This window comes from Bos taurus, chromosome 11, assembly GCF_002263795.3.
Source record: "Bos taurus isolate L1 Dominette 01449 registration number 42190680 breed Hereford chromosome 11, ARS-UCD2.0, whole genome shotgun sequence".
NCBI classification, from domain to species: Eukaryota; Metazoa; Chordata; class Mammalia; order Artiodactyla; family Bovidae; genus Bos; species Bos taurus.
This window is the reverse complement of record NC_037338.1, coordinates 87119010-87404767: the sequence shown is the minus strand read 5'-3', so window position 1 is coordinate 87404767 and position 285758 is coordinate 87119010. Positions and strand designations below refer to the sequence as shown.

At 50.2% G+C, this 285758-nt stretch overlaps 3 protein-coding genes, 2 non-coding genes and 1 pseudogene across 12 annotated transcripts; 1 reads left to right on the top strand and 5 right to left on the bottom strand.

Moving 5' to 3' along the window:
- Positions 1 to 45: 45 nt before the first annotated feature.
- Positions 46 to 7385, bottom strand: LOC132346528 (craniofacial development protein 2-like; annotated as a pseudogene).
- A 66738-nt stretch (positions 7386 to 74123) lies between these two features.
- Positions 74124 to 191450, top strand: HPCAL1 (hippocalcin like 1). 5 transcript variants are annotated; one of them, XM_010810201.4, is made up of 6 exons: positions 74124 to 74423; positions 103214 to 103345; positions 161248 to 161334; positions 185007 to 185402; positions 188217 to 188322; positions 190559 to 191450. In XM_010810201.4, the coding sequence occupies exons 4-6, from the start codon at positions 185025 to 185027 to the stop codon at positions 190654 to 190656; spliced, it is 582 nt and encodes a 193-aa protein (XP_010808503.1). In that variant the 5' UTR covers positions 74124 to 74423; positions 103214 to 103345; positions 161248 to 161334; positions 185007 to 185024; the 3' UTR covers positions 190657 to 191450.
- An 8553-nt stretch (positions 191451 to 200003) lies between these two features.
- ODC1 (ornithine decarboxylase 1) lies at positions 200004 to 207154 on the bottom strand. 4 transcript variants are annotated; one of them, XM_024998264.2, is made up of 12 exons: positions 207065 to 207154; positions 204416 to 204558; positions 204197 to 204330; positions 203755 to 203928; positions 203419 to 203591; positions 203060 to 203194; positions 202856 to 202937; positions 202592 to 202675; positions 201521 to 201683; positions 201280 to 201392; positions 200977 to 201191; positions 200004 to 200486 (listed from the first exon to the last, which is right to left on the bottom strand). In XM_024998264.2, exons 3-12 carry the CDS (start codon positions 204296 to 204298, stop codon positions 200342 to 200344), a joined length of 1386 nt encoding a protein of 461 aa, XP_024854032.1. In that variant the 5' UTR covers positions 204299 to 204330; positions 204416 to 204558; positions 207065 to 207154; the 3' UTR covers positions 200004 to 200341.
- On the bottom strand, positions 205676 to 205807 carry LOC112448922 (small nucleolar RNA SNORA42/SNORA80 family). The gene has a single exon (XR_003037381.1). It is a non-coding gene; the product is annotated as a small nucleolar RNA SNORA42/SNORA80 family (small nucleolar RNA).
- A 6233-nt stretch (positions 207155 to 213387) lies between the features above and the next one.
- Positions 213388 to 213460, bottom strand: TRNAE-UUC (transfer RNA glutamic acid (anticodon UUC)). Its single transcript has one exon. It is a non-coding gene; the product is annotated as a tRNA-Glu (tRNA).
- A 61580-nt stretch (positions 213461 to 275040) lies between these two features.
- LOC132346523 (craniofacial development protein 2-like) lies at positions 275041 to 276333 on the bottom strand (the record flags this gene model as incomplete). Its single annotated transcript, XM_059891600.1, is given in 1 exon segment — positions 275041 to 276333. A coding segment is annotated over 1 exon segment (1113 nt), but the record flags the coding sequence as incomplete, so codon positions are not given.
- Positions 276334 to 285758: the final 9425 nt, after the last annotated feature.

The following is a 285758-nucleotide window of genomic DNA, read 5'->3' as shown; positions in this document are numbered from 1 at the left end:
CTGAGGCACGCTACTGCTCACCTGGCCACAGAGCCTGGCAGGCAGTTATGGAGCATCAGTGACCCCCACAGTGGCACAGCTCTGACCCCTGACCTTCATCTTTGAGATCCAGCCCCTGTAGGGCTTGCGCTCTAGCATTCTCTTTTGCCCAAAGCCATCTGACTTAGGGTTTCTGCCAGCATTCCACAAGTCACTCAAACAAGGTATTCCAGTTATATATTGCTCTGTAAGAAATCACCCCAAAATATAGTGGTCTGAAACACCATGAATCATTTTATGAGCTCTCATGGTTTCTGTGATTTAGGAATTTGAAAAGAGTCCAGCAAAAAGGTTACATGTAACTCATGCGGCCGCAGTCAGACATGCGTAGGGGCTGAAGGCCTTTGGGGCAGACCAGGCATCTCTCTCTTTTCTGAATTCCCAGGTGCTATGCTGTGCTTAGTTGCTCAGTCATGTCCAACTCTTTGTGACCTCATGGACTGTAGCCCGCCTGGCTCCTCTGTCCATGGGATTCTCAGGCCCCTCCTCGTAGTCCCCCCACAGGTGAGTCTGGGTTTCCTCTCAGCATGGCAACCTCGTAGTAGTTCAGCAACTTATATGGTGTCTGAGGGCCTCAAGAACACACATTGCAAGGAGCAAAGTGGAAACTGGTGAGAGATGACTGGGGGAGTTTGGGCCAAGATAGGCATACCTGTGGAAGGTGAGCTTGAGCACAGGGTGACTCTCCAGGGGAGCCTCTGGGCTCTCAACCATCTCCCGTGACTGCCATCGCTGGTGCCTCTGCTGGGGAAATAATGGTGTGTGTCTTGTCCTGGCCCTATGAAAGTGAAAGTCGCTCAGTCGTGTCCGACTCTGCCACCCCATGGACTGTAGAATCCATGGAGTTCTCCAGGCCAGAATACTGGAGTGGGTAGCCTCTCCCTTCTTCAGGGGATCTTCCCAACTCAGGGATCGAACCCAGGTCTTCTACATTGCAGGCGGATTCTTTACCAACTGAGCTATCAGGGAAGACGTTGGCCCTATGTCTCTGTCTTTTCTTAATCCCAGGCTTCTAGAACATTCTTCAAGTTCTTTAATCATGAGCTGTTTTTCTTTTTCTTTTCTTTTTCTGAAGTGCAGGTGCAACCACGATCCTGGCTGCTAGTGCATTAGCTTCATTTCACCTGTTTTTTAAACTTAGATGGAATCACACAGTATATATCTATATGTTTATCTCCTCTGTCTGGATTCTTTTACCAACATAGGTTCATGAGACTCCTCTGTTCTGTTGCATGGGGCTGCAGTTTACTCATTCCCATTTCTGTAGAGTAGTCTGTTGTATGATTGATTGTCCTTCTGTTTATTCTTCCATTCTCCTGTTCTATTTTTTGATGGGCATTTGGGTCATTTCCCTTCTTGCTAATACAAATAGTGCTGCTAAGTCATTCCAGTGTATATTTTTGGTACACAAATGTACGTAATTCTGTTGTACACAGGAGCGAACTGAGGCATAGGTCGGTATATATTATAAAGGCCGCTACAGGGTCCATAAAGATGAATCCTATGGCTCTGGGGCTGTGGTGGGAGCCCCAGCAGGGGTGAGGGTAGGCAGAGCACCACTGGGCCACACCCAAAGGCCACCCTTCACCTTGACTCTATGACCCTTCAGAGAATCCCCAGCTATTCAACACCTGGCCCGGGCAGCCTATGGGTAAACGGGGTTGCCTGCTGCCCAGGGCCCTGGTCACTCACTACTGTTTCAGCAGGTGAACTAACCCTCTGAGGTGATGGGGGAGTTGGAGATTTTGATTGCATATTAAAAACAAACAGGGATTGTGATGAAAACAGAAGCCACAGGAGAGCAGACCTGGGATGCCAGAGGAGGCTTTGTTCTCTGGATTTGTCCAGTGGACCCCACCTTGTAAACTTTCAGTAAAGAGAGGGATTCTCCCTTCCTGGACCCAACTGGGCCTCCCAGAAGGCTCTGGAGCTGCAGCCTGGGGTCTCTGTAGCTTAGCTGGTGGTTACAAGTTTGTCTACACACTGGAATCACCTGCGGGGCTTTGAAGATACTGATGCCGGGGTCCCACCCAGAGGTTGGGATTCAGTTGGTTTGGGGTGAGATCTGGGTTTGAATGTTTCTTGGTTTTTGAAAAATAATTGTGTTTATTTCTTTATGGCTGTGCTGGGTCTTCGGTGCCGTGTGAGGGCTTTTCTCTACTTGCAGCAAGCAGGGGCTACTCTTTGTTGCCGTGTGTGGGCGTCTCACTGGGCTGGCTTCTTTTGCTGCAGAGCACAGGCTCTAGGGCATGCAGGCTTCAGTCTCTGTGGTGCGTGGGCTCAGTAGTCATGGCTCCTGGGCTCTGGAGTACAGGCTCGATAGTTGTGCATGGGCTTAGTCGCTCCCCGGCATAAGGGATCTTCCCAGGCCAGGGATCGAACTCGTGTCCCCTGCACTGGCAGGTGGATTCTTTACCAATGAGCCAGTAAGGATGGGCTTGGAATTTTTAAAAGATCCCCAGGTGTTTCAGTCAGGGTCAATGGGAGAAGTAGAACCACACATCCATGTGTTATGCATGATGCCTACAAGTAGGGAGTAGCAGATATGCAGTTATGTATGCTTGTGTGTAAGCGTGTGGGGAGCGTGTAGATATTGTGTAGTATGTATGTATGTCTGCGTGTGCTTGCATGTAAATGAAGAGATATGCTATAGGGGTTTGGAAGAGGGTTAAACAGTCTCTGTAAGGCTGTTATCTTCATGTGATGATGCTGAAGCTTCAAGTCCTCCAGACAGAAAGGTGGGATGTCAGGTGGAAAGAACACACGTAAGCTGGAGCCCTGGAGCACAAGCTGGAGCCCATGGCTGGCTGAAACACACTTTGGTTCTTGTTGCTCCAACCTTGGGGTGAGGGTATCAGCCCCAAAACTGGGTCCTCATCATGGAGTTAATAACACACACCTGTTTTCTTAATTGCCTCTTTTTTTCTTAATTTCCTTTTTGGATTGTTCACTGCCGGTGTATAGAAACACAACTGTTTTGCGTGTTGATTTTGTGTCCTGCTGAATTTGTTAAAATAGTTCTAACAGTTTTTTGCAAAATCTTTTGAGTTTTCTACACAGAAGATCACCTCATCAGAGATCATCTTACCTCTTTCTTTCGATTTTAGATGCTTTTTATTTCTTTTCTTCTGTTTTTTGTCTCACCACAAGGCTTGTGGACTCTCAGTTCCCCATCCAGGGATCAAACCCAGGCCTCGGCAGTGAACATGTGGAGTTCTAACCACTGGACATCCAGGGAATTCTCTGTTCTAATCTTTATTATTTCTTCCTTTTGCTAGCTTTGGGTTTAGTTTGTTTTTCTTTTTCTCGTTCCTTAAATTGTAAATTCAGGTTGTTGATTTGAGATCTCCTTTTATTACAGTGTTTATAGCTACAAATATCCCCCTAAGTGCTGCTTTACTGCGTTCTACAAGTTTTGACGTGTTCTGTTTTTGTTTTCATTTGTCTCTAAGTATTTTCTAACTTCTTTGATGATATCTTGTTTGACTGATTAGTTTTTTGAGACTTGTTATTTAATTTCCATGAATTTGTGAATTTTCCAGTTTTCTTTCTGCTCTTGATTTCCAACTTCATCCTGTTGTGGTCAGAGAAGATATCTTGCACAATATTTCCTTTTAAAATATTTGGAGACTTAGTCTGTGGCTTGCTCTATGGTCTATCCTGGAGAATATTCCATGTGCACTTGAGAAGAATGCGCATTCTACTATTGTTGGGTACAGTGGTTGGTGTATGTTTGTTAGATCTAGATGGTTAATTTTCTGTTCAATCCTGTTTCCTTACTTGTCGTCTATATTCTATTCATTATCAAGAGTAGGATATTGAAGTCTCCAACCATTATTTTAAAATGAACGTATCTTTTGGGGTGGCTTCCCAGATGGCACTGCTGGTGAAGAATCCGCCTGCTGATGCAGGAGACATAAGAGATGCAAGTTGGATCCATGGGTTGGTAAGATCCCCTGGAGAAGGAAATGGCAACCCACTCCAGTATTCTAGCCTGGAGAATCCCATGGACAGAGGAGTCTGGCGAGCTACAGTCCATGGGGTCACAAAGAGACAGATAGGACTGAGCATCTGAGAGCATCCTTTGGGCAAACACAATTCAACCCATCAGATCAGATCATATCAGATCAGTCGCTCAGTCGTGTCCGACTCTGCGACCCCATGAATCGCAGCACGCTAGGCCTCCCTGTCCATCACCAACTCCCAGAGTTCACTCAGACTCAGGTCCATCAAGTCAGTGATGCCACCCAGCCATCTCATCCTCTGTTGTCCCCTTTTCCTCCTGCCCCCAATCCCTCCCAGCATCAGAGTCTTTTCCAATGAGTCAACTCTTCGCATGAGGTGGCCAAAGTATTGGAGTTTCAGCTTTAACATCATTCCCTCCAAAGAAATCCCAGGACTCATCTCCTTCAGAATGGACTGGTTGGATCTCCTTGCAGTCCAAGGGACTCTCAAGAGTCTTCTGCAACACCACAGTTCAAAAGCATCAATTCTTCGGCGCTCAGCCTTCTTCACAGTCCAACTCTCACATCCATACATGACCATAGGAAAACCCATAGCCTTGACTAGACGGACCTTTGTTGGCAAAGTAATGTCTCTGCTTTTGAATATGCTATCTAGGTTGGTCATAACTTTCCTTCCAAGGAGTAAGCGTCTTTTAATTTCATGGCTGCAGTCACCATCTGCAGTGATTTTGGAGCCCAGAAAAATAAAGTCTGACACTGTTTCTACTGTTTCCCCATCTATTTCCCGTGAAGTGGTGGGACCGGATGCCATGATCTTCATTTTCTGAATGTTGAGCTTTAAGCCAATTTTTTCACTCTCCACTTTCACCTTCATCAAGAGGCTTTGTAGTTCCTCTTCACTTTCTGCCATAAGGGTGGTGTCATCTACATATCTGAGGTTATTGATATTTCTCCCGGCAATCTTGATTCCAGCTTGTGCTTCTTCCAGCCCAGCATTTCTCATGATGTACTCTGCATAGAAGTTAAATAAACAGGGTGACAATATACAGCCTTGACGAACTCCTTTTCCTATTTGGAACCAGTCTGTTGTTCCATGTCGAGTTCTAACTGTTGCTTCCTGACCTGCATACAAATTTCTCAAGAGGCAGATCAGGTGGTCTGGTATTTCCATCTCTTGAAGAATTTTCCACAGTTTATTGCGATCCACACAGTCAAAGGTTTTGGCATAGTCAATAAAGCAGAAATAGATGTTTTTCTGGAACTCTCTTGCTTTTTCCATGATCCAGCGGATGTTGGCAATTTGATCTCTGGTTCCTCTGCCTTTTCTAAAACCAGTTTGAACATCAGGAAGTTCACGGTTCACATATTGCTGAAGCCTGGCTTGGAGAATTTTGAGCATTACTCTACTAGCGTGTGAGATGAGTGCAATTGTGCGGTAGTTTGAGCATTCTTTGGCATTGCCTTTCTTTGGGATTGGAATGAAAGCTGACCTTTTCCAGTCCTGTGGCCACTGCTGAGTTTTCCAAATTGGCTGGCATATTGAGTGCAGCACTTTCACAGCATCATCTTTCAGGATTTGGAATAGCCCAACTGGAATTCCATCACCTCCACTAGCTTTGTTCATAGTGATGCTTTCTAAGGCTCACTTGACTGCACATTCCAGGATGTCTGGCTCTAGATGAGTGATCACATAATCGTGATTATCTGGGTCATGAAGACCTTTTTTGTACAGTTCTTCTGTGTATTCTTGCCATCTCTTCTTAATATCTTCTGCTTCTGTTAGGTCCATACCATTTCTGTCCTTTATCGAGCTCATCTTTGCATGAAATGTTCCTTTGGTATCTCTGATTTTCTTGAAGAGATCCCTAGTCTTTCCCATTCTGTTGTTTTCCTCTATTTCTTTGCATTGATCACTGAGGAAGGCTTTCTTATCTCTTCTTGCTATTCTTTGGAACTCTGCATTCAGATGTTTATATCTTTCCTTTTCTCCTTTGCTTTTCACTTCTCTTCTTTTCACAGCTATTTGTAAGGCTTCCCCAGACAGCCATTTTGCTTTTTTGCATTTCTTTTCCATGGGGATGGTCTTGATCCCTGTCTGCTGTACAATGTCACGAACCTCATTCCATAGTTCATCAGGCACTCTATCTATCAGATCTAGGCCCTTAAATCTATTTCTCACTTCCACTGTATAATCATAAGGGATTTGATTTAGGTCATACCTGAATGGTCTAGTGGTTTTCCCTACTTTCTTCAATTTAAGTCTGAATTTGGTAATAAGGAGTTCATGGTCTGAGCCACAGTCAGCTCCTGGTCTTGTTTTTGCTGACTGTATAGAGCTTCTCCATCTTTGGCTGCAAAGAATATAATCAATCTGATTTCGATGTTGACCATCTGGTGATGTCCATGTATAGAGTCTTCTCTTGTGTTGTTGGAAGAGGGTGTTTGCTATGACCAGTGCATTTTCTTGGCAAAACTCTATTAGTCTTTGCCCTGCTTCATTCCGTATTCCAAGGCCAAATTTGCCTGTTACTCCAGGTGTTTCTTGACTTCCTACTTTTGCATTCCAGTCCCCTATAATGAAAAGGACGTCTTTTTTGGGTGTTAGTTCTAAAAGGTCTTGTAGGTCTTCATAGAACCGTTCAACTTCAGCTTCTTTAGCGTTACTGGTTGGGGCATAGACTTGGATTACTGTGATATTGAATGGTTTGCCTTGGAAATGAACAGAGATATTCTGTTGTTTTTGAGATTGCATCCAAGTACTGCATTTCGGACTCTTTTGTTGACCATGACGGCCACTCCATTTCTTCTGAGGGATTCCTGCCCGCAGTAGTAGATATAATGGTCATCTGAGTTAAATTCACCCATTCCAGTTCATTTCAGTTCGCTGATTCCTAGAATGTCGACATTCACTCTTGCCATCTCTTGTTTGACCACTTCCAATTTGCCTTGATTCATGGACCTGACATTCCAGGTTCCTATGCAATACTGCTCTTTACAGCATTGAACCTTGCTTCTATCACCAGTCACATCCATAGCTGGGTATTGTTTTTGCTTTGGCTCCATCCCTTCATTCTTTGTGGAGTTATTTCTCCACTGATCTCCAGTAGCATATTGGGCACCTACTGACCTGGGGAGTTTCTCTTTCAGTATCCTATCATTTTGCCTTTTCATACTGTTCATGGGGTTCTCAAGGCAAGAATACTGAAGTGGTTTGCCATTCCCTTCTCCAGTGGACTGCATTCTGTCAGATCTCTCCACCATGACCCGCCCGTCTTGGGTTGCCCCACGGGCATGGCTTAGTTTCATTGAGTTAGACAAGGCTGTGGTCCTAGTGTGATTGGATTGACTAGTAACACCGCTCAAATATACCCATGTCAGCATCCTTAAAACCTGAGAATGTTACCTGACATAGTGAAGGGCACTTTGTAGGTGTGATTAAATTAAGGAGGGAGGCTTATCCTCGATTATCCAGGTGGGTCCTAAGTGGTCACAAGGTTCTTCTGGAAAAGAGATAGGACCTCCCTAGCAGTCCAGTGGTTACAACACAGCGCTTCCAGTGCAGACAGTGTGGGTTTGATCTGCATAGTACAGTCAAAAAAAAAAAAAAAGAGAGAAGAGAAGGCACGAGGGTCAGAGGCAGAGCGGGAGATGTGAGGACAGAAGCAGAGATCAGAGTGGTGCAGGGTGTGAGCCAAGAGTCAGGGCAACCCTGGAGGCTGGAAACCCTCCAGGAAATGGATTTTTCCTTCGAGCTTGCCAACCTACTTCAGATTCCTGCCTTCCAGAACCTAAGAGAATAAGTTTGTGTCATCTTAAACCACTGTGTTGGTGGCCTTTTCTCAGAGCAGCCTGTGGAATCTGATACACCCAGGCCCCAGTGGCATTTCAGGTCTGGAGACCCGGCGGGGGCTGGGTCGGGGTGGGGGGGAGTGGGGACTCTACTCCTTGAACCCAGATTCCAGAGTGTGAGGAGTTCTCTGTAGGACCCGGCAAGCTGCTCCCTGTCCTCCACCCCTCAGTCATCCTGCCTGTAAGTGAGGGACTTGAACCACATCCGTTGTCCTCAGATTCTAGAATTCCCAACTATAACATTCCCTCCCCTGGCCAGGCAGGACCCACAGAGAGGCAGCATTTTCTCATTCCATAAAGAGGACATTTCAAGAAATAAGCAACCACAATCCACTCTCCCATCATTTCATGGCAGAAAGGACACTTTTATACGTCTCAGCACAGGGCCAGAACTTCACACCTGGTTCTAGAAAAGTCGCCCCATGAAAACCTTTGTCGTGTCACTGCAGTCAGGCCATCAGAGCTCCTCTTCCTCAGGGTTAGGGCAGAACTTTGAGATCAAGTTTCCTGATGGCATCCTCTGCCAGGCCAGCTCCCGACTGGCGCCTCTCCCCTCGCTTTCAGCTTCAGTTGCTCCCTCTCAACGGAAATCCAGTCAAGGTACCGATCTTAATAGATAGAAACCCATCAAAAACTGTTAACATGGACTTCCCTGGTGGTCCGGCGGCTAAGATTCTGTGCTCCCAATACAAGGGGCCTAGGTTTAATCCCTAGTCCGGAAACCAGATCCCACATACCACCACTAAGAGTTCATGTGCTAAGTGGCTGCAGTAGTGCCCCACTCTGCCACCCTGTGGACCGTAGCCCACCAGGCTTCTCTGTCCACGGGATTCTCCAGGCTAGAATACTGGAGTGGGTTGCCGTGCCCTCCTCCAGGGGATCTTCCCAACCCAGGGATCGAACCTAAGTCTGTGTCTCCTGCCTTGGCTGTGCTAGGTCTCTTCAGTCATGTATGACTCTCTGCGACCCCATGGACTGTAGCCCCCCAGCCTCCTCTGTCCATGGGATTCTCCAGGCAAGAATACTGGAGGGGGTTGCCATTTCCTTCTCCAGGGGATCTTCCTGACCCAGGGATTGAACCCAGGTGTCCTGCATGGGCAGGTGGATTCTTTACTTCTGAGTCCCAAGAGTTCACTTGCTGTAACTAAAAATCCTGCAAGCCTTAATGAAGATCAAAGATCCCTCATGCCGCAACTAAAACCTGGCCTAGCCAAATGAATGAACATTCAAAAAAATTATTGAAAAAAAGAAAAAGAACCTTCAGCCTGACTATGGGGAGGAAGGGGAGTTGAAGACACAGGACCCACGTGCTGGGAATTCGCTCCTGTGACCTCTGCTGGCCTGAGAGTCTGGAGGCATCTCCAGCATCTTCTAGGACGTTGCTGTTTTGTCTGCTGAGAGGTTCTCCTTAGACTCATCTTCTTACCTTGCCCGCCCCAGGCCACCACCGGGTACATCACTGGCTGTGCTGAGCCTTTCATCTATTTCCAGGTGAGCCGCTTTGCCTGGCACTAAATGACCCTGTCCCGTCTCATGGTTCATCCTCTTGCCTTCGATTGTCAGCACAATTCCTCTCTGTCTCCCTTTTGTTTTTCTTTGAATCTCATCTTTAGGCCATGGGTTCATGGCTGGTTTTCACAGCCTGGAAGCCTCCCTTCTTGTTGCGTCACATGCCATTAGGAGAGGTTGTTGGGCAAATGCGCTCTGGGTGATGGGTCCTGCCGCAGAGCCCAGGTTGACTGAAGGCGTTTGAGATCTGGTTTAGCTGTGAAAAGAAGAGAAGTGAAAAGCAAAGGAGAAAAGGAAAGATATACTCATTTGAATGCAGAGTTCTAAAGAATAGCAAGGAGAGATAAGAAAGCCTTCCTCAGCGATCAATGCAAAGAAATAGAGGAAAACAATAGAATAGGAAAGACTAGAGATCTCTTCAAGAAAATTAGAGATACCAAGGAAGCATTTCATGCAAAGATGGGCTCAATATAGGACAGAAATGGTATGGACCTAACAGAAGCAGAAGATATTAAGAAGAGGTGCAGTGTCAGAAGAACTATACAAAAAAGATCTTCACGACCCAGATAATCACGATGGTGTGATCACTGACCTAGAGCCAGACATCCTGGAATGTGAAGTCAAGTGGGCCTTAGGAAGCATCACTACAAACAAAGCTAGTGGAGGTGATGGAATTCCAGTTGGGCTATTTAAAATCCTGAAAGATGATGCTGTGAAAGTGCTGCACTCAATATGCCAGCCAATTTGGAAAACTCAGCAGTGGCCACAGGACTGGAAAAGGTCAGTTTTCATTCCAATCCCAAAGAAAGGCAATGCCAAAGAATGCTCAAACTACCGCACAATTGCACTCATCTCACATGCTAGTAAAGTAATGCTCAAAATTCTCCAAGCCAGGCTTCAGCAATACATGAACCATGAACTTCCAGATGTTCAAACTGGTTTTAGAAAAGGCAGAGGAACCAGAGATCAAATTGCCAACATCCGCTGGATCATGGAAAAAGCAAGAGAGTTCCAGAAAAACATCTATTTCTGCTTTATTGACTATGTCAAAGCCTTTGTGTGGATCACAATAAACTGTGGAAAATTCTTCAAGAGATGGGAATACCAGACCACCTGACCTGCCTCTTGAGAAACCTGTATGCAGGTCAGAAAGCAACAGTTAGAACTGGACATGGAACAACAGACTGGTTCCAAATAGGAAAAGGAGTACATCAAGGCTGTATATTGTCCCCTGCTTATTTAACTTCTATGCAGAGTACATCATGAGAAATGCTGGGCTGGAAGAAGCACAAGCTGGAATCAAGATTGCTGGGAGAAATATCAATAACCTCAGATATGTAGATGACACCACCCTTATGGCAGAAACTGAAGGAGAACTAAAGAGCTTCTTGATAAAAGTGAAAGAGGAGAGTGAAAAAGTTGGCTTAAAGCTCAACATTCAGAAAACTAAGATCATGGGATCCGGTCCCAACACTTCATGGGAAAGTGGCAAATAGATGGGGAAACAGTGTCAGACTTTATTTTTCTGGGCTCCAAAATCACTGCAGATGGTGACTGCAGCCATGAAATTAAAAGATGTTTATCCTTGGAAGGAAAGTTATGACCAACCTAGACAGCATATTAAAAAGCAGAGACATTATTTTGTCAACAAAGGTCTGTCTAGTCAAGGCTATGGTTTTTCCAGTGGTCATGTATGGATGTGAGAGTTGGACTATAAAGAAAGCTGAGCACAGAAGAATTGATGCTTTTGCAGAAGACTCTTGAGAGTCCCTTGGACTGCAAGGAGATCCAACCAGTTCATTCTAAAGGAAATCAGTCCCAGATGTTCATTGGAAGGACTGATGTTGAAGCTGAAACTCCAATATTTTGGCCACCTGATGCGAAGAGCTGACTCATTGAAAAAGACCCTGATGCTGGGAAAGATTGAAGGCAGGAGGAGAAGGGGACGACAGAGGATGAGATGGTTAGATGGCATCACCGATTCAATGGAGGTGAGTTTGGGTACACTCCGGGAGTTGGTGATGGACAGGGAGGCCTGGTGTGCTGCGGTTCATGGGGTCACAAAGAGTCGGACACGATTGAGCAACTAAACTGAACTGAACTTGTTGGATGTGCAGCTTGGTGGGAGTGACACACTGCACTTGGGGTGTCTGGCCCCATTTATAGTGTTGGAGGTCCCGTGGCCTTCCTGCTTAGCTCAGGGGCATTTGGCCCTGGCTCACATTAGAGTTGCCTGGGCCCCATGACAAACCAACTAGATCAGAGTCTCTGGGACCGGGGCCTGGCATTCCCTGGAGATTTTAATGGGCAGCCAAGGCTGAGAAGCAAGACTGGAACCTTCTCTTTAAAGCTGCTCACTCCCAGTGAACTAGATGGACAGGCCGACTCTGACCCAGGCCTGCCCCCTCCCAGCGCAGCACTAGGGTCTGTCTGGGAAGCAGAAGAGGCCGCGCCTAAAGTGAAGAAAGTGTGGTCACAGACCAGCCCTTGATTCCAAGCCTGGTATTTACCGAGACTTTACTAGCTCTTTATCTCCCGGTCAATACAAAGCACCATGGAAACTCTGCCTGTGGGGTTGCGGGGGTGGGCAAAACCTTTCCTGGGAAGCACAAACACGCTTGTTTTTGAACCTGCCTGCAGACCTTGGGTAAGGCTGGCCCCTTCCTGGGCCTCTGCCCTTAGCAGGGTGGGGCAGGGTGGGGCCAGTCCCAATCCTTAACTGGGAGGCAGGCCTGGGCCTGGAGCCAGGCTTTCTCTAGACACCTTATTCCCTCTGAAGTGTGGGCCCCAGGATCCCTGTCTCGGGGTCTGTGAGGAAGCCCCGAGACTGACTGCAGGCCCAGAGGGGAGGAGGTATGAACATGAGGGGTGGGAGGATTGGGGGAGCCTTTCAGAAGCCCACTATTTAGGATGCTTTTGCTAGGGGAAGCACTGATTGAAACCACCCATCCTGGTAAGGAACACAGAACTAACCAGCCACCACCAACTGGAAGAACTTGGGAAAAATCAAAAGGAGATGCCACGTGTCCTACCGCCCTCCCAGAATCCTCCTCGTTAGAATCCATTTTGACTGAACAATGTGGGTGCCACCAGGAAGGACCTTGAGTCAGAAAGATTGGCCAGAGACAACCTGGAAACTAATCCCATCACCATAAAACCCAAGGCTGCCGGCAGTCCTTTCGGATTCCCTTGCCCTACTGCTCTCCACCTGGGCGGCCCATCCCAGCAACGTCTCTTGCTTTATCTGCACATGTGTCTCCTTGGATAATTCGTTTCTGAGTATTAGACAAGAGCTCCCTTTTGGGCGCTGGAAGGGGACCCCCTTCCTGCAACACTTTGGACCCTTCTTTTTGGCAGGACCTTGAAGATCTGGGTGAGGCCATCTCCATCTTCCTCTGAAATGACCTGATGGAGGTGGGAGACTTTGCTGAGGACACAGAGTCCTGATCACCAACAGGCAATCACTCCTTTAACGTACTCCCAGAAAACAGCTGCACCCACATTGATATCAAGGCCAAACCTTCTTCCTCCTTCCTGCCTGTGGAATTTTTCAAAGGTGTAAGACAGAGGTTATCACTAGAGCCCAGCTCATGCACCTGCTCTGTGCTTATTTCGTGCACGTGAGCACCAGGCCACCGTCCCTCCTCCACACATCACCCACTGACCAGCCCAGCCACGGCCTCGCCCTCCGACCCTTCTCACTGTGTAGCGTGCCCTACTCTGTTACATTCCATTGGGGATCGTTCTCCCAGCGTTTAGGGTTTCTCTTCGGGACCGCAAGCCCCACAAGAAGACCACAGCTGTTCTCCCAACCAATTCAGGCGGCAGGGGAAAGGGCCAGCGAGCGGCAGTGTGTTGTTTAGTCCTTAGCCGTGTGTGACTCTTTGTGTCCCCACGGACTGTAGCCCACCAGGCTCCTCTCTCCATGAGATGTCCCAGGCAAGAATACTGGAGTGGGCTGTCATTTCCTTCTCTAGGGGATCTTCCCAATCCAGGGATCAAACCCATGTCTCCTGCCTTGGCAGGTAAAGTCTTTACAGCTGGACTGACTCCAAATTCAGATTCAGTTCCTCACCAGCTGAGGCTCTCCTTATTCATCTTAGGCAGGTGACACCACGGTAGGGACACTGCAGGCTGTTCCCAGGTCCCTTTCCTGGTTTTCCTAGATACGCTGCCCAGCCGCTCCGCAGACTGTTGCTATGGAGCCATCATTTGTTGGTGGCCTATTTGTTACAGCACCTAGAGTTATCCTAAGTATCACACTGCCTCACAGATGTTGGGGAGATGAAATAATGCATATGAAAGACACATGCCTGAGACACAGAAAGTGGGGCCCTTACTAGATGCCAGTTCATTTCTTTCTTAATATTAATTGTTGCCAAGCATGTGGACAAACATGGCCTCAGACCATTTCTAAGACTCTGGATGGATGATGTAGGTTATTTTAAATTTATATTATTAATTAGTATGAATATAACATATACGATTATAATTATTTTATAATTACTATAAGCTTAGTTGTTAGAAACCCAGTTTTTTAAAAAAATAATTTATTTTAATTCGAGACTAATTACTTTACAATATTGTAGTGGTTTTTGCCATACATTGACTTGAATCAGCCATGGGTGTACATGTGTCCCCCATCCCGAATCCCCCTCCTATCTCCCTCCCCATCCCATCCCTCTGGGTTGTCCCAGTGCACTGGCTTTGAGCACCCTGTCTCATGCATCAAAAACTCGTGGTCTATTTCATGTATGGTAATATACATGTTTCAATGCTATTCTCTCAAATCATCCCACCCTTACCTTCTCCCACAGAGTCCAAAAGTCTGTTCTTTATACCTGTGTCTCTTTTGCTGTCTCACATATAGGGTTTTTACCATCTTTCCAGATTCCATATATATGTGTTAATATACTGTATTGGTGCTTTTCTTTCTGACTTACTTCACTCTGTTTAACACGCTCCAGTTTCATCCACCTCATTAGAACTGACTCAAGTGGGAGGAACCCAGTTTTAAGGTGCCACCATAGGATACTTTGTGCTCACAAAGCTGTCGCAGTCAGCTTTGGATTGCAAGTGACAGAAAACTATTTCAAATCGGCTTCAGCAAAGTAAATAGTTGAACCCAGGTAGTGATTGACAGGCTCACAATGTGTTGCGCAGGCGTGGCTGCATCCAGCACTCAGAGCGCCCGCCCCTTGGTCTCGCAGATTATTCCAAAGGTTCTCGCATGAGGAAGGCAGGCTGGTCTCCAGCTGTCATTCAGCCACACCCTCCCAACTCAGAAGGCACTGTCTCCCTCCCAAATACTGCGCTTTGGGGCTGGATATCTAAATTTTGGGCCTCCCAGTGGTGCTAGAGGTAAAGAACCCACTCGCCAGTGCAAGATACGCAAGAGATGTGGGTTTGATCCCTGGGTCTGGAAGATCCTCTGGGGGAGGGCAGGGCAACCCACTCCAGTATTCTTGCCCGGGAAATCCCACGGACAGAGGAGTCTGGTGGGCTCAGTGCATGGGGGTCATACAGTCAGACACGACTGCGCACACATCTCCATTCTGAGCGTCATACATTTGGCTGCATGAATTGGGGCTCTGCCACTCTTGTCATGAGGCGGTTTTACTGAAATCTCCTGGCCCTTCATAAAAAGACCAGAGACACCCTCTTACTCCTGCCCTGCAGGTAAGTCAGACAGAAAACCAGACCACAGGGAACAAGCTAAAGGAACAGAGAAAATTTTAGGCCAGAGGAGGGACGCTTGGGGAGGTGCTGAGAGCCGTCTTCAGCCTCTGCCAAGGAGCCTGGATCGGCGGTCCCCACAGTTCCAGAAGGGAGCAGCTGGGACAGGTAGGGGAGTGCCTTTTGCCCGAGGGCCCGGGGGCAGCAAGGGCTGCCTGGGGACTAGGGTGAGCAATGTTGGGGCTGCGAGGGGCGCAGCTTGGAGGGGTGCTGCAGCAGCCAGGAACCTGCCTTGGAAAGCAACTCGCCGCTCTGCCTGGACCAGCCCGGCCAACTGGCCTCCCGGGCCCAGCATCCGTATCTGTCCAGAAGGAGTGCTGACGCTTTCCTTGTAGGAGATCAGATGAGGGTAATTGAGATGGAGCTTTGCACACAGGAGCACGTTAAACAGATATGACCATGTGCAGCCCAGGAAGCTGCAAGGGCAAGGGGCAGAGGGAGCTTCATGACCCAAGTAGGGGGTGGGGGAGGAAAGGTACACAGTGGGGGGGTAGGGTTAAGGCCCCCCCTCTCGGATGTGCCTGCTTGCGAGCTGGTGGTGGGGCGCCCTTGACTGGAGCTCTGCAGAAGCCCCCACTGAATGTCTTCAGATCCCTGCAACAAGGTGGGAATGAGACCCTGCCTTGGAGGGTCGGCATGTCGTGGAGAGTCAGGCAGGGGCTGAATCACAGGCGTGATGAGTGAGTCAGGTGATCAGTGCTATGGAGAAAATCAGGACATGATAAAGGAGACCGGTCGGGTGTATGCGGGGCACAAGAACACGAGGAGGCGAAGGGCAGGGTTGGAAGGCAAACTTCTGATCGGATCTGGTCTCATCACCCTGGGGAGGCTGAAGCCACTGCTCCCATCACAGGCCCCCTCTCCTGATGAGAGCTGGGCTGCGGGGCCTGGGGACCAGCAACGGTGGGGGTGGGGGAGGGGGCTCTACCCCGGGAGGATCAGGGCTAAGCTGAGCCAGGCTAGAGACACCTTTTCCCGATGGGTAATTCTGAACCACACCCGCACGGGCAGGACCCAGGCCTCCGGGTCCCCTGGATCCCTCTCAGGAGGGGTGAATTCTCCCAGCTAGCCAGCAGGGCCTGCAGACTTCATTTTATCAGGTTTGCAGGAAACACAAATCCACGTAGGCGTCCCTCTGGCTGCTTCCTGTCAGCTGGGCTCCAGGCCAGACCGGGTCTACTCTCCTGGGAACAACCTATCGGGAGGCTGCTGGCTGTAGAGTCAGGCAGAAGAGGGTCTAATTCCACTTGACCCTAGAGCTGGGATTGGCTTTGGGGGCCTTCAATTCCTTCTCTGAAAGTGGAGAATGAGATACCTGCTCTTACGGTCAGATGGGACGATCGCCGAGGAATTTAGCCAGTGCCTGGCCCTCAGGAATTGCTCGGTGGTTCCTGGTGCCTGGGGGTGTGGGTGGAGTGGGTAGGCCTTGAAGAGGTTCTGAGGGTCTGCACCCCAGCTGTGGGGCTGCAGGCGGGCCTTGTGACTCCTTCGGGACTGAGTTTCCTCATCTACAGTGGGAAGGTGCCAGCTCCACCCAGCGGGGCTGTTGGGGTATCCGCAGAGATGAGATGGGATTCGATTCCTCAGGAGAACGTGAGAATTCTCCAGATGGCCCCTCACAACATCACTGTCCTCAGAAACGACCGCCCCTTTCATCCCAGGACCATGCTTGAAAGAGTAGGAGAATCGCTCCCATACTCAACTTCCAATCCTTACACCTGTGAGCGCCTGGTCATGGGGACTTGGCAGTGACTTGAGACTTCTGATAACAGTTCTAATGTTTCCAGATTCAAGCCACATCTCTCACACACCCTTGGACGCCCACTAATGGCATCTTATTGTACCCGTTTCTCACACGAGAAGACTGAGGTCTGGAGGGGTCAGATGCTGTGCTTGGGGGCGCTCAGCCGACCAGTGCTGACTCAGTGTGGACCAGGGCTTCTAGAACAGGGCAGGCTGTTCTAAACATTCTGGTGTGTGTGTGTCACCCAGGACAATTGACAGCACCCTCTTCACTCTCAAAAGCCCCCTGTTGGATTCTAAATCACATGGTCTGAAAAGAAGGTCATGACAGTTTCTACTACGTTCCAGCTGACTTGAAGGGGTTCAGCCTACATGGGGGATTACAGCCCACACTGCAGAATTGGGGGGTGGGAAAGCAGGGAGGGGCTCTGTTCCCAGATAACCAGCTGCCACCTGCCTCTGCTTCAGGTCCTCAGTCCTGGCCTTTCCCAGCCCTGGACTGGCGCTTCCCTTACCACCACCCTCCTTCTCCTTCTCCACCCTCCCCACCAGGCTCCCTGAAGCTCTAACCACCTGCTCCCCACAGCTCCCCAGAGTCCACAGGCAGGCATCTCCACAGGTGCCCTCACGGGGCATTCTCCAGGGACAGTTCTGTCTAAAGATATTGATATGGTCCATCTGCTTCTGACCTGCCCCCCTGTCCCTCAGCACCGGAGACCCATCTTCATCCAGACGCCAAGCTCTAGGACCCCCAGCCAAGTCAGCCGGGCATTGCCAGGTGCCACTCCCTTCCCTGCTTTCCAGCTGTGTCCAACTCACTCACAGTCCCATAGCATCAATGGACCATCAGATAGGTAGTCTAGGTCCAGGTGTGCTGGGCAAGGGAGGAAGAGGGGCCCTCAGGTTGCTACCCAAGCCTGTAACGGACCCTGAGACTCTGTTGCTACCCAAGCCTGTAACAGACCCTGAGACTCTGTTGTGGAAGGTGAGTCCCAAATTCACAGCAAACGATGTTCGCGAACAGGAAGGGTCCTGTGGATGGCCTGGCTCCTGGCTGAGCTCAGGTGATGGGCTGATGCGGGTGTGCGTTGAGAGGGGGAGTGTCACGCGTCATTCTGGTCCAGATTCCCAGGAGTGTCCTGGAAAAGTACAAGCCATTATTTACAAGGCAGCAGGATGCGGGCTTCCTCTGACATCGCTTGTGGCTGGGCTGCCGCTGCTGCATCCATTTCTGAAAATGCCTCCGGTGGGTGACATTTATCAGATCAAGTGCTCTCTAGTTCTATTCCCCCAACACATAAACAATTCTCTTTGTAGATAATGTGGCCGGCCCGGCAGGCCCATGCAGCTGAGTGATCTGATTGGAGAAGATGCCATATCTCTTGCCTCCAGAAGCAAAGGAGCAGCGAGGGCGCTGGAGACCTCGTGTGATGCAAACCCAGGTCCGGCGCATCCTCTTCCGCCTCTCTCTGTTTCTAAAGAAGGCTGCATCCGCAGCGATGGGGGTGGGCATTGCACACAGATCTATGAAAACACCGAGGCCGCCTTCCTGCTGCCGTCCCTGTGTGCTGGCCACCAGGCTGGGAGGCACTGGGTCGTGTGGGCTGCAGCTGCCCTGAGATAAAGTGCTGCCAGCTGCCCACAGCAGCCAAAGAGTCGTCAGCCCTGAGATCCTGCCCAGAGCTCAGCCCCCCTCGCCACCTGCTCCAGAGTGAATGTTCAAGAACCAGCTTGCTCCCCTCCTAGGCCTTGGGTACCCCCAACCCCCTGCATGGCAGAATAGGGATGTTTACTGCCCTCTTTCTATGTGCCAGGCCAAGCTCTTTACGGTTGTACTGTTTAACCCAAAGGGTAGATTTTGGCTTCCTCCCATTTTACAAGCATGAGTGTTTCCTTGCCCAAGGTCACTCAGCTGGTGTTGGGCAGACCTGGGGCTGCGTCCCTCCTCTGCCCGCCTGTGCCGAGCACTCGACCTTGATGTTTTCAGGCCCGCTCTCCCTGCACGTACACGGGGGCTGCCCTGCTGACCGCCTCTGGGCTGCCCAGCCTCTGGGCTGGGCTCCTCCCAGGGCTGGCCTTGCTTCCCTGGACAAGTTAAAGGCTCTCCCTGGCCTTCAGGCGGGCACCCCCTTCTCCCGGCCCCTCTATGGGAAGGGCACAGAGAGGTCATGATGGCCTGTCTCTAGGTCCTAACGCTCTGGTTCCTGCAGTTGTGGCCTCTCTTGGTTTTCTGGGGGTGGGGGGTAGGTAAGCAGGAAGCCAGTCCTTGGAAGAAGGACCCCCAAACCACCAATGGAAAAGCCCTTGATCCTTCTGGACAGCCCCGCAGGGTTGACAAAGCAAGGCCACATAGCCTCCCACTCATTGGATATTCCTCATCTGCCACGTCCGATGTCCCTGAGGTCCCTGCCTCATCTGAGGCTGCCAGGAGGTATGGTCGCACCTGAATGCCCAGGGGAGGCCTTGGAAGCCAGACGAGGAGCCCACTGTCCCCTGCCCAGCAATGAGAGCGCCTCTCTCCCATCACTGTGTGAGGGTGAGGGCTGCAGCCTCTCAGATATCTGAGGCCATCTAGTTCCACCCCCTCTCTCTGCTGGTGACAAAGCCAAGGCCCAGGTGGGCAGGGACTTGCCCCAGACCTCCCAGACTTGGTGGCAGAGCCATCCAGCAGTTCTACCATCTTGGATGTGTGGCTGGATCAGTCACGGAGATGCGCCATTGTGGGTGTTGATGGCTGTGTCCACCCTGGCACCTTCCTGGGCTGCGTGGTTGACCTTGGTTTTCCTAAGGATGGCTCCCTCATCCGTCCCAAGCCCAAGAGAAGCCTGAGTGTCCAGGCTTCCTCGGCACTGCTGTGCCCGCCTCTTCCATCACCTGCCTTGCAGAGGGAGGTCAAAGGGACTGGTGCTCTGGACCAACGGGAGGCCTGGTGTGGGGTGAAGCAGGAAGGATGCTGGTTCCTGTGACAGCTCACCGCCAATACCCCCGCCCCCGCCCCAGGCCTTGGGACCAAGTCTTTCCACTGCACCCCCACCAGGGAGGCTGGAGCGGGGAGAAGACTGATGAGACATCTGTGATCTGTGCCCATAAAGCCCCACAGAGTGCCCTTCCTCCACGGCTCTGTCCTGTGCAGGGTCTCCAGGTGACCCCGGGCTGGGGGCCGTGGGGGGTGGAGAGGTAGGGCCTCTGAGGTCCTCCATCCTACCCGCAACCCAAGGTGCTCAGGCTGCATTTCCCACACCTACTTAATTCTCCTTCAAATGGAAGGGAGAAAATAGCAAAGGGAAGGTCCCAGAAGCCCTAAAAGGCTTCCACAGGCTCTGAGCAATTAGGCAGGCGGCTGAGAGAAATGGTCCGAGTGCCAGGAGGAGGCAAAGCCACTGGCAGAATTTTCCATGATGCTCTCTCCTCCCCATCGTGGTGTGTGTCCACGTGAGGGATCCTGCGGGAGAGGGGCTCCGCGCTGAACCCCTCTGAAGGTGCCCAGGGCGTGATGGCCATGGCTCTGGATGGTCATGGCGCGGCTGGCTGTGGGGTCCCTTCCTGGGGCCTCTTGCTCCTCCGCCCTGCCCTGTGTTCCCCTAGGGCTCTGAGCGCTCTCTTCAAGGCCATGCCGGGGAATATCCCGCCTTACAGGCCTCGGAGAGACCCCTACATACCCAGCATGGGGTGAGGGGGTGACCAGCCTCGGGGCCGGGGTCCTGAGCCCGGAGTGTTTTCCAGGAAATGCTGCCTGCTCCCCTTTAATGTCCCCAGGGGTTAGAAGCCTGGCCCAAGGCCTACAGTTTTCACTTTCCAGAGGCCTGTCCTTGGAGCTCAGTCATTATCTGCAAACACCACCCACTCGCGCTCATGGTGGGGTGTTAACCGCACTGCTGGCAAAGCAGAGGAGGGAAGGCTGAGACTATGAGGGCGCAAGGCTGGCGTGCTGGTCTCTGCGGCTTCTAAAGGTGCCAGAACAGGCCTAGGAGGAGGTGGGGAACCTCACCACCCCCACCACCACCCCCACCACCTCCCCAAACACCACTCCAGGGGCAGGGCTTGCGGGGGGACTGGGGGAGTGGAGATTTTGTGGGCAAGCAAATCCGCTTTCAAGCCCTACGTGCCGCTTGAGGAAACCAGTGCCCTGGAAACCCTCCCCCCGTGACCAGCTCCCCAACCCCCCACCCCCACAAGCATCTTTGCACCCACTCAGGTGGCCTCTTCTTGGGGCACAAGGATCTCTTCACGCACACAGCCAAGGGCACTGCTGATTCAACCTTGGGTTTCTAAGAAACACTCAGACTCAAGTGCAGAGTTCCCAGTGCCAGATGGAAATGCTGCCATTGATGGCTGTTGGAGGCGGACAGGGAGTGACTGCATGTGCTTTCATTCTCCTTTGGTGCTGAATCGCCTGATGGATTTTAGCTGAATCTTGGCCTGGTTATCCTAACCCCTCCCGGAACTTCGGCTCCGCCATCACAAGTGAGAAGCTTGAAGCAGAGATCACTTGAAGCTCTGAGCCTCTTGAAGGACACAGAGTCTAGTGTTTGCCAGCCAGGCTTCCATGTGGCAGCGAGCTGAGCGACCCCTTGCCAGGCAGAGAGCCCTGCACCCTCGCCCTGCCTGGCCCGGCCCAGCCTGGTCCCCACTCCTGCAAAAGCAGACAGCAGGGAAGGCCTGAAGCACCCGCTGCCGCTCTGCTCTGCAGAGGTGGGTATCCACCTCTTTCTTGGGGCGGCCCAAGAAACTGCATTTGACCTTCGCTAAAATTAGGTCCCAAGACCCAGGGGGCAATAGAAATGAGGATGAAAGTGAGAAAGCAAATTGAGGGCATCGGAAGATGTTAAAAATATGTGCGTATTAATGGAAGCGGTGAAAACCAGGCTCTGATAGGCCCAGGAAGCCCTCGCACCACTGTCATTATTTCAGTCCAGGATCAGAGGCTGTGGGGCTGGAAGGGCCCCGAGGAGCACCTGGTCCACCACCTCCCGCATCCTACAGACTGGAAAATTGCCCACAGAGGGCGGTGACATGTCTGAGGGCACACACAGAGCAGTATCCAGCTGCGATAATCATATGGAGCCAACCAATCCCACCTGGAAGTGGACCAGGAGGAAGGACCCCTGGGGCCAACCCCCCACCCCGCAGTGCCCCTGCAAGGAGCCCAGATGAGTGGGGCATGGAGAGGTTCCCTCATGGTTCGGTTCAGTTCAGTTCAATCACTCAGTCGTGTCCAACTCTTTTCTACCCGATGGACCACAGCACACCAGGCTTCCCTGTCCATCACCAACTCCCAGAGTTTACTCAAACTCACGTCCATTGAGTCGGTGATGCCATCCAATTATCTCATCCTCTGTCGTCCCCTTCTCCTCCCACCTTCAATCTTTCCCATCAGGGTCTTTTCTAATGAGTCAGCTCTTCGAATCCGGTGGCCAAAGTATTGGAGTTTCAGCTTCAGCATCAGTCCTTCCAATGAACCCTCATGGTTACATAGTGCTTATCACATTGCCCAGCATATAAGGAGCCTAATAAATCTCGGCTATTACTTTCCTTATTAATATTGACCAGCAAGTGGCGTGACGTGAGAGCCATATTTGCAGAGGGTGGGGAGAGACACAAAGGCCTGGCTGGCCCCTCCAGGGGAGGCCCAGCGTGTGTGCCAGGTGGGGGCTTGGGGGGCTGCAGAGGAGGAGCAGGAGGGGGAGGTGGGGGGCAAGGGGGTGAAGGAGGCCGCGAGACGGGAGGCTCCCAGACACACACTCTCCACAGCACTACTACGTGCCCACCTAGCTGGGCTTTGGCTGGCATATCCCACAGCCCTTGCAACAACCCAGTTAGCACCCCGTTACACAGCCAGCATCCCAGACAAGCCACCCCTGGGCTCAGCAAGCCCCCGACAGTCCTAAGCTTCACCCAGAGTTCCCACCCTGCTTCCCCCACATGCCTGGTGCCCCTTGATGTGCTCCCTGGCAGCCTCACCCTCCCAGCCTCTGTCTTTCGCCTGCTGCTTGTCTGCAAAGCCTCCCCTGAATCAGGAGCTGGCCTGACCAGGTCTTGAGATGGGAGGCCGAGTGATCTCTGCTTGCTGGTTCTCCTGGCCCAGGAAGGGGGCTGGGTGTCAGGCCTTGGTGCAGAGCTTTGGTTTCCTCATCCATGACTGGAGGCACTGAACACTCCTGAAATGCCTCTGGCTGGGGACAAGCCCAGGAGTCTCTGCCGGCCGACTCCCTAGGCCTGGGTGGACTCTGATCCCTATGTGACGTCCTCCTCATGCTGCTGCCCCACCGCCCTGAAACCATACAGGAGAGAGACTGGGAGGAACATGGAGAGGATGCTGGTGGGCCCGAGCACCTGCCCAGGATCCAAGCCCTTGTGGGCTCAGACCCACCAGACAGCCCAGCCCCAGGGCTCCAGAGGACGGGCATGGAGGCGGAGGGCACAAGAACAAAGTGGGGAAGGTTTAGAGGGTGGCTCTTTCCCGCTTTGGGCTCTGGCTGATTGTCTATATAATCTGGAACTGTACTGGGGTGATTTTCCCTGAAAGTTACCAAACAGCACTGCTGCTACTGCTGCTAAATCACTTCAGTTGTGTCCGACTCTGTGTGACCCCATAGACGGCAGCCCACCAGGCACCTCTGCCCCTGGGATTCTCCAAGCAAGAGTACTGGAGTGGGTTGCCATTTCCTTTTCAAATGCATGCATGCATGCTAAGTCACTGCACTGAGTACATGATAAAGTCCATTCATGGTATTGGTCTATCTATTTGAAATATTTCCTAATACAAACACAAAGCTGAATACCAGAGAGGAGAGCCGTTTCATAGAACAAACAAGGAGACGTAACGAAAGCCCAGACATAGCCGTCTCAGGGCTGGTTGGAGAGGCTCTGGCTGTTTCTCGGCAGGCCCCAGGGTGCTGCCTTCCCCTCCTGCTGGCAGGAGAGGGCTGCTCTCAGCTGCCAGGGAGAACACATCCTCACCCTCTCTCTGGGGACACAGGGCTTTCCCGACCCCGATTTGGGGCAGAGCCCTCATGAGAGGTGTCCTGTGGGCATAGGACACAGCCCTGCAGGGCTTGGACCAGCTGATGGAAGCTGGGCCAAGCTCCCAGGCTGGGCTTTGCCCCTGGGCTCTGAGAAGATACAGGAAGTACTGGCCCAGCTGTTCCCATAGTGGTGATGACACACACGCTTGGCCACTCCTGGGTTCCTGAAGCCATCCTCCCAGCTGGGACTTGGGTCCTAGTGACCGACAGGCTGGTGAGGTGCTTGGCCCATTGGTCGATCCCACAAACCAACTAACGCTGGTGCCAGCTCCCTGCTGGTGCCACAGAGAGGCAGAAGCCAGTCAGACCCCAGCCAGGGGTCACAGTCTGGGGTAGAAAGACAGCTCAGCAAGAGCCATGGCTCAAGAGAGAGTCACGGAGAGAGGTCACCAGGAGGGAGGTCTCCCCAGGGACAGCCCTAGAGGGCTTCTCAGAGGAAGTGGCCTTGGCGTTGGGCACTCTGTCCTTGTGTGCCCTTTGGCTGCTCTTCCCCTGCTTGGAGGCTCTCTGGCTCCACTGTGCGTGACACTCCCTGGGGCAATCTGGGCCCCAAGGCCTGGGGATTCTGCCCTGGGAAATGTGTGTGGGCTCAGGACTCTGCAAGCTTAACTGACTTAAAGGTGAGTCCAGTGTAAGCGGGCCTTGAGTGGGGCCTTCGGGGTCTTCAGGGTCTTCCTGCAGTCTCGGCCAGCTGCAGAGGCCTGGGGGAGATGGCCAGAGCCCTGAGGCCCACGAGGTGGCCCTGGTCACAGAGAAGCACCTTAGGGGCTCATGGAAGGAGAGGAGGTGGGGGGTATCTATCCTTAGTGGAGAAGTACATCACCCCCAGTGGTGTGCAGACCTCAGCCCCTGGTGACAGCAAGAGCAGAGAGGGAGCGGAGCAGGGGCGCAGTGCCCCTAAAAAGCCTTGCAAGTTTCCAGGGTGACCACCAAGATCTGCTCACCAGGGAGGAGGGTCGACTTCCGGCTTCCAGGACTTTCCTGCCAGTGGCTTCATCAGACTGTGCTCTCAGTGAAGCCTTGAATGGAACATCTAGCATCCCACATTCCAAGCATGGTGACGGTGCTGGGGACAGCTGCAGGGATGGCTGCAGGGCCTAAGCCCACTGGGCATGAATGCAGCAGAGTGCTGTGATCGCCCCAGAGAGTAGGCCCAGCACCTCCTCTAGGGCCGCTGCTCTGCTTGGGCAGTTGCCCTGGTGAGGACTCAGAGCTTCCCAGCGTTGGGTCACCACCAGCGTGGGTCACTGGTGCCAAGGAGAGAAAGGCAAGGAGCTGGCCGTCAGAGCAGGGACCACATGAGCAGGGTGGCCAGAGAAAATAGAGGGCACCCAGTTCAATCTGAATTTTGGATAAACACCAAGTAATTTTTTCATGTGTTCCAAATAATGCCTGGATCCTGTGTTTTTATTTGGTATATCTGGCAACAGTATGTGCCAGGGCATCTATTGATCACCTTTAGGTATGCCAAGTACTCTGCTGAGTAGACACTTTCTGCTCTTCGTTCTATTAATAAATACTGACTGGGTACCTATTCTGTACTAGGACCGTTTGGGGGGACATAGAGATTCCTCAGGGAACAAAACAGAAACAGACCTTGTCTCCTTAGGATTTGCATTTGCGGGGAGTGGAGGAGCAGCGAGAAGTGAAGAGACAAATGAAAACAGAATGTCAGGGGTAAAAGGGGAAAGGAGGCTGGGGGAGGCTGGGTAAAAGGAGGCTGGGGGAGCTTGGGGGGAACTCTGTGGTTAACCTGGTGGCTCAGCGGTAAAGAATCCACCTGCAATCCAAGAGACCTGGGTTGGAAAGGTCCCCTGGAGAAGGGAATGACTTACTCATTCAAGTATTCTTGTCTGGAGAATCCCACGGATACAAGAGCCTGGCGGCTATGTCCATGAGGTTGCAGAGAGTCCGACATGACTTAGCAACTTAGCACACACTGTTGTTGGCCTACATGGGGCAGAAGGAGGTCCTCTGGGCAGAAACAGAACGGAGGTGAGCACACCTGGAGGAGGCACCCCAGCAGAGGGAACAGTGCATGCAAAGGCCCGGGGGAGGCTGTGCTGGGAGAGGTCATGGCAGGCAGAGGCTGCAGCAGGGCCAGTCCTGGCAGGGAGTTTGGTCTGTGCGAGATGGGAGCCTCCAGAGGGTTTCAGGCAAAGGAGCACCAGGACCTGTGCCTGTTCAGCCTCATGCACACTGGACAGGTGGACAGACAGGGCTCTGGGTTCCCTGCTTGCTCAGCTCCGGAATCCAGGGAAGGTCAGGGCCTTGGGGACAGAGCCTGTTGGCGGTGGGCAGGAAGGGTTGCCTGAAAGCTGCTTGCTCTGAGTGAGAGGTACCACTGCCCCCGTGCCAGGCAATGGGGTGAGGGAGCAGGTGGGGTGTCAGGTGGGGTGGGTCGAAGAATTCCCCTGAGAAACTGGTGTCTAGAACAAGGAAAGGCAGTGGTGTACAGAGCTAGGGGGAACACCCAGCATCTGCCTGCCACGTCCCAGGAGGAGGTGGTCCTGACACCCCTAATTGACTCCAGGAGGCCACCCCTGGCCTGAAGGGAGCCATCCTCCTCTCTCCCAGGTGCCAGCCCATGTTCTGAACCCATCAGAAAGCGTCTGCTTTCTGTGCCCTTTCCTGGCCCAGTGAGGTCTTCCCCTGCAGCCTGATGAGAGCGGATCCGGGCCCTGCCCAGTGCCCCCTCCCTGGGCAGGGGGTGCTGTCCTGCCGGGTAGGGTGTAGGCTCAAAGTGGTCTGTTGACACCCCGCCCCTCCCATCCTGGCCACTCTGACTCTGCGGCCTCAGGATGGCTTTCCTCTCCCTTAATGGGCAGGGCTGCGCCAACTGCCACAGGGTGAGTCACTGCTGGGCCATGGGGAGCCAGGCATCCACCAGTCACCTGCCAGCAACTCTGATGCCAGCTGGGCTGGGGCACTGGGGAGACCAGGGAGGAGATGTGGGGAAATACATGGTTTTCCTTGAGAAATTCTCCATCAGGGAGCTGTTTGCTGGGCTGTGTGCAAGTGTGTGGCTGTGGGGTGTGCATGTCTGTAAATGTGTACGATTCTCTGTGTTGTGTGATGTGTGTGTGGTGTGTACATGTGTGATCTGTGGGGTGTGCATGTGTGTGCGTCTATGAGTCTATGTATTGTGTGACATGTGTGTATGTGTGTGGTGTGGGTGTGTGCTCATCTGCTAGTGGGCGCTTTGCCTGCATGACCATACATTTCAGCAGAGCCCAGGAGTGGATCAAGGGTTCCTGCTGGTGGGAAAGGCCAGCAACTCCTTTTGGGGCTACAAGCTCTGTGTCTTTGCTCCTGACCTCTGCCCTTGACTCCCTCATGTTCATCACGGCTGCCCTGGCAGGGACACCCAGGTCATACTCTGCATCAGCCCTGTCCCCCGGACCTCCCACTCCAAAGTGCAGTGGACGCTTTCTGCCTCAGTTTACCCCACCTCTGAAGACTTAGAGGAAAATGGTAACGAGCCTTCTGGGCTGTGGGGCACAGCCATGCCAGAAGAATGATTAATGCTTACTTTTCTGGGCACACCTTCACTGTCTGGCACCCAGGGGTGGGGTGAACAGTATTGGGAGTGGTGTTATTAAAACTGCTATTGCTCTATTAAATTTCTCTAGAAACACAAAGACCTTCCATCCGCAGAGAGACCTGCAATTACAGCTGAACAAATTATCGCCTTTTAAACAACCCTACATTTCTGCAAAGCTTTCCCAGGCAGTGCTTTCCCTGTCAATAAATCGCACTTCTCCTGGCTTCCCCATTCCTGTTTCGTTTGCCATTTTTCACCACCCCACCACAGCTGCCAGTGGACATTTTTGTTGATTTTGTAGTCAAGCCTTGGTGAACTGCACTATGTCGAGAATGCAGGCTTTGGGTTTATTGATCAAAAACCCTAGCATAGCAGAAAGCAAATTGGACTAGAATGAGAATCAAGAGACCTATTGAGGCTTGGATTTTTCTAAAAAATGCCCTTTGACAATCAATCATAGGATCCTGTGACTTTTTTGGTTAAATCAGATAGCACTGGGCCATTTTTTTTGTCTCTGGACACTTGTGGAAAATTTACAAATGTTAGTAAGTACAAGCTCTTTGTCAGCCCCATGCTATGCTTTGGAGATGCATTGGTGAATTAAACTAAGTCTTTGTGATAAACAGAAAGGTTTATCTTTCTGTACAGGGAATAAAGTTCCCTGCACAGCACAGGGAACTATATTCAATATCGTGTGATGAATCATGATGGAAAAGAAATTTTAAAAGAATGTATTCGTGTGTGTGTGTATGTGTGTGTGTGTGTATGTGTGTATAGTTGAATTACTTTGCTCATACAGCAGAAATTAATGCAACATTGTAAATCAATTATACGTCAATTAAAAAAAAATAAGAAGCCTAAATCATTGTCCCTGAGAAATTAAGGATATGGGGAGCAGTCTTAAGAAATATAGAAATGTCTCAAGAGCCAGGAGCCTTTCAGTTGCTTGGGGAGGAAATCAAGAATAAACTAAGAAGGGCTTGTGGGGAGTCCAGAAGAGGGGTGCAGGCCTTAGGTGACCTCTCCTGGGCCCTGTCTCCTCCTATTCCGGTTCTGCATGTCTCCACTGCCCTTGGTATGTCAGTTTCACACCCTCCTGCTTCAGACACGCCCTACACTTAGAGAAAAAGATGGCTGCTCCCAGCCCTAAGCCAAATAAAATACCAAAGGAAAAAGAAAGCCCTCTTTCAGCAGGCCTGTATGGAATTTCAGGAGAGAAGTGCTGCACCAGTTAGCGGAAGTGGAAACCAACTCCAGTATTCTTGCCTGGAGAATCCCATGGACGAGGGAGCCTGGCGGGCTACAGTCCACGGGGTCGCTGAGAGTCAACACGACTGAAACCAACACACAGGACACCCAGAGCAAAGCTCCACACCACGTGGCTGAAGGCCCGGCAGGTGTCGAGTGACCCAGGCCGGGCATAGCTGGTGGTCTCTCGAATCTCTGCATTCAGCTCCTCTCTGAGTCTGGGGCTCAGGCCCTCGCCCTGTGTCTGTGTGAGCTGGCCCTGGCTGGAGGGGAAGCTGCTGCCTGATGTGTGTGTATGTTCTCAGTCGCTCAGTCATGTCTGATTTTTTTGTGAGCCCCATGGCCCACCAGGCTCCTCTATCCATGGGATTTTTCAGGGAAGAATCCTGGAGTGGGTTGCCATTCCCTTCTCCAGGGGATCTTTCCAATTCAGGGATTGAACTCGCGTGTCTTGCATCTCCTACATGGCAGGCAGATTTTTTTTTTTTTTTTTTACTGCTGACCAGGAGGGAAGCCCGCTGCCATCTGGAGGAGGCTCTTTTCACACTGATGTGGGTGTGCAAGAGCTTGAATGGCAGCTTGCCAGGCCTCTGGAGCCAACGCTCAGGACTTGCTTCCTCTTTCTCCCACCTAATTTCACAGCCCGAAGCAAGTCCCACAGTGTGGTGGTCTGTGTGTGTCACTCCTACCCCGAAATCCTAACATTCAAGGTGATGGTAATAGGAGCTGGGATGCCCAGGTCATGAAGGCGGGGCCCCCGTTAGTGCCCAGAGGGAATCCTGCTGCCATATCAGGTTTCAGGGAAAATATGTCATCTGCAATGCGGGACGCCAGCCCCCACTGGACTCCAAATTTGCTTGTGCCTTGACCATAGACTTCCAAGACTCCAGAGATGGAAGAAATAAATTTATGTTGTCAATAAACCACCTGGTCTATAGTCAGTCAGTTCAATCAGTTCAGTCGCTCAGTCATGTCCGACTTTTCACGACCCCATGAATCACAGCACACCAGGCCTCCCTGTCCATCACCAACTCCCAGAGTTCACCCAGACTCACGTCCATCGAGTCAGTGATGCCAACCAGCCATCTCATCCTCTGTCCTCCCCGTCTCCTCCTGCCCCCAATCCCTCCCAGCATCAGAGTCTTTTCCAATGAGTCAACTCTTCACATGAGGTGGCCAAAGTACTGGAGTTTCGGCTTCAGCATCATTCCCTCCAAAGAAATCCCAGGGCTGATCTCCTTCAGAATGGACTGGTTGGATCTCCTTGCAGTCCAAGGGACTCTCAAGAGTCTTCTCCAACACCACAGTTCAAAAGCATCAATTCTTCGGCGCTCAGCCTTCTTCACAGTCCAACTCTCACATCCATACATGACCACAGGAAAAACCATAGCCTTGACTAGATGAACCTTTGCTGGAAAAGTAATGTCTCTGCTTTTGAACATGCTATCTAGGTTGGTCATAACTTTCCTTCCAAGGAGTAAGCGTCTTTTAATTTCATGGCTGCAGTCACCATCTGCAGTGATTTTGGAGCCCAGAAAAATAAAGTCTGACACTGTTTCCACTGTTTCCCCATCTATTTCCCATGAAGTGGTGGGACTGGATGCCATGATCTTCATTTTCTGAATGTTGAGCTTTAAGCCAACTTTTTCACTCTCCACTTTCACTTTCATCAAGAGACTTTGTAGTTCCTCTTCACTTTCTGCCATAAGGGTAGTGTCATCTGCATATCTGAGGTTATTGATATTTCTCCCGGCAATCTTGATTCCAGCTTGTGTTTCTTCCAGCCCAGTGTTTCTCATGATGTACTCTGCATAGAAGTTAAATAAGCAGGGTGACAATATACAGCCTTGACGTACTCCTTTTCCTATTTGGAACCAGTCTGTTGTTCCATGTTCAGTTCTAACTGTTGCTTCCTGACCTGCATACAGATTTCTCAAGAGGCAGGTCAGGTGGTCTGGGATTCCCATCTCTTTCAGAATTTTCCACAGTTTATTGTGATCCACACAGTCAAAGGCTTTGGCATAGTCAATAAAGCAGAAATAGATGTTTTTCTGGAACTCTCTTGCTTTTTCCATGATCCAGCGGATGTTGGCAATTTGATCTCTGGTTCCTCTGCCTTTTCTAAAACCAGCTTGAACATCAGGAGGTTCATGGTTCACATATTGCTGAAGCCTGGCTTGGAGATCTTTGAGCATTACTTCACTAGCGTGTGAGATGAGTGCAATTGTGCGGTAGTTTGAGCATTCTTTGCATTGCCTTTCTTTGGGATTGGAATGAAAGCTGACCTTTTCCAGTCCTGTGGCCACTGCTGAGTTTTCCAAATTGGCTGGCATATTGAGTGCAGCACTTTCACAGCATCATCTTTCAGGATTTGAAAGAGCTCAACTGGAATTCCAACACCTCCACTCGCTTTGTTCGTAGTAATGCTTTCTAAGGCCCACTTGACTTCACATTCCAGAATGTCTGGCTGTAGGTCAGTGATCACACCATCGTGATTATCTGGGCTGTGAAGATCTTTTTTGTACAGTTCTTCTGTGTATTCTTGCCATCTCTTCTTAATATCTTCTGCTTCTGTTAGGTCCATACCATTTCTGTCCTTTATCAAGCCCATCTTTGCATGAAATGTTCCTTTGGTATCTCTGATTTTCTTGAAGGGATCTCTAGTTTTTCCCATTCTGTTGTTTTCCTCTATTTCTTTGCATTGATCGCTGAGGAAGGCTTTCTTATCTCTTCTTGCTATTCTTTGGAACTCTGCATTCAGATATTTATCTTTCCTTTTCTCCTTTGCTTTTCGCTTCTCTTCTTTTCACAGCTATTTGTAAGGCCTCCCCAGACAGCCATTTTGCTTTTTTGCATTTCTTTTCCATGGGGATGATCTTGATCCCTGTCTCCTGTACAATGTCACGAACCTCATTTCATAGTTCATCAGGCACTCTATCAGATCTAGGCCCTTAAATCTATTTCTCACTTCCACTGTATAATCATAAGGGATTTGATTTAGGTCATACCTGAATGGTCTAGTGGTTTTCCCTACTTTCTTCAATTTAAGTCTGAATTTGGCAATAAGAAGTTCATGATCTGAGCCACAGTCAGCTCCTGGTCTTGTTTTTGCTGACTGTATAGAGCTTCTCCAGCTTTGGCTGCAAAGAATATAATCAATCTGATTTCGATATTGACCATCTGGTGATGTTCATGTGTAGAGTCTTCTCTTGTGTTGTTGGAAGAGGGTGTTTGTTATGACCAGTGCATTTTCTTGGCAAAACTCTATTAGTCTTTGCCCTGCTTCATTCCGTATTCCAAGGCCAAATTTGCCTGTTACTCCAGGTGTTTCTTGACTTCCTACTTTTGCATTCCAGTCCCCTATAATGAAAAGGACATCTTTTTTGGGTGTTAGTTCTAAAACGTCTTGTAGGTCTATAGTACAGTAGCTCAAACAGACTAAGACACGTGGCCATACCCAAAGGGTTCGTGTGATGGAGAAACCGCAAAGTCCGACGGCAGAGGCGTAAATGTAGGAGGGTAGGGCTGGGGCCAGTCATGCACTGACCACTGCTCGGATTGACCCTGATGGACACAGCCCTTCCCCCTATGATGGGTCAGGTCTGGATGACAAACCCACACCCGAGCCAGGGGGAGGGTCAGACACTCTGACAGATGCACCCCCAAACTGCATGGAATACCAGAATGAGGGGACAGCTTCCCAGCTGGAAAAGGGTGCTGGGCAGACAAAACTCCACAACTTCCTCTACAAGCAGGAAGCTAGTAATGGCCTCCACGGGACAGAGGCCACCAAGGGATGTGAACCACCACCAAAGGCTTCAGGAACTCAGAGGGGACAATGCAATCTGGAGTGGCCAGGAAAGGTCTTTCTGGAATAAGGCACCCAAACTGAGCCCTAAGGGAGGAGGTGCATTGCAGGCAGAGGGAACCAGCTGTCCACAAGCAAGCAGGGGGTGGACCTCTGTTCAGGGAGGTGAGTGCCTACAGCCAGGGTAGGGGTTGGGGGCAGGCCGTGGGCAGATGCAGAGGGTAAAGGAGTCTGGAGTTTATTCCGAAGGCAATGGAAATCCTTCAAGGTCTTCCTCGCTGGCTCAGTGGGTAAAGAATCTGCTTGTCAAGGCAGGAGGCCCAGGAGACAGAGTCCCTGGGTCAGGAGGACCCACTTGAGGAGGGCAGGGCCTGGACAATTCCCATGGACAGAGGAGCCTGGCGGGCTACAATCCATGAGTTGCGAAAGAGTCGAACATGATTGAGTGGCTAAGCAGCAAGCAAGTAAAGGGCTTTAAGGAGGGGTGTGATGTGATCCCACCAGCCAGTAGGCAGGTGGCACTGATATCACCCCGGGGGATAAATGAGGGGTAGGGGGTCGCTGGTGCAAAAACTGGAGACCCTTAGGGGATGGAGCTGCTGAGCTGGAGCTAGTACAGAGCGGACGCAGAGAGGGAATAAGTCAGGAGACATCCCGCACTGTTTAAGGACAAGAACGGGTTTCTCTCTGATGGGAGATGAACAAGAGGAAGAGTCTAGAATGGAATCAAGTGTCCAGATAAGGACAGTCAGCTCGCACGTCTCAGTGGCTCCCACCACGAAGCTTGTCTCCCACTCAAGCAGGGGTCCATCAGGGTGTCCTGGGAAGCAGCTCTCCTGGGCTGCTGGCTGCAGAGACTTGGGGATCCAGGGGAGTCACTCACTATAACGCATGGCTCCCCGAGGTCACCCTGGGAGTGACTCCTTCCACCCACTAGAAATTAAAGGAGGAAGAGGTGGGGGAAGGTGTTGCGGACCAAGCCTAGAAGATCCATAAATCACTCCTGCTGTAATTTCTCGAGCTCTGTCTCCTTCGCATGCTCACACCTGGGAGCCTGGGAAACACGGTCCAAACTGTGTGTCCAGGAAGAAGAGGCAGTGGACTCGGTGGTCAGCTTGTGCCACGTTGGGTTTGGGGCCTAGGGGAACCCAGGCAGGGAAGACTGCAGGGCGAGGAAGTGTGGGGAGGAATGAACTGAATCTTGGGGGACATCTAATTGTGCATCTACGTGGAATTGTGCTGCTGCTGCTGCTGCTAAGTCGCTTCCGTCGTGTCCGACTCTGTGAGACCCCATAGATAGCAGCCCACCAGGCTCCCCCGGCCCTGGGATTCTCCAGGCAAGAACACTGGAGTGGGCTGCCATTTCCTTCTCCAGTGCACGAGAGTAGTGCACAAAGCCGAGGTGACAAACCTGGGGAGGAAGACCTCCGAGGCGGCTGTCAGCAGAGGAAGGACTTTGGGCAGGAGCCTGAGAATTCAAGTCCAAGGAACAGTGACCTGTATTCTGGGGACAGTGGGACCCATGGCAGACATATGAGTGGAGGAGTAACCAGAGCCTTTTGAAGGGAAGACCTGCTCTGGGGGCGCAGTGTGGATAGAAAGGGGAGGGTCAGGAGGCCTGGGCCAGGTTAAAGGAGTGCTCCCTGAGCCCATGGGGAAGGGGTTTTTCTTGTTAATCACAAGAGGAAGCTTATTCCTTTTCTTGACAATTTTTGTTTCCTGATTAAAGCTAAATCCACTGAAAGGATTCTCTTTAAGAGAAGTCGTCAGACATTAGAACTCAGGAGAGGAGGGTTGGTCTGGACTTAGGTGAACGGAGGCTTTCTTTTTTAGGTTTATCTTTTGTATGGGCTTCCCAGGTAGCTCAGCAGGTAAAGAGTCCACCTGCAATGCAGGAGTTGCAGGAGATGCGGGTTGGATCCCTGGGTCGGGAAGAGGACATGGCAGCCCACTCCAGTATTCTTGCCTGGAGAATTCCATGGACAGAGGAGCCTGGTGGGCTACAGTCCATGGGGTTGCAGAGTCAGACACGACTGAAACGACTGAGCATAAATGCTTGCATGAATGAACCTTTTGTATGAACTTTGTGACTGCTGATGTTTTAACTTTCAGTCACAGCAGAGAAGAGAGGAAATTAATCATTTTTTCCTCTAATTGAGGCCTAATTTATTTTTCCTTTCATTTTCAATCCCTCATCTGTCATATACATCCTTTATTCTATTTTCAGATTCTTTGTCCTTTACAGCCCTAAGTCCCCCCTTCCTGCATTTATGTCTCTTGTTCTCTCTTGTCTGGTTTTGTTTGGGTATTTCCAAGGCAGGAGGGGTGATGAGAGTGAGGGGAAAGTCAGCTTTTAGAAAGTCGAATTCGAAGTCTGTTAAGAGTGGGCTGTGGGCAGGCCAAGGTGGACCGTCCAGGGAAATTTCGAAGCTTGGGTTAGCCTATGGGCCTGCAGGTACAGTCAGATGAGTTTCTGGGGTCATGGGCCCCCCAGGCTGTTATAGCTATATGGGCCTAAGTTTTGAAGGAGTCAGGGCAGGGCAGGATATGGTGGGAGACTAGAGCTTCCAAAAGTTATGTGATTTATACAATCAGCTGAAGAGCCTCAGATCTGCCCTGTCCTGAGATCTCCACAGTTAGGACCTCTTTGCTCTGCATTGCAACACGATTCCAAAGGTTGACAGTCATCAGATGCCTTTCAAGGCGCAGGATAGGGAGGAAGTAGGGTGACACAGCCTCTGAATGAAGGAGGCCCCTGCCCGTCTCAGTCCCACCAGCAGCACCAGGTCCAAAGGCACTCAGACCACCTTGCATTTCTTGGGGAGTTCTGAGTATCATCCTTACCTGATCCTCACTAGGCCATACCTTCTGCAGGTCACAGTGTGGGGGCATTTGGCCTCCAGTTAATCATGACTTATCAAACTTGAGGATAATTTCTTTCCTGGAGAGTGGGTTCATTTCCTATAGCTGCAGCGACAAATGACTGCAAACTCGGTGGCTTAAGACAACACATATTCAAGATAGTGAGAAGACTCGATCCAGACTGGGAGAAGGTGTTTGCAAAAGACATAACGGATACAGGACTGTTATCCAAAACATACAAATAACTTTTAAAACTCAACAATAAGAAAACTAACAATCTGATTACAAAATGGGCCTAGGACCTTAACAGACACTTCAACAAAGCAGGCAGACGGATGGTAAGGAAGTGTATGAAAAGACACTTCACGGCACATGTCAAATGTTAATCTGCACATCAGCAAACCGCAGATTAACACCTCCATGAGACACTACTGGACAACTCTCAGAAAGGCTAAAATCGAAGACAAGGACAACGCCAGATGCCGGAGAGGATGTGGAGTCACAGGAACCCTCATCCATCGCTGGTGGGAATATGAAATGGTACAATATCTGGAAGACAGTTTGGTGGTGTCTGACAAAACTCAGCAGACAATCCAGCAATTGTACTCCTTGGTATTTACCCAAAGGAGCTGAGACCTTGTGTCCACACAAAACCCGCACATGGATGTTTACAGCAGCTTTATTCATGATTGCCAAGACTTGGAAGCAACCAAGATGTACTTTAGTAGGTAAGTGGATAAATAAACTGTGGTGCATTCAGACAACGGGATGTTATTCAGCAAGAAAAAGAAATGAGCTATCAAGCCATGAAGGGACATAGAGGAAACAAATGCGTGTTAGTATAAGCGAAAGAAATCAATCTGAAAAGGTTACTTGGTGTATGATTCCAACTATATGACATTCGAGAAAGGCAAAATGAGGGGGACAGTAAAAAGATCAGTGGTTGCCAGGTTTTGGAAGAAGGGAAGAATAAACAGGCAGAGCACCGAGGACTTTTAGGGCCATGAAACCACTGTGTACAATATTGTAAAGGTTGATATATGTTATTCGTTGGTGCTAATCCATAGAATGGGCAACACGAAGAGTGAACCTTAATGGAAGCTATAAACACTGGTGACAGTGATGCATCAGTGTAGGTTCATCAGTGGTAACAAATGTCCCACTCTGGGGGAGACAATGCTGATGATGAAAGTGAAAGTTAATCGTTCAGTCATGTCCAATTCTTTGCAAACCCATGGACTGTAGTCTGCCAGGCTCCTCTGAACATGGAATTCTCCAAGCAAGAATACTGGGGTGGGTTGCCATTTCCTCCTTCAGGGAATCTTCCGGACCCAGGGTTTGAACCTGGGTCTCCTATATTGTAGGCAGATTCTTAACCATCTGAACCATCAGATGGGGAGGTTGTATTTGTGTGGGGACAGAGAATTTGTGTTGTTATGGGAAATCTCTGTACTTTCTGCTCAGTTTTGCTGTGAACGTAAAACTGTTCTAAAAAACAAGGTCTCTCGGGTTCCTTGTGGTCCAGTGGTTAAGACTTACGCTCCCAGTGCAGAGAGCATGGGTTCGATCTCTGGTCTGGCAAGACCTCACATGCCTGGGAGCAACTAAGCCCGTGGGCCACTACTGAACCTGCGCTCTAGTGCCCAGGAGCTGAGACTACTGAGCCCACGGGCCGTAACCACTGAAGCTCGAGAGCCTTAGAGCTCACGCTCTGCAACACAAGAAGCCACGGCAGTGAGAAGCCTGCCGCAGTGAAGACCCAGGGCAGCCAAAGTAAATAAATAAAAAAGTCTATCAAAAAACAAACACACCACACATTTGTTCTCTTAAGTCTGAAATCAGTTTCACGAGGCTGAAGCACAGGTACCTTCGGGGTTCTGAGAGAGAACCATTTCCAGGCCTCTTCCCTTTCTAGAGCTGCATGCCTTCAAGGCCATGCCTCCCTCCTCCAACTTCAAGGCCAACAGTGAAGCATCTTCAGGCCTCTCTGCTCTCTCATGTTGCATTCTCCTCTCTGGCAAAAGCTCCCTTTCTCTCTCTCCCTCATTTAAGGACACCTGTAGTTGTGTTTAGGTCCCACCTAGTAATTCGGGATAATTTCCTCATCTTAAGATCCCTTACTTAATCACACTCACTAAGACCCTCTTTTCATATACGATCATGTTTATAGGCTTAGGGGTTAGGACGTGGATGGCTAGGTGGATGCCTTGGGTGGTGGGAGCACTAGCTGACCACACGTGGACGGGGGCCTGGGCCACGTAGAAGCATGACAGGAACTTCCCTGCTGGTCCAGTGGTTAAGTCTCTGGGCTCCCAGTGCAAGGGACATAGATTCCATCCCTGATCAGGTAACTAAGATCCCATATGCTGTGCCACATGGCCTAAATAAATAACAAAAATTTTAAAAAATATATGGGACTGCTAATTTTTAAATAAAGACAATAGGCTCAGAAGAGCTGGGGTTGTCCCACACCACTCTGGCCTTGCCCAGGGCTCGGCCCTCTGGGCTTTCAGGGTCTTCCTCAAGGGGTCACCTCCCCTGGAGGAGGAGTCCAGCTCACCTCTCTGAAGACGTTCTGCCCAGATTTGCCGAGAATTCCTGAACATTCCAGCAGCCTTAGCTACAAGTACCCAGTGGGCTCCGTTTTAAGCAAACCCAATATAGAAAACCCCACATGAGTCAGCCGCTATTCCCAGGCCAGATGAAAACCGCACTTGGCAGCCAAGCCACCTTGCAGATCCTTTTCAACACATGTTTCCTGGTGCATTTAAAGTTTTCAGTCCCACAAACCCTTATTTGGTGCCAAGCGCTGGGATGGGTACTGAGCTGGGGGCCCCAGAGAAAGACTCCTGTGGCTCTGAGAAGGCAGGAGCTGCGTTCTGGGCAGGGAGGGCCATCGCCTGGCAGAGGACACCTCTGCATGTCCCTGGAGCCATCACCTTCCTGAATTGGCTGAACTCAGCAGGATTTCCACCTGGCAGCTCTGTGTGGAACAGAGCTCCCTGCCTGCTGGCACCACCCAGCTCATCTTCAGAGGCTGGAGATGCTGCCAAGAGAGAACCTCCCTCCGGGTCAAGTTACACCCTGGCTTGGCCGCGTAGCAGCTGCCCTGCGTGGACCAACCCCTCTCGGGGCTCTGCTCTCCATCTGCTTCTGGGAATTAGTCTTTGGGAACTAAGGTTTCCTGAGCTGTCAGCGTGGAACCTGGCAGCCTTCTTCCTCCTACATCTGGTGGGTGGCTCAGTGCCAGGACTTGGGCTGTAAGGACACGAAAGACCTCAGCCAGGTGGGAGGCAGACTCCCGGACAAAGTGCCACGGCGCTGTCCCCAGACTGAATGCACATGCTGGAGGGTGGTGGGAGAAGAGATATCCAGGGAGGCGATGAAGTGAGGCTGGGGCTGGTGAACATGTCTGCAGGTGAGCATGCCCACCTGGTCAGGGGCCCCCTCCACCTCTGTCCCAGGGCCTGCACTTCAGCCTTTACGTTCCAGCTAGCGTTTTCCAGCACTGGTGCTGAGAGGACCCCACTGAATCTCCCTGCCAGTGATTATTATCATCCACGCCCCTGATTCTAAGAGGCCACCTACTGAAAATGGCAACCTACTCCAGTATTCTTGCCTGGAGAATTCCATGAGCAGAAGAACCTGGCAGGATATTGTCCATGGGGGTTGCAAAGAGTCGGACACGACTGAGCAACTAACACACACAGAAAGATGCACCTGCAATCTCAAAAGATCATGAAGAGAGGGGCTAGACCACATGCAATTATGAGATCCACTAGATTTTCACAGGCACCATCATGCATGTGTGTGGCTGAGGGGTTGAGGATGCAGCTTAGAATTAAGGAGATATAGTGAACGAATATGAAGCATGAGGTGAACCATATCTCAGAGAGCATAGTGCAGCAGTTCTCAAAGTCCAAGGGCACACCTGAGGTTCCCCAAGACCTTTACAAAGGATCTGCAGATCAAAACTATTACCATAGCAATAGTATGACACATTTGATTTCATTATTCTAGTTCTCTCCTGAAGGTACAGTGATGTTTCCCAAATGTGTACATGATTATAGTAAATTAAATGGGCAAGTATATTAATCCTTTACCAAGCTAGACATTAAAGTCATTTGCAAGACGATAAAAGAATGCCTGCCACTCTTCTCATTAAATGTGTTTTATTTTAGAAAATACAGACTTTTAAAAATTTAAAATGTTACTGTGTAACAGACATATTTTTAAGTTAATAAAAACATTTGAGATTTTAATTTCGAATTCCATATATTGATAAATATAATCCCCAAATAGAGTATCTTTTGAGTCCTCAATAATTTTTTATAACATGTATTTATTTGTTTATTTATTTGTCTGTATCAGGACTTAGTTGTGACATGTGGGATCCAGTTCCCTGACCAGGGATTGAACCCTGGCCCCTTGCATTGGGAGCTCAGAGTCTTAGCCACTGGACCACCAGGGAAGTCCTGGGACCTCGATAATTTTGAAGAGTGGAAGGAGTCCTGACACCAGAAAATTTGAGAATGCTGGTCGGGGCCAGCCCCGCCAGAGCATAAAAGCTTTGCTGTGTCACACAGGGATGCTGCAGACAGCTCCAAGCCTGTGTCAGGAGACAGGGCTCGTGGGCAGGCTCAGCTGCACCAGGCCCACGAGGCTCTGGGCAAATCATGTGGTTTCTCTGGACCCCACCATCTCCTCCCCACACCCAGGGAGGTCTGGGGAAGGGAAGGAAAATCCAGAACCAGTGAGGACCCAAGAGGACGCTGAGTATGGCCAAGGGGCACGTGGCTTCGAAGCTGTAAGCTCCATACAGATATTGGCTCTACCACCTTACATGTTGCTCCCTGGGTATCAGGAGTGTGTCACTAACAAGAAGCCAAAACTACAGAAGCTGTGTAAATGGCAGGCAGGGAGTGATTTCGTACACACACACAGACGTGCACACCTGCTGTGGGAGGCACTCTGGTGTTGGCCTGTTTCTGGCCCCCAGCTTTGGTGTAAGTCAGATGAGCCAGGTTTTCTGACTTTGGAAGGTGGGGAGGGAGTGAGGGTGCAGGGCAGGACAAGGCTGTTCCTCTCTGCTGGTCCTCAGTCTTGTTCCCAAGCAGATGGAGCTGGGACAAGCCTGGCAGCAAGAAGGGCCCCACTCTGTTATCTCCTGGGTGGACCCCCATGGTCCTTGGGCACAGGAGGCTGGACACCCGGGCACAGAGGGTCAAGGATGGAAGAAGCTCTGGCTGACTGGCTGGGTGACCTTGGGCATGTCCTTTCTTGTTCCAGGGCCTCAGTCCACCAGCCATGAAATGAGAGAGCTAGAGTCTGCTGTGGGGTCTAGACTTTCCACGGGGAGCTTTGCCCAGGTTTCTCAGGGCTTCTCCCGGAGGGAAGGTGCCCAGGAATCAAGCCCACAAGGCTTCCTGGCTCCACCTGGTGCCAGTCCCCTTCCTCAGACCAGCAAGGAGCCTCATCAGGTCAGCCTCACCCAAAATGCCCCAAGCCAGATCTTGCAAACTTGGCATCCCAGGCTGAGTGGGAAGTGTGTGTATGTGCCTGTGTGTGCCCTGCCTCTGTTTACACAAGAAGGACTTATCTATTTGGCTCCTCCTTGACCTCAGGAAAAGGCAGAGTCAGACCCCTCCCGACATCCTTTTAGCTCCCGCCCTTGAGGGAGGGCTCACCCTTGAGACCTCACAGGAGGGTGAACTACAGGACGTGCTTTCCTGGAGCCCTGAATGCCAGGCAGGGGTGTCATGACCATGCTCCCCTGCAGGAAAGAGGTTGCAAGCCTGCACCCCATTGTGAGCACGTTTATTCATTCTCAGTATATACAAGGGTTCTTGTACTGATGTGTTATGTAAATTATGAAATGATTCCCAAATAGAAACTTTAAAAGGATGAATCAAATCGCACCAAGGAGCTGGTTTCTAACAATCAGTGGGCTGTCCCCCATCCACAACACCCCCAGGGGGTCTACGCTCTGCTTAAAACTTTAGAGAGATCCAACCTTCATCCTTCACCCTTGAGCTCAGGCTTTGTCTCCCTGCTGGCAGCATCAGCCTTTACCTGGCCCACGTCCTGGCTGTCCCCTCTGGGCAGTCTGCCAGGAACTCTTAGTCCTGAAGGAGGCCCCCAAGTCAGGCTCTAATGGCCCAGCCCCACTTTAGAGGTGGGGGGATCAGAGTACAGGGAATTCGGTAATGAGAGGAACTTGACCATGACCTCAGGAAGCTGAATCCATTCCTGTGTGTGCATATGTGTGTGTGTGTGTGTGTATTTATGTATATGCATGTGTGTGTATATGTGTGCATATGTATGTGTGTGTATGCATATGTGTGTGTGTGCATGCAGATGTGTACCTATGAAACCATGTAACTCACTGGGACCTGAACCCACAGTCCTTTAACTGAGATCACACACTTGGTCTCAGGACCTAATGAAGCTCAGGTTCTTCATATCTCATGGCAGAAAGAAATTGGTGAGAGACAAAGTGACGGGTGAGAAAGGAGACACACAGTCCACAGACAGGGTGTGGACCATCTCAGTTGGTGAGAGTGACACCAGGGTATGCTGCTGCTGCTGCTGCTAAGTCGCTTCAGTCGTGTCCGACTCTGTTCGACCCCATAGACGGCAGCCCACCAGGCTCCCCCGTCCCTGGGATTCTCCAGGCAAGAACACTGGAGTGGGTTGCCATTTCCTCCTCCAATGCATGAAAGTGAAAAGTGAAAGTGAAGTCACTCAGTCGTGTCCCACTCTAGCGACCCCATGGACTGCAGCCCACCAGGCTCCTCCATCCATGGGATTTTCCAGGCAAGAGTACTGGAGTGGGGTGCCATCGCCTTCTCTGGACACCAGGGTATGGGGTCATCCATTGTTAAAAGAGTGGGAATTTCATAGGTTAATGAGTGGGAGGAGCATTTCAGCAATTTGGGGGAAGGGACGGGGATTTCCAGGAGTTGGGCCATTGTCCACTTTTGGGTCTCTGGTCAGCCTCAGAGCCATCATGGCGCCCATGGGCATGTCACTGAGCTTGTTAATGTGTTCCAGTGAGCGTGTGCTGAGGCTCACGTTCTGCTGGAAGTCGACTCCTCTGCCATCTTGGACCTAGTTGATCCTAATCAGCTTGTGTTGTGTCCTTGGATGTATTCTTGTAAAGGTTGTGCCCTGCCCCCTGCCCTCCTGTCTCACCCACCCCCCTGCTTCCTGTGAGCAACTTCCTTCCTTTGTGAGTGTTAGATTAGAAGGATCACAGATGGACCTGCCTTCTTCCCAGGGACTGGAGTCAGACACCCAATGGCAGCAAACCCGGAGACTTCTGCCTGATGGGGCAGGTTCTTTCAAAAGGGGACAGCGTCCTGCAGGGCCAGACCCCACACAAGCCAGGCAGACAGCCTCCCCACACCCACCCCCTGGGTTGCACACCCAGCCCTGGTTTTCTCTTTTTCCTTCAGACCGTCTAGCCGATTCATATTTTCCAAAAGCCCTAGTGACCTCACCATCTCTTGTGGTTGTGGCTGGGTTAAATTTTTTTTTTTTTCTAACTTCCTTTTACTCTTTCCAGCTGATTTAACTTTCCACGCTCAAGGCCAAATTACACACTAGCGACTCCCTACAGATGCAGTGGCAGCCATTGGTTCAGGCCGGGCTCTGAACGGGGAAATCCCAACCTCCTTCCCAGAGGCAGGAGCAAAGCTCTGAGAGGGAGAAGGCAGGGCTGGGGGTGGGGTGGGGGGTGGGTACCAGGCACCCGGTCTTCAGGAAAGAGGGCTTCTCCTGCCCCACCCCACACGCCACACTGAATGGCCATGGCCCCCGCCCCTCTGACTGTCCAGGCAGAGCTCATCTCCCCACCCTGCCGCCTCTTTACCAGGAAAACTTACTCATCGGTCAGGACTCAGTGCAGGCAGGGCCTGCTCTGGAAGCCCACTGGGGGCCCCCAGTTTGGAGGAGACACCCTTCCCTCGCTGTTGGGGTTGAACTGTGCTCCCTCTGCATTCATACTATCAAGTCCTAACCCCAGTAACTCAGAATGGGACTGGATTTGGAGAAAGGGCCCTAAAGAGGTAATTAGAGTGAAGTGAGGTCATGTGAATGGGCCTCAATCCAACATGACTGGTGTCCTTGTAAGAAGAGGAGATGAGGCTGCAGAGAAGTCAGACAGAGGGACGGCCACATGAGGACACGGGGAGAAGATGGCCAACTCCAAGCCAAGGAGGGAGACCCCAGGGACTGCCCCCCACCCCCCACCCCCTCCCACCCGTGACACCTTGGTCTCAGACTTGCAGCCTCCAGAGATGTGAGGGAAGACATTTCTGTGGTGTAAGCCTCCTATCTGTTGACTAAGCCCCCCTCCCCCATTTGCTATGGCAGCCCCAGGAGACTAACACACCCCTCTGCCCTCCAGCCTCCCCGACCCTCGCCCTGCCAGCTAGCCCTGTGTTGAAATGCACCCCTTACCCCGATGTCCCCCTCTCTGGACGCTGACTTCCCCGGAGAAGAATTCATCTTGCCCTCAGGACCCAGATGTCTAGGTTCTTCCCAGATCATTTATCGGAGGGAACTAAGTTTTTATTCAAACACACACACTTTCTACAGCTCCCAAGGTCACGGAAGAAATGAGTAGTGAGCCTGAGCACACAGATTCTTCGACCTTCTCGAGAGTTCCAGGGGCACCCGACGGTACTTTTGACTGATGCTCTGCAGTCCTGGGTGATGCCCTCAGATACCACCGGCCCCTGGCCACAGAGCCTCCCCGGTGTCCTATGTCACTGGGATGTGACAGCTGCTAGTACTTGTCTTCGTGTGAATCCATTACATCCCCAAATCCACTTCTGTCCATTATGCTTCTTCCTAAAAATGCCTGGTGTAATAAACATATGTATAATGCTAAAATGTGGATTTAAAGAGTTGTTTGTCTGAATGCTAAGTTAAATGCTTTGAAAAGGATTAATTCTAGGTGAGTTGCTTTCAATGTCTCGATCCTGAATTAAGCTTGTTGCCATAGCCAGTCTCCAGGAGGGCCCTCTTGCTGTTCCCATCTTGTGTGACCCTCTCCCACACTGAATCGAGACTGCTCTGTGAGACTGAGGGGCAATGGCGTGACACTGAGTGTTTTCCGAGGTGAAGTCACAGAAGGTATTGCAGCTTCTGCCTGGTTTCTCCTGGGTCACTTGCTCTGGAGGCAGCCATCCTACCAAAAGGACACTCAAGCATCTTGGAGAGGCCCACGCAGAGCGGGGCTGAGAACCCACTGCCAGCCGGCCCCAGGGCTGTGAGGGAGCAGATAGGGAGGTGGACCCTGCAGTGCCCCCGTCCTGCTCATGAGGGCAGCCCTAGCTGTCATCTGGCAGCAGCCTCATAAGAAATCCTGAGCAGACGTGTGTGGATGAGAAACGTTGCCCTCTATTTCAGCAAACAAACAATGTTACCTTCCATCGGGCCATCAGCAGACATGCACCCTGGTGGAACTTCAGGATGGAGAAAAGTAGGATACTGGCCTAAGATAAGATACATATGAAAGGAATCATTTCAGTAGCCCAGACTCTTGCCTCTGCCCATATACAGAAAAGCAGTATACTTTTCCTTAACTTTTCTATGTCGGTTTTTTGGCAATCAGTAGCAATACTTTTGGAGAAGGCAATGGCACCCCACTCCAGTGCTCTTGCCTGGAAAATCCCATGGACAGAGGAGCCTGGTGGTCTGCAGTCCATGGGGTCGCTGAAGAGTCAGACACGTCTGAGCGACTTCACTTTCACTTTCCACTTTCATGCATTGGAGAAGGAGATGGCAACCCATTCCAGTGTTCTTGCCTGGAGAATCCCAGGGATGGGGAAGCTGGGTGGGCTGCCGTCTATGGGGGTCGCACAGAGTCGGACACAACTGAAGCGACTTAGCAGCAGCAGCAATACTTTGGTTACATTTTTTTTTTTTTTTCAATAAAAACTCTTATATGTCCTAGCTCCTCCCTTACCTCTTTGTCACAGTCCCTCAGAGCTTCCCGAGAGGCTGCCTCCTGGTATGGTTCTTGGTGTGTGCAAGCATGCTCAGTTGCTAAGTCGTGTCTGACTCTTTGTGACCCTGTGGACAGTAGCCCACCAGGCTCCTCTGTCCATGGGATTCTCCAGGCAAGAATACTAGAGTGGGCTGCCAAGCCCTCCTCCAGTGGATCTTCCCAACCCAGGGACTGAACCCTTATCTCCTGTGTCTCCTGCATTGCAAGCAGATTCTTTACGCACTGAACAACCTGGGAAGCCTACAGTCCTTAGGAAGTTCCCCAAATAAAACATAACTCTTTTGTATTGTCCGTTTTTTCCCAGTCGACACTAGTGCGGTCCAGTTGCTCCTGAATTCCTGGCCACAGACACTGAGACAGAAAGAACGATCCTCATTGCTTCCAGCCACTGAGGACTGAAGGGATTTGTAACATAGCAATGAATAGCCAGCACCCAAATCTATGATTTTTCCAGCAGTCACATACAGATATGAGAGTTGGGCCGTAAAGAAGGCTGAGGGCTGAAGAATTGATGCTTTTGAACTATCATGCTGGAGAAGACTCTTGAAAGTCCCTTGGACTGTAAGGAGATCCAACCAGTCAATCCTAAAGGAAATCAACACTGAAGATACATTGGAAGGACTGATGCTAAAGCTGAAGCTCCAATACTTTGGCCATTTGATGCAGAGAGTTGACTCATTGGAAAAGACCCTGAGGCTGGGAAAGATTGAAGGTGGGTGGAGAACGTGACAACAGAGGATGAAATGGTTGGATAGTATCACCGACTCAGTGGACATGATTTTGAACAAACTCCGAGAGATAGTGAAGGATAAGGAAGCCAAGTGTTCTTTAGTCCACGGGGTTGCAAAGAGTCAGACATGACTGAGCGGCTGAACAACAGCAACCAGCAGCCACAGGGAAGGGCTCTGTTAGAGAACCGAAGGAAAAATCATAACAGTCTAAAGAGTTTGCACTCAGGTTGTTTAAAGAGCTCTTTAGCCTTAAAGAAGCAGGAAGTAGGAGTCATAAGCAATGCGGTGTGGGTGCTACTGATGTGAGAAGGCGACTCACGCTCCAACCTCGTGACCCAGCTTCTGAGGAGGCTTTGCCCTCACGTCACTCGACTGATGAATGTACTGTTACATGATTTAAGTTAAAGATGTTAAGGTATGCTTGAATTTTCAAAAATTATTTTCCACTGGGCCTCACTTTTTTATGAACTAAACCAACACCAGTCCAGAAAGATTGGGGAGAGTTTCCATGGGATTCTGTACATACAAGTGGATGGCCCATTGTGCATGGACCTGGAAGGTTGAATGTCAATCAAACACTAAAACATTTAATATATATGTAATTTATTTGGCTGTGTCGGGGCTTAGTTGTGGCAGGTGGATTCTTCATCATGACGTGTGAGCTCAGTAGTTTCAGCCCTTAGGCTTGTCCGAAGCATGTAGGATCCTCTCTGACCAGAGTTGAAACACATGGTTTCTTAACCACTAGACCACCAGGGGGGACTTTCCTGGCAGTTCAGATGGTAAAGGATCCACCTGCAATGCAGAAGACCAGGGTTAGATCCCTAGGTGAAAAAGATTCCCTGGAAAAGGGACAGGCTACCCACTCCAGTATCCTTGCTTGGAGAATTCCATGGGCAGAGGAGCCTGGTGGTTTTAAATCATTTTGAGGGGCTTCCCTGGTGGCTCAGACGGTAAAGAATCTGCCTTAAATGTGGGAGACCTGGGTTCCATCCCTCGGTTGGGAAGATTCCCCTGGAGGAGGGGATGGCAACCCACTCCAGTACTCTTGCCTGGAGAATCCCTATGGACAGAGGAGCCTGGTAGGCTACAGTCCACCAGGGGTTGCAAAGAGTCAGACATGACTGAGCAACACAGCATAGCACAGACCACCAGGGAAGTCCCAAAATTATATTTTAAATGTCTAATTAGATAGCTTTACACAAAAAGGGCCACAATAGACTCTTTGACTTAATCTGGGTTCAAGTCCTCAAGTGGCTTAAATGAGTAAACCAGTAACGCAGGTGGACCAGACCAGTAAGAAGAGAGTTCCCACGGAGTGCTTTCGTCTGCTGGTACGGCTGCCCCCGCCCGTCCTTCTGCTCAGCTGTCGGCTTGGAGAGAACTGTATGTTTCTTCCCTTGAGTTTTCATGAACTGAAAGGGGTTGAGAAAAGACCTGGCAGCTCCCGCAGCCCGGGAGGGCGGCTGTGGCTGGTTTCACAGGCGCGTGGCTCCGTCTCTGCTTCCCTCTTGCATCTTCCCTGGTGCTTCTGCTCACCAGGCTCAGTTGCCTCCTCCCGGCTGCCACCCCAAATTGCCCCTCGCCCAGGCATCCCGCCACTTGCAGGCATCTTGTGGATGCCCACGGCTCGCCTTCCCTAGCCCTCCTTTCCTCCCTCCCCAGCCCTCTGCCTGGCAAATGGTGCCAGCACTTGCCCCTCTCCTAAGCCAGGAGCCTGAGTTTCTTGCCTCTTCTCTCCCATATTCCTCTCCCTTCCGATCAGAGACAGAGTCCTTCCTGTCCTGTCTGCCCTCTCCTCTCCCTCTCTGCTCTCAAGGCTCAAGTACCCACCAAAAGTGGCTGCCGGGGGGCCAGGACACCTGGATCCCAGTTTCTGCTCAGCTGGGCACCAGCTGTGGGGCCTCAGGCTGACCACTTCCCTCCTCCAACCCTCAATGTTTCTGTACTTAAGAATGCATTCACGTCTTCAGCAGACATCTGTGCGGTGGCATTGTCCTAGGAATTGTCTCCACTGGAGGATGCTCACACCTGGTGGGGAACATGCATTTAATCAGATAATCATCCGCCTGGTTAATTGATCACAATTGCTTGGGTGCTACTGACATGTAAAAGGGGGTGGATCCTACCTACTGGAGGGAGGTTCCAGCAAGCCACCTGACAGGTGACATCCAAGGATCAGGAGTCAGGCTGGAGGATCCTGGGGTGAGGGCAGAGCATTTCAGCAGAGACCGTGGTGGCTGTGGACGGCCTGAGGCTGACTGTGGGATGTTGGAGGAACAGGAAGAGGGCGACATGGGCTCTGCCTTGCCAGAGTGGGGAGATGAAGCTGGTGAGGTCATGGTGGGCGTTCAGGCAACACCTCATGGACCATATTATTAAGAGCAATGAGAGACTTTAGGGGTTTTACACAGGGGAGCAAAGTCATCTAATCAATGATCTGAGAGCTGATCTGTTCCACAGGGTGGAGTGGATGCCAGAACCAGAGAGAAGGTCTTCCTGAAGGTCAAGTTTGAGATGCTGGCAATTGTCATGGAGGTAGAGAGAAGCAGATAGATGTAAGGAATATTCTGGAAAGTGGACCATGGGGACTTGGTGGTGGACTGGATGCAGGAGGTGAGAGAGAGGGAAGGAACGCAGAGGATACCCGCATTCGAGGATGAGTCCCCAAGTGAAGGTCAATGCCAGTTTGAACCAGGAGCAAGAGGAAGTGGAGATGCATGACCATGTGGGTGGAAACCATGAGTCCTTTCAAATTATAAGACATTTGAAAGAGAAACGAAAGAGAAGGAGGGTAGTAAATGAAGAGGAGCGTAGAATTCTGGGAAGGATATGTTGCTACCCTTTCTTCAGATGGGGGATAGTAGAGGGTGCTTATCCCTTAGAGTTGGGTTTGCTGTGAGCTTGTTACTGACTGAGTGACTGCTCCCCTGAATCTCATATGCTGAAGCCCCAAGCTCATTGTGATTCTGTTTGGAGGCGGGTGGACTCTGTGTTGGGGGGTGTGGGTTGGAGGGTGGGGAGGGTTGGGCAGTTGATTAGGTCATGAGGGTGGAGCCCTCAAGAACTGGATTGTATACGCATGCTTAGTCAGTTGTGACTCTCTGCAACACCATGGACTGTAGCCCGCCAGGCTCCTCTGTCCATGGGATTCTCCAGGCAAGAATACTGGAGTGGGCAGCCATTCCCTTCTTCAGGGGTCTTCCCCACCCAGGGATCTCCTGCATTGCAGTCAGATTCTTTACTGGCTGAGCCAGCAAGGATGCCCCCAAGAGGGGGGCGGATAGTGCCTTTATAAGAAGAAGAAGAGAGGCCAGGGTCTTCTCCCTCCCCTTCCCCTCACCGTCCCTCCTCCCTCTGTGAGGACACAGTGGAAGGTGTCCGTCTGCAAGCCACGAAGAGGGCTTTCACCAAGAGCCAAATCTGCTGACATCATGATCTTGGACTTGCCAGCCTTCGGAAGTGTGAGAAACCAATGTCTATGGTCTAAGCCACCCATGCCGCGATATGTTGTGAGAGCAGGCCAAGCCGACAGCTTCAGAGATTGACCACAGGGTCACAAACTCACAAGAGGCTGTTCTGTCAAGAAAGCCGTTTAGAGGCTGCCGTCCAGGGTGGGAGCGGTAGTGACCCCTCACGTCTGTCTTTCTGCCTGGAAAGTCTCCCGGGCGCTGCCCGTGTCTCACAAGCATGGCTCTCACTATCATCACCACCTCCTGTCGCTCTCTCACCTCTGGACACAGGGACAGGGGCAGCATGTGCCCTAGCCACAGGCTCTGGAAACCGGAGCAAAGAGTCAAGGGCTGCCTCTCTATTTGGGAAGTGAAAGCCCAGGGCTGGAAGGGTGAGGAGACATAAGAAGTGAGATGACCGTGCCTCCCCAAGGAGCAGCCAGAAGACAGCAGTGGTTCCCCTGGCACCGGGCACAGCCCAGAGAGAGAGCAAGGAAGGGCATGTGTCTGCAAACCCACCATCTCCCTGCAAAGCCTCCCATCTCATGCTAGTGCAGATCACTCCATGTAAGCTCCCCTGACCAGGGCGCCTCCTCTTATCCCTTGGAAGCTTTAGGGAGAACTTGACTGAAACTAAATCCCCCAGCACTGTGATCTCAGCCCCCAGAAGTGTGAGAAATTAATGTCTATGGTTTAAGTCACCCAGACTGTGGTATTTGGTAATGGCAACTTGTGATTTTTAATAAGAAATATATATTTGATCTCCCTCCACCCAGGTGGGTGGCATTAGTGGTAAAGAACCTACCTGCCAATACAGGAGACATAAGAGACGTGGGTTCGATCCCTGGGTTGGGAAGATACCCTGGAGGAGGGTGTGGCAACCCACTCCATAACTCTTGCCTGGAGAATCCTGTGGACAGAGGAGCCTGGCGGGCTACAGTCCATGGGGTCACAAAGAGACAAGACTGAAGCGACTTTAGTTCAGTTCAGTTCGGTCGCTCAGTCGTGTATGACTCTTTGCGACCCCATGGACTGCAGAATGTCAGACCTCTCTGTCCATCACCAACCCCCAGAGTTTGCTCAAACTCATGTCCATCGTGTTGGTGATGCCATCCTATCATCTCATCCTCTGTCGCCCCCTTCTCCTGCCTTCAATCTTTCCCAGCATCAGGGTCCTTTCAAATCCGTCAGGTCTTCACATCAGGTGGTCAAAGTATTGGAGTTTGAGCTTCAACATCAGTCCTTCCAATGAATATTCAGGACTGATTTCCTTTAGGATGGACTGGTTGGATCTCCTTGCAGTCCAAGGGACTCTCCAAGAAGACCAAGAGTCTTCTCCAACACCACAGTTCAAAAGCATCAATTCTTCGGCGCTCAGCTTTCTTTATAGTCTGACTCTCACATCCATACATGACTACTGGAAAAACCATAGCTTTGACGAGATGGACCTTTGTTGGCAAAGTGATGTCTCTGCTTTTTAATATGCTGTCTAGGTTGGTCATAACTTTTCTTCCAAGGAGTAAGAGTCTTTTAATTTCATGGCTGCAATCACCATCTGCAGTGATTTTGGAGCCCCTCAAAACAAAGTCTGTCACTATTTCCACTGTTCCCCGTCTATTTGCCATGAAGTGATGGAACCAGATGCCATGATCTTCGTTTTCTGAATGTTGAGTTTTAAGCCAACTTTTTCACTCTCCTCTTTTACTTTCATCAAGAGGCTCTTTAGTTCTTCTTCACTTTCGGCCATAAGGGTGGTGTCATCTGCATATCTGAGGTTATTGATATTTCTCCCTGCAATCTTGTTTCCAGCTTGTGCTTCAGCCAGCCCAGCATGTCTCATGATGTACTCTGCATGTAAGTTAAATAAGCAGGGTGACAATATACAGCCTTGATGTAAGCAACTTAGCATACGCATATATCTGATCTTCCTCCCTCCCGCCCCCACTTCCTGCTACAGAGCTCCTAAAACCCTTGGAATTTCCTAAAAGATAAAAGTATCTTTTGTTATTCATAATAATGCCCTTTCAACCAAGGCTGAGTTTTATATTAATGAGGTGATTTTGGAAAGCCCCCATGGAAGGGATTAGCTGACTGGGAAACCCACAGAGTGGTTGGGGGTTGGAACTTTTCATCCCACCTCCCCCTGGCCTAAGGGAAGGGGGCTGGAGAGTGAGTTCAACCACCAATGGCCAATGACTTAATGAATCATGAAGCTTTATAAGAATCCCCAAAGTTCTGGGTTTGGAGAGCTTCCTAGTGGAAGTGCTGGGAGGTGGAACCCTTGGAGGGGGCAGGGAGACTTCTCCCCACTTTCCATGAACCTCGCCCCAAGCATCTCTGACCCTGGGTGTTCTTGAGTTACACCCTTTGATGATGAACTGGTAATCTGGACATCCCTGGTGGCTCAGATGATAAAGAATCTGCCTGCAATACAGGAGACCCAGGTTTGATCCCTGGGTCAGAAAGATTCCCTGGAGGAGGAAATGGCAATGGTATTCTTGCCTGGAGAATTCCATGGACAGAGGAGCCCGGTGGGCTACAGTCCATGGGGGTCACAAAGAGTCGGACACAACTGGGTGACTAACACATAGTTGACCATCAAAACTGTCTTCTTGAGTTCTGTGAGTCCCTCTAGCAAATTAGTCAAATCCGAGGAGGGTCACTGGAGAAGGCAATGGCACCCCACCCCAGTACTCTTGCCTGGAAAATCCCATGGACGGAGGAGCCTGGTAGGCTGCAGTCCACGGGGTCGCTAAGAGTCGGACACGACTGAGCAACTTCCCTTTCACTTTTCACTTTCATGCATTGGAGGAGGAAATGGCAACCCACTCCAGTGTTCTTGCCTGGAGAATCCCAGGGACGGGGGAGCCTGGTGGGCTGCCATCTATAGGGTCGTACAGAGTCAGACACAACTGAAGCGACTTAGCAGCAGCAGCAGCAGAGGAGGGTCACAGGAACCTCCAATCAATAGCTGGTGGTGAGAAGCACAGGACACAGTCTGGACTTGTGACTGGCTTCTGAAGGGGGTGGGGAGTGGTCTCGGGGGACTGAACCCTTCCCCTGTTGGACTTCCCCCCTCCCTCCAGGTAGACAGTGTCAGAATGGTGTTGTACGGCACCCAGCTGGGGTTGCAGGATTATGTGATGGGAAAGCCAATATATGTGGAGTTCAGAATGTTCTGTAGGGCTACCGCAGGTGACACTAGTGGTAAGGAACCCGCTTGGCAATAGAGGAGACGCAAGAGACACACGTTCAATCCCTGGGTGCAGAAGACTCCCTGGAGGACGGCATGGCATCCCACTCCGGTATTCTTGCCTGGAGAATCCCATGGACAGAGGAGCCTAGTGGGCTACAGTCGGTGGGGTCACAAAGAGTCGAACACGACTAAAGCGACTTAGCGTGCAGCAAACAGAACACAGGAGTTTTCCCTAGATGCAGCTAGACCAGACTCACAGGCCAGGTTTGCGCCCAAAACCACGAGCAGCAAGTGAAATTTACCTCTTTCTGCACAGCTCTCTGTGTCAGGGTCCCCAGGAGATGGGACAACCGGGGAGAAGGGAGCCCTCATCCCCTGCACAGCGAGGACAGTGAGGGCTCGTGGTCCCCTCTCTCTGTGGGCTCTCAACCCCACACCTGATGGGGGAGATCCTCAGGCTCAGATGGAGCTGGCAGAGGAGCTGGGAAGGGTAGGGGAGGACGAGGTGTCATGGTCTTGACCTTGAAACAAACAGAGCCTTCGGCTGACTTCCAGGGGCTAGCAAGTCTGTGGTTTTACACCACCCTTTCCCCAATTTTTTTTTTTTTTTTTTTGTGGCTGTGCCACATGACTTTCAGGATCTCCCCAGGTGGCGTGATTGGTAAAGAACCCACCTGCCATTGCCGGAGACACAAGAGATGTGGGTTCAATCCCCAGGTGGGGGGAAGATCCCCTGGAGGAGGAAATGGCAACCCACTCCTGTATCCTTTCCATGGAAAGTTGTGCGGACAGAGGAGCCTGGTGGGCTACAGTCCATGGGGTTGCAAAAGAGGTGGACACGACTGAGCGTGCGCTTATGGGTGTACACACACACACACACACACACATGCACACGCACATGCACATGACTTTCAGGATCTTAGTTCCTGAAGCCAGGGACTGAACCCAGGCCCCTGGCAGTGAAAGCATGGAGTCCTAATCACTGGACCACCAGGGAATTCATCCTTTCTCCACTGAATCAGTTATTATTGGGTGTCACCAAGCACAACCCAGTTCAGAGGCTTCCCATCACATGCCCACCCCTGAGAGCCCCACAGCCCCCTCTCTGGCTGCTGGTACCCTGGACATTACGGGAGGCTTCCATAGGTGCCAGCCTGTGGGGAGGGCTTTGTTCAATAAGGGTTCACGCCATGGCTGGCTGCTGACGCCCTATCCCATGTTGCTCCCGGTTGTCCTTCTCAAGGCCCTCTCACAGCCACTCCCGAGCAATTGGTCATCCCTGCTCACCCCTCCAAAATGGAACTTTCCTGGCAGGACCAGCTCCCAGCCTGAAGAGCTGAGAGCATGGCACCCCTTCTCCCCCTTTACCTTCACCTCTTTATTCTTCCACCCGCCCCCCCGCACCAAATGCTCTTTTTCTTTCATGTTAGATGCTTTCTGCAAAGGCCAGGCTAGCTTAACTTCCAGATACTTCCTGGATATAAAGGAAAACATTTGCATTTTTTCTCCTGGGAGGTGCATTCGACACTGGAATGTATTGGATCTTTCTTAGGCAACATAGAAAATGAACAAGGAAAAAAAAAATGATAGTTTCCATATCAAGCCAAGATGCACGCCATGGAGACGTTTTCCGTCTTACGCTGTGGAGACATTTGTCGTCCGGCCCCAATAAGAAGCCTGGGATGCAGAGGAGAATGAGATGATTCTTGCCCTCAGCACTCCTTCATGGAGTCTGAGCAAAGACAGAGTCACAGAGCAGAGGTACTAGAGAGAAGGGTGCACAGAGCCCCTGGTGACTCCAGGGCAAGGGCAGCGGCTACAAGGAAAAGGGGATGGTTCCCAGGTGCTGTTCCATGACCCAGACCTTGAGGCATGGAAATGGGGTGGGACGGGGGAAGGGAGTGGGGCTTCAGTCCCCTGGGAAGAAGGGAGAGGGCACCCAGGCATCCCCTTCAGGAAGACCCAGCCCCACATCTCTGGAACTCGGAGACACAGGTGGCTGAGTTAAGATAACCCCCAAAGCTGCAGGACCTCTGCCATGAGGGTGTGAGGACCAGAGGCTTGTGATGGGTCTTTTTGTCAGAGGTTGGCAAAGATGCTGGGTTGAGTACATAGCCACATGTGTCCTCTGGCAGATATTAACGGACCCTCAGGGGCCAGCTTGCTTCCCCTGGTGGCTCAGAAGGTAAAACGTCTGCCTGCAATGCAGGAGACCTGGGTTCAATCCCTGGGTTGGGAAGATCCTCTGAAGAAAGAAATGGCAACCCACTCCAGTACTCTTACGGAAAATTCCATGGATGGTAGACTACAGTCCATGGGGTCGCAAAGAGTCGGACACGACTGAGCGACTTCAGTTCAGGGGCCAGCTGAAAACAAGTGGAGTTCTGCAGGGAACTGACACCCTGTGGATAATACCTCCCCAGGCTCCATGGGGTGAGGGGGATGTGTAGCCCCCCTGCACACCTGGCAGACACACCTGTAGCTGCTCCGGGACTCAGGTGCTCCAGGAAGAGCATCCATCCCACCATCAGTCTGGGTCTCTTGATTTTTGACTTGGAAAATACAACCACCGATCCCATGCCAGCTTGCACCCCAAGACGTCAGCGGGATGCAGATAGCGTGTGACCTTCATGATCTGTCCTCTCCAGCTGTGCTAACATCTGGAAGCTTCCATCACAGGGAGCACTTCCCATAGGCAAATCCCTTCACTCCCCATGAAGTCCTGCAGAGAAACCCAGACGGACAGCCTGCCTGCCGAGGCTGGAGACAGATGTCTGGAGGAGTCAGGGAGCTGCCTTGGGGCACGCAGCAGGGGCAGGAATTTGTTTCTGTGTCTGAACTTCTAGCAGGGACCTGCTGCTGCTGCTGCTGCGGGGACCTGCAGTCCTTTGCTGTTCTGACACCACCACTGCACTTCTCTTGCAAGAAGGAAAACTTGCCGAGCGCCTCCCTGGGCCATCCCTGGGGACCCTGTAAGACCCTCACAGAGCAGAAAGCGGGGGAGCACACAGAGAGCCAACTTGCGTGCCTTGAGTGCCAACACTGAGAGGTGTGCCAAGAGCTGAGAGGCTAGACCTCCTGCGGGGAGCTGGGAGGACGCATCAGAAGCAGAAAGAACTATCTGAACAGGTGGTGGTTGCTGTTCAGGCTCTCAATCATGTCTGACTCTTTGTGACCCCATGGACTGCAGCCCACCAGGCTTCCCTCTCCTTTACTATCTCCCGGAGTTTGCCCAGACTCACGTCCATTGAGTCGATGATACCATCTACCTATCTCATCCTCTGTCATCCCTTTCTCCTCCTGCCCTCAGTCTTTCCCAGCATCAGGGTCTTTTCCAACGAGTCTGCTCTTTGCATCAGGTGGCCGAAGTATTGGAGTTTCAACTTCAGCATCAGTCCTTCCAATGAATCTTTAGGGTTGATTTCCTTTAGGATTGACTGGTTTGATCTCCTTGCAGTCCAAGGGACTCTCAAGAATCTTCTCCAGCACCACATTTCAAAAGCATCAGTTCCTTGGCTCTCAGCCCTCTTTATGGTCCAACCTTGACCAGGTAAGAGCAGGAATAGCTCTGAGAGGTTAGAGAAGGTGGGGCCTGCAGACACGGGGCCAGATGTTCAGGGAGAGAGGTCACTCTTATTTATTGATAATTTCTCAAATCTGCTTTGGGAGGAATGCTGAGTTCTAATCCCAGCTTCTTGGAGATGAAGAAACCTAGGCTCAGAGAGGTTGGGCAACATCCCCAAGGCTACACAGCTGCGAATGGATACTAAGAAGCCCAGGTCCCAAAGTCTGAACCCTAGTCTGGGGATGGCGTCTCAGAAAGGCTGGCCCAGGCCCTGGTAGGCATGAGTTCCCTGCTGGCTGGCCAGCTGGCGGAAGCAGCAGCGCTCTCGGGGCTTTCGGCGGGAAGCCGGCCCCCAGTGCTGAGTCACTCTGGCCCCTGGCCGGTGTGGGCAGGAGGAAGGTGGTTGCCTGGGCCATGGTAACCGCTTCCTTCACTCCCCCGGGTTCCCAGAAGCTCCCAGGGGCCTGTCCAGTTGCGGACTGGCCAACTCCCAGGCCACTAGCCCTGACCCTCCCTTGTCACCTGTGCGTGGGCAGGGCTGACCCACGGCAAGTTGGGTGGGTGCACCCCTCAGGGTGCTCTCGAATTGGGGGTGCCACCAGTAGGTAACCCATCCTCTGGAAGACTAACCGTAGCACTGAAGGAGGAACACAGTGCTGAGAGAGGAACAAGGGGCCCGAGGGTCTGGGGGGAGTCGGAGCTGGAGGCCAGAGGGTGCTTAGGGAGGCCACATCTGAGCCTTGAGATGAGTCTGAAGGATGTAAAGTGCCTGGTGGGTGGAGAGAGGTGAGAAGGGCCATCCCCACGAGGGCAGGGTGGGCACGTGGGGATGCAGATGGAGCCCCAGGGTGGCCCCTGCAGACTGGCCTGTAGGGGGTGGGGCAGGGAGAGTGGAGGTCGATTTGTGGGGTCCCTGAGTTCTCAGGAGGCTCCACTTTGATCAGGCTCTGGGTGCACTCTCAGCAGGCAAGGCTGGCCAAGGGGTCCTGCCCCGGGAGTGGTCAGTGGCAAGGGCGCCTGAGAGGGCCTGCCGTCTCACGTCCTCACGGAGACCGGAAGATGGAGGTCTAGGTGAGCAGGTGCACTCCGACCCAAATGCTGGGCTCTGACGGGGAGTCCTTTCTGGACAGTGGGCCTGTCAGGGCCTCATCTGGCTTCCCACAGGCGGGGCCTGGCCCTCACTCGCCCTGGCGCCTTCTGAACTGCAGCCTTCTCTGGCAAACCAGGACAGCCTTCCCGGGAAGGTGGTGGAGGTGGGAGCAGCCCTGGAACCAATCCAACCAACGCCCTCCTCCTCCCAAAGCCGAGCCCCGCGCCACGTGGCATTCCTGCGGCCTCAACCCTGAAAAGAGAAACCACCAGGCCAGGTGCTTTACCATCTGCAAAGTGCTTTCAGCTTTCTTTCATTGCTGGTGTCCGGGCCACCCCCTCCCCCCACCTGAATATGGGGTGCTGATAGCTTCTGCCCCAGTGGTTTCCAGGCAAAGCAAAGGAGGGAGGGACCAACAGAGATTGGGGTGCGGTCCAAAGAACCAGGTTCTGGAGCTTCCAGCGGCTCACGGTGCGGCCCTGCCATGCTCTCACCTCCCTCCACCGGTGACTGACAGGCTGCGGGGAAGCTTCAGACCCTAGACCCCTGGAGCCTCCTGTGAGCCTCTTGACCTTGTGCCTGAAGGCCTGGGGGTAGTTCTGCAGATTCTGCAGGCAGCAGGTCTGAACTCCAGGGTCAGCAGGCAGAGAAGGAACCATCTCCTCCCCAAGTCAGGACAGGAAGCTACCCATCAGCCAGAGTTATCCTCAAGGATAAGCCCAGGCCTGCCGAGGCTCTCAGGCCCCTAACAACTTTCTCTGGGAGATGAAATGGACTCAGATGACTGCTCTGTGTTACTCTCCAGAAATGGAGAGGGGCAGGCAGGAAGACTGGAGCCTCAAGACTTCAGGGACCAGGGTCAGGGTGAGAAGCGCGAGGCACTCATCTCACATACAAAATGAAACACAACTCTGTCATCTAGACAGATACTATTTTGTTTTTTTAATTTTTGGCCACGTCGAGAGGCACACCCTGATGTTGGGAAAGAACGAGGACAGGAGGAGAAGTGGGTGACAGAGGATGCGATGGTTGGATAGCATCACCGACTCAACGGACAGGAGTTTGAGCAAACTCCGGGAGATGGTGAAAGACAGCCTGGCGTGTTGCAGTCCATGGGATTGCAGAGTTGGACATGACTGAGCGACTAAACAACAACAGAAACATGCAGCATCTTGATTCCCTGGCCAAGGATGGAACCCGTGTCCCTTGCAGTGGAAGCTCAGAGTCTTAACCACTGGACCACCAGGGAATTCCCTGTGTAGTTCCTTGGTACACTCATCCAAATACCTCCTGTATCTGAACCAAGTGAGATGCAAGCAGAAGTCCTACAGTCAGAAGACATGATTTGACAGGTAACACTTCTGTTTTTAAAGGATAGCCAATAAGGACCTGGGCTTCCCCGGTAGCTCAGTCGGTAGAGAGTCCACCTGCAATCTGGAAGAGACCTGGGTTTGATCTCTGGGTTGGGAAGATCCCCTGGAGGAGGGCATGGCAACCCACTCCAGTATTCTTGCCTGGAGAATCCCCATGGACAGAGGAGCTTGGTGGACTACATTCCATGGGGTCGCAGAGAGTTGGACATGACTGAGCGACTAAGCCCAAAGCATAACAAGGGCCTACGGTATAGCACAGGGAACTCTGCTCAATATTATATGACAATCTAATCAGGAAAAGACATCTTAACCGCTGGACCGTCCTAACCGCTTAACCACTGTGTATTTTCCCTCAGCCTGAGGCTCAGGCATGTCTTGGGCTTCTTAGGAACTCTCAAGGCTAAAAGGGTTTACGTGGAGGGAGCAAGGGAGGGAGGTTCCCAGGTTGAGGGCACAGCTGTATGCAAAGGCCTGGAGGCAGGAACACTGACCTGCCAGGAGGACACAAGAAAATCTTTTGTGCCCCTGTATGTGCTAACAGCTTTATTGAGATGTAGTTCAGATACTATGCAATTCACCCATTTAAAGTACCCAAATAATGGTCCTTATTTACTGAGTTGGGCAACCATCACCAGGACCAATTTTAGAACTTTTTTTTTTTGCAGGGGCGGGGGGTGGGGGGTGGGGGATGAATTGTGCTACTTCCAGAATCTTAGTTCCTTGACCAGAGATTGAACCTGAGCCCCAACAGTGAAAGCACCAAGTGCTAACCTCTGGACCAGCAGGGAATTCTCCAGAAAAGTTTTATCACCCTAAAAAGAAACCTTTTAGCAGCCACTGCCCATTTCACTCCAACACTGCCTCCAGCCCTAGGAAACCACGAATCTATCAAGAAAATAAAATGATTTTTATGTTGCATATTAGATCTTTGCAGATCCTAAACTTGTCTTAACTCTGTAGATACAGAAGTGTGCTGACATTCTGACATTTCCCTTCACTGGGAAAGCCCTGAGGCTCCCCTAGTCAGTGTTACAGCTTGGTGCTCTCCGTTTAAAGTATACGAAGCATTTTTATTTCAACTACTTTTTCATTGAAATCTTTCTAAGATATTCTGAGAATTGCCCCAGTAGCCATTCCTCCTGTTCTTTATCGATAGGATCCCAAATTCATTTGGAGCTGCAAAGATCTCATTTAAGGACCACACGTTTTCCAGCTTCCTTATTGGAAGGTGTAGCTGTATATAACTAAGGTCTGGCCAATGAGATGTGAGCAGAAGTATTGTGTGGCTCTTACTTCCTCTTTCGAAATGAGGGAGATGGCTCTTTCCCCTGTTTTCACCCTTCTGCCTAAATAAAGTATGTAAGTACTGGAGCTTTTGCAGCCATTTTGGACCATGAGGTGATTTTGAGACTAAAGATGCTGCAAGGAAGAGAAACACAAGAAGATGAGTCTCTGTCCCCTAGGAGCATTTTAATTCCAGACTTCCTGTCTCTGGGCTATTCAACTTTATTGTCATAAATTACATGAAATAAAATATACCCATTTTAAGTGTACTGTTCAATGAGATTTGACACATGCAACTACCATCCCAATAAAGATACAGTGTTTCCCCATTACCACCAGAAGTTTCCTTGTGCCTTTTTGTAGTCAATCCCTGTCCCCTTCTCCCATATATCTTCTCTATCTGCTTTCTGTCCTCTAGATTAGTTTTGCCCTGGGCTACTTTTATATGAGAAAGAACTAAAGGTCTGTTTTGCTGAGGGCAATATTTGGCAGGGGGGGGGGGGGCCTTTATTGTTTGCAGCTGATTCTAATGCAGAACCGAATATAGATATATTACACACGGTCTCAGATAGAGGCTCCTAAACACATTGTAATATGTTTTTGGTAACTTCAGACCATTGTTAGATATCCTGTGTCTTTGATTGTTCCCTGGGAAACAGATTTTGAGATGAGATTTTCAGCAGGAGGTTTATTAGGGAGCGTCCTTGGGGACACACCTCTGCAGTAAGTAAGAGACACAGAATAAGGCAAAGATAGCTTATAAGAGAGCCTCTTATAAAAGAGCCTCAGCCATTCCCACAGGGAGCTCTGAGGTTGGGTAGACCTTCAGAGATCCCAAGCTGGGTCCCCAAGCTAACAGTTCCTGGATCTGGGCTATCCCTGGGGAGCGTTGAAACTTAGACCAGGCAGCTCTTTTCTTTCTCTTTTTTAAAAATTTATTTGACTTATTTATTATTTATTTTTGGTTGTCTTCATTGCTGCACAATGGATTTCTCTAGTTGCAGAGAGTGGGGGCTACTCTTCGTGGCGGTGCTCGGGCTTCTCATTGTAGTGGCTTCTCTTGTCTGCAGACCACGGGCTCTAGGGCGTGCAGGTTTCAGTATTTATGACTCTTGGGCTCAGTAGCTGCGGTTTGTGGGCTCTAGAGCTCAGGACTCAGTGGTTGTTACCCTGCAGCATGTGGAATCTTTCTGCACCAGAGATCGAACCCGAGTCCCCTACATTCTGGCAGGCAGATTCTTAGCCCCACTGGGCCACCAGGGAAGCCCCAGGCAGCTCTTTCCACTCGAGGGCAGTTCCCAGGATGGCATGAGGCAAGAGCTATTGGTAGTCAGTAATCAGTAGACAGGGAGGCCTGGCATGCTGCGATTCATGGGGTCGCAAAGAGTAGGACACGACTGAGCGACTGAACTGAACTGAACTGAGTCAGTCTTAGTAGTTAGTACTAAGCTATTAGTAGTCAGTACTTCCAGCAGTGTCTCGGGTCTGATGCAGAGTCTGGTGGTGTCTTGAGTTCTGGTGGTGTCCTCGGGGCAGCTCAGCAGCGTGGGAGTGGCATGTACCTGCCGGGTAAGATCTCATGTCCCTCTTGGGCAGATGCCTGGCTCTGGGGGCCCTGAAGCTCTCAGAGTAGCAGAGGGCTGTGAGTTGTCAAAGAAGTTGTTTCCCCACAAAGCTGTCTGCTCTGCTTCTGCAGGACCTTCCCTGCGTTCCTCTTCCTGGGTTCTGTCTAGGCAGGCCCCCACCTGGGAAGCTGTGGGGGCAAATGCCTTCTCTTCCTGTCTCTTAAGCTGCCCCTGGAAGGGGCTGACTTTGCACACCCTGACTTTGGCAATGTCTGCGCCCCCGCCCCCGCCCCGTCCAGCCCTTCCTTAATTGTGAGCTTCACAGTGACTTCACTGACCCTGCTAGAAAGACGTGAAACTTAACAGCCTTCTGGGCTACTCACAACAACTCCACTGTGAGAACTGTTTCTAATATTCTGCCTTATTTTACCAGCTAAGCCTGAAATTTCTACCTGGATTGGGTACCTGGGCTTTATAACAATGTTTCCTCCACGCCAAGAGCTCTTCTCTTACGTTTGAGGGCTGTATTCCAAAAGGCTGAGGTTCCTGGCACTTTGACTTTTAAATTAGCCAGACAATCCCGTAAGTCAGAATGGAGACTTATCAGATTAAATGAGGGTCAGGGGATACTATTCACGTTACTTTTTAAGGAAAACTGTTTAAAGTCCAGGTAAGTACAGAGAATATCAAACATATACGCATCCCCAACAGAGTGGCTGTCAGGACGTGATGGCTTCATAGTTTTAGAAATAACGCATGTCTGTGCTCCAGTAGTCATGTGTGGATGTGAGAGTTGGACTATAAATAAAGCTGAGCACCGAAGAATTGATGCTTTTGAACTGTGGTGTTGGAGAAGACTCTTGAGAGTCCCTTGGACTGCAAGGAGATCCAACCAGTCCATCCTAAAGGAGATCAGTCCTGGGTGTTCATTGGAAGGACTGATGTTGAAGCTGAAACCCCAATACTTTGGCCATCTGATGCGAAGAGCTGACTGATTTGAAAAGACCCTGATACTGGGAAAGATTGAGGGCAGGAGGAGAAGGGGATGACAGAGGGTGAGATGATTGGATGGCATCACCGACTCAATGGACATGAGTTTGGGTAAACTCCGGGAGTTGGTGATGGACAGGGAAGCCTGGCATGCTGCGGTTCATGGGGTCGCAAAGAGTCGGACAAGACTGAGTGACTGAACTGAACTGAGCTGTGCTGGCGAAGCCTGCTTCATTACTCCAGTCTTTTTCCACCCTGCCCTGTCCCAGAAACAACCCTTAATGTGAATGAGTGGCATTCTCTTTCAGTCCATTTTGATACTTTTTGCTGTACTTATATACATTCACACAGATGTACATTGCATTGTATGTTTTAAATAAACCTAAACAGTGATGTACCACAGTTTCCATGTCAGTTCAGAAATGTCTAGCTACTTGATGTTAGCTGTCATTTATTTTATATTCCATCGTGTGAATATAACATGCTTCATTTACTCCTCCCCCAAACGCTAGACACAGGCTGCTTTCAGTTTTCATCCTCCTTTGCTGCAGTGATGTTCTTGCTGAAAGCCTTCTGGCTTCTGCACAGAGGTTTTGTTGGGGTGTATAAGCAGAGGGATGTTTGCCTCTCAGCTTTACTAGATGTTGCCAAATTGCTCTCTAAAGTGTTTGTTGCAATTAACCCTCTTCCCCTCGGCATACTCAAGTCCCCCGACTCAACCTTTTTCCCTACTTGGTACCCTTAGGAGGGTAACCCTGTCTCGAGGTTGCTTTATTTTGTCTCAGCTGCTGAAGGGGTTGGACATCTTTCATATTGGCCACTTGGATTATTTCTCCTGTGTCAGTTCCTTTCTCACTTTATCAAAGGATTTTGCCCTTCGAGTTTCTTTTGTTTTCAGTCTTTATTTATTTTTGGCTTCTCTGGGTCAGTGTGCAGGCAAGCGAGGGCTACTCTCCAGTTGCCGCGTGTGTGTTTCTCACCGTGGCAGCTTCTCTTGTCGTGGAGCATGGGCTCTAGGCACACACAAGCTTCAGTAGTTGGGGTTCACGGGCTTCGCTGCCCCTCAGCATGGGGAACCTTCCTGTACCAGGGGTTGACCCCGTGTCCCCTGCATTGGCAGGTGGATTCTTAACCACTGGACCACTAGGGAAGTCCCAAGTTTCTTTTAATGTCATGTTCTTCCAATACAAAAAAAAAGTGGGGGAAGAAAAAAGAAAATAAAAAAAGAAAGAAGTGTAGCCCCACAGGTCATGTGAGGTCACGGGAAGAAAATCTAACGTAGGAGGCTACGACGGGGTCTAGATCCACCTGGATGTTATTATCTGTGTGATTTGGGGCAAATGTCTTCTGCTGATTTTTAAATTTTATTCATTTTTCAAGTGTACAATTCAGTGGTTGCAAGTATATTCACAAGATTGCACAACCATCATCCCTGTGTAATTCCAGAAAGAAATCCTGTGCCCACGAGAAGTCAGTCTTCCTCCATTTTCCTCAATTCTCAGACTCTGGCGACCACTAATCTACTGTCAGTCTGTATGGATTTGCTTATTCTGGACATTTCCTGTAGTGTGCTAAAATCAGCATGATGTTTTCAAGGTTCAGTATGCTATAGCATGTATTAGTGCATCATTTCTCATTAGGGCTGAATAATATTCCACTATTACGGATAAACTACATTTTTCTTTCTTTCTTTCTTGGCCACATTGTGCTGCAAGACTTATGGTATCTTAGTTCCTTGATCAGGGATTGAACCTGGGCCCTCAGCAGTGGAGTTCAGAGTCCTAGCCACTGGACCAGCAGGGAATCCCCAAGATCACATTTTATTTATCTGTTCCTCAGTAGATGGACTTTGGGGTTATTTCTACTTTGTAGATGTTATAAACAGTGCTGCTATGAACATTCATGCACAAGTTTTGGGGTAGACATTTATTTTCAATTCTCTTGCTTATATGCTGGGGTGTAGAATTGCTGGGTTATATGGTAACATCTGGACTTTCCAGGTGGCACAGTTGGTAAAGGATTCGTCTGCCAATACAAGAGATGCAAGAGATGCAGGCTGGATCCCTGGGTCAGGAAGATCCCCTGGTGGAGGAAATGGCAACCCACTCCAGTATTCTTGCCTGGAAAATTTCATGGACAGAAGAGCCTGGGAGGTTACAGTCCATGGTTCGCAAAGGGTTGGACACAACTGAGTGTGAACACACACACATACACACATTAACTCTATGTTTAACTGTTTGAAGAACTGCCAAACTGTTCTTCACAGCCATCATACCATTTTATAACACCTCCCCTATTCCCACCAACACTCGTTATTGTCCATCTTTTTACAGCAACCCTAGTGAGTGTGGAGCAGTCTCACTGAGGTTTTGATTTGTACTCCCCTGATGACTAATGATGTCGATCATCTTTCTTTCTGTGTGCTTATTGGTCCTATGTATATTTTCCTTGAAGAAACAGCCATTCAAACCCTTTTCCATTTCTAAATTGAGTTGAAATTTTATTGCTGAGTGGTAAGAATTCTTTTTATCTCAGAAGTCCCTTATCAGATATTTAATTTGCAAATATTTTGTTCCATTTTGACGGCTGTCTTTTTATGTTCTTGAGAATGTCCTTTGAAGCACAAAAGCTTTTAATTTTGATGACATTTAACCTGTCAGCCTTTCCTTTGGTTGTCAGTGTTTTGGGGCTGTAGCTAAGAAAACATCGCTTGACCCAATTGAAAAGAGTCATGCTTACGTTCCTTCTAAGAATTTTATAGTTCTAGCTCTTATATTTAGGTTGTTGATCCATCCTTTTTAATTTTTTTTTAAGAGATTCATTTATTTATTTGTTTGGTTGTGTTGGGTCTTCGTTGCTGCACATGGGTTCTTTCTAGCTGGAGTGAGTATGACTACTCTCCACTGTGGTGGCTTCTCTTGTTGCAGAGCATGGTTTCTAGACTGCTGACTCAGTAGTTATGGTGCACGGGCTTCATTCTCCCTTCTAACGTGTGATCTTCCTGGACCGGGAATTGAACTCGTGTCTCCTGCACTGGCGGGCAGATTCTTTTCCACTGAGCCATGGTAAAGAATGGCGCTTCCATTTGATGGAAGCTCCTTTGATCCATTCTGAGTCAAACTTTTGTTAATGGCAGGAGGCAGGGGTCCAACTTCATGCTTTTTCAATTTGGCTACCTAGTTGTTCCAGTACCATTTGCCAAAAAGACTATTAAGTACTTGAATTGCAGCTAATCTGAACTTAGATGTGCTATAAGTACAGGATGCATGCTGAATTTCAAAGGCTTAATTTGAAGTAAAAAGAATGCAAAATATATCATCATAATATTTAGATGAATTACATGTTGAAGTTATAGTTTTAAATAGATTGAATTAAATAAAACATCATTAAAATTAATTTCATCTGTGTCATTTTACTTTTTAAAACGTGCCTACATATGTGGGTTGTGCCCTCTTCCTGTCCGGATTTGGACAATGTTGGCTTGGAAGAAGAAATAAAAGACATAAAGGGCTGCGGAGGTGTTCTTTCCACCCCACCTTAGTCGTGGAACGGTTTCAGGCAGACACCTATCCTCCTGCTCCGGGCATGGACCAATTTCTCAGGCACCAGGAACTCTGTTTCCTGGAGAAGTCATTAGGAGCAGAGCTGGAAAGGCAAGCAGCTTTTTCCGGTTTGAACTGGTTTGAAACAGCGGTCAAAGCCACTATTTGTGTCTGGCTTCAGGTTTTGTGCTTTCGATCGAGCCTTATGCAGCCAAACAGACTCTGGGCTGCTCCCCTCCTCCTTTACCAATAGAGGAAAGGTGTCAGCCCAGGGCTGGGGCTTCTGCTTTACCTTAGGGGGCCGGCAAACTGCGGCCCCGAGCTCCCTCCGGTAACGGGTAATCGTGACATCCACTGGCAGGGGGGACCTGAACACATGGCCTGGTCCATCCTGCTCCACAAACCCGCAACGAGCATCTGCCCTGGGGGCTCCAGATGAGCCTGCCCACCTCTCCTGGTGGGGCCACTGCTTCAAGATCGACACACTCGGTCCCCAGCCTGCACTGGAACAAGGGGGCAAAGCCACTTCCCATTCTGCAGCATATGTGGGCCCCTTTCCTGTAGCCACCTGAGGGCAGAGCACTCATGAGGAGATAGCTCAGAGAGGGTAGGTGTCTTGTCTATGCAACACAGCTAACGTGTGTTGGAACTAGAATCAGGACCCAGGTCTCCTGACAAAATCACTGCATAGTTTTCTTTACACCTTTGTTCTCAGTCAGCCAGCCTTCAGTGTGATGATACCTAAGCCGATGAACAGAAGGTACTGATCATTCATCGAATTTCTCTCCTACCATAGGCTCTGTACACATATCACCTCTTTTAGTCCAAGGGAAGCATTAATATCCACATTTTACAAATTAGGAAATCAGAACCCTGGATTCTGGATTAGGGCTCCAATAGGGTTGTTGAGAAGGCAATGGCAACCCATTGCAGTACGCTTGCCTGGAAAATCTCATGGACAGAGGAGCCCGGTAGGCTGCAGTCCATGGGGACACGACTGATTGACTTCACTTTCACTTTTCACTTTCATGCACTAGAAAAGGAAATGGCAACCCACTCCAGTGTTCTTGCCTGGAGAATCCTAGGGATGGGAGCCTGGTGGGCGGCCGTCTACGGGGTCGCACAGAGTCGGACACGACTGAAGTGACTTAGCAGCTGCAGCAGCAGGGTTGTTGAAGAGAGTGTTCTAGGATTGTTAGAGGACAGAGAAGGAAGAAAGAGGAGTCAAGGAGGGAGGGGTTAATTTTTTTTTTTCTTTTAACACATTCAATGTTGCTCATTTAAGCCTCTCATCCTCCCCAATGAGAGAATCAGTGAATTTAAGGAATCTCCCAGGAATTTCCTGGAGGTGTCGTGATAAGGACTCTGTGCTCCCACTGCAGCGGGCACAGGTTCGATTTCTGGTTTGAGAAGACTTCTGCAGCGTCCTGATGAAGGTGGCTGCAGGAACCTGGAATCTGTCGACTTCCCTCTGCTCCTCAGAGCCTGCCTCTGGTGATGATGGGAGAGGAGTTGGTCCCCGAGCCCTCACAGCAGACAGTCTCCCTTCCACACCCTTACCCTGCTCCTTAGAAGCTTGGGGAGGGCTCAGGGAGCAGGGCTAGAGGCCGACGCACTGCTCAAGGAACAGAACGAGGTCCTGAAAGCCTGTGGTCCTGAGGTTGGGTCTGGGCTCCCATCCCTGGGATTAGAGAGGGACAGCAGGGCAGATTGATGGGAAACAGAAGATGGGAAGATATGCAAGGTGTGTCTGAGGCAGCTCAGGGGATCATATCAGAAGACCCCAGACTAGGGGCCCTACAGAACACACAGTCATTTCCCACAGCTCAGGAGGCCAGAAGTCCAAGGAGGAAGCGTCAGTTGATTCAGAATCTGGTGAGGACTCTTTTCCTGGCTTGCAGATGGCCTCCCTCTTGCTGTGTCCTCACATGGCCTCTAGAGACTAAGGGAGAGATCACATTCTCTCCTCCTCTTCTTCAAGGCCACCAACCCGAAGGGATTAGGATCCTAGCTTTATGACCTCATTTAATCTTAGTTATCTTCTAAAAGGCCTAGCTTCAAAAACAGGCACTTTGGGGGTGTTAGGGCTTCAGGGTATCAATTGCGGTGCGGGGTGGAAGGGACCTGATTCAGTCCAGAGAAGGGTGGTTGCTCTAGGGGAAGGGACACTCTAGTTTGTCTTGACCACCACCCACCACTGCCCCAAAGCTTGCAAGGATAAAGAGAAAGGGAGACCCATCACAACGTGTCCCCGAGTCACATTCCCTGGGTGACTCCAAAGGTCGCAGCATCCACCTCAGGGGCTGTCACGAACACCGGTGGACCTCAGGGATAAGCTAGGTGGTTAAGGATTCATTTCCGGACCTCTGATCACTGCTAACCAGAGGCAGAATCCATTGATCCTTCCTGCTGGTGCTGCCAGCAAGTGCTCCGCCTGTTTCCTCTGCTTTGAGCTTCTGGGGTCAGGAGAAGGGCGGGCAGCCAGAGGAGCCACCTTGTCCACTCTGTTCCTGGTAGCTACATCGTAATTACAAATGAATCAAAAGAGGACCTGGAAATACGCTGGCCTCCGCTTTCTCAAACATTCAGGAGCAGGGGTTTGTGAGCTAGAACTTCATTTATTTGAAACAACCTCCCTAGAAAGACAGGCACTCAAGTTCAGCAAAGTACTACAAATAGTTAATTTAAGAAGTTTTTTTTTTTTCCTACAATGCCTGTGTGGGCCCAGCACAGTAACATTTTGAATTGGCTTTAAACCTGGCTATCACTGATTGTATATGCAATGTTGGAGACCTCATTTCTCCAAGCAGAGGTGTCCTCATCTATAAACAGGGGAAAGAATCTCAAGAATGTTAGAGATAGCATATGTAAGAGTACTTCAGAAACAGCATCATACCCCAGACACAGGAAACAAATTTATGAATACCAAAAGGCAAAGTGGGTGGGGAGACATAAGTTAGGAGTTTGAAATTAGCAGATGCGCATTACTACATATAAAACAGATAACCAGCAAGGACCTACTATACAGCACAGGGAACTATACTTTGTAAAAACCTATAAAGGAAAAGAATCTGAAAAAGGATTATATATATATATATATATATATATATATATATATACACATACACACACATATATGTATATGAATGTGTATACACATAAGGGCTTCCCGGTGGTAAAGAATCCGCCTGCCAATGCAGTAGACACAAGAGACGCAGTTTCAATCCCTGGGTCAGGAAGGTCCCCTGGAGGAGGGAATGGCAACCAGCTTCAGTATTCTTGGGCTTCCCTGGTGGCTCAGATGGGAAAGAATCTGCCTGCAATGCGGGAGACCTGGGTTTGATCCCTGGGTCAGGATGATCCCCTGGAGGAGGAAATGGCAACCTGCTCCAGTATTCTTGCCTGGAAAAATCCCATGGACAGAGGAGACTCGTGGGGTACAGTCCATAGGGTCACAAAGAGTTGGACATGACTGAGTCACTGGGCAAAATATACATACACATATATATATAACCGAGTCACTTTGCTGTATATCTGAAACACTGTAAATCAACTATACTTCAATAAAATAAATAAAAAAGAAGACAGACTCTAAAAACAAATTTTGTACATACAAAATAGAATAGATGAAAATATTTAATATCTGTCTTCTGCAGAAGGTGAATGGGAATCTTCATTTCCAAGGAGATCTTAGAAATAGTGACAAAAAGGCAAGTATTCTGTAATAACATATAAAGGAAAAGAATCTGAAAAAGAATACACACACACTTATACTTGTGCTCTCGGCAGTGAAATCCTAACCACTGGACTGCTGGGGAATTCTCTGTACACCTGAAACTAACACAGCATTGTAAATCAACTACCTGCCAACGTGAGAATGTTAGTTACTCTATCACGTCCAACTCTTTGTGACCTCATGGACTGTAGCCTGCCAGGCTCCTCTGTCCATGGAATTCTCCAGGCAATAATACTGGAGTGGGTAGCAATTCCCTTCTCCAGAGGATCTTCCCGACCCAGGGATTGAACCCTGGTCTCCTGCATTGCAGGCAGATTCTTTTCTGTCTGAGACACCAAGAAAGCCAAATCAACTATACCTCAATTTTAAAAAAGCACAAAAGTAAGTCAAATATCATTAAGAATAATCAGAATCATTCCTGACTTGAAGTTTTCACAGCCATCGAATGGAAGACAAATTATATGACACTTGCTATGGATCCAATAGTTCCCCCATAAATATGTTGATATCCTCACCCCCTGGAACCTGGAGTTGTGACCTTATTTGGAAATAGGGTCTTTGTAGTTGATTCAGTTCAGTCACTCAGTCGTGTCCGACTCTTTGCGACCCCATGAATTGCAGCACGCCAGGCCTCCCTGTCCGTCACCAACTCCTGGAGTTCACTTAAACTCATGTCCATCGAGTCGGTGATGCTATCCAGTCATCTCATCATCTGTCATCCCCTTCTCCTCCTGCCCTCAATCCCTCCCAGCATCAGAGTCTTTTCCAACGAGTCAACTCTTCGCATGAGGTGGCCAAAGTACTGGAGTTTCAGCTTTAGCATCAGTCCTTCCAAAAAACACCCAGGACTGATCTCAGGAACTAAAAAGCCTCTTGATGAAGGTGAAAGAGGAGAGTGAAAAAGTTGGCTTAAAGCTCAACATTCAGAAAACGAAGATCATGGCATACAGTCCCATCACTTCATGGGAAATAGATGGGGAAACAGTGGGAACAGTGTCAGACTTTATTTTTTGGGGCTCCAAAATCACTGCAGATGGTTTTTGCAGCCATGAAATGAAAAAGACGCTTACTCCTTGGAAAGAAAGTTATGACCAACCTAGACAGCATATTCAAAAGCAGAGACATTACTTTGCCAACAAAGGTCCATCTAGTCAAGGCTATGGTTTTTCCAGTGGTCATGTATGGATGTGAGAGTTGGACTATGAAGAAAGCTGAGCACTGAAGAATTGATGCTTTTGAACTGTGGTGTTGGAGAAGACTCTTGAGAGTCCCTTGGACTGCAAGGAGATCCAACCAGTCCATTCTGAAGGAGATCAGCCCTGGGATTTCTTTGGAAGGAATGATGCTAAAGCTGGAACTCCAGTACTTTGGCCACCTCATGCGAAGAGTTGACTCATTGGAAAAGACTCTGATGCTGGGAGGGATTGGGGGCAGGAGGAGAAGGGGACGACAGAGGATGAGATGGCTGGATGGCGTCACTGACTCGATGAACGTGAGTCTGAGTGAACTCCGGGAGTTGGTGATGGACAGGGAGGCCTGGCGTGCTGCGATTCATGGGGTCGAAAAGAGCTGGACACGACTGAGCGACTGAACTGAACTGACTGACTGATAAAAGGGGAAACCTGGCCCAGAGACAGACACGCAGAGGGAAGGTGATGTGAAGATACAGGGAGAAGATAGCCACCTACAAGCCAAGAGACAGTCTAAGCTACGGAAGCTAGGCAAGAGGCCTGTGAAGAGTTTGGTCTCTGCTGAGAAGGAAAGATGGAGACCCTGGGTACTACAGCTGGCTCCGATGATGTCATGACAGCCGGTACTGTTCCTGCTGTCATTACAGCATTTTAACATTTATTTATTTATTTTGGTTGCACTGGGTCTTTATTGCTGTATGTGGGCTTTCTCTAGGAAGAGTAGTTGGGGTTATTCTTCCTAGTAGCGCATGGGATTCTCATTGCGTGGCTTCTCTAGTTGCAGAGTAGAGGCTCTAGGCAGGCAGGGGTCAGTAAGTGTGGCATGTGGGCTCAGTAGTTGTGGCTCCCAGGCTCAGTTGCTTGGTGGCATGTCGAATCCTCCAGAGCCAGAGGTCAAATCCATGTCCCCTGCTCTGGCAGGCGGATCCTGTCCACTGCAGCACCAGGGAGAGCCCTCCTGCAGCATTTAAGGCTTCACTCAGGGCCGCCTAAGAGACTTACTCCCCCTGGGTACAGTTTTGTCATTTGCCTATAGAAAGAGGGGTCTGGGCTCAGACCACCTTGCCTGCTGGCCCCCCAATTCCCCCCAAAACCACCCATCACTCTTTCTCTCTGCAGCCTCCTGCGTGGTGGGGGTTCCACTCACCGTGCTTTTGTGGAGGAGGATTTGATGGAGATTTGAGTTTTCCCCTGGAGACGCTAGGAAGACAGTTTGTCTCAGCCTAACACTAAGGCCCAGCTCCACATTTATGGCTGTTTCTGTGGTTACCTTTCTTCGGGGATGTTTGGGGTAGGCGGTGATGGTAGAGGTGGGGGTGTGTGCACATCTGCTCTTCTAGAACCCAGATTTTCTGAAGCCACTGGCAAGGGGCCTTGGGAGGCACAGACCCCCATTTTTGCCTGCTAGCTGCTAACCACCTGGCAGGCAGGAAAGTCTGCAGGAAACACGGGTCCACCTCCCCCTGAGACCTAGGGGCTCTTAGTCCAGAGGATGAGATGGCAACCAAGCCCCTTCTTCAACAGAGACCGAAGACCCACAGAATGTCAGGGAGGGAGAGGCCGGAAGAAGCCTGCTCCTGTCCATTTTACAGGTGAGGAAACCGAGGCTGAAGGAGTCCAAGTCAGTGAAAGTCGCTCAGTCGTGTCTGACTCTTTGTGACCCCATGGACTGTACAGTCCATAGAATTCTCCAGGCCAGAATACTGGAGTGGGTAGCTGTTCCCTTCTCCAGGGGATCTTCCCCACCCAGGGATCAAACCCAGGTTTTCCACATTGCAGGCAGATTCTTTACCAGCTGAGCCACAAGGGAAGCCCAAGAATACTGGAGTGGGTAGCCTTTCCCTTCTCCAGGGGATCTTTCTGACCCAGGGGTCAAACCCAGGTCTCCCACATTGCAGGCAGATTCTTTACCAGCTGAGCCACAAAAGAAGCCCAAGAATACTGGAGTGGGTAGCCTTTCCCTTCTCCAGGGGATCTTTCTGACCCAGGGATCAAACCCAGGTCTCCCACATTGCAGGCGGATTCCTTACCAACTGAGCTATCAAGGAAGCCCTTCTACATATAATGGAATAGTATTCAGCTTTAATATGGATGGAAATCATGTCACATGCTCCAACGTGGATGAACCTCAGGATGTTATACTAAGTGAAATAAGTGAAAGTCGTTCAGTCATGTCCAACCCTTTGTGACCCCATGGGCTGTATAGTCCATGGAATTCTCCAGACCAGAATACTGGAGTGGGTTGCCATTCCCTTCTCCAGGGGATCTTCCCAATCCAGCGATCGAACCCAGGTCTCCCGCATTGCAGGTGTATTACCAGCTGAGCCACAAGGGAAGTCCAAGAATATTGGAGTGGGTAACGGTCTTTCCCTTCTCCAGGGGATCTTCCCAACCCAGGGATCGAATCCAGGTCTCCCGCATTGCAGGCGGATTCTTTTACCAGCTGAGCCACCAGGGAAGCCCGAAGGAGTCCATGGACCTGTCCAAACGGCCTACAGTCAGCAAAGGCGACCAGAACTGGAACCCAGGCCTCCCTCCGCCAGGCCCCGGGCTCCTTCCCTGAACCAGGCGCGGGAAGGCTGGTGCCATCTGCTTTCGGGACGGGCAGGGGGGTGGTACCAGAAGGGGCCTAGCCGGCGGCCTGGGGCGACTTGAGAGGCTTCTTCCCCGTCCTGGGCCACCGGGGCCACACTTCCTGGCAGAGAACCCCGGAGGACGCGGGGCGGTCCTCTCCCGGGCACCGCCCCACAGGCCTCTCCCACACTCTCAGGCCAGGGGCCAAAGGTTAGGAAGGCGGAGCTGGCGCTTGGTTCCGCCCCCTGCCTCGAGATCCACGCCGGGCTACGACCAGGTCAAGGCAGCAAGGGGCCGGCGTGGAGAGGGCGGAGGCGGGGCGCTGCAGGGCCAGAAGGGGGCGGGGTTAGAGCCGGGGGCGGGATCGCCGTGGGTTGGTGGGCGGGGCTAAATGGAGGGCGTGGTCGAGCGGGGGCGGGTCCGCAGGAAACTTGAGCTCGTGCCCCGCCTCCGGCCCCCGCCTCCGGGCCCCGCCTTCTCGTCCCCTTCCTTCCCGGGGCTGGCGGGCGGGCCGCGGCGACTGCAGGCGGCGGACTGGCGGCTCTGCGGACGCGCGGGCGCCTCCACCTCGCTCCCTCCCTCTCTGCCGGCTTCCTTTTGTCTTTCCGCGAGGCGATGAGCGCAGGGCCAGCGCGGCGGCTGCGGGCGCACGGAGGCCCGCGCTCATAGGCACCCCTTCCCCGGCCTCGGCGCGCCAGTACCTCGCAGCGGCCCGTGCCCGCCCCCAGCGCCGGCGGCGCGGAACTTGGGCTCGGGGAGCTCGGCAGATCGCGTCCTGCGACGGAGCAGGTAGGAAAGGGGTTGGGCTGCGGGTGGTGCGGGGCGTGTGCTGCGGTCGGGCTCTCTGCGTGTGTGTGTGCGTGTGTGTGCTTGTGTGCGCGTGTGCCGGGGTGATTGTGTTTCTCTGCGCTGTGGAGTTGTGGTTGACTGAGTACGGCGGTGTGTCCCTGGAATGGCGTGTCCTCGTGGGGCATCCGTGTGTGCAGCTGGAATCGGCACATTCTGGGGTTGCGTTTGTGGAATCGTGTCGGGGCGCAGTTGCTGGTGGGGACCAGTGCGCGGAGTGTTTATCGTGTGTGAGCGGCTGTGCGTGTCGGGGTGCGGATGGGCAAGGTGGGCGTGGGCGGACCAGACCCGAGCGCAGAGCCGCGCGGGTCCCGGCCGGCCGGCGCAGTGCGGAGCTATAGACAGAGCAGGCATCCGAGGCCGGGGGTGGAGGGTGGCTAGCCCGGGCTTTGGGGACAGCCGGGCGACCCCCACCCGGGGACAAGTCCGCGCCGCCCACTTGAGTCGCCTGTGCGCTCTGGCCAGGGGAGGGGGCCGGCGCAGCGGCCATCTGCTCGCCCCTTCCCAGGCGGAGGGGCGGCGGGCAGAGCCCTGCGGCGGAGTTAGGAGCCGGGGCATCGCAGGGACTAGCGCCCGCGCCACCTGTGCCCGATACGCCACCATCCCGGATCGCGGTTTTCTTATCAAATGGGGACAGTTCCCCCCTTCCTCGGGGTCTGTCGTGATGGATAAAATGAGAAACATCGAAGCTCGCTCTCGTTCGGCCGAGTGCCGGGCACACAGTAGGTGTTATGTTAACTGGATTAGCGTCTCACTTTAAAAAAATCCTTTCTTTCCCCCTTTATCGTGGGAGACGCTCCTGTTCCACCCCCCACCCCATGCCCCGCCCCGTGTGTCATGTGCTTCTCCCGCCGCCCTAACTTAACCACGAAGCTCGGAGACCCGAGAAAGTTTAGGCGGCCGGCGGCGCCGTCTCCCCGCCGCGGCTCCTGGCCGCCGCCGCCTGGAAGGTGCAGGAGCGCGCAGCGCCGGGCGCTCGCCCTTCTCCAGCCGCTAAGCCTGGCGCGCCCGAGCGGGGGTCCCTCTCCTGGCCGAAAGCAGAGGCTGCGGGAGTCAGGAGCCCTTTTGTTCAACAAGTGCCTACTCCCTGGGGGCCTGCGGATCTGCCATCTGGGAGCCCAGCGGTGAGAAAGTGGCACTCCCCGCAGAGACGCATCTCGGGCTCCCGGGGCATCCCTGACCAGGCCTGGTCACGGGAAGGCTGCCCCCTTTTCCTCCCCGCCAACATCCATTACCCCCTAGAGGAGCATGATTGTCAGGATGGCGAGTCCTGCCTTGGGCGCTGGCATCGAACGCTCTACGTTCTGCACCCCGCTCCCCCCCCCCCGCCCCAATATCCCTTTTCCCTCTGATCAGCCTTGTGCAGGAAGCTGAGGGTCTGCGTGGGACTCTTTTCTCCAAGTCCCACGCCTTAATTTTTAATGTTTAGTGTCAAACCTGCTGCTCGTTGAACTGCAGTGACTGTGCACGCAGCTCTAACCAGCATTCGCTTTCAGGCGGAGTCCGGCCAGCCACACCAGAGCGCTTGCTCAGATCCAGCAGGGCGAGCTGGCCAGGGCTGCTCAGCCGCCTGCCTTCTGCCATAGCCTGGGATTCCTCCCCTTCATCTCTGGTTTCTTCCTTTCAGGACCCTTCTCAGACGGGGGAAAAAAAAAAGAAACACAAAACCAAAAAACAACTTTCAGCAAAGGAGCAGCTGACCTCATGGTACATGTGGTTCTCAAAATGAAACGCTGGCATGGAGTGGGCAGGGGCTGCGCTTGGGTCCGGGTGCCTTTCCAAGTGTTCAATGCTCTCGGCTGGTGTTCTCAAGGAAGCTTCCGCAGGCTTCTATGACACAGGAGCAGAAACCTCTGGCTCAGTTTCTTTGGTCTGCCTTCCGCTGGGACCCAAGCCCTGAGATATCCACAGTGATTGCAGGCCAGGGGAACCGAATAATAAGCTAATTTGTCATCCTCAGTTCGTGTTAGGAGCACACTAAGAATGCAACCTGCTTTTCGTGTTTCCATAAAAAGATTTTATATCCTAGAGGAGAAGAGGGCTCTTGATCTGAATCCTATTCTCATCCTCATAATCAGATTTCAACAATAATATTAAAAAAAAAAATCAGTCTGACTTTGTCTGCTCAGAAGACAGACCAAAAGCTGGGATTTCCCCCTCCCGCTGAGTTAAAACCAGCTCTTTGTCTTAAGGAAACCAGTGTCATGGACTTAGATCTTTTTCTGTTTCACTTTTGAAAGTGCCTGTAATTACTGAGCTCTTGAGGTTTTATTGGATAATGTGTTGGAAGAAAGGGCCAGGGACTCTGCCTCTCGCTTGCCATGGGATGTGGTGCCATGTTCTCGCCTTGCCTGCTCCATTTGTGTTCCGATTTTTGTAAGCTGGGACGCATACGTCAATGTGTGATAATAATTTGGGAGACCTTGCTTTGGGAGTCAGATGCACAGGAGAACAGAGATTTGCCCCAACACTAGCCAATGACCCACTCATTTTCAACAAGCCCTTCTCGAGAAAGACTCCAAGACAAAAAGCTTGAACAAATTCCTTTAGGATTTCTTCTAAAGTCCCTTTCTGGCCGCAGGGCTGTGCAGAATTAGAAAAACAGAAGGTCAAGGAGTGGGGTCTCGTTGGCCCACACTCCCTAGCCCTGGCCTTGCGCTCACCAAGCCCCCTTTCTACCTGGAGCTTCTGTGGAGTTTCATCTGGTGCAGAGGTAGGGCTGTCATCCAGGGCTTGCAATTCCTGCCCTCAGGGCTCCGCACACATAATTTCAACATTAACATGAAATACCATGGTGAGTATTTGTGCATCCGAGTAGTCCGTCTTCCCCTTCCTCCAACAGACCTTCCCCCAAACTTACGATAAGACCTTGCCTTGCCCCTTTGAAAGTGGTGAAGTGCCACGGTCTGATAATCCAGGATACTAAATTAATGAGGAGCCCCAGAGTTTATTTGGCACTGGAGAGTAAGCCTGTCTGCAGCTGACATTTTATCTAGGTTGAGGATTGGGTTTGTATGAGAATTTAGTGTTCCAGCAAGACCTAAACTGTGCTTGTTTGTTGCAGGTTGATGCTTCCAGTTTATGAGTTGCCAGCTCAGACTTGACGGGGGATTATGTGTGTTTTGCTAGTTTGTCAGCCTCTGATGTCATTGTGCTGGGGAAAGAGAGCCCTTGGAGGCTTAATCACACTCTACTCTGGGACTCACCATTCTCCTGTAGTCTCTTCGGGTTCCTTATATGTTTTCATGCCCACCCGCAAGGCTGCAGATCTGTGCATCTCGTGTGGGTCTTATCCTCTTCCCTTTGGGCTCAGTTTCCAATCAGGATGATGGAGGGTAATCGTGTATGGAGACAGCAGAGCAGACTTAGGGTTTTTTGGTGCCTCTTGCCACATGGGAAAAAACTCTTTCAAATCACTTTCCACCAAAAAGAAGGGAAAAAAATGCGTTGGAATCTACTAGTGTGGATTTCATGTAACTTCAGGTAATCCATACAGTTTGACAGGTGGAACGTGTATTAGGCACTGAGCAAGGTGCAAGTCTAAAGAATTTTTTAAAAAATCATCTGAAAAGCACAGTGAATCCTTTCAGAGAGCCTCACCTTGGCTGTGTCATTTCAAGTCAAATTGAATTTCAGAGGCAAAGCTTCACATCTTGGTGTTCGTGACACGTGACTAAGTAAAGACACTTTCTGAAAGGCCTCAGGCTCCCTCCCCTGCTGCATTGGGGTAGCCAGGATGCTTTCTTTTTACCTTTTCATTTTCCTTCAGAGGGGCTTCCCTGGTAGCTCAGCTGGTAAAGAATCTGCCTGCAATGCAGGAGGCCCTGGTTCGATTCCTAGGTCGGGAAGATTCCCTGGAGAAAGATTAGGCTACCCACTCCAGTATTCTTTTATTTTTTTCCCACTCTAGTGGGACACGACTGAGCGACTTTCACTTGTCAGGTACTTATATTCCTTCATAAACCCAGTGCACCCCTCACCCCCACCCCCACTTGCTAATCCAGCTGCTGTGTTTCCTGGGTATTTGTTTCTTTTTCTAGTTTCAGGTACAACCCAAGTTGACAGGAAGCCAGGAGACTGGGGTGGGCCTGCCTCATTAGATGAGGAGTCTTCTTTGAGGAGCTAGTGACAGGTTTCTGACCCTTGGCTAAGAAACACTCAGGATCGTTCAACTCTTACTCCTTGGATAAAGCCGCCATGATCCTGGACACAGGAAGAAAGTTTTGGGGGATGTGTCGTTCCGCTCAGGGAGGTCTTCCCCGATTGCCGGAATAGCCTGTGATCCTAGCTGGTCTTCCCTTGCTGTGTGTCCCCTTCAGCGAGGGAGGTGTCCCCTTGGTCGGGCACCTGCTGTCACCTCGGTGAGCTCTCCACTGCTCTGACCCAGTGCTGTTGTGTGCTTCACACTTCATTGTTCAGTCACCAAGTCGTGTCCGACTCTTTGCAACCCCATGGACTGCAGCACACCAGGCCTCCCTGTCCCTCACCATCTCCAGGAGTTTGCCCAAGTTCATGAACTTGTTGCCATCCAACCATCTCGTCCTCTGTTGTCCCCTTCTCCTCCCGCCTTCGATCTTTCCCAGCATCAGAGTCTTAACCAATAAGTCAGCTCTTTGCATCAGGTGGCCAAAATATTGGAGCTTCAGCATCAGTCCTTCCAGTGAATATTTAGGGTTGGTTTCCTTTAGGATGGACTGGTTTGAAGTGTTCCGTGCTACCACACATCACAGCAGAGCCTAGAGTCCCTCCACACATCCCACCCCACCCTGAGTTTCTGGCCCCTTCTCCCTTCTTTCTCCACCCATCTAATGGGTCAGCCCCCTGTTGCCCCACCCTCATGCCTCTACTTCCCAACACCCAGCCAAGCCTCATCCCTCAGGCTGGAGCTCAGCTTGTATTCCTTTGCTGCAGGCATGCTGTCCTCAGGTCAGTTTTTCGATTTCTTCATCTCCCTTTCCACCCCGACCACCCCCCAGGTTCATTCTCTTCTTCAGTGAAAAGTGAAAGTGAAGTCGCTCAATCGTGTCCGACTCTTTGCAATCCCATGGACTGTAGCCCACCAGGCTCCTCCATCCATGGAATTTTTCAGGCAAGAGTACTGGAGTGGGTTGCCATTTCCTTCTCCAGGGGTTCTTCCTGACCCAGGGATTGAACTCGGGTCTCCTGCATTGTAGGCAGACGCTTTACAGATTGAGCCACCAGAGAAGCCCACTGCTAAACACCTTCTGTAGCCTTGCTCCAAGCCTGACTCTGAAAGCTGGGCCTGGGCTTCATCCCTGTCCGGGGAGCTTGGTTGCAGTTGTGGGGTGGGGAGACCATCCAATGAGCTGGTGGAGTTGACAGGTGCCTGGAGAGCAGCTCCTGCCTTGGCCCCAGGCCTGGGGAGAAGCACTGTTTGAGCTGCAGGATGACATGTTTCTGGAGGCAGCTGGGGACCCGGGGAGGCTGGAAGTGGGACTCCGAGGGTGAGGCAGGCCAGTGGACACGGTGTCTTCCTTCTCCTCCCACCCAGACTTGATCCACTAAATTCCTACTTCAGTCTTTAAAGACTTTTTAAATTAACAACTTTATTGAGGTATAATTTACATACTGTAAAGTGTACCCATTTATTTTTTTAAATTTAATTTTATTTTTAAACTTTACATAATTGTATTAGTTTTGCCAAATATCAAAATGAATCCGCCACAGGTATACATGTGTTCCCCATCCTGAACCCTCCTCCCTCCTCCCTCCCTATACCATCCGTCTGGGTCGTCCTAGTGCACTAGCCCCAAGCATCCAGTATCGTGCATCGAACCTGGACTGGCAACTTGTTTCATACATGATATTTTACATGTTTCAATGCCATTCTTCCAAATCTTCCCACCCTCTCCCTCTCCCACAGAGTCCATAAGACTGTTCTATACATCAGTGTCTCTTTTGCTGTCTCGTACACAGGGTTATTGTTACCATCTGTCTAAATTCCATATATATGCGTTAGTATACTGTATTGGTGTTTTTCTTTCTGGTTTACTTCACTCTGTATAATAGGCTCCAGTTTCATCCACCTCATTAGAACTGATTCAAATGTATTCTTTTTAATGGCTGAGTAATACTCCATTGTGTACATGTACCATAGCTTTCTTATCCATTCATCTGCTGATGGACATCTAGGTTGCTTCCATGTCCTGGCTATTATAAACAGTGCTGCGATGAACATTGGGGTAAGTGTACCCATTTAAAGTGTATTGTTTGATGGGACTTCCCCGGTGGTCCAGTGGTTAGGACTCCATGCTTTCACTGCCAAGGGCAAGGATTTGCTCCCTGGTTGGGGAACTAAAGAACCCACAAACCTCACTGCACAGCCCAAAATCGTGTATTATTTGATACTTTTAAGTAAACTTACAGAGTTGTACAACACAACCCAGTTTTAGAATGTTTCCCTTACCTGGAAGGCTCCCTCATGCCCATAAGCTGTCACTCCCTGTTCCCACCCCTGGCCCCGGGCAATCACCCTCTGGCTTTCTGTCTCTTGATTTGCCTTTTCTTCCCTGCTTTGTAGATTTGGCTTGAGGGCCTCTTCCTGGAGGCCTTCTTGGAGTCTTCCAATTAGAATTGGCTTCTGAAGGAGCCAGTGCTCTCTCCCTGGGGGTTGGCAAGCTCTTGGAAGGAGCCTCAGGTCTCATTGGCCCCTTGTCTACCACCTGGCACAGCACTGGGCACCTGGAAGGCCCAGAGCATGTTGACTGGCCTGAATGAAGTTGCCTCCCTTAAGTTTCTTGTGTGAACTCCTGAGTATCCAGCAAGGTATTGGAATTTAAAGTACAGGGTGGCCTTCCCTGGTTGTCCAGTAGTTACGAATCTGCCCTCCAATGCAGAGGACACTGGTTTGATCCCTGGTCTGGGAAGATCACCCCTGCACCGGGCCACTAAGGCCACCAGCCACAAGTACTGAGCCAGTGTGCTGCAACTGCTGAAGCCCGTGTGCCCTAGAGCCTGCGCCGTGCTGGAAGAGAAGCCATTGCAGTGAGAAGCCTGCGCACCGGCACTAGAGTAGCCTCCACTCTCCACAACTACAGAAAGGCCAGCTTCTCACACTGTGCACAGCAATGAAGACCCAGTGCAGCCAATAATAAGTAAATATTTTTTAAAAAAATACAGTGTGTGTCATTGTGCTGTGAGGCCCTGCTGCACTGGATTACTTCAGCAGGTACGTGTGAGGCAAGTGGGATCAAACTCATTTTTTGAAATGAAAACGTGGAGGGAGAATGCCCAAATCAGAAAATAGAGGAACCAAGAATTACTTTGTTTTCCATGCATATTTGCTAGTTAGGGGCTGCCCTGCAGTTTTTCCTGCCATTGCCTCTCAAGCAATGTAAACTCCTTCCTACCTGGCTCACAGCTGACCATGTAGGAGTGACTCAGTGTAAGTGTGAGACATGCAGAGAGATCTCTTGGTCTGTAGATGGAGGGAGGCCCTGGGGAAGGGAGGGAATACTTGCGTTTTCATGCCTTGTGGGTTTCAGAAGTTTCTTCTTGCATCATTTTTGTTCTCTGAGGAAAGGAGCGGAAGAAGGAAACTTCATTTTACAAGTGTGCAGCCCGAGACACAGAAATTATGTACCCAGTGTGTATGGGTCCACGTGGGCCTGGTGTGTAGACCCCCAGGTCACAAGTGGTCTTGCTCCCCCACTGATTCAGAGAGCTTTCACAGTGGACAGTGGTGGTGTCTTGCTTCTTCCTAAGAGATCGGGGTTGTTGCAGCAATATACCAGGGGAAAGACCAGGGGTGGGGTCAGGTGGAAAGACCAGGGATGGGGGTTCTGGTCCATGTCTACTCTGTGGTTTATTGGCCAAGTGAGGCTTTCTGAGCCTGAACTTACTCAGGAACAAGAAGGGGTTCTAGGCCCCCCATCAGACAATCTCATGAAGCCTGGATATAGAAGACCCGTTGGGCTGGTCACCTGTCTGCAGAAATGGAGGAGGCTGTAGTTCTTCCTTGGCACTGAGGATTTCTGTCCAAATTTGGTTTCATTAGGCACATTTTGACCCAGACTGAGGTCACCAGGCACGTGATGTGAGAGCCTGTGAATGTGTGTGGAAGGGAGCTCGGTGCGCGGGGTGGGAGGGGTATCATTATTTGGCGTTTGGGGAGCTGCCACATTGGATTGTCCCAGCTTGCATCTTCTGTAGAGTCTCTCAGGGTCCCTGATGCAGCCACGGTGACCCTGAACTTGGAGGGCTGCGGGTTCTTCCGCAACCATTAAGAGACACACCCGCCCTCCCAATTCTTTTCCCCCTGGGGCGCTTGGAAAGCATTTATTAGTTTGGACAAGTGGGTGCCGATGGGCTAAAGGGGACCGCTGGCAATGTGGGCAGGACTGAGGTTCCGAGCAGCCGCAGGTATGGATCACAAGCGCCATTTTCCCTCCATCAGCAAAATGCTCAGGTCTCAGCTTCCTTCCTGTGCTTTAACAGGACTTTTCCAGAAAACAGAATTAATGGCAGCTCCCCACCCTTCCCTGTCACTCCCATCCTCTCTGTCCTCTCTGCTTCTGTAATCTACTTTTGGAGGGAAGTGAGAACTTCTCCGAATCAATTGCCTGGGTTTCTAGAGAATTGAGAACCTCTCCGAATCAATCGCCTGGGTTTCAAGATGATTGTGACAACGTCGTGCAATTTTCTGTATTTACCAGCGTGGCTGAGTCGTTGGGGGGCGGGGGGTGGTGTCCCCTGAGGGGAGGGGGGACAGGACTGGTGGTAGGCTCGCCCTCTCTGTCCCTCCCCGCCCTCCCCAGAGCGTGGGGCGGCGGCAGGAGCCAGGCTTTATTAAAGATCCTTCAGTGACCGGGGCTAGTGCCACCACTGGTGACGCAGCCTGGGCAGCCTGGCACAGCGTCCAGGGGTGGGGGGCGTAGTGGCTGCTCCGGCTCATTTGGGGGTCTTTCTTCCTCCCGGTAAGTAAAGGCACAGGCAGGCCTGGGACAGATGCTGAGGCCCCCGCTCTCTTGCTGGCCAAACGTAGGCTTTCTTATTCTCTGGGGATTGCGTTTTCCTCTTCTTTCTCTCTAAAGATAGGATAAAGGATTGCGGCTTTTTATTAGCATATGTTCTAGGGGATTCACTATTACCTGACCTAAAAACAATATGGCCTGGCTGATAGTTCTCAGAGCTAGCTGTAAAGTGAAAACTTAGGCATTTGGGAATTGTTTCAGCATGGTTGGTGTGAGTAGGGGAGGGGAAGGTGTAGCACAGGTAAAGGATTCCAGGTTCTCTGGACCCGGGACACTCAAGCAGGGTCAAGGTCTCACTGTGTTCCCCCCACTCATAGCTCCTTCCCCCGTGTGTTGTCCTGGGCCAGTTGCTGGCTCTCTAGTTCAACCACATCATCCTTATCCTCATCATCACCATCACCATCGTGATTACTAGCATCACTATAAGCGTCATCATTACTCAGTCTCAGCATTGCTTCCCAGCGTTTGGCTGCTGCAGCTCCTAGCCCGTTTCTGCTATATTTGCTGTTCTTTGGGGGATGCCCCCTCCTATTAGGGGGTTAATGAAGAGAGTTACGACAGGATGGTCGGCACAGAGCCCCCGAATGGGTGGATGATGGAATGTTACTCTGAAAATGGCCTCAGAGAATAACTAATCGGGATGATGCTTAGAAAGATCTCATCTGTGATGATTAATTTTATGTGTCAGATTAAATTTTATTTTTAAATTTTATGTGACAAGGCTAAGAGATGCCCAGGTAGCTGGTAAAACATTATGTATGGGTATGTCTGTGAGGGTGTCTCTGAAAGAAATTAGCATTTTATTCAGTAGATGGAGTAAGGAAGATGGTCCTCAGCAATGTGGGGAGGCGTCAGCTAATCCACTGAGGGCTTGAGTAGAACAGAAAGATGGAGGAAGGAGGAATTGGCTCTTCTCTTGAGCTAGCATGTCTGTCTTCTCCTGTCCTTGGACTTCAGTGTTCCTGGTTCTTGGGCCTTTGAACTTGAACTGCTGACTTTCTTGATTCTCCGGCTTGTGCATGGCAAAGTCTAGGACTTCTTGGCCTCAAACCGTGTAAGCCAATTTCTATAATGAACCAATCTATACATGTTTAGAGAGTAGTCTCCCCTCATCTGGGGTTTCACTTTCCACGGTTTCAATTACCCATGCTCAACCGAGGCCCAGAAATGTTAAATGGAAAATTCTAGAAAGGCACAATTCCCCAGTTTTGCATTTCGTGGTATTCTAAGTGGCATAATGAAATCTCACACTGTCCCACTCTGTCCCCCTGGCTCAGTGATCCAGGACCACCCAAAGCAGATGGCCCTCCTCCTGACACAGCATCAGGTCAGTAGAAGCTTAACGTAACATCTCAATGCCTGTGTCATTCAGTCACTTTATCTCGTGGAGGCATTTTATCATCGCATGTCATCACAGGAAGGATGAGTACAGTATAAGACAATATTTTGACAGAGAAAGAGAGATCGTATTACATAACTTTTATTCCAGTGAATTGTTATAATTGTTCTATTTTAATATTAGTTATTGTTGTTTATCTCTTACTGTGCCTAATTTATAAATTAAGCTTTATCATAGGGGTATTTGTATAGGAAAAAAAAAATAGCATATATAAGGTTCAGTACTGACTGCAGTTTTAGGCATCCACTGGGGGTCTTGGAATGTATCCCTCTCTGATAAGTGGAACTAGTGTATGTGTGTGCGTGCACAAGATATAAGATGTATGCTTGTCTGTCTAGCTGGAGGGCCCTGGCGGATTCACCCCTCATTCTTTTAGGCCCAGTGGGGAGCCAGTGTCACCCTTGCCCCTCCTGGGAGGACAGTCCGCTCAGGCTTCCAGGTATGTTCTCCAGGTCCTTTGCTGATGAGCGTCTCCGGAGCCTAACCTCGCAGATTGAGTACCCAGCTGTCTGCCTCTCTCAGGGCAGTGGGCCTTTTTGCAGGCTGGGACCTGTGGGTTTCTTCTCCGTGGTGCCCCCATTCCTGGCACTGAGCCTGGGACACAGTGGATGTCCAGATGTGTGGCTGAACCATCCTCTTCTCTCAACTGTAGGGTGGTGGGTGAATTGAATTATTTAAAACTTAGCACCTTGGCTAAGGGGCCTGCTGGGCAGGCCTGAATGTGTGATTGGACGGTTCAGTGCACTAATGCTGCTTTCTGTGCGGTCGCTGGTGGCGAGTGTTTTACACGTTCATGGGAACTGCAGGACAGTGGTCTGAAAGGCGTTGCAGCTTCGTGGGCTGGTGGAGAGAACCCCATCCCCCCGTCATCCTGTTATTGTCTGGCTTTCACTTGCTGTGAGCGGTTTTTCCTCTCCAGATCTCAGTTTCCTCATTTGTCAAAGCAGCTTGGGGCTAGATAGCCTCTAAATCCTCTGCCCACTCTACAAACCAGGAAAAATGCTTAAAAATGTAAACATGAGGGACTTCCCTGACGGTCAAGTGGTTAAGACTCTGCACTTCCACTGCAGGGGATATTGTTCGATCTCTGATCAGGGAACTAAGATCCCACATGTCTCAGGACATACGCCCGACTAGAGAGGCCCACACACTACAAGGAAGAGTCAGCCCCTCCAAACAAACAAACAAATAAAAACCTCTTAGGAAACAGATGCAATTGCTATGTGAGGAGCTGGTATTACCATTCAGAGAGACTGAGAATACTGAAGAACCCATCTGTGGAGCGCAAACTAGAAGGAAGGGGTCGGGCAGAATGTACTGGGGTTAGGGAGAGGACTTCTCTGTATTTCATCCATCCATCCATTCAAGGCCTTTTTATAACTTCCTGTGCCCGGGATGGTGCCATGTCTTAAGGAAACTGAGATTAAGAAGACAAGGACTCCCGGTACCAAGGAGGAGCCTGATTTTAGCGGGGTATTTGCTGTGGGAGCACGGAAGAAGGTTGGTAATTGAGCTGAGATCTTAGGCTCTAGATCTGCGCCTTTCTTGGAAACTGTTTACAATTCCTCTAAGAGGACATGCTGGCAAGAAAAGCCAGTTAGAGGATGTAGATGTTGCCCTCCTGGGTGTAATGGGGCACTTCTATTTTTTCCTGGGAGGTCATGCCACTCATGATCTAAGAAACTGGTGAACTGAGCTTCATGTTTTGACTAACTGTAAACCAGAGAGAAGTCAGAAGTAGGGAGTATTGTACAAGACAAGTGACTGTATTATTTTCAGATGAGAGTGTATGTACTGATGTAAATTCCTGACTGGCTTTCACCTCAAATTGGTCTTTTTAATGAGTTACAGAGAATACTTTGAAATGAACACATTTCTGATAGTAAGCTAGTAGGTGTTTGCTAAAGGGGTTGAAAACAAGCAATTTAAATGTGTCGTCTAAATACGGGGCTGGAAAGCAAGATGTAGAACTGTGCAGACAACTTCATTCCCATTATGTTTAGGAGGGAAAAAAAGATCAGAGAAAATAGAAGGGAAGGAAATATGCTGAACTGTTAACAGCAGTCGAGTCTGGCAGGATTGTGTGTGCGTGTGTGCTCAGTCGCTCAGTCATGTCCAGCTCTTTGTGACCCATGGACTGTAGCCTGCCAGGTTCTTCTGTCCATTGGACTTCCCAGGCAAGAATACTGGAGGCCACTTCCTCCTCCAGGGGCTCTTCCCGACCCAGGGGTGGAACCCATGTCCCCTGCATTGGCAGGCAGGTTCTTTACCACTGAGCCACCTGGGAAGCTCCGTGGGATCATGAGTTTCTCTTTTGTGTGTGTGTGTGTTGCTGTACATTCTAAATTTTCACTCATGGGCCTATATTTGTTTTGCAATTGGGGAAAAAAAAAAAAAAGGTTTTAAAAAGGAGCCTCAAGAAGGCATTCCTCTGATAATCTTGTTTATCCTCTTAATTTACTTAGCAAAGTTTCTTTTTATAGTCAGACTAGCTGGAACCCATAAATTCCATACTTGTGATGATTTGAATTAATGGAAATTTATCATACTACATTATTAGAATTTGTTAATCTCATCTAAATTCAATACTGAGTAACTCTATTAACTTGGATATAAAAAAATCATTCCAAAAAAAAAAAAAAAATCGTTCCAAGTCTCCCAAGGAATTCACCATTTCAACATGGCAGGGGTAGAGTTTGTATATAATCAGCAGGTGCTGCTTGAATCTGGGCGTTCACTTTGTGTCTTGACCTGGACGGAGGCTTCGAGCGTCCTGCTGTGTTGATGCTAGGTGTTTTAACAAGGTTTTAGTGAGGTGGTTTGATGTCCTCGGACCTACCTGCCCCCGCTTTTCCTTCTCTGTTCTCATCACCGAGTGCTCATGCAGTGGCCTTCTTCCAGGAATAATCTCCTTTACTATTTGTCTCTCAGGCTGATGTTTTTCAGCTCCTGTTTTTGAAAATAACACTTTTGGTACCCCATCCTGGCTCTTCCTTCCTGACTCCCCCAGAGTGGAACTGCTGGTCTTTAGCTGTGAATTGAAGGACTCCCAGGGATAGTCCTTCCCCCTGCCCCATGCCTTTGCTGCTTCAGCCTTGGACTTGGGTTGATGTTGGGTTGACTTGACTTGACCTTGGGCTCACATTGGATTGACTGTCTTTATTTATGGGCTGGTGAGCAGGGCCATCTCAGTACTTCTGAGGGCCATGCCTGACTTTCAGTGGTGTCCCTCCAAAAGGCTTCTTAGGCTGTTATTCCCATCATTTTTCAGGGGTTTAATCTGTCTGAGTCCAGGATATTGAGTCAGCAGTGGAAAGTTATGAAGGCGAAGCCAGCCATCAGAGAAATTGGCTAATATGAAAGATTAATTTCAGAGTGAATGAAGGGGAGGGATGCTTGGGGCTGGGCTGTCTCTCTAGGCAAATAATATTGCTATAAAATGTGAGAAATCAGAGGCTGCCTCTGCTACTTGCTTAGTGCCAGCTTATAGTTTCTTGGATAATCTAGCGTCCATATTTATGATCTTGAGAAAAAATATAATTGCCAGCAAAATTACATGCACATCTGGTTAATTACTTCAGAATGCTCACCATGAGGAAATCATATTTTTTAAAAATTAGTCTGGCTCCTGTGTTCCGAAATTGTTATTTTTGAAAGCCAGTTGTTAGGTTATTGTGTCATTCCACAGGGCGGCAGGAAGGAAGCCCTCCTGTCACTGGAGACAGGTAGGTTACCATGGAGACGGGTGTGTCCCACTGGTTTCCTGGGTATCTCATTTGTCCTGGAGAAGGAATAAACCTCACTTTCTGTGATATTCCTGAAATTGTTTTTGTGAATTAAATTTTTCTAAACAAAGGTCCGATGTTTTATTGACTTACAAGGGGATTTCTGACATGATTTTGCCCTTCGTTCTGTTTGCTTAATTTATAATGCTGTATAACCCTACTTTTCCTATCAAAATGCTTAAAATGCATTGAAGGAACACCCATCCTGAAACAGCAACTGGAAAAAAAATCTTTTAATAAAACTAAGAATGCTCTCTTCTGTGTGAATGTGATTGCCCCAGACAGTTGAACAAATTAGTTTGATAATTCTGTGTCATAAGCCAAGCTGGGGGATACACTGATGAGCAAGATGGTGGTGGGCCTGCCCTTGTGCAGCTTATATTAAGGTTGTGACCCAAGGCAACCGGAAGCCAAGGGGGGCCCTGGTCTGAGCTGCCCTGGTTTATATTGTCAGCCACTGCCAAACCAGGGGCCTTGAACCCCGCTCACTGTCCCACAGGGCGAGGGGGCTGGGCCTTGTTGGAGGGATGACATAGCTGCTGACTTGTTTGAGCTGTTTTTATTCACGAGCATCTTCCAGAATGTGCAACAGTGCTTTATCAGTCTGCTTATCATAACTTTATACATGAAAAAATTCTATTCATGCCTATTCTTGGGTCTCTCTCCATCTAACAGTTTCTAAAGGCAACCGCTTGATGGTTAACAGTGTAGAAAGCTCCTTGTACCCCCTGGGTCTTGTCAAAAACCTGGCAGTTTCCTTCCTTGCTGCATCCCATTCGGCTTCAGCATCCTCTGATCTCACAGAAACAGAGCACCCCACCCCCTGTCCCAGCATCAGCAGCTAGAGGCCCATGGTGGGCGTCCCAGCCTCTCTCTCCCACCCTGTGCTTCTGTGCAGTCACTTCCTCAGCAGAAGGCACATCCTCTCATATCCTTCCCTTTTGCGGGTTGGTAATGAGCACAGGCCTCCTGCAGCCCCACCGCTGGACAGCCCGTTTTGTACAAGCTCCTTAACTGGTTGGGACCTTGAGTGGGATTGTCACAGTCTGAAGAGGCTGCCCCTGGTCATGGAACAGAGTTGGTGGCTCTGTTGGGTGTCGGTGAGGTTGAGAAAGTGGCAGACTCCACCCTGTGGATTTGAACAGAGATCTCGGTCTCATAGCCTCAGAGGATGCTGTGACCTGAACAGGGAAACAGGCCCCACATGCCCCGGGCTTAGGGACATCCTGACTAGTTGAGCTCCAATTTGAACAGAACTGGAGATGTCTCTTCCTGATCCTGCCTTGACTTCCTTCCCATCTAATGGACAGGGAACAGAGTCATTCTTTTCAAAGGAGAAAAAGGCACCTCTATCACTCTGTCTCAATCCTGTTCTCCTCCCTGAGGCTCAAACACCACCCACCCTCACCTTCTTCATGCAGGTCCCCCTTGGGTCTGCCAGGCACTGCCCTGGAACATCTGTTGCCTCATCTGTGAAATGGGAAGTATAGAACGTCCCTCTTAGGATTGTTGTAAAAATAGCCATTACATTTCTTATAAACTCCAAATTGCTGTATAAATGTAAGGACCATCACCATTACCACCATCACCATCACCACCATCACCATCATCATCACCATTACCACCATCACCATCACCACCATCATCATCACCATCATCATCACCATCACCACCATCACCATCATCATCACCATCACCACCATCACCATCACCATCACCATCATCATCACCATTACCACCATCATCATCACCACCATCATCATCACCATCACCACCGTCACCATCACCACCACCGTCACCATCACCACCATCACCACCACCACCATCACCATCATCATCACCATTACCACCATCACCATCATCACCACCATCACCACCATCATCATCACCATCACCACCATCACCACCACCATCACCACCATCACCATCACCACCATCACCACCATCACCATCACCATCATCACCACCATCACCATCATCATCATTACCAACCTTTTTATTCACATCCTGCTGCCCTTGACACATGATTGCCTAAAAAAGCAGGGTCTTTCTGGCTCCCTCTGTGGAATTTGAATTCCCAGTCTTCTGTCCTTTTCCTTTTTCTTATCTGGGATTAACCTGTGGTTTTCATTTTCCACCTGCAAGATGTTAGTCCATAGAAGAGAGCTGGGGAATGTTCTGTCCGAGCTTCACAAAGGACGTGGAAATCTGTTTCTGCTCCTCCTTCCTTCTGGAACATTGGATCTGCTCCGTCTTTGCTCCTGTCCCCTGCTGGGCAGGGGAGTGACTGGCTGTTTGTGTGCTGGGCAGCCTGGGAACTTACTGCTCAGATTAAAGACATTTATTGAAATATGGGCAGTCAGCTTGGCTCAGGTCAGATCATATATTGAGCAAGCAGCTCCCCTTAAACCCGCTCCTGAATTACAGCCAGCTGTGTGGTACACCTTTGTCAGTGACTGAGGGGTGGGATGGGGACTTGGTAGAAAACTCTCAGGGACGTTTTTCTTTATTCTTCTTTTTGAAAGGGACTTTCTTCATATCTGGCCTCCTTGCTAAGGGAGCTGGTGCTGGGGTTTGGGGTTATGATTCTCGACCATTTGAGGACAGGAACATTTGCTACACCCTTCTGCTTGCCCCTGTATCCTCCCAGATTGCCTTCACAACTCCTAGCCTTGCTCAGGGGTTGCCTCCTCCAAGAAGTCCCCTGGGCCTGCTCAGGCGTCTGCTCTTCCTGGGGCACGGCTGCTCCGGCTCACACGGCCATGCCATATGCAAAGCTCTGGTCCTGGCCAGTCACCTCCTGGCCCGGGGCTCCTAAGGGCAGGAACCATGTAGTGAGTAGTCTCCCTTTAAGCAGAGACTGGGCTTGGGGAGAATGCCTAGGTTGGGAAAGGTGCTCTCTCATGAGCCAACCCTCATTCATTCATTCATTCACATAGCTCCCATTGTGTGCCAGACTCTGCACTAGAGAATATCCAGTGGAAATCCTGCACTCTCAGGGCTTATGTTTCTAGCTGAACACAAGAAGCAGTAAACTAAAGTTTACTTTATATGTAAACTATATGTAAACTTTATATGTAAACTTTCAATATGTAGCATAATACTATAATACTGTAGTATATGATATAATATGGATGCTAGGTTGCTTCAGTCATGTCCAACTCTTTGCAACCCTATGAACTGTAGCCCACCAGGTTCCTCTGTCCATGGGATTCTCCAGGCAAGAATACTGGAGCGGGTTGACATTTCCTCCTCCAGGGGATCTTCCCAGGAATCGAACCCACGTCTCTTATGTCTCTTGCATTGGCAGGTGAGTTCTTTACCACTAGCACCACCTGGTAAGCCCAGAGTATAGTATAGTGTATACATAATAAAATATGGTAATTTAGTATAATATAGTGATAATAGAAGATGTGAGGGGGAACAAAGGGAGAATTCCTTGGCGGTCCAGTGATTAGGACTCTGGGCTTTTACTGCTGAGGACCCAGGTTCGATCCCAAGGGGAACTAACATCCTAAGCCATATGATACAGCCAAAAAGAAGAAAAAGGAGGTGTGGAAGAAATAAGTTTAGTGAAGGGCCAGAGGTATTTATGAGGGATGGTGAGAAATGAAATTTTAAGTAGAGTGATCAGAGAAAGCCTAATGAGAAGGTGACATTTGAGCAAAGACTGGAAAAAATGAGGGAGCTGGTCACGTGGAAGCTGAGCAGGGTGGCAGGCACAGCGAATAGCAAATATGAGGGCCCCTGTGCTCAGAGACTGGACAACGAAAGGCGCCACCTTCCAGCCAGGAGAACCCCAGGAGTTTTGGCCAGTTAGATGAGTTCAAGGCCATTGGCTTGCGCTCCTATCCCTGCTCCCTTCCTGAATAAACAGCCAGAGTCCCAAGACAGGAAGCTTTTGGCCCATTCATCTTCCTGCCTGGAAAGCAGATGTAATTTGTGGAAATAGGGCAGCCATCCTGTGATCACGAGGCTGAAATCCACGTGCTAAGGATGGTGGGGCAGAAAAAGACTCTCGGTCCTTGATGGCGTTCTTGAACTGCTGCCCACGCCCTGGACACAAAGAAAAGCCTTTCTTGTTTAAGCCACAGTTTGTTGGGTTTTAGGTTGTTTTGGTAGGATGTCCAAAACAGAGTCTACTATTCCCAAGCCCCCAGATAGACCCCTGCTTCTCAGATACGTGGAAGCGGTGGGGGAGGGCTGGGAGACGTTTTACCCCCTTCTCAGCTTCCCTTTCCCTCCATCCTTTCAAGCTGGTCTCTAAGTTAGTCATCAAGATGCCCCAGGTGCATCCCAGTCTCTCCAGCTTCATCGTCTGTGCTGCACTCACCACCTGCACGTGTGATGGTCAGTTTCTGGCGGCTCTCCTGACCCAGCCTCTCCCCACACCCCACCAGACCTGCCCACCCCCAGCTCCAGCCCAGCACAAGCCTTCTCTGCACTGCTCCATGCTCTCAAATCCTTGCTTGCAAAGTTCAAATGCTAAGCATGGCCTGAGAGGCCCTCCTTGTGACCCTTGACCCTGCCTGGCCTCTTGACCAACCTTTCATCCACCACGTGAGGTCTTGAACTCCACTGACCGGCAGGTCCTTGTCACCATTCACTCCTCTGGGCCTTTGCACCTGCCGTTCCCTCTGCTGGGAATCCCTGACTGCCCCCTCCCCCAGGAGGCACGCACACATCCTTCAAGAATCAAGCAGAGCTTTTCATGTCAGTTGATCCCTTTCCCTGTGCACCTGACTCTTTTGTCTGTGTCAGAGCATCTCTGGGGGAGGCGGGAGGACAACAGTTTAAAAAACAACAACAACACATCTTTCTTCCCAGTAGGCAGAATTCCCCAGAGAACAGAGATCAAACACACTTGGGCTAGAGAGTCTGGGCTTTCCTGGTGGCGCAGACGGTAATGAGCCACCAGGAGATGCGGGAGACCTGGGTTTGATCCCTGGGTTGGGAAGATCCCCTGGAGGAGGGCATGGCAACCCACTTTAGTACTCTTGCCTGGAGAATCCCCATGGACCGAGGAGCCTGGTGGGCTAGAATCCATGGGGTTGAAAAGAGTCGTACATGACTAAGCACACTAGACAGTCTTGTCTATGCTGGGCTTTGCATCAGGCCTTTAAGCAGCCCTTCTGGTAGGTGGATCTGCAGCTGGACTTGTTGCAGGTGGTGGGCGCCTGAGGCAGTTCCAGGTGTTGGTCCCCAGGTGAGGTCCCTACTCTCCCACCTGCGCCTGTATCTTTAGGCCCAGCAGTGCCTGTGGGGCAGCAGCCTCAGCTCACTTATATTAATAATGAAAATAGTATTACTAAAAGCTCAAGTACCTGGCACCGAGCTGAGTGCTATACACACTTCATCTCGGTAGTGAGAGTTGGTCTTCACTTCCCAGATAGCTCAAGTGGTAAAGATTCCACCTGCAATACAGAAGATGCGGGTTTGATCCCTGGGTCAGGAAGGAGGAGGAGGAAATGGCAACCCACTCCAGTATTCTTGTCTGGAAAATCCCAAGGATAGAGGAGCCTGGTGGGCTATAGTCCATGGGGTCGCAAAAAGTCAGACACCACTGAGCAACTGAACACGTACACATTCATTCAACAAATGGTTATCTCAGGCCTACTGTGTGCCGGGGATTCTACTAGGCACGAGGGGTACATCAATGGGGGAAAAAAAAGACTCTGTCCCGTGGAACTCACATACATTTCTGTTGTTGCTGCTTCCCACACCTTGCACTAATGCACCAAAAGCATTCTAATCATTAATTTTTAAATGTGATGCAGAAACAGTTTGAATTTCAGTTGATGAATTTCAAGATGCAGAAGGTCCTGTTGTCCTCTCAGAAAAAAAGAGGAAAATTAAGCAAAAAGGTGCTTCTAGCAAATCAGTGCAATATTTTTCCAAACACAAATATTTTAAATTATTTGCCTTCATCATGCTGTTTAAAGGGTCCCACTATTCAGAACTCACTCACCCTGTTGTTATTAAGGGTGGAAACCAAGATGTTTAGTTATGTAAAAGCCAATTAAAATAAATTAAATGCAAATGCCGTTTCATTGTACAATGTTAATTTTGAGAGTTGGATCAATCACAGGTTGTGGAAATGCCAAAGTTGTTAAGACTTTGGTTGCCACGACAACAGCACTCCGGCTCCAGTGGTCTGGTATTCAGGTCCAGGCTCCCAGAGAGGCAGGGGAGGGTGAAGAGATGTTTCCTGTTCCTTCCTCATCTGTCTAACTGACCTTTGGTGAAAATAGGATTCTTTATCATCATGGTGAATAACTGCCCGGGTGTTGTTTGTTCTGTGTGTGTGTGTGTGTGTGTGTGTGTGTGTGTGTGTGTGTGTGTGTATGGAGGGTGGGGAGTTGTTGGGTTGAACTCAGTGCTTTTAACCCGTTGGCTGCCATAATCACATTTCTCAGGGAGTTTTCTCTGGGGCCACCTCTGTTTTACAGATGAGGACACGGGGATTCAGAGGGAGGCTTGTCCAAGTTCTCTGGCTCCAGGAGGCCAGATCAAGATGGGTGTGAGCTCTGGGGTGCTGGGCCGGGTTGGGCTGTCTCCGTGGGGCCTCCAGGAACCCAGGGTTCTTGAGCTTTCCCTGCACCTGTTTCTGAACTGGACTGCTCAGAATGGGTCCCAGCGGGCCTCCCGTGCCAGCATCAGGCTGACCAGGCCTCAGTCGCCAGCACTGGGCCCAGAGCTGCCATGGTGTTTCTTTTGGTGTGTCCTGCAGAGAAGCTTTGGGAAGTCAAGAAGGCCTTAAGAAGCACTGCTGTTAATAAAGCTAATGGATGTGAGCCACCAGGGAAGTTCCCGAAATTCCAGCAGAACTATTCAAATCCCTAAAGGAGGATGCCATCAAGGTTTTGCATTCATTATGTCAGCAAATCTTGAAGACCCAGCAATGGCCACAGGACTGGAAAAGGTCAATCCTCAACCCAATTCCCAAGAAAAGAAAGTGAAAGAAAGTGAAGTCACTCAGTCGTGTCCGACTCTTTGCGACCCCGTGGACTATAGCCCACCAGGCTCCTCTGTCCATGGGATTCTCTAGGCAAGAATACTGGAGTGGGTTGACATTTCCTTCTCCAGGGGATCTTCCCAATCCAGGGATCGAACCCAGGTCTCCCACATTGCAGGCAGATGCTTTAACCTCTGAACTACTAGGGAAGCAAGAATGTCCTAACCATAGGATAATTGCACTCATCTCCCATGCTAGTAAGGTCATGCTGAAAATCTTGAATGGTAGGCTTCAGCATTATGTGAACTAAGAACTTCCAGATGTCCAAGCTGGGTTTAGAAAAGGAAGAGGAACTAGAGATCAAATTGCCAACTTTCGCTGGAGAGAAGAAAAGCTTCCTCACCATGCATGGTTTTAGGAAGTCATGAGTCGGAACTGCAGGTGTGTGTTAAGCATCAGCTCTCCTGGCTGGAGGAGCCCAGGATGGGCGGCTCAAGTACCAGACGCCTGACTCACTGTCCCTGCCCTGCAGTTCCACTCTCCCAGCTAAATTGGGGCTGCGATCCGGGTCCTTGTTGAATGAGATCACATTGGGCTTTTTCCCACTTTTTGGGGTGCGGTTCCTGGGAAATAAAGCAGTTGGGGATTTTTAAAACTCTGTGCAAGAGACAGGTTGTTGCACTAACATCTAACCTGCTGTAGAGCCCCCTGAAAGTGAGGTGAGGCCCAGGAGAACACGACGGGGTGAAGTTGGATGTTTGCCATGGGCCTGTGGTGGCAGGACTCTGCCTCAGTGCCTGTACTTGCTGGGGGCTCCCCCAAATACATCCTGGACGGAACAAGCATACAGCAGGGGCAGCAGACAGCCTCCATCCCAGGCCTGCTTGGGGGTATACAGGTGAATTTCTTGAGCCGTGTACTCTTGAGGTTGCTTCTCACAGTGAGTGCAGAGGGCATCTCCCTGCCTCATGGACTGCTGGCCACGGGGACTGAGCAAATGCTGCCTGGTCGCCCCAGCACATCACAGGGCAGGTAGGAGGTTGGTTTCAGTGTGTGTTGAAAGAGGCTGGCACGTGATCCCTGTCCTCCTCGGGCTCTTAAAGCAGACGGTTGGAACCCTGTGGTGGGTACTGCTTTCAGAGCTCTGATGGCCACTCTTTGGGTATGGGACTCAGATTGTAAAGAGTCTGCCTGCAACGCAGGAGACCTGGGTTCAATCCCTGGGTCGGGAAGATCCCCTGGAGAAGGAAATGGCCATCCACTCCTGTATTCTTGCTTGGAGAATTTCATGGACAGAGGAGCCTGGTGGACAACAATCCATGGGGTTGCAAAGAATTGGACGTGACTGAGTGACAAACACACTTTCCTCTTTGGATATGGGGGTGAAGGTCAGGTGGTGTTGGCAGGACTCTTGGGCAGAGAGTGGCCTGGTGGGTGCGGGCCTGCCTGCCTTCTGCCTCTGTACCCTGAGCCACCCTGTTTCTACCTGCCGCTGTCAGGGTGCAAATCAGAGGGGAGAGGGTGAGAGAGGCAGACTGCTGCCTGCGGAGCCCTGCATGAGGGCCTCACTTTCCTTCTCAGCAGCAGCACTTATGACATGTGTGGTTTCTTTCTTTGGGGAGACTTGGGGTGGTCTCTCTTGACACCTTCTGGCTTTTGTAGAGCACTTGCCTCCCTTCCCCTTTCCCCATGCACTTTGAAGCTGGCCTGGCTTTCTGACAGACGTGCTGGGCTTCTAGCCGGGGTCACTGGCTACTGTGGCCTCTCACCCTAGGTCCACCCTGAGCTCCAGCCGGTTTGGACCATCACCATCCCCCAAATGTATCCCTTTCTCAGTTCAGTTCAGTTCAGTCACTCAGTCATGTCTGACTCTTTACGACCCCATGGACTGCAGCACACCAGGCCTCCCTGTCCGTCACCAACTCCCGGAGTGTCCATCGAGTTGGTGATGCCACCCAGCCATCTCATCCTCTGTTGTCCCCTTCTCCTCCTCCCTTCAATCTTTCCCAGTATCAGGATCTTTTCCAGTGAGTCAGTTCTTCGCATCAGGTGGCCAAAGTATTGGAGTTTCAGCTTCAGCATCAGTCCTTCCAATGAACACTCAGGACTGATCTCCTTTAGGATGGACTGGTTGGATCTCCTTGAGTCCAAGGGACTCTCAAGAGTCTTCTCCAACACCACAGTTCAAAAGCATCAATTCTTTGGTGCTTAGCTTTCTTTATAGTCCAACTTTCACACCATATATGACTACTGGAGAAACCATAGCTTGGACTAGACGGACCTTCTGGCCTCCAGCTATTTGTCTTTGCTGTTCCTTTGGCTCAGCAGCAGGCCTTGGCTCCTCTGGGACGCCCTCCTTCCCCAAGCTGGAGCCAGCTCTCTGTCTGGGTGTCCGGAGCACACACAGCTGACCCTGGCTCTGATGTGGAGCACACGTCCCTGGTGGCTCAGATGGTAAAGAGTCTGCCTGCAATGTGGGAGACCCAGGTTCCATCCCTGGGTCGGGAAGATTCCCTGGAGAAGGAAATGACAACCCACTCCAGTATTCTTTCCTGGAAAATCCAGTGGATGGAGGAACCTGGTGGGCTACAGTCCATAGGGTTGCAAAGAGTCAGACACAACTGAATGACTTCATTATTACTCTCACTTTACACATCTTAGAGGGAGAGAGGGCAAGAGCTTCACCATGGCAGCGTCCTCCAAGGAGATGAGCCCGTATGGGACATGGGCCAGGGCCCTTCTTCCCTGTGGCCCAAGACTCTGTGCGGCTGTGACAGGGCTCCTGTCATCCATGTCCACCTACAATCCGGCTTCACCTTTCCCCCGACCCCTGGGATTGACAGTCACAGCCAAGAGTTGGAGAAGTACTTAGTATTCTTCTACGTCGTGTGAGATGCAATTTCCAAATGGGTGTTTTGTGCACAGCAGTTGCTAACCCCAAATGTGTAAGGCAGCTCACTAGGAGGCTTTTAGGGGAGAGATGGAGGGTTGGGGGTGCTGGGTCAGTTGCTTCTCTCCCTGTGAGTGATGACTGGTGGTGGGTGAGTTGCTGGCTGTCTTGGTTTCTTGGTCCCATGAGCCCTGGGGCAGGTCCCTTCACTGCTCTGAGCCTCCATAAATGATCCTGACCCTAGAGGGCTGTCAGGAGGATTAGACGAGTGAGGGTTTCTGAAAGTGCTATTATATTCACGTGAGTTATCTTGGTAACGCTGGGGCTCAAGGTTTTTTTTTTTTTTTCTGATTTATTTTTGTTTTAAGACTGCAGAGGAACCAATTTACCAGAGTCATCTGTGGGTGTAAGTGCTCTCACCTTCAGCCAGGACTTAATTTTGGCCCAGAGCTCTGTCTTATTCCAGGAGAGAATGGTGCTATTCAGAGCCGAACCGTTCAGGACCTGGTTCTCTGGGTGGCGTTCTCTGCAGATGGCATTAGCGCTAATGACTTACTATATATGTATTCACAAGTGGGTGATTTATGGTTATACACCAGACCCGTAACTTTTCATTTCCTGACTGATGTAGCAGAAGCTTCATCTGTAATGGGCCTGGTGGATTTCGTAAGTGTAAAAAGACTTCAGTTGAGCCCATTTCTGTCCTCTGCTTGTGTGGTATGAGGCCGCCTGGCCTGCTGGGATGGGTGGGACAGACAAGGGGTGCCCGCACTTGGCTCCACGCTTGGTCTCCTTTGTCTCCTTGGGCACCCTCTGCAGTAGGTGGGTGCTGGGGAGGATCCCATTTCACAGAGGCCCAGAGAGGTTAACTAACTTCTCCGAGGGGTCACAGCTCTGCGTGGGAACTCGGGTGAGTCTGACAGTAGCCTGGAACAGGGCCTGGTGTGAAGGAGGGGCTCGGTAACCCTCCTTCTCCACCATCTGGGCGACTCCTGCTCCTGGCTTTTCTTGCCCAGACTTTCTGGCCTGTGGGGGAATTGCCAGGAAAGATTATTGTTTCAGTTTTTTGGCTACACCACACACAGCGTGTTCACCCAGCAGGGATAAACCCGCTCCCCCCGCCACCCCCCACCCTGCGTTGGAAGCACAGCGTCTTTAACCTTTACTGGACCTCAGGGAAGATTACTCTAGAGTTGGACCATAAAGAAAGCTGAGCGCTGAAGAACTGATGCTTTTGAACTGTAGTGTTGGAGAAGACTCTTGAGAGTCCCTTGGACTGCCAGGAGATCCAACCAGTCCATCCTAAAGGAAATCCATCCTGAATATTCATTGGAAGGACTGATGCTGAAGCTGAAACTCCAATACTTTGGCCACCTGATGCAAAGAGCTGACTCATTGGAAAAGACCCTGATGCTGGGAAAGATTGAAGGGAGAAGGAGAAGGGGATGACAGAGGATGAGATGGTTGTATGGCATCACTGACTCATTGGACATGAGTTTGAGTAAACTCTGGGAGTTGGTGATGGACAGGGAAGCCTGGCATGCTGCAGTCCATGGGGTCACAAAGAGTCAGACATGACTGAGCAACTGAACTGAACTGAACTGAGGCAGGGTGGGGGTGGGCAGGTGGCAGGGAAGGGGTGGGGCTCGTGCTCCCGGAAGTTAGAAATGCTCGGCTCCAGCCTTGTGGAATCCAGCTCAGCCTTGTGGTAGGCTGGGTTGCTGCTGCTGCTGCTAAGTCGCTTCAGTAGTGTCCGACTCTGTGCAACCCCAGAGATGGCAGCCCACCAGGCTCGCCTGTCCCTGGGATTCTCCAGGCAAGAATACTGGAGTGGGTTGCCATTTTCTTCTCCAATGCATGAAAATGAAAAGGCAAAGTGAAGTCACTCAGTCACGTAGGGGCCCCCAAAAGGGATGCGTGTTTTAGTCCCTGGAGCCTGTGCCTATGATACCTTACACAGTAAAGGGCTTTGCCACGGGATTAAGACTGAGGACCTTGATGTGGGGAAAATGGGTGGCCAGGGTGGACCAGGGGTGCCTTCTTAAAAGGCAAGAGGCTTTCCCAGCGGTCGGCAGTCCTGTGGCATTGTGACCTGAGAGACGCAGTGCAGTGCTGCGGCTGGCTTTGCAGATGGAGGAAGGGGCCATGAGCCAAGAGCTATGGGTGGCTGGAGGAAGCTGGAAAAGGCAGGGAACGGATCCTCCCCTGGGGCCTCCAGAACTATGTAGCCCAGCGACACCTGCCTCTCAGTGAAGCCCATCTCTCCCATGTCGCTCCATGTTTTCTTCCCAGCGCATCCCACTCCCCCTGGCCCGCTGGTCTCCCTGCCCACTCCCCGCAGGTTCCTGGGCTCCAGGCAGGTCCTGGGCTGGCACAGTTCCCAGCTGCAGGAACCTTGCAGTTCCTCTAACAGTGTGCGTTTGAGATGATGCTGGCCCCACCAACTAAGCCTCAGATTTGCCACTTTTTTTTTTTTCCTATTAAAGCAGCAACAAGCCCTGTCCACCTGGTCTGTTTGGATTGCGCGGGCCATGGCTGCACTGCTCGGCGCTCGGTTCCAAGAGTCTGGTTCCAGGATTAGCTGAGCTGTGCAGGGTCTCCTACCCATAGAATAGTTCCTGTTGTTTAAATCTTGGTTCTTTTGATTTTTTTTTTTTTTTCCCTTTTAAACTAAAGACTCTGTGCAGTGTCTGTGGTGAGCCAGAGGCGTGTTCCTGTTCAGAGTGGCCCTGTGATCTCAAGCGTGTGTGATGAGGGCCTGTAATGGGGCTCAGTGTGGCCTGGATGGTCCCAGGGTGGCCACCTCTGATCAGGAGGAATGATGGCAGATCCCAAACTTTGGGGCAGGTGTTTACATTTCCGGGGTGCTTTCACAGCAGATTCTCATTTGGCCCTTTAAGGGTGGGGTTGGGAGCAGTAGCTTTGGAGGGGCTGGGGGACTTGGCTCCCATGTTATCCCTTCCACGTCTCCACTGTGCAGTGGCATGTGGGATCTTAGTTCCCAGAGTGGGGATCGAACCCGGGCCCCCCGGGGGTGGGAGTGCAGAGCCCTAACCACTGGGCCGCCCGGTCTCAGTTCCTTATCCACACCTCTCTCTGTGTTTCCTCCAGCTGGGAGGCTTAAACAACAGAGCCTGATGGCCTCACAGATGAGAGCAGGGTGTTGGCAGGGTCAGCTCCTCCCAAGGGCTCTCTCCTTGGCCCGTGGATGACCATCTTTATACTGTATCCTCACCTGGTCACCCCTCTGTGCATGTCAGGGTCCTGATCACCTCCTCAAAGGATACCAGTCAGATGGAATTTGTTGGGTCCACCCATATGACCTCATTCTAACTTAATCACCTTTAAAGAGCCTGTCTCCAGATGCAGTCACATTCTGAGGTCCGGTTGGGGGGTTAGGATGTCAGCATAGGAGTTTGGGGGACATAACTCGGCTTGTAGCACATGGGAATGAGAGTGTTCCCCTAATGCGGTTGGTAAGAGATTAATTCCAGTAATGATGTGTTTAAGTGCTTAGCACACGCAGGAGGTGGCAGCCAGCGCTCACTATGGACCCGGGAAAGGCCTCTTTCTCTAGCGCCTCTTCTGTGCTGGGTCAGGGTCCTTGCTGGGCCGTCCCTCGCTTAGGCACAGAGCAGCCTCTTTCCCTGCCTGTTTCTTGCAGCATGGACCCTGACTCTGTACCTGAGAATGCAGACATGTGGGCCCCACGCCGGGCTCCTGGAGTCAGCACCTGCTGGGTTGGGGTCTGGGCACTTGCCTCTTAAATAGATATTGCAAGCACAGAAACTGCAGTCGGAGAACCACTGCCCAAAGCCCTGTCGATCCTGACTCTTTAGTGCTCTCCAGTCCACACCCCTCCTGCCTGCTGTCTCGTCATGAGCACGGCCCTTTCCGTGGACCACGCTGTCCCACTTCCCCGGGCACCTCCATGTCCATCTGTGACTCTTATTTAGTCTCCCAGCTACAGGAGGAACAGAAAATAAAGCCACACATGACTGCTCCACCATCCCGGTCCATGTTTCGGAGATGTGCCCGTCATCTGCAGGAAGCACCTCCAGTTCTGGGACTGCTTGCCTCCTGCCCCCCAACCCTGCCGCCCCTCCCCAGGGGCCCTGGCCCCAAGCTTCTGGAACAGCGTCAGCCTCTCCTCCCTCCTGGGCTTTGCATGTGCCCTTGCTGTCCCCCCGGGGGGCCCCGCCTTTCACCCTCCTCCTGCGTTTCCTCCCGTCTGAGTCCTCAAGCGCTGTGCTAGGCTTCCTTCATGCCCTTTAGGGCACCGGGCAGTGTCCTGTGATTTTCCAGGGTAGGCGGTGGACTCCCAGTGCCTTTTTTGGGGCTGCACCACGGGCCCTGGAAAAGCTGGGTTGGACAGCCTTCCTTGTCCCATGAGCTCCTGGGGAGCTGGAGATGGTTCACTTTTGTAAGTTCACGTGTTCTGCGCCTTGTCCATCTCCTCGATTGCTCTAGGCGCTGTGTCATCTCCAGATGCTCTTTTCTCCCCGTCTGACATGATGTTTCTGATCTTCTTGGACTTGGAAGCCAGTAAACCTCCATCCCTTTCTCAGCCACACTGGGCACACCGTGGTGGGCCCTGGCTGAGCTCTGGCTTATGGTGGTGATGTGCCCTGGACAGGGCTGGGGGAGGGAGCCCCATGTCACCTGCTGTCGTCTCACTGGGAGCTGTGTGTACCTGTCATCCTCTCACTAGGAGCCCTGTGTCACCTGTCATCACTTCACTGGGAGTCCCGTGCCACCTGTCATCACTTCACTGGGAGCCCTGTGTCACCTGCCGTCGTTTCCCTTGGAAGCTCTCGTCGCCTGTTGTTATTTTGTGAGGGAGGTCTGTATCACCTGTTGTCATTTCCCTTGGGGGGGCCTTGTCACCTGCCGTCTTGTCATGCCCTGCGATGGTTGGCTGGGCTCTAACCTGGCTCTCACCTTTGCCCACTGCCACGGGCGTGGTGGGGGGGGGGCCTGAGCCAGCATTGTTCCCCGCTCTGCAGAGAGGGCCTTGGGGATGCCGGGGTTGGGGCGGGAGGGCCTGAACCTGGTGAGCCTCCTCACCTGCCCTAGCCACTCTCCTCACCCCACATCTGCATTTTATCGAGGTCCTGGGTAAGATTTCATTTTTAAATCCTTAGCCAAAATGTTTGAAAACACTAGCTGAGACAATCTCCAAGGCCCTTCCAACACTCACCTTCTTTGGCTTATAAAGCACATCCCCTCCACAACTGTGGGGGGATTCTTGGGAGGTCACTTAGGTCAGGGGGCCTGTCCCCTCTGTCCCTGACAGCTGCCCTGGCTGCCCAGGCTGGGTGAGCGAGGACGGCGGAGAGAAGGCAGTTTGGAATGTGATGGGTGGACCCCCTGGGTGTGAAATGGAGGTGGGGAGCCGAGCATCTGTCCTGGCCTTTAGCGTCCACCATGTCCCTGCCAGCCACTGCACAGACATGCTACCGGCCATGTGGCTGACTCAGGCTGCAACTGTCCCCTCCCTACAACATGGCAAATGTGACCTGCATTTTAGGGGCTGAATACAGCTTTAGGGATCAGGGTCCCCAGCTGACGGGAGATGGGAGGGGAGCTGGGTGGGACAGGACTCCACCATCAGCCTGTCCTGAGAGTTGGCAGCTGGCCGGTGAGCAGGAGCGGGCTTTCTAAAGGAGGGCATCTAGTTGTGATGAATTCAGTGTAGTTTTGAGTGTTGATTGGTGCCGCGGTGCATGGAGACAGGCCACGGTGCATGGATTTTCCTTGTCCTGCCATAAGCATCAAACTGGAGTGCCCGCCCCCACCATGATGTGAAAGCAGAATCGCTTGTTTTGTGGACTCCCAGCCACCGTGTTTCCTAAACATTCTGCTTATCTCATCTGCCTCCCTTCCTCCTTCCGTTGAAGATGACGGAGGGCAGTCCTGGGGAAGTGACTTGCTTGAGGTCACCCACTTGGAGCCACCCCTGGACCTGAGGCTCCCTCCTCTCCCTGCTCTCCTCCACACGCCCCCAGTCCCCCCTCCCTTCCCTTCTCATTTCCTCCTAAGCATTTACCATCTCATTCCAGTAAAGACTGTTAGAGGACCGCGAAGTTCATCGTGTTCTCTGACTTTTTTTTTAAGTGTGTTTACATCCCTGTACCCAACAGGATTCTGTTTTCTCTAGAACTTCCCTCCTCCACCAGCTACTGTCCCCACTCCACCCCCCTGCCATCTAGCTTTCTCTGCAAGTCCTTCTTTGATCTCGCCACCCCTTCTTGGGGCAGCTCTGTCCCCGTGGGCCCTGTACCCAGCCAGCCTGTGGGCTGTTACAAGTTATCCTGACATTTGCTAAATGGTAAGGAGATGTTATTCAGGACCATTGAAAAGGGGGTCAACCCTTTTTAAAATGGGAGAGAATGTAACGAGGACAAGGAACAGGGTTGAAGGGTCAATGGATGGAAAATTATTAAAAGGACACATCGGGGCTGGGGGAGTCTTGCTGAGCTAGTCTAACAGGATTGTTGCTACTGGCAGGTCAACGACTGGGACCTCAGGCAGGGGATGAGGAACGTGGTCAGAGATTGGGGGTTCAGATATCATCCAGGGTGGGGGGGATTCTCCATCAACAGCCCTGGGCCAGGCAGGAGGAAACCAGGAGGGGCCTCATGGAGAGGAGGGCTGGACGTGTGCGAGTGGAGGGTATGAGCCGGGTCATGCTGGGCTTGGTCTTTAATCAGCCTTTTGGGCGGATGCAGGCAAAGCTACTTCTCTTTTTAGAGTGTATTTGCTCCCATCTGATAAAAGCAGTATGTTCGCGCTGTTGAGGCTGGGGAAGCAGAGGGGAGCGTAAGTCAGGGCCATGATGAGTTGCAGAGGCCTGTGCCTGCTGCTCGTGCTCCAGGGTTTGGTGTTTGTCCTTCTGACCCCTGTCTCTGTGAACCCTCCTGGGAAAGCACAGCCTGCCCCCGAGGCCAAGGGAGCCAAGCCCACGGTCTCAGCAGCCTCCTGGCTTCAGCACAGGCGAGAGAAACCTGCGCTCCAGGAGTGGGAGCCACTGCAGCCTCCCTAGGGTCCTGAGGTCAGGTGCACCTTCACCTGGCCACGCCTGGGGGTGGCGGCGGGGGCAGGGAGGGGTGTGGTTTGCCACCCATGCTGAGCTTCCAGAACCTGTCTTCTCAAGGAGGCAGGTGTATTCTTTCCTGTGACCCAGACCTTCCATGTAAACTGGAATTCCTTCACGCTCTCAAAGCTGACGTGTCCAGTGTTCAACTGTGACCATTTTGCTTTTGTGTGTGTACTAAGATCGCTTCAGTCATGTCCGACTCTTTGTGACCCTGTGGATGGTAGCTCACCAGGTTCCTCTGTCCATGAGATTCTCCAGACAAGAATACTGGAGTGGGTTGCCGTGCCCTCCTCCAGGGGATCTTCCTGACCCAGGGATTAAACCATCTCTCTTACGTCTCCTGCATTGGCAGGTTCTTTACCACTGGTGCCACCTGGGAAGCCATTTGGCTTTTGAACTTAATTTTTTGAAGAAATTATTATTGTACACAGATATTCCTGGATAAGATTGGAAAACATAGAAAAGGAAGGAAGAAGGGAAGAAGTCCCCTGTAACTACCCCGTCCACCCTGTAACTCTTGCTAGCATGCTGTCGTGTACCCTGTAAGAGTCATTCCTGTCTACATAAAGGAGTCCACGAGCTCTAGAAATAGGCAGGTAGACATAGCATCGTCAAGAACGTCTTCAGTGTTTGAAGGAACAAAAGGATGTCGTGTGTCCAGACTTTATAGATGGCCTGTAGATACTTGTAATGCAAATGTATATATTTAGCAAAAATTACATCATATCGTGGTGCTGGAGAAGACTTGAGAGTCCCTTGAACTGCAAGGAGATCAAACCAATCAATCCTAAAGGAAATCAACCCTGAATATTCACTGTAAAGTGAAGTGAAGTCGCTCAGTCGTGTCCCACTCTTTGCGACCCCATGGACTGTAGCCTACCAGGCTCTGGGTCCATGGGATTTTCCAGGCAAGAATACTGGAGTGGGCTGCCATTTCCTTCTCCAGGGGATCTTCCCAACCCAGGGATCAAACCTGGGTCTCTTGCATTGCAGACAGACGCTTTACCATCTGAGCCACTAGGGAAGCCAAGGACTGATGCTAAAGCTGAAACTCCAATACTCTGGCCACCTGACGCAAGGAGCTGACTCATTAGAAAAGACCCGGATGCTGGGAAAGATTGAGGACAGAAGGAGAAGGGGATGACAGAGGATGAGATGGTTGGATGGCGTCCCTGACTCGACGGACATGAGTTTGAGCAAGCTCCGGGAGATAGTGGAGGACAGGGTAGCCTGGTGTGCTGCAGTCCATGGGGTTGTAAAGAGTCAGACAAGACTTAGTGATTGAACAACCACAGCAACACATCATATTTTCACTTATTTTGATTCATGATTCTGTAAAGACTTGTAAACATGACAGATGGGTTTAAGACAGTATTTCACGGTTGTTTTAAATTATATGTTCCTGAATTCTAGTGAGGCTGAACACCTTTTCAATATGTTTATTTCCCTTTTTGGTTTCCTCTGCTGTGAATTGTATGTTCATTTCCTTTGCTCAGTTTCATTTTGTGAGTAATTATCTTTTTCTCATTGATTTATAGATATTTGTATATTGTCAGTAGTACTATTTTATCTTCTGCTTTTTAAAATTAACTTACTGAGAAAGCTTTTCTATGCAAAAAGTATGCATCATTTTCTTGGCCTTCCATTTTAAAGGAGAGAGATGATAAATGCATAGGTAGGTAGGATTTGTTTAGCTGGTCGTTTAGCTGGTTTGCAGTTTTGCATTAATAGGAACACGGTTGTGTGTCAGTCAGCTAAGTTATGTTCTGGTAACAAATGACCGGCCCCCCCCCCACCCCCAGTGTCCATGGTTTATCGCAGCATAGATTTCTTTTTCACTCAAGTTACACGACCATCCCCTGCTGTCTGCAGCTCTGCTTGATATCCTTGTTCCTCTGGGACCCCGGCCTGCAAAGAAGCCCCCAGGTGAGACATTGCTGGTCTCAGGGCAGAGAAAAAACATGGTGGAACACAGTGATTCTTTAAGCTTCTGCTCGGAGGTGAGAATTGACATGTACCGCATGTGAGTTCTCATCGCATTTCATTAGCTAAAGCAAAGGGTAACATAAGGCTTGATGTCAGTGCGGTGGGAAATATCCTCCCCACCTGCCCACACCTCCTCCCCACCCCCCACCCTGCTGTGAGGGGAGCCGCAGTGACTGTTTTGAACATTACAATTTACCACGTGGGGGGATGAACACTGCTCTACCCCTCCCCCAGTTTATGTGTTTGTGCCTCAGGATAAATTCTTAGAAGTAGAGTTGCTAGGTTCAGAATATGCACATTTGTTAAGCTTTTGCTATTCATTATATTTACTAGGTTTTAGCTGTTGCCCGGTGTCTGCTGTGAATTTATAAGTAATTATCAGTCCGATGACCATTTTCAAAAGGAAAACAAGTACTTTTTCATGAAAATACTTCACTGCCCTCCCTAGCCCTCCCCATGACTGTAACAACTCATCTAGCTTGATAGTTGTCAGACTGTTTTCATGTTTTATTTACTTCTCATGGCCACCTTGCTATTTACAGATGAGATACCTGAGGTTCTCAGAGAGGTTGAGAAATTTGCTCAGGACTTCACAGCTGGTGATGAGGAGAGGCCCTGACTGATAGCAGTCCAGGCCTGGGCTCTTTCTCTGCCATTCTGGCCTGGGGAAGCTGAGACTAGACTCTTGCCACCCACCCCATTGTCCCATCCCCCAGCCCCTCCACCGCCCCAAGCAGCCTCTTCACCTTCCCCATCTCCCTTTGCAGTCGCCCAGTGGCTGGGTGCAAGGTCCATGGGAAGGAAGCCCTCGGGCTGGGCCCTGGCCAGGAAGGCCCGGGAGGCTGGGTTCCTGGCAGCGCTGCAGAGCCTGCCCTCTGAGGACAAGCCTCCTGGGCTTAATCTGTATCACTGACCATCTTTGGATTTGGAGAGGGGATTTACTATATTTAGAAAAAGTTAAGGGAGCATTATAAATCCTTTAAGTGGGCAGAACTGAAGAGATGAGAGTCTTTATTGAGGAGGGTGGCTTTTTCTTAGGAGTAGTGGATTTTAGACCAAAGGGATTTGTTTGAGTGATGTTTAGGTCCTGAAATCTATGTAAACCTTGCGGGGCCGTCACTGTAAAGAGCAGGATTCCTTCTTCAGTCCTTCATGGAACTGCTACTGTCTGGCCGGTCTTTGGAGCAGAGGAGAAACTGAGCTCAGAGTCGTACTTCTTGTTTCTTATCTCTTTGAGATAGAAGTGACCCTCTGTCATCTTTCAAGCAGGTTATTCATTTCCTCTGAGCCTGCAGTTTACTCATATGTCAAATGTAGAAAAGTCTTCTCTGCCTACTCTGTATGGTTGCTGGGAGGAGCCTGTGAGATTTAACGGACGTTTAAGACGAACCACAAAAGCATGTAATGTAAATGGATGCCTTCACCAGGATGGCTATAAAAAACTGGACAATAACAAGTGGTAGTGAAGATGTGGAGAAATAGAAGAAATGGAGAAATAGAAGCGTTGCCAGTGGGCCTCTAAAATGATGTAAGCACCCTGGGAAAACAACGTGGCATTCTTCAAATAATTAAACATAGAGTTACCATATGACATAGCAGTTCCATTCCCAGAAGATAGGAAAGAAGTGTCCACACAAAAACATGTATTAAAATATTCATAGTAGCATTATTCGTGATAGCCCAAATGTGGAAACAACTCAAATGTCCATTAACTGGTGAATGGATAAACAAAATGTGGTATATCCATGCAGGGGAATATTATTCAATCATAAAAAGAATGAAGTATTGACACATGGACAAAGCTTGCAAACATTATGCTCAGTGCAAGAAGCCAGACAGAAAAGGCCACTCTTGTATGTCTCTGTTTGTATGAAATGGCCAGAATAGGCAAATCTAAAGAGACAGAATATGGATTCATGGTTGGCAGGGCTAGGATAGGAGGGAGGAGACTGCCAGAGTTGGGATTTCTTTGAGGGGATGATGGAAATGTACTGAATTAGATAGTGGTGATGGCTGTACAACTTTATGAATGTGCTAGAAACCACCGAATTGTACACTGTTAAAAACAAACCATGCAAATATTAGTGGACAGTATTTTGACAAAGTACTAGAAGGCAACATCAGGGAGCGGAGTGTGGACTTGGGACCAGACTGGCCTGGATAGTAGTTGTGTGATTTTAGAGAGTCGATGGCTTTCTCTTTTTGAGCCTCAGTCTTCCCACCTACGACGTGGGGATAGTGCCCAGTTTGCAGGGCTGGAGGGCAGACTCCATGCAGTGATGCCTGTCTTGCTCGGCCCTAGCAGGCACTCACGGAGTGGTGGCTGCGATCGTTGGGGCGTCTTCTCCTTGCCTGGCTCAGGGCACCGGCCGTGGCAGCATGGTCACGTGGACTCATTGATTTAGCGATGGGGAGGAGTGCAAGCTAGTGTTTACTGAGTCCTTGCCCTGAGCCCCCTCCTAGCATCTGAGTGCTTTTACTTATTCCATCTCTTTAGTTCTCAGAGCAGCCCTGTGGCCTCCTGAGAGAGCTAGCAATGGACGGGGATGTTTCCAGGAAATGCCGGGTGGGGGCGGTGGGGCCGCACAAAGGAGAGAAGACACGGGGCGTCTGAAGCTGAGTGATGGGTGACCGTTGTTCATCACATGAGTCTCTGGTTTTGTATATATTGGAATTTTCTCTTACAATAAAAAGTTTATAAACCAGTAACACTATTATCTGTTTTAGGTGTGGGGAAATCATGGTAGAGCATACATGGTTACACAGCAAGACGCAGAGACAGTGTTCTGCACCCTGGGCCTTAGCAACCAGCCCGGGAACCAGGTCCCCCGGGCCAGCGGGCCTCCTGGGTTACTTGAGACCAGCTCTTCCTACCGCCAGAGCCGTCGAGGCCTGGGGCTTATCTGCCACCCAGCCCTGGCTGATCACCTCCTGTTCTTACCTCCCCCGAGAGAGCCCGGCGGCATGACAGGTGGGAGATAAAAGGCTGGGATTGAAGAGGGAAGGCGTTTTCCTTCTGCCCCTAAATGCAGGGGGACTCCTAGAGACCCTGGCCTTCATGACTTTCAGATGAAGTACTTGCCCTTGATTATGTTGATCTGGTGAAGTCTGTGGGCACGTGACATCGCTTTGTTTTTCATACTGTGACCTCTCTCCACTGGGGGTGGGGGCGTGTGCATCTGCCCTGCTTTCTCCCCTGTCTCCCCCACCCCCTGCCCACCTGCAGAGCAGAAAGGAGACACAGACCCGAGTGTGAAATGCAGCCCCCTCACCAGCTGGGTGGCCTTGGAGACGTGTTCTAGTTACTGATATTTCTTTAATGTTGGGTAACTCGGAATGTCACTTACAATGGTAGAGGCGGTGGCTTTGAGAGGCTACCTATAGGTGGATGTGGGAATGTCCCTGGGGAGGGAGGGGTGGCGTTGTTTGTCCCAGTTCAGGGGGCTGAACTGGCCGGGCCACCAGGTCTGCCTGGGCTCTAACCCCGAGTTTGTCACTTTCAAAGCTTTGCTTTTCTGCTTTCACTTCGGATACCAGGAGAGTTTCCTTTGGGACTTAGTCTGATCTCTAAAGAGCCTCTGAGAAGAAACCCCACAGTCTGCAGGCCCTGCAAGCTTACACAGACCTATTTCTGGCTGACTCCTGTGCCCAGGGCTTCCCAGGTGGCGCTAGTGGTGAAGAATCCACCTGCCAGTGCAGGAGGCGCAAGAGACATGGGTTTGATCCCTGGGTTGGGAAGATCCCCTGGAGGAGGAAATGGCCACCCACTCCAGTATTGCCTGGAAAATCCCATGGACAGAGGAGCCTGGGGTCACAAAGAATCAGACACGACTGAGCAACTGAGCACGGTGCCAGCGCCTAGACCCTGTCTCCTCCGCTGTCTCTGTGTCCCTGTCCTATTAACTTTCCTCTGGGTAAAAAAGAGCACTTATAATCAAGACAATGTCATTAAATTAACCCTCAGACTTCTCTTTTCTGAGCTAAATCATTCCATCCCCTGGTGCCCCTTAGAACATCTGTCATAAATTCCAGATACTGTACTGGACATGCAGTAAATTCCAAATAAATTACGTGACGGCTCACTACCCTAGGCTCCATATAAATGCATCTGGAGGGAGGTTTTCAGTGGAGCCCTGCTTTAAGTTGGCTATCTGGGGCAAAGTTTCTTAAAACCTAGGTTGACTACCTAAGGGTCTAGATGTAAAATGGAAAATGTGGCAGAAATTTAACTACAGGAGTGCTTCTCTAATTATAGCTCGGCTATGACTGCAGAGTGGGGGCGGGGTCTTTAAACAAAACTCCCCTAGAGGCATGGAAGCTGCCCAGAGACTTTGGAAGCCTAACTGGGAGCTGCTGGCCCTTAAAAAATCAGGAAGTGATTCCAGGGTTACTCAGGCTGTGTTCTAAGACTGTGAGTCGGGGAGGAGCAGGAAGGCTCAGATAGAGCAGAAGCTGGCATGGCCAAGTGCTTCCGGAAGGATGTGACTGTGTTAAAGCAGCGCCTTTTTGATCACCCTGGAGAAAATTCAAATATTTTGAAAAGATCCGGGAGTTTGGAGTTTCAGGGGTCCTTCATGGCAGAGCTGGGCTGTTTGATTTAGATAGGGATTTTATAGGCTTGAAGGCAGATTTTTTATTGCTAGTGAGTAATCAGTGACTCGTCACAGAAGGTGGAGGCCCTGCACGGCCCAAGCCCCAAGCTTCACTTCCCCATCCCCTTCCCTGTGCAGGCGCCCGAGTGCATGGCTGGGTAGCTCTGGGTCCTGGGAGATAGTGATAAAGCGCCTCAGCCTCTGGCCTCCAGCCTGATGGGGATGATGAACGTAAATAAAACAGCTCACGAGGACAAGCACCCAGAGAGCTCCAGGGGGGACGATTAACCCTGCGGAGGGGAGTGGTTGGGAGAGGCCTGTTGCAGGGTGCGGCCGAGAGAGTTGCTACCCTGGGCTTTTAGGGATGCTAGACTTCGACTTGGGAATAAACTGGGGTGAGCGCATTCCAGGCACAAGGAACAGCATGTGCTGAGGCATCTGGCCACCCGGCCAGATGTGCTGAAGCTCCTTCTGTGCCCCCAGTTCTCTCTCTGGTTGGGTTTGGTTCTGTTTCGGGCCAAGGAGAAGCACAGTCTGTCCTGGGCCCAGCTGGCCACCCACCCCTCCGGAGACTGGCCAGAACATTCCAGCCCAGCCTCTGAGGATTCTCTCCATCTGTCTGTCCCGCGGCTGGAATCCAGGGCTGTGACGTGTAAGTGGCTGTTTGCATCTGTCCCCAAAGTGTCCCCCGAACCCCTTCGTGGACAGGCCAATGCTCCAGCCAGGATGTGGCTGAACCACGGGTGAAATGCAGGCTTTGGAGGCGGCCAGTTCCTGATCGGGATCCCCAGCGTGGGACAGGAGGAAGGAGGAAGACTGTTCCCTTCTAACTAGGCTCAAGTTGAGTTTGGCAGAGTTTTAAAAGAAGGGAAACACTGGGTCCTTTCCATTCCTCTTTGTACCCCCTTCCCCTCCTGTGCGCATCCTGCCCAAGACTGTTCTCTTGGCAACCACGGAGGCCTGTCCCATCCCCCTGAAACAGACCTTACTACTTATCCCCTCTGCTAGGAAGGTCCATGCCCAGAGTACTGGCTTCCTTCTGGGGCAAGATGAATGCAACCTGGTGGTAATTCACACTAGAGTGTGAAGGACTGATGGCACCATATCTCCCCCAGAGTCCTTGGATGTGTGTATGTGTGAGGGGCGAATTTGGATGATGGGCCACCAGGAGGACAGGTGAGCCAGCCTAGCATCACCCACAGACTTTCATGTAAGCTCTTCCTATTGTCCTCAGAATGTCCTTTCTTCTGCTTTTGTGTTCGGAGGCTGCTTGAAGTCTGCAATATTTGCAGAGTGAGGAGGGGCTTTGGGTGGGACCTCTGGCACACAGGTTAGCACAGCTGCCTTTGACTGCAGACCCCAGATGGTGGGTGGCCCTGCTGGAACCGACTAAAACTGAGTTTGAAGGCCAGAAGCAAAACACATCCTTGCAGAGGGGCGTTTAGATGGACCATCGATCGCATATAAAGTCCCTCTACTGTTCTCTCGTGGGTGGGGGGTGATGCGGTGTGGTGGCTGCTGGGTAAACAGAGTGGAGTGACCAGAGAAGAAAGAAAAAGGGCTGAGCCTGGAGGCTGGACAGGGCTGAGCCACAGGCTTCCTAGGCAGGTAATGCCAGACTGAGCCTTGGCAGGTCTGCACTCCAGGAGGATGGAACTCCTTCCCAGGTTATTGAGAACCTCGGTGCACAGCACTCTGAAGCACAGACCCAACAGGGCGGAAGGCTGCGGAGCACTTCTGCCTGGGGCCCTGACCTGTTGCTTTTAAACCAGGTTATTGAGCTACTGAGGGAGCAGGGATGCAGTTCCCTTATTAAAAACCAACCAAACAAACAAACAAAAAGAGAAAGGCAGAGCAGGCCAGGCAGAAGACTGAGGGCCGCGGTGACTTTATCAACTCCGAGACACTGATGCTGGAGGACGAGGGAGACGCGGGCTTTGATGTGCACTCTCCCCACGGCCGTCACTGCTGAGTCGCTGAGTCTGTGAAGGCAGTGCCACGCCTCTGAGCCAAAGATTAATTATGTAACAGAGCCCAGATCCCCAGGTGGGCAACCGCACCGCAAAGGGGCCCTGGAAGACTCCTGCCCTGGTGCCCCCAGCTGCCTGAGGATTAGCCGAAGGGAAGCAGGAATGAAGATGCATCTGTTGCTCGGATCCCTGAAATGGGGTTTCTCAAATTGTACAGTTATTGTCTTCGTGGAGTCCAGAAGGGCTTCTTGAATATTGCTCTGCAGGTCCCTGCAATGAAGCCCGCTGCAGAGATGTGAAGAAAAGCTACGGAGCATGTGCAGCCGCTCTTATACCATCTGGTGGCTCAGAAATATTTTATAATCAAATGAGTAAGACGGGTTTCTCGCATGCCCCGGTGCACGGCGTCCCCTCCACGCCCTTCCCAAAGCTCTCTCTGTCTCTCTCTTTCCTTGTCTCTCCTCTCTCTTTTTGTCCGTCCGTCCATCTCTGTCTCGCTGGCTCACTCAGCCATCTTTGGGAAACACCAGAGAAGCCGGTTCCCAGCAGTAAGATACTGTCTACTAGCTTGGTGACCTTGGGCAGCCCCGTCTGTTTTCTCATCCTTGGTTTGATCCTTTGTAATGTGGAGGCGCTCGGCGCTGTTACGTGAATCAGAGTGAGATTCATATCAGAGTGAGATTCATATCTGAGCACGTCCTACTTTGATGCTGCTTACTACTTGTCTTAGGAAGACTTTTCAAAATCGTCTACTTGAACTTTTCCTGAATATAAATGTGATACTTGCATGTTCGCTGTGGAATATTTAGGAAATATAAAGAAATTAGAAAACGAATGAAGAATGTGTACACCCCCTCCTTCCAAAGGGTCAACACTGAGAACGTTTGGCTGCTCTGGGGAAGGTTTTCTAAGTAACTTGAGCACACAGATGGTCTGTGTGCACAAACCAGGAGGAGTAACTGGGATATAAATGGAGCATGAGTCTGTGGGGATGTCTGTGTGTGCTCCCGAAGGGGCATGTGTGTGTGTATGTGTGTGCTCACATGTGTGTGCAATGCCTTGGGGTCCTCAGAGGGGGACCTCGGTCCGAGTAGGGGCCTGCAGCTTCCCTGATGGAGCACCGGTTCTGTCCCCTGGATGCCCTTCTCTGAGGGGAGGCAGGGTGCTGGTGTTAAGGGGGGATGTATGGGAACACCTCCTCCGTGCTGGCTCCTCCGTGTTCGTTTTCAGCCATGCTGCAGCCCCACACAGGCCAGGCAGCTCTGGGATGTGGGCGAGGAATCCATTCCCAGATGCCCCGACCCTACCTGTCCTCGACCCCATCACGGTCCACCTGCCTCCTTCGGGCCCGGCCTTGGGAGCCCCCAGTGCTCGCTTCGTCTGCCTGGCACCCCACCCCACTCCACCAAGAGGCTTTTTCCCTCTTTGGATTGAGAGGCCATTCTGTCTTCCCGAGACAGGTAAACAAAACAAACCTGCAGATGCTCTTGAGGGTGTTTGTGTCTTTAGTTGCTGGTCAGTTGGTATAAACAATCAGTGAAGAGTCTCCCCATTGACTGGGCAATGGAACTGAGGACCCCAGGCCGGGGACAGGTGTTATTTATGTTGATTGGGTGCTGGGAGAGCCTTCATCACGGTCACCCTCAAGCCGAACTAAACGTACTGTATCTGCAGGACGGTAGTATAAAACTGAAAACATGACCCAGTCTGTCCCTTTCTCTTTCTCTCCCTTTTGGGTTTCCACGTTTATTAAAGCCCCAGGTTCCCCAACACGGACGCTGGTCCTCCCCCTCCCTCCCCTTCTCTCCCCTTCTCCGCCACCCTGCCCCACTGCCCAGACTAGTTTCTGAGGGATCAGTATTTTCTTGCTTGGGGAAGAGGGGTGTAAATTGTTTTCATCTGTCCAGGGACATGGCACTCACAGATAAGCCTGAGTATTGCAAACTGGGGTTCACTTTCTGAAGTCTCTACAACACCTGCCCCCATGCTGGCTGGTGGTGGAAGCTGGTTACGTGAGTTCAGCCTGCCACACGGGCCAACCTCATGAAAAAGAGTGTGTCTGACCATCTGGGCCCTGGGGTCCAAGTGGTAAGCCCTGATCTTTACAAGGACTTGCTCGCACAGCCACCCATCTGGTCTTCGATGCACTAGCCCCCACTTCTGAGCATCCGCTCGATGCCAAGCTCTCGGCCATGGCAGGACCACATGGGGCCCGGGATGCAGGGCATCTGGTGAAAGCTTCTCCCAAGCTGCTGGCTGGCTTGGATCATGGTGGTTTCATTTAGGTAAAAAATGTCCCTCCCAGGGACTGACGATGGTCATTCCCGCTAAGCTGCAGCCACAGGAGTAGATGGGGTCAGGAGGAGAGGCGGGCAGAGGTGAGGGGAAGAAAACAGTTTTCAAATGGCCGCACCTATCACTCTTCATTTGGAAGTGCCTCCTGCTGCCCTGGGGCTTCAGGATCTGATTTAGGGGTGTTAGTCCCCTCCTTCAAGCCCAGCTCAGATACTCTGGGTTCTTCTGCTGGCCCCTGGTCCCCTACGGATTTACTTATTTATTTGTTGGCCATGTCATACAGCATGTGGGATCTTAATTCCCTGAATGGGGATCGAAGTCACACCCCCTGAAGCTTAGAGTCTTATCCACTGGACTGCCAAGAAAGTCGATCCCCTACAGATTTAAACACACCTGGGTTATTGCCTTTTTCTAGGAGAAGTTAGAAATTTCTGGAGGCTTCTGTCATATGTGCCACTATGTATAGTCTGAAACAACTTACCTTAAGCACCCCAGTTCCTTTATTTCTATGTCTTTGGTCTTTCAGACTAGGTCCTGGCTTAGCAGACTGTATTTCAGATGTGTGTGTGTGTGTGCATGCTCAGTCACTCAGTTGCAGCCCCATGAACTATAGCCCACCAGGCTCCTCTGTCCATGGAATTTTCCAGGCAAGAGCACTGGAGCAGGTTGCCATTCCCTCCTCCTTGACCCAGGGATCCAACCGCATCTCCTGCGGTTCCTGCATTGCAGGTGGATTCTTTACCACTAGCGCCGCCTGGGAAGCCCATTTAAGAATGTGGGGAGAGGGTATATAACAGAAGGATGTTTCTCAACAGCCTCTACCATTTCAGAAGGCCTGCTCTGCCAGAGAAGGACCAGTGTCCTGCTAAGCCACTCTCCGGCACATCATTCATTCTTTCATCCCTTTCCTAGCTGCCTATGAGAAACCCAGCATGGTGCTGGGGGTGTGAAAGCTAGATTGGCAGTGGAGGACTTCAGGTACAGTGAGACCGACCTCTTACCCGAGAAGCCTCGTGTCTCTTTAGAAATAGTCTGGATTCTGGCCTTCTCCGAGGAAATCTAGATTTGTGTGGCATGATGTTATTCAAGCCTGTTTGATCCAGCAGGCCCTGCCTCATTTCCAAAAGCAAGCCTTGCTCTTCAGCTGCTGACCCAGTATACTTAGCACAGGGGCCCCTCTTAGTTTCGACCAAATTAAGGAATCTATTTCCGTGCTTATTAGGTCAGGGAGTCCTGATGTGTTCCTTGGTTCCTGCTGTTCCCATTCCGTATCTCATTTACCTGTGTAGCCCCAGGGTGCTTTATTGGTACCTCCGGGGGCAGTGTTGGCTGGGACAGTGTGGCATTCCTGAATTTCTCCCCATTACTAGCTGAAAGTAATAGAATCTGAATCTTAAAAAGGAAAATTCATCGCACATTTTCTCGGCTATGAAAGCAGCACATACTCATTAGCACATCTTGAAAATACTAGATGATAAAAAGGAGAGAGGAAAAAATGACATCTTGTCGTACTTGCTCAGGTAACCATTGTATATTCATGTCCGGAAAAAGCCCTCTTCTGCTACCATCAGCCCTGGCAACGAGTTGCTTAATTAAAAAGAGTATGAAAGAGGGGATCATAAAAATGATGAAAATAAACTACAGGCATTACTGTTGTTTAGTCACTAAGTCATGTCTGACTTTTTTACGACCCCATGGACTGTAACCTGCCAGGCTTCTCTGTCCATGGGATTTTCCCAGGCAAGCATACTGGAGTGGGTTGCCATTTCCTCATCCAGGGGATCTTCCCTACTCAGGGATCAAACCTGCGTCTCTTGCATTGGCAGGTGGAGTATTTACCACCGAGCCACCAAGGAAGCCCTTGATACAGGCATACCTCGAGCATTTTGTTTTAATGTAAAATACTTCATTTTAACATGGAGCCTGTGTTCATTCTCTCATCTTCTGATTTAAGCCCCAGGTCTTTCTTGGATTATGGGTCCACTGGATGATGTCTGAATTATCTTTTTTGTAGCACCCTTTTATATATTTTCTGCGATTCTTGGTTTCTATCAAGTGAAGTAGGAGCTGAGTGCCCAATATGTGCAAATTTTTATACATTTCTAAATTTATTCAGCTCTTTTGTCCATGCCTAATTTAACAGCGATCTTCCTCAGATATTCGACTCATTTCATAAAAACGGTTCCTTTCTAACGCTTATTGCAACACTTGATGTACAGTTTAATTAAGTCAGGTAATTGCAGAAGTACAACTGGGATAAGCAGGCTTGAGGACAAACACAACCGTGTCTTGGTGAGCTCAGAGTACAGCCTGCCCCGAGATTCAGCAGGCCGTGGGCCTCACAGAGGGGACTGGACACTTCACACAATCTAGGGACAGCTCAGGGGAACAAAGGTAAGGAAGCTCTGGGGTTTTTTTCCTAATCTTTTTCCTGTCTATGCTCATTTTTATATATGGAGCATTTTGTGTGCTTTTCCCTCTTAACTACTGGGAGAGGTCTCATAATGTTATCAACTCCAGGCTACAGTTTTTAACTTAAACATGCATCAGCTAACATCTTGCTTGTGATGAAAGACTGAGAGCTTTCCCTCTAAGATCAGGAACAAGAAAAGGATGTCTGACATCCACTTCTGTTTGACCTTGTATTGGAGGTTTCAGCCACAGCAGTTAGGCAAGAAAAAGAAAAGACAGCCAGACTGGAAAGGAAGAAGTAAAACCATTTTCAGGTGAGATGATTTTTGTATAAGGACGCCACTAAAAAACTCTCAGAGCTTATTCATGAGTTCAGCAAAGCTGTGGGATGTAAGACCAATATAGAAAAATGAATTGCATCTCTATACACTTGCAGTGAACAATCTGAAGGTTAAATTAAGAAAATCATGTCTTTTACAGTAGCATCAGGAATAGAATGCTTAGGAATAAATGTCACCAAAGAAATACAAGACTTAAACTCTGGAAATGAGTAAATATTTTGAAGCAAATTAAAGGCATAATTAAGTGGAAAGACATCCCATGTTTATGGATTGGAAGGCTTAATATCATTAAGACAGCCCTGCTTCCAAATTTAATCTGCAAATTCAACACAACCCCCAATGAAAATTCCAGCTGGACTCTGCAGAAATTGACAAGCTGATTCTAAAATTCATATGGAAACCTAAGAGACTCAGAATAGCCAAAACAGTCTTAAAAAGAAGAACTAAGTAGAACGGCTTACACTCATTCCTGATTTCAAAACTTATTACAAAGCAAGAGTAATCAAGACAGTGTGGTCCCGACACAAGGATAGACATATAGATCAAGGGAATAAAATCGAAAGTCCAGAAATAAATCCTCACATTTACAGTCAGTTGATGTTCAAAGACAGCAGATAATTCAATAGGGAAAGAATAGTCTTTTCAACCAATGGTGCTGATACATCTGGATAGCTACATGTAGAAGAGTGAATTGGACCTCAACCTCATTCCACTTATAACTTAAATTATTAACCTATATATAAACTCAAAACGGATCAAAGACCTAAACATAGGAGCTAAAACTATAAAACTCCAGAAGAAAAATAGATCTAAATCTTCTTTACCTTGAATTAGGCAATTATTTCTTAACTCTGATACCAAAAGCATAAACTTAAAATTGAAAACTTTGGTTCTTCAAAAGACACCGTTAAGAAAGTAAAAAGGAACTCACAAAATGAAGCAAAATATTTGCACATCGTACGTTTTCTAGAATTTTATCTGGAATATGTAAAGAACTCTTACAACTCAGTAATAAAAGACAGACCAATTAAAAAACGGGTAAAGACTTTAAATAGACATTTCTCCAAAGACTATATAGAAAGTTAGAAAGTTAAGTCGCTCAGTTGTGTCCGACTCTTTGCGACCCCATGGACTGTAGCCCACCAGGCTCCTCCGTCCATGGGATTCTCCAGGCAAGAATACTGGACTGGGTTGCTATTTCCTTCTCCAGGGGATCTTCCCGACCCCGGGATTGAACCCAGGTCTCCTGCATTAGAGGCAGACGCTTTAACCTCTGAGCCACCAGGGAAGTCCAAAGACTATATGCAGGGGGCCAATAAGGGAAGTCCAGGAGCCAGCAGGGAAGTCCAAAGACTATATGCAGGGGGCCAATAAGCACGTGGGTTTTCCCAGGGGGCACTAGTGGTAAATAACCCACCTGTCAATGCAGACTTAAGAGACACCAGTTCCATCCCTCGATGGGGCAGATCCCCTGGAGAAGGGAATGGCAACCCACTCCAGTATTCTTGTATGGAGAATCTCATGGACAGAGGAGCCTGCAGGCTACAGTCCATAGGGTTGTAAAGAATCAGACACGACAGAAGTGACCTAGCACAGCACAATAAGCATGTGAAAAGATGCTCAACATCATTAGTCATCAGGGAGATGCAAATCGAAACCACAATGAGATACCACTTTTCACCACCGAGAGTTCTAGAATTAAAAAGTCTGATCAATACAAGTGTTGGCAAGGATTTGGAGAAATTGGTCCCCTATGCACTGCTGGTAGAGATGAAAATAGTGCAGCTGCTTTGGAAAATAGTCGGGTGGTTCCTCACATGGCTCAACAGAGAGTTTCTATAAGATGTAGCGATTCTGCTCCCAGGTATATACCCCAAAGAAATGAAAACGATGTACACACAAAAGCTTGTACATAAACATGGAAAAAACTCATGTCCATCAGCTGATGAGTGGATAAACAAAAGTGATGTGTCTATACACTGGAATATTATTTGGCAAGAAAAAGGAGTGAAATGGTGGCTCAGTGGTAAAGAATCAGCCTGCAATGCGGGAGGTGCAGGTTTGATTCCTAGGGTGGAAAGATCCCCTGGAGAAAGGAATGGCAACCCACTCTAGTATTCTTGCCTGGGAAATCTTATGGACAGAGGAGCCTGGCTACCATCCATGGGGTTGCAGAAAAGTCAGATGTGACTTAGCAACTGAACAACAATAACTCCTGACGCCCCAACACAGAGCTTGAAAACAATCTGCTGAGTGAATACAGTGAGTCACAAAAAGACCACATATTGTGTGATCCCATTTATGTGAAATGTCCTGAATGGCAAATCTGTGGAGGCTGAAAATAGATTCATGGTTGCCTAGGATTGGGGTTGGGAGGTTGGGACAAATGGGGAGTGACTGCTAATAAGTACAGGATTTCTTAAAATGTTGGTTGTGGTGATGGTTGCACAACTCTCTGCAACTCTTGAGTTATATGCTTGAAATTAGTGAGTTGTGTGATATGTAGATTATATCTCAACTAGCTGTTATTTTAAAAACGAAACACCAAGAGCACTGCTGTCTATCCATCCCTCCCCCGCCGCCCCCACTGCCGTAGTCTCCCTCTTTGCCCATCTCAGATTTCTAGCAGAGGGAGGTCTTCTGCATCCTGTTCCTTTGGAGGTGTTTGGGGCCCTCCTCTTTCTCCCCTGCCATCCCTCTAGGCCCCTTCTTAGAAAGTAGAAAATGCCTCATTCCCCACCCACATGTCACTGAAACTTTTCCGTTCTAATCTTGAATCTCGTTTTCTCATAATGGGCTGTCTGGATCTAAGTTAATTATCCTGGAAGCGGTTGACTTCATCTGCCATCAGCTGGTTCCACTGGCACAGGTCATGCGTGCTGGGGCAAGACCCAGTCTTGTCTCATCCTCTGTAGCCCTCTGGGGACATCTGGAATCTGGTCTCAATGCCAAGGGGCCAGGAGAGCCTGCAGCATCCAGCACAGGCCTCCAGGGGAAAGAGAGGTGGGGTTGTTTTTAATGTCAAGAATTGTTGTTCAGTCACTCAGTCATGTCCAACTCTTTGTGACACCATGGACTGCAGAACGCCAGGCCTCTATCCATCGCCAACTCCTGGAGCTTGCTCAAACTCATGTCTGTTGAATCAGTGATGCCACCCAACCATCTCATCCTCTGTCGTCCCCTTCTCCTCCTGCTTTCAATCTTTCCCAGCATCAGGGTCTTTTCTAATGAGTCAGCTCTTCACATCAGGTAGAACCCACCCTTAAAGAGCTTACTCCTTAGAAGAATCTTGTAGTCTTTCTGCCCAACTATTAGTAGTAGTAATAGTAAGCTCTTTAAAGGCATCCTTGACATTAAAAAATTCTGAGCAGGTTAGACATGTAATGCTTTATGATTTCAATTGATCATTGAAAACGGAGACTTTCCATGAAAATTGTGCTTGGTTGGTTCTGTGGAGACAAAGTGGTTGGAGGGCTGCCTGACCTCCTTCAGATGCAGACAGAGGTAATGCCCACTACCCTGAGCTGGTCATCAGTCTGTGAAGCTTGCCATTGATATGCTGGGAGACTTGACCTTAGAGAGATCACTGGCCTTTTTGCACCTCAGTTTCCTCATCTGTCTAGTGGGAAGTATGTCTGCCCTATTGGCCTTGAAATTTGGTTTGACAAGCAGTGAGGGCCTGTGTAGGCATGTTGGGGCCTTGGACCATGGGGTCAAGGTGACATCCAGGGAGAGGCAGGTCCCCCGCACCCCCTGGCGCCTGCCACTCTCCCCGTGAGGCTGCAGCCTCCTCAGTTTCTCCCCCTGGGCTGGCTGGGAGCCTGGGGGTATCACAAAGGTGCTTCATGTGGGTCCTGGAGAGGTGAGGTGGGGGCTGGGGTCAAGAGAAGGAAAAGTCAGTTTTTAGAGCCCGAAGAGGGGGCAGTAGCTCCCAGATTTAAGGGTTCTGTGAACTGGTTTAAAAAAAAAATTATATTTTTTAAAGTTAGGGCCAAGATAGGGTTTCTACCTTCCAATTTCATCACATAAGGACATAAAGCATTCTCATCTACTGTTATTAGTCTTTTATAAGAGAAGGGGTATTTTATTTTATTTTTTATTTCCTTCCTTAGTTTTACTGAAGGATTGTTGATTTATAACATTGTGTTAGTTTCAGGTATACAGCAAAGTGAGTCAGCTATATGTATGCATATACATGATACGTATATTTCAGATTCTTCTCCCTTTTGGATTATTATAAGACATTGAATATAGTTTCCTGTGCTACCCAGTAGGACCTCGGTGGTTAGTGGTGTGAATACAGTAGCATGTGTCTGCTAATCCCAAGCTTCTGATTGATCCCTCCCCGCTCATTCTGCCCCCTTTGGTAACCCTCAGTCTGTTTTCTTTGTCTGTGAGTCTGTCTCTGTTTTGTAAATAATTCCATGTGTCTTATTTTTTTGGATTTCACATACAAGCGGCATCATAGAGCACATGTCTTCTTTGTCTGACTCACAGGCTGTCTTCGTCTTCACCCCCCGGGCCCAGCACCCTCTCCGCCGTATTCGGCCCTCAGCCCCGCATGCCAGCTCCCTCTTTTCTTCATTCCGTGAATGTTTTCTGGGGGCCTCCTCCCTGCCAGTCAGCTCAGAGGCCTCTTGGGAGCCCCAGGTGACCGCATTCTTCCCTTCACGTAAGAGGCCGCCTCCCACCACTGCTCTCTTAAACAGAACCTCTCGTCTCTTCTCAGAAATTCTGGGCTGAAACTAGGGCCCGAGTGCCCAAATCAAGGCCAAGGTCAGAGTCAGCCATGTCACACAACCACTTGCCAGGGGTCCTGTGGGCTCCCTTGCACTCCCTGGACAGAGGCGTGAACCGGGCTTCCGGGCTCATTGCTTGGCTGGCGGGAGTCAAGGCCAGGTCTTTTGATTTCAAAGCCCTCATTCTTTCCATCATGTCACACTGTCAAGGCAGGGACCAGGGGTCCAACTACTTGACTCCTTTTTGCTCCTTTCTGGGTTCTTCTGGAGACCCCGGGGTGGCAGATTCACATGGGGGCTTGTTGTACAAAGGGCCTGAGATTTTTCAAGGGCGCCTGACCCTAAATGCCCAACCCCATGGGATGGTCTAGTGAGCAAACTTTGTGACGCAGCCTTTGTTTCACAAACTGTGGTTACCTCCTCATGGGTCCTTCGATGGACCGGTCCACTGAGCCTCCTGCAGGTGCTAAGTCTGCGGAGACGGAGATGAGGAGAGGGGGGCCTTGTGCCCTGGGAGCTCACAGACTAGCAGGAGGTCAGGGGATAAAGCGGGCCCATGCATCCAGCCTTTGGAAGGTCCACTGGGAACCACGGGTGGGACCTTCCTGGGGTGGTTGGCGGCAGCAAAGATTTTAAAAACTTTTTTGGCTATTCTGGGTCTTCCTTGCTCTAGTTGCAGAGAGCAGGGGCTAACTCTTCGTTGCAGAGCACGGGCTTCTCATCGCGGCGGTTTCCCTTGTTGTGGAGCTCAGGCTCTAGGCGCGTGGGCTTCAGTGGTTGGGCAGGCTAAGCAGTTGTGGTTTTCCAGCTCTAGAGCCCTGGCTCAGGAGTCATGGCTCATGGTCTAGTTGCTCTGCAGCAGTTAGGATCGTCTTGGACCAGGGATCGAACCTGTGTTCCCTGCATTGGCAGGCAGATTCTTATCCACTGCTACTGGGGAAGTCTGAGAGAGGGCTTTTTTGAATTGGGTTTTGAAGGGTGCCTAAGAGTTTGCCAGGACAGCCGTACAATTAACGGATTGCTAAAAAGTGAGGATCAACCGTGGTGTTCAGTCCTGGAGACTGTCTGTGTTAGTGTGTGCGGCGACGCCCTGGAAACAGCTGGGAAAGTCAGTAACTGTTTGAATTCCTTTATTTACTTACTGCCCAGGGCTCAAGGAGAGTGAGAAGGTAGTTTTACAAACACTTTGGAAGAATAAACTCCACGAGGGCATACACATTTTTTTCCAGGTAGATAAAGAGAGACCTTATTAATAATGTTTCTGTTGGCTCCATGTGACCTTGCTCTGAGGTCTCAGAAATCGGTCCTTTTTTTCTGTTATTTGGAGACGGGGCCCCTGGCCAAGGCGATGGGCTGTGTTTTGCAGACTGTGTTCTTGTCTGTGGAACATCAGTCACGTAACACTCATTTACCTCAGGACTTATACAGAGTGGGGTGGTATTGATGTGTGAGCCATTTGGCAAAATATCCTTGCTCATAATTGGCAAGAGGACCGGGCTGAAGACGTTCTGTCTGAAGGCCGACTCCACAGTCCAGATGAGGTCCTGGACTCCCCCCGACACATTGGGGGAGAGATGATGGTACAGAGAGAAAGAAGGTGGGAGTGACAGACAGACATGGACAGACCTGCAGAGAGAAGGAGGAGAGGAGACCGAGAGAGGAGGGAGGGGAGAGACGGAGAGAGACACGGACACCGAATGAGAGCTGGAAAGAGATGTGCAGAGTAGGAGAGAGACACGGGGGGAGGGAGACTGAGAAAGACAGAAGGAAGTGGGGACAGACGGGGAGAGAGACGCAGAGACACGATGGCAGAGATGGAGAGGCAGGGAGAGAGACATGCACAGAGGGAGACACGCAGAGACAGGGTGGGGAGAGAGGCAGTAGGTACCCTACCCCAGACCCTGGGGTACGTCCCGTGAACGAGGATGTACTCAGTGCACCAGCTCTGCCCACGTGGCCACCAGCTTTCCTGGTGACTCAGACAGTAAAGCGTCTGTCTGTAGTGCAGGAGATCCAGGTTCCATCCCTGTGTCGGGAAGATCCCCTGGAGAAGGAAATGGCAACTCACTCCAGTACCCTTGCCTGGAAAATCCCATGGACGGAGGAGCCTGGTAGGCTATGGTGCATGGGGTCGCAAAGAGTTGGACATGACTGAGCGACTTCACTTTCTTTATCTATCAATTGACACCCAGCAAGGTTAGGTAACCTGCTTAAGGACACACAGCTCCCAAGTCCAGGGTGGAGACTGTCCTCTAGCCCAGGGGTCTAGGAGGTGGCTTTGAATTAGGCCTCGAAGGACAGGTTGGGGGGAGAAGCTCAGGGTGGGACAGGTAATCCAGACACTGCAGGGGTGGAGGCATCTGGTCTATGCTGGACCCCCAGGTGTGGGCCTCACACACACTGTCCCCTTTGCCTGTAGCCACTCAGAAAGGCTCAGTAACTGGATGGGATGGGAATCCAGTCTGTCTGGCCGCACAGCAAGCCCATGACCCGTGGCCACACCACCCTGGGGCTTGAGGGGAGAAAGAGCACCCGAGTTATCTCCCCAGTGTTGGCAGCTCTAAGCAAGCGGCCAGTGTATTGAGAAGCTCTCACCTTTATTCCCTGATGCCTCCTGTGGGGTCCAAGGCCCGGCAGCCTCCCCCAGACCTCAGCTCCCCCGCTCCCCCAGGTCCGGCTCCTCCCCTGGGCTCCCATGAGTGTCTCAAGCTCCACCACGTTTGGGGGCTCACACTTTCACTGGTTACCCAACCCTCAATCCTAGCTGTAAATCCTCCTCGTCTTTAAAGCTGCTTAAACAGTGACGCTGGGACTTCCGTGGTGGTCCAGTGGCTAAGACTTCATGCTCCCAAAGCAGGGAGCTGAGGTTTAATTCCTGGTCAGGGAACTAGATCCCAAATGCCACAACTAAGACCAGATTGCAGCCAAAATAAAAAACAAACCAAAACAGTGATGCGCTCCACCTGTAGGATGGGTTCTTCCTGCTCCTACTATGAGCTCATATCATCCGTTCAGGCAAATATGTCCTTTTATAAAGGTTCCGGGGCCGAGTGGGGTGGGGGAGGACTGCTGGGCGCCCACAGGAGCTGGGAGGTGGCCAGGGGAGCAGGTGACAGCCACGTGGTGAAGTTCACGCACCCTGGCCCAGCCCCGGTCGTGTGTACCCCGTCTCTAGTTTCCTTCTTTCCTGGACAAGCGTTTTCCTTAATAATTCTCAGTGCCTCCTATCTTACTCCTTCATCTACGGCATGAGCTGAGTGATACCAGCTCTAGTCTCACACCTGTGGTGCTGATGTGGGCAGAGGCTGCAGCAGGTGCTGATAAACGACCCAAGACGGATACGGGAGGGAGCCGGCCCTAGTGGGCTGGGACACGGCGTCCACAGAATTCTGCCCCGGTCAGTTTCACATCATCGCCAGTGATGCGATTCCCCCAAGGAATGCATTAGGGAGGGCAGAAATGCCCTCTCTTGCATCGTTATTAGAGTCCTGTAAATTAAGCGTAGAACCAGAATGTTCTCTTAAACATCACGACCGACCCTCCCCACGAGGTGTTTGCAGAACACTTGTTATTTACTCCTGTTGTTTTCCACACTTGCAGTTTAGAGAAGAAAATCAAGAAATCGTGTTTCTGTTCCCCATACAGTCCCATCCCCAACAGCAATAACGAGAGAACCGTCTTCCTGTTATGAAATAGCTGCAACCTCTTTAGGCAGGAAGAATGTTTTGTTACCAGGGAAGAGAAAGCATAAGCAGCAGAGGGAGTGGGTGGGTGGGGAGCAGCCGCACCTCCCCAGGTGGACGCCCCCGCCAGGCCTGCTAACCTGCGGACACTAGCTGTGACCTTGAGCTATACCACCTGCCATTCATGTTCCTCTCAGCCCGATTCCTTCCACGTTTCCCAGAAGCCTTTGTTCTGGTCCACAATGAATTGCCGGGAGAAGGAAGATCGTCTCTAGCTAAACATGGTCCTGCTTGCGATGACTCTGATCCCACTTTATAATGGACAGGTATGTAATGTCAGGTTGTCAGGATAGCTGCATCTAGCCTTACTCTTTTAATAGAAAATCCGAGGAGAGAAACGAGAATAAATCAGTAGTGGAACCATCTGAAGAGCCTCCTCTGACTTCAGAAATTCATGGCGGTCACAACAGTAGCCGTCTGGTGGGCAGAGGTGCAGGCTGGCCCACTCCCCTTCCTCCAGATGGAGTTGAGCCTGGTAGGTGATCTGGCCGCCCCTGGCCGGGTGCTTTTGCATCCGAAGGCCTGCCTTTTACCTGGTTTCTCCCTTATCTGTTTTCCTTTGTAGTCCCTGCAGGAGAGAGATTTGAAGACCAGCAGTTAAGAAGCTGAGTTGAGGCGACTTTGTGTCCCAGCCATCCCCAATCCTGCCCCGTCCTCCTGGCTGAGCTCAGAGAGTCGGCACGGAGAGTCCCTCTCCCACCCTCTGCCCTGAGCCCCGGCGAATGGGGCCCATCTCTCTGCAGAAGGAGCCTCCCGGTTAGAGACCTGGGCCTCAGAGGCTGGGAAGCCACATCTCTGAACTGTGAACATGCCGGCCTTCCAGGCCCGCCGGGTGGTGTGTGACCTCACCCTCCAAACCCAGACCATCCACAGCACCCAGTTCCTTTCTGCCCGGGACCCTGGCTTTAGTGACATTGTGGCCCTAATGTCAGGCCAGCTCCTCTCCACCCTGAGCGAGGTGCCCCCTGGCCGAGTCCAGCAATCCCAGCAGTGGTGGGTGATTCTGTTTCCATATTTAGGGTTGCAGTAATACACATGGAAAACCCTTTCCAGCAGAAGTTTGGTTCCTCTTTCTTCCCCGTCTTGAAAGACCCTGCCTTTGCTCTCCGCCTCCTTGCACATCATCACCCTCGGTTTAGCACGAGGACTGAACCTTCACTCACTTGTTCTTCGTCATTCATTCTTCAGCTGACATTCCCCTGGGTCTCATTTCAAGGGTGTTGGTCACTAGCAAAGGCTCCCAGTCTCTCGAGGGCGGTCAGACCCCAGGAGCACCCTGATGGAGGCTAAAGGGGGAGGCCTGACTCCCTCAAGGTTCGGGGTGTCTGGGAGGCGTTCCTGGAAGGGGCTGTGAGGGGAGCGCTCACTAGGGGCAGGGAGAGGGTGTGGGTCCAGGCACGTGAAGCCTTGTTCAAGAAGCTGAGACGTTCCGTGGATATCCCCCCACCACCACCTCCAGGAAGGGTGGGCTGAGCTTTTGGAGCCTATCTGACGGCCTTTTATGAAAAACTGAAAAGTGGAAAGCAAAGACAATAAAACCAGACCTCATCAAACTTCGCTTGGGAGAACGAATCCCCTGTGATGGGAAACCAGCCATCTTCTGAGCATGGGACTGAGCCCTGCACATGGCCCAGGGTGGTTTTCTGGGGGTCTCACCCCTCTCTCTCTCTCCACTTCCCTCTGGTCCTCCTCCTCCTCTCTCTTCCTTTCATCACACTTTTCGTCACTTAGTCAGCAGCCGTCTCTCAGAAGCTTACTCAGGCATGTGCCATGCATCTGTGAGTAGCTGGGACCCTGTGGGAGTGAGATGGCCAGACACGAGCCCTGCTCTCACGGAGCTCATCACCTGGCCTGTTGGCTGGGGGCCTCTGTGCCTATAAATATTAGATCAGGATGGGTGTGACTATCCTGGAAACCCTGGTGTATATGGCCAACCCTGGGGCATTAGATGGTCATAGTCTCCCAGGTGATGGGGGATTGGTCAGGAGTGGGTGGAGGATGAAAGAAAGAACAAGTTGGTTTCATTTTCTTGCCATCATCTAGTGAGGAATGTGTGCAAAAGAACTCATATCTTGCTTTCTCTGAAATTTGATTCAGTTATCTTTCATTGTTATTATTCAGTGGCTAAGTCGCGTCCGACGCTTTGCGACTCCCTGGACCGTAGCACGCCAGGCTTGCCTGTCCTTCACCACCTCCTGGTGTTTGCTCAGATATATGTCCATTGAGTTGGTGATGCCATCCAACCATCTCATCCTCTGTCACTCCCTTTTCTGCCTGCCCTCAATCTTTTCCCGGCATCGGGGTCTTTTGCAGTGAGTCAGCTTTTTGCATCAGGTGGCCAAAGTATTGGAGCTTCAGCTTCAACATCAGTTATCTTAATTGCTTTCAAATGATTGGAAGGGAGAACTCCCAGCAAAGGATCTTGGCCAAGTCCAGCTCTCTCCTCATTGTTGTTGTTAAGCCAGTCCCATTTGGGACTTGAGATGGTCAATTTGTCAGTTACTTTGTTCCCTAAGCTGTCTGTGTAATGCTTATTAACATTCTGCTCACAGCCTTTCTTAGGTTGTAGATGTTGCTCTGTTATATCCGAAGGTTGGGCTCTCTTATGGAGAAGGCGATGGCACCCCACTCCAGTACTCTTCCTTGGAGAATCCCATGGACGGAGAAGCCTGGTGGGCTGCAGTAGTCCATGGTGTCGTGAAGAGTCAGACAGGACTGAGTGACTTCACTTTCACTTTTCACTTTCATGCACTGGAGAAGGAAATGGCAACCCACTCCAGTGTTCTTGCCTGGAGAATCCCAGGGATGGCGGAGCCTGGTGGGCTGCCGTCTATGGGGTCGCACAGAGTCGGACACGACTGAAGCGACTTAGCAGCAGCAGCAGCAGGGCTGTCTTATGGTGACTGTGTCTTTCGATAATCACATTAATAACATTTCCATGGCTCTTGAAAGCTTGCTGAGTGCTTTCATATACATCAGCTAATTTGATTCACACAATATCCCCAGAAACTGGGGTTCTCGCCTCTCTTTCACAAGGAGGAAACCGAGACTCAGAGAGGTGAAGTGATGCATCTGAGGTCATATAGCCGATACACGGCTGAGCAGAACCTCCGTGCTTGTTCGATTTGACTGTGCTGTCCTTGAGTTTGGGTTTCTCAATCCAGCCAGTCTTTATTGAGCGCTTGCTGTAGACAGTATCAAAGGGGAGAGTGGGGCTCAGGCACCAGAAGGCAATAGCAGGCAGAGCTGCTAGGCAGACTGGTGGCTTTGGGGGGGAGGGTGGCAGCCTCGGGCTAGGGGAAGAGCCCCAGACAGGTGCGTGGGCGGCGCCTGGGCCGTCAGGTGGGGACAGCACCTGTGGGAGGCTAGTATAGCAGCAAGCAGAGCCTTGAATACCTCTGGGTCCTGCTCCCCTGAGAGATTCAGGCTGGTGTTCTTGGGGGTTTATTTCTATGGAGAGACATCCGGGGAGAGTGGTGAGAATGGGGCAGGACCGTTTTTGCTCATCCCTTGTTTAGATGAGCCTTCATTCCTTCGGGAAAGAAAGGTGATCCTGGGGATGGAAGGAGGCCCGGGCCTTCACAATGTGCTATTGTGGGCTGCAGCCAGTTGGCAGCCAGACGGGGGAACGTAGCAGTCCCTGTGCTTATCTGCAGACAAGGGATCCCATTTCTGCCGCTGCAGAGAGAGGGAGGCAGGCCTCAAGGCTGTGCAAAGTGCCCGCTTGTTTCGGGGGGCACCTGCATGTCACCTGCCCCGGCCCCCACGCTGAAGGGGGTAGGGAGCGCTGCCTACCCTTGTCCTCTGTCAGCTAGAAGTGCTCCTTTAAGGCGCTGCTTTGAATGGTGGCTTTTGGCAGAGCCCTGGCCTGTATTCCTTCCTTTGTGGCTCAGCTGGTAAAGAATCCGCCTGTAATGCGGGAGACCTGGGTTCAATCCCTGGGTTGGGGAAGATCCCCTGGAGAAGGGAAAGGCTAACCACTCCAGTATTCTGCCCTGGAGAATTCCATGGACTGTTATAGTCCATGGGGTTGCAAAGAGTCGGACATGACTGAAGCGACTTTTACTTTACTTTCACACTGGCCTATATTAGAAAGGATGAGGTCGGGTGATTCCTGAGTAGAGAGGGATCTTAGGGGACTGTGTGGCTGGGACTCTCCAGCCTAGAGAGGGTAAGTGATTTTCCCAAAGACACACAGCCTTGCGGAACCATTCTCTCTAGTTCATGCTGAGTTTTTTGGGTTTTTTTTTTTGAAGTGGGCTTGAAGATAAGTGGGATTCTCTCTCTCTCTTTTTTTTTTTAAGACAAATGCAGTAAAGAACAGTGTAGCTGTTCTTCTGAGGTCAGCGTGACACCGTGGCCAGGAGGAAGAGCATTTCTGATTCAGAGGGCTTGACCGTGTAAAGGGAGCAGTGTGCCCACCAGCGTGGGTGGGTGGAGGTCCCCCCACTGCCATCACCTCCGTTCTGTACCTCCCAGACTTGGCCGTGTCCATGTGCGCTCTCTCCCGTAAACTTTTCCTGTAGCATTTTGGTTCTATGAGAGATGCTGAGGTGTCTCTGTGTTTCTGGAAGAGGTGACCCGCTCCCCTCAGAACCACCAGGGGAGCTGGCTGGGTAAGTGAGACTCCTGGGACCTCCCAGACCTGCCGATTAGAATCCCCAGGGCGAGGCCTGGAACCTGCATTTTAAACCAGCTCCCAAGGTCAGCTAAGGTGTGAGCGCCCCTGGCCTGGAGCCAGGATGGAGGTTCAGATCTCGAGCCTGCCCTGTGGCTGTGCCCTTGGGTCAGCTGTTTCCCGTCTCTGAGCCTTGGGATTTAGTGTGTAAGGCGGAGACACCATGCCTGCCTTTGAGGTCAGGATCGCCTAAGGTGTAGAAAGTGTTCAGTGCCTGGGGCGTGGCGGCCTTCAATGGGCCTGCTCACTGGTGATCAGGGCAGGGTGATTTGGGGTGCAGAGGGGTGCAGGCGCTGGGTGGTGGGATGTGCCCGCTGGGAAGGCATCTGGCCATGAGCAGCCTCCTGGAGGAGGTGGCCTTTGGGACTGGGGAAGCGACTGCATTTAGGGCCTCGAAGCTGCAGCTTACGGAAGAGCCTATAGGGACTCCTGGAGATGGTGCCCTCTGGCCCTCTGTTGGGTACCTGGGCTCCCAGAACTTGGGGTTCTTGGGGGGCACTCAGAGCTGGCTTCTTGCTTGGGGAGGTGGTGTCGGGAGTGCACCCACACGCTTGCCCTTCCCTCGGAGCTCCTGATTCCCGAGTGTTGTCCATTATATCCTCTGCCCTCCAGAGCAGCCGCAGACTGGGAGGGGCTAACGGAGGGCCTGGTGGCATGCGGAGGAGCCCCCAGGACCACCTGAACATGACAGCTGTTGAGAGGACACTCTCCCTACTGGTTTCCACGGCACTTCCCTTCCCTTCCCCTGACTGCCTCCTTGCCCAAGTGTCCCTCCCCCTCCTTTCATGCCTTTCCCCCTTTCCTGGGGGGACCAAGCCCCCTCCTCTGTGCCTGCAGCCCTCCCACGGCAGGGGCAGCACCTGCTTATAGGAGATGAGGGTCCTGCCCGCCCACCCCCCGCCACCACCCTGTATTCCCACTGTGTATCCTTTAGTAGCTAGGACCTTGAATTCAGGAAGGCCCTTTCCTGAACTGCACGCTCCTGCATCTAGGTGAGGTCACCTAGGTATCACCAGGCACATGCATCCTGGCCCCTCTGACACCAGCTTGAAAATGACTCACTCCAGGGAGCTGGGTGGGAGGGATTTGTGTCCCCCTCCCCTACACACACACACACACACACACACACACACACACGTGTCCCCCTCCCCTACACACACACACACACACACACACACACACACACACACACACACACACACGTGTCCCCCTCCCCTACACACACACACACACACACACACACACACACACACACACACACACACACACGCTCCGCCAAGAAACTGAGGTCTTCGGAACTAGAACTCAGGTCCTCTGATCCTGCTTTTGCTCCTCCCTGGTGATGCTCTTGGACAGTAAGTGAAGTGAAAGCCGCTCAGTCGTGTCCGACTCTTTTTGACCCCAGGGACTATACAGTCCATGGAATTCTCCAGGCCAGAATACTGGAGTGGGTAGCTGTTCCCTTCTGCTGGGCATCTTCCCAACTCAGGAATCAAATCCAGGTCTCCTGCATTGCAAGCGGATTCTTTACCAGCTGAGTGCGTGGCCTCACCATATATCTGCCCCAGGCCCTCAAGTTTCGCCCAGGCTCTGAGAAGACAGGGCATGAGGGGAGCCCCGAGAAGCCGATCTGGACCTAACCCGGGTCTTCTGCTTTCATCTTCCCGAGGCCGCACCTCTCCTGCTGGAGGCAAGTCCCCACCACCCGTGTCCTGTGGGCCCGCTCTGAGTGCCCACCAGACCGGAATGTGGACCCCGGGGTGCTTTGTGCACCAGAAGTGCTCCTTGCTGGGCTCCTGTAAATAGCAAAATCTCAAAACTCACCTACAGCTCTGGTTTTCCCAGAGCACATGTGTCTGGCCACCCCCAGCTGACGGCACTTGGCCCACCCGATCTGAAGCCTCCTTCCTCCACGGCCTGTCCATAGCCTTGGCCTCCCACCTCAGTGGCTCCAGCCTTACCTCTGTGGCTGCTGGTCCCTGCCCTGCCTGCCTCTAGGGTCCCGCAGCCCTGCACTCCCCTGGACTGTATACTGTCCTGGTTTCTACTCCTCGGCATGGACACTCTGCCTGTGCATCTCTGAGCCTCCAGCAGTGGGTGCAGGGAGCCCTTGGCCCTTGGCACCAGTGATTTGACCTTAGGTCAAGGAGGTTAGTCTGAATTTTTGTCCAAGTACCAGAAAAGCTCTTGTCCCCTTGCACGGCCCCCTGACTAGAGCCCCCATGGATCCTTGGAATTGCAGTGAGCCTCGTGCTGGGGGTGGATCTGCCCTGGACACCTGCACTGCCCGGGGTCCTCGAGAGTCACATGGTTCTTAGTGCCTGTCCTGGGACTTCATGAGTGCATGTGTGCGCATGTGTGTTAGTGTGTGCGTGCCCACAGGTGTGCACCCATGGTCGCTGGACTGGAGGCCCCGAGTGCAGGGCAGCTCCCTCTCCTCTTTGTCCCCCAGACTGGCATTTAATCCCGTGGTCAGTGGAGCTTTGGTGATTGCTGGGGACCTGTCTCGGGATCCTTTCGATGCCTCACGATGCTGCAGGTGCTCAGTCCTCGAGCTCCATGTGTCATGTCCGCGTTGCTCCCTGGCACACCTCCCATGGTCTACACAGTATTTCCTCTGGGTCACCGCCACCTTCCCCCACTGCCCCCAGGGACAGCACGGGGCACCGGGGCTCCAGGTCCCAGGTGTGTGTTTGGGTTTGAATGATGTGTGTTCACTGAGCTTCCCTGCTGCCCGCACGAGCAGCTCCAAATGACATTTCAGGAATTGAATTAAGACATTTCAGTACTTGCAGAATCCAGGAATAGATAATTTGATTATATCTGTTGGAAGTCATTGCCACAACTGGCTCCGTTTTCTTCGCCAACATCCCTCCCTCATGGGGAGAGACAGCAGAGGAATGCCGCAAGCCCTGGATTGTCCCCAGAGTGCATCTTCCAAGCCGGTGGCTGCCGGTGGCCTTTTCTTGGGGTTGGGGAGAAGCCCTAGGCTGCCTCCAGGCAGGACCTGGGCCTGCCCTGCATGCCCCTGGTGCCCGACTGCCCAGCCTGCCCTGAGTGGCAGAGCTGACCCAGCACCCAGACCGGCTGAAGGTGCCGCTCCAGGGCGGTGGCCAAGGCAGGGGTCTGTTCCTCCCGCGTGAGGGGCCGGGGAGCGGGGGCAACCCCGTGCCTGAAGCTGCAGCAGGACCCTCCAGGCCTGACCTCTGGGCTCCATCTCGCCTCTTCCAGGTTGTTTCTTTGGGGCTCCCGTGTCCCGTGGCCCCAGCAGCCCCTGTGGCCGACTGCTGCTTCCTCTGCCTCCTAGGAAATTGTCTCTGGGGTTTCCCAGCCTCGTGGTATCAGCGAACCTGTCGAGGTCGCAGGCGCCCTTCTTGGCTCTGCAAGGACATCTGCCTTCCTGCCCTCTGGCTGGGGGTCCAGGGGCTGGTGGAGTGTAGACACGTGCCCTGGGCGCCTGTTTGGGTTCTTCGTGGAGCTGAGCTGAGCCCTGACCCGGCCCCCATCCAGGGCGTGAGCCCAGAGGTGTCCGCTGAGACGCGGGGAACCCCTCCCAGCAGTGAGACAGGGGGCAGATGTAGACCCCGGTGTCCAGGAAAAAGTGAGTTTTCCTAATGAACTTAAGAAGAGAGGTTCTGAGCCAGGAAGGACAGCTCAATGCCGGCTCCTGCCCTCCTTCCCCTCTGCTCTTCTGGGGCCCTTCTCTCCGTGTTCTCAGCCTGAGGACGTAGCTGGACCCTCTTGCTTGGGTGGTTTTAGGCATAGGGTCATGCTCCATGGGATCCAGGCCCAGGGCTTGTTGTTTAGTCACTCAGTCATGTCCAGTTCTTTGTGACCCCATGGTCTGTAGCCTGCCAGACTCCTCTGTCCATGGGATTCTCCAGGCAAGAATACTGGAGTGGGTTGCCATGCCCATCTCCAGGGGATGTTCCTGACCCAGGGATCGAACCCAGGTCTTCTACCTTGGCAGGCAGATTCTTTACCATCTGAGCCACCAGGGGCTTCCCAGGGCTGGGAACCTGCTTTTGTCTTCCATGTGGGGCCTGGGCCCTGTGCCGGACACAGACCTGCGGGAGTGTAGCCAAGCTCCAAGAAGTGAGAAGGGGGCTGGCACAGGGCAGGAGGCAGGATGATAACACAGGTCTTGTTTGTGGTCGCTTTAATGAGCAGGGGCCATGGACCTCCTGGTTGCCTCTGGTTCAGTTCCTTCTGATGAAGAGCAGGTTCAACCACTGCGGAACCCTCTCCTGCCCCAGGGGCTCTCTGGCCAGCGAGAGGTGTCCTCACAGTGGTCCTGAAACGGCTCCTGTGACAAGCAGTGCCGTGGGAGGGACCCAAGGAGGAGGTGGCAGTTGAGCCAGTCGACGTTGTCACCTGTTTGATTCTCTCTTTTGTTGTTTCTGTATGTTATTTATGTATTTATTTCTGCCTGTGCCATGTGGCATGTGGGATCTTAGCTCCCTGACCGGGATCGAACCTATGCCCCCTGCATTGGGAACACGGAGTCTTAACCCCTGGGCCCTCCAGGAAAGTCCCTTGATTCCTCCTTAATCAAATAGTATATGCTGTTTGGATCCACCAGAGAAAGCTGCATGAGAGCTCAAAGGAAGCATGACTTCAACTAGACCGGAATTAATTATGCTTTAAGAGGTTCAACTTGGGATTTTGAAAAAAGCGAAAGGCGCTGGCCTCGCTGGGCCACTCCCAGTGTGTCCTTGAAACCTTTCCACTCCTTGAAATGTACTTCTAAACATTCTGGAAAAACCAACTTTCTCCTTCCACCGACAGCCCTTATCTCGACGTGCAGGCACATACCTACCTGGTCCACTTATCTTGAGAGCCGACCGGGCTGGGCCCCCGGGGCTGCTGGGGACTCAGGTATTGTGTTTGGCAGCCTGCCCAGGGCGGCTCAAGCTTGTCCTTGGAGGGGGCCCCAGTGGAGGGAGCAGAATGAACGTAGGAGCCCTTTTCTTCTTTCTCTCCCGAGTCCCCCTCTCCCCTTGATAGTCCCTGCTTCCCCATCCCAACGCCTCTGCTTAGTTCGCGTCCAGCCTGGTTCCCAGCATCCCAGTGGCGCTGGGGCGTGGGGTGGAGGACAGAGCCGCAGCACCTGTGAGTGTCCATCGTGTCCGCGGCTGCATGCACGGAACCTGGTGTGTGTGTGTGGTGTGTGTGTGTGCATGTGTGCTCACAGGGGACTTTGGGGTTAGGATTTTTTGGCTGTTCTGTGTTTGTCCCCAGCTGTGGAAGTTCAAGGCCCCTGTGTGCAGAACCAGACTGTCTCTCTGAGGATCGGTTCGTGGGCTGCGGGCAGGAAGAGGAGGTACCGGCCTCCGGGTGGCTTGGATCGCCTCGGAGCTGAGTGGGGTCCCTCGCGTAGGCAGCCCTGTGGCGCCAGGCCGGGTTTGGCCCTGGTCCCAATTAGGAAGCTGCAGTGGGTGGCAGGCTGTGACTGGGTTCACTGCACTTGGACAGTTCTCTGCTCCTTAACAGGCTGCTGCCCATCCTTATTTCATCTGCCCTACGAGCCTGCAGATGCAGAAATGTACCTCGAGGGCCTGCGCTCTCTTACCTAAAAAGCCCGAGAGCCCCGTGACTTAACTGTCGGTGTCTGGTGAACAGACCCCAGTCTCGTTTCACCAGCTGGCTCTGCTCACCCCTTGGCTCCGTCTCTGTTTCTGATCGTTCTTCAACTGGGGCTGAAGATCTAATGTGCCGTGTTTCCGGGGCGCGAGCCGCGTGGCTCTGCGGGTTGTGTGGTTCAGGTGAGGGTGGAGGGGCGCTTCTTCGGGGTGCAGTTTGGTTCTGCCTAAGTGTGTTGAGCGCCCGTTTCCTGCCCTCAATCAATTATTAAGCCCCTACTGTGTTCCAGATGCTGCGCTCCATGCGCGGGGGGAACACACGATGGGTGAGGCTTGATGCCCGAGAGCCCAGGTGGGTTGGGAGGTGAGCAGGGAGGCATATATGTGACACGGTGTCGTGGGCACTGCCACTGGGGCAGCAGGAGCCCACACTCCCTGGCCCGTAAGCTGAAGCTGGTCCTGGGGGAGATGGTCAGCCCCCCATGGCTTCTGGAAGCCCCCGGACCCTCTCCCTGCCCCTGGTGTTTCAGTGCCTCTCCGAGTTAGCAGATCGGCACTGCAGGGCCCCGCACTCCAGCCTCATTGTCCCCACGCTGGCCTTGCCCTGCAGGTGGGACAGTCTTGAACAGCTGTGACACTGGGAGCTGAGAGCTCCAGCCAAGGCCAGGCCACTGAGGCTGGAGAGCAGCCTGCGGGCTGGGAGAGGTGGGTGGGCCGACTGGAATGGGAGGCAGGCAGGAAACTGAGGCCTGGAGCAGCGGGCTTTGTCCTGGGAGGAACAGGTCCAGCCCCACCACCCCCCAGCACATTCAAGACACTGCCGCTTCTCCGTGAATAAGACATGAGATGGGCAGAGGCCTCGATGTAGCATTGTTATCATCTGAGTCGATAATAGAAAAATTAAAATTTAAAGTGATCTAAAGTGACAAGTGACAGAAATGTTCCTAGAAACCGGAGATTGGGTGGCGGAGCAGGTCCCAGGACAGATGGTAGCAGACACAAAAGCCCCTGAGTGGGTGGGTTTTAATGTTTCAGAGTCCTTAGTCGGGGACAAAAGGCCCCTTGATTCCAGGGCTGGGGTGGTTTGGAGATTCCTAGGCTGGGTCCCAGGCCTAGGCCGAGTCACACGCCATGGCTTGGTTTCTGGGAGCAGGCTCCGTGGCCCTGGGGTGGCTCCTTCCTGCTGGGGTCCAGAGCTGACCCCTTGGACCTGAGGCCGCCTTCTCACTGAGAGCCCCCCTCACCCCTGCACCAGCCTCGGGGAGCAGACGCTCCTCCACCCAGCCCTCGGCAGCTGCAGGCCCGTGGGAAGCTGAGGGCCCTGGCCTGCCCCAGCAGCGCCCCCGCCCTGAAGGTTTAGATGTTCCATTCCTAACCAGAGGGCCCTGGGGATTCTTAATCCAGGCCCCCCACCCTGCTTCCCCTGGGTCCTGCAGGCGAAGCCTGACTCCCAGGGCCGTGCATCGGAGCAGGCATGGGTGTATCTCGTTCAAAGATGAACCCTTGATAAGGGTCTGGGTGAGGCAAGACTGGGGGCTGGAGGGGGCGTGTTGGGTGGAAAGGAGAGAGCGCTTTGGCCTGTAGGTCTGCACCGGCCTCTTGGAAGGGCCTGGGAGCCGAGCTGGGACAGAGAGGAGGCAGGCAGGACTTTCTGATGCATTTTAGTCTGTGTTTTCCCCCAGGGGCCTCTAGGAAAATCCGGCTGGATGAGTCCTCGCGTCCCCGCTCCCCTGACTGGCTGTCCCTGAGCTCAGGGTGACCTAGCTGGGTTCGCTACCCGCCCCCCACCATGTCCCTATAGTCCTGTGCCTCCCCTTCCTTCCTTCTGGGTGTCCTAGATCTTCCCCTGAGCCGCTGGACCACGACCTCTGGGTCACTGGGGCAGAACGCCAGCGCCCAGGGGACAGGACCACATAACACACTTATTTTAATTGGAAGAGTTATGTAACCACCTAAGTTGGCAGAATACAGGGCAGAAAAAAAAAAGTCACTGATGGTGGCCTCCCTGCACGGGCCTCTCTCCTCTGTGTTCCCTTCTCCCCTTGTTTGTTCTCATTTCAGGGTCAATGCCTGCCTTCCAGGGTTGCCTGTTGCCCTTCACTTGGCAGTTCTTGGTGGTCTTTACAGAGTGCCCTGGGGGGCTGTTTCTCTACACTGTTTATGGTGCACAGGATGCAGAGATGGGGCCCTGTCCTGCCCTCTAGGGGCTGATCCTCCAGATGGGAGGCCTGGTTTGGAGCCAGCCAGTACCCCATGCCTGCCTGGCCAGAGCTGGGTGCAGGCGAGGCCTGGCTCCCAGGGTCGTGCAGGCGGACAGACACAGGTACATCGAGTTTAAAGATAAACACGTGACAAGGGTCCAAGTGAGGCAGGAGGGAGTCTGGAGAAGAGCTCTTGGGTGCAAAGGGGGAGAGTGCATTTGACTGTAGGTTCTACAGTGGCCTCTTGGAAGGGCTTGGGAGCTAAGGTGAGACAGAGAGGAGGCGGACAGAACCCCACCCCCCCCACCCCCGTCTCCATGTCACCAGCAGCAGCGTTGAGATGGTGTCCTAACCCTGCCATCCTCCCTGGTGAGGACCAGTCTGCAATCACCTCATCTGTTTGCCTGTGATTGGTCAATGGTCTGTCTCTTCTGCTCTGGGGAGGATACCCAAGGGATGGGACTTCATTGGCCTACTGGCCACACGGAAGAAATGCCTTGAAGTACTGCCTGGACGGATGGGATGGGGAGGGGTGGTAGGCTGACATCTGTGTAACGGAAGAATCCAGAAGGGTGGTCTTTGCAGGGGGACCTGAGCCCAGAGTGGGTCTGGGGGTCTCTTCCCTAGTCAGCTGTCTTTTGAGAAGAAAAATGGGACAATTGTACAAAAACAAGGCAGTGTGGGGAGGGGAGAGAATTCCTACCTATACTCCCAGTGCAGAGGCAACACTTTGGTGTACATGCTACCCTGGGATGCCCCGGACAGATCCAAAATCCTATAGACATGACTTCATATGTGGGATAATTCCTCAACTACTGTTAGAAAACGTGTATGTGTGTGTGTGTGTGTGTGTGTTTCATTAGCGATGTTTTGTTCTCTATACAGTTCACCTAGCAGCACTGTATTGACAAGGAACCTGTCCTTCCTGGACACCCTGCTGCTCATCCTGGGGCTGGGGTGGTGGTGGGGGTGGGTTGAGGGCTTTTCTCAGGCCTCGAGCTGTGTGTCACAGCAGTCTGGGTGAAGCACAATGGCAGAAAGAATGGACATGGCCCCCACCCCTATCTCATATCACTTAAGAGACTCAAGACAAAGCGGTCAGACAAGCCACAGAGGAAGAACACAAATTACAACTACGTCATCATCACTGCTGGTACTTACATTAACCGTATCATTATTTGTTGGGATGAATGTGAATTCTGAAGTTGGAACTGACTTGGATTTTAGCCCCTGATTGTCCTCTTTGCAGCCAGGTGACCTTGGATGAGTTAGCTGCCCCATGTACGGCAGGGACAGTCCCTCCCTCTGAGAACTGGAGGAGAAACTGAAACCCAAAAAAAGTGTCTACGACAAGCCCTCGTGCACACGGTGCGCTAAGCACATGCTGGCTGCCTTTCTGCCCTTCTTTTGTGTTTGGTAAAATACACGGAAATCAATTGAAAAACTATCAATTAGGGAAATAATCAGGAGAGTTGTTTGAAAGCTGATATGTATTCATATTAGCCATGACCACTTATTAACATATAATTTTGAAAGATCCCATTCTTGTGCTGAAAGTGTTATGTCAGTGGTTACACAACCATATACCTTTGTCAAAACCCATTGAAACATATACTTAAAATGAGTGAATTTTATAGTATGTGAATTATACCTTACAGAGATTGACTTAAAAAAAAAAAAAAAAGACCCCATTTTTAATGCCAACAAAGCATATGAAAATAGCCGGGTCTAGCAGCAGCAGATGAAGACAAAAATGACATTTGAATATTCCAGTTTTGTTTCCTTGCTACAAGAGTTATACATATTAGTTCATCATTCAGCAGGCATTTATTGAGTGCCTGCTCTGTGCTGGGCATTGTTCTAGGCTCTGAGGACCCACCTGAAAAGTAAAATGACAAACCTCTCGTCTCAGGCGGTGCACATTTCTTGGGGGGACCTAAAATAAATGTGATGAGTGAATAAACTGTACCACCTGTCAGGTGCTAGGTGCCCCAGGAAGGCTTTGAGCAGGGTGGTGGGGAGAGGAAGCAAGTTGCTGGGAGGTCTTATAATTTTAGGCAAGTCGGTGATGGCAGACCTCATTAAGAAGGTGATATGTGTTCTGTAAAGCAATTATCCTTCGATTTAAAACTAAATTAATTTTTAAAAAAACCAAGAAGGTGATATGTGAGCAAAGTGTGGGGACCGCTGTCCAGGAGGGTGGTTCAGGCCCAGCCAGTACCAGACCCCCAGTGGAGTGGAGCTGCCAGGCATTGCGGACAGGGAGCAATTTGGGGCAGCCTTGGAAATCTGAGCGAGTGAGGACATAAACGTCATCGAGCAGGGCAGCCCCCAGATCGCGCTGAGAGTTCTACTTTCATGACTGCCACACGGTGCTTATTTCATGAAAGTTTACCATAATGAGGCTATATCTTTTATATACTGTGTTGTAAAGCAGCATAATAGTTTATTGAAAAATGTTAGTCTATTTATTAAAATCATCTTTTGCGGCCTGACTTTGCAGGCTTTGTTACTGTTTCATTCCTCTGGGAGCCCAACCGTTTGTTAAACCAATGCCCTGCTGTTCCGTGCTTGCTTCTTCTAGAAGGTGACACCAGGCGGTGCGGGGGAAGCCGGACAGCGGGGGTGACACCTGCCCTAAACGGCCGAATGGGACGGGGCTGGGCTGAACCACGACTGAAGGCCGGCGCCGCGTGTGTCCAGACGTGCTGGGCCCTCTGGGTTTATTCTGCTTCTCCATCGCTTTAGATGCCACACTGCTGCTGGTGTGAAGTTTGCGTCCCAGTCTGTGGACTCTAGTAAAGCGGCCTTGCCCACTGCAGCTACCTGGCTGGCACCAGAGTGCCCGGCCACACAGGACCCCTCCCACCTGGGCATGGCTCCCTCCACTCCTCCTGGTCGGTCTCCAAGCCCCAACCCTCTGCAGGCCCTCCCTTCTGGAAGCTTCCCTTCCTCTCTGCCCACATCATCCCTCCCTCCTGCATGTTGAGGGTCTCCCTAGCAGACAAGCAGCTCCCAGGGAAGTGCCCAGGGCCAAGGTTATTCACCAAAGCTCATGACCCAGACCTGCCTGCCTCTCTCCCCTCTTCCACTCCACCCAGGTGCTGGGTTTGGTGCCGAGACACAAAAGTGGTTCTTAGGAAGTTCTGTTCTGAAGAACTGTTAGCCCAGGGTGGAAAGTAAACACATGAACACACAGGAACATTGAGAGTCATTTCTGGGAGCACAAGCGGCCGAGGGGGCGTGGAAGGCACCAAGGGAGAGGGCATCAGAGTGGGTGCAGAGGAGGGTGAGCTGCCCGAGCAGAAGGTGTGGGGCCGGGCTGGCCTCTTCCCTTTGGACTGAAGGCCTTCATTGAGCAAGGTGGTCATTTCCAGGCCTGTGCCCTCCTGTGGGCCGGGTTTTTGGGGGGCAGGATGACGCTGGCCCTGTGGAATAACTGGTTTGGATTTGGGCCAAAGCAGCATCTTGAGGCTGCGTTCAGCTGTCTGGATTCGCTGGCATATTCCAGCGCCGGGACTCAGCAACTGCAGATTGGAGGAAGGGATATTCTCAGTGTTTGGAAGTTTGGGAAAGGGCTTCCTCGAAGGGGAGCGTGGGGCTCATTTGCGTGAGGAGTTAACACTTCCAAGGCCTGAGGGGACCACAGAGATGTGGTTGCAGCTGTCAGTTTTACATCTTGTTTGCACCCCACTCCCCACAAAGAAGGTGCCTGCTGTGTGGTCCAGGATGCGGGCCCTGGGGGAGCCTGCTGTCCTCTGGGTATATGTTGTGGAGAAGCGTGTCCTTCAAAGTGTCTTTGCTGTGATTACGCACGTGAAAGACTCATCGTGAAAAGGGCGAAAAATGAACAAAAGCAGAAAGCAACGCAGGCCTACGGTTCAGAGATCATCACAGCTAACACTTGGGGCCATGTCTTCTGGTCAGTATTTATTTACAGAGAGGTGAAGAGACGTTGCAGTATGTAATCATCGATGTCATGTAATATCCATGGCAAGTCCCTCCTTTTCCATTTAGTATCATTTCAGCCCATTTATCTATGTCATTAAAAAGTGCCTGTAAACTTTTAATGCAAAATCACAGGGTTTTGAACTTGGCAATGGTTCTTCCCAGCCTTCTCGTTCCATGGAAGGAGGCCCTTGGTCCCTGACCTCTCCTGGGGACATCAGAGCAGGGTGGGTGTTGGGACTGGATGTGACCCTGTGAGCTGCCCCCCAGCCCCCAGCCCCAGCTTCCTGGGTCTCTCTGCCTTCATCCGCCAGATGTACATTCGTGTCTCCGGTGCACAGGCCTGCAATTGTCCGCCTGAGCAAATGATTCCAGAGACGGGTCTTGACGTCACTGCCGCCTTCCCGGAACCCTGCCTCCCTCTTTCTGTTTGTAAAATGTCCTTCACTGTGTTTCTCAGAAAAATTGTGCAGCTGATAGAGGTGTTACTTGTGGCAGTTAATTTTTTTTAAAGATTTGATATTATTCTTATTTATGTTTATTTTTTGGCTGTGCGGCGTGTGGGATCTTAGTTCCCCAACCAAGGATTGAACCCGTGTCCCCTGCATTAGAAGCATGGAGTCTTAACCTCTGGGCCGCCAGGGAAGTCTGGGAGTTAATTTGAGGGGGGAGGTGTTGATGGTGCTGGGAGACAGGTATGAGGGTGGCCGTACATGAGGGCACACACCCCGGCTTTTTGATGGGCTAGGCTCTCGGAGGACAGCTGTGGGCCCAGCCGTTCAAGCCGGGCACAGCTGGGCCTCTGGGGACAGGAGCAGAATATTGGTGGTTAGATGGCCTCACCGTCAGTCAGATGACCGACCCCCAGAGGCCTTGAGTGACGGGATGGTGCTTGCCGACCGAGTCTGCCCACCGCTTTACATGATGTAGTATGCATATAGATTGGCCGAGGGTACAAAACCGGAGCGCTGTCAAATTCCAGAAGCTCTGGTAGGTTGGAAGGAGGAGGGGAATGTAAGATGAATTTAACCGGGTAAAAGGTAAGCTTTGCAATTCAGTTGAGCACAGATTCATTCATTCATGAATGTTCAGGTTTGAGGAAAAAAATGGAAAGATGTGGGAGGCTTCTGTGCACACGCAATCCTGGCTCCTCCTGGTTGGTCCCCTCAGGCAGCGCAGCAGCCCCCGAGCTGGCATCCGCAGCAGGCCTGGCTGGGGGTCTTCTGGGCAGAGCTCCCCAGGGACCAGGGGGCCCTCTTGTAAGGGAAGGTGGGCTCCCTGCACCGGGCCCACCTGCAGGTCCAGACAGGAATTGTCATCGCTGCACAAATGCCTCATCCCTGAAGAGGTGTCGGCCGAGCCAGCTGTGCACCTGTGGGTTGCATTGTCTTTTAACTACAGTAAATTGACAATTTTCAGAAGTCCAGCTCTCAGACAGCAAGTGCATGAGGCTGGAGTGGTCTGGGGACACAAGGCTTCTGTGCCCTGGGGATGGCGAGGGGGTGGTGGGCAGGCTGCCAGAGGTTGGCCAGACTTCTCAGGGGGCCAGAGAGTTTGCAGCGGTGCTGCTGTGGGCCGGGCGGGCATGGGTGTGTATTTGCTGTTTGTGTCTTTAAGACGACTGGCTTTCTCCCCCCGGGCCAGCCCTGCTGGACACAAGCCTGTGGGCCCCCGGCAAAGGCCTCCCTGCCATGCTCCTCTTAGGCCGCCTTTCACTTGGGAGCTGCAGGTGCTGACCTCAGCTGCCTACTGACCTGTGATGTGTCAGTTGCTCCTGCCTGGGTGAGGGAGTGTCTTAGAAGTCCTTGGAAAAGCTGCTCCCTAGTCCCCATCCCCCTGCATTTCCTCTGTCCCTGGCTGGCTCTTATTCATCCTTCAGTCTCCATTTAGATGTCACCTCCTCCAAGAAGCCTTCCTGGATCTTTAGATAGGACTGAAAGTCTCATCACGGTCCCCTCGAATCCTGCACTCACTATCCTCCTGGCACGTGTCACTTGCCTCATACTCTGATGCACCTGAGTGAACTCCTTGAAAGCAAGAATCATACTTGTTCCCTGTTGCATCGTGACACTTGGGACAGTGCCTGGCACATAGCAGGTGTTTGGTTAAATGTGTTTTGAATGAATGAAAGGATGCACAGATGAGACTTCCATTTCATCTCCGAGGCCACCCTTTCCCACGGGAAGGGTCAGGTGTGGGAACCACTGGTGTTTTGGTTGGCCTGGGTCACTGGGACAGAGGCAGCCCTCATGGGGCTTCCTGAATCCTTGCCCACTGCCCCCGAGTGGGGTGAATGTAAAGCGTGGATGTGGTCTCCACGGCAGGCCAGCGGCAGAGATTGCCCATCCTCCTAGTCCACCCTGCCCACAGCAGGCCTGGGACCCAAGTGCTTCTTGTAGCCCCTCCAGGTCTCAGAGGAGCCTGGGGAGGGGGGCTTCCTTATGTGAGACCCTACAGCAGTGGGGGCTTCCCTGGTGGCTCGGACGGTAAAGCATCTGTTTGCCATGCAGGAGACCTGAGTTCGATCCCTGGGTTGGGAAGATCCCCTGGAGAAGAAAATGGCAGCCCACTCCAGTATTCTTGCTTAGAAAATCCTATGGACGGAGGAGCCTGGTGGGCTACAGTCCATGGGGTCGCAAAGAGTCGCACACGACTGAGCGACTTCACTTTCTTTCATAGCAGCGGGGGCAGGGTGGCTCTGTGCCCTGCAGGACCGTCCACCCGGTATTTGGGGGTGACAGCGTGGTTCCATGAGCTCTGCACTCTTCTGGTCGCTGGATGCTGAAACCAGTGGAGAAGTGGACCCCAGGGACAAGCTGCAGGGGACTGCGTTTACATCAGGGTCTTGTCCTGGTGGACAGCTTGCACTGCATGACGGCTTGTTGTGGGGTGACCTGTGCTGTGGGGTGTTTAGGAGCATCCTTGCCTTTTACCCCTCAGGCGCCAGTAGATGACCCCCCTCGACCCCCAGTTATAATGACCAGGAATGTCTCCAGACACAAACACATACACACACACTCACACACCATCTTTCCTGGTAGTTCTGGATTTGCAAGCTTACTCTACGGCCAGAATTAGTGTCCTACTTGAAAAAGTGAAAGTGAAAGGCGTTCCGTTGTGTCCAACTCTTTGCAACCCCATGGACTATACAGTCCGTGGAATTCTTGGCCTCACTCTTTTTTTTTTTAATATAAATTTATTTATTTTAATTGGAGGCTAATTACTTTACAATATTGTATTGGTTTTGCAGGTGTAGGCAGATGGCTGAGCCACTGCTGACCTCTGCCTTTGGAGTAGAGTGTGGGGAAGGACTAGGTTAGAATGTCATTTCTCCAGCCCGGTCAGATAAGCCCTATCTCCCCCACAAGGAGAGAGGCGAGCAGTGTCATTTTTTTTAAAGATATGTATTTATTTGACTGCACCGGGTCTTCGGCATGCGGGACCCAGTTCCCTGACCAGGAATCGAATCCAGGCCCCCTGCTTTGGGAGTGTGGCATCTTAATCACCAGACCACCAGGGAAGGCCCAGAGGTGTCATTCTTGCAGAAGACCCCAGGTGTAAGGACAGGGACAGAGGGACAGACCCGACCGGCTCACATCACATGGGACCAGTCTACAAGAGGCAGCTTTCAGCTGGCCTAGTGACGGGGGCCTCAGTGGCCCCTCTCACACGGTCACTGCTTCACCCCCACACTTCTGTGGGACCCCGTCCCCTCCCCAACCCCTCCTCCGTGCTAAGACACCAAGCAGCAGTCCCAACAGAGTGTGTTTAGACTGAGCCGGGGGGAGTGGGAAGCTTCCCTGAGGAAGGGACCGTGGGGACCGAGGAAGTAGCGGTGCAGGGTCTGGCCTTGGCAGTCAGAATCTTCAGACTTCTCAGCTGTGAACTGAGCCAAGGCTGGGATCAAAGCTACAAACACGGGGACGAGAGGCGGGCAAAGCCCCAGCTGCGAGTGGCCTCCGCCTAGCACCCGTGAGTGACAGTTGCTCTGCAAATGTTCTTTCTTATCGTCCTTCCAGGAGCCCCCCACCTTGAGCACTTGGGGCCCCCAGAGGCCACGGACCTGACCCCGGCTGCTCGGGTCTTTGAGGCCGCCGAGCTGCTGTGGTCGATCAGAGGAGGGCACTCAGGGACTCCAGCACTTCCTCAGCTCCAAGGTGTCAGAAATGCAGTGCCCCAGGCTGAACCCCAGAGGGTGTCTGGGGGCAGAGCCTAGGCATCTGCATTTGAGTGAGCAGGCCAGCTCCAGGCTTGTGTCCTGATGGGTGGGAGGTGGGCCCTGGAGGGGAGGTCTTGGGAGACTGTAGGTGGAAGGCATCTCTTTGCCACCGAGTCCTCTGGTGTGGATGCTCTGCCAGGAGCCCCGGGCCTCCCGGGCCGGGCCAGCGGGGCTGTGATCTCCCCACAAGACACTGGGCTGGTTTCAGTCATGGACGTGGAACAGAGAGCCATGTGGGCAGCTCCCAGCAAGAGCCGTCTACACGGGGGTGGTGGCGGGACTCTGCGTCGCCTGGCTGAGCCGTGTCGCTAATAGGATTCGCAGAGCCTTTCGGCTGCCGCAGCAACCCAAAAGCTGCTCGTTTGTGGAGGAATGAATAATTTATTTGTGTTTTCAGATGACTTATCCCTTCATCACGGATACGGCGGCTCAGCTGCATGCGCTCTGTTGGCTGCAGAATAAGAAGCTTCGCGGGAGGACTTGCCTTAATCCTCCACGGCCGCCCATTTGCAGGCTGCTTTGCAGGCTGCGTTTCAGGGACGCCCAGATCCTCTCTGGTGCATTCCTTTCTTTGTGGGGCAGTTATACTTTTCCTCCTGGCCACCTGCTTCAGGAAGCACAGCCCGGATACCAGCTGGCCTGGTGGTAGTTTCAGGGTGGACCGGCAACTAAGGTGTTAATACCAACGATGCAGTCGAGTTCTGTCTGGGGGAGGGGGTGGTTTCCAGTTTCTGTGTGTGACCAGCTGAAAGCTACACACCATTGCAATCACCCTTAAAAATCCCCAATTTTCTCGCATGCCAGTACCCACGTTACCCCTCCCCACCCCCCCACTGACCTTCCTGACTCCAGCTTCAGTTCTGCTACTCTCTCTGCCCAGGCTGCCACAACCATCTTCCTCCTAGTCCCTTGCCCAAGAGCCCTCTGCGGCTCCCTATCGCCACAAGCCACCTGGCCCCAGCGTTCAAGGTCCTCCGTGGTCTGGCTGTGTCATTCGCTGTAGCCTCATCTAGAATCTCCACTCCCTCTGAGCCGCCTGCTTGCTGATTCACTCGTTAGACACCGACTGAAAGTCGGCGTGCCTCCAGGCCCCGTGCATGGGAGATGTGGGAGCAGAATGCGGCCCTCCCAGAGCTCAGTCTAGAAGGGCCAGGAGCCCAAGCAGGCGGCTTCCAGGCAGCTTCATGGGCCCCCAGGGGCCCCCGGAAGGAGGAGAGGCCGCATGGGAAAGTCTCTGAATTTTTCCATGTCCTCAGCCTGCTGCACTTGGTGGGATTGAGGCTCCGAGGGCACCTGGACGGGGGCCTGATTATCCGGTCCCTCAAATGGAAAGTGCTGGGGCCTTGGGACCACCAGGGTTTCAGAGAGGTGAGGGGTGAGTATCTGGAGCCTGGCCTGAGGAGACTGCTCTGCAGGGAGCCTGGCCGGGAGCCCCTCAGCCGACCCTTCCTGCCTCTACGAAGACCCCACCCCAGGGCCCACCCTCTGCCCTGCTTTGCACATCTTGCTTAACTACGCTTAAATAATTAGTGCCACTCTCCTTGCTCCTTTATTGCTCCCGGAGGGCAGGGTTTAGTCTCTGGCAGGTCCTGTGGCCTGCAGGGCTGGTCGGCTCCACTGGCATAGCACTGACTGTCTGGCTGTGTGACCTTGGGAAAGTGGCTTAACCTCTCTGAGCCTATCTGTTGGTGGCCGATGATCCTGAGACGGGGGCAGAGTGTGAGTGCACCCAGTGACCCTGAGGTGGAGCCTTAAACGCTAGGAGTTTAAGGAGCTTCCATGTGAATTTGTTACCTCCTGTGGTTCCTGCAGCCCCCCTGGGAATTCACGGGATGGGAGCAGCCCCGAAGGATGGGCCACTTGCCCAGGGCCACATGGTGACATGTCAGAGTCCAAATCCGACACTCTTGGGACCATTTCCATGAGAAGAGGGTGCTGGTCCCCAGCCTCCACTTCGGATGCTCTAGTACTTGCTGTCCAGGGGTGGCAGGTGCCTTAAGGGCTCCCCGACCCCCCGCCCCGGCTAAGACTGACCACGACGGTGGGCCTGTCTGTGGGCAGAACGTGCCCCACATAGAAATGGCTGCACAGGCTTTGGATTCCTCCCCGCTCCCCGCCTCCCTGGACCAGCCGGTGTTTCCCCCATGGCCACCTCATTGTTCTCTGTTGGCAAAGCTTTGCTTTTTCTTCCTCCCTCCGGAACAGGAGGCGCCTCAGACGCCGCCGGGAAGAACTCCAGGCAGAGATTTTATGGCCCCCGGTCCCTTTGGCATCAGGAGCTGGTCGGGGGGAGTGGATCCATGGCCTGAGCTCCGAAGGTTCCAAGAATTCATTAGTGGGCAATGAGCCATTTTATTTTCATTCCTGCCCACGGAGAATCAGGAGTGAACAAGCTTGGATTTTATGTCGGAAGGAAAAGCATTGCCTTTAGAAGTGACCTGCCACCTCTACCCCCGCCCCTACCACTGGGGGGTCCCAGGGAGGACCCCCTTTTTGCTTCCCTCAGTTCCAGGGACTCTTACCATCCTTTCCCCAGTACCCAGTATTTTTGTAGCACTCTCTGGTTGTCAGAGTTCTACAACAATTGTGCTTAAAATAAAAAAGTGAACTCCTTGCCCTGTCCTCTGAGCCCCTGCTCCGCCCCCCCCCCACCGCTGCTCCCCACTTCTGCCTGTTGGCCATGCTTCGGCCACACTCACTTTCTTGCTGCTCCTTGATGATGCCGAGCATGCTGTACCCCAGGGCCTTTGCATTTGCTGCCCCTTCTGCCGAGAGCCCTCATCATAAGGCTATCCCTTCCTCTTCACATGTGTCCCTGACTCTGAGCATCCAAGCAAGAGTTACCGCCCCAACCCCAACCCACCGTGGCGTGCTCAGTTGCTCAGTCGTGTCCAACTCTTTGTGACCCTATGAACTGTAGCTTGTCGGGCTCCTTTGTCCCTGGGATGTCCCAGGTAGCAATACTGGAGTGGGTTGCCATTTCCTTCTCCAGGAGATCTTCCACATCCCGGGATTGAACCTGCGTCTCCTGCACTGGCTGGCGGATTCTTGACCACTGAGCTGCCCGTCAGTCTTCATCGGATCACTTCGTTTTATTCTTTTCCTAGCAGTTGGTGATCTGCTTACTCTCTCCGTTGCTGTCTTGTTACTGGAAAGGAAGCCTTTTGGAGCTTCATCTGTGTTGTGTGTTGTGGAGGTTTTTTCCAGTTGTTCTGTGGTCCCCCAGGTGCCAGCACACTACAGGCTGTCCCCCGTCGATGGCAGGTGGACGTGAGGACGGTTTTTGGGCTTTTTTAGGCTGTGCAGCTGTGAGCCTTCTTGCTTGTGTCACTGGTGAACCTGCGTCCATCTTTCTGTCAGGAGTAAATCAAGGAGCTGAATTTCTGGGCCATGCAGTTTGTGTAGTCATCGTTAGTAAATATGTCGTTTTTTCACAATGGTTGGAGATCGTAGGTTCCTTCTGTTTTGTGACCCCAGCTCGGGTACCCTGGGGATGGGAGGGGACACAGGAGCTACAATAAGATATCATGAGCGCTCCCTGGAAGCCGGGAATGCGGCCGGCGCCCAGGGCCCCAGATGACCACAGGGCTGGTGAAGGTGCTGGCTCTGGCCCCGCAGGGCTCAGGGTTTAGCTCACTGCCGCCTTGGGCCCTCTCCAGCTCTGCCCTCTTTTGTGAAGCGTTCTGGCTGTGTGGTCTGACCTGCGAGTCTTGGCTTCTGTGGTATGTCTATGGCTTTCCCATCCCCGGGGACATCTGCAGGATACACAGCCCCTTCAACTCGGTTTTGTTTTTTTTAATATTCATTGTTTGGCTGTATCGGGCCCTAATCGTGGCACGTGGATCTCTGTTGCATCATGTACGTCTCTCTAGCTGTGGCACTCAGGCTTGCTTGCCCTGCGGCATGAAGGATCTTGGTTCCTTGACCAGAGATTGAACCCCTGTCATTTGTATTGCAAGCTGGATTCTTAGCCCCTGACCAGCAGGGAAATCCCTCTAACTCAGTTATTGAATTGAGCAGTGGAGGAAAATGCCTTTGTGTTGTGAAAGTATTCGGCGAGCTACCGCCCCGATTACCTGGGGACCGTGGTGGAATTAGTCATCCTAAAACCACAGTCACCTCAGAAATAGTCATAATCCAAAACCCATCCGTCTCTGACTCCAGACCCATTGTATTTTTCTCCCTCAGGGACTTTGCTTCCTAATTAAGTTGGATTTCAGGATATATTAAAATAATTTGTCATCTCTTGAGCACACATTTGCCCCTGGTGCAAGCGGGCAGATCAGAGTCAGCCCAGGAGGCCTGGGTCTGGGCAAGAGGAGATGTTGAGCCCTGGCAGGAGGAAGCTCGTGTAACTGCCTTTCAAGGATTGGCCAGCAAGGATGCTGGGCACTGAGCCCTCCGGGCCTGGGCCCTAGAGGAGGAACTAGCCCCAGAAATGGCCCTAGAACCCTGGTTTGTTAGCTGGTGGTTCGCAGTCAGCACCCTAGGGTGGCGGATAGGGCGGTTTCAGGGACTGAACTCCTTCATCCCGGACCCAGCGTGTATCCAGAGGGACTCCCCCTCCCCAGCCGCCCCCCAGTGCACCAGATCACCTCCTGGAACGCAAGCAATCCCTTGGAGCTTGGTTTGACTGCCCATCCCCGACATCCAGCACATGACATCTGAGGGTACCTGGTTGGGCTGTGGGTTCCTCGAAAGTCGGGCCGGTGTCCCCTGCACCTAACGCACTCAGCAGGCACTCAGCAAGTGTGGGGGGTGCAAGCTGGGGGCAGGGTGGGGAGCGAGGCTCCAAGGCAGTTTTGCAGCTCAGCTGAGGTCTGAGGCTGCCAGTTCTCACGGTTGGCCACCGTGATGAGCTCTGAGAGCTGTGAGCCCCGGCTGCAGAGCTGGGAGGCCCTGTGCTTTGCCTCCCCCCCGTTCCTGTGAACCTGCTCTTTGCCCTTCTGTCTTCTGGGGTACAGAAGTACAAGAACGCTGGCCTAGACTCCGGTTTGTTTGTTTTTTAATAACTTTATTAAGATACAATCCATGTACCGCACAACTCAGCCATATAAAGTATACAAGGCAATGGCTTTTAGCACATCACCAAATACACGTGCAACTGCCATTGCAGTCAATTTCAGAACGTTCCATCGCCCCCAAAAGAATGTTCGCAACCCTGAAAGAATGTTCCGTCACCCAAAAAGAATGTTCCATCACCCCAAAAGAATGTTCCGTCATCCCAAAAGGAGACCCCATACTCTATTTATTTTTGTTGATTTAATTCATTCATCTCATATTTTTCTTTTACCAAACATCAGATAATATGAACAAAGTTATATTGCTCACTATAATTAAATTCTTTTTTTGCTTTATATAAGTTATACACATACTAAAGTGGGTAAAATTCACTAAAGTAAATTAGAAATATTCCAGAACTTTGACCTGTACTTCTCTACTTTGGGACAAAAGAAAGCTTGTCAAGTTTCCCTGGGATCAGGGTCAGGCAGCAAACGGAATGACTATATGCTGCTTTTAAGTTAACATTTCCCATTTTTTAAAGACTAATTTTAGGTTAGAGTTAAAATAATTTTTATCTCAAGTTTGGTGAAAGAACAGAAGCTGGCCATACAAATCCTGTTCATAACCATATGGGCCATTTAAAAAATAAGAAATAATAAAAATAAAACTATACCTATAATCAAGAAAATTCTACTCATCCTGCTAAGAAAAAACAGCTACCAATAACTTATTTTAGAATACTTTAAATACAGATGGAATTTATAATAACTAAATTTCATTGTTTCATTGATTCTTAATGCTTCTCTTTTAATTTTAAAGTAACAGATTACTTCAAAATAAAGCCACACTGCTTAGTATTTTATAATTTCATTCTTTTATAAATTTAAGACTCCCCAAAAAGTCCAGATCCAGGATTACAAAACAAGCAACCTTCAAAATGTATTTTGTTTGGTAGGCGGAATGGTTCTTAATCTTTGGAAGTATAACACCTTCAGGCGGTACTTACTTGCTTGAGATGACCACAACAGTTCCCCACACTGTCACCTTCTAAGCTTGAGATGTGATACTGATGCCCTGTTTTTAATATTATAAAACACAGTTGTTGTTGTTTAGTTGCTCAGTCATGTCCGCCGACTCTTTGAGACCCCGTGGACTGTAGTCCACCAGGCTGCTCTGTCTCTGGGATTCTCTAGGCAAAAATACTGGAGTGGGTTGTCATTTCCTCCTCCACCCCAAACCCTTTCAGTTCAGTTCAGTCGCTCAGTCGTGTCCGACTCGTTGCAACCCCATGAACCACAGCACATCAGGCCTCCCTGTCCATCACCAACTCCCGGAGTTTACCCAAACTCATGTCCATTAAGTTGGTGATGCCATCTAACCATCTCATCCTCTGTCGTCCCCTTCTCCTCCTGCTTTCAATCTTTCCAAGCAACAGGGTCTTTTCCAATGAGTCAGCTCTTCACATGAGGTGGCCAAAGTTTTGGAGTTTCAGCTTCAGTATCAGTCCTTCCAATGAACACCCAGGACTGATCTCCTTTAGGATGGACTGGTTGGATCTCCTTGCAGTCCAAGGAACTCTCAAGAGTCTTCTCCAACACCACAGTTCAAAAGCATCAATACTTCTGTGCTTAGCTTTCTTTATAGTACAACTCTCACATCCATACATGACTACTGGAAAAGCCATAGCCTTAACTAGACAGACCTTTGTTAACAAAGTAATGTCTTTGCTTTTTAATATGCTGTCTAGGTTGGTCATAACTTTCCTTTCAAGGAGTAAGCATCTTTTAATTTCGTGGCTGCAATCACCATCTGCAGTGATTTTGGAGCCCCCAAAAATAAAGTCAGCTAGTGTTTCCACTGTTTCCCCATCTATTTGCCATGAAGTGATGGAACCAGATGCCATGATCTTAGCTTTGTGAATGTTGAGCTTTAAGCCAACTTTTCCACTCTCCTCTTTCACTTTCAAGAGGCTCTTTAGTTCTTCTTCACTTTCTGCCATAAGGGTGGTGTCATCTGCATATCTGAGGTTATCGATATTTCTCCCGGCAATTTTGATTCCAGCTTGTGCTTCCTCCAGCCCAACATTTCTCATGAGGTACTCTGCATATAAGTTAAATAAGCAGGGTGACAATATACAGCCTTGACCTACTCCTTTTCCTATTTGGAACCAGACTGTTGTTCCATGTCCACTTCTAACGGTTGCTTCCTGACCTGCATACAGGTTTCTCAAGAGGCAGGTCAGGTGGTCTGGGATTCCCATCTCTTTCAGTATTTTCCACAGTTTACTGTGATCCACATAGTCAAAGGCTTTGGCATAGTCAATAAAGCAGAAATAGATGTTTTTCTGGAACTCTCTTGCTTTTTTGATGATCCAGCAAATGTTGGCAATTTGATCTCTGGTTCCTCTGCCTTTTCTAAAACCAGCTTGAACATCTGGAAGTTCACGGTTCACGTATTGCTGAAGCCTGGCTTGGAGAATTTTGAGCATTACTTTACTAGCATGAGAGATGAGTGCAATTGTGCAGTAGTTTGAGTATTCTTTGGCATTGCCTTTCTTTAGAATTAGAATGAAAACTGACCTTTTCCAGTCCTGAGGCCACTGCTGAGTTTCCAAATTTGCTGACATATTGAGTGCAGCACTTTCACAGCATCATCTTTGAGGATTTAAAATAGCTCAATTGGAGTTCCATCACCTCTACTAGCTTTGTTCGTAGTGATACATAAAGCCCACTTGACTTCACATTCCAGGATGTCTGGCTCTAGGTGAGTGATCACACCATTATGATTATCCGGGTCGTGAAGATCTTTTTTGTATATATAGGTTATACACATACTAAAGTGGGTACAATTTTGGCTACCACCTTTAGCTACCACATCTCATTCCGCTATCCACCTTTCCCCAGCCCTAAGAAATGGTTAATCTACTTTCTGTCTCTATAGATTTCCTATTCTGGACATTTTCTATAACAGAATCATACAACATTTGTCCTTTTGTGCTGGTTTCACTTAGCATAATGTTTTCAAGTTTCATCCATATTGTAGCACGTGTCAGAACTTCTTTTTATGGCTAAATGATATTACACTGTATGAAAATACCACATTTTGTTTATCCATTCATATAGTAATGAACGTTTGAGTTGTTTAATAATGCTGCTACGAACAAGTTTTTTTATGGACGTTTGTTTTCATTTCTCTTGGGTTTCTTCTTCGGAGTGGAGTTTCTGGGTTATATGATAACCGTATGTTCACTCATTTGAGAAACTGCTAGATTGTTTTCCAAAGTGGCTGCACCATTTACATCACCAACAGCAGTGGGATCCAATTTCTCCAAATCCTCACCAATACTTGCATTGATCTAACGTTTTCTTTTCCAAAAATTTTAGTGGGTGTGAAATGATATCTCATTGTGCTTTTGATTTGCATTTCTCTAATAACTCACGATGTTGAGCATCTTTTCTTTCATTAGAAAAAAATTTATTTAATTTTGGCTGTGTTGGGTCTTTGTTGCTGCAGACGCTTGTCCCTAGTTCGAGCGAGCGGGGGCTCCTCTGTAGTCGTGGTGCTCAGGCTTCTCACTGCGGTGGCTTCTCTTGTTATGAGGTCCAGGCTTAGGGCTTGTGGGCTTCAGCAGATGCAGCTCTTGGGCTCTAGAGCACAGGCTCAGTAGTTGTGAGGTGCAGGCTTGGTTGCACCACAGCATGTGGAGTCTTCCTGGATCAGGAATCAAACTCACGTCTCCTACATTGCAAGGCGGATTCTCAATCACTGGACCTCCAGAGAAGCCCCTGTAGTAAGTTTTTAAATTGAGAGCTGTGAGTTCTACTCTTTTATTTTTCCAGAACTGTTTCAGCTGTTCTGCGTCCTTTGAAGTTCCATATGAATTTTAGAATCAGCCAAATACAAAGCAGTAAGCTGGCATTCTGAAGGGGAACCTGGAGGTTAGTGTGGGGAGTATTGTCATCTTAACAGTGTGAAGTCTTCTGATCTATGAACATGGGATATTTTCCCACTTATTTAGATCTTCTTTCATTTTTTTCAACAATGTTTTGTAGTGTTCAGAATACATTTTGCATTTTTTTGTTAAATTTATTTTATAAATTTTTAAATAATTTTTGATGCTATTGCTTACAGAATTGTTTTCATAATGAAATGTGTTAATTTCATTTTTGGATTTTTAATTGCCTGTATATAGAAATACACTTAATTTTTGTATGTTGATCATGTATCCAGCAACCTTGCTTAAATTATGTTATTAGTTCTATTACATTTTTTTTTAGTGGATTCCTTAGGATTTCCTATATAAAAGATCATGTCATCTGCAAATAGAGATAGTTTTACTTCTTTTCTAATTCAGATGCCTTGTATTTTTTTCTTGCCTAGTTGCCCTGGTTAGAACCTCTAGTATAATGTTGAATTGAAGTGACAGGAGTGGGCATCCTTGTCTCATTCCTCATCTAAAGGTAAAAGCATCTGGTATTTTTACCATTAAGTGTGATGTTGGCTATGAGTATTTCACAAATATCCTCTGTCAGACTGAGGAAGTTTCCTTCTGTTCTTAGTTTGAGTGTTTTTATCATGGAAGGATGTTGGATTTTGTCAAGTGCTTTTTCTGCCTCTGTTGAGATTAGCATGTGATTTTTGCTTTTTATTTTACTGTATGATGTACTACATTGTTTTCAGATGGTAAACTATCCTTGCATTCCTGAGATAAATCCCATTTGGTATGATGTATAATTCTTTTTATTCTTTATGTTACTGGATTTGCTATGCTGGGTTTTTTTTTTTTTTTTTTGAGGGCTTGTTTGTTTTTCTTTTCATCCTTGTCCATTAGGGACATTGGTCTGTAGCTTTCTTCTCTTGTGGAGACTTTGTCTGGTTTTGCCATCAAGGTAGTACTAGCCTCATAGAACCAGTTGGGAAGTGTTCCTGCCTCTTCTGTTTTTTGGAAGAGTTTGTGAAGAATTGTTATTAATTCTTTAAATGTTTATAGAACTCAGCAGTGAAACCATCTGGGCCTGGTGGGGACTTTTGTTCATGAGTAATTTTTTGATTACTAATTCAGTCTCTTGCCTTGTTATAGGTGTGTCAGACATACTTCTTCTTGAGTCAGTTTCAGTGGTCTGTGTCTTTCAAGTTGGCTTCGATTCTTACAAGAGTGTTTTCAAGGCTTCTCTGTGCTCTTTTAGTCATTGTTGACATTTATTGCATCTTCCTATGAGCAAGTATTTTGTATGTGTGTGCATTTGCTCACGGAATCTTTTAAGAGGTTGATGAACTAGGTAGGATTATCATCATCTCCATTTTACATCCTGGAAGACTGAGGCAGAGAGAAGGTAGATAATGGGTCACACAACTAGGAAATAGGAGAGCTAGGATTTGAGCCCAAGCAGCCCAGCCACGGAGCCCTCTCTGCTCTCCCAGGGCCTTGCTCTGTGCTAGGAGCTGGGAGTACCACAATGAGTCAAAGCTGGTCACGGCCTGAGTCACCCCCAACCAGAGACCCCAGACCTAGGAGAGGGAGGTGCCTTGGGCATAAAGTGAACAAAAGGCTGGGAGGTCAGGATGGGCCCCAGAAGAAAGGGACCCAGGTGAAGCGGGCCTTGAAGGAGGGTCCAATGCAGGGGGGGTGTGTGGGTGAGTCAGGGAGTGTGCTCCCTTCCCAGGGCTTTTGTCTTCTACCTCTCCTCTCTCCCAAGTGCTCGGAGAAAGGAAAGGGCGTCACAGCCCTTGGATGCTGATGCCCCGCCTGGCAGGAGTTTGGAGCACTAGGTTCCGGCCCAGGAGGTCTGTTTGAATCACCCAAGCATCCACAGTTTGTTCTCCTAGAGAGGAAGTGGCATGACCATTTGTAAGACAATTGAGAGACAGAAATCAGGAGCAACCAAACATAACTCAACATAATTATTTCTGCATAATGACTTCTGCCTCTTGATTCCATCTCCAGTGATGACTGTCATCTGTATCTGTCACAGGAAAGCTGGTGGCCGGGGAGCCCCTGTGGCTTAGCCGATAGAGCCAGGAGGAAATTTGCAATTTGAGTTAATGGAGTGTTCCCAAGCAGACTGGGAGCCAGAGCCTTCTGGAAGGATGGCTCCTCCTGCTGGGAAACCTGGGATCAGAGCTGGCCCAGCCTCCCCAAGGGATCCGGCCCGTCCACCGTGTCACAGCTGGGGACACTGAGGATGGCGGGGGTCATAGGGCCCACCCCAGTCACAGGGCCTCCCAGCACAGAGGAGCACCTCTGCTGTCCCCACTCCACAGAGCTCTTCCTGGGAGAGCTGGGGCGTGTCTGGAGAGACAGGACAGTGTCCACCTGGACTAGGAATGCTGTCACCGTCCCCGAGCAGATCCTTGAGCTTGATGTTCATGCAGGTCTGTCCCCCAGAGGCTAGAAATGGTGGGGCCTTCGTGCAGATGACCTGCAGCTGGGGGAGGCCCCCCTGTGACTTTAATGGTACAGAGTGGCTGGAGGGTGCCACCCCCCACCACCACCACCTGCAGGAGGACCACAGGCCTGGGGCACACACGATCCAACGCTGGAAAAGCAAAAGCCCCCTAACCTGAGAGGGTGCTTGCCTGTGGCATTCCCACGCCTCCTATAAGCTCCTGTAATTGACGAGGGCATCTGCAAAGAGCAGAGGTGGGTTTGGGGGTGTACATTTTGGGCATCCCACTTGGCTGCATGTGACCTTGACACATGTCCCCAAATCTGTTTGCTCCTCTGTAAACTGTGGGGTTAGAATGGACCCTCCCCGCCAGGGCTGACAGGAGGTCAAGATGATAAAATGACCACCAGACACATTGCTTCTAGCACATTCTGCCACTGATTCCAACTTACTGGTTTTCACCCGGGTGACCTTGTGGAGGACCCTGGATCCTGTCCAGGCTTTAATTTCCCTGAGTGTCCAAGCAGGGCTCCAGAGTCATGAGATGACTTAGCTGAGATCGTTGACATGAGCTCACCTTTAGAAAAATAGGGGACGAGGTGAGCAGAGGGGGATTTTAGGGCAGGGAAGCTGCCTCGTATGATATTAATATTATAACGTAGATGGTGAAGGACAGGGGAGCCTGGAGTGCTGCTGTCCATGGCATCGCAAAGAGTCGGATGTGACTGAGCAACCAAACAACAGGACGTTACACGTTTGTTCAAACCCACAGAACATACAACACCAAGGACAAGCTCCTGTGAGCTCTGGCCTGGGGGCGAGGACGTGTATCTGTGTAGGTCCACTAGTTGTAACATAGGTACCCAGTCTGCAGGGGGAGGACGGTGAACATGAGGAGGGCTGTGTCTGGGGACAAGGGGTAGGTGGGACCGCTGTACTTTCTGCTCTGCTTTGCTGCAAATGAAAAAACTGCTCTAAAAAATAAAGTCTATTAAGAGTGTTACATGTAGGTACATACTGGTGTATATGTGTATACATAAAGTACGTCAGTGACCTCCAGTGAACATATCTGGTGGGGAGATGTGTGGTGTTTGCATCTCCAGGTCTTGAATCCTAGCAGTGAGTGTCAGTGATGTAGCGGGCATATGAAGCCCTGCATTGCTGAAGAGGGTAGAATTCTGACTGAGCACAAGTGCACTGTGATTTCACTCATGTCCATGGGATGCATTTGGGGACACTCATTTCTCAAACAGGGATTATTTATTGAGCGCCTGCTGCATGCAAGCTCTGAGCCAGGCACTGGCTGCCCAGAAATGAAGGCACAGACTCTCTGCCCTTGTGCAGCTCACAGTCAGTTCAGGAGAGATGCAGCCCTCATTCTGCAGGGGCAAGGAGAGCCCTGCCAGCCCCCACGGAGGAAGAGAACCTTGTATTACGGAAGGATCATGGGGAAATGTGTGTAGATTGTACGGAAGTGACTGGTGAGGAAGTCAGTGGGCTCTGGGTCTGGGTGGCCCCGCCACATGTGACCGATCTGTCCTCTCTTCCAGGGCATGGTCTAGCAGCCTGGGCCAGGACGTGGAAGCGGCCTCCAAGGTTCTGACCCCTGCTTTCTCTCCACCTCCTCTCGGCCTTGGGTAAGTGCTCTGGTGTGGTGGGGGCGGGGGGGGGGGGGGGGGCGGCAGGTGAGATGGGGTGAGGACAGGCCTCTGAGGGGCCTCTCCTCTCTGTGGGGTCCTGTCCACGTGCCAGCGTGTGGGGACTTGACCCAGTCAGTGGAAAGAATGGGGAAGGCTTTAGGGGGACAGTCTGCCCAGCGCCCCCATGATGGCGCAGTCTCGCCCCCACATCCCGTGGGTGGGGCCTTCCTGCCTCTCTTGCTTGGACACCAGGGTGTGGACTTCCTGAGGGAGGGGCGTTTCTGCTGCTGCCCTGCCTTTCCTTCTCTCACCTTCCCCGCTCACCCAGTGAAAGCACTCGCCAGTGTGGGCCAAGAGACCCAGGGGACAGACTTCAGAGTGGGTCTCTGGGCTTTTCTCTCCAAAGAAAACAGACACAGCTCCATGTGGAAGCAGACACGGCCACTTTCATTGGTCTGATTTTTCATCAGCCCTGTCGGAGCTGGGAATGTGGAGGGGGCAGGAGCTGGCTCTGGCTACCTGGATATCACTTGTGTACAGAGGCCCAGCTGGAGGCTGGTGGGTGGGCACAGGGGCACAAGGGGCAGTGCCTGGCCAGGTTGGGTCCTCCTGAGGCTAGTAGCTGGGTGTCAGGAGCTGGAGCAGGTGGAGGGGTCCAAAGAGGGCAGAGGAGGTGGTCCCTGGTGTCTCCTTCCATCCCGAGGCCCCCTGGGTGTTTCATTTCTCACCCAGCAAAGACTCAGTAACCCTTAGCCCCCAACCCCCGAGAGATCAGAAACTCTGGGAGGCAGATGGCACCTCTGACAACGAATGTCCTTGGTCGGGATGTCCTGGACCAAGTGATGGGAAGTGGGAGGACCCCCTCTCTCTGCCCCTCTCCCTTTGGTGATGGACAGGAGGGCCTGTCCCCCAAGTCTTCCATCTCCGTCTACCTGCTGCAGGCACCTGAGTGCTAAAGCTGCAGGTCCCAGCCTCCTGCCAGCAATCACTCATTCATCCCCTCAACAAAGTGTGTACTGATCATTCACACTAGAGCGTCCAGGCTCTGGGCCTCCAGTGGAGAACTGACTTGAATAAAACCTGGCCCCAGGGACTCCATATTCTAGTTCAGGGAAGAGAGAGAGAATTCAGTAAAATACAGAGAAAAAAAATAAAGTAGGAAAGGGGATAAGAATGTGTGTTGGGGTGACAGTTTTGGACAGAGGAGTTAGAGAAGGCCTCACTGAGAAGTGCCCTGAGCCTAGATGCAGTGGAGGCGAGGGAACAGTTTGGTATCAGAGGAAGAGCCAGTGCAAAGGGCCTGTGGCAGTAGCACGTCTGAGGGATTCGGGGGCAGCAAAGAGATCCATGTCACGGGAGGGGATGCACAAGTGCCGGGAGAGGGGATGGGCCAGACAGCTGCTGGGGGTGTAGTTCATGCGTGAGGAGTGGGACACTCACAACACGAGCCCAACAAGGAGCAGCATCTCAGTGCAGTCGAAACCACCCTGCATGGGGAGCCCCTCGCTCACTTCACACGTAATTGTTCCTCGCAGAGACTTAAGCACTGCTCTAAAGATGCTGGATGAACAGGGGCATGGAGACAGGGCTTCTGCAGAACAAGAGGCCAGGAGAGCAAGGCCGCAGGCTGACTCTGAATGCGGTCCACCTGGCTGTCCCGATGTGGCCTCAGAGTGGAAACTGTGGTGGCTTCGAGGCAGGGCACCCGGAAAGGGAAATCCTTCCTAGGTTGTACGTTGAGGGTTATTTTTAGAGTGACCAGCAATGACTTTGCAATATCACTTCCTGTGGGTGTCCCCTCCAACCCTCAACCACAGGAACGGGCCCTGCATGACAGGCCTCGTGGGCAGATGCGTGCTCACTTGCACGTACACACACGTGCACACATGGTGGTGCACACAGGTTGGCATTCTCATCCACTGCAGTCAGTGGAGGGATGGGGACCATGTCCTGGCCTGCCTGCAGGATGGCGAGCCCCAGGTCAGAGACACACTGTCTTCAACATCCCTGAGCTTCTGCTCCAGGTGGGGTTCTGCACGAGATGGCTGCACGCGTGCCGAGAGTGGGAGGCCTGGCCCCGGGCTCACACCTGCTCAGGAAGGAGAAGGGCAGGGGTCAAAGGAAGGGCACCTGCCGGTCTGTCTTTGCTCAGCTCCCAAGGGGTGAGACAGAGAGAGAGGTTCCATAATGCGCAGACGAAGGATAAAGTGATGTCCCCAGGGTCTCGCTGACTGCTGGCCCCTGGCCAGGCCCCTGAGCCAGGTCTGAGCCCACCTGGACTGTCCCCCTAGATCATCCGCCTCTCCTATCGGGCCCTCACTTATCTTTCTCCCTTCACTTCCAGCCCAGGCCCAGGCCCATGGCCACGATTTCTGGGACAGCCTGCATTTCACATTTCCTGTCCTGTGGATCCCTCAATTTCCTTGGGTTGGTCAGACCCCAGGGGCACGTTGGTCACTTAGCAACACCCATGTCACAGGGCGGCTATTCTGAGGACTTCAAAGGATCTCCAGGAAACTGGCTCCTTCACGGATGTCACAGAATATCGGGGTCAGAGGGGCTCTGATGGGCAATGTGGAGACCTTAAGGGGCCAGGAAGATGGGCTCTTGGGCACGCCGAACAGCATGCCAAGGCCGCAGATGCACTGAACTGCTAAGCCTGCAGAGGATCTGGGGCTGCCTGCCAGGGGCGCCCTTGCCCTCGTCGCCCTTTTTCGCCCTCTTTCCTTGCTTCCTTTCACCAGCTACGCGGCTGCCCTGTGCTTTAGATGTGCCGATCGGCTGTGGGATTATTGCTAGCCACACCCTGAGAAACTGAAACTCAGTTCTCCGTCTTTGGGGAAAAGAATCGGGAAGGACCTGAGCTACAAGCCTGGAATGCCGCCTTCCTTCCCTCCCCTTTCTGTCCCCACCACACCAGCACCACGCTCGATTCAGAGTACAGACTAACTCAGGGTAAGGAAGGAAAGAAGGATTCACACCTTCCTTCCTTCCCAGCTAGAGTGGAAGCACTTTGGGGGCACCTTGTACATTTCTGTATCCCCAGCACCTCACCAGCACTTCACCAGGGCTTCCCAGCTGGTGCTAAGTGGTAAAGAACCCGCTTGCCAATGCAGGGGACATAGGGGACGAGAGTTCAATTCCTGGGTCAGGAAGATCCCCTGGAGGAGGGCTTGGCATCCCACTCCAGTATTCTTGCCTGGACAGTCCCAGGGACAGAGGAACCTGGTGTCCATAGGGTCACAAAGAGTCAGACACAACTCACAACCTATCACGCACGCACCTCTTCACCATGATCCCCACTCAGTAGGTGCTCTGTTAACATGTGTTGACTGACACTTTCTGTGCGAGTTTGTGCTTTGGCGCCAGCTCTCCCTGCAGAAACTTCGGCTTCTGGTGCTGTGATTTAAGAATAAAAACAGCAAAGGGCAGTGTTTAGGAGCTGTCTTCACTTGGATTATAAATGCACTCTGATGACAACTCAAGACTGTAGCCCTGGGGCCACCAAGAAGCAGCTGGCATGTCACCGTTGATGCGCCCAGCGTCTTGGCCAGGCTGATGCCACTTTTCGGGAGAATGACTTACTGTTTTTTATTTCTCTCCAAAGACATTAAACATGAATCAAATAGCAGATGAGATGATTCACTGGAAGTTTTCTTCCAAGTTTCAACACACACACACACAACGGGATTGATGTGCTGAACCGTACGTAAGTGAAGCCAGGCAGCATTAGACTGGAGCCCTGCCTCCAGGGGCTCTGCTGTGGGCAGCACCTCGAAGAGGGGGACCTCGCCCTGAGGTCGAAGCCCTGTGTCAACCATCACAAAACCCCAGAAGGCCATGAGCGTTTCAAAAACCCCTCAAGTCTAATGTTCATCATGACATTGCTTCCGTTTCTACCCAAGATACCCTAGAATGTGGCCAAACCTCATTCATCTGGGGCACAGGAATTCACAGTTTGGAAAGGGTTCATTTGGGGCCCATGGATTGAGAATTGAGTCATCGCTGAGGCGCAGAACCTGGCAGAAATGAGCCTTCTCCCACCTGTGGGGAGAAAAGCGAATGCATCTGCCAACCAGGATCCTGGGGAGAGGGACACACACAGTCGCCGGGTGGGTGAACGTCTCTGGTGCCGTCCAGGCTCACACTTGCAGTAGATTCCAGGACGTTTTTGAGGGTGGAATGTGCCTCGGGGGCCATGTTGTCCAAACTCATATTTTTCAGATGAGGAAAGTAAAGCTGTGAGGCACGTGACTTGCCCAAGATTGCCCAGGCATCCCCGACCGCACCCTCGGGGGCAGGGTGGGGACAGCGATGCTATAGTAACATCTGATTCCTGTCTGTTCACTGACACCCTTCATCTCCCTCAGGGCTCTCCCACGTTCCCACCTTTACCATCTGCCCGAGAAAGAATGCAGAGGCAGTTTTTCAGGTATTTTTCGACTCAGACTGTACCAATTTGAAGGCCTTCCCTAGTGGCTTAGATGGTAAAGTGTCTGTCTACAATGCTGGAGACATGGGTTCGATCCCTGGGTCGGGAAGATCTCCTGGAGAAAGCAATGGCAACCCACTCCAGTACTCTTGCTTGGAAAATCCCATGGACGGAGGAGCCTGGTGGGCTGCAGTCCACGGGGTCGGACACGACTGAGTGACTTCACTTTTACTTACCAGTGTGAACTGCCCTTCGGGTCATTAGTCCAAATTCCGACTCCTCAGGGTTGATGGTATCTTTTCTTCTTTCCCCCGCTGCCTCTCCTCCCTGCACCCTGCATTTGTTGATCGATCCGTTCGTTCCTCATTCCCCTCCACTGCTCTGTATTGCCCCACACTGTCCTGTGCTGCTCGGTACTGATGTGTTGTTAGACTGCTCATCGCCCAGGAAGGTGCCTGGGGAGGTAACAGGCCCAGCTGTGGAGCAGGGATGGGGTGCTTGCTGGTGGTCTCCCCAGAAGCTTGGGCCAGAGTTGCTGAAGTCACAGTGCTGCCCAGGCTCCCTGCAGCCCCTGCCCAGATGAGGCCCTGCCCACCTCCCCAGCCACGTGCCTCCAGCCACACCACACAGTTCCGCACACTCATGTCTCCCCGCACGCTGACGCCCTCTGCCATGTCGCCCCAGCCCTCCTCTACTGCAGGGACCCACCCGCAGCAGAGCTCGGCTCCCGCGTGGCTCACGAGTCACACCTTCGGGTCCTGGTGCATAAAGTGTGTGCCAGCCTAGGACGCGTATGAAGTAGCTGTGGCGGGAATGAAGAAATGGAAAGCGTGGCCCACACTGGCTTCTCCGAGATAACTGAATTCCCAGGGTGAAATACTTGTTGTTGCATACACCGTTGTGTTGGAAAGGCCTTCTCTCCCGAGAGCACCACCCCCCGCCCCACCAGACCTGGTTTCTCTCCCACTGGAGCCAGAGAACCGACTGAGGCTTCCAGGCAGCGCGTGGTGGGGCCGCAGCAGTGTGGAGGAAAGGGCCATGCCGAGTGTGAGTGTGTGTCTGTGCGTGGTGTACGTGTGTGTGTCTGTGTGTGTATGGTGTGGGGGGGCTGTGTGTGAAATGTGTGTGGGGTGGGCAATACAGTGTGTGTGTGTCTGTGTGGTGTATGTGTATGGTGTGTGGGGGATGTCTGTGTGACGTGTGTGGTGTGTGCAGTATGGTGTGTGTGTATGTGTGTGGTGTTGGGGGGTGTTGTGGGGGGGGTGTGTGTGACATGTGTGCTGTGTCCAGTAGGAAATGTGTGTGTGTGTGTGGTGTATATGTATGGTGTCGAGTGGTATTATGTGAGGTGTGTGTGTGACATGTGGGGTGTGTGTGTGACGTGTATTGTGTTTGCAGTAGGGTGTGTGTGTGTGGTGTCTATGTATGGTGTGGGCTGGTATAGTGTGGGAGGTGTGTGTGACGTGTGTGGCGTGTCCAGTAGGGTGTGTGTGTGTGCGTGAGTGGTGTATGGGTATGGTGTAGGGTGGTATTGTGTGTGGGTGTGTGTGACGTGTGTGGTGTGTGCAGTAGGGTGTGTGTGGGGGGCTGTGTGTGTGTGGTGGTATTGTGTGGGGGTGTGTGTGTGGTGTACATGTATGGTGTGGGCTGGTATAGTGTGGGAGGTGTGTGTGGTGTGTGCAGTAGGGTGTGTGTGTTTTGTGTATGGTGTAGGGTGGTATTGTGTGTGGGGGTGTGTATGACATGTGTGGTGTGTGCAGTAGGGTGTGTGTGTGCACAAGTGTGTCCCAGGCCCACCCTGTCCACACAGATCTGAGCGGCCAGCCCCCGGAAACACTGGGGTTGCTCTGGGCTGGTCTTCAGTTCCTGGGAAGCTCCCTGTCCTTCAGGAGCCTGTCCTGAGTGTCCACAGGATCCTCAAGCCCGTGGACCTGAACCAGCTAGAAGCCACAGGAGACACTCTGCAGTTGGACAGGCGCCTCTCTCCTGGGGATGGGCCTTTGTGGCGTCCGCTGTCGTGCTGAGGGCTTCCCAGGTGGCGCTAGCGGTAGAGAACCCACGTGCTAATGCAGGAGACATGAGAGAAGCGAGTTCTATCCCTGGGTCAGGAAGGTCCCCTGGAGGAGGGCATGGCCACCCACTCCAGTATTCTGGCCTGGAGAATCCCATGGACAGAGGAGCCTGGGGAGCTACAGTCCCTGGGGTCACAGAGTCAGACATGACTGAAGTGACTTAGTGCGTGTGCTCCATTGTGCTGATCCTGGGGGGCTTTGACTAGAGCCCAGTTTGCCCTGGCAGTGTGAGCCAGGGGTCTGCGCTGTTGCAGGGCTGGGTTCTCCTGCCTTCTTCCCTCATTTTCTTCTTGAAGAACAGGAGTTGGAATTTCACTGGCCCTGCCCCCCGCTGCATGTATTGAGCCCCTAGGATCCCAGCCCCTCTGCCCACCCTCGTGTGCACTGAGCATGCAAGGTAGAGGGTCTGCTGAAAAGTGTGGACCCGCCTCCGAGCCTGGCTCCGTCCGATACTGTGATTAAGCTCATCAAGCACTTTGCACATTTCTTTTATCATAAAAGGTGCAATAGAACTTCCATATATTTGTCTGATGCTTCATATTTGTCAGAGCCCTTTCTTGGCCTTCAGTTCCCTTTATCCTCACCACCATGCTGTGAAATCAACAGGCTGGGACTGTTCTTCCCATTTACAGCCAAGGAAACTGAGGCCCAGAGATGCTAAGAGACAGCCAAGACCAGAAGACTAGAGAGGGGGTCCTGGGAAGAGACTCAGGCTGGACATTTATGGCCCAGTGAGGGGGGGGTCCCTCCTGTACACAATCCCCATCCTGACTCAGCTCCCCGAGACTGACAGTGGTCCCATTTAACAGAGGAGCAAACAGAGGCTTTGTCTCGAGCCTTGAGACAGGGGACTGCCTGATTCCAGGACCCAGTCCAGCGCGTTCCCTGAGAGCTGCCAGTCATCAAGCTTGCGGTGTGTGGGCCCCCTGGCCAGGACGCTTGCTTCCTCTCCCACAGGGAGGACGTTGCCTTGCGGGAGGACTGCAGCTCACGTCCGGCTCGGAGAACTGGAGTAGAATTGCAGACTCACTCTGCCGCCTGCCTGCAGGTCTTTCCCACGCGGGCTTGGTTTACATGAGTCACTGCACAGCCGGCCAGGCCCAGGCAGCTGGAGGAATTTACTCCACAATGTGCGAGCGCTGGTGGCCCAAACCTCCGTGTGTAATAAGCCAACTAGGATGAGGGCGCCCCCTGTCTACCATGAACTCTGTCCCCCAGGGCTGACCGAAGAGGGAGCAGATCTATCAAGGGGCTGGTATGGGGGCTTCTGAAGTCTCAGACCAGCTCCTGCCTCCAGCCAGCAGCGTCCAGTCTGCTGTGGGCTCTTAGGTTTCCTTCAAAAGAGCGTTAGTTTGCAGCCGGCTCTGGGTCCCCGAGAAGGAGATGCCCTGTGATTCATAACGTTGTTTGATTCAAACTCAGAGCTTTTGTTGTTGGATTGAACAGGGGCAGAGCCCTGCGTCCCAGGCTAGATTCATTCTGAGCGTTTTCAGGGGGCATGGGCATTTGCTGGGGAGGGTGGGGGAGCATTACCAGCACCCCCTTCCAGCCCCCCTTCTGTTGCTCCCTATGACCGCCTCCTCTGCCGTCTGCACGGCGTTCCTGGCACTCTGTAGTCAGGCTCACCACTCCCATCTGGGTATCAGTGGCATGGGGTGGGTTCTCTCCCGGTCCCCTCGCCCTGGCAAACCCCATTCCCTTTGTCCGCCCACCCGGAGCACTCCGGGTCCCTTGTAAGCAAGCCTCAATCGATACCTTACTCTTGTCATGGGTGTGCTCGAGGGCACAGGGGGCACCTGGAGAGGGGCCCTGTGTCTCATTCATCCTGGCGTTTCCACGCCTGACACAGAAGGGGCCTCAGGAACGTTTGTGGGCCAAAGGGAACAGATTTCCTCCTCACACCAGGCTGGCGTTCAGGGATGTGCCCCCGCTAAGCCTCACAGTTGCCTTCAAACGAGGCTTCAGCTGGGGCAGAGGAAGCCCCGGGCTCTGGGGACTCTGCACTTTAACCCCCAGCAGGCTCGCTCAGGCTTGCCCCTCACCAGGCTGCTGGCTGTGCCCCTGGCCCGGCCTCCAGCTCCCTCTGCAGACACGTGGGCCTCACCTCTGGCCGGATGCGTAGCAGGGACAACGGCCTTAAGGAAAATCACGGTGTCTTGGTTTTGGTCCTACCTCAAGCCCTTTTCCTGTGCGTCAGCGATTCCGTGGAGGGAGGCTCACCCTCCGGGCCATTTCCTCTTCCTCTCCCTGTCGTGTTCTTCCCTCAGAGGCTCATTTATGTCTGATCCACCAACCTGCCTTCCTTCCCTGGGGAAGCAGCTCAAAGCACTCATCCCCTGAAGATTCAAGTAGCCGTGACCTTGGCTCTGGGGCGAGGCACACCAGGCATAGGACCACATAGCTGGGGTGTGTTCACGGGGGAGGGAGGAGATGGCCCCAGCCCGGTGAGTGGACTGCGAGTTTGACACCTCCAGGCCCCCTCTTCTGCTGCAGCTGGTCCTGTGCTGGTAGATGGAACTTTCCAGACACCACGTCTGAATTCCAGAATGTCCCTTCTTGGAGCTTGAAGTCATCCATATTCCTGATGTTTTTGTGTCTGACTCTTTGTGACACTATGGTCTGTAGCTCACCAGGCTCCTCTGTCCATGGGATTCTCCAGGCAAGAATACTGCAGTGGGTTGCCATGCCCTCCTCCAGAGGATCTTCCCAACGCAGGGATTGAACCCGAGGCTCTTACGTCTCCTGCATTGGCAGGCGGGTTCTTTACCACTAGCACCCCCTGGGAAGCCCAGGTACAGAATCAGAAACTGTTAGAGCAACAGGGTCCTAGAGGAAACCCGTTCACTTATTCATCTGTTCATTCATTTGGGCACCGTGCTAAGCCCTTGGTCACACAAGCATTATTTCAGATATTTTGACTGAGCCCTGGTTGTGTGCCCTGTTCTGGGAACTGTGGAGATGTAGCAGTAAACAAAAGCAGGGAGTCAACCATGTATCAGTACAGTACCAAGTAGTGGGAATGGCCACGGAAAGGGGCCAGGGTGAGGGCAGATGCTACTCAAGATGGTCTCCCTGGAGGAGGTTCCCCCAAGAAGACTTTGCAAAGACGTGAACACTGAGAAAGTGTGCCTTGCAGATACTGACGGGAAGGAGGGGCAGCCCAGGTGGTGGTGGTGGTGGTTCAGAAATGCTCAGACATGTCTGACTCTTTGTGACCCCGTGGACTTGGCTCCCTGTCCTTGGGGAACTGCAGAATCAAAGACCTTGGGGCTAGAACATGCTAGCATGCTCTCCTACTGGCATAAGTGAGGTATATACTCTTTGCTCAAGGAACTCACAGTCTAATGAGGGAAAAACATAAGTAAATGATGTACTAAAAGTTGAGGTCACAAGAGAAATAGGTTTAAAAATGCTACTAGAATACAAAAGGAAGAACAACTGTAGCAGGGTTGGAAAATGCTTCCATGAGTAGGTGGCATTTGAGTTGGGCTTTGGTGGATGAATAGGAGTTTGCTGGCAGCTGAGGTGAGCAGCCACATGGATGAACGGTGACTTCAGAGGCACAAGGTGTTCAGGGAAAGCTACACGGCTCCTCTTCCTGTTGAGTGAGTGGTTCTTCAAGGGGAAGAACATCCTCCTGGGGAGTCTCCTTTCCTTTTCTCCACCTCTTCTTTCCCCCAGCCTCATGGAGGGCATGTCAACTTCAGGAAAGTGGAAGGGGAGAGTGGCTCAGATAGGGAGATTCCTCTGCCTTGCTTGGCCAGCCTACCTCTTTCCTTCCTTCTTTCCCTTCTCTTTTTTCCCTCCTCCTTCCCTCCTTTCTTTTATATATTAAAAAAAATACTTATTATTCATTTATTTGGCTGCGCTGGCTCCTAGTTGCAGCATACAGGATCTTCCAACTTTGTTGCAGCATGTAGGATTTAGTTCCCTGACCAGAAGTCAAACCTGGGCCCTCTGCATTGGGAGCATGGAGTTTTAGCCATGGGACCACCAGGGAAGTCCCTCTTTTATATATTTTTTAAAGCTTTGGGAGCTCTTGGGATTTTAAGCTGCTGGGGCAGGTCCAGGAGTCAGGAGGACACTCAGTTGGATTTCTCAACCAAGTCACTGCTTGGAGTCCAACCAGCTGGTGAAGCTCTGATGCAATAGGCTTTCAGGAAGCCTCTGGAAATGGTCTCCCCAAGGCCTATGGTCTGAATTTAGATTTAGGTGCACCCGGGAACCGCCGGCTCCAGAGGTGTTACTGACCCCCTCGTCCCCCAGCTCTCACCTGGGCTTCGTGTTCTCCCTCAGAAGAGGAGGAGGAATGCCCTGTCTCTTCAGCCCCTCCTCCCATCCTTACCCGTAGCGGGGACTAGACCTAGGTCTTCATTGCAGCTGGTCTCCGGCAAAATTCTTGAAGCTGCTGAAAATAGAAACTCGTGGGTCTCACCTGTAATTATGACATGCAAAACACCACTGTGTTACACTCATGGGCACCAAGGAGTGAAATAAACACAGGCCACCTCTCCCAGCTGGGCGCAGTTAGCAGTGGGCCTGCAGTCGAGGTGCTAATGAACTTGGTGGCCCCCTAAACCAGGCCCCTAGGATGTACCCAGTGCTGAGCAGTCACTAGAAATAAAACACAGCCACCTACACATATAATTTTACCTTTTCTGGTATCCGCCTTTAAAAAGTTAAACAAATGAGATTAATGTTACCAGCATAATTAACTTAACCCACTGTATCTCAAGTGGTATCATTTATCATTTCACTTGCAATTAGGAGAGAAAAATTATTAATGAAATACTTTCTCCCATATTAAGTTGTCAAAATCCAGTGTAAATTTTACTCCTAGAGAACATATATGAATTCAGACCGCACACATTTTAAGTGCTCAATAACCCCATGTGACTAAGGGTTCCTGTATTGGACAAATCACAGCTTCAGTTCAGTTCAGTTCAGTCACTCAGTCGTGTCCGACTCTTTGCGACCCATGAATCTCAGCATGCCAGGCCTCCCTGTCCATCACCAACTCCCGGAGTTCACTCAGACTCAGGTCCATCGAGTCGGTGATGCCATCCAGCCATCTCATCCTCTGTCGTCCCCTTCTCCTCCTGCCCCCAATCCCTCCCAGCATCAGTCTTTTCCAATGAGTCAACTCTTCGCATGAGGTGGCCAAAGTACTGGAGTTTCAGCTTTAGCATCATTTCTTCCAAAGAAATCCTAGGGCTGATCTCCTTCAGAAAGGACTGGTTGGATCTCCTTGCAGTCCAAGGGACTCTCAAGAGTCTGCTCCAACACCACAGTTCAAAAGCATCAATTCTTCGGCGCTCAGCCTTCTTCACAGTCCAACTCTCACATCCATACATGACCACAGGAAAAACCATAGCCTTGACTAGACGGACCTTTGTTGGCAAAGTAATGTCTCTGCTTTTGAATATGCTATCTAGGTTGGTCATAACTTTCCTTCCAAGGAGTAAGCGTCTTTTAATTTCATGGCTGCAGTCACCATCTGCAGTGATTTTGGAGCCCAAGAAAATAAAGTCTGACACTGTTTCCACTGTTTCCCCATCTATTTCCCATGAATCACAGCTTACAGGTGGAAAAACTGAAGCGCCGGCCAGGTGAAGGGGGCGTGGCAGGGGCGGGGTCAGGAAGCTGGGAGGCGGGGTCTCTTGGGGAGCCTGCCCGACTGCACCCTCTAGCGTCCACCCAACCTCGCTGCAGCCAGCGCTGCCGGCGCACCGGGTCCTGGCAGCTGACACAGGCCTTGGAACAGGACTGGCCCCTCCTCAGAGCAGCCGCACTAGAAGCTAAGGCAGCAGGAGGCTTGCTTCCCCACCTGCTTACTTGGAGGAAAGAAGGACGCAAATGCCGTCAGCCTCTTTTCTCCCTAGGACAGGGGCTCAGCCCAGGAGGAGTGTTTGTCCACGAGTCACCAGAAAGACCCAGGGCTGGTGCTGCAAGAGAAATGACACAGACTGCCTGTTTTCTTCTGCCCGCTTCCAGCCCACTGTGTCCTTTTCTGCCCCAGACAGAACAAGCCAGTCTCATCTGGGCCCTCCCATCCCTTGAAGTGCAAATTCACGGCCTCGCCCCTCCAGCCTCCTCCCCAGCTTTGGCCTTTTATCAGGAGTTGATTCTTCCCACCTCTCCCATCATATTCCCTCCAAGTGTTTCTGAGTCTGCTTGGCCTAGCAAGCTTTGGAGATCTGGGTTGATGAAAGCGTTTTGGAGCAATGGCATGAAATGTCTACCCACGCTGGCAGCCGGCATTGAGCTGTGATTAATGGGACATTCGAGCCCTCAGTTCCAGGAGACTCTCTGGTCGGCAGATACAGCTACGCCATTAAAAAAAAAAGGCTTTAATTTGCAGGCAATACTGACTTTGGGTTAAATATTTTCATAGGGCTCCCCAGCTACGTGTTTACTTTTTTTTTTTTCTGTTCCAATTTAGCACATTAAGAACAATAACAGAGTAACTGAGAACCAGAGAGATGGCTTTTAGGGCTACACTAACTCCCTCCCTCATTTTTCCATTACTGTGAATAAAATGTCATCTTTGAGGCTCTCAGAATGCTGTTGCTTGTCTAATGCAAGCCCTGCTTGGTCATGACGCTCTTGAAGCCCAGTAAGAGCTTGAATCAATTGCCCTCCCCCGGCACGTCTGTTCTGAACCCCATCTTTCACTGGAGATGAAAGTTAAGATTTTCTGGTAAATGAAGCCTGGGGTGTTTGCCTGACAATAGGGCCAGGGGGCCATTTCTGCTGGGAAGTGGGAGTGTCGGCTTTGTCATTGCAGAAAGCCTTGCTTTTTGTCAGCCATCTTTTCCAGCCAGGCGATTGTCAATAAGTTGGTTCATTGGCTTAATTTGTAACGGAGGGGTCACTGGGGTGCAGCGTTCCACTGTCTCTGTTCCCTTGAGGCTGCCTGCTTCAGGCCGAGAGCCTCCAGGAGAGAGAACTGGAATAAGGTTCTTCTTAGATATTTCATCTGAGCCTTTGGGCAGCACACACAGGCCCATGCAAGGGGGGCTGAGAGTGCTGTGTGTGTGTTAGTCACTTAGTTGTCTCTGACTCTTTGGGACCGCATAGATTGTAGCCCACCAGGCTCCTCTGTCCATGGAATTCTCCAGGCCAAGAGTATGGGAGTGGGTAGCCATTCCCTTCTCCAGGGGATCTTCCTGACCCAGGGACTGAACCTGGGTCTCCTGCATTGCAGGAAGATTCTTTATCATTTGAGCCACCATTAAAGCCCGACTGGGAGGGCTGGTGGAGCTTTATTTGACATTCGTGGGCCCCTTCATGGCTTCACAGTGAGAGTCCCAGGGGGAAGGTTGTCTTGCAATACTGGTGAGAAGGTTAATGTTGGGGGGGGAGGTTGTGCAGAGGAAGTGGTCACCAGCTAGGAGCACCTTGGTGGCCTCCATCTCTGCTCATGGACTCTGGTGCTGAAAGCGCCCTGGGGAGTTCCCAGCCCCACCTGCCCCCAGACAAGCTTCTGCTCCCCAGAAGCCTCAGTTCTTTGTCTCTAAGATGCAGATGATGGAGATGGCCTTGCCTCCTCCCAGCCCAGTTGAGCATGACCCCTACCCACAGTGCCTAGAATCTGCCACGTGCCCTAGAGCTGACCTTTGGGGTCGAGCCTCCGGTGGCTTCTTAAGTCTCCTTGTTATTCAGAGTGGCTTCCACCTGCCATCTTCCTAGCAGACTGCCTCGGCCCTGTGTGGGAATAAAGGATTCCTCTTCAGAGGCTGGACTTCCTCTTGCTCCCCCCTCACCCCAGCACCTCTTTGTGTCACTTATTATGCCCCATCTGTATGCCACAAGGAGCCATGAGAACAGGCCCTGCGTCCCCAGCCAGTTGGAGGACCAAGGGGACTGGAATATTCTGGGCACACCCCGTGTACCCGGCCTGACCCCAGACCCTGAGGACACGCAGAGGGCGAGGGTGGCCTGCACTCCTGGGCGCCGGCTAGTGGACACGTGGGCACGAGCATTTGCACAGTTGCTCCCTGTTTGTTGGGTGCAGGGTGTGATGAGGCTCGCAGGGCTTGTAGACAACGAGTTTCCAGATTCTTCCAGGGAATGCTGCAGTGCCTTCTCCGACTCCATTGCCTTTCTTGGGAGGAGGGGAGCGTACACCCATATGGTGAGAGGCTTCCCCATCTCAGAGAGGGACACAGGGTTCTTCGACCAGGGACCTCCAGACGCAGGGATCCTAGACGATCAGACCCCAAAGGGGCCCAGAGTGGTCCCTCCACTGCCCGACCCTCCCTGAAATACACCCTGCCCTTTTGAAACTTGTGGTAAAACACAGGCACAACATAGACGTGACCATCTTAGCCATTTCTAAGTGTGCAGTTCAGTTGTGTTCAGTGCGTTCACACTGTTATGCGACCAGTCATCTCCACTCTTTTCATCTAAGTTCAGCTTGTGCTCTTAGGGGATTTCTACAACCATAAATCCCCCCAACCCTGGATTTTTACCTGGCACCCCAGAGGGACTTTGACATCCTTGTAATTGCCTTGAACTTGCTATGGCGGTTCACTTCAGTCCAGTCGCTCAGTTGTGTCCAACTCTTTGCAACCCCATGGGCTGCAGCACGCCAAGCCTCCCTGTCCATCACCAACTCCTGCAGTTTACTCATGTCCATTGAGTCGGTGATGCCATCCAACCATCTCATCCTCTGTCGTCCCCTTCTCCTCCCGCCTTCAATCTTTCCCAGCATCAGGGTCTTGTCAAAGGAGTCAGCTCTTTGCATCAGGTGGCCAAAGTATTGGAGTTTCAGCTTCAGCACCAGTCCTTCCAATGAATATTCAGGACTGATTTCCTTTAGGATGGACTGGTTGGATCTCCTTGCAGTTCAAGGGACTCTCAAGAGTCTTCTCCAACACCACAGTTCAAAAGCATCCATTCTTCAGCACTCAGCTTTCTTTATAGTCCAACTCTCACATCCATACATGACTACTGGAAAAACCATAACCTTGACTAGATGGACCTTTGTTGACAAAGCTTTTTAATATGCTATCTAGGTTGGTCATAATTTTCTTCCAAGGAGCAAACGTCTTTTAATTTGATGGCTGCGATCACCATCTGCAGTGGTTTTGGAGCCCAGAAAAATAAAGTCAGCCATTGTTTCCACTATTTTCCCATCTATTTGCCATGAAGTGATGGGACCAGATGCCATGATCTTAGTTTTCTGAATTTTGAGCTATAAGCCAACTTCTTCACTCTCCTCTTTCACTTTCATCAAGAGGCTCTTTAGTTCCTCTTCACTTTCTGCCGAAAGGGTGGTGTCATCTGCATATCTGAGGTTATTGATATTTCTCCCGGCAATCTTGATTCCAGCTTGTGCTTCCTCCAGCCCAGTATTTCTCATGAGGTACTCTGCATATAAGTTAAATAAACGGGATGACAATATACAGCCTTTACATACCCCTTTCCCAACTTGGATCCAGTCTGTTGTTCCATGTCCACTTCTAACTGTTGCTTCCTGACCTGCATACAGGTTTCTCAAGAGGCAGGTAAGGTGGTCTGGTATTCCCATCTCTTGAAGAATTTTCCACAGTTTGTTGTGATCCACACAGTCGAAAGCTTTGGCATAGTCAATAAAGCAGAAATAGATGTTTTTCTGGAACTCTCTTGCCTTTTCGATGATCCAGCAGATGTTGGCAATTTGATCTCTGGTTCCTCTGCCTTTTCTAAAACCAGCTTGAACATCTGGAAGTTCACGGTTCATGTATTGCTGAAGCCTGGCGGGGAATTTTGAGCATTACTTTGCTAGCGTGTGAGTTGAGTGCAATTATGTGGTAGTTTGAGCATTCTTTGGCATTGCTTTTCTTTAGGATTGAAATGAAAACTGACCTTTTCCAGACCTGTGGCCACTGCTGAGATTTCCAAATTTGCTGGCATATTGAGTGCAGCACTTTCACAGCATCATCTTTTAGGATTTGAAATAGCTCAACTGGAATTCCATCACCTCCACTAGCTTTGTTTGTAGTGATGCTTTCTAAGGCCCACTTGACTTCACATTCCACGATGTCTGGCTCTAGGTGAGTGATCATACCATCGTGATTATCTGGGTTGTGAAGATCTTTTTTGTATAGTTCTTCTGTGTATTTTTGCCACCTCTTCTTAATATCTTCTGCTTCTGTTAGGTCCCTACCATTCATTTCTGTCCTTTATTGTGCCCATCTTTGCATGAAATGTTCCCTTGGTATCTCTGATTTTCTTGAAGAGATCTCTAGTCTTTCCCATCCTATTGTTTTCCACTAATTCTTTACACTGATCACTGAGGAAGGCTTTCTTATCTCTCCTTGCTATTCTTTGGAACTCTGCATTCAAATGGGTATATCTTTCCTTTTCTCCTTTGCCTTCTGCTTCTCTTCTTTTCACAGCTATTTGTAAGGCCTCCTTAGACAACCATTTTGCCTTTTTGCATTTCTTTTTCTTGGGGATGGTCTTGATCCCTGTCTCCTGTACAGTGTCACGAACTTCAGTCTATAGTTCTTCAGGCACTGTATCTATCAGATCTAGTCCCTTACATCTATTTCTCACTTCCACTGTATAATCATAAGGGATTTGATTTAGGTCATACCTGAGTGGTCTAGTGGTTTTCCCTACTTTCTTCAATTTAAGTCTGAATTTGGCAATAAGGAGTTCATGGTCTGAGCCACAGTCAGCTCCCAGTCTTGTTTTTACTGACTGTATAGAGCTTCTCCATCTTTGGCTGCAAAGAATGTAATCAGTCTGATTTCGGTGTTGACCATCTGGTGATGTCCATGTGTAGAGTCTTCTCTTGTGTTGCTGGAAGAGGGTGTTTGCTATGACCAGTGTGTTCTCTTGGCAAAACTCTATTAGTCTTTGCCCTGCTTCATTCTGTACTCCAAGGCCTAATTTGCCTGTTATTCCAGGTATTTCTTGACTTCCTACTTTTGCATTCCAGTTCCCTATAATGAAAAGGACATATTTTGGGGGTGTTAGTTCTAGAAGGTCTTGTAGGTCTTCATAGAACCATTCAAGTTCAGCTTCTTTGGCATTAGTGGTTGGGGCATAGACTTGAATTACTGTAATATTGAATGGTTTGCCTTGGAAATGAACAGATATCATTCTGTCATTTTTGAGATTGCATCCAAGTACTACATTTTGGACTCTTGTTGACTATGATGGCTATTCCATTTCTTCTAAGGGATTCCTGCCCACAGTAGTAGCTATAATAGTCATCTGAGTTAAATTCACCCATTCCAGTCTATTTTAGTTCACTGACTCCTAAAATGTTGATGTTCACTCTTGCCATCTCCTGTTTGACCACTTCCAACTTGCCTTGATTCATGGACCTAACATTCCAGGTTCCTGTGCAATACTGCTCTTTACAGCATCAGACTTTACTTCCATCACCAGTCACATCGATGACTGGGTGTTGTTTTTGCTTTGGCTCCATCCCTTCATTCTTTCTGGAGTTATTTCTCCACTGATCTCCAGTAGCGTATTGGTCACCTACTGATCTGAGGAGTTCATCATTCAGTGTCCTATGGCATAAGTACATGCTACTGACTTGTAAAGGGTAACACTCTAAGTCAGCCCTTTAATTCAGCTGACTGAGTGTGGTCAAGAAATCAAAGCAGGGGTGGGGGGGCCCTACTTCAGAGCTGTGAGGTCTCCCTAAAGGAGACTGGAAACTCAGTGATGGATTCCTGCCATACCGTCCTAAAAAATGTGGTCTCCCATCAGCCCTGACTTTGACAGCCGCAGATGTTAGTCACTCAACCTTCAAGACAATGGTAGGAAAACATGTTTTTCCACCCACGGTTTCTTGATAGTTTCCCCCCCCAAGTAAAATTTATCTTTTTTTGTTTCCTAAACACATCCCTCAAATTCTCCCCGCCTTGCTTTTCTTCTCTCTACAGCTGGGAGTGCCAGGCCTGCCCTGACCACCTCCCAGGGTTCAAGGTCAATTGTTGAGCTCTGTGGTCAAGCTCAAAATGGACTCCTGGTCACATCCTGGTCACATCCCAGCTCCAACAGCTGTGGGACCCAGGGAAAGTTACTTACCACCCCCAGGCCTCGGTTTCACCATTTATAAAATGATCTGCACAGCCCCTGGCCCAGCTTGAGTGCTTGATGAACTGCAGCTGCAGTTAGAATGACCGTGGTGGGGTTTTTGATGCTGCAGTGGACCGATGCTGCCTTCCATGTGCTCTGGCCTTGGGGAACTCTGTTCAAAGGCAGGATCCATGCCTGATATGCCCATCTCAGAGTCCTGCCATCCGGTGAGCCCCAGAACCCTCAGGAAGGGCTCCCCCCAGAGGGGCCAGGATGCATCAAGGCTCTGCTGGAATACCAGCTTTGCCAGAAACTGCTTCCCTGGTGGCTCAGATAGTAAAGAATCTGCCTGCAGTGCAGGAAGCCTGGGTTCGATCCCTAGGTGAGGAAGATCCCCTGGAGAAGGAAATGGCAGCCCGCCCCAGTACTCTTTCCTGGAGAAGCCCATGAAAAGAGGAGCCTGGCGGGCTATAGTCCACAGGGGTCAAAAAGAGTCAGACACGACTGAGGGACTAACACACTTACCTGCCTCCAGAGTTAGCAGGTGTGTGTACATCTGTGTACACAACCAGGACCACCACCACCACGGCGGGAAGACCCACTCCCCCCACACTGATGCACACTCTGAGCCAGGCCCGGGGAGGGAAGAGGACTCTGAAGCCTCACATATCTGCCTGCGGGGACACGTGAGAAGGGCTGGGAAAGCTGAAGCCTCCCCAGGCAGACCTCGGAGCCCCTGGCCGTCACCTCCTAGCAGTTGTATTGACCGTCCTTGTCCCATCCCCAATATGGTCCCTTCCTCTCCATAAACATCTTCCTCCCCATAAACATCTTCCTCTCCATAAACATCTTCCTCTCCATAAACATTTGTCACATCAGGCGGAGGAGGAATTAGGAGTTTGGCATCTTGTGGATCTTAAAGAATACAAATCGCCAGCACGTTCTGAGGCCATCTGATGCCATGGTTCTGAGTGGCGGTTTGGTTTTCACTGAGGCAAATGGATTCTAAAGGGACTGATCCTGGGAATTCGCTGGCAGTCCAGTGTTCAGGGCTCGGTGCTGTCACTGCCAGGGCCCAGGGTTCGATCCAGGCTCAGGGAACTAAGGTCCTGCAGGCTGTGCCATGCAGCCACAAAAAAAAAGATGTGAAAGGACCGACCCTGAGCTCTCGGAGCCCAAAGCTTCCCAGAGGTGGCTCGTTTCCATGATGAGAAGGAATGCTTTAGGGAAAGGATGTGCGTTGACTATCAAAGCGGCCAGGAAGGCCATGTTCATGACCACATTGTCCTCCCGCCCTCCCCAGGCCCTTCCTCCCCTAGCTGCCCCCAGGAAGTTGTGAGATGGAGCCAGATGATCAGGTCCGAGGGCCAGCTTTGCCTCCAGAGCCTCCCGGTCAGCTTCCTCCCTGGTGAAGCGGGACGAATACAGGCGAGGTGTCTGATTAAAAACAAAAGTGTCCCACGTCCAAGGACCTTCTTGTGGTTGTCCTTGATGCTGGCAGGTCAGGAGTTAAGCCTTTTGGAACCACAAGGCCCCTAACACAGGGTTCTGCCCCACAGACATTGATGCCACGTGTTATCAGCTCAGTTCCCTGGGCAGCTGTCTTAGCACAGTACACTGGACAGCTTCAAAAACAGAAATGTATTCTCTCACAGTTCTGGGAGGCCGAACATCTGAGGTCAAGGTGTCAGCAGGCCTGGCTCCTTCCGAGGCCTTTCTTGGCCCATCGACAGCCATCTCCCTGTGTCCTCACGTGGCCTTTCCTCTGGGTCTGCCTCCCAAGCTCCTCTATTCAAGGGCACCAGTCAGATTGGTTTTTAAATACTTTTGGCCTCACCACACCATATGAGAAGTTAGTTCCCCAACCAGGGATCAAACTCTTGCCCCCCACCCCCTTGCATGGGAAGTGCAGAGTCCTCACCATTGCCAGGGAATTCCCATGGCCTCTTTTATCTTAATGATCACTCTGAGGGTTGTGTCTCCAAATACAGCCACATCCTGAGGTCCAGGAGTTAGGAGGTCAGTGTGTGAATTTGTGGGCAGCAGTTCAGTCCGTGACAGCAGCTGGCCCTCTCTGCCAGCCTTTCTGGACACGTGGACGCACGCCACCAACAGAACAGCCTCGGGTCTCAGCGGAAGGCGTGAAGAGCGACGGTGGGTGGGTGCGGTGAGACCCTCCACATTGCAGCCCCCTCTGCACATGGGTGGCTGCCTTGGAAGCCAAAGGTGGGAGGCAGAAGGAGAGACATCTGAGACAAACCACTCCTCTCCCTCCCTGCAGCCGCTGGCTGGAAGACTCACAACTGAGAGGAGCGTGGCAAATACAAAGCCTTGAGAGCAGCTGAACTGAGCAAAGGATCACAGATCAGCCTTTTAGTGCAGGAAATACGGAGGTGGACATGTGCAATCTGCAGGGCATCTTAGGTCGAGCCTGGGAGCCCTGGGGTGGGAGTAGGGTTGTGGGGGGTGGAAGGTGCTGGGGGCCATCGGAAACTGACAACTAATTTCCATAGCGACTTGCTGGTTTCCACTTGCGAGGATCAACCAACAGGTAAAGCAGAACGGAAAGTGGAGAGGGTAAACCCTGACCCTGTGAAAGTCATGGTTCCCACGCAGGACAGAAGCCGATGTGGAAGGGGGAGGGGAGGAGAGGGAGATTAAAAGGGGGATTAATAACTTAATCTCCCAGAGAATCAAGAGATCCCTGTCATGTTGCTGGACCGAGACATAGAGGATTCTTATGTGTTGTTTTTTTTTTTTTTTAATAAAACTACAGAGTTCCACATTTGAAGTTACAAAAAGATTTACAGTAAAAACTCGCCATGTGACCCTTGTCTATCAGCCATCTCTCTTTCTGTGGTCAGTGTTATCATTTCCCAAGAAGTCATTCCGAGTATGAACAACACACGTAGATTTTCTCTTTCTTTCACAAACAGTGGCAAACTCTGTGTGCTGTCCTGCGCCTTTTCTTTTCACTTAAAAATACATCTTGAAGATTATTTTGCATCAATCGCAATGACAGATGTCTGGGTTGTTCATTATTACAGACAATAGTGCAGGCAGTGGTCTGTGTGCTGTGCGGCATCACTTCAGGCGTGTCTGACTCTTTGAGATCACATGGACTGTAGCCCACCAGGCTCTTCTGTCTATGGGACTCTCCAGGCAAGAATACTGGAGGGGGTTGCCATGCCCTCCTCCAGATCTTCCTGACCCAGGGATCAAGCCAGGGTGTCCTGTGTCTTCTGAGTTGCAAGTGGATTCTTTACCTTTGAGCCACTGGGGAAGCCTGGAAGTGGCTGTGCTGTACACAAGCTATTGGCATGGGTGGGAGCATCTCTAGATGTGTTTCTAGAAGTGGGGTTGCTGTGTCCATGGCAACATGTTTGTAATTTTGAAAGATATTCCCAACCCCACCCCCACCTGGGGGTTAGAAAAGGAACTTTTCTATAATTTAAATTTCTGTAAATTTAAATGTATGCAAACTTAAAGTCATAAAGTAAAAATAGTGACGTGTATAAAACTAGTAAAACCTGGGAGGAGACTGAAGAAAAAGGAATTGCTAGGGGAAATATGTGAACTGCATTGAATATCTTTCCAAATGGGGATTCAGTACATAATGTTTAGGATACATAAAGGTTAAGAAGCAGTTCGAGAGACTTCCCTGGCAGTCCAGTGGTTAAGACTCTGTGCTCCCAGTTCAGGAGGCTCAGGTTCAATCCCCTAGTTGGGTACTAAATCCCCCACACTGCACAGTGTGGCCAAAAAAATTTTTTTTAAGATGATAAGATGCTAAAAAAAGAAAAAAAGCAGTTCAAGGTGGTTACCTCTGTGACGAGGGTGGAAAACCCTTTGTGTGTTTTTTATAATTTTATTTATGTTTGGCTATTTGGGTCTTCATTGCTGCTCCAGCTTCCCTTTAGTTGCAGAGAGCAGGACCTACTCTTAGGTGTGGTGCTCGGGCTTCTCTTGTTGTGGGCTCTAGAGCTGCAGTAGCTGGGGTAGGTGGGCTCAGTAGTCACAGCTCCTGGCTTTAGAGCACAGGCTCAGTAGTTGTGGCACACAGGCTTAGTTGCTCTGTGGCATGAGGGATCTCCCCTGACCAGGGATCGAACTTGTGTCTCCTGCATTGGCAGGGGGATTCTTTATTGCTGAGATACCAGGGAAGCCAGAAAACCCTTTGTTTTCATTTTCTGTTCTGTATGCTTCGAAAGGGCTTCCTTGGTGGCTCAGTGGTAAGGAGTCCACCTGCAATGCGGGAGACACAGGAGATGTGGATTCGATCCTGGAGTTGGAAAGCTCCCCTGGAGGAGGACATGGCAACCCACTCCTGTATACTTGCCTGGAGAATCCCGTGGACAGAGGAGCCTGGCAGGCTACAGTCCATGGGGTCACAAAGAGTCAGACATGACTGAAGCGATGTAGCATGCATGCAGGGTCAGTCTTCTGTGCAGGCGTTAGGGGAAAACTCCATGGAGAGCATGCGTTTGCATGCCTGCAGTTGCCTGGGACTTTACTATGCACACTGGATACATCCTCTTGGTGCTAATTCCAGATCCACACAGTGCTCCCAACCATAGGTTTCTCAGAGGCCAAAACAAGAAGGGATTCCTTAAAAGTTTCTGGATGCCTGTTCTAAGGATAAAATCAGAACGCGGTGCCTGAAAGAGGAAAGAAATGCTCAGAACAGGGGGTGTGTGCTGCAGTCAGGGTGACAGTTTGGCTGGGAGCTGATGAAGGTGATGAGAAGTGTTTCAGCCTCCAGGATTGTACAAACCGTGCTGGGCACTCATTCCCAGGGGTGAGGGCCTCATTCCCATTGATTTTACGTGGCTGTTTTCTCCACATTTCCAATTCTGGAGGTCAGGATAGATCTTGCAGTGCGAGGCAGCCGGTCCTGATTCCACTGGAGCACCCGACCTTCCTCTTGGTACACAGACTAAGGGTCCCCCTCCCTGCAGGGGTCCTACACATACTGGGGACGGCTCATCACCGTGAAGGCCGGAGTCAGGCCTCTCGGGCCACTGGTGGGGGACACTCAGGGGACAGTCCTCTGACCCGATGGGCGGCCGTGGGAGGTGGGGATCCCTCCCCTGCACCCTGCCCACCCCATCTCCAGCCCGGCTTCTGTCTTGCAGGTATCCCCACCGGCCGCCATGGGCAAGCAAAACAGCAAGCTGCGACCCGAAGTGCTGCAGGACCTGCGGGAGAACACGGAGTTCACAGACCATGAGCTGCAGGAGTGGTACAAGGGCTTCCTCAAGGACTGCCCCACCGGCCACCTGACCGTGGACGAGTTCAAGAAGATCTATGCCAACTTCTTCCCCTACGGCGACGCTTCCAAGTTCGCCGAGCACGTCTTCCGCACCTTTGACACCAATGGCGACGGCACCATCGACTTCAGGGAGTTCATCATCGCGCTGAGCGTGACCTCGCGGGGCAAGCTGGAGCAGAAGCTCAAGTGGGCCTTCAGCATGTATGACCTCGACGGCAACGGCTACATCAGCCGCAGCGAGATGCTGGAGATCGTGCAGGTGCGCCCAGGGGGCGGGGCCGGCCCCGGGGGCGGGGCCTCGGCAGACCCCGTCCACTCGGGGACCATGCGCTACTCCTCGGCCCGCCTCTGGACCTTCGGGGCCACGTGGCTGCCTGCCCCTCTTTCCTGCCCTTCAGAAAATGACTGGCTGTCACCTGGCCAGCGGGCAGATGGTGATGAGAAGAGCCACTGTTGGGCTTCCCAGGTGGTGGCAGCAGCGGTTTAGTCGCTAAGTCCTGTCTGACTCTTGCGACCCCATGGACTGTGTAGCGTGCAGGCTCCTCTGTCCATAGGATTCTCGAGGCAAGAATATTGGAGTGGGTTGTCATTTCTTTCTCCAGGGGGATCTTCCCAGCCCAGGAATTGAACCCGGGTCTCCTGTATCACAGGCAGATTCTTTACCGACTGAGCTATGGTGGAGCAGTGGTAAAGAACCCACCTGCCAATGCAGGAGAAGGACCTTGTTTACCGATCATTGGTGGTACAAAAGCCCTGGCCTACATGCAGTTGATGAGCTGTGGTATCCCCAGTTCTAAGGCGAGGGGGTGTCATTCTGAGCATTCACAAACTCTGAGACTAGGTATGGTTGCGGGGTGGGGCAGTGCGGGAGTGTGATTTCCTGAGAGTTACCAGTTGTTGTTCAGTCGCTTAGTCATGTCCAACTCTTTGCAAACCTGTGGATGACAGCATGCCAGGCTTCCCTGTCCTTCACTATCTCTCAAGAGTTTGCTCTAACTCATGTCCATTGAGTCGGTGATGCCATCCAACTGTCTCGTCCTCTGTCATCCCCTTCATTTCCTGCCCTGCCTTCAATCTTTCCCAGCATCAGGGTCTTTTCCAATGAGTCGGCTCTTCACATCAGGTGGCCAAAGTAACAGAGCTGGGAATTATAATGGAGAGGACCCTTGACACTTGTGAAAGGCACCGCCAAGACCTTTTCATATTCCCCTATTTAAAAATGCAACAGACAGCTTGTCATGTCCTCAGGAACACACAGTTGTAAAGCCAGACTGAAATATTAGTGGTGATAGAATAAGCTCTGGCCCAGGAAGCACCACTTCAGAAAGCTCTTCTGTCCTGTCAACGACTCTGGCGGGGAAAACTGTTTTCTGGCAAGAAACCAAGTTTTGTTCACTTCCCCAGGTTCCTGGGTGTGTGGTAGAGAACCACAGAGCCTCCGCTCCCTGGGTTCCCACCCCCTGCACCCCCACTCCTGGAGCCTGGGAACTCAGTTCTAGAATTCCTCAGAGGAGGTGTTCTCTAGTCCACACGGTAGAAACTTCTGGACTAAACCACACACAGAGGCTATCAAACTCAGGAACTCCTTGATCAGCAGCAAGTAGCCTGACCCATTTCCCAAACAGGTAGTTTGCACACCATGAGAATAAACCAGCTCAGGTTCAAGGGAAACCATCCTTCAGCCATTGGTCCCAGCTCTTAGCAACAAGCAGTAGTGGAAAGAAGAGGTCTGCTTCCGGGGAATCGCCTGTCCCGACCTACCTGCTGGCCCTTACCCTCCTCTGTCACTGGCCAAGCAAACTGGCCAGGCCAAAGCTTACAGACGTGGCAGAGCCGTGAGAGCCATAAGGGGTGCCTCCCTGTCCAAATGGGATCTGACTGCTAGGCTCCCAGACCGAGCTCCCAAACCCTAAGCACCTTCCCCCCATGTCAGCAGATGCTAAGCAGGACACCTGGCTGCTACACCTTCATCAAAACAGACTGGGCTCCAAGTGCATCACAGCCCAGCAGAGATGGGGAGGGTCTTGGCTCTGCCTCCTCTGCACTCGGACGAGTGCCTGGCGCTGTCCCAGGAAGGGGGCCTGTCCCAGGAGGCCCTGAAAAACACACTTGCTGTGTGCTGAGGCCTTGCCACCCCTGCCTGCAGTTGGAGAGGGACCAAGGAGTACAGAGTATAATAGATACGAGAAGCCTCACTTGGGGTCATTGTTTTGGGTTTGGTTTTGTAAACCTGCTTTTTAAGACATTACAGCTTCCAGGTTTCTGCTGTTCTTGGTCTGTTGTTTGAGGAATGAGAGTATCAGTCAAGCCATTTCCGCATAGAATCCCCCAGTGGCACAGCCCCCTCTCTATCGCATGTTACTCTCATGAGCTGCTGGTCACCGGCTTCATCATGGCGCCCTGGACACACACACACACACACACACACTGATGCACATACACACACGCACACACCACTGGGCCTGGACTCTTGGACAGAGATGGCCTGCATGGTGCCGAGCCCTCGGATGGCAGCATCCTGAAGAGAAGGTTCTCGGTCCTGCTGGAGAGACCCATGGGCCCTGGGCCTGTCCTTTCTGGGGCTGGTGGTATGGTTTCCCCTGTGAGTTTCAGGGGATGTCTTTTTTGCTTCTCACCGAGGTACAGCAATAACGTCAAATATTTGTGGCTAAGCGTGCCGCGTGATGCACTGTGCACACATATGTCCGTGTCACGGCCATTGAGTTAGGGAGCGTCCCCAGCACCGCCCCCCCAGAAGGCCTGAGAGCTGTCCCACCTCCCGCCCCCAGACAGCCCCAGTCTTGCCACTGTCACAGTGGGTCATTTCACCTGTTCTTGAACCTCACGTAAATGAGGCTGGCTTCCTTTTGCTCGTGTGCTGTCTGCAATATGCATGCATGCTATTGGGAAAAGCCCCAGAACATTCCAGCTGGGGAGGGTCCTGGAGCTGGTGGGCAGCCCGGCCTCTCCTCCTGCTGTGGGCGAGGGTAGGGGGTACAGATCAGGCCTCTGCCCCATCCCCCCAGGAGCACCTGGAACCTCTAAGCACACGCATCTGTGTGCCCCTTTGCAGGCGATATATAAAATGGTGTCCTCCGTGATGAAGATGCCAGAGGACGAGTCCACGCCGGAGAAACGCACAGACAAGATTTTTAGGCAGATGGATACCAACAATGACGGTAGGACCCCTGCATGTCTGTGCCACACTGCTGGGAGCAGAGAGGCGTTTGGGGCCTTTCCCCGCAGCTTCTGGGACCTTGCCCAGCCCAGTGCTGGCCAGTGCAACTATGCTGAGAGCTGGGCTTTGGAGTCCAGTATCCTGCCCCCTGACCGGTAGTCTCCTCACTTCTAGAATGGGAAGACTGTGTGCGTGTGGGCATGTCCCAGGGGAGAAGAGGCAGGTGTGCCCATGGCACATTGGACCCCCGAGGGGCTGGGATCAGGAGTCCTGGGTGGTGGATGGATGGATGGCCCCCATCATCCCTCCTCCAGGCCCCAGTGGCCCCGGGGACTCTGTCGGGAGGTGCTGGCCTGCAGCAGCTGTGCCAGGCTTGCTGGGACCACACCACAGTAGAAGTGGTAGGTTCCAGGGGGGCGGCCATGGGGGCCTGGCAGGGAGGATGTGCCCCGTGTTTCCTTCTCTGCCTTGGCTGTGAGCTTCTTTGGGGTACACGCCGGGGAGGGTAACCATGAAACAGGCTGGATCCGCATGAAGTGCAGCCCCAGAGCCATGTCGGATTTGCTTTTGAAGGATAAAGAAATGCAGCATTTAGAAAAGAAAAAGAGAAAATATCCTCTGCACTGTGCTTGGGGGTTGAAAATAAGCTAATGCATGGGAAAGCCCCCCACCCCCCGGCCAAACCTTAAAGTGCAGTTTGCAGATGAAGGCCAAGGACTGAGCCAGCAGGGGAGGGGTGCGGCGGGGCTGCAGGCGCATCTACCCATGGAGACAGTTTTCAAAACATGATCAACATAAGACAAGACGGCCTTGCGCCTGGCATGGCCTTTGGGCAGATTCAAAACATGTCTTCCACCCTCCAGGGTAGCAAGGCACAGGCTTTGGGTTCAATAGATCTGTTCCACCAGTCTTGGCTTTTCCGAACCTCTGTTTCCTCTTCTGTGAAATGGGGATAATAATTCAATCGCTTGTGGTTGCGAGGATCCAGAGGATCTGCTCTGACCTCTCAGCTCTGTGCATCTTCCCAGGCTGTCCGTGAACGGGCCCGCACTTCTCCTGTGAGCCCGGGGATCGGCCCTGAAGCTTGGGGAGGGGGCTGGAGAGGCAATGTTGGGGGAGAGAAGAGTGAAGCAGGGGTGTGCAGAGTTCGGCCCTCGTCCTTCTCTGGGTTTGCCCCACACCCTTCCCACCTTCCCGGCCCCGGCTCGGAAAGCACAGGTAGTCGCTGAGGCCACGGGTCCTGAGTCTGGCGGAGCACCAGGAGCATCCCGATGAGCACACCAGACTGTGCTCAGGGAGCCCCAGCCCCTTGCCAGCCCCGCTTTCTGCCCAGAGGCGAGGCCGGTGCTTTCATTAGCTCCTTGCTCTGAGTAAGTAAGTGTTAATTACTCAGTCGTGCCTGACTCTTTTCGACCCCCATGGACTGCAGCCCACCAGGCTCCTGTGTCCATGAGATTTTCCAGGCAAAGATACTGGAGTGGGTTACCATTTCCTTCTCCAGGGGATCTTCCTGACCCAGGGATCAAACCCAGGTCTCCAGTACTGCAGGCAGATTCTTTACCAACTGAGCTACATGGGAAGCCCCTTGCCCTGAGTGGTCAGGGTACAGTCTCCGTTAACCGTATGAACAGTCACAAAGCCCAGTAGCCCTCTGCATCATCCCAGGAGCCTCCTTTTCTGCTGGGGGGATGACTGCTCCCCTTCCCAATCTATCCCTTAGCCTGGGGTGGTTTAGTCTCCTGCTGGGGATGCTCTGGGGGTGTTCACGCCTTTGAGACAGGCGTAGCTGTGACCCCCCACACACAGGTGAAGACCCTGGGATGTGGAGAGATGGGTCGCTTGCCCGTGGAGGCAGAGCTAAGTGCCCACCAGTGTGCTGGGCATGGCCCCAGACTCCTGTGTTGGGGTCACTGGCTCTATTTTGTTTTACAGCTACAGAGGCAAGACAGAGGTTCCCCAAGGCACAGGTTGCCAGAATGCAGGGTCTGCTTCAAACCTAGGTCCCTCCCATATCTGTATCCTGGGTGAAGTACCACCAGTGATCAATGAAAGCCAAACGGGTTTTCCCAGAAATGCCTTCAAAGTGCATGGAGCCTGGACAGCATCCCGCTTCTGGAGGGCTCGAGACTCGGACCCCAGGAGGCTTCCCCGACCCAGGAGCTGTCCGTGTGTTCTCCCGAGGGTGGCACACAGCGAGCACTGGCTAACTCCTGTTTTTCCCGTCCTCCTTCCTGCAGGCAAACTGTCCCTAGAAGAATTCATCAAAGGTGCCAAGAGCGACCCGTCCATCGTCCGGTTGTTACAGTGTGACCCCAGCAGTGCGAGTCAGTTCTAAAGGGTTGGCGTCTGGACAGTGCAGAGAAACACAGGCTTGTCTTGCCATTTAAGCTTTGCTTGCAAAAGTGGATGCCTCCTCAATCATCCCTGCTCTCCCGGGGCAGCCAGGCGACATGTCGCCGCACCTGCCTGCCTGGCGGCTGCGCCCCACTCCTCACCTGGCCTCCTCCCACCCGCTCCCCGCCCCGGTCCCTCCAGGGCGACTTCCCGGGGATGTGTTTACGCGCAGGGCTCATGGTGTCCTTGCTGCCCGGGCACCTTCCTGCCCACAGGGAGCCCCGAGGACACGCCGAAGATACCAGTGGGACTTTCTGAGATCGCGCCAAGGCCAGCCGATTGATCTGTGATGGCAGGTGACGCTGTGGGAAAGATGGGGACCAGAACAGAGGGAGAGGAGACGGGCAAGCCCTCCCTGTGCATGGCTCCACCCAGCTCGTTCGTTTCCTCCGACCAAAACCGCTTGCACGTATATATACCGTGGTCTCCTTTCTTTTAATATATAAATTATATGTACGGTGAAGTGAAATGTAACGTGTAGGTTCCGTATTTAATGCCTCGATTGCCTTTGAAGCGTGGTTCCCTCGTGGCCTGTGATTCCCCACCCCCCGGCTCCCCCAAGTCTGGTTATTCTGTGGTATTTATGCCCTCAATCTGCCCTTCTCCAAAGGACATGCATGCATGCCCAGGGCCGTGGAGACCCTCCCATCCGTGTTGTGAACGCAGGTGTCTCTGTGAGGCTTGTCCTCCCTGTTGATTGGTCTGGCATTTCCTGTATTAAAATGATCAAATAAACGGGAGTTGTCTGAGTCTTATGTTGGCCCGCGACAGCCCCTGTTCAGCTGCCATGGCATGAGCGCTCTCTGGACAGGTGGGTCCAGCTGCTCATTGTCAACTGGGCCGCTCCTGTGTCCCTGCAGCCGTCACGGTGTCTATTAATCCTGTACAACCTCTCCTTCCATCTCTGCCTAATGTCAAGACATACATGGAAATAAAACATGACTATTCTCGGGGGTTTGATGACCAGGCTTCTGCCTCCTTCCCTCCCTCCCCCCAGCTTCTCTGCCCCCGCCCCCAGCCCAGCCCCGTGGTTTAATCAGCAAGGTCGTGAGACTGCACATCCCCAGCGATGACAGGGCGGAGACCCCGGGCACCCGCACCGGCCGGGAGAGCGGGCAGGCCTGGTTTCTCAGGCTGTGGCCATCGAGATGCTTCTGGTCTCAGAAGCAGCAGAAGGGGCCTTAACTGTGGGCAGGTGGGCACCACGTGCCCGCAAGCCCCATTCCTTGTCAGCCTGGCTGACACCACATCTTGGGGGCATCACTGAGGATGTCCTGGTTCCTTCCAGTGCCCCACCACCCTGCCCCTGGCCTCCGAGGCAGCTTCTATCCACACCCTTGAATCCTTGGAGTCCCTGCAGGGTAAGTGCGACTGACACAGGAGCCTTCCAAGACAGGACAAGAAGTGGCTCTGGCTTATTTCTTCCTTAAAAGGGAAGAGAACTTTCCAAAATTCTCCCGCCCGCCTCACCCCGGCCAGCCTCACTTCTCGGTGCCTTGGCCTGGAGTGTGAGGTGCCTAGAGGCACCCAGGGTGACAAGGACCCCTCCCCCAGGGGGCGTGGCACCAGGAAGGGTGGACAGGACTGAGGTTCTGGTTCCAGTGTCCATCATACCCGCCCACCGGCCAGGTGACCGCTCTTGAGTCTCACCTGGAGAGAGGCAGGTGATCAAGGTAAGTGGGCAGAGCATGTAGGCTGCCCCACAGCAGAGACGCTAGCTGTTTTGATGTTTTTAGTCATCTTAGTATCTTTTAGGACTCCATGCCTGCGATAGAAAGTGTGAGCCCCATCTGCTAGTGCCTTTGCGGTCAATGGCATCGCCAAGTCCAAACCTTCACGGGCAGTGTCCACAGGGATGAGATGAGAGCAGGAGGCCAGGTGACCTGGGGCGCTTGCCACCACGAGGCCGCATCTGAAGGTGCCGTGAGGAGGGGTGCGGAGGAGGCTGCAGTGCTACTAATGGGATATTGCCCAGTAACGAGGCATAGATGGGAGTGCCTGCAGGTGCAGGGTTTGCCACAGAAACAGATGACAGAGTGTCTCTCTCTCCCTCGGTGGTGGTGTTTAGTTGCTAAGTCACTTTTGCAACCCCACAGACTGATCCTAAAGGAAATCAACCCTGAATATTCATTGGAAGTGCTGATGCTGAAGCTGAAGCCCCGACACTTTGGCCACCTGATGCAAAGACCAGACTCATTGGAAAAGACCCTGATGCTGGGAAAGATTAAGGGCAGGAGGAGAAGGGGGCAACAGAGGATGAGATGGTTGGAAGATATCACCGAATCAGTGGACTTGAGTTTGTGCAAACTCCAGGAGATAGTGAAGAACAGGGAAGCCTGGCGTGCTGCAGTTCATGGGGTTGCAAAGAGCTGGTCACGACTGAGAGACTCAGTAACAGCAGCAGCAATGGACTGTAGCCTGCCAGGCTCCTTCTGTCCATGGGATTTCCCAGGCAAGAATATTGGAGTGGGTTTTCATTTCCTTCTCCAGGGGATCTTCCTGACCCGGGATTTGAACCCCATGTCTCCTACATGTGGGTTCTTTACCACTGAGCCACCAGGGAAGCGCCTCCCTCTGAATACATATTCACATATATGGGGGGCGGGGTTGGGGTGGGGGGGCGGGGTTGGGGTGGGGGCGCAGGAAAGAGAGAGGCTTTATAAGAAACTGGCTGATAGGATTATGGGGGCTGAATGGTCCCAAGATCTGCCAGCTGGAGACCAGGAGAGCCTACGGCATTCGTTCCATCTGTGTCTGAAGGCAGGAGCCCTCGGTCCCAGCCCAAGACCACCAGGCAGAGAACAGAGCTTCAGTTCAGCCTTTTGTTCTAGTCGGCCCTTTGGATGAGGTCGTCACCCTGGTGGGAAGCCCTACAGTACTGTCTGCTAATGCAGTGTTAACCTCATCCAGAAACACCCTCACAGACACACTCAGAATAGCCTCGAACCACCCGTCAGGACACCCATGACCCAGTCACACGGACATAAAGTAACCATCCCTGTGCTTCCACACAAATGGGAAGGACGTGGATCTGGGGTCCTGGTGAGCCCTGCACCAACAGAAGCTCACAGAAGTCATGGTGATTCCTTAGGGAGTCGTAGGCGATGAGGACCTGCCCCAGAGAAGGGAAGGGACCACCCACAGGCCCGTCACTGACTCGGGGACTCCCTTAGAAGCTGGCCATACCCCTCGGGTCCCAGGAAGTTAATGGCAGAAGGAGAACCAGTCAGATTATCTTATCCCCCACCCCCGACAGTGCCCCTTTCACCGTGTGTGTGTGTGTATGTGTGTGTGCAGGGCGAGAGGCAGTGTGGTTTCTGCAGGCAGGGCTTGGTGGGGCTCAGGGGTCCAGTGTGGGGTGTGTGTCTGTCCTGCGGGGCAGTGCACTAGGCACACCCCGCGTAGACACTGGGTGTTGAGGGTCCCACACGCCCAGCCTGCGTCAGCAGCAGGCGAGTGGACCCTGGGGACCAGTGTGAGGCTGTGTCGGGTGCCAGCTGGGGAGGGACCTGAGCCCCCTGTCCCAGCTGGCCAGGGCTGCTTTCACAGTGGGGGCAGCCCCGGCCCCTGTCCGCAGCTTGTGGCCTCTGTGAACGTCGTGGACACCCACACACCTGCCTTTCCCAAGACTCTATGCCAATGGAGCAGAAAACTTTCTTCCAGAAGGTCACCCCACCCCTCTCAGGTACCCCTCACAGTGCCCACACTTGCCTCGCTCACTGCACTCTTCCCCTTGAACTGACCTCACAGTTCACTCCTTCCCCTCCCCGGAGCCAGTGCCCAGCCTGGCTTTGCATTAGCTGCTCAGGGTGTTCCCTTGGTGGCCTCCTGGTTAGGACTCCGGGCCTTCACTGCAGTAGCCTGGCTTGATCCCTGGTTGGGGTCATGAGGTCCCACAAGCTGAGCAGTGCAGCTTAAAAAAAAAAAGGCAAAAAAAACGAAGCTCTATGAGTGAGTGAATGAATGAAGAGTTAGTGTTGGAGAGTTCCCCAGTGGTACAGTGGATAGGAGTCTACCTGCCAATGCAGGAGACATGGGTTCAATCCCTGGCCTGGGAAGATTCCACATGCCACCGAGCAACTAAGGCGGCGTGCCACAACTGCTGAGCCCAACAACAAGAGAAGCCCCTGCAATGAGACGGCCCCTGCCCGCTGCAACGAGAGAAAGCCTGAGTAGCAACAAAGACTCAGCACCACCCAAATATTAATTTTTTTAAAAACTCAGTATTGGGGGCCCACCTTATGGTCTGGAACTGCACCCAGTGGGCCCTGGACACAGAGGCAGAGGGACAGGTCCCAGCCTGGCCACTGGTAACTACATGACCCTGGACACATGTGACAGGGCCCCAGAGAGCCAGAGGTGCTGCCTTTGACCCTGTAGGTCAGCTGGCGCAGGGGTGGGGCGGGCAGGTGCAGGGCCTTGAGGGAGAGCAAGGATACCTATGGGCCAGGACCTGCCCCTCTGACTCTCTAGCTCAGAGCAAGGGCTGCGAACAGCTCACGGCTTCTCCAGAGAGGGGCCAGAACCAGGGTGGGACCAGGCACCCGGGGTAGGAAAAGCATGGACCCAGGGCCATGCAAAAACGGGGAGGGAAGCACACCAGCAGCCATCGGTACCCAGGTCCCAATGTGTGGAGACAAGCAGGACCTAGGCCTGGGCATCGAGGGCTGGTCAGTGGGTGAGGGGAGATAAGGGCAGTGCCCCTCGGCTTCTCATGCCACCATGCTTCAGTAGGGGGAGAGGACGGCTTGTCTTCACAGCCAAGGTGGGAGGGGTGGCCCTCCATGTCACCAAGCATGGTGTGGGCACCTTAGGAACCCAGGGTGGGGGCATCACCCACCTGGTACAAGCAGAGGGTGAGAACACAGGCTGTGGGAGACCACCAGCTGTTCCCTGGGTATGAGGCAGGAATGAGGGCTGGGCTCACCTGTTGGGGCTTCACTTGTGCTCAGGAAGATTCTGGGGGAGCAGCCTGGTCCAGGACAAGCTGTCTGGAGCCTCAGAGCCTAGATACCCGGTGTGGCTGGCCCTGGATCTCCCTCTGAGCTGGGCCACGTTCCAGTGCCCACAGCCCTCCTATCATAGTCAGGCCTTTACCAGCAGCATCTGTTGAGTGGCTAAATGTTAGTGTTAGTCACTCGGTAATGTCGGACACTGCAACCCCATGGACTGTAGCCCACCAGGCTCCTCTGTCCATGGGATTCTCCAGGCAAGAATACTGGAGTGGGTTGCCATGCCCTCCTCCAGGGGATCTTCCCGACCGAGGGATCAAACGTGCATCTCTTACAGACCCAGGGATCGAACGTGCGTCTCTTACGTCTCCTGCATTGGCAGGCAGTCTTTACCACTGAGCCATCAAGGAAGCAGGACCTGACAGCTTGGTGGCAGTGCACACCACCACAGAGGAGTCTCAAGCACGAGGCACTGCTGCCCTCTGGTGGCCGTGGCTGGGAGGGCCATCTAGGCTTGAGTGTGCAAATCCCCCAGCCTGGTTTAGGAACCTCCGGGGCCAGATTCGTATCTGAGCTTTCTCTCTCTGCCCCATTTGACAGGTGAGGAGCTTGAGGCCCAGGGGTGACCTGATTTTCCATGAGACACACAGCAAACAGAAGCTGCAGCTGGGCTCCTGGTGCCCAGGACTTGGAATCCCTGTTGATAGGGTTGTCACATAAAATAACAGGGTGACCAGCCAGCAAGTAGAGTAACCTAAGAAAACCTGACAGAGAGGGATGGAGTCTGCATAGACATGCAAGGTCACTATCTTCGGGGTCACTGTGAGGGGTACGAGGAGCACAGGGTTACAGAGGACAGGCTGAGTGGAGCCTGTGCAGCACCAAGGATGGTCAGCTGGGAGGCTAGAGAGGGCTGTCGAAGGCCTGAACAGCGGTCTGTGCGCAGGCTTCCGGCTTGGCTCTCAGTGCAGGCTGGTCCAGCTGCAGACTCAGGTCTGACCTTGGCCCCAGGTGGGTGACCCCAGATGGGGCAGAGAGCCCCACCCTGGCAGGGGTAGGGGCGAGGGAGAGGTAGAGGTTAAGTCCTTGACCCCAGGGGCTCTGATGTCTCCATTAGCCCCCGGAGCTGGATGGGCACAAGTCAGAGCCCCCTCACCCTGCAAAGTTGCCAAGGAGGCCTTGGTCAAGCCCATCCAAGACCCCGACCAAGCTCGCCGGCCCTTGTTCAGCAGCTCATGGGCACAGGAGCCACATAACTGAGGATTTTTTCTCTGCTTCCTCACCTGGGAGGCACATTTTATATAATTCCTTTAAAGTCAGCAATAGACTGTAAAGGTGAGTATGAAGTCAGTCTCCACTTGCCTCCTCAGGCCCTCCATTTTCCTGCTACGTCTCTGTGTCAGTTCTTCCAGAAGTTTCTGTATATGCAGGTAGCTATGCGTGTGCACAAGGTTTGGTTTGCTCTTTGCACAGACAGTAGCTCACCACATGCCCACAGTCCCACCAGCTCCGGCAGGGCCCTGCATCTCGCAGCGGCTGTGTCCCAGTGATCATCTCAGTGGTTCCCTCCTGGTGAACACACAGGTGCTTCTCACACATGCTGTACAGACACTGTCACAATGAAAAGCCTAGTAAGTGGCCGTGTCCGAGATTTCTTACAGGTTAGCATTGTTGGGGCAAAGAAAATGTGGGTTTTTTTTTTTTAATTGTGCATTTGTTTGGGGCTGTACTCGGCCTTCGTTGCTGCACGGGCTTTTTCTCTAGCTGCGGTGCGATGGGCTTCTCATTGCAGTGACTTCTCGTGTGACACAGGCTTGAGGGCACGTGGGCTCAGTTGTAGCTCCAACTCTAAAGCACACATCCGCTCAGTAGCTGTGGCTCTGACTCTAAAGCACACGCTCAGCAGTTGTGCCACATGGGCTTAGCTGCTCTGCGGCATGTGAGATCTACTCAGATCAGGGATCGAATCTGTGTCTCCTGCACTGGCAGGCAGATTCTTTACCACAGAGCCCCTGGTGAAGCCTAGATAATTTTTTAAATTGCCAGACTCCCTCGAGAGATTATTCATATTCTTGCCTTCCCAAATGCCATGGGTGAGCTTGCCCACTTACCCAGCCGGGAGTGAATTCTCTTTGCCACACTGACAGCTGAGAGATTCTCATAGTTCTAAAGGTTTAAGTTTTCTGTGAAAAGTTCACATCTTGCCCACTTCCTACAGCATTGTTCCTCCTTTATTGGAACTTTTATTATGAATAAAATCGGCTACTTCTATGTGTGTTGTTTTCCCCTTTGCCCCCTACATTTTTTGCTTCAAATGTTTTCTTCTACTAGCTTCATGGCCTAATCCATCACAGTGAAAACTTCCACCTGGGGTTGGTTTATTGTGGTACAAGGAGCATCAGCACCTTCTGCTTTCCCAGGGGGTTACCTGTTGCCCCACAGTCCCTGTCCCGTCTGGGGCAGGCCCAGCAATCTGCGTTCTGAGATACCCTAAAGTGACTTGAATACAAGACCTGCCCGGCTTGTCTTTACCTTGGACCAGGAGCGCCTCCCAGTGGGGGCCTGTGTGGGGACTCCAGCACCATGTCAGCACCTTATGGAGGCCTGAGCTGTCCACTTAAAACCAAGATCTAGAAGTGTCTGTGAATGACGGACAGTACCATCTTTATCAGAGGTAGCTAAGTCTGCACCGCCACCTAGAACCTTCTAAGAGGGTCCAAGAGGTAGTGTTGACGCCCACCCAGCTGTCTGAGCTCTCTATCCTCTTGCCAAACTCACATGCTCACACCCAGGTGTAGGGGACAGGGGAGGTCGTTTGGGCCAGCCCAGGCCATGTCACCATACAGACTCCAAGTGGCTTCACCAAACCCTCAGGAGCCAGGATCAGAGGCTGTGGTGTGGGTTCAAGGGACGTCCTGTGACTACTTCCGTCCCCACCGGCACTGGCTGGTTGGTCAGACTGTACTTTACCTAAAGTGAGGGAACAGCAGTTCCCAAGCCCTCAGTACAGCCTACTTTTTGAGAGGAAACCCTCTCCTCTTTTCAATCCATCATCAGTGCTTGTCACTAAGGTAACTTGTTATTCCTAACTTCTGAAAGTAAGACTACTTTACCAAAACCTTGGTGCCTAGCTTGTACTTCCTGGCACTAATCCACAAACATCAATTCCTCTATCTTGAACGTTAGTGGGCAGATTGAGGACCCAGACAAGGATCTGCTCACAGGAAGTGGGGCAGACTATTCATTTGAGAGTTCTTCCGCCTCTTCTGCCCAGACTCGCCAAACCTACTTTCTTGTGGCTCCTGAGAGGTCTCACTCAGTGGTCTGCCAACTAGAGCAGTGCTCTCAGGTCCAAGGACACCGGGAGTGGTGATGAGCCAAGGCCTAGTCTGGCTAAGTGGCCAGGAGGCAACAGCTGTCACAGCAGTGTGCTGTATCCAGGTGGAACTCAGGTCTGGGGGAAGGTGGCTTTTCAGAAACTAAGAAGTCACTCCCCTCAACTCCCTGGTAAAGGTACTAATAGCATCAGAAGTATTTAATCCAGCCCGAGAGGCAAGACGCTGCAGCCTCCGTCTGTGCCTGTGTGCTATCTCCCGGTGTCCCTCCAACAGCGCTGGCGAGATACTCGATGTCACCTGCAGGGACTGGGGCCAGTGAGAGACTTACTCAAGTGACTCTGGCTCTTCCGTGGCCTGCCCTCCTGTCCAGAGCTACGGCAAGGATTCACAATTCCTGTCTTTAAATTTAAATGCGAGCCTGCCACCCTTTTTCTGAGGTGTGGGGTCCAAGTTGAGTAAGAGAATACAAAAGGCCAAGGTCAGATGAAGAGCTACAACTCTGTATCAAGCTAGTTTGTAACTGTACCTTTTCCTGTGTGTGAAGTCAAGGTGCAAATATGAGACTGGTCTCTGGAGGCAGGGCTCAGAGGGCCCTGTGTACCCCGCCTAGGCAGCCGCTGTAACAGGCAAAGACCACTTAGTTAACAAGGGGCTCTGGCGTGCCAAGCTCAGTCAGCATCCAGGGTGGGGAACCACTGACACCTGAGGCTGCCCATGGTCTCGCCTGTCCTTTTCCTCCCCCTGCTGTGGGGTTAGATGCCCTCACTACTCTTTGAAACGCCACAGCAGACTTTCTCCAGGACTCAGACTTGAAATAAAAATGTCAAAACAGAAAAAAAGTATTCCACAGATTTTTAAAACATTAAAAACCTGTCACCTCCTCAGTCTTTTGGGGCAATTTTCTCAGCCTACAGGGAAAAAAACAAATTCCCACCTATAACACACGCTCAGGTGAGCCGCCTGAAATGAACACACCGTAAAAACTTCCCAGTGCCAAGTTATGTCAAGATCCTTTATTCCTTTTTGTTAAAACCGGTCACAACACTAAGCTTCTGGCCTATCCTGCTGATACACAAGCCACAAACGCTTGCTCAGCAGTTGAAGCCTTTAGTAGCATGTTTGAAAAGTGAATAAAAATCCATATAAAACAAATATTCAAATAGTTTCCATAGGAACACAGATAAGTGTGACCCCATCTCCCAGTCTTCCACATTGGTGCACCTGTGCCAACCCTACTCACATAGACATCTCAGAACTAGCAGTAATTAAGTTAAATGGTCCCCCCCAAACCCTTAAATCAAGCTAAACTCGCAGTTAACAGCTACAAGAGTGGTATCTACACGTTAATACGCGTGGAAGCGCAGGCTGCCGAGTGCCGCTTCATGCCGCTCTCCCAGGCACAGGACACGGGCAGGGGACCGACGTCCGGCTCCTCCACTCCAGGCGGGAAGTCCTGGGTCCGGATCTGCTGCATCAGTTGCCTGCAGGAGACAGAGGCGGCAGTCAGAAACCCTGAGTCACCGCCAACCAAGCGGCTCCACACTGCGTGACACAGTAACCTATTCATGAGCCTATTTACATCTCTGGTCACTATGTCATCAGGAAGCAATTCAATGTAGTGCTACAGCAAGCATTTCTTCAGAATCATCTTTTTGGTAAGAAGAAAACCACAAGTCACACGCACGAATTAAAGTATTCTAGGTACAGAAATAGACTGACCAGTCTTTTCTAAATCAACTTTGCCTTAAAATTCTGCAACTATATACATCACTATTACTGGAGGAATTTTCCTTTCATTGTAATTATTCCAAAATTTTTAAAGCATATATTCTTAATATGGGGAGAAAAACAAAAAATAATTGTTATTATTTAATTCTAAGCAATTTCTTAATTCTACTGGACAAGAACAAGCATAATCAACCCTGGAAAGTACCTAATTCTTATCAGAACCAAACACACACTGTCACTAACCACGTTGGCCCTGACATCACATAGTAGATGGTGGGTCTCTGGAATCCATTGAAGGTAGAAGCAGCAGCAACAGTGTAAGCACCCATGTTCTCAAAGAGCATCCAATCACCCACATGCATCTCAGGCAGGTTACAGCGCTCAACAATGCGGTCCAGGCCGTCACAGGTCGGTCCCCAGATGCTGGATGAATAATACTTCTCATCTGGTTTGGGTCTCTACATTTGAGACAGAGAAACACACCTGCTTACACTTGTTCTGACCAGTCATCTTTCAACTGGTGTATACAACACATTTGGAAGGTACCTTCTGCAGAAGAGGCTTCACGTGTGCGTGATCATAAAGGATGCAGTTGAATGACCCATATACTCCATCGTTCACATAATACATAAATGTCCGATCAGTTGACTCCTCTTCATCTAGAAAAGCAAATTTAAAAAAAAAGAAGAAAATAATTAGAAAAGCAGAAATAGTCTCAATTACCACTTAACCATTTTAGATACGAACTTTCAGTATATATATGTAATGATTCAATCCTGATACCTACCATCAGAGCCTGTCTGTTCCTTTAATACAAGTTTTTTGGCAATAATATTAACTGCGAGCGTGAAAGCTGATGCAACATAGTATCTGCCCGGCTCAGCTATGATTCTCACTCCAGAGTCTGATGGAAAATACTTGTCCAGTGCTGGGTTGATTACACTGGTGATCTACCAGAGTGAGACAGAAAAGAGCAGTTGGTCATCAAGGGAACTCACATGAAGCAGTGCTTTGAAACACACCATCAAAAACATTGAGAACTGCCATCAGCAGAGGTTTATCTTCAAACAGTAAAAGATAAACACCTCCCTGAAAACCAGTCTGCATATCCTGTGGTTTCATTTTGATTCCCCTCAAGACTTTTTACTCTTTATTATGGTATGATTTTATTAAGCAATGGGACAAATTTATTACCAGTGCCTAAATATTTTTATCTAACATGTAAATATATACTAACAAGGTAAACTCTGTATTCTTCCTATTCACATAAATTTTACCTAAGAATGGATTTTATAAGTGGCATGTAATGGCTTACCTTCTTAAATGACTAAAAAGCAATGTTCTAAGTAAAGGAAGCACAAAATCTAGCAAACGATGTACTAAAGTCAACAGGTTCTCTTAACTCCACAGTGACAATCCTCAATTTTCCTAAGACTTTTGAAAATATTGTCTCATTTTATTTTAGAAAACCAGTAAGATAATACAGGGCTTCCCTGGTGGCCCAGAGAGTAAAGAATCTGCCTGCAACGCACAAGACCCAGGTTTGATCCCTGGCTCAAGATGATCCGCAGAGAAGGAACTGGCTACCCACTCCAGGATTTCTGCCTGGAGAATTCCATGGACAGAGGAGCCTTGCAGGCTACAGTCCATGGGGTCACAAAGAGTTGGACACAACTGAGAGACTAATTAATTAACGTAATACAATTTTAAATATCACAGAAGTCATTCAAAATACCACACAAGACATTTACTTTCATGTTTGAACAGTCCCTTTTGGTTATTAGTTGTAACATATAAGTTTTGAAACATTTCAAAAAGGAACCTAAGAGCTACAGACTGTAATTTTGTTATAAATTACCTCTTCAAATTTAAGCTTTACATCCTCTGATCCAGGAAAGCCACCACCAATATCAAGCAGATACATGTTGAAACCAACCTCAGCCTAGAGTCAAGAAAATTAAGTCAATCAGCCAGATTAACAAGTCATGAAAAATGTATGCAGCAGGTTAAGGTTAAATATGTAATATGAGATGACTTTTACAAAGGTAAATTCTAGAACTGGGACTAGTTGTTAATGCCATCCCTGCCCCCCTCCTCACACATGGGGCTCACAGATACTCACGCCCATGTCAAAGACACAGCGGGCATCAGAGATGGCCTGCACAAAGGTCTCAGGATCAGTACAGCCACTTCCCACGTGGAAGCTGGTGTCAAAACACAAAAAATACACTATTTCTTACTATTTCTGGAAATAACTATTCATGGTGGGAGAAAACTTGCATTGTCTAATACTTCATCTCCATCTCTGCCATCACCAAGATCTCACCTGACACCAATGACATCAATATCTAGCTCTTTCGCCCGTTCCAAAAGAAGCCTGCTGGTTTTGAGTGTGGCACCAAATTTGACACTGAGGCGACAGACTGCTTTGGAATCATCAGTGGCGATCCGTAAAACCAACCTAGAAGCAAGAAAAGTATATCAAATTTCCCACCGACACAAGATCATCTACAGCCGTGGTTAAAATAAGACTCCTTGGCTCTGATACCCTGTGGTCTGAGTCTAATTTGGTTTAACTCAGTACACAGATAATTTACTAGTATGGAAATCTAACAACTGGAAATTTGAGTTTGTTCACATTATACACGTCCCATATCTGATCCGCCCTCAAATGGAGTAACTCACTTGGCCTTTGGATGTGCCCTGGCAACTTTCATCAGCTCAACTTCACTATCAAAAGTCATCATCTGGACTCCGTTATTGGCAGCATACTTAATCTGAGACACTTGTTTACATGGATTTGCATAGATAATCCTCTCTGGGGGCACCCCGAGACTCTGCACCAATTGTATTTCAGTCTGAAAAAGAAGAGGTATTTACACATGTAGTTAATATATAGAAAATCTGGCCCATGCCCACTCTCTTTAGCATCCTCTGCTCAAGCAAAGTAATTCTGATCTGCCCTGCTGGGAGCACCAGGGCCATTACAGACATCATTTGAGTTCTGCTGCTTTTGCTCACCTTGCTGGCACAGTCAAATCCTGTCCCAATGGCAGCGAGTGTCTTCACTATGGTTCTGCTATCATTGCATTTGACGGCATAAAAGGGGGTGACCCGAGGAAGAGCTTTCAACCATCTCAGATGTTTCTTCAGAATGTCTCCCAGGTCCGCAACATAGAAGGCATCCTTATCATCCTGCAATAAGAGTGGTTACAGGAGACCCATCAGCAATTTAACAGATGTGACCAAGGCACAGCCTTCCCTTCTCTTGCCCATCATTCTCATGAACCCTACTCTAGTCAATCATGGACATGATAATCACTATTGTTACTGGAGGATCCACAGCCAATTAAACTCCCAATTCCCTAACAAGACATTTCCATAAGACCCCTCTCAAGTTTCCCATTCATCTGCCTAACATTCTCAAAGCTGCACTACCAGCATAGACTTCATATATACTTACAGAATAAGAAACTTCATTAATTTTTTGGTCCAGAATATCCTTGGCAGTAAAGCCTTCATCCAAGAAATGGCAGTCAAACTCTTCATTGCTAAAGCTGTTCATGGTTTCTTGACGTCTTTTTGAGACACAACAAACTGCAAATAGGGCAGACAAATCTACTCAGAAGTCTTAATACTTAGTAACTCCTAAGATAAACTTGTAACAATCACAAATACTTACATAGAAAACGTAAAAGAGATGGAATTTAAAGGGATTATGCCAACTTTTCACAAAGGCAATTCCCCAGGAATTCCAAGTCCACCGAAGATGCGTGTGCTCTCTGTGCAGCAGTGGAAATGTTCAATAAACACACAATCTGCTGTCTACCTTCAGAACACATTAAATTGGAAGATCAGGTATTGACAGCACACAGACACACACACACACAAGAAGCAGGGCTACTAAACCACCCTCCAGACAGCTCACTCCCTGGGTTTGCAAATCCTATTATTCCTAGGTTTAAGTACCATGATTCTATAAATCTCAATGGAATGAGAACCTCACAAATTCAACACTAGAGTTTTTCACACTCAGCTTCCATATATAGTACCGTACTTAGTCACTCAGTCGTGTCTGACTCTTTGTGACCCCATGGACTGTAGCCCGCCAGGCTCCTCTGTCCATGGGATTCTCCAGGCAAGAATACTGGAGTGGGTTGCCATGCCCTTCTCTAGAGAATCTTCCCGACCCGGGGATGGAACCCAGCATTGCAGGTGGATTCTTTACCAGCTCAGCTACCAAGGAAGCCCATATAGTTTTGTCCACCTCAAAAAAGGCACTCCAAACATTCCTGCTAAAATGCAGAATACAGGTTTCAGAAACTTTCCTGCACTTAGTCCACTGAGAGGGAAAAGGCTTCATGACAGTTAGCTTACTTTATTTCAGACCTGTTTTTCTCTCGAAGCTTAAAACACCATGATAGCAATTTAGCAAAGCTGCCATATAAACACCTTGCTATTTCTGACATTTGCTAAGTCTTATACAGAAGAACTTTTAGTGAACAACAGGCATTGTTATCAATTTACTGAGTGCTCTAAATTTTCCTGAGAAATGAGCTAATTTTCATGCTAGGCATGTGTTTTTTTAAAAAATGCAATCTAAAAAAAATCAACAGAATGTATTACAGCTGCTGTATCTGAATGGCAATCAATATTCTAAAACCAGTGCTGCCTACTTAACTACTTGGGATTCTGGGAATCCCAACTATCCTCACAGGCACTCTAACTTACATGCTTGGCTATGAATGATAATCACCTGGGAGTCATTCTCAACTATGAATTACAAAAATTAGCAAACAATGATTTATGAATAAACAAAAATAAAGCTCATTTAACCATCAGAGCCACTGTCCTTGGCGTTCATGAAACGTGACATAGGTCAATGAGTTACCTTAAAATAATTATTTTAATCTATTTAATCTGATAGGGAGGGCATCTTTTCCACTGTGCAACCCACTTCAGTGCCTGCAGCCTACTGCCAGAGGCCAGGCAATGGTTCGGGCCGGATTTACTCTGGCATGGGACACTATGAGAGGCCCAGGGGGACGAGCCTGCCATAAATCCAAACCCATGCATGGGAGAACTTGCGAGACTTGATCTAATGTGACTTGCTGGCTTTGTCAACCTCCTAGTTTCCTAATTCGCCCAGAGGAGAAGGGAACAGACCAACAGCCAGCACACACATTCTGTTTACATAAGTAACATTTAAATAGGGTCACCAGTGATAGACTGGGCCGTTTAGGGTCTTTAAAAAAAAAAAAAGACAACATTCAGGCTTAAACTTAGCAAGTGTGTGTTTCTCTGAAACACACCACTATTAAGTATTTTGCTTCCTTGTATCTTTCAAAGCTTTACTTCAGTAACTTTTGATACAGAGAAAGTTCACCCTAGAACACCTTTGGGTGTTTTCTGTTATGGCTACGTTACTTAAAATGACATGGATTAGCAAAACGTGGTCCTTCTCTGGTAATTGGGAAACGTTAGACAGGTACCAATTCAAACCGCAACTGAAAATTTACAAATCGATTAAATTTTATGTTTGAATGAAATTAGCACATTCTGTCCTCCCTACTAGACACTCCTAAGAGGTTCTGCTCCCCACATCTTGCCTCATTATTTCGGATTCTCAAACAGTAGGCCGTTTGGGGAAAATCTTGGGACTGGCTCCTACGTCTTGGTCGTTCTCCTGATCTTAATAATCTAAGGACTTTTCTTAAATCATCAAGTCATTCAAAGATTCCGTCAACATTTCTAAGCCCGGCCGAGCAGTATCAGTTACACACGGGTTATCTCAGCTCTAGCGATCTGAGTGGCTTTCTATATTGGGCCATTCGCTCTGTACACACAGCAAGGTAAAAAAAAAAAAAAACCTAAAATTAAAAAAAAAAAAAAAAAGGAAATTCCAGGGCAACACGGCGGAACGGCACGTGCACGAGAGGCCGGCACCCCGAGACCTGTGCCGGGCTCGCTTCCTGCCTCTCCTGCACCTGCTACCGGACCACCACATGCGTTTAAAAAAAAAACAGCGGCTGAATGATCGAGCTCCTCAAAGAGCTTCCGGCTCAGAAAACCCTCACTGACGTGGTTCAGAAAAGGTGAACCCCGGGCCGTTCCAGCGCCAGGCTGCCCTTGAGCCGGGAGGGGTCGGGGCCCGGCTCCACTCGGGACCCCGAGGGCCGAGGAGCCGGGCTCTGCGACCACGTGTCCTCGCAGCTCCAGGCGCCCGGTCGGCTCCGGCCTCCGGGACACGTGGCCGGCACCCCCTGCCCCTCACCCGCGCCCGCCCGCCCGCCCGCCGGCCTCCCTACCGCCCGGACGCGACCCCTTTTACCTCAGAGCACAGGGGCGCGGCGGGCCAACCCCATGGAAACAACGCGCCGCCGCCGAGCGCTGCAGGATCCGCCGGCCGCCCCGCCGCCCCCGTCAGCCGCTCGCCCGGCCGCCCGCCGCCTCGCTCCCTCCCGCGGAGGACCGCCGGCCCGAGGTGGCGCCGGAGCGCTGGCAGAGGGGCGGCGGCGGCGGAGGCTCAGGGGGAACTGACAAAGCCCGGCGCGCCGCCGCGCCGCTACTTATAGCGCCGCGCGTGTCGTCATGGAGACGCACCAGCTCAAACCAGCCGCGATCGGTTCCGTCCGGGCGTCCTCCCAGGGAGGGGGCGGGGCCAACCCGGGATGGGGAGAGGGAGGGGTGGGGGTCGCCGGCTGATCGACGTCAGCACCTCCCAGCCCCGCCAACCCCGCCCCTCCCTGGCCCGCCGCCAGCCCGCGCATGCGCACCAGCCGCGGGCTGCCCGGGGCTCCGCGCGCCCGGCCGGCCGCCTAAGGCTGCTCTCCTCTGGCACGCCAGCCGAAGGATTGCAAAACCTGCCTCTGAACGCCCGCCGGATGGCAGCGTGTGCGCCAAGCCAGCGCTCTCCTTCCACCTGGCATCAAATGCCGCGTGCCCTCAGGCAGAGAACGGAAATCGCTTGGCGCGAGCGGGCCACGTGGACCCTACCTGGCGGACCCGGGCCCCTTTCTTTCTGCGGGGCGTCTGTATATGCCGGTGGGAGGACCTGGAGGTGATCCTGGAGCAGCTCCAGCGCACGATGAAGGGGGGCAGGAGGCAGAAGGGGCAGCGGTCAGCGGGCAAATTAAGAGGCACAGCTCTGGGCAGCTCTCGAGCCGCTGAGCGTATTGAACCGCGTCTGACATGTCCGGGTGTCTTCCTAGAAGGTAGAGGGCACGCGAAGAGGCACGTTGCGCTTGTTAAGCCAGAGAGACTCTTCTAAGGGCATTAGGGCAAGGGGTGGGAGGTAACAGGTCTGCAAGCCACCGGGCGATCCACTGTCCTTCGTATTGTTCAGTCGCTCAGTCGTTTCCGACATTGCGACCCCAGGGACTGCAGCACGCCAGGCGTCCCTGTCCGTCACCATCTCCTCCTGGAGCTTGATCAGACTCCTGTTGGTTGAGTCGGTGATGCCATCCAGCCATCTCATCCTCTGTCATCCCCTTCTCCTCCTGCCTTCAATCTTTCCCAGCATCGGGGTCTTTTTCTAGTCAGTGGGCTTATCAAATCCGGTGGCCAAAGTATTGGAGCTTTAGCCTCAGTCCTTCCAGTGAATATTCAGGATTTATTTCCTTTAGGATGGACTGGTTTGATCTCCTTACAGTCCAAGGGACTCTCAAGAGATTTCTCCAACACCACAGTTCGAAAGCATCAATTCTTCCGTGCTCAGCTTTCTTTATGGTCCAACTCTAACATCCATATATGACTACTGGGAAGACCATAGCTTTGGCTATTCAGACCTTTGTTGGCAAAGTTATGTCTCCACTTTTTAATATGCTGTCTAGGTTTGTCATAGCTTTTCTTCCAAGGAGCAAGCATCTTTTAATTTCATGGCTGCAGTCACCATCTGCAGTGATTTTGGAGCCTAAGATAATAAAGTCTGTTACTGTATTGAGTGGCGCTTATCAATGACTTCTCTGAGGGCAGCTATGATTGGCTTGCTTTGGGAGGTTATGTGAGTCCCAACACAGCACCAGTGTCTACAGGAGGAATACATATGGCAAAAACTGGGAAACTGGGAGTCCCCAGGAGTGCAGCCAAGACTCTGGTAAAGAACTGGCCTCTCCTAGATGCTGCCCACCCTCACCACCGCTGCCGACCTCAGGGAGGCACGTGGGGCATTTTTTTCCCCTTGCATTTAAAGTGTTCCTTCCCTTGTAGACAGTCCAACAGACACCATTATGTCCCAACGTCGGGTGTGACTGACCTGAGGGCTGCGGGTGGGAGTAAAAAGCTGTGAAACTAGGGCCCGCCACACAGTCAGTGCAGGGAACGAGCCTGGCAGAGCTCAGTACTATTGTCTACCTCGGTCTCAATTTGCTGTGTGATCTTGGGTAAGTTACCTCCCCTCTCTGGGCCTCAGGAGAAAAGTGGACTAGATGACCCAAGGATCTTTACTGCTACAAAAACCTCCTTTGTGAAGAGTACTAGTTTGATGAATGCAGAAGTGAGTGAGTAATCTAACTTTCCCTGGGCCATGCATGGCTCCCACAGAATCAAGAGACACCAGAAGAGGGTAAACAGCAGCGAGTCCTCGTCCGTGAGGGGACATGACAGCTGCCTTTACTCTTGGTCGCCCTGATCAATTTCATCTTTACACAGTCCTTGAGCAACCACTGAGTACCAGGTACCACTATGGGGGGCTGGGGGCGGGGGGCTGGGGGGGAGTTACTCCACCCCAGAAAGTTTAATTCCTAGGAGGGATTGAGATTAACAATGCAATAAACAGTCCCATCTGAGAACATTATAGCCCCAGGCACTAACTAAGTGGGACAGCTTGGATTTCGTGGTGAACACTGGGATTTGTCCCCGCTCTGTGAAGAAACATTTTGTTCCAGTGACACGCAGATTTTTTTCCCTCAAACTCCGGAAGTCTCCCGTGTCCAGTGCCAAGGCCAAGAGGGAGCATTGTCTGTGCTGCCCCGCCCTCCCAGGCCCATCAATCAACCAGTCCTTGTGGCGATCATTGTCCCCTGCTATTGGGCTTCCTTCCAGCGGGGGGAACCGGATGTCTCCGAGTGTGGGATCCTAGTGGGAGCCTCATGTGGGGAGAAGGCCAGCCAACCCCCCCCCCGCCCCCTCCCAACCCCGTCCTGCCTGCAGCTTGCTGTTCTGTGACCTTGGCCATCTCCTTGACCCTGAATGAGCCTCTCTGTCTCCAGCCATCAAGGGTCTGGCCCTGGTCTAGGGTCTCTTTCAGCTCAGTCCTGTGATTATATTTTAGAATTAGAAGTATTCACTAGAACAAAGAGGCGATTCAGGAAGCCAGGTGGTCTGTCTCTCTGCCACTCACACGTGCCACTCCCGCACGGGTCACCCCTACACACGGCATCTCCTGCCAGCCCACCTCTAACATACACACTGCATGTATGTTGCACTCTCCCGGAGGCCTGGCCATGCCCAGATGACCCATCTTGACCCAGATGGGGAAACAGAAGCAAGGGAAGGAGGAGGTGCTGGTTCCCTGAGGGCTGGCCCTGGGGCTGCAGGCAGACTCTTGACTTTGGCCTTAGGCCTGGGAGTCAGCAGGCCTGAGTCATTAAACCCAATTACTAATCTGGATCCGAGAAGATAAATCTACAGTGACTAAACCTGGTCTTGTTCAAATGCATGGCATTCTTGTATTTCTGCATAAATTCCATAGACTTTATCTTCTCCCTTACAATTTTATTTTTTTTTTCAGAAAAGCAGCAGATCCTTGCAAACTATGAAGTTACCCTTACATGGAGATAAGGTTTTTGTGTTTGGTGCAGAGGCAGTAACTTAGAGAAGTAAGCAAAAACATCCGAATGCACATGGGACATGCCAGTAAGATCGGTGCCCTTGGTCATCCCACCTCAATTCTGGGACCAACTCCAATGATTTTAGCTGCCTTCAGCACCTAGCTCATCATGAAACCCTGAATATCACTTCTGCTCTCTGAATCTCAAGGCCTTTCGGTAAAATGTTCTTTAGCTGGACTGGACTGGATCAAAGCACTGATGTCCTAAGAATCTCTGACGTATTTTACAAAGAACTCTGTATAAATCTGCTGACCACATTTTCTGACACCAAAAGTGAGGACATGTCTGGCACAAAAGGTGTTTTCTCTTAAGTTATTTACCCGAAAGGACTAATAAAGGTACATGATGATTACAAATGCATGGAGTCACCTTTCCTGAACAGAAGTAACATCAAAGATGATGGTCAGCAAGAATTTACGTATCCGTGTCCTCAATATTGAACAGTCAACGTCGAACTTTTCAGAAAATGGGTTTGTGTCCGGTCCACTTGTCCGTTGTCATATTCCACACCAAGTTTCTTCCCAGGAGTGTAGTAAGAGTTGACTCTGGAGTGAGGTTTATGACATCCGGCCACAGGAGGACGTTGGGACCTGTCCTGCCAGGGTGCCACTAACTCAGGGAAGTGGGACTCAGTCACGGCACACAGCTAGTCACGTTTGGACGTTTGACCAAAAATAGAGCTCGGAAGTTCAGTCACTCACTAACCCTCCAGCCCTGCCCTTGAATTGTTTTAGGTGTTTCCAAAAGTCCAATCCACCCTCTGAGGCGGAAAGTGTATGTCTTTGCCAATTTCCAAATGATGTGCCTGGGGCAGCTGGGAGCTTCCCGGGAGGCCCTCCTTGCTCTGAACCACACAGGTGTCATCGGAGAAATGGAGCATCCCCAAAAATACCTGTCAGAAGCCAAAGACACCAGTGGAAACCCCAGGACATTTGTGTTACGAAGCGTTGTTGCATCACCGCCCCACCCGGCCTCCACCCTGGTGCGGCTCCCTGGGAGGTGCTGGGACAAGGGCTACCTGGCAGGAAGTGGGTCAGGGCCTCCGGGAGCCCAGCAGGGCCTGCGGCTGGTCAGTGCCCACACGGTACATTGCAAAGAAGAGGTGGCCTCTGTCCAGGGGTTGAAGCAGGCGCTCACTTGCCTGGCGCATTGATTGTAGCGATGCTTTGCTTCCCCCTCGCCTGCCTTTTCAGCGGACAGAAGTCAAGAGTCCGAGGAAGCGTGTGCCCGGCCAGCTTCGGACACTCCACCTACCTCAGATGTGGTTTCACAGCAGGACGGGTTTCAGATCTGACCAGGCATTTGTTTGAAATCCTTCACCGGTGGCCCTTGGTCCACAGGGTAAAGGCCTAACCCCTTAGGCTGGCACCCAGGACCCTCTGACTCTGCCCTGCTCACCTCCCCAGGCTCACCCACCTCCTGCTGCCCCAGGCCCTGCAGGCCTGACATCCCAGCCCAGATCACACTGGACAGGCTCCTTGGGTCTCCCACTCCTGCTCCCTTTGAAGTCAGGACCACGATTTATTTCTTTGTTTAGGTGTCTAGCCCAGGACCCGGGACACAAAAGCCTATCGCTGATGTTAACTTGAAACTAGGGCCATCCTGAGAAATCTGTGATTTGCATTTGCTGCATGACTGACAAACTGATGGGAGTTTCTGAAAGTCAGGGGATAAAAAATTCAGAATGTTTTTCTTTGGTCATCTGTTCGTTTATTCAATACACATTCGTATTGTGTCTGCTACGTGCAAGTGAGGTACTAGGTGAGGGAAGATCCCACCTCTGGATCCAGCTACGGGCTGGCTTCTTGGGGACCAGCAGGGAACTGATGGGTGCCCAATGAAACCTGACCTTCTCCCCAATGCTTAAACAAAACTGATTTCTTTTATTTTCTCTTAAGCTCCTGGTGATTGCATCTGACCCGACATGCCGCAGCATCTCTTCTAGGTTTGCCATGGCCCCATTTTTGCCGGAGCCGCACCCTGGTGGGGCCCCACCTGTGGGAATCCCCAGAGTCTACAAGACTTCTTCCTCCCATGGCAGGGAACAGCACGCAGAGGGCGCTTGCACAACTTAAGCCATCTGGGAGGTGTGCGCTCTCTTCCCAGGAGCAGGGTGAGCATCACTTTCCTGCCAAGTCAGAACCGAGGCTGTCCAAGCAGCCAGCAGGGTCACTCCGGTCTGAGCCCTGGGGGCCCCTGGACACAAGACAGCCATGGGATCCCCAGTAGGGGCTGCAGGAACACCTAAAGAGGAGGCTCATCGCCTCCCTTCAGACAGCCTGCGGGCCCTTGTTCTAAGCCAGGACCCTCCTGCCGCTGCAGGGAAGATGAGCAAAGGAGGCCCCTGCCCTCAAGGCGCTGACAGTCCGAAGAGGAGACTGATCCCAGGGTTTTTGCTCTGCACGTCTGGTCACTGGGACAGTGGTCACCCAGGGCAACCACCATGGGGCCCAAGGGCAGAGGGGTGAGCTCCATCTGGGTGCTAGGAAGAGGTCAGGGAGACCTCTGGGCCTGGGGAGGCTCGTTCAGGGCTGAGGTGGGTCAGGGAGGTGCCCGGGGCACACAGGACTGGAACAGGACCTCGGGGTACCACCACAGGCCCCGCCTCACTTGAAGAGAGGACCGAAGAGTATGGTGGGCGGGGGTCACTCTAGGGGTATCATCCGACCCCCAGGGGCTATTGCCTCACTGAGCAGACAGTCTGGCTCTGGCCCCAACCTGCATTTTCCCATCAGCCATGCCAGATCCTCACTGACAACAGCACCCAGTGATCTGACAACTTTTTCATTTATCGGCCGTACCTGGAGACTTGTGGGATTTTTAACTCCCTGACCAGGAATTGAACCCAGGCCCTAGGCAGTGAAAGTGCCAAGTCCTAACCCCTAGACCACCAGGGAAGTCCCAGGACCCCGTGGTCTTAGAAGGCAAGGAGGGCCAGCAGACACAAGTACAAATCCTCCCGCCTCAGCATGCCCTGTATCACTGAGGCCAGAGCAGGCAAGGCAGTTCAGCAGAGGGAATTGAACTGGGACAGGAGCTAGCTCCAGAGATAACTGGGTATCTGACAGCTGCAGGAAGCACCACCACCCACAGGGCTGGGCGATCGAGGGCCACCTGCAGGGGACCTGGGGGCTGTCCAGTGGGGACCTGGGGCTGAAACAAAGAGGATGCTGCCTGAAGCAGAGAGACAGGAGGGCAAAGATCAGCTCCTGCCATCCTCCAGGCTCCTGCCGTGGCTTCTGCCCTGAACCTGTTGGCCAGAGAGCTGGCAGGTGCGATTTCCCGGGGTCAGCCCCCATTTCCACTCACCATGAGACACAGAGCAGGGCCTGATGGGGTAGGGAATGGGTCTGAGATCCAGCAAGCCAAGGAGAGGCCCAGTTCCCTTTCCAAAGGCTTCTCAGAACCTTCCTGCCTGCTTGGGAGGTCACTTCCCAAGAAGGGTCTGAAGGGCACAGTGTGACGTTATAGGCTGGCTTAGGCAACAGGGAGAATTAATCATCTGCTCTAAGGAGAAGGCTCAAGGAAGGGAGGTTCCAGTATCATTCACTCAGAGCCTTGAGGGCAACGCTAGAGACCAGACCTTTCCAGCATTCTCATTTCTGTGCCTGGAGTGTGGGCCCAGCTCCCCTCATGGTTCCAAGATGGCCCCAGCTCTCGGCACCAGGTACAGAGAAGATGAAGGCTGGTGGAAAGTGGGAAAGGACATCTCTACCTCTTATCTAACAGATCGTTTCCCTCAGGACACTTCTGTTCCTGTCTCTCCATCCCTGGAAAGGAGAGTAGGGCCTCCAGGGTTGGTGATAAACTGATGGGAGTTCACTCCCTAGCCCTGGGTGTGGTCTCAGGCCTCCCACAAAGAGCATGATACCTGGAGGATGCTATCTGTTAGGCGTTCAATTGTATCTCCCCCTCCCACACACACCCCTAATTCTCCCAGGCGGTGCTAGTGGTAAAAACTGGCCTGCTAATGCAGGGGAGATGCAGGTTCAATCCCTGGGTCAGGAAGATCCCCTGGAGAAGGACATGGAAACCCACTACAGTATTCTTGTTTTTTAATTTATTTATTTTAATTGGAGGAGAATTACTTTACAATATTGTAGTGGTTTTGCCATACATTGACATGAATCAGCCATGGGTGTACATGTGTTCCCCATCCTGAACCCCACTCCCACCCTAGCCCCATCCCATCCCTCTGGGTCATCCCAGTGCACCAACCCTGAGCACCCTCCATGCATCGAACCTGGACTGGCAATCTGTTTCACATATGATAATGTACATGATATTCAGTGATATTCTCTCAAATAATCCCACCTTCGCCTTCTCCCACAGAATCCAAAAGACTGTTCTATACATCTGTGTCTCTTTTGCTGTCTCACATATAGAGTTATTGTTACCATCTTTCTAAATTCCATATATATGCGTTAGTATACTGTATTGGTGTTTTTCTTTCTGGCTTACTTCACTCTGTATAATAGGCTCCAGTTTCATCCACCTCATTAGAATTGATTCAAATGTATTCTTTTTAATGGCTGAGTAATACTTGTGTATATGTACCACAGCTTTCTTATCCATTCGTCTTTTGATGGACATCTGGGTTGCTTCCATGTCCTAGCTATTGTAAACAGTGCTGCGATGAACATTGGGGTACACGTGTCTCTTTCCCTTCTGGTTTCCTCAGTGTGTATGCCCAGCAGTGGGATTGCTGGATCATAAGGCAGTTCTATTTCCAGTTTTTGAAGAAATCTCCACACTGTTCTCCATAGTGGTTGTACTAGTTTGCATTCCCACCAACAGTGTAAGAGGGTTCCCTTTTCTCCGTACCCTCTCCAGCATTTATTGCTTATAGACTTTTGGATAGCAGCCATTCTGACTGGGGTGAAATGGTACCTCATTGCGGTTTTGATTTGCGTTTCTCTGATAATGAGTGATGTTGAGCATCTTTTCGTGTGTGTGTTAGCCATATGTATGTCTTCTTTGGAGAAATGTCTGTTTAATTCTTTGGCCCATTTTTTGAATGGGTCGTTTATTTTTCTGGAATTGAGCTTCAGGAGTTGCTTGTATATTTTTGAGATTAATTCTTTGTTAGTTGCTTCATTTGCTATTATTTTCTCCCATCTGAAGGCTGTCTTTTCACCTTGCTTATAGTTTTCTTTGTTGTGCAAAAGCTTTTAAGTTTAATTAGGTCCCATTTGTTTACTTTTGCTTTTATTTCCATTACTCTGGGCCACTCCAGTATTCTTGCCTGGAGAATCCCATGGACAGAGGAGCCTGATGGACTACAGTCCATGGGGTCATGAAGAGTCAGACACGACTGAAGTGGCTGAGCACACAGCACCCAATCCATCTTTCAGATCCTCAGCCCATTACCATGGAATGGGACCTTATTTGGAGACAGGGTTTTCACAGTCAAGTCAAAGGAGGTCATCAGGATGGACCCTCATCCCACACGACTGGGGTCCTTATAAAAGGGAAATTTGAACACAGATGAAGGAGGAAACAGACAGAGCTGGACTCCATCTTAGGCCAGGCTGCGAACATTAGGCTACACGCATGGTTACTCTCCCAATGGACTCTGAACTTTGTGCCCGGTGTCTACAGAAATGGCATACCAATGGGAAACCAGACCCCCCGGATAAAAGAGCCTCAGGACTTGTACTTGGACTCTTCGTTGCCTAAAAGAATATGCTAATTATCTCTGTAACAGAACAAAGTTGTAAATTCCATTATGTTTATCGGGATATGACCACAGTCCTATTGATGAATGTCCACTGTTTATCTAGTCTTGTGACACATGAATCATGAGTTAACTTTGGTTGTATCTCTCTTTTATCTTGTCCAGACTAGTTTCAAGGAATCTGGGGATGTGGGTTTGACCAAGTACACTTAGGGTATATAAGGTTTTCACAAAAACTGGTCGGGGTCCTTGGCCAGGAGGAGACTCTGCCTTGGGCCCGCCGGAGTAATAATCTGCACTCCACTATCTGCATTGTCCTTCTGAGTGAGTTCGTTTCCCTGAACGTGTGCCTAGAACACAGAGACAAACGAGCACAGAGGGAAGTGGAGCTGAAGACCCAGGAAAGATGAAGGCAGAGATCAAGACGATGCTTCCACATGCCAGGAAACACCAAAGATTCCTAGAAACCCCTTGGAAGCTGGGGGAGATGCCCGCCCTGGAAGAGATCCCACCTCACAACCCTCAGAAGAAACGAACTCTGCTGACACATTGATCTTGGGCTTCCAGCCTCCAGAGTTGTGCGAGAATGCGATTCTGTTGTTTCGGCCCCCAGTCTGTGTAACTTGCTTACATCAGTCTGAGCAAACAAATTTGCTGTTGTTGTTTAGTGGTTCAGTCATGCCTGACTTTTTTGCGACTCCATGGACTGTAGCCTACCAGGCTCCTCTGTCCATGGGATTCTCCAGGCAAGAATACTGGAGTGGGTTGCCATTTCCTCCTCTAGGGGATCTGCCCCATCCAGGGGTCCAACCTGGATCTCCTTCATTGCAGGCAAATTCTTTACCTCTAAGTCACCTGGGAAGACCAGGAAACAAATACATTATCATTAAACTGTCTCCATGACTCTGTCTCCAGCAAGTGAAGCCCCCAGGACCTGCTTCCTCTTCTCCCTGGAAGAAACTTCTCTCCCTTCCTCAGCAGACTGCCCCACCTGTGTTACTTGCCCTGCTGGGCCACTCCCCTCACAGCTGGGCTTCCCTCCTGCCCTCCTGACTTGTCCCCTGGTCTCCATTCTGTTGACTTTTCTGGATGCTGGAGCGGGAGGGCAGAAAAGCAAAGCAGGCCCCACCTTCCTGGAGGAATGGTAAAGGGTGGGTATTGAGAAGAGACAAGACCAAAACGATTCAGTGAATCAGGGAGGGACTTCCTTTAAAAAAAAAAAAAAAAAAAAGTCAGCTCTGGAATTTCAAGGTCTGAATAAACGTTTTCACCAACAGTCCAGGGAGCTAGCTTCTGCATGGTGGTTGGTAGAAAGAAGCCTTCAGAGCTCAGCAGCTGGCATATACGTGACAGGGCTCTTCTTATCTGCTGCCCCTCCCAGAGCTGCACCCCAAAAAAGCTCTCTGAGTTGGGACTGCCTGACAGGTCTGTGATAGGCTGGGAGCTGGAGGAGTCCCTGGAAGGGCCCAGCTGAGGGCTGACGGAGCTGGGAGAGTCAGGAGCAGCTGGGCAGGACACAGGGGAAGCGAGAAGAGAGGTGAACTGGAATTTACAAGGACAGCTGCCACCTTCATCAAGGAATGAAGTGGAATCTAGACAGGCGTGTGACTTGTTCAAACCCAGAAAATGTGGGGAAGATGGTGCCGCTTCAGCCTTGCTGGCAGGGATGCTCACCTTTGGAAACCTCTCCCTGTAAGGGCTACCCTGAGGCCATCAGGAGGGGAGACACCGCAGGCCACATGGAGAGCCCGTGTGCAGGTTCTGAGCTCCCGAAGGCTGTGAGTGTGGACACTGGCAGATAACACCTAGCCCCAAGCCAGGGAGTCTCTCTCAGCCATCAAACCTTCCCAGCTGAGGCCCCGCCCGGTATCACAGAGCAGAGATAAACCCAGCACCACTGTTCCTGACATACTGAATCAGTGCACGTAACAGATGGGTGTTTTACCCACTAAAGTTTATGATATTTGTTATGTAGCCACACAAAACTTAAAGAAACACCTGTAATATTCCGGCCAAAAAATTTTTAGCCAGACTAAAAATTTTTAGTCTGGAGAGTGGCCCTCACACTCCAGCAAGAAGCGGTCTCTGCAAGAACTCAGTCTTGGAGTTAAATATGTCCCAGTAGAGTAGTTGGGCTTCTCTGGTGGCCCAGATGGTAAAGAACCCACCTGCCAATGCAGGAGAAATAAGTAGACACGGGATCAACCCCTGGGTCTGGAAGATCCCCTGGAGGAGGAAATGGCAACCCATTCCAGTATTCTTGCCTGGAGACTGCCATGGACAGAGGAGCCTGGTGGGCTACAGTCCATGGGGTCACAAAGAGTTGGACATGACTGAGCGACTTAACACACAGACACACACACACACACACAATAGTAGGGAGAACAGGCTCTGGGGACAGACCGCCTGGGTCTGAACCCCAGTCCTCAGTGGGCCTCAGTTTCCTTGGCTCTGAAAGAAGATAGAGAAGCCACCTCATAGGGTCCTTGTGGGGATTAAATGAGGTCATGCAGCATCCGTAGCTCCAATGTTGTGCCTATTGGACTTGACCCCGAAACAGAAAAGCTTGTCATACCCCCTCCTTGATACAAGATTGTTTTCTGTAGTAACTTATGTAAAACAAAAACAAAACAAAACAACAACAACAAAACAACAGTAATTATTATTTTCTTGATGTTTTCTTTGGGTTTTTAAAAAAATCTAATTTAAAGAAGAAACTTCAGTTCTAAAGACATTATTCCAATTAAGTTAAGCATTTCACATACAAACGAAATTTGTACCTACTCAACAAAAAGATGGCATCTCGCAGTTTGCATTTTTGCTGTTTAAATTTTCAGCACCCAAACTACAAGTGGAAGGACAGAATTGCAACGATTCAAGCTGTGTTTTGTGCCTTCACAACCTCTGTTAGATCTACGTGTTTGGGATGACCAGCGCTGAAGCCAGAAAATCCTAGGTCAGCCCACTGAGGCATCATCCCCAGATAGCAATACTCAGAATGAACCCAGGTGGCCTGGTCTGTGGGAATCAGGTCCAGCTTGGACCTGGGAGTTCTGGGGATTAACTTAGGTGCAGAACACGACCCTCATGAAAGGGTGAGTAATGAAAGGGTGAGGTTTCCATCTATGTTACTGAAACACAACCACAGCAATTGTTTTGAACAAAGGAATTGTTTTCAATGAGGAGCATTTTATCAGACATTGTTTACAACTAGTGGGCACAATGATAATAATATGCAGAGCAGCTTTTGGTCAGTTTTATTATCGCTTTGAAACTTATCTACAAGCTATGCCGGTCCTCACTGCCTGCACCAGGGCTCCACTGCCCCGCCCTAGAACCACAGCACCCTGTCAGCATCAACGCTGCTCTCATCAGAGCCAGTCTCGGGTTCACAGGTCCTTCCACCCTGTGTCTGAGCATCTAACGATTCTTTCTTTCATTTCTTTTTTTTTTTTTTTTTGGCTGTGCTACACAGCATGCAGGAACTTAGTTCCCTGACCAAGGATCGAACCAGTGTGCCCTGGTGCAGCAGTGCAGAGTCTTAACTGCTGGGCCACCAAGGAAGTCCCATTGAGGGTGTTCTGACTGATCTCATAGGAAATTGTACCAGTTGTTGTTCAGTCGCTGTCATGTCCGACTCTTTGTGATCCCATGGACAGCAGCACACCAGGCTTCCCTGCCCTTCACTATCTCCCAGAGTTTGCTCAAGTTCATGTCCATTGAGTTGGTGATGCCATCCAACTATCTCATCCTCTGTCACCCCCTTCTCCTTTTGCCCTCAGTCTTTCCCAGCATCAGGGTCTTTTCCAATGAGTCGGCTTTTCACATCATGTGGCCAAATTATTGGAGCTTCAGCTTCAGCATCAGTCCTTCTGATGAATATTCAGGACTGCTCTCCTTTAGGATTGATTGGTTTGATCTTCTTTCAGTCCAAGGACTCTCAAGAGTCTTCTCCAGCACCACAATTTTAATTTTTTGGTGCTCAGCCTTCTTTGTGGTTCAACTCTCACATCCGTACATGACTACTAGAAAAACCATAGCTTTGACTATATGGACCTTTGTTGGCAAAGTAATGTCTCTGTTTTTAAGCATGCTGTCTAGGTTGGTCAAGGCTTTTCTTCCCAGGAGCAACTGTCTTTTAATTTTATGGCAGCAGTCACCATCTGCAGTGAATTTGGAAGCCAAGAAAATAAAAGTCTGTCACTGTTTCCATTGCTTCTCCATCTATTTGCCATGAAGTGATGGGACTGGATGCCATGATCTTAGTTTTTTGAATGCTGAGTTTTAGGCCAGCTTTTTCACTCTCCTCTTTCAACTTTATCAAGAGGCTCTTTAGTTCCTCTTTGTTTTCTGCCATTAGGGTGGTGTCATCTGCATATATAAGGTTATTCATATTTCTCCTGGCAGTCTTGATTCCAGCTTGTGATTCATCCAGCCTGGTATTTCACATGATTTACTCTGCATATAAGTTAAAGAATCAAGGTGACAGTATACAGCCTTGATGTCCTGCTTTCCCAATTTTGAACCAGTCTATTGTCCCATGTCTGATTCTAACTGTTGCTTCTTGATCTGCTTACAGGTTGCTCAGGAGGTGGGAAAGGTGGTCTGGTATTCCTATCTCTTTAAGAATTTTCCACAATTTGTTGTAATGCACACAGTCAAAGACTTTAGTCAGTGAAGCAGAAGTAGATGTTTTCCTGGAATTTTCTTGCCTTTTTGATGATCCGATGGATGTTGGCAATTTGATCTCTGGTTCCTCTCCTTTTCTGAACCCAGCTTGTACTTCTGGAAGTTCTTGGTTTACGTGCTGTTGAAGAGGGGCAGCCATTCTTTCCTCCTTTTCCAGCTGCCCTAGGGCACGGGGGCCTCCCCCAGTCTCGGAGTAAATCTACCCTCAGGCTCAAGCCGTCAGATCTAGGAGAGATACCTGAGCCAGACCTTCGGGGCCAGATTCCAGGGGTCACGTAGCCTGGGCCTGGACTGCTGAGGTGAGTGCTGGCATCTTGGAGGCAAGAGGCCCGGGAACCCACCAATCAGGATCAGCTTAGATGGCAGCTAAGGGAGCCATTTAGGGTAGGCATGCAGAGAACAAGCCCATGGCCTGTGGCCAAGAGAGCAGGAAAAAGTGAATGCAGGGGGCAGCTACCCCAGGCCCGCAAGGGGTCACTTGCAGCCCCTCCAGGGCAGCCCTGACCCCCTCAGATGTCATGAGGTTTCCTCAGCTCCTTAGAAGAAATCTCCTTTTGCTTAACCTAGGTAACTTTGGTTCCTTGAGAGCAAACATGCCCTCAGAATAAATGGGAACATTTTCCTGGAAGAATATGATTCAATTTATGATAATCTCCTCACAATTGGATTTCTAGGACGAAAAAGACATGCAAAGTGAACAACAAGAGATGCCTATGGCTCCTTTGTGTCTCTTGTGAGTCCCCCCGCTAAGCGGGGTTCATTCTGGAACTTGCTCCAGGCAGAACTGATTTGACACCAGAGGATGACGTGCACGGCCCGCAAGTCTAGATTTTCTCACTGCATATAAACTTGCAGACTCGCTGAATGGCTCAGGCCTTTCTGAGGGGTTCCCTGGGTCTGTATAAATACTCTTTACACCCACTCCCGCCAGTGGTGCTCCCCCTCCAGGCCAATGCCATGGGATTCTCAACCCTGTAGTGTTCTCTGTTTTTGCTGTTCAGTATGGCAGCTACTGGGCCTCCTTGGTAGGTCAGCTAGTAAAAAATCCTCCTGCAAGGTAGGAGACCCCAGTTCGATTTCTTGGTTGGGAAGATCCCCTGGAGGAGGACATGGCAACCCACTCCAGTATTCTCGGCTGGAGAATCCGCAGGGACAGAGGAGCCTGGTGGGCTGCAGTCCGTAGGGTCACAAAGAGTCAGACACAGCTAAGCGCAGCACAGCACAGCACAGCACAGCACATGGCAACCACTAACATGGCCTTTGGACCCTCGAAATGTGAGGAAAATGATTGAGGAATTGAATTTGTAATTACATTTAATAATGATTAGTTTAAATAGCCATGCCTGGCTGGTGGTTACCATGTCAGATGCTGCAGTTCTAGGTCAAAGCTGTAAACGTTGATATTAGATATGCAAATAGCGACACACCCCGACAGCATTTGCATTGTGAAGACCCCCTGCACTTGCTGGGAGTGTAGTCCCCTGTCAACTTGGCCTTTAAGACCTGTGCCCTCGAGGCAGGACTCTGGCCTGGGACAGCATATTCCTTGGACGGTCTGTTAAGTCAGCAACTTCAGAAGCAAGTGGGAGCAGCTCCCAAAGCCACAGGCTGTACCCTCTCAGCTCTGACCTCCCCTTGGAAGAAAGCACCCCTCTGAGGTGTCATCACTGTCAGACTCGGAGAGCCTCCCCATGACGTCATCTTAACTTTAAAACCGCTTTTTCCTGCTGCTGGACAAAGGCAGTTCTTCCTGTCGTAAAACCAAACCCCTTATTACTCGAAATGGACTCACAGTTAAGCATCACTTTTGTGAATGAAGGATCCAGAAAGATGCTGAGCTGCAGATTTGAAACACAGGGGAAGTGGACGCGACACCGTCACACCTCTGTGAAGTCACAGGTGGACAACTCCCAGTGACATCATTGAGTGCAGCTCACAGAGCGGCCTTGTGGCCCGGCCTGCTGACCGCAGTGGGAGACAGCTCCCGACCGCTTAATTGCACATGTGCACTGGAGCCTGGGGAGTGACAATTATTGTGTCCTGACCTGCACCCTGCCAAGACAGCAGGCAGCGGGCATCTGGAGGCCTGGTTTCTAGCCCTGGCTCTTCCTTGTTCTGTTGTTTCCCTGTTCTTTTTTTTTTTTGGCCGTGCCACATGGCATGAAGAATCTTAGTTCCCTAACGAGGGATCGAACCTGTGCCCCTGCAATGGAAGTGCAGAGTCCTAACCACTGGACTGCCAGGGAATCCGGTCGTTTCCCTGTTTTTTCTTTTTCTTTCTTTCTGACTGGACTGGGTCTTCATTGCAGCTCACAGGCTCTCTCTAGTTGGAGCTTAGTTGCTTAATTGCTTTGCCACATGCAGGATCTTAGTTTCCCGACCGGGGATCAAATCCACGTCCCATGCATGAGAAGGCAGATCCTCAACCACTGGACCGCCAGTGAAGTCCCTTGCCTCCCTGTTCTGAACCTCACTTTTTTCCATCTATAAAATGAGAGCGCTGATGATAGAGAGCGTTCAGTGTCCTTACGATGCTGACTATCTCCATGTTCTTAGTGAAGCAAAGGGAAAGAAAAGACTTGCCCAGTGAGTGAGTGGCCACGTCGGGCAGAAGCTCCACACTTGTGCACAAGCAGAACTGTCCTTAGGGCATTTTGCAAACGCCAGCTTTGTGACCCACCTTCACTGAGAAGTAGATCAGTGACTGGTTAGCTAGTCAGCAGCAGTCTCATGCAAAACAGCTCTTTCTCCTCTGAGAAGAGCTTGGGTTTTGAGGTTAGAAAATCTTTGGTTCAGGTCCCAAGATCTGAACTGCTTTCTGCTGAACAATTGCAATTTTTCTAGGCCTCAGTTTCTTCATGTGTAAAACAGGGAAACACTGTCTACCTTCCAGGGCTGTCATTTCTTTGTGTACTTAATTTTTGCCTTTTACTCATGGTGGTGCTAGTGGTCAAGGACCCACCTGCCAGGGCAGGAGACATGGGAGATACTGGTTTGACCCTTGGGTCAGGAAGATCCCCTGGAGGAGGGCATGGCAGCCCACTCCAGTATTCTTGCCTGGAGAATCCCATGGACAGAGGAGCCTGGTAGTCCATGGGGTCGCAAAGAGTCAGACATGACTGAAGTGACTAAGCATGCATGCACATATAAAATAACAACCATATTAGTGCTAGTTGGAGTAGGTATTCAGATGCTAGGGCCATACCAGCTGTTTATATATTGAAATAAATCCTTAGCCCTGAGCCCTCTGACTGTTGCTCCCGCCCCACCTTGGGACCCTTCCTCCCTCCTAGTCTACCTGCAGGATTCAGCAAAGATAGAGCTGCTACCTGTTTCTCAGGGGGCCTGTGAGACCCTTCTTATATCTGATTGGCCAGGGTCTGTGTGGTACCAGTTTATCTGAATGAATGTGTCAGTTGCTCAGTCATGTTCAACTCTTTGCAACGCCATGGACTGTAGCCCTCCAGGCTCCTCTGTCCACAGAATTCTCCAGGCAAGCATACTAGAGTGGGTTGTCATTTCCTTTTCCAGGGAATCTTCCTGACCCAGGGATCGAACTCTGGTCTCTTGCATTGTGGGCAGATTCTTTACCATCTAAACCACCAAATAGACTTGATTTTTCAGAGCAGTTTTCAGTTTATAGAAAAATTTCTCAGAAAATTCAGAATTCTCATTTATAGTTTGGCCAAAAAGTTCCATTGGTTTTGCAGTTTAAAAAAATAAGAGATACATTTTTCATTGTCAACAAAAACTTTATTGAACAACATAGTCATTGCTTTGTTCCTCTACCTTCTGCCATTTTTCAGGCAACTTCAGGCATCTTCCCCAAACTTTCTTATCATTTTGAGCAAAGCACTGCTCCAAGTGTAACTGAAAGCTTGGCCTCCCGGTACATCCATGCGGAATCAAATCCTAGAGGCAGAGTTTTGGATGAAGCATAAAAGGAGAGCTTTATTGCTTTGCCAGACAAAGGGGGATATAGCAGGCTCCTGCCTCGAAAAACCACGTGTCTACCCCGGAGAACTTGATGAGGGGAGTTTATAACAATGAGTCAAAATTGGAGTCCCTAACAAGATTAGGGTGTGAGCAGGGCTTGCACCCACTTAATCTCATCTCAGGTGGTTGGTCTCTTAATCGTGATGAGCTTTTCTGGTTCCTGTAATCCTGCCTCAGGTGGTGTCTTGGCTGCTTCTCCCTGGCTGTTGTTCAGTTGATAAGTCACGTCTTTCAAACCCCTTGGACCACAGCACACCAGGTGTCCCTGTCCTTCACTATCTCCCAGAGTTTGCTCAAATTCATGTCCATTGAGTTGGTGATGCCCTCCAACCATCTCATCCTCCAGTGCCCACTTCTCCCACCTTCAATCTTTCCCAGCATCAGGGTCTTTTCCAATGAGTCAGCTCTTCACATCAGGTGGCCCAAGTATTGGAGCTTCAGCTTTGCATCAGTCCTCCCTTGATTAGAAACAGTTCACATCTGCCCTTTGGAGCTCAGGGGAGGTCATGGAGGCTGGAGTCTTGCCTATAAGAAATGGGGGACAGAAAGGCCTCTGTGCCTGGGAGCCCCACAGGGACTTGCTTGGTTTGCCAAGGTGTCTTTTGCAGCGTTCCAGAGAATTGAAATTTTTTCCGTTAGGAGAATTTTTTAAATACAATTTAAAAACATTATTTTTATTATTTTTAAAAATTTGGCTGCTCCCTGCAGCATATAGGACCTCAGTTCCTCAACCAGGGATTGAACCTCTACCCCCTGCTTTGGAAGATGGAATCACTGGACCACCAGAGGAAGTCTCTTCATTAAGAGAGTTTTGTAAAGGCTGAAATAAATGGAAATCTGAAGGTGCGGTGTCTGTGAATACAGCGGATGAAATAGAACTTCTCAGCTAAGCTGTAACAGTTTTTGCCTGGTTATCCAAGAAATGGGCTTCCTTGGTGGCTCAGATGGTAAAGAATCCACCTGTAATGTAGGAGCCCTAGGTTCATTCCCTGAGTTGAGAAGATCCCCTGGAGAAGGAAAGGGCAACTCCAATCTTCTTGCCTGGAGAATTCCATGGACAGTGGAGCTTGGCGGGCTACAGTGCATGGGGTCGGAAAGAGTTGAACATGACAGAGAGACTCACACTTTCACTTTCCAAGAAACAGGTGGTATTGCATTATCTGGATGGAAGATTATGCATTTTCTATTGATTAATTCTGGACGCTTTTTGTCGAGTGCTGCTTTCAGCTGGTCTAATTGGGAGCAGTGCTTGGAATTAATCATTTGGTTTTCCAGAAGTAGCTCATAATAGAGGACTCCCTTTCAATCCCACCAAATGCACAGTAGCATCTTCTTTGGATGAAGACTGACCTTTAGTGTGATTGGTGGTGGTTCCTTTCATCTGTATCACAATATCTTCCATTGCACATTATTGTACAGTATCCACTTTTCATCACCTGTCACAGTTGATTTTAATAAAGGAACACTTATGTCAGTTTTAATCACATGTGGAAATACAGTCAGATTTTTTTTTTTTTTGCTTAACTTACATGGAACCCAAACATCAAAGCAATTAACATAAGCACATTATTGTACAGTATCCACTTTTCATCACCTGTCACAGTTGATTTTAATAAAGGAACACTTGTGTCAGTTTTAATCACATGTGGAAATACAGTCAGATTTTTTCTTTTTTTTTTGCTTAACTTACATGGAACCCAAACATCAAAGCAATTAACATAACCAAACTAGTTATCTCCTACATGGCATAACAATGATTGTTCTCAATTACTGTCTCAATTTGATGGCTATCAACTTCAAGCCATCTACTTGACCATGGAGCCTTATCTAGCAAGAAATCTCCAGTAGGAATCTTTGCAAGCCACTTTTGACACATTCAATCAGTCACAGCACCTTCTCCAGACACTGAACAAATCCTTTTCTGTGTTTTTCAGTTGCATTTTTGCCTTTCTTGAAATAATAAAGCATAATATGCCAAAAATGTTGCTTTTTTTCCATCTTCAATATTAAAATGGTTACACAGAAGTTCACTAATTTTGATTTTTTTAAATGCATGCTGATATGACAACGGTCAACAATACAATCTAATGAAATTGTTTCAAATGAAGTTAAAGACAACTCTAAGCACTACTAGAACCATCTTACAGGAAAAAAAAATCAACTTGTAGGCCACTGAATATCCACTCCTTTGCCTACCCCACTTCCGTATTATTAACATCTTGTATCAGTGAAGTGTGTGTGTGTGCTTAGTTGCTCAGTCATGTCTAACTCTCTGTGGCCGCATGGATAGCCCGCCAAGCTCCTCTGTCCATGGGATTTCCCAGGCAAGAATACTGGAGGGGGTTGCCATTTCCTATTCCAGGAAATCTTCCCAACCCAGGGATCAACCCCACTTCTCTTGCATCTCCTGCATTAGCAGGCAGATTCTTTACCACTAGTGCCACTTGGGAAGCCCTCTTCTATCAGTGTAGTATCATTAAAACTGATGATCCAATATTGAAATATCACTGCATTATTGTTAACGCAAGTCCGCAGTTTCCATGAGGCCTCACTTTGTGTATTGTATAGTTGTTAACTGTTTTTAAGATCGTCATGCCCTGAGTTTGGGAAAGTTCTTGTGATGGCATCGGTAGAAAAATCCAGGCACCAAAGCATCATCTGTCTCCAATGGCATCCAAGTATCGACTCCTTTCAACCTATGGAGGTCAACTGTCAGATCTGACTCAAGTCCACTGTGGTGAGTTGTGAAGGGGCTCCATTGCACCTCACTTCAGGTGAAGGGAAAGGGGGGCCTGGGGGAGCCTAGGAGCCTGAGGGGTCATGAAGTTCAAGGTGGCGCTGCCAGAGGAAGACAGACTGCTCAAGGAGCCTCAAGTCAGCTTGCTTAACATTCTTAACTTTCTCAGTTAAGCTCAGAATGAGCTTAACATTCTCAGCTGTCTGGCACACCAGAACCCACAGCCCGAGTTTCCCAGAGAGAAACACGGGGCAGACATGGAGGGCTGGAGGTACTGTGAGAGCAGGTGAGAGGGAGCTAATGAGGTCTCCATCCACCGGTTAGATTGGACCCATCTGGACGCACAGACAAGGTCTTGTTGATATTCTCGGGCCATTCTTTTCTATCACTGGCAGCTGATAAGTGTGCAGTGCTTCAAAACACACGGGCTAACCTGGTTTTGTGGGTTATTTTGGGCAACTTTCACAGTAGTGTGTCTATAGTAAAACACACCTCAAATTCCAAATAACTAACTTTCAAATGGAGAAGGAAATGGCAACCCACTCCAGTATTCTTGCCTAGAGAATTCCATGGACAAAGGAGCCTGGCAAGCAGCAGTTCATGGGGTCGCAAGGAGTTGGACATGACTGAGTGTTTAATACACACACACAGCTTTCAAACAAAACCTTATTATAGCCCACTCTCCATTCCAGAAGCGGGGAGCTGCTGAGTGCTGCATGAGACGGAAAAGCAACAGGTGGGCTGCCTTTGCTACAAATAACACAATCCATCCTCTGAAAAAAAGAAATTAGTTCCACAGTCCCCGTGTCCATCTAGCCGGTCTCAGAGCCCAGCTCCTAAGCAGTGAGCCCCTGGTCGCTCCAGCCATGACTAGCATGACTGCATGTCTAACTGGGAGGAACCTGTCTGTGGGGAGGATTGGGGACCCTGCTGTGTCCTCCACACTTTGCTCCCCACCACATGATGAAGGAAAGGGTCCTGTGAGGGGTAGGGGAGGGGGGAGTGAGTGGCATGTGCATCTTAATAATATGATGTTTCTGCTTCAAACGTGAGGCTCTTAGTAGGGGAGATAAGGTCTGCAGCCCAGCGTAGAAAGGGTCAGGACATATGTGAGGCAGAGCAGGGGTTAGAAAGGGCTGGGGCATGGACAGAAGTCCTTCCATTGTTGCTGTTGTTCAGTCACTCAGTCGTGTCCAACTCTTTGCGACCCCATGGACTGCAGCACGCCAGGCTTCCCTGTCCTTCACCATCTCCCCGAGTTTGCTCAAACTCACGTCCATTGAGTCGGTGATGCCATCCAACCATCTCATCCTCTGTCATCTCCTTCTCCTCCCACCTTCAATCTTTCTCAGCATTAGAGTCTTTTCTAATATGTCGGCTCTTCACATCAAGTGGTCAACGTATTGGAGCTTCAGCTTTAGCATCAGTCCTTCCGATGAATATTCAGGCTTGATTTCCTTTAACATTGACTGGCTTGATCTGCTTGCAGTCCAAGGGACTCTCAAGAGTCTTCTCTAGCACCACAGTTCGAAAGCTGCTACCCTTTATTTATTTTAATTTTTTGATCTTGCCAAATGGCATGTGAGATCTGAGCTCCCCGACCAGGGATCAAATCCAGCTCCCTGCCTTAGGAGCGTGGACTCTTAACCACTGGACTCCCAGGGAAGTCCATCTCTTTAAATAAGAAAGGCAGATGGCCCAGAGAATGGGAGAGGACAGGGCCCTCAGGGGCTGGACTTGGGTGGGGATAACCATGGCCAGGTCCTTGCCTTTTGAGGCCCAGACACTCCCCACTGGTCAGGGCTCGAGGGACTGGCTCAGGCCAACCCAGGTAGGGAGGCCGAGGGGATAGAAATTTTATCGGGGAGCCAAAGACCCCAGATGGCTATAAGCAGGCAGGTGACCAACCCCAGCTCTCCAAGGCTGCGGGCATCACATGTCAGAGTCTGTCTGGGGCCAGTATGGTAGCCATGTATGCTGTTTTCCTCTGAGGGCTGGTCACCTGGAGACTCCATGCTTCTGTTAATGGACAGGCCACCGCTGGGACATGCCTTCCTAGTCCCTGAGCTGTGGGACACACTGTCTAGTCGGGGGTGGGGGAGAGCGGCCACCGGGCTTGTCCAGCAGGCAGTGGCCCAGGATGCCTGGTCTAAGGGGCACAGTGACCTGGCTGCCTGAGGACCCCATGGACTGTAGCCCACCAGGCTCCTCTGTCCATGGGATTCTCCAGGCAAGAACACTGGAGTGGGTTGTCATTTCCTCCTCCTCCAGGGGATCTTCCCAACCCAGGGATCGAACCCGGGTCTCCTGAATTGATAGGTGGGTTTTTTACCACTGCGTCATCTGGGAAGCCCCAGGTTCCAACATGCCTGCCCAAAGTTGCTTCAAGACAGCTTCTGGGGACTTGCCCTCCAGCCTCAGTGATGGGGGCCATCCTTAGGGCACCTCTGGCAACACTGGCTCCTCTCACGGGCTCCCTGCTCCTGCTGCCAAATGCCCCCCTCCCACAGGCGCCCCCCACTTCCTCGAGGTGCCTGACAGGCTCCAGGCCACGCGGCCTCAATGGCTTGTGCAGGGTTGAGCCTACTGTGCTCCGCAAGGGGGAAAGCGGGCCAAGCCACCTAGCCTGTTTGTGGCGGGAGCAGAGGAAAGGCCAGTCCAAGAGAAACCTTTCATTCCTAGCTGACCAAGACCTTGAGCACGTCTGGGGAAGGGGTCCTCACAGTAAACTCAGATTCAACAGCTGAGCCTGAAAGGAGGTGTCCTGAAGAGCAGAAAGAAACAGCAGCAGCAAAGGGGAACCCACAGGAAAAGGAGAGAGAAAGGGATTTCAGAACTTGTTGAAAGCTTAAATGCTGCTGTGTAAAGATTCTTATTTTTCAAAGCTATCCTTCAGTAGATAACTCTGTTCATTGCTCTCAGATTTGCCCTACCTGAGAGAAGCCCAATTCTTCAGGCCGTATGAGCATCCTTCACCCAGGGCCTACCTGGTTTCCTGAAGCTGAACTTGTGACTCCAAGGTGATCAGGGCAGAGGATTCCTGGGACATCAGGACTGGAAGGCTGGACAGGAGTGACATCCAAGATTGGTGAGAGGTGGGCTTGGGTGGCTGTCACTTAGGACAGGAAGAGAATCGGTCAGCACCAGTCTGAGTCACCCAGGTAGGATATGGGCAGTGATCAGACACGAAGAGGAAGGCAGAGCGGGCACGGACGTTTACTAAGCACTTACTGTATGCCCGACCCCGTGCTTCATGCATTGTGCTCATTAACACTGAATCCTCGGGGCAGCTCCTCTGCTGGTGAGGAAACTGAGGCGCGGGGAGGGGTTGGGGCTTGCCCGAGATTAGCCATGAATGAGTACAGAACCAGAATTCAAATCCAGGCTTGTCTGACTTCAGTCGTCACTTTGGAGGAAAGAAAGCGAAGCTTCTGGAGTCTCTCTGATGTCTCAGGCCTGCGGGAAGGAGTTTTGCTGCCAGGGGTGAGAGGCCATGGAGTCAGGAAAGGTGAGATGGGATCAGCAGACAATGGGAGCCTTCTGCCCCCTCCAGTCCTGTGGACGGGGTCTCTGGAGGAACCATACTCCTTTCTGAAATCTTGCATACAATCAGAACTTCCCAGGAGAGTCCCTTGTGAGTTGACCCATCTAAGAACAGAAGCTATTAACGTGATCATCTACCATCACCCCTTGGAAATGCCCTTGTAGGATCAATTACCCTCCCTGCCACATAACTGGACACCAGGTATCAGGTGGGATGTGAAAAGATCACCCATCCTCGAGCCAGAACTTGGTGTGTAACCCCAGTTCCACTGGGTGACCTTGGATATGCCACTTCACTTTCGGAGCCTCGACTGTCCTCATCTATGAAATGGGGATAACAGTAGTCACTCATACAGTTGCCAGAGGAATAAAGTCAGAAGAGATGGCACAGGCCAAAAAGAAAGCCACTAGTACACTGTCTGGCACAGAGCAGATGTTTTGTTTGAGTCCAGATCTGGGGGAAATGGAGTTTTGTAACAGGAGCATCCTGATCTAAGAAGTGGGTTTGCAGGCTTTGCTCAGCTTACCTGAAGATAGGCCAGTACCCAGGGGCCAAGTGAGTCAGCCTACATAATTCCCCATAACGCCTGTAAGCTGTCCAACATATATTTAACAGGGGCCCTGCAATTGATCGAGGCCTCCCCATCAATCATGCCCTGGGGCTGAGGGAGACCAGCAGGGCAGCCCCAGTGGGCCAAGCGAGGCCCGAGACAGGCATTCTTTGGTCTTGTTCAGACTTAGCTTCTGACTGCTTTGAGGCCTTTGGCGGATTACTTAACTTCTCAATGTCTCGCTCTCCTTATCTGTAAAATGGGGATAATAATACTTACCTACCTCATGGGGCTTGTTGCAAGAATTAATTAAAGTTTATGAAGAGCTTTGAGATTCCCGGATAAAAGGTTCTGTGAAAGTACAAAGTATTATTATCATAATCCAGTAGGCTATAAAAGATAATTTTGCAGGAAAAGGCAAAAACTTAATTTCCATACAAGCAGAAACAAAGGCAGATATAGTCATAGAAAGTGGAGGAAAAAGGTCTAGAAGATAATTTATATAATTTTTAAAAATTATACCATATTTTCTCCCTACCAATAATCAATGCAGCATGATAATTACAGATTTCAGTCATAGACCAGCAAATGTTAATAATAATAAGAGTCTCTAATAAGTGTACCAGGGCCTGGGCTGGGGACTGTGCATGAACTATGTCCTGGAATCCTTTGACCACCCCATGAGGTGAATGTCACCACTCCAGTTTAACATACGAGACAAGGACTCCAGGACTAACTCTAGAATTCCCTCCTGGCCTTAGCTTGAGCTCTGAGGAGTGCTTGGTGACACTCTAACTCCCCTTTGCAGATCTGAGAGGTAACCACAGGGGAAACTGAGGCAAGGGCTGGGATCAGGTGTCTTGCAGGAAAAATGAGCTCTTACCACCCTATGTTCTAGATCATGCTCAAACACCAATCCCCCAAGAAAACCACCCAGTCTGTGTCTCTAGGCTCCTTTCTTCCTAAGAAAAAAGGAAAGACTGTCTCCACCTGCCTCCGAGCTCTGTTGGGAGAGTCAATTACCTTCTTTAAAAAAAAAAATTAATAGATGATAAATAGATAGATAGAGCTTTCAGACGGGAGGCCCATGTGTGGAAAATTCCATATTGCTGATCCCTTTCATGTCTGCTTGAAGCCTTTCCACAAGTGTAATTAAGTCCCAGGCTGGGGAGCCTGGGATGGGGGGAGCAGACAAACCCAGGCCTCTAAAAGGGTTCTCTACAGGGGGAAGTAGAGGCAGAGTGGGGTAACCATGGCCTTGGGGTCCAAGGAGACTGGATGGAATCCCACGCTGCCCCCCTCAATAGGTGTAGAATTTGGGGTGAATTCTCTGACCCCCATGCCCCTTAGTCAATGCCTGGAAAGCATCTGATACTGAAAAGAGTGATTTTTATTATTCTTTTGTATATTAGATACACAGAAAAATAGGAGGGTGCAGGTTGGGCTGAATAGTCATATAATTTCACAACTTACCTGGCAAATGAAAAAATACACATTTAGACTTGAAAATTATAACATGAAATGAATGGGGCCCCAGGAGGAAGGTGTATCTGTCTTGCTCACTCCATGATTCTGTGTGTCTGAGGAGGTGTCTTTGCTTTGGCAGGCAGGGGCAGAACTGGTTGATGGAGAGGAAGGCAAAGCCTGGAGATGGGGTCCCAGGAGTGTGGACCACTGAAGGGAGAACCCGGGTCCAGCCTTCCCAAGACACTGCCTCTGGGCGACAGACGGTGAAAGTCCTATAATTTCTGGTCACTTTTTTTTTTTTGCTTGTTTTGTTTTTTGGCCGAACCATGTGACTTGTGGGGTCTAGTTCCCTGGACTGCCAGGGAAGCCCCTGCAGTCACTTTGTTCAGATATCAGCTTTGCCGCCCACTATCTGTGACTTCAAGAGGGTTTGAATTAATCTGGGCGTTTCCTAATCTGAAAAACTGGGAGCCCCCCGCCAACTCCAGAGCGTGCTGAGTATTCAGACAGTCAGCACTGGGCTAAGTGCCCACACAGAGGCTCTTGGTCCCAAGAGGACCCGCTGTGCGCAGATCTGGGCCAACTCCTCTGAGTGTGTACTCAGTGACTCCCCACTGGGAATCGATGAGGTCAAGAACTAGTATCTTTTTTTTTTTTAATGTTTATTTATTATTTATTTTATCTGCATCAGGTCTTACTTGCAGCACAGGGGGTCTTTCAGCTGTGGTGTGCCAACTGAGTTGAGGCACGTGGAATCTAGTTCCCTGACCAGGGATCGAACCCAGGCCCCAGCACTGGGAGATCAGAGTCTTAGCCACTGGACCACCAGAGAAGTTCCAAGTGTTAGGATCTTAATTTTACCTTCAGTAAATCATTTCCTACAAGAACAAGGTCCTACTGTATAGCACAGGGAACTATATTCAATATCCTGGGATAAATCATACTGGAAAAGAATACGAAAAAGCATGTATACGTATGTATAACTGAATTACCTTGCTGAAGAGTAGAAATTAACATTATACATTCACTATGTGTGCTCAGTCACTCAGTCGTGTCTGACTCTGTGAAGCTGTGGGCTGTAGCTTGCCAGGCTCCTCTATCAATGGGGTTCTCCAGGCAAGAATACTGGAGTGGGTTGCCATGTCCTCCAGGGGATCTTCCCAACCCAGGGATCGAATGCAGGTCTCCTGCATTGCAGGTCTAGATTCTTTACTGTCTGAGCCACCAGGGAAGCCCAAGAATACTGGAATGGGTAGCCAATATCTTCTCCAGGGGACTTCCCGATCCAGGAATCAAACCGGGGTCTCCTGCATTGCAGACAGGAGAGTTACCCAGGAAGCCCATACAGTCTCTATACTTCAACAAAATAAATTAAAAAAAAAATTTCCCATGAAATTCTCTGTTCTATAAAGAAAGAGTGAAAGAGAACTTGTGACATAACAGAATACAGAGGTGAAATCCCTCACCCCACACCCAAAGGGCAGGAAGCAGCGCTCTGTGAGGGTCTGAGGAGGGTCTGAGATGCTCTGTCGTGTCCCTGCATGCTGGCCTCCCTGGGCAGGTGACAAAGAGCCACGGAGGGTCGAACACTTGCAGACCCGGCCAAGGCAGCCACTGTTCCCACCAGGTATGGGTCCCAGAGTCGGCCCAGGTTCTCTGCAGGGAGAGACCGCCCCCTTCCCCTCCTACAAAGGGGCTGACACAGATTGTGGAGAGGAAGGAAATCCAAGTTCTTTGACTCTTTGAATCTGAGGGGTTGAGTGTTAGAAGGGATTTTGAGATTGTCTAACTTTACAGATGGGCTTCCCAGGTGGTGCTAGTGGTAAAGGACCCACCTGCCAAAGCAGGAGACGTAGGAGAACTGGGTTCAATCCCTGGGCTGGGAAGATCCCCTGGAGGAGGGCATGGCAATTCACTCCGGTGTTCTTGCCTGGAGAATCCCATGGACAGAGGAGCCTGGAGGGATCCACGGGATCCCTGGGATCACAAAGAGTCAGACATGACTGAAGTGACCTAGCACACCTGCACGCAATCTTATAGATAAGAGACGCTGAGACTCAGATAGTTCTGGGGGCTTTCCAAATATGTCCCTGGAGAGGGAAAGTCAAGGTTCCCTTCCTGCGTTTCCTACTGACTCTTTGATTTTGGTGGCCTCTGAGCCTTGGTTTTCCCATCTGCAAAGCCAGGGTAACAATAGTTCCCTTGCCCGTCCCCCAGGACAAAAGTAAGAGGCCAAAGTGACCATAAGAATAGAAAGTCTGGCAGGAGGGCTTTGGGAGCGTGGAGGCCACCAGGAATTATCAACCAAGAGAGGGAGGGACTGGAGGGTACAGCGTTGGTGCTCCTCCTCTACTGGACCTGCTCATGGAGAAATGGTCACGGGAGGGCAGCTGGGGCCTTGGCAGGGCCTTGTCCTGGTCGCTCAGGTCCAGGGGACTCCCAAGAGCTTCTGTCACCTCTTCTACTGGAGGCTCTTCCTCGGGGTGAATCAGGGCGGGGTCCCAGCCCTGAGCAGAGGCAGGCCTCCTTCAGGGACAAGGAAGCGGTGTGGGGAGATGACCCCTGCTCCCTGACTGGTACCCACTCCCACCCTACCCCAACACTGGCTTTCAGGTGGCTGGTGTTTCTCCTCTGTTTGGCTGCGTCCTGAATGCGCCACATCTGAAGACACCATGGCTGAGGTTTATAGAACGACCATTGCGTGCGGGGAAACGCTCCTCTCCAGTTCTCAGCCATCTGGCTCAGCCAGCCATGAAGTCTGGTTGTGGGAGCCTCGTTTGACACATGCAGGCCCCAGGGTTCAGGGCTGTTAGGCAGTTGGCCCAGGGCCACACGGCATGGGAGGGCACAGCCAGTCTCCTGGGGTCCATTCCCATGCTCTGCGGCCCCTGGGGGACGGGCCCTTCCTCCGGCAGAGACTGAGACATGATCAGGGTCAGTGAAGGGAGCCTGGGGTTTTTTCCGGCCTCAGGCTGCTAGTCCGTGCAGGGAGATGTTGGACTCAGGGCTTGCCTAACCCTTTTTTTAGCCCCCATTCTGGGGCCTGGGGATGAGTCCCCTGGACTATGGTCTGGATAAGGTCCCCACGGGGCTCTGACCCTCCGCCTGGGGCAAGAGACAGGACTGCACAGACAGGGCTCCAGCCTGCAGGCTTGGAAAGACCTCTTGTCTCAGTGGGCCCTGGACTAGTGTAATATTAGTAGAAAAAGGCCTGGTCTGGACCTTTGGCCCCCTGGACTCCCCACACCCTGGCACAGTGGACAGATAAAATGCTCTGGGCCAGCGTCCTTACCTGTCAGAATGAAAGGGGTGTAGGTGCTGATTTTAGGAAAAAGAAAAACCTCCACATTCTGCTGTGAAAGAGATCTTCAAGGTACACTGAGAGAAAAGCATGGTGCTTATGCAACATGCTAACTAAAAATTCTGTATATATTATATATGTTTAAAATATGCTTATATATACATGACATATACCTATTCAGGGTATGATCAATCATGTCTGACTGTTTGTGACCCCTTGGGCTGTAGCCCACCAGGCTCCTCTGTTCATGGGATTTCTCAGGCAAGAATACTGGAGTGGGTTGTCATATCTTCCTCTAGGGGATCTTCCTGACCCAGAGGATCAAACCCACCTGGGAAGCTCCATATTCTGTGTATGCTATGCTATGCTATGCTAAGTCACTTCAGTCATGTCCGACTCTGTGTGACCCCATAGACGGCAGCCCACCAGGCTCCCCCGTCCCTGGGATTCTCCAGGCAAGAACACTGGACTGGGTTGCCATTTCCTTCTCCAATGCACGAAAGTGAAAAGTGAAAGTGAAGTCGCTCAGTCGTGTAGGACTCTCAGCGACCCCATGGACTGCAGCCCACCAGGCTCCTCCGTCCACGGGATTTTCCAGGCAAGAGTACTGGAGTGGGGTGCCATTGCCTTCTTCGTATTCTGTGTATAAACAGACTCAAAAGATATATTTGCTTATTTTTCACAAAGAAACAATGCTAGAGTAAACCAAACATTTCTTTCTTTCTTTTATTTTATTGTAGTATAATTGATTTACAATGTTGTGTTAGTTTCTGCTGTACAGCAAAGTGACTCGGTTATACGTGTATTTTCTTTTTTCGTATTCTTTTCCGGTATAGTTTATCCCAAGATACGGGATACAGCTTCCCATGCTAGATAAGTAGGATCTTGATATTTATCCATTCTGTGTATAATAGCCAAACATCTATTCTTAAAGGGTTGCCCAAGGGAGGAGGGAGAGCCAAGATGGGTGGAGGGGGGGACCCAGGCATGGAAGCTGGACCTCTCTGAATGTGCCTTGCTGCACGGTGCTAATTTTGGAGCTGTGCACATATTTCATGTAAATTTAAAAAATGAAGGTAACTAAAAAAAAAACCCAGCAAAGCAATCTACAACATTAATTACAACACACCGGTTAAATAAAAGTTTGCATATCAATGTAGTGACATAAATACCCAGAGAAGAACAGCCTCTGCTGAGTGCCTGGATGTCACAACTTGGTGACACTAAGCCTCCTAAGGACCCACGAAGATTGCTTTCAGTGCCTGTCTCCGTGGTGCTGATGTGGGTGTTGTGATTCTGAAACGGTGACATGTGTGCATGTGTGTGCGTGTGTGCTCAGTCGCTTCAGGTGTGTCCGACGCTTTGTGACCCCATGGACTGCAGGCCACCAGGCTCCTCTGACCATGGGATTCTCCAGACAAGAATATTGAAGTGGGTTGACTGCCCTCCTCCAGGGGATCTTCCTGACCCAGAGATCGAACGTGCATCTCCTGCGCTGCAGGCGAATTCTCTTACCACGGAGCCACCAGGGAAGTCCATGTGAATGTGTACCACAGGATAAATGTCAATGCTGTTAAGAACCAAGGTTCTCAGAGGAAGAGAACGCAGAAGCAAATTGGATGCCAAATCTAGACGTTGTAGTAAATGCTTCCGGACTTGTGTGTCCCTGAGTCCGAGGGCCCCTTGGGGAGACCCCAGAGAATTCCACCCAGCTCTGCTCTGCACCTACCCCTAGCTCTTAGCCACAGTCTTTGCTAGCTGTATACTCTCTGGGGGAACAAATGTCTTGGTTTGAAAGAAAATTATCTGGCTTTTAAAAACACTGACACAGAGAAGGCAATGGCACCCCACTCCAGTACTCTTGCCTGGAAAATCCCATGGGTGGAGGAGCCTGGTAGGCTGCAGTCCATGGGATCGCAAAGAATCGGACAGGACTGAAGCGACTTAGCAGCAGCAGCAGCAGCAGCATATTCAGCTAAAACATTTGAGCAACCAGAAGTAAGTTCTCACATTGTGCAACTACCACAACAGTAAAACGTAATAATACTACTACAGAGCTCATAATCTCATAGGAAGCATGTGAGAAAAGCACGAGGCATTTTTATAGATCATAAATTCTAACGATTGGCATTGGGTAAAAGAGAAAAGAGGAAGTAATTCTAACTGCAAAGATCAAGGAGCACTTCACAAGTAAGATAGCAGATGATCTTATACAACATTATGGCTTAATTTGCTTTGATATAAGCTGACAAGATGTTATAAATACAACATCCATTGTCAATAAAACATGTTTATTCTACCTAAAAAAAAAATAAAAAATAAAAAAAAATAAAAACACCAACAGTCTGGAACTGCCAATGGAGAGGCTCACTGACTGTCTCTCAGGGCTGACATTTCCTGGTTCTGGAAACCCAGGTGCTCAGCGAGCCGACTTACACTGACTTGTGTCTAACGTGCTGCTGCATAGGAGCCCCATGGGTGGTGGAGCTGTTCTTGTACTTTGCAGCGAAGCACTGCCTGGTCAACTCTGCCTGAGTCAAGGGCTGTGTTTGCTCTGGTCCCTGCCTTCTGCAGCTTGGGCTTGTCACTCTGACTGACCCAGATGTGATGGTTTGCGATGTCCCTGAACCTGCTGTGTGTTGGGAACTGTTAACATGTGTTGCCCCACTTCATCCCTGCCAAGACCTCTTGAAGAGGGGACTGTTAACCCTGCTTTCACAGGGGAGGAGAAGAAGCGTGCGGCTGCCCAGCCCTGGACCCGAGGGGCAGTGGGGGACCCAGAGGGGCAATGGTGGGGCCAGGGGCTGAGTGTGGCCCGACTGACCCCAGAGCCCCTGTGTTCCTGTCATGGAGAGAATGGTCTCATGACTCCTCCTATTTTTGTTTTTGAAAAGTCCTTTGGCCATGCCACATGGCAGGTGGGATCTTAGATCCCCAACCAGGAATCAAACCTACCAGGGATCAAAGCATGCAGTCTTTGTTAACCATTGGACCACCAGCGAAGGCTTTCTCCAGGCTCTTTCTAAATGTGTGAGGCAGGCTGTGAAGGAGTTAAGCTGACAGCAAAAGACTTGGTAGCAGGCTGGGTGCTCCGGCCTGGGACTGGTCCCAGCCTGCCCTGGCTCAAGAGAAGTGTACACACAGCAAGGTTCTCCACCACGTACAGGGCACCACCTCCGTCAGTGTCTGGATCTCAGCCATCCATGCTGGTGCAATGGGCCTCGTCCATACTTCACAGGTGGGGACACTGAGACTGCGAGATCAGAGGGCTTGTTAGGATCATTTGATCTCAGAGGAAGGAGACCCAACTCCGGACTAGGCTGTAGTACTGCAAATCTGTCATGGAGAACTGTGACTTTGACCTCCATCTTCACTCTACAGGCTAGGAAGAAGACATCAGGAGAAGGAAGCATTCTCTGACAAAGGAAGCTTCTGAGTTAAAGCTCCAGGTACTAAATTTTGTTCAGAGCCGAAGAATAGATCTTATCGGTCTAATCCAATGGTTCTCAGCTAGGGATGATTCTGGCCTCCCAGGGGACATCAGCTGTGTGCAGAGACATTTCAGGTTGTCACAGCCAGGAAGGGGTGTGTCCTCCTGTCGTCTTGTGGGTAGAGGCTGGAGATGCAGCTGCACATCTCGCGATACACAGAGCAGCCTGCACAACAAAAGTGATCTACCCCCAAAGTCAATAGTGCCAAGGTTAAGAGACCCCACTGTGCCTGCCTGCAGGGCAGCAATGGAGATGCAGACACAGAGAACAGACTTGTGGACAGAGTAGGGGAAGGAGAGGGTGGGACAAGAGAGTAGCTTGGAAACGTATACATTACCATGTGTAAAATTAGATAGCCAGTGGGAATTCGCTCTGTGATGCAGGGGGCTCAAATCGGTGCTCTGTGACAATCTAGAGGGATGGGATGGGGTGGGAGGTGGAAAGGAGGTTCAAGACGGAGGTTGGGGGGAGAGGAATGATAAAATGAAGCCCCGATATGGTCTAGACTTTGGAGCAGGTCTCTCCCCTTTCAAACCTATTCCTCTTCCTACTTGTTAGTACTCTTCAATCACTCAGTTTTCAAGAGAAAGTAATAAGCCACCTGTTCTTAAAAGTTTTGGGAACGTCTCCATCAGCAGCAGTCAGCTCAGTTATAGGGAGGTGTCTCTTTCATCTCTCCAGGAGGGTTGGATGTTGGGAGACAGTGTTTGGGAACCCACGTGATGCCAATTAGTCACATAGGCTTCTCCTCTGAGAATTCACCCTCCTCTGAACTTCAAACATCTTGACCAATACTAATCTCGCAGTAGAACATCTCAGGGAGATTCTATCTGCTCTCAAACCAATTAGTTAAACTCTGGGCAAGTTTACCAAACAATCTTCTTTGATCACAGAATTAATTTTTTTTTCAAATGATACGATGTTCTACCCATATGTCTTCCTTTGACATTATTTATAGACCGGCAATGAGAAGAACATTCCGCTTTTGGAGACGTCATTGCATTTCAGAATCAGGTTTAAAATTGCATTTTTTCATTATTTTTCTGCAGTTTGGGACAGAAAGAAAAAGGATCTTGATGTTTGGAGGCACCCAGCAAGCACTGAGAGATCAGAATGCCCAGTTCCAGGCTCCACAAAAGGAGAAAGGACGCCAAGTTCCCTCTGGGCCGGGACAAGATGGCACCCACTGCAGGGTCAACCGAGTGATGGCCTTTGTTTGACTCACTCTCCATTCACTGAGTGGCCCCACCAGCAACAAGCCCATTGTGAGGTGCTGGGGCAGCCATAGAGGAAGGAAAGGCCATCTGTGCCTTAAAGTTTATAGTCCAGTGGACAAGAGGCACAACTCAACAAATAATGATGGTGTTTTTGTGTGCCTCTTCTGAACATTTCCACCTGCCGGTTCTTTTCCTGGTGAATTCTATTCATCCTTCCAGACCCAGCTGCAGCATCAGCTCACCTTGCTAGCCGTCCTGTCCCAAGCTGAGCTGGTGGCCCGTCTGTATACTGAGTGTTTTCTCTACCAGGACCCGGGCCACTGGCCCTTTGTTGCTGTTCTCCCTCTGCTACGTGAAAGGTGTTCAGTCGTGTCTGACTTTTTGCGACCCCATGGACTATACAGTCCTTGGAATTCTCCAGGCCAGAATCCTGGAGTGGGTAGGCTTTCCCTTCTGCAGTGGATCTTCCCAACCCCAACCCCAACCCCAGGGATCAAACCCAGGTCTCCCGCATTGCAAGCAGATTCTTTACCAGCTGAGCCACCAGGGAAGCCCACCCCCAGGGAAGTCTCCCTCTGCTGCCCACCCCCTAAATGTGAGCCCCATAAGGTGGGACCTGGGGATTTTTTGTCTGTGAGTCCCCTGAACATGGAAGAAACTGGATAAGTACTGAATGAATGAATGAAATGTGTGTGTATAGAGGCCCAAGGGCAAAAAGGAGGTAATGGTGAAGAAATGCCGAGTTGGATGGAGAAACAATTTCAGCTGATGCTTTGTTAAGCCTGTTTGCTGGTGCCCTTCTGGCATTCCCCCCACCCCGAGAACAATGCTGACAGGCATCCAATCAAACAAATTAATATTCTCTTCCCACCATGAAAGGCTCATTTCATGGGAACAACAAGTCCACACAGCCATGTGTGGGTGTGTGCCCCATACATCAACCTGACCAGAAACCACCATGGGTTTGCCTGCGTCTTCCTGCTGCAAGAGGTGAGGAGTGTTCAGCTTTCCTTTCTCATGGGAGCTGTTGACCCTCATCTGACCTTTGTGATGGCTGAAAAATGAAGAGGTAGGAGCGTAGAGAGGGGAGATGAGAGGGGAAATGTTTATCAAATGTGAATACAGGCACCTCTATTGTAAGAAAAACCAACATAGTTTCCACTATTTAAAGGTCATAAACTTTGGGCCTGTGGAATATTCTCCTGGACGTTTCAATTTTTAAAAAGCACTATTTTTTTTTTTTTTTTATGAACAGGAAAATGGAGACTCTCTTCTCAAGACAGTAAAAATAAATTTCTCTGGTTATATAGGTAAGATGGATTTAAAGCTAAGAGCAATCATCACTGAAATTTTAAATAAAGTGTGGGCCACCTCCTAATTTAAAGTTGATATTTGAATTTTTGAGTAAAAACAACCATGATTTAGCAGTTTGGGGGCCTCTAAACTGACTCAATTTAGCCTCAATAGATATGCTCATTTAAGAATATTTACGAACTGCCACTTTGTTTCAAGATGGCCCAAACCCACACCTTTACCCAGTGGCATATCGTGATACTTTTAGTAGAATGCTGCTGCTGCTAAGTCGCTTTAGTCGTGTCCGACTCTGTGCAACCCCATAGACAGCAGCCCACCAGGCTCCCCCGTCCCTGGGATTCTCCAGGCAAGAACACTGGAGTGGGTTGCCATTTCCTTCTCCAATGCATAAAAGTGAAAAGTGAAAGTGAAGTCGCTCAGTCGTGCCCGACTCTTATCGAACCCATGGACTGCACCCTACCAGGCTCCTCCGTCCATGGGATTCTCCAGGCAAGAGTACTGGACTGGGGTGCCATTGCCTTCTCTGAAGAATAAAGTGATCTAAAGTCTGCCAACTTCTGTGCAGGTTATTGGGGAGCCAAAGAAGGAAGTCAACGCAAATATGCGATGTCATTGAAGCCAATTCATCGTTTTGTTTGGTTGATGAATGAGCATTGCCTCGGTCGTCAATAACAATACATGTTTATCAAGTGCTTGCTGAGTGCCAGAGCCTGTGCTAAGTATAATGCTTGACACCTCCTTCAGCAGAAACCCATGAGGGATGTGGTGCCACCACCAGCTAACAAGTAAGTATGTGAAATGAAGCCCTGCCTGGGCCCAGAGCTGGGGTGGCCTGGGTCTGTAAGTGTTGGTCTCCAGGGAAAGCACGTGGAGCAGAGCTCGGTGCACAGCGAGGTCCACGGGGGCATCTGCGTCATCATTGATGCTCAACACCTATAGAAATCTATTCCTGCCTGGGATACCCTCCAAGGAAGAAGACACCAGAGGCAGGAGGCCCTTGCTCTTCCAGAACCCACAGGGACCTGGAGACAGGCTCTCCCTCATTAGCCTGAACAGGGCGGGGACCAGGAAGTCTTGGGATGCACAGCACTCCTCACGCACTGTCCTGCCCAGTCCTGCCCTTGCCTGCTCACTGGGCCCTGGTGGCACCTCATCTCAGTGGGGAGAATGCCTGCCTTTCCTTCCAAGCCTGTCCCAATTGCTGCAAAGCCTCCTCAGAGTCCACGTGTCAGAACTACCTGCTCCCTCCTGTGACCAACAAATAAGAATTCTTACTATTTCTTAGGGTTCAGGATATAGACAGAAGAAGGGTTTGAGGTTTCCTTAAGGGCTCTGTATCCACATTCTATCTAAATTTCTCTGGCTTCAGGGGTCAGAAATTTATTAACATAATTAAATGGCAGTAGTTAACAAAATGATACAGGATGTGCAAACGTGGCTGCAGCTCTTCAAAGCTCCTTCATGAAACGTTGAGTCTCTAAGTGGAGTCTTTTCCTCATTCCTTGAATCTGGCCTTAGCAGAAGTGACATTGGACTTCTGTGCCTAGAACTGAAGAGGTTTGCCATTTCTGCCCTTGGGCTGCAAATTCTCTGCCAGGCCCCAGTTAGCCTGCTCAGTGATGAGAGACACAGAGATGGATGCCCAGACAAGTGAGTGACCCAACTAGCACAGCCAACCTCAACACAGCCAGAAAGACAACCTCACAGAGCCCGGCTCAAATCATTGACACACAGAATCATGAGCTACATAAAATTATTGTTTTAAGCTGCTACACCTTGGGGATGTTTGTTACACAGCAGGAGATAACTGGTGCACAGTGCAAGCTCATGGAAACAAAGCCCAGTTCGTAGGAATGGAAGCTGGGGGCTAGGAAGTCATTGAGGGCTTGGTAGCTAATCTCTCAATTTCTCTCTGGGGATGTGTGATGGTTCTTACTAGAGTCTGCCCTTTCTCCCCCATCACTCTCTCATTCCTGTTTCCTCAGCCCCAAACAGTCACCCTAGTCCCAACTCAACATGGCCTTTCAATGCAAGAGTTCATCATCACCAAATGACTGGTCCCAGTCTCTTCTGCATTCATGTGTATCCTGAATCCAGTTGACACCTGAGTCCCATGGCCCTGTGGTCAACAGGCATTTTAGAGAGGGAGGTTGTCCAAGAAAGTGTTCATGGTGGGACAGGCAATACAAGACTACATTTCATCACCCATATGGGGAGTGAGATTTCACTACTGACTAACTGATGAAACAGCTACAGTAGAAATGATTTTACTGACTAGCACTGGGTCATCGTAGGCTGAGCTGGTGAGCTTGTGCCTTCCAGTTCCTACTTGCTAAATACTAGAGACAAGCCTCCATGCTGTGTCTCTACTGGCAAAGACTACAAATCTCACTGGACTTCCCCTGGGTCCAGGCCAAGGGAGAAGGCCCAGAATGCACCATCTCCACCATCCCTTCTGGTTTATTTTTCTTATCAGGGGGTAATTTTCTTCCTTTGCCTTTTTTTCTGCCAGCCCTTCATACCCCTTCCAACTACACTTACTGGAGCTCCCCTGGACATCTATGATAACAACCTAAAATATATTCTCCCTTATGGAATAATGCACAAGCATATATGAAGTTTTAATAATATTGTTTACAAAAACAGAGTCATTACTTTATACAGGTTTTCGCATCCTAGCATTCTCAGAGAGGTTAACATTCATAGCTCCAATTCATTCTTATTAATGGTTATATAATATTCTAGGGTGGGAATAACTATGCTTTATCCAAACTTCACCTATTGATAGGTATCCCCTTTGTGCCCACATTTTTCCAGGGCTGCAATGCAATTCTTGAGTATAAAGCCTTATATACTGATGCTTTTATTTCTATGCATTAGATACCCAGACCTGGAATTATTGTTAAGCTGAAGGTCAGGGGTGGCGGCCGAGAGGAGCAACCCCACGTCCAAGGAGCGGTGGCTGCTCTGGCGCAGGAGGGCTAAGAGGAGCTATTCCACGTTCAAGGTCAGGAGGGGCGGCGGTGAGGAGATACCCCTCATCCAAGGTAAAGAGCAGCAGCTGCGCTTTGCTGGAGCAGCTGTGAAGAGATACCCCATGTCCAAGGTAAGAGAAACCAAAGTAAGATGGTAGGTGTTCCGAGAAGCATCAGAGGGCAGACACACTGAAACCATAATCACAGAAAACTAGCCAATCTGATCACACGGACCACAGCCTTGTCTAACTCAATGAAACTAAGCCATGCTGTGTGGGGCCACCCAAGACAGGCGGATCATGGTGGAGAGATCTGACAGAATGTGGTCCACTGGAGAAGGACATGGCAAACCACTTCAGTATTCTTGCCTTGAGAACCCCATGAACAGTATGAAAAGGCAAAATGATAGGATACTGAAAGAGGAACTGCCCAGGTCGGTAGGTGCCCAATATGCTACTGGAGATCAGTGGAGAAATAACTCCAGAAAGAATGAAGGGATGGAGCCAAAGCAAAAACAATACCCAGCTGTGGATGTGACTGGTGATAGAAGCAAGGTCCGATGCTGTCAAGAGCAATATTGCATAGGAGCCTGGAATGTTAGGTCTATGAATCAAGGCAAATTGGAAATGGTCAAACAAGAGATGGCAAGAGTGAATGTCAACATTCTAGGAATCAGCGAACTAAAATGGACTGGAATGGGTGAATTTAACTCAGATGACCATTATATCTACTACTGTGGGCAGGAATCCTTTATAAGAAATGTAGTGGCCATCATGGTCAAAAAAAAGAGTCTGAAATGCAGTACTTGGATGCAATCTCAAAAATGACAGAATGATCTCTGTTCATTTCCAAGGCAAACCATTCAATATCACAGTAATCCAAGTCTATACCCCAACCAGTAAAGCTGAAGAAGCTGAAGTTGAACGGTTCTATGAAGACCTACAAGACCTTTTAGAACTAATACCCAAAAAAGATGTCCTTTTCATTATAGGGGACTGGAATGCAAAAGTAGGAAGTCAAGAAACACATGGAGTAACAGGCAAATTTGGCCTTGGAATACGGAATGAGGCAGGGCAAAGACTAATAGAGTTTTGCCAAGAGAAGGCACTGGTCATAGCAAACACCCTCTTCCAACAACACAAGAGAAGACTCTACACATGGACATCACCAGATGGTCAACACCGAAATCAGATTGGTTATATTCTTTGCAGCCAAAGCTGGAGAAGCTCTATACAGTCAGCAAAAACAAGATGGGGAGCTGACTGTGGCTCAGATCATGAACTCCTTATTGCCAAATTCAGACTTAAATTGAAGAAAGTAGGGAAAACCACTAGACCATTCAGGTATGACCTAAATCAAATCCCTTATGACTATACAGTGGAAGTGAGAAATAGATTTAAGGGACTAGATCTGATAGATAGAGTACCTGATGAACTATGGACAGAGGTTTGTGACATTGTACAGGAGACAAGGATCAAGACCATCCCCATGGAAAAGAAATGCAAAAAAGCAAAATGGCTGTCTGGGGAGGCCTTACAAATAGCTGTGAAAAGAAGGGAAGCAAAAAGCAAAGGAGAAAAAGAAAGACATAAGCATCTGAATGCAGAGTTCCAAAGAATAGCAAGAAGAGATAAGAAAGCCTTCCTCAGCAATCAATGCAAAGAATAGAGGAAAACAACAGAATGGGAAAGATTAGAGATCTCTTCAAGAAAATTAGAGATACCAAGGGAATATTTCATGCAAAGATGGGCTCGATAAAGGGCAGAAATGGTAGGGACCTAACAGAAGCAGAAGATATTAAGAAGAGGTGGCAAGAATATACAGAACTGTACAAAAAAGATCTTCACAACCAAGATAATCACGATGGTGTGATCACTCACCTAGAGCCAGACATCGTGGAATGTGAAGTCAAGTGGGCCTTAGAAAGTATCACTACGAACAAAGCTAGTGGAGGTGATGGAATTCCAGTTGAGCTATTTCAAATCCTGAAAGATGATGCTATGAAAGTGCTGCACTCAATATGCCAGCAAATTTGGAAAACTCAGCAGTGGCCACAGGACTGGAAAAGGTCAGTTTTCATTCCAATCCCAAAGAAAGGCAATGCCAAAGAATGCTCAAACTACCACACAATTGCACTCATCTCACACGCTAGTAAAGTAATGCTCAAAATTCCACAAGCCAGGCTTCAGCAATATGTGAACCGTGAACTTCCAAATGTTCAAGCTGGTTTTAGAAAAGGCAGAGGAACCGGAGATCAAATTGCCAACATCCACTGGATCATGGAAAAAGCAAGAGAGTTCCAGAAAAACATCTATTTCTGCTTTATTGACTATGCCAAATCCTTTGACTGTGTGGATCACAATAAACTGTGGAAAATTCTTCAAGAGATGGGAATACCAGACCACCTGACCTGCCTCTTGAGAAACCTGTATGCAGGTCAGGAAGCAACAGTTAGAACTGGACATGGAACAACAGACTGGTTCCATATAGGAAAAGGAGTACATCAAGGCTGTATATTGTCACCCTGCTCATTTAACTTCTATGCAGAGTACATCATGAGAAACGCTGGGCTGGAAGAAGCACAAGCTGGAATCAAGATTGCCGGGAGAAACATCAATAACCTCAGATATGCAGATGACACCACCCTTATGGCAGAAGGTGAAGAGGAACTAAAATGCCTTTCAATGAAAGTGAAAGTGGAGAGTGAAAAAGTTGTCTTAAAGCTCAACATTCAGAAAACTAAGATCATGGCATCTGGTCCCATCACTTCATGGGAAATAGATGGGCAAACAGTGGAAACAGTGTCAGACTTTATTTTTTTGGGCTCCAAAATCACTGCAGATGGTGATTGCAGCCATGAAATTAAAAGACGCTTACTCCTTGGAAGGAAAGTTATGACCAACCTAGATAGCATATTGAAAAGCAGAGACGTTACTTGGCCAACAAAGGTCCGTCTAGTCAAGGCTATGGTTTTTCCAGTGGTCATGTATGGATGTAAGAGTTGGACTGTGAAGAAAGCTGAGCGCCAAAGAATTTATGCTTTTGAACTGTGGTGTTGGAGAAGACTCTTGAGAGTCCCTTGGACTGCAAGGAGATCTAACCAGTCCATTCTAAAGGAGATCAGTCCTGGGTGTTCTTTGGAAGGACTGATGCTAAAGCTGAAACTCCAATACTTTGGTCACCTCATGCAAAGAGTTGACTCATTGGAAAAGACTCTGATGCTGGGAGGGACTGGGGGCAGGAGAAGGGGACGACAGAGGATGAGATGGCTGGATGGCATCACCGACTCGGTGGACGTGAGTTTGGGTGAACTCCGGGAGCTGGTGATGGACAGGGAGGCCCGGTGTGCTGCACTTCATGGGGTTGCAAAGAGTTTGACACAACTGAGTGACTGAACTAACTGACTGATATATATATATATATATATATATTTAGTTTTGATAGATGTTGTCAGATTGCCTCTCTATTAAGCTGTAACCAGTAATTGAGTACTCATTTCCGCATATCCCCAAGAGCAAAAGATATTCTTACTGTTTTTAAATTTTGCTCATTTGATACTTACGAAGAATTATCTGGCTGTTAATAACCGTGTTTTCTATAATATGAAGGTTCTGATAAACTTAAAAAAATTGTTAGTCATTTGGATTTGCTCTTCTGTAAATTGCTTCTCTATATCTTTTTCCATTTTTTATTGGGTAATTGTCTCTCATCAATTTCTAAGAAGTCTTTGTAACTATTAATAATAGATACTAAGCTGCTGTCTGTCCTCTGAATTGCAAATAGATATAATTGGCACCTTGTTTAAGGTATCTTTTGCCATAAACAATTTTAAATGGTTTAATATTGACAAATATGTCTGTCTTTTTTTAAAAAAATAGCTTAGAAGTCTTCATTCTTGATAAAAGTATTTTCCTACTGCTAAATTGTGTAGCCTATTTAAAATAAAGAGCATCTTTTTTTGAGGTTTTTGTCTTGCTTTTTATATATAAGTTTTTATTTGGAATTGATCCCTGTGTAAGTCATAAGGCTAAGAACCAATTAATCCATCTTTTAGGGCTTCCTTGGTGGTAAAGAATCTGCCTGCAATGCAGGATACCCAGGATCAATCCCTGGGTCAAGAAGATCCCCCGGAGAAGGGACTGGCTACCCACTCCAGTATTCTTGCCTGGAATGGGCTATACTATAGTCCATGGGGTTGCAAAGAGTCAAACACCACTGAGTAGCTAACACTTTCACTTTCTTTTCCATTAGTAAAAGACCATCTTTTTCATGTATTAGATTCATAAACACATCGAATCTACTTCTGTGTTCTCAGTTTGGTTCCAGATCTAGTTTCTGTTCCTATGCCAGTACCATATTTATTTGAGTAGAGTGTCTTTCTGGTATGTCCTGATCTGGTAAAGCAAATTCCTCTATTCGTTTTCAAAAAGTTGATAGTCTTAAGAATTTATTTTATCCAATTATCTGTCCCTTAAAGAAAAAAACTCTGTTAGAATTCTATTTGGAATTTCATTAAATATGTACATTAATTCTGGGGGAGGGGGTGGCAGCTATTTTTTAAATTGTTTATTTACTTATTTATTTTTGGCCACACTGGATCTTTGTTGCTGCATGGGCTTTTCTCTAGTTGTGGTGCATGGACTTATTACAGTGGCTCCTCTTGTTGCGGAGCACTGGCTGTAGGCATGCAGGCTTCAGCAGCTGCAGCACATGGGCTCAGGAGCCGTGGTTCCCCGGCTCTAGAGCACAGGCTCAATACTTGTGGTGCTTGGGCTTAGTTGCTCTGTGGCATGTGGGGTCTTCCTAGACCAGGGATCTAATCTACCGAATTGGCAGGTGGATTCTTTACTACTGAGCCACCAGGGAAGCCCTGAGGGGTGAGTTTAAATATTTTGCCTTCCCATTCAAGAATAGGGTATGGCTTTGCCTTTATTGAGGACTTAAAACTTAAGAAAAAGATGCTAAGTTTTTTCCAAATGCTTTTTAGACTCAATTTTGTGTGTGTATGATTTTTTTTTCTTTGAATTGCTGTAACTTTGCTTTTAAAGAAGAAATTTGCATACTTGGAAATTTACATAGGCTTATAGTCTTTCTTGAAGAAGGCAATGGCACCCCACTCCAGTACTATTGCCTGGAAAATCCCATGGACAGAGGAGCCTGGTAGGCTGCAGTCCATGGGGTCACAAAGAGTCGGACACGACTGAGCGACTTCACTTTCACTTTTTACTTTCATGCATTGGAGAAGGAAATGGCAACCCACTTCAGTGTTCTTGCCTGGAGAATCCCAGGGACCGGGGAGCCTGGTGGGCTGCCATCTATGGGGTTGCACAGAGTCGGACACGACTGAAGCAACTTAGCAGCAGCAGCAGCAGCATAGTCTTTCTTATTTTAATTCATCTCTATAGTTTTCTAAAGACAAAAATCAAGAAGTTTTCATACATGATGAAATACTGTATCATTTAAAATAACATATTTCCAAAAAATTAAATAAATAAAATAACATATTTCTAAAAATATTGTCATAAGAAGAGAATTGTGAAATAAGTTAAAGTGGAGAAAAAAATAGAATGCAAAACCATAGACAGCAATATATTAATTATTTTTTTTAAAAAGAAATACCTATCTATTCATGAGAGAGCACCAAAAGGAAATATAGTGTTAAGAGATATCTGGGTGTTCCTCATGCTGCTGCTGCTAAGTCACTTCAGTCTGTCCGACTCTGTGCGACCCCATAGATGGCAGCCCCCAGGCTCCCCTGTCCCTGGGATTCTCCAGGCAAGAACACTGGAGTGGGTTGCCATTTCCTTCTCCAATGCATGAAAGTGAAAAGTGAAAGGGAAGTTGCTCAGTCGTGCCCGACTCTTTTCGACCCCATGGACTGCAGCCCACCAGGCTCCTCTGTCCATGGGATTTTCCAGGCAAGAGTACTGGATTGGGGTGCCATTGCCTTCTCCAGGGTGTTCCTCATAGTCTTCTGTATTTTCAAGGTTTTCTATAATAAACTTGTCATGCCGTTATAATCAGGAGGAAATCTACAATTTAACTTTGAAATATCTGTCAATAGAAGGAATTTTTCATATTTGTTTGTATTTATTTATTTGACTGCGCCAGGTGGGTTCTAGTTACCTGACCAGGGATCACACCCGAGCCCCTGCACTGGGAGCACAGAGTCTTAGCCACTGGACAACCAGGGAAGTCCCTTGACAGTAAGAATTTTATATCTCCTCCATATGTAAACAGCACCCAGAGTTTTCACAGCCTGGTGGGGCTCAGTTGATGACTAAAGGTTACAGATTCTGGAAGGCTCAGGGGCTCCTTGGCCACCCGATATGTCCCAATATAAGGACCTATATTACAGTTGCTTGTTTAACCCAAGTCCTTGCTCCTTCCAGCACTTGCTGTCCCTCCACCTCAGGACAGCGCCACCTGACAAGAGCTTCTCTACAACATGTCCTGGGGTAGTGGAGGAAGTCTAAAATGGGGACAGAAGACCAGGCCAGCCCTGGCTCTGTCTTTTTTCCTGCTGTGTGACCTTGGGCAAGTCACTTGGCCCCTCTGAAGCTTAAAATAATCCCTCACCCATAAAATGGGGGCAGTCATGCCTGATCTCCTTGATTGCGTGGATCAAAATCTAAAGGAGATCCTACAGGTAGGGTAACCCTACAGAGACAGAGAAGTATAAACCCAAGGGATTGTCCTTGCTTCCACAAAGAGAGTGCTTTGCCATCATCAGAACATTCTGATTGCAAAACAATTCTTATTTAATTGGATCCATCTGAGTAGGTCAAATAGTAATAACAATAATTACCAAGAGTGGTAATCATATCAAGAACAGCTCACTACGCTTCTATTACTAACCTGCGCTTCTCTCCAACGCCCCAGTTTGAAAGCCTCTCCCACTTGCCTGCTCGTGACTCAGGGATCACAGATCAATCCTATGCTTGGAGAAAGGCCCTCGGCGTCTTCTCCCACGAGGCAAACGAGTGGCCAGGGTTGTCATTCTTGCATTGGTCTCTTCACACCCAGCCCCAGATATGAATGGATTGCTCATCCAGCCTTGACACACTCCTGCATGGACAGGTGTGCCGTCAGATGAGGGATTTAAAAAAAGCCGAGCGGGGCATGATGCTATGGCATCACCTGTACCTTCAGCCAACATCCCTTTGAAGCACTCGTCCCCCACCCAAAACAGGTATGCCCTGTGGCAGCCACCAAGGGTCCCTTCCTGCCCCAACACCTGCTGCTAAAACAGGTTCTTTTCCTCAGTTCCCCAGGGAGAGTCAACAAGGAGCCTGGACCCCTCCTCCCAATGAGGTCCAGCCTGGGTGGGACCCCTCCCCACAATAAGGCCCAGCCTGGGTGGGAGGGGTCCCACCCAGGCTGGGTCTCATGACACTTTAGTAACCCTCTCCACTGATCAGACACCCCTTCAGTCCAATGTTTCCTGCCATGAAATCTCCTTTAAAGAAAAACCCCAGAAGACCCCCCCCCAATGTGGTAAGGAGCGAGCATGCTCTGAGGGGTGTTGGGGGGCCCAGGGGCAGGGGCTGAAAATGAAGGTCGCTCAGTCATGTCTGACTCTTTGCAACCCCATAGACTGTGGTCCAGTTCTAACTATTGCTTCCTGACCTGCATACAGGTTTTTCAAGAGGCAGGTCAAGTAGGCTGGTATTCCCATCTCTTTCAGAATTTTCCACAGTTTATTGTGATCCACACAGTCAAAGGCTTTGGCATAGTCAATAAAGCAGAAATAGATGTTTTTCTGGAACTCTCTTGCTCTTTCCATGATCCAGCGGATGTTGGCAATTTGATCTCTGGTTCCTCTGCCTTTTCTAAAACCAGCTTGAACATTTGGAAGTTGGAAGTTCACGGTTCACGTATTGCTGAAGCCTGGCTTGGAGAATTTAAAGCATTATTTTACTAGCGTGTGAGATGAGTGCAATTGTGTGGTAGTTTGAGCATTCTTTGGCATTGCCTTTCTTTGGGATTGGAATGAAAACTGACCTTTTCCAGTCCTGTGGCCACTGCTGAGTTTTCCAAATTTGCTGGCATATCGAGTGCAGCACTTTCATGGCATCATCTTCCAGGATTTGAAATAGCTTAACTGGAATTCCATCACCTCCACTAGCTTTGTTCGTAGTGATACTTTCTAAGGCCCACTTGACTTCACATTCCAGGATGTCTGGCTCTAGATGAGTGACCACACCATTGTGATCATCTGGGTCGTGAAGATCTTTTTTGTACAGTTCTTCTGTGTATTCTTGCCACCTCTTCTTAATATCCTCTGCTTCTGTTAGGTCCCTACCATTTCTGTCCTTTATCGAGCCCATCTTTGCATGAAATGTTCCCTTGGTATCTCTAATTTTCTTGAAGAGATCTCTAGTCTTTCCCATTCTATTGTTTTCCTCTATTTCTTTGCTCTGCTTATTGTCACCCTGTTTATTTAACTTATATGCAGAGAGTACATCATAAGAAATGCTGGGCTGGAGGAAGCACAAGCTGGAATCAAGACTGGCAGGAGAAATATCAATAACCTCAGATATGCAGATGACACCACCCTTATGGCAGAAAGTGAAGAAGAACTGAAGAGCCTCTTGATGAAAGTGAAAGAGGAGAATGAAAAAGTTGGCTTAAAGCTCAACATTCAGAAAACTAAGATCATGGCATCCAGTCCCGTCACTTCATGGCAAATAGATGCGGAAACAGTGGCTGACTTTATTTTTCTGGGTCCCAAAATCACTGCAGATGGTGACTGCAGCCATGAAATTAAAAGACACTTACTCCTTGGAAGGAAAGTTATGACCAACCTAGACAACATATTAAAAAGCAGAGACATTACTTTGTCAACAAAGGTCCGTCTAGTCAAGGCTATGGTTTTTCCAGTGGTCATGTACAGATGTGAGAGTTGGACTATAAAGAAAGCTGAATGTTGAAGAATTGATGCTTTTGAACTGTGGTGTTAGAGAAGACTCTTGAGAGTCCCTTGGACTGCAAGAAGATCCAACCAGTCCATCCTAAAGGAGATCAGTCCTGGGTGTTCATTTGAAGGACCGATGCTGAAGCTGAAACTCCAATACTTTGGCCACCAATACTCCAATACTTTGAGTCAGTGAAGAGCTGACTCATTTGAAAAGACCCTGATGCTGGGAAAGATTGAGGGCAGGAGGAGAAGGGGACAACAGAAGATGAGATGGTTGGATAGCATCACCGACTCGATGGACATGGGTTTGGGTGAACTCCAGGAGTTGGTGATGGACAGGGAGGCCTGGCATGCTGTGGTTCATGGGGTCGCAAAGAGTCGGACACGACTGAGCAACTGAACTGAACTGAGACTGTAGTCCATGGGATTCTCCAGGCCAGAATACTGGAATGGGTAGCCTTTTCCTTCTCCAGGGGATTTCCCAACCCAGGGATCAAACCAGGATCTCCCACATTGTGGGAAGATTCTTTACCAGCAGAGCCACCAGGGAAGCCCAAGAATACTGGAGTGGGTAGCCTATCCCTTCTCCAGGGGATCTTCCTGACCCAGGAATCAAACCAGGGTCTCATGCATTGCAGGCATTCTTTACCAGCTGAGCTACCAGGGGAGCAGTGTGGGGGGCAGGAGGTTGGGCATGCTAAACTTCCCTTTAGTTCCATTCCTGCTACAAGGCCTTTGCACCTACCAGAACTAGGAATATTTCCCAGAAGCCTCCGTCCTCTCACATTTCAGGGGCAAAATGACTGCTGACAAGTTTTCAGAGAAATAAAACAAGCCCTTTCCAGGAAGGTCTTGGTCACAGGTGTACTTGCCTCTAGTGAGCTGGAACTAGGGGACATGTCATTCTGGACATTCAGGCCTTTTAGTTTGGGAAATTTTTCTTAAATTATTTCGTCCATTATTTTCTCTCCCATTTTCTCAGTTCCTCTTTCTAGATTACTTTTTGAGTTCGTCGTTCAGTTTCTAAGTCATGTCTGACCTCTTGAGATCCCATGGACTGCAGCACGCCAGCCTCCCCTGTCTTTCACTATCTCTCAGAGTTTGCTCAAATTCACATCCACTGAGTTGATGATACCATCTCACCATCTCATCCTCTGCCACCCCCTTCTCCTTTTGCCTTCAACCTTTCCCAGGATCAGGATCTTTTCCAATGAGTCAGCTCCTCACATCAGGTGGCCAAAGAATTGGAGCTTCAGCTTCAGCATCAGTCCTAATGAATATTTGGGGTTGATACCCTTTAGCATTGGTTGGTTTGATCTCTGCTGTCCAAGGGACTCTCAAGAGTCTTCTCCAATACCACAGTTTGACAGCATCAGTTCTTTGGTGCTCAGCCTTCTTTATGGTCCTGCTCTCACATTCATTCATGACTACTTTGGGGAGAGTTGTTTTTAACTGGATTATGTGGTTAGTGTTCTTGTCTTCTCCTGGATGTTCACCTTGCCTTTCAACTTTACTTCTGTGAGACGTGTTCGACCTCTTTTTCCTGTTCTTTGGTTATTTCCTTACTAATATCAAATATTGAATCCTCCAGAACTGTTAGCTGTTTTCTGAGTGTTCTTTTTGTCTATTATTTGCTTCTTGTTTCATGAATGGAATTAACATTCTTTTCAGGAGTTCCCTAAGAATGATTTTCCCTTCCTCCTGTAGAGATATTCTCTTCAGGCTTATTTGTTTATTTGGGTCTCTGTATTTCAAGGTCCCAGATCCCTGGTTGCATGTTCTTATTTCACAGCGAGGTGCTAAGAGGTTATCCTGGGCATGTGGGCAGGGTGACAGGGCCGTTTTCTTAGACCCCTCCTCTTTTTTTGGTCTTTATTTTGGTGCTGGTGGCGACTCCACCAGGCAGCCTGGTACAAAGATACATTAGGGTTTTTTTCCCCCACTAACTTCTTTCATTTTAGAGCCTGGCTACAGACCCAAATAGGCTTACCTGGTGGCTCAGATGATAAAGAATCTGCCTGCAATGTGGGAGACCTGGGCTCAATACCTGGGTTGAGAAGATCCTCTGGAGAAGGGCCTGACAACCCACTCTAGTATTCTTGCCTGGAGAATCACTATGAACAGAGGAGTCTGGAGAGCTACAGTCCATGGGGTGGCAAAGAGTCGGACATGACTGAGCGACTAAGCACACACACAGGACCTAAATACCATGAACAAACATTTGAGAACAGATTCACGCAGAGCCTGATGGGAGTCTATAAAAATCTGATTCTGTAGTGCCCTCCGCAAGAAAGACGCCCCAGAGTGTAGGACCAGACCAGGCAGCGCTCACTGCATCTACTTTGGAATTTCTGACAAACAAAAACTCCCCAGCGAAGTACAGCAAGGATTCAGCTTGCTTCTCTCAAAAGAAGTGTGGACCAACCTGGTATCTGAACCTCAGAGGGATGTCAGCCTCTGGGTCAACAGGATTTCTCTTGATGGACTAACTTGGGGAGAACCTCCCAGGTGAGGAGCCAGGCTCTCAGAGGAGTCACAGCTTTCTTTCCTAATGATGCTCATATTCATTCAGCCTCTGGATCTATTAATAGTTTACAATGTGCCTGGTGTTTTCCGTTCTGTCTGGTCCTGTTTCTACTGGGAAATTTCTGTCCCTGGAGACGCTGCATCTCAGAAGCAGCACTGCTGACATTCTCCTGAGCTTCTCCTGCGACTGAGTCATGGTTCTTACAGTTCGCAATTCCTTTCTGAAAGTGCTGCAGGTTGCCTGCGGGTTTTGGAAGGCGCCAGCCAAACGAAACGTTTAATTTAAAGACTTAGCCCCCAGGAGAAGCGAGTATTATTATTAATATTATTATTATTATTTATCACAGTTAAAGTGTTCCATCTATGAGCCTCTGGGTAGTCATAAAACAAACAATGCTTCCATTTAACCTCCCAGTTAGAGCTAAATGCCCTGAGTCTGGTCAGTTGGAAGCAAGCTGTGAAATGAGACTGAATGGCAATCTCCAATCAGGCTTAGAATGCTTAGATTCCAAAGAGAGAAGGATTTTTATTCACCGGACATGCCATAGGATCAACCCTGCCCTGGAACATCTCCAAATGTACTCTTTGGTGAAATTCATAGTTGTCTAGATCCCGGGAGCTGCCTTGTTCCACAAACATTAACAGAAGCCCTGGAGTCAAACCCTGGAGACACAGAGCTGGCCAAGCCTGGGTCACTGCTTTGAATGGGTTCATAGTGTCCTGGGGCAGGCAGACAACAACCCAGGATCAGCAAGCTGAGGCCTAGGAGTGTGAGGGTGGAGGTCAGCGTGGCATTCTAGGGTGCTGTGGAGCCCCCAAAGTGCAATTCTCCCCACCTGCCATGCAAGCCAGAGTGAGACCTCTGTGTTTAAGGTTCTTGGTCCCACAGCATCGGAGGGACCTGGACAAACAGGAATACATCTCAGAGGGCCACCCAGGCAGTGGAGGGGCTTATAATCATCTCCAATGTGTTACCTTCTGGGATTGCTGCTGTTTCAGCTGGAAGGAAAAGGCAAGAGGGGCAAGAGGAAGAGGAAGAACACTGCTGAAAGAAAGACCTAAATAAACAGAAAGACATCTCCAGTTTATGGACTGGAAGATAGAGTATTGTTGAGACAGCAATACTCCCAAATTCACCTACGCAATTGGTTGATGCAATCCCTACCAAAACGCTAGATGGCTATTTTGCAAAAATTAACAAGCTGATCCACAGATTTATGTGGAAATTTAAGAGGCTCTGAACAGCCAAAACAATATTGATAAAGAAGAACAAAGTTGGAGGGTGCCCACTTCTTAACTTCAGAACTTATTACAAAGCTACTGTAATCAAGCAATATATATACAGAGGGATAATAATGGAGGGATATACATAGAGATCAATGGGACAGAATTGAGAAAGTAGAAATAAATCACGTATGAACAATGGATTTTCAACAATGGCACCAAGGCAATTCAATGGGGGAAAGAAGACTCTTTTCAGTGGTGCTGGGGCTGATGAAGGAAGTTGGATTCCCCCACAGCATACCAAAAAGAAATCTCAAATGGGTCAAAGGTTTTTTTTTTAATGTAAGAGTTAACTCTATAAAACTGTTAGATACTAAGTCCTCGTGCCCTTGGATTGGGCAATGATTTCTTAAAGGTAATACCAAAAGCATCAAAGACAAAAATAAAAAATAAATAGACTTCATCAAAATTTAAATTATAAAAAAAATCACTATGCTGTATAGTTCAAATATGTTACAGCTTTATTTGTAATTGTACCTCAGTAGAAGTGGCCATGAATGACCCTCCTAGGCACTAAGTCTTATACACTGTCAAGGTACTGCTGCTGCTGCTGCTAAGTCGCTTTAGTCATGTCCGACTCTGTGTGACCCCATAGACGGCAGCCCACCAGGCTCCCCGGTCCCTGGGATTCTCCAGGCAAGAACACTGAAGTGGGTTGCCATTTCCTTCTCCAATGCATGAAGGTGAAAAGTGAAAGTAAAGTTTCTCAGTCGTGTCCAACTCTTAGCGACCCCATGGACTGCAGCCTACCAGGCTCCTCTGTCCATGGGATTTTCCAGGCAAGAGTACTGGAGTGGGGTGCCATTGCCTTCTCCTACACTGTCAAGGTACAGAGCCCTTTAAACCACAAGGAAGACCATGTTTCAATAGGGAAATGACAAACCCACTTTGTGGATTTGCAGACAAGTCTGACTTTCCCTAGAGTTAAGTTTGATACTCAGGTATAAATAAAATAAAGAGAATTGGCCTTTGGAGAACATGGGCTGGGGCAAGAATCTCCAGTGGTTGTATAAGGAGCCTGGATTTTACTTGCACTGGGCCCTGCCTTCCTTTTGCTGGAAGCGGCTGCCTTAGGCTGGCCATTTGTGCAATTCAGACAGTGACGCCAGGGTGGGACAGCATATCCCAAGACAGCAGACTTTCTACAAATCACTTCCTGGAAAGAGGGGAACCCCCGGGAGAGAGGGTGAGTACGTAACAGGATGTGCAAGCTGTCCCACTGATTCACCCACGACCATTCAGGGAACCAGCCAGGCTGAGCCGTGTTTACTTTTGAAAAACTCAAGTCGGTGCCTTGGACACCAGCGAGCTCTGGAAACGCCCACACGACGGAGGAGGCCCCCGAGCTGGAGACAGAGACAAGGGAAAGCAGCCCATGGCCGCGTCCACACATGTCAGTCTGCCTGTTTGGAATCGTGGAGACTGACCCTTGGCACACCAAGGTTTACCCAAGGGGGGAAGCACCACGGACTCCCCATGCGCTGTAGCCAGCACTACCCCATAAGAAACACCCTGCCCTTGAGCACATGTGTGTTTTGCCGTAGGCCGAGGTCCTCTGCGTGCCTGACCTGGCTCAAGCTTGGTAATGGCCTCATGTGTTCATGCCCATTTCACTGATGAGGAAATTGAGGATTTGGTGGAGCTGGGGCCAGAACCCAAGTCTTCAGACACTTGGTTCGGAACAATTTCTGTTGTGCCTCCAACTGGGCACAACCAGTTGTGCCTCCTTTGAGTCATGGGGTATCTGTGGTATAAACAACCCAACACCGAAGGACCGGATCCAGGCTGCCGCTGGCCTCCTGGATGAGCCCCACGCTCAGGACAAGAGGGTGGGAGCCTTCTGCAGAAGGATGCGGCTGTACCTTCATCTTTCTTCTCTCCTGACTCTTTCCCCGCTGCCTAGAAAATTTGTTCAATTCAGTTAAGTTCAGTCACTCAGTTGTGTTCGACTCTTTGTGACCCCATGCACCGCAGCACACCAGGACTCTCGTCCATCAACCATCTCCCAGAGTTTACCCAAATTCATGTCCATTGAGTCGGTGATGCTATCCAACCATCTCATCCTCTGTCGTCCCCTTCTCCTCCCGCCTTCAATCTTTCCTAGCAACAGGGTCTTTTCAAATGAGTCAGCTCTTCGCACCAGGTGGCCAAAGTATTGGAGTTTCAGCTTCAACATCAGTCCTTCCAATGAACACTCAGGACTGATTTCCTTTAGGATGGACTTAACCCACCTGAAATTAACCCTTCCTGCTCAGCCCCCACCCCCTTCTCCCTGCCTTGTGGGATGAGCCACACTTCCTCCATCTGGGTTCTGGTGACTGACCTCATGTTTGCTTCTCATCCCCCAGCTCACTTGCTGCAGCTCCTGCTCAGCTCTGGGAGAAGTCTCCAGTGGTGGCCATGTTGACAAGTGCAATGAACAAATGTCACATCTTACCGGTGGATTCCTGTCCCACGTGATTCCTGACCTTCTGTCTTGGTTCCCACGACACCGCTCTCTCTTGCCTGCCCCAATCATCCTTTATGTTGAGATGCCCTTGACTTGACCTCTGCCTTTCTCACTTCTGAGGTTTCCTCCTGAGTGACTCATTTGCTCCCCATCACTTTCAAGTTCGACCTCCATTTACAGCCATGACTAAACAAACATTAAGCATCCACTTCCTGGAAACTTCCAACAGCAGGTCGCTTGGGATCTTTGTTGTTGCTGTTGTTGAGTTGCTAAGTTGTGTCTGACTCTTTGTGACCCCGTGGACTGCAACACACCAGGCTTCCCTGTCCTCCACCATCTCCCAAGTTTTGCTTAAGTTCATGTCCATTGAGTCGGTGATGCTATCTCATCCTCCACTGTCCTTGGCTCCTTTTGCCTCCAATCTTTGCGATCTTTGCTTTTAGCCAAATTTGTCCTCCTTGGGGAGCCATCCCACACACCTCCCTGCCCAGGATCCAAAATTTGCAAACTATCCCAAATGAGTAATCCGGGGCCCATCCAGGGACTTGCCCCCATCTGCATCTAATCAAACTTAGTCTTGCCAGCTTTCCTGTCAAGTTTCACCAGCCCGGGGTGAGACCTTCTCCCCTTTGCAGCAGCTCCCAAGCTGGTCTTTGGCTCTCTCAAATCTCCCTGCAGTTGGGAAATGAATTTTCTAGGACACACGTCTTAATGCCAGTTATTCTTTCACCTGGTGGAGCCCCTGGGGGCTCTTCCTCGGCCTCCAGATGAGTGGCCAGATATGCAGGCTGGCTAAGTGACTGCCCGCCACTTGCCCTGCTTTGTCACCTGCCACCTCTGACCTCACAAGTCACCCTCGTGCAGACCTTCCCAGGGGTCACTGCGGGCCTTGCATGTTTATGCGGGCTGCTCTCACCAGCAAAAGGCCACCCCTGCCTGGAACCTTCATCTCAGGAAGGCCCCTGTCTTGTGCTCATCTCTCAGAAATGACCTGTTCATGTGTCTCTCTAATTAAACTGGAAGCACTGAGCAAGCAGGTCCCCTCTTTCCTTCATCTCTGATACCTCAGCTATAGAATGTGCTCAGTCATCTCTGACTCTCTGTGACCCCGTGGACTGTAGCCCGACAGGCTCCTCTGTCCATGTGATTCTCCAGGCAAGATTGCTGGAATGGGTTGCCATGCCCTCCTCCAGGAGATCTTCCTCACCCAGGGATCGAACCCAGGTCTCCCCCATTGCAGGTGGATTCTTTATTGTCTGAGCCACCAGGTCCTCATAAAAATCTATAAAACTCCTTATTAAATCCGTGTCCCATTTCAGAGAGCACACATGTCCTGAATAGACCCAAGTGTCAACCCGACTCAGGCTGATTTTTATTTCATCATTTTATTATGAAAAATTTCAAACTTATACCAAGAAAACAGACTATATGAACCATGTAATGAACTCCCGTAATCATCTCCTCACTGTAATAATTATCCACATTTTGCCATTTTTGTTACATCCTTCTCACCATGACCAGTTGTCCCCAACTCAATTATTAATCAATTTTGTAATTCAAAGATTGTGCTGTATTTTGTTTCTATGCTTCACCACTATCTCTCATGGAAGTGAAGTATTTGCATTCGGCAATTTGCCCAATAGTAAAGGAAAGAAAGTCAAGCGTCATTATAGCAATCAACGGAGGCCATATATGATTGCATCCTGGTTCTGCATCAACCTTAGATCAAGCATCATCTCCATTAACCTTTTTTTTTTTCATTTTCTTGGCCATACCACATGGCATGTGGGATCTTAGTTCCCTGACCAGGAAGTAAACCTGTGCCCCTTGTATCAGAAGTGCAGAGTGATAACCACTGGACCACCAGGAATGTCCTCATCCCCTTTGGGTGCAGAATCGGTGTCTTTATTATTCCCACTTGATAGCTGATGAAACTGGGCTTTGAGATTCTAGAAATGCACACGGAGTCACAGCAGGTCAGTGGTAGAGCTGGCGTCCGCGGATACCCCAGCCCTTCCTTAGAGAGACACGTGCCCGTTTGCACAGCTTACACCAGCACTCATCGGAAGCTGGCCCCTGGGCCTCTCTGGTGGCCGGTCCTGGGGGAGCCAGTGCAGAGGGAACTCCGGCTCCCATGGAGCCCTGTGCAAGCACTCTGAGCCGCCTGGCCTTGGGAGACAGACTATTCCCGCCAATCTCATGGTAACGATCTCGGGGAGAAGAAAAGCCAACGGTGCCAAAGCAAGACGGGGCCCGCAGCCGCGTGGGGAGGCGGTTGGGAGTTGCCGTCATGATGGCTCACTGGCCAGGGCCCGGGCCGGGGCTGGGCGTTGTCCCGTGTGTTTGGGTGGGTGACAGGCAGCCGGGTGTGTGGACTGTGATGTAACAGACCTGCCACAGCTGCAGCCAGGTGGCAAGGCCGCTGACTAACTTTCCTCCTCTGTCAACAGCCTCTAATCGCCTCCATGGCCCGAGAGGGCGGGATTGGCAGCACCCGCGTCTGAGGCCACTGGCCAGGCACCAAATGTCAAGGACGCCATGCCTCCACCAACCCCGCGAAGCCGCCGCTACCACAGCCTTGGACCACATGGACTTCTAGGTCTGTCCTGGCCCCGAGCGTCTGTCAGGAGAGAAAGAAGTGCTGGGCAGGCCCCAAAAGCAGACTGACTTGTGTGTGAAGGATGGTTTTCTCCTTCTGACCTAGAGAAGGAGACAAAGGAAGGAGGGACCAAGGACCTCCTGAGAGTCAGGATCAGGGTAACAGCTGCATGAGCTGACTGTCTTCACAACTGCCCAGTAAGATGGCTATTGCTCATGCATTCGCCTGTCCATTCATTCCCTCAAATATTTCTGAGCACCTGCCAGGCACCAGCATGCACGTCATCATTTTACAGATAAGAAAAGCGAGGCTCAGAGGTCGTCTGACTTTTCTGGTGAGGCTGGAACTGGTGCTCACAGCCGTCTTCACGTGAATGAGAAATGACTGCACCTCTGGGGAGATCTAGCCTCCCACCAGGACACAAGACTCGGCGCAAGAAGTGGGTCCTTGGCAGGCACCCCCGATCTGCCCCTGAGATTGAGTGGATGGAGCAGCCAGGACCCCGGGAGCCAGCCACACGCTCCCTCCCACACGACACCAACTTTCTCTACCAGCAGAGGCCCCTCACAGGAGAAGGTCACCTTAATGGACTTGTTGGCAAACTCTACCAATGAAAATAGACACTCCTGGTCTTGAAACAGAAACTAGCAGTGCTCTTACAGAACAGTGAGCAAGCCAAGAACCCAGCAGGACTGCAGGGCTGAAGAGAAGGGCCTGGTTGAGTTTGATGGAAGGGACAGAGGCTGACACTGGTCCTACACTCATGGCGGCGGGGCCATGTGATTGGTTTGTGGAAGTGATGGCAGCTTTGTTTTGCCCACCTGAGTCCTGTTTTTCTAGCACTTGAAATGCTCCAAGGAAAAGGAGGCACATTGGTTGGGACTGCCCTAAGGATGTGTGGGTGTAAACGACTAAGTGAAGTGAGTGAGTGAAAGTCAGTCAGTCATGTCTGACTCTTTGTGACCCCATGGACTATACAGTCCATGAAATTCTCCAAGCCAGAATACTGGAGTGGGTAGCCTTTACCTTTTCCAGGGGATCTTCCCAACCCAGGGGTTGAATCCAGGTCTCCCGCATTGCAGGCGGATTCTTTACCAGCTGAGCCACAAGGGAAGCCCAAGGATACTGGAGTGAGTGCGTAATCTATCCCTTCTCCAGCAGATCTTCTCGACCCAGGAATCGAACCAAGGTCTCCTGCATTGCAGGTAGATTCTTTACCAACTGAGCTACCAAGGAAGCCCCATAAATGACTAAGGGGAACATCTGAGAAAAAGTTTCTAACAAGATCCATTGAGAAGTGGAATGGGGTGTCCTTAAAGGTAATGATGTTCCCATGGGCTATCCACTTGTTTAGGTCATGTCATTATGGATTGCCTAATGTCAGGGGACTTTCCAGTGGTGAAACTCAAGGATTCAGGTCTGACAAACTCAGACGACTGCATTGAGCCACGGTCACAGAATCCCTTTCCGTGCAAATGGGAATCACCAAATTGAAGGCCGCCAGGCCCTGAAGGAGGAAGTGAAGGATGGCTGGAGGGAGGTGTGTCACCAGGTGTAGCTGGGGAAGTCAGGGTTCTGGGACAGCCCTGCCAGCTGTCATGCCAAGCTGATCTGTTTGAGCGTTGCTCTGAGAGCCTCGGCAGGTCCTTGGCATGGCCAGCACATGGCCCAGCTGCTTCCCCCACCACCTTGGATCCCGTGAAACATGGGAGCAGAGTCTGGGGCAGAAGTGGAAGAATAGGGGTCCGGGGTCGTGCACCCCAAGCACCCCAGCTTGTCTATGCTGTTAAAATAGGGACATACTTCTGCACCAGCTGGCAGAGCAGCACTCCCCTGGCCACCCTACCCACCGAAATTTTGAGTGCCTAACACAGGCTGTGCCCAGTGTATGTAGGTTGAATTTAAATGCATAAATATCATGGATAAATGAAAAATACAGCACGGCTATGACCTTGGGTTCCTTGGGCTCCTCCACCCAGGAGCCCCTCAAAAGCACCAGTCCCATGCTCGAAGTCTCCTGCAGTTGTAGGGGTGCAGGCTGGGCCCCAAGGGCTTCACAGAGAGAACCACTGGGTTAACGTTTGTCAAGTATGCCCGTGCTGGTTTTTTCTATAAAGTGGCTTTGGTTTCAAACTACATTTCAGAGAGAAGCTGCAAAATGGTAAGTAAAAAAAATCACTGGCTCACGATTAATTTGCATGTCTTTATACTGAAAATTGTTGTTGTTCCATCACTAAGTTGTGTGCACCTCTTTGCGACCCCATAGACAGCAGCACGCCAGGCCTCCCCCGTCCCTCACTATCTCCCAGGGTTTACTCAAACTCATGTCCATCAAATTGGTGATGCCACCCAACCATCTCATCCTCCGTCGTCCCCATTCTCCTCCTGCCCTCAATCTTTCCCAACATCAGGGTCTTTTCCAATGAGTCAGCTCTTCAAAACAGGTGGCCAAACTATTGGAGCTTCAGCTTCAGCATCAGTCCTTCCAATGAATATTCAGGGTTTATTGAAAATACAGTTAACTTATTGTGCTGGGGCTACCGCTATCTAGTTTGCATGGCTGTGGACAGCTTTCATACACCTCAAAGATGGTAACTCTGTCAAGGAAGTTAGAAATTTCTCAGCAAAAGCCAAGTTCTTCAAGGCAAAGACTGGCAGCGTGGGGGCCCTTCCTATCTCTAAGCCCCTTCCTGGGTGTCTGGAGTCATCCAGGCAGGTCAAAGAAGATGTCCATTCAGCTCTGGCTCATACCTGGAAGTGCTCCTTTTAGATCTGTTTTATATCTTGGGGATCCCATGTGAAATTTCCATTGAGTAAGAGTTTATGATGATTAAACTCTGGGCTCACTTCTGGTCCAAAGTGCTCATTTTGCCCATGTGGAAGCTCATGACTGGGTGACGAGTAAGTTGTTCTGCACACATACACACACACCCCCCACACCACACCACACCACACCCTCCACATGCTCCGGGAGTCCCGAGTCCTGGCATCCTGCTTGCACAGGTGGACAGCAGCATCCGGAGTGCAGCGCTGGCTTTGGTCCTGATGCGGTGGCCGCAGACGCCTGCCTGTTTCCCCATCTGCAAAGCGGGGGCATCACTGGTTGGCTCCTCTTTCATAGGCCGCGATGAAACTTAGATGGGGTAATCCATGTGAAGGGCTAAGGGGAGTGCCGGCAGAATGCTCAATAAAAGTTAATTATTATTATTTGGCCCGGGGCCTCTTACCTATTAGCCGTTCAGTTTACTTTCCTCTCCTTCCCAGCCCCGGGGACGCGTGAGCCCGGGAGGCTGCTGGGCCTGGGCCCTGAGCACCCCCTTAGTCAGAGCCTTGAGTGGAGATGAGACCCGCATGCTCCTCCCTCCCTGCAGGGCAGCAACACTGCCCAGTCACCGCAGACCTGGCAGAGCCTCAGCCCAGAGTCAGCACCTCCTCTCTGGCCCCACCGTGTTGTCATCTTGGACAATCAGGCATCCCCTCTCCCGCTCCAGGGACCTCTCCCCTCCTCCTCACTGCTCCCTCCTCATCTGTAGTCCTTGTCTTTCCACATCCTGGACGTCCCCGAGTGCCCTGGTCACCAGGTGAAGGGTCAGGCTGCCGGTGCCCCCAGCTAGGGCAGAGTCGCACAAGACCTGGGCTCCAGCTTGTGGGCCCTGCTCTGCGGCCCATCCTCAGTTCTCTGCTGTCCCCCAGTCTCCTTGGACAGAAGCCCAAGCTGGCTTCAGGGTGGGTTGCCTCCAGCTGTGGGTGCATCTGGCCGGCGGGAGGTGGGATCCGAGATATTGCTCCCTGTGGGCCCACAACGCAGATTTCGAGCCTAATCTCCGACCCTCTCGCTGGAGCGTGGGTGGAGAGTGGGGGAACTGGGAGTTAGGACAGGCTGCCTGAGCCCTATTGCTCACCCCTACTCAGAGGGTCAACTGGGAGGAGCTGATTCTACTTCCCTCAGCAACTCAACAGAGCAGCCCAGGTGCTGGGGAGGAGCCCCAGCAAAACAGGGAAGCCCTGTCCTTGTGGGAGCCTGTGGGAGGGCAGGGAGCCCCACCTGGACCATCAGCTCCTGCCCAACTGGAGGAGGAGGGGAAGAATACTGGAGTCCTCTGAGGACGAGGCTGGTCCCTGAGATGAGCCTCCATAGCAGCAAACCTGCCATCCAGCCTGATGGCCCCTGGGTTCCCATGGCCCTGCTGGAAAAGGATAGGGCAGGTCCAGGATTGGCCCACAGCCTCTGGTGCCCAGCTGGGTCCTTCTGCCCCATGGAAGGGTTTCTGTCCTCCTCCACCAGGGCTTTCCTGATAGCTCAGATGGTAAAGAATATGCCTGCAGTGTAGGAGACAGAGGTTCAATCCCCAGGTCGGGAAGATCCCCTGGAGAAGGGAATGGCTACCCACTCTAGTATTCTTGCCTGGAGAATCCTACGGACAGAGGAGCCTGGTGGGCTACAGTCCATGGGGTCGCAAAGAGTTGGACACAATGGAGTGACTGACACACGCACATGCACACGCCACCAGGGCAACCGGCGTCCACAGACGGGAACCCCTCCACCCCTGCCCGCCCACCCTCCAACACCATCACACCCTCCACACTGTGGACAGTGGACCCCGGCCCCAGGCTCTTCTGTACCCCCTCCCACAAGCTGGCTCCCTCCTCTTCCTGCCTCGCTCTGTTCTCCCATCTGCACACAATCCTGTGTGAGTTTTGAAACCTGCTGCCCTTTTTGCCACCATCCCGACCTGACCACCTCCTCCCTTCGCTCTCCCACCGTGCATCAGCTGGGCCCCCTTCTTCCGTGCCCTCATCATCTGACACTGTCCTCACCTGATTTCCCACCTCCCTGTGGCCATGTGCTATCAGCCCTTCCTGTCCTCCTTTCCCGGCTTGGCCACGCATTCCTGGCCTCAAAGCCTCCTCCTTTTGCTTCAGTGGGTGCTTCCATCCAGCTCACCTTGCCCGGACTCTCTGCCCCACACCATCCTCCTCACCTCAGCCCCTGTCCTCCAGCACTCCTTAAGTGCGGACCTCCCCAGAGAGCTCAGACACAACTCCAGGTCTCAAATGCCCCCTGGAGCCCAAGTCTAGGTCTTTCCAGACCTTCTCTCCAACCTCCTCAGAGGTCTAGACCCGCAGAGCCATTTGTGGAGAGGGCGAGTGAACGTCTCCCTACATCTACACTGGCGGGAAGTCCACAGCCACTGTCCTCCTGGGGTCCGTCCCTCGAAGACTGGGCACTTTGGTTGCTCACAGCCCCACTGCCCCCAGCCGGCTGCTGAGTCCTGTTCATCTCCCATCAGGTGGCCCTGTTCTTCCTCCCCTCTGCCCCAGTTCCTGTCCACCTCCCAGCTCCACAACTGGCCTTTCCGCCCGCCGCCTCCCGGCCCCTGGTCTCCATGCCCAGCTGCATCCCTCTCCCCATTGCCATACTGAACTCCTGCTTCTTAACATGAGCCTTTTTGCACAGGCTGTTCCCTCCGTGAACGATGACGTTCCTGCCTCCCCTGCCTGAAGATCTCCTCTTCACTCCTCAATTCCTCCTCCTCCAGGAACCCTGCTCTAGGGGCCCCAGGAGGTCCCATGTCCTGGGTGCCTGCCCCACCATCCAACCCCACCTGTGGCCTCCGGACTCCTCTCCCTAGTGGCGTCCACTCCAGCATGAGCCTCGTGTGCACACAGGCTTTGGTCCCCACAGCTCGGAGGGCTCCCAGATGGGGCAGCCTCTCTGATCCAGCTCCGGGTCCCCAGCCCTGAGCATGGCCCAGCACACAGGGCCCAAGCTGTGACCGATGGTCCAGGGTCTCTGCTGCAGGAGGAAATGGGGGTCCAGAGAGGGAACAGGGGTGGGACTGCGGGAAGAATCACCCCACTCCGACACACACACACACAATTAGGAGCCTGAGAACTTGGTCAAACCTGCCCAGAGCGGCAGTTGCTGTTTCGAATAATTAGTGAACTCTGTAAAGTACTTTGAACATGAAACGCACTATATAAAAGCTAAGTATTATTATTAAAAAGTAAGAAGTTCTCTAATACGCCAGGCTGGAGAGCCTCAGGCTAGTCTAAATAAAATGAACGAATGCAGAAAATGAAGCAATTAAAAGGTGATACTTCAAGATTTGCCAAAAGCTGAAAGTATCAAATGGCCCCATCTGCTGGGCACTCCTGGACCCCCACCCCCACCCCCACCCCGTCTGCATAGAAGGCCCTTCGAGGGCAGACCCTGAGACGGCCGCTCATGCATCTGTCCTGGACCAGTCAGCTGGTGGGAACCCCTGTGCCAGTGAAGTGAGCTTCGCCGTGTCAGGCCTCCCCTCCGAGCCTGTTTCCCTGAGTGTAGGACGGGCAGGTATAGGCAGCATCAACCCCAGCATCACCCCTGACCCCACTCACTAGCCAGAAGGCTGAGCGGAGGCAGAAAGGGGTGATAAACAGCATCAGCTCCATCCTCACGCCAGGTGACCCCCGACGGGACTTGGCTCCCTCTGAACCTGCTCGCCCTTCTGCACTTGGGGACAGCAACTTCCTCCTCACAGAATTGTCATGGTTAAGAAATGAAAATTAGATACACATACATGGAAAACTAGGGATTCCCAGGTGGCTCAGTGGTAAAGAATCCACTTGCCAGTGCAGGAGATGCTGGAGACCCTGTAGGGTTTGATCCCTGGGTTGAGAAGATCCCCCTGGAGAAGGAAATGGCAACTCACTCCCGTATTCTTGCCTGGAGAATCCCATGGACAGAGGAGTCTGGAAGTCCACAGGGTCGCAAAGAGTTGGACATGATTGAAACACTGAGTGTGCACACATATGGAAAACTATTGACCACAGCACACGACCTGGGGTTGCTTCCTGGCTCATCTGTCAAGCTTGACATATTGAAACTTTATGGATTTCTTTCTTCCTTTTCTTTCTTTGTTTCTTTCTGTGTGTGTGTGTGTGTGTGTGTGTGTATTATCTTTTCTCTCCCTCTCTTCCTTTTCTGGAGCTTGGTCCTTGTCCAAGGGTCAAGGTTCAAATGCCAGCCCTTCACTGACAGGCAGTGTGACTTTGAGCTCTTCCCATCTTTGTGGAAAGGAGATAAAGATGCCTACGTCTGAGCCTTGCTGTCCCCAAGTAGAAGCCCTCAGTCCAAGGTCAGCCTCAAGGTAGATAGTGGAAGTAAATAATTAGCAGAGGTCAGTGGCTTTGCACGTACAGTTTCGTCTAGGCTGAGCTGAGGGCCTGGATGAAACCCGCCCACAGCCCCTCTCCCCAGAACCTCCATCTGAAGCTCCTTTCCCATGCTTGTCTTGAGGCAGGAACACCCAGTCATGGGCCCGCCTGAGAAAGGGACTGAAAAACCAACACGAAGTCGAACCCCTCAGCTTCAGGTAACAGCTGAACAGAAATGGTCCCAGATTTGGAACATGGAATCCTGCGCTTAGCTGCTTGGCCTCAGTTTGTTTATCTGTAAAATGGGCTCTTTGGACTAGAGGATGCCCATGGTCATGGGTGCTCTGACCTTGCTTGTACTTTGCATAAATCTCTAGCTTAGGCAAAGGTGTCTGGCATCCTGGTGGGCCCTGCTCGTTTTGACCTTCTCTGGCCTGTGTAGGTGTGGTGCTCCCAGGTTGGTCCCTGGGCTCACTACCTCTGTGAAAGGGGCACAAAGCAGCCCCTGGGGCACTCTCACTCTGGACGGGCCCTGAGCCCCCAGCAGTCGTGGAGATATCTCCAGGCACTGCTCCAGCCCCACTCCCAGCTCAGGCCTCTGCCCAACAGCCACCTGGGGGTCCGGCCTCTACTTGGCCCCCACCTGAGTCGTACCCCTGCTTCTTTGGCCTTTCCCCCCAGAAGCCCAGCACCAGGGCTGATGCGGAGCTTGGGCCTTGCTCCCCCGAGGGGTGGCTCAGCCCCTCACACTAGCACCACCTGTGGGGCAGGCCTGCAGGGATCTCCCATGGAACAAATGAGGAAACTGAGGCACACTCTTCCTGTTCAGAGCACCTGCCCTCAGCCCCACTGGGTCTGACAGCTCCTCACCATCCACCCCTGCAGGATGCAAGCGGCTGGCGGGCCTCCTGGGAGACCAGAGGAGCCCCTTCTAAAGTGCCTCCCAGGCTGGGACTCGGCAGGGGGGACACACCAAACCTCACATCTGAGCATCAGTCATTGAAAGTACAGGCTCCTGGGTTGTGCCACTGGCCCGCTAGATCAGAAACAGAGGCTAGGACCAGGAGTCTGACTTTGTACAAAACTCCCACAGGGAGAACTAACTGTTCAAGTCACTAGTTCCTGGGGATTCCCAGTCTAGCCAAAGCCTTTGTCTTACTGAGCAGCACCCGAAGCCCCAGGAAGGTGTGTAGCCTGCCAGGGGCACACAGTTGGTGTCCAGCCAGGCTTCCACCATCCCGCACAGCCCCGCCAGCACCCACGCCCTCTTGCTGGGTGTCTTCAGGCAGTCAGAAGGGGCTGAGGGATCAAAGCTGCCCCGTGTTCAGGGGACGCAAGCTGCTGCTAGGAGCTGGCCCTCAGCCCAGCACACTTAAATTCAATAAACATTACTGATGACCTAGTGTGAGCAAAGGGCTGGGCTCTGGCCAGACAGAGCCGGGGAAGCCTTCTTCAAAGAAGTAACCTGCTTTAAAAAAGTAAAGAAGGGTCTCGTTGGGTGGCAGAACTTTACAGCCAGACGGTGCGGTGGATGCTTTAGAAAGGCAGGGAGAAGCCACTTGATGTTGTGTGTTCACAACATCACAACTGCTTGATGTTGTGTGTTCACAGGAGGCTGGCGTGGTTACAGCGCAGGTGTGCGGGAGAGCGAGGGCGCTGGGGGGGCAGGGACACCGAAAGCTCCCCAAAGGCGAGGGTTTCTGTTTGCACCACTGCCATGTCCCAGCACATAGAACAGGGCCTGGCACATAGTAGGAGCTCCTATCTGTTGTATATATGAATGAAAGGATGAATAAAGCTGGAAAGGTAAGTTGGGGACCACCAAGCCAAAAGCCTGCACACCATTCCTTGCAGACAAAAGAGCGCCTTTGAATCAGATCAGATCAGTCGCTCAGTCGTGTCCGACTCTTTGCGACCCCATGAATCCCCAACACAAAATAAAAGGTTCAAAAGGAGAAAAAGAGAGAGAGCCCTTTGAGCGTGGGGGGAACCCACCTCATTGTGCTTTGGGAAGATCACTCTGGTGGCCAGTGTGTAACAAGTGTGTGCAGAACTGACTGGCAGACACAGGCCCCTTGACCCAGAGAAAATCACTTGCTCCCAGAGGCCCACAAACCAGCATTGAGGTTCCCACTGGCAGAGACTGAGGCAGAGAATCATTAGCTCCAAAGTGATGAATTATGAAAGCCGGCCAGCTGGTCTCTAGGCCTCAGAGGTCAGACCTGGGAGAGGACACCCTTCACCTCTCTCCCCACTGACCCCCAACCAAAGGCAGCTTGAGGGACCTGTGCTGGGATTTAGGCTCACTGCAACTGCCTTGAACCCCAGGGTCACTGAGTCCCTGCAAACGCAGGTCAGGGCTTCTACTTAGGCATCTATAATGGAAGCACAATCAGATAAATGCTTTCAAACGCAGCAGTGAGAGCAACAGTTGGTAAAACCCTTTGGGCTTCCCTGGTAGCTCAGCTGGTAAAGAATCTGCCTGCCATGCAGGAGACCCTGGTTCAATTCCTGGATTGGGAAGATTCCCTGGAGAAGGGATAGGAAAGCCCAGTATTCTTGGGCTTTCCCAGTGGCTCAGCTATTAAAGAATCTCCTGCAATGCAGGAGACCCTGGTTCAATTCCTGGGTCTGGAAGATCCACTGGAGAAGGGATAGGCTACCCATGCCAGTATTCTTGGGCTTCCCTAGTGGCTCAGCTGGTAAAGAATCTGCCTGCAATGCAGGAGACCTGGGTTTGATCTCTGGGTTGGGGCGATCCCCTGGAGAAGAGAGTGGTTACCCACTTCAGTATTCTGGCCTAGAGAATTCCATGGACCGTATAGTCCATGGGGTCACAGAGAGTCAGACATGACTGAGCAACTGTCACTTTGCTTTCCAAAAAGGAATTTGTATTCAAATGCTTTGACCCAGATCAGATCAGTCGCTCAGTCGTGTCCGACTCTTTGCGACCCCATGAATCACAGCACACCAGGCCTCCCTGTCCATCACCAACTCCCGGAGTTCACTGAGGCTCACGTCCATTGAGTCAGTGATGCCATCCAGCCATCTCATCCTCTGTCGTCCCCTTCTCCTCTTGCCCTCAATCCCTCCCAGCATCAGAGGCTTTTCCAATGAGTCAACTCTTCCCATGAGGTGGCCAATGTACTGGAGTTTCAGCTTTAGCATCATTCCTTCCAAAGAAATCCCAGGGCTGATCTCCTTCAGAATGGACTGGTTGTATCTCCTTGCAGTCCAAGGGACTCTCAAGAGTCTTCTCCAACACCACAGTTCAAAAGCACCAATTCTTCGGCACTCAGCCTTCTTCACAGTCCAACTCTCACATCCATACATGACCACAGGAAAAACCATAGCCTTGACTAGACGGACCTTTGTTGGCAAAGTAATATCTCTGCTTTTGAATATGCTATCTAGGTTGGTCATAACTTTCCTTCCAAGGAGTAAGCGTCTTTTAATTTCATGGCTGCAATCACCATCTGCAATGATTTTGGAGCCCAAGAAAATAAAGTCTGACACTGTTTCCACTGTTTCCCCATCTATTTCCCATGAAGTGATGGGACCGGATGCCATGATCTTCATTTTCTGAATGTTGAGCTTTAAGCCAACTTTTTCACTCTCCACTTTCACTTTCATCAAGAGGCTTTTTAGTTCCTCTTCACTTTCTGCCATAAGGGTGGTGTCATCTGCATATCTGAGGTGACTGATATTTCTCCCAGCAATCTTGATTCCAGCTCGTGTTTCTTCCAGTCCAGCGTTTCTCATGATGTACTCTGCATATAAGTTAAATAAACAGGGTGACAATATACAGCCTTGACGTACTCCTTTTCCTATTTGGAACCAGTCTGTTGTTCCATGTTCAGTTCTAACTGTTGCTTCCTGACCTGCATACAAATTTCTCAAGAGGCAGATCAGGTGGTCTGGTATTCCCATCTTTTTCAGAATTTTCCATAGTTTATTGTGATCCACATAGTCAAAGGCTTTGGCATAGTCAATAAAGCAGAAATAGATGTTTTTCTAGAAATCTCTTGCTTTTTCCATGATCCAGGGGATGTTGGCAATTTGATCTCTGGTTCCTCTGCCTTTTCTAAAACCAGCTTGCACATCAGGAAGTTCACGGTTCACATATTGCTGAAGCCTGGCTTGGAGAATTTTGAGCATTACTTTACTAGCGTGTGAGATGAGTGCAATTGTGTGGTAGTTTGAGCATTCTTTGGCATTGCCTTTCTTTGGGATTGGAATGAAAACTGACCTTTTCCAGTCCTGTGGCCACTGCTGAGTTTTCCAAATTTGCTGGCATAATGAGTGCAGCACTTTCATAGCATCATCTTTCAGGCTTTGGAATAGCTCAACTGGAATTCTATCACCTCCACTAGCTTTGTTCGTAGTGATATTTTCTAAGGCCCACTTGACTTCACATTCCAGGATGTCTGGCTCTAGGTCAATGATCACACCATCGTGATTATCTGGGTCGTGAAGATCTTTTTTGTACAGTTCTTCTGTGTATTCTTGCCACCTCTTCTTAATATCTTCTGCTTCTGTTAGGTCCATACCATTTCTGTCCTTTATCGAGCCCATCTTTGCATGAAATGTTCCTTTGGTATCTCTGATTTTCTTGAAGAGATCCCTAGTCTTTCCCATTCTGTTGTTTTCCTCTATTTCTTTGCATCGATTGCTGAGGAAGGCTTTCTTATCTCTTCTTGCTATTCTTTGGAACTCTGCATTCAGATGTTTATATCTTTCCTTTTCTCCTTTGCTTTTCACTTCTCTTCTTTTCATAGCTATTTGTAAGGCCTCCCCAGACAGCCATTTTGCTTTTTTGCATTTCTTTTCCATGGGGATGGTCTTGATCCTTGTCTCCTGTACAATGTCATGAACCTCATTCCATAGCTCATCAGGCACTCTATCAGATCTAGGCCCTTAAATCTATTTCTCACTTCCACTGTATAGTCATAAGGGATTTGATTTAGGTCATACCTGAATGGTCTAGTGGTTTTCCCTACTTTCTTCAATTTAAGTCTGAATTTGGCAATAAGGAGTTCATGATCTGAGCCACAGTCAGCTCCCCATCTTGTTTTTGCTGACTGTATAGAGCTTCTCCATCTTTGGCTGCAAAGAATATAATCAATCTGATTTCGGTGTTGACCATCTGGTGATGTCCATGTGTAGAGTCTTCTCTTGTGTTGTTGGAAGAGGGTGTTTGCTATGACCAGTGCATTTTCTTGGCAAAACTCTATTAGTCTTTGCCCTGCTTCATTCCGTATTCCAAGGCCAAATTTGCCTGTTACTCCTGGTGTTTCTTGACTTCCTATTTTTGCATTCCAGTCCCCTATAATGAAAAGGACATCTTTTTTGGGTATTAGTTCTAAAAGGTCTTGTAGGTCTTCATAGAACCGTTCAACTTCAGCTTCTTCAGCATTACTGGTTGGGGCATAGACTTGGATTACTGTGATATTGAATGGTTTGCCTTGGAGACGAACAGAGATCATTCTGTCATTTTTGAGATTGCATCCAAGTACTGCATTTCAGACTCTTTTGTTGACCATGATGGCCACTCCATTTCTTCTGAGGGATTCCTGCCCACAGTAGTAGACATAATGGTCATCTGAGTTAAATTCACCCATTCCAGTCCATTTCAGTTCGCTGATTCCTAGAATGTCGACATTCACTCTTGCCATCTCTTGTTTGACCACTTCCAATTTGCCTTGATTCATGGACCTGACATTCCAGGTTCCTATGCAATATTGCTCTTGACAGCATCGGACCTTGCTTCTATCACCAGTCACATCCACAGCTGGGTATTGTTTTTGCTTTGGCTCCATCCTTTCATTCTTTCTGGAGTTATTTCTCCACTGATCTCCAGTAGCATATTGGGCACCTACTGACTTGGGGAGTTCCTCCTTCAGTATCCCATCATTTTGCCTTTTCATACTGGAGTTTTCATAAAGGAGCTATCCCATGTTGAAGGTCAGGAAGGGCAGTGGTGAGGAGATACCCCTCGTCCAAGGTAAGGAGCAATGGCTGGGCTTTGCTGGAGCAGCGGTGAAGAGATACCCCACGCCCAAGGTAAGAGAAACCCAAGTAAGATGGTAGGTGTTGCAAGAGGGCATCAGAGGGCAAACACACTGAAATCATACTCACAGAAAACTAGTCAATCTAATCACACTAGGACCACAGGCTTGTCTAACTCAATGAAACTAAGCCATGCCTGTGGGGCAACCCAAGATGGGCGGGTCATGGTGAAGAGATCTGACAGAATGTGGTCCACTGGAGAAGGGAATGGCAAACCACTTCAGTATTCTTGCCTTGAGAACCCCATGAACAGTATGAAAAGGTTTTGACCCAGGAAACCTGCTATTGAGAAACTACCCTAAAGCAATCACTAGATTCAGCAGAAAGAAGTTCATCTAAGCATCATTCATGATGAGAAGCATGTTTAACAGTAGCGAGATGGCTGCGTACTGCAACGTGAGGCTGCTGCTGCTGCTGCTAAGTCACTTCAGTCATGTCCAACTCTGTGCGACCCCATAGATGGCAGCCCACCAGGCTCTCCTGTCCCTGGGATTCTCCAGGCAAGAATCCTGGAGCGGGTTGCCATTTCCTTCTCCAATGCATGAAAGTGAAAAGTGAAACGTAAGGCTAAGTACCTACAAAAACTGGATGTAGGGAATGCTTAATGATGAGAAAATATTTATTACAACTTTAAGGAAAATAAAGCTGTATGCATCAAATTGCATTTAAAATTAGACACATCAAATGAAGATTAAAGTGGAATCGCTGAAAAAGAAAAAGGAGACATAAAAGAGGAAATTAATGAAATCAACACTTGAGCTAGAAGATTGACCAAAGAAGAAAAGAGAGACGTCCGAGATTACCAAAAACAGGAGTGAAAGAGGGGCCATCATGGCCGACTCTACCAAAGTTAAAGGATTATCGGAAGTACCAAGGAAAACTCTACATCAACAAATAGACAACTAAGATGAAAAGCATACATTTCTAGAAATGCAAGTGACCAAAACGAATTCAAGAAGAAAGAGATAATATAAATATTGTAAAGAAACTGAATTAATCATTTTAAAAGTTCCCACAAAAAGTCCAGGCCTAGATGACTTCACTGGTGAAATCTACTTCACATTTAAAGAAGAAATAACAACAGTCCTTCACAAATTCTTCCAGAAACTAGAGGAGGAGGGAGTAATTTCCATCTCATTCTATGAAGCCAGAAATTCTGGGATAACAAAACTAGACAAGGACATCACAGGAAAATAAAACTATAGACCAGTATCTTTTATGAGAGTAGATGCAAAAATTCTCAAAAAATACTGGTAAAACAAATCAACTCTAAAACAACATATGAAAAATAAGTATACACCATGACCAGCTGGGAATTTTTCCAGGAATGTGAGAAAATGAATTAATGTAATACACTGTATCAATAGAATAAAACCCCTAAACCGCATGATTAATAGATACAGGGGAAAAAAAAATGCACTTGACTCTAACACACATTCATGATTAAAATTCTCACTGAATTAGTAATAGAAGGACATTTCCTCAACCTAATAAAATATCTTTAATAAACACTTACAGCTAGCAACATATTTTGTGGTAAAACAACAGGTTTCTCCTTAAAATTGGAAACAAGATGAGAATGTTCACTATTACCACTTCTATTCAGCCTTCTACTGGAGATTCTGGCCAGTGCAATTAGGCAAGAAAAAGAAATAAAAGTCATCCGGATTCAAAAGAGAAGAGCAAAATTTTCCTATTAGCAGATGACATGATTGTGTACGTAGGCATACCTAGGAGAAATTGTCAGTTCAGTGCCAGACCACCACAGCAAAGCAAATATAGAAATAAAGTGAGTCACACAATTTTTCTGGTTTCCCAGTGCATATAAAAGTTGTGTTTATACTACCCTGTAGTCTATTAATTGTGTAATAGCATTATGTCTAAAAAAAAATCATACCTTAATTAAAGAAAAACATTAAGTATTGCTAAATAACCACAATCTAAACCTTCAGTGAGTTCTCTGTTTGCAATAGTAATATCAAAGATAGTATAGTAATACCAAAAATGTGAAATTTTGGGAGAATTACCAAAATTAGTAAGTGAGCAAAAGCTGCTGGGAACCATGGTGACAATAGACTTGCTGGGTGCCGGGTTGCCACAAACCTTCAATTTGCAAAAGATACATTATCTGTGAAGGGCAATAAAATGAGGTATGCCTGCATAGAAAGTCCTAAGGAATACACCTCCCTGCCCCCACAAACACCTAGAAACAATGAACAAATTCAGCAAGGTCACAGTTTGAAGATCAATTTCCAAAAATCAGTTAAGAATCCAACAAAGAAATTCCATTTACCATGGTATAAAAAATATGCTTGCAGATAAAGTTAACTGAAGTAGTACAAGCCTTACACACCAAAAACTATGAAACTTCCCGGAGAGACACTAAAGACAAATAAATAAGAACACATCTCATGTTCATGGTTTGGAAGGCTTAATATTGGATAAATGTTGAAACTCTTCAAAATGAATTACAGATACAGTGCAATACCTATCAAAATCTCAGCAGGCAGACTTCCCTGGTGGTCCAGTGGTTAAGTATCTGACGGCTAATGCAGGGGACACAGGATTGATCCCTGGTCCAGGAAGATCCCACATGCCGTGGAGCAACAAATCCCGCGAACCACAAGTACTGAGTTCGTGTGCCTACAGCCTGTGCTCCACAAGAGAAGCCACCACAATGAGAAACCCACGGACCACAGCAAACAGTAGCTCCTGCTTTCTGCAACTAGAGAAAGCCCACATGCAGCAACCAAGACCCAGCTCAGCTAAAAAATAAAATTGGACTTCCCTGGTGGCTCAAATGACATGTAGGTAAAATCATCCTGACTTTGGGCTAAGTAAAGAGTTCTTAGATACAACACCAAAAACACAAGTGATAAAAGAAAAAACAGGCCCTGACACATTGGACTTCATCCAAAAATTAAAATCTTTTGTACTTTAAAATATATCATTAGGAAAATGAAAAGACAAACCACAGACTGTGAGAAAACTATTTGTCAATCCAGGTAAAGCACTTGTACCCAGAATATATAGCTCAATAAAAAGACAAATGACTCATTTAAAAAGAGGCCAAATATTTGAATAGACATTTCATCCAAAAAGATAAACAAATGGCTCATTAATCATTAGAGAAATGCTAATTGAAACCATTTCACAATGAGATCACACTGGATCTGATTTTAAAAACTTGCAATACTAAATGTCAACATGGCCCGTAGGAATGTATTGGGTCAGTCAAAAAGTTCTTTTGGAGTCTTTTCATTTTCACCAAGAACTTATTGAACAACATATTCACCATTCTGTTTCAGTCCCTTCTGCCATTTTTCAGGCAACTTCATAATTTCATCTTCCCAAAGTTTTTATCTTTTTGAGCAAAGAACTATTCCAAGTGACTTTTACAGTCTTCTAGGGGATTGAAACTTTTTCCGTTAAGAGAATTTTGTAAAAACCAAAATTCCTAGTGTGCAATGTCTGGTGAATATGGCAGATGAATCAGAACTTCCCAGCCAAACTCTAACAGTTTTTGCCTGGTCATCTAAGAAGCATGAGGTCTTGCATTATCCTGATGAAAGATTATGCATTTTCTGTTGATTAATTCTGGATGCTTTTCATCACATGCCACCTTCACTTGGTCTAATTGGGAGCAGTACTTGGTAGAGTTAATCATTTGGTTTTCCAGAAGGAGGTCATAATAGAGGACTCCCTTCCAATCCCACCATATACCCAGTATCATCTTCTTTGGATGAAGACTGGCCTTTGGTGAGGTTGGTGATGGTTCATTTCACTTATCCCATGATCTCTTTTATTCCACATTATTGTACGGTATTCACTTTTCAGTTCAGTTCAGTCCAGTTGCTCAGTCGTGTCTGACTCTTTGCAACCCCGTGCACTGCAGCACGCCAGGCCTCCCTGTCCATCACCAACTCCCAGAGTTCACCCAAACACATGTCCATAGAGTCGGTGATGCCATCTAACCATCTCATCCTCTGTTGTCCCCTTCTCCTCCTGCCCTCAATCTTTCCCAGCATCAGGGTCTTTTCCATTGAGTCAGCTCTTCACATCAGGTGGCCAAAGGATTGGAGTTTCAGCTTCAACATCAGTCCTTCCAATGAACACCCAGGACTGATCTCCTTTAGGATGGACTGGTTGAATCTCCTTGCAGTCTAAAGGACTCTCAAGAGTCTTCTCCAACACCACAGTTCAAAAGCATCAATTCTTCGCTGCTCAGCTTTCTTTACAGTCCAACTCTCACATCCATACATGACCACTGGAAAAACCATAGCCTTGACTAGATGGCCCTTTGTTGGCAAAGTAATGTCTCTGCTTTTTAATATGCTGTCTAGGTTGGTCATAACTTTCCTTCCAAGGAGTAAGTGTCTTTTAATTTCATGGCTGAAGTCACCATCTGCAGTGATTTTGAAGCCCAGAAAAATAAAGTCAGCCACTGTTTCCACTGTTTTCCCATCTATTCGCCATGAAGTGATGGGACCGGATGGCATGATCTTAGTTTTCTGAATGTTGAGCTTTAAGCCAACTTTTTCATTCTCCTCTTTCACTTTCATCAAGAGGCTTTTTAGTTCTTCTTCATTTTCTGCCATAAGGGTGGTGTCATCTGCATATCTGAGGTTACTGATGTTTCTCCTGGCAATCTTGATTCCAGCTTGTGTTTCTTCCAGTCCAGTGTTTCTCATGATGTTCTCTGTATATAAGTTAAATAAGCAGGGTGACAATATATAGCCTTGACGTACTCCTTTTCCTATTGGGAACCAGTCTGTTGTTCCATGTCCAGTTCTAACTGTTGCTTCCTGGCCTGCATACAGGATTCACTTTTCATTGTCCATCAAAATTTGTTTTAAAAATGGGACGTTTTCCTTACGCTTCAGTAGAGAATCACATGTGGAAATGAGGTCAAGAAGGTTTTTTTGCTTAACTTGTGTGGAATCCAAACATCAAAGTGATTAACATAATCAAGCAGGTGCAAATGATTTTCAACATTTGATTTGGATATTTTGAGTATATCGACTATCTCCCACGTGGTATACTGCTGATGGCTCTCAGTTAGTGTCTCGATTTGATTGGTTTCAACTTCAACTGGTCTATTCAACCATGGAGCATCATCCACAAGAAATCTCAAGCACGAAATTTCATGAGCCACTTCTGACGCATTGGGTCAGTCACAGCACCTTCTCCATACACGGCACAAACTTTTGCTTTGTATTTCAGTGGTGCTTTTACCTTCCTTGAAATAACAAAGCATAATATGCCCCCAAATTTTGCTTTTATCCTTTCATCTTCAGTATTAAAATGGCTACACAAAAATTCACCAATTTTGCTTATGTTTAAAAAATGCATTCTGATATAACAGCTGTCACAGCACAGTCTAACAAAATGGCTTCAAATGAAGCTAGACAGCTGTGTGCTACTAGAGCCATCTTACAGAAAAAAAAAAAAAAGAGCAAACATTTTTGTCCATCCCGTATATTCAAACTTCAAAAAAAAAAAATACAGTTTTTCAGTTTCCTAAAAAGTTAACATAATTTTACCATATAACCTAGTAATTCCCCTTTGGGAATCTACCCAACCAGGATGAAAAAAATATGACCATACAAAAAATTGTACATAAATTTTCACAGAATCTTTATTCATAATAGCCAAAAATGGAGGAAATTCAAATGATTATCAGCTGATAGATGGGTAAACAAAATGTGGTCTATTTGTACTTGGAATAATATTCAACAAAAAAGGAACAAACTACTAAAACATAGATGAACCTCAAATATTATGATAAGGGCTTTCCTGGTGGCTCAGTGGTAAAGCATACACCTGCCAATGCAGGGGACACGGATCCAAACCCTGATCCGGGAAGACCCCACGTGCCTTGGGGCAACTAAGCCTGGGCACCACAACTACGGAGTCTGCGCTCTGGATCCCAGAAGTCGCCACTACTGAAGCCCGAGCGCCCTAGAGCCCGTGCTCCACAGCAAGAGGAGCCGCCGCAGTGAGAAGCCCACGCACCAAGACTAGAGAGTGGCCCCTGCGTGTCACCACTAGAGAAAAGCCTGCACAGCAGTGAAGACTTAGCATAGCCAATATGTTATAAATAAACAAACATAAGAAAGAGTATGGGAAGATAAGCTAGATACAGAAGACGTCATGCTGTATTGTTCCATTTATGTTAAGTGTCCAGAAAGGACAAATTTATAGAGCCAATGAGCAGATCAGTGGTTGCCTGGGGCTGGAGTGGGAATGCCACTTTCTCCAGGGACTTTAGGAGAGTGCTGGATGCTTTCAGAGTCAACTGTGGTGATTGATGGTTGCATATCATTTACACAAATTTATACAAATGTAAATTTACTGAGAGTCAATTGAACTTAACACTTTAAAAATTCATTTTATTGAATTGTACACTTAAAACAGGCAACTTTTAATAAAGTAAACCACAATAAAGCAATTAAAAATGTATTCCTAAAATATACGTTTAAAAAAGACTGGAAGAAAACGTGTCAAAATAGTAACTTCCTTTGTCTCTGGGTAATAGGATTATGGATGATTTTTTTTTTTCCTTCTGTATTCTTTTCTAAATTTTCTAAATGTTCTCTATGGGTCTGCAGTTCTTGGATATTCCAAAAATGGTGTGTGTGTGTGTGCAGGATATGAAGCAAACCTTGTTTGTTGCTTGCTTTGGTGCGAGAAGCTGTTGTTTTGCAGCTGCCAGATGCTTCTCGAGCAGGAAAGGCAAAGCACATCCCCTCTATTCTGGGCAAAGGCCCTGGACTGACCTCCATACTTAGGCACAAGGAAGAACCACAGGTGTTCATCGTCTAGACAAAGGCCGTTCCCGGAAACTCTCCTTGAAACACAGGGCTCAAGGTCATAGCAGGGTGAGAAGGTGGGCAAACTTATAACCAGTTAGAAATCTCCTGGAAGAAAGGAACTGGAAATCTTGATGCCTTCCCTTTTTTATTTTTTAAGAAAAATTTTGACTCTGAAACTGCATCAGGAAGTGCACAAATTCTGAGCGAAACAACTTCATGAACTTTCCAGAGGTGAAGCTACCACCCAGAGCAAGATGCAGAATGTTCCAGAAGTCACCTCATAGCCCTTCCCAGTCACCAGCTCTTCCAAGGGGAACCACCTTTCTTATACCAAAGACCCCCTTTACTGTTTTTGAACATTCAGCTCTGCATGGGTCTCCAGCTAGAACACATTGGCTGCTGCCCAAAGAGACTGAGGCTATGAAGAGGTGGGCGGAGCTGAGACTCAGGTGAGCATTGGCAAAGGTGGCCTTGGTCTGGCTTGCTGCTGAGGGAGGCCTGGGTGCTCCTGTTGGCAGGAAGGTCGGGGCGGTCATGCCTGAATGGACGCAGGCAAAGAGCCCTCCATCCTTCCTGCAGAACCACCTCCAGGCCACCTGAGGGGAAACCACTGGACTGTGGGAGGTCTATGCTTGACGATGACCCTTCAAGGCCATGATGGACCCACTGTTAGAGAGAAACTGCCTCAGGTTCACACTTCACAAGTGGAGGTAGAGGGTCTGGCCCTTTTGGACTGAGTCTCTGTGACTCTCAGGAAATTGGTTAGAGGCACGCTCAGTTGACTAATTTGAATGCTAAAGAGATGCGCCTGAGGAAGTGGGTCATGCCAGTAACTTCTATAAATAAGTGAATCACCCTTTAAACCATCAAAACAGTCGGTTTTTGATGTGGCTCAGCTGGCATTTCCTGAGGAAAAGGGGATGCTCCACACCCAGCCTGCCAAGTGGACAGCTGCTCTGATAAATATTATTCACGGGAGTTTCCACAATGTGGCACAGGCCAGAGCAGGGGGCTGCCTGAGACCTCCGTCCAAGTGCTCCTCATCAATGTTGACTGGAAGTTTGCCTTCCAGAACTTTCCACTTGGTCTCAGATGGCTAAGTTAAAACATGATCCACGAAGAAGCAACAGATCAATCGAAGCCTTGTTCTCCACTGAACAAAACAGGCCTTTTCCAAGAGCTGTGGTTGATTTTCTTCTCCCCCACCTCAACTCTTCTAGTCTACCAAAAGGGGAAGCCAATTCTTCCTACATAGCCTTTGGGAGCCCTGGAGGTGGAGCAGGGCCCCCTCCACTCACTGTCCTTGCCTGTGACAACCGGAGGTGGGGGTCGTCTGCCTTTCTCTACATCACAACGGCAGCCTTCTCTTCTGGTAGAAAGAGGGTAGATCTTAGGATAGATTTCCTTGGGATGAATCCCACTTCTGACATTTCATACTAACTGTAAGGTTTTGGGTAGTTTCTTAATTCTTAGCCTCTGTTCTCTCATCTGTGAAATGACAACAATGCCTACCTACTCATAGAACTGTTGTGAGGACTAGTCAGGATTACAAATCTCAAGAGCCCAAGAGTCTTTTTGAAACACAGTAGGCACCCAATAACATTGGCTATTATTATCATCTTTTAAGCTATCATCTCCCTTAGATGTAGGTGCAGAGCCCACCCATCAGGACAGTCCAGAGACAGATTATGGCACTTTGGCCCAACCTTCTTTGGAAATTTACATCACTTGTGAATCTCCATTGTGAAACATCGAAACATCGATGTGGAAGAAAGGAAGACAAAGCCCAGACTCTGAATCAACCAGTAGGTGTAGCATTTTGAAGACTCTGCAGGAGGGTGGGCCCAGTGACTCACCGCAGTGATCCTTTTACTTTTCCTAGTGACCAATCTGATTTTTTCATTACATGGCAATGATTCACCATTTGCTGTCGTACTTATGTAATTGGAGCTGTTTTGATCTGAGGTGTCTATCTCTGTATTTCAATGTCACCCCTGGGAAGTTCTGGGCAATAGTCTTTTTCACACACCCTAGTACATGCTATAACAAACCATTGTTGAAATGCCATCCTCGAGAATGAAATCTCCTGCCTCCTTATTCTCTGAGATGGGAGCAACTGGAAGGTGAACGGTACCCTGGCCTGGGAATCAGGAGACCCTGGACCAGATTCCCCTGGGTTCCTTATCTTCTCTGGCCTCAGTTTCTCCACCTTAAAATGAGATATTGGACCACATCAAACCTAAGCTATGACATTCAAGGAATTTACAAGATTAAACTTTTCTCAATGTGTCTTTTTTTTTTTTTTTTGCTAGACAAGAGTTCCCAGAGTGTTTGCTATCAAATCCTCAGAGCATGGCACTACAAAGGTAGCAGTGGAAACTGAGTTAAAAGGCAGGGTGGGGGAAACAGTGGATTCATAATAGATATCTTAA

What these genes read in the sequence shown, in the direction of transcription:
- HPCAL1 (XM_010810201.4), top strand. Translation starts at nt 185,025, where the DNA reads ATGGGCAAGCAAAACAGCAAGCTGCGACCCGAAGTGCTGCAGGACCTG. An exon ending in AGATGCTGGAGATCGTGCAG is followed by an intron (nt 185,403 to 188,216) that starts GTGCGCCCAGGG and finishes GCCCCTTTGCAG; the next exon opens with GCGATATATAAAATGGTGTC. An exon ending in GATGGATACCAACAATGACG is followed by an intron (nt 188,323 to 190,558) that starts GTAGGACCCCTG and finishes TCCTTCCTGCAG; the next exon opens with GCAAACTGTCCCTAGAAGAA.
- ODC1 (XM_024998264.2), bottom strand. Translation starts at nt 204,298, where the DNA reads ATGAACAGCTTTAGCAATGAAGAGTTTGACTGCCATTTCTTGGATGAA. An exon ending in GCTGTGTCTTTGACATGGGC is followed by an intron (nt 202,676 to 202,855) that starts GTGAGTATCTGT and finishes TCTTGACTCTAG; the next exon opens with GCTGAGGTTGGTTTCAACAT. An exon ending in GGAACAGACAGGCTCTGATG is followed by an intron (nt 201,393 to 201,520) that starts GTAGGTATCAGG and finishes TTGCTTTTCTAG; the next exon opens with ATGAAGAGGAGTCAACTGAT.